At 41.8% G+C, this 288,358-nt stretch overlaps 3 protein-coding genes and 1 pseudogene across 10 annotated transcripts; 2 read left to right on the top strand and 2 right to left on the bottom strand.

Moving 5' to 3' along the window:
- Nucleotides 1-114,635: 114,635 nt before the first annotated feature.
- SPTSSB (serine palmitoyltransferase small subunit B) lies at nt 114,636-114,866 on the top strand (the record flags this gene model as incomplete). Its single annotated transcript, XM_081086794.1, has 1 exon — nt 114,636-114,866. The coding sequence occupies one exon, from the start codon at nt 114,636-114,638 to the stop codon at nt 114,864-114,866; it is 231 nt and encodes a 76-aa protein (XP_080942920.1).
- Nucleotides 114,867-164,371: 49,505 nt separating this feature from the next.
- On the bottom strand, nt 164,372-265,709 carry NMD3 (NMD3 ribosome export adaptor). Of its 3 annotated transcripts, none has more exons than XM_081086783.1 (16): nt 265,603-265,709; nt 192,857-192,917; nt 191,325-191,459; nt 188,987-189,083; nt 187,266-187,346; nt 184,285-184,413; nt 183,932-184,022; nt 182,695-182,773; nt 181,916-182,012; nt 179,849-179,966; nt 177,862-178,007; nt 170,083-170,195; nt 169,238-169,310; nt 167,250-167,356; nt 166,176-166,246; nt 164,372-165,765 (listed from the first exon to the last, which is right to left on the bottom strand). In XM_081086783.1, the coding sequence occupies exons 2-16, from the start codon at nt 192,898-192,900 to the stop codon at nt 165,635-165,637; spliced, it is 1,512 nt and encodes a 503-aa protein (XP_080942909.1). In that variant the 5' UTR covers nt 192,901-192,917; nt 265,603-265,709; the 3' UTR covers nt 164,372-165,634. The 3 variants fall into 3 exon arrangements, with proteins under 3 accessions (XP_080942909.1, XP_080942907.1, XP_080942908.1); XM_081086781.1 differs by lacking the exon at nt 265,603-265,709 and adding an exon at nt 193,483-193,593; XM_081086782.1 differs by lacking the exon at nt 265,603-265,709 and having other exon boundaries at nt 192,857-192,950.
- On the bottom strand, nt 198,235-200,961 carry LOC308515989 (ubiquitin carboxyl-terminal hydrolase 39-like; annotated as a pseudogene). The gene is made up of 2 exons: nt 200,699-200,961; nt 198,235-199,660 (listed from the first exon to the last, which is right to left on the bottom strand). The product of its transcript is annotated as a ubiquitin carboxyl-terminal hydrolase 39-like (transcript).
- Nucleotides 265,227-280,110, top strand: B3GALNT1 (beta-1,3-N-acetylgalactosaminyltransferase 1 (Globoside blood group)). Of its 5 annotated transcripts, none has more exons than XM_081086790.1 (5): nt 265,227-265,661; nt 267,829-267,919; nt 270,451-270,547; nt 276,953-277,048; nt 278,021-280,110. In XM_081086790.1, exon 5 carries the CDS (start codon nt 278,061-278,063, stop codon nt 279,054-279,056), a length of 996 nt encoding a protein of 331 aa, XP_080942916.1. In that variant the 5' UTR covers nt 265,227-265,661; nt 267,829-267,919; nt 270,451-270,547; nt 276,953-277,048; nt 278,021-278,060; the 3' UTR covers nt 279,057-280,110. The 5 variants fall into 5 exon arrangements, with proteins under 5 accessions (XP_080942916.1, XP_080942917.1, XP_080942914.1 ...); XM_081086791.1 differs by lacking the exon at nt 265,227-265,661 and adding an exon at nt 265,753-265,846 and having other exon boundaries at nt 270,314-270,547; XM_081086788.1 differs by lacking the exon at nt 265,227-265,661 and adding an exon at nt 266,023-266,142.
- Nucleotides 280,111-288,358: the final 8,248 nt, after the last annotated feature.

The following is a 288,358-nucleotide window of genomic DNA, read 5'->3' as shown; positions in this document are numbered from 1 at the left end:
CAGTCAACCAGTCGACCAGTTGCTATGCTGTGCACTGACCACCAGGGGGCAGATGCTACTACTGGTAGGTTAGCTTGCTGCTGGGGTCCAGCAGATCTGGACTGAGCAAGATGGGCCGGACATGCCCTGGAGCCCTCCTGTGGGCCCTCCCCGGCTGGCCAACCTCCCACATCTCACACCGGTGGGGTCCCTCAACTTGGCCTGCGCCCTCTCACAATCTGTGTCCCCTCGGGGGATGTCAGAGAGCAGGTTTCAGCCTGATCCCACAACCACTCCCCTGGGAGGGTGCCAGATGCAGGGCTCATGGCTGACAAGAGCTGCTGCAGCAGCTCAAGCCTCTCCTGATCAGGACTAATTAGGTGCGAGCCTATGGCAGGCACAGCCGGGATGGGATGAGCAGGAGTGGCAGGTAGAAGTTTCAGGCGGCGTTGGACTGTGGGTTTTGGCCCGATCCCTACAGGCCAACCAGAGGGACCCCACCTGTGCATGAGTTCATACACCAGGCCTCTAGTGTAGTATAAGACCTAAAAGCTGCTGGCTTTGTAGGTAATCAGTCCTGAGTACAAAGTTCATATCTTTTACTTACTAGTTGTTTAATTTGGAGCAAGTTACTGTAACTCTGTGAGTCTCGGCTTCTTATTTCGGAAATGGAGATATAATAGTAGCTTCATTGTGTGCCGTTGTAAAACTTAATGAGATAATGCAGGAAAAGCTCTTAACATGGTGCCCTTAGTAACTGTTGGCTATTATTTTTAGTGAGGATTAAATCGAATGAAATTAACTAGCCAGAAATTGTATTTTAAAGCAGTGACAAATATTTCCTAGTCTCGTATTGTGCCAGATTGGTACCATTCCCACCCTTTTTTATGCACTGCCCTATATCTCAGGGTCTCAAAGCCTAAGAACTACTTTCCCAGAATCTCTTGCCATCTGGGTTCCAGTTTAGTTCCTGCCAGTGAGAGACACTGCATGGGATGTGGAAGATAGAAGGAAAGCAGAAGTCATCACTCTGCTGACAGCGAGAGAGAATGCATGGAGTTTGGCAGAATTGAAGCTTCAAGGTGTCCTCTGGCACACCAACATGATCTCCAGCCTTGGTTCTGTAGGGGGTTGTGGCTGTTGGCAAGAGTGTCCTGCAGTTCCTATCCTGGGCATCAATAGGAAAGTCCTGATTCTCTGAGGGCCAGAGGCAAACCTCACAGCAGTGGCAAGCCTCCCCGCCTGTGCTTCTTCCCCCTTCAGTGACTGCATAAGCACCTCATTACCTGTGTTAAACCCCTTTATGCAGGGCACACCTACCATGGCCCCAGACTGAATCCTATTATATTCTTTTTGACTTCTACCTCCACTTTTATTATAAACTTTCAGCCTGTCTGACTTACCATGTCTTATATCCATCCAATCCTACATTTTCATTATTATTAATCCAATTACTTCTCAATCATCCATAACATCTTAATCAATTAAAACTAGCTGGATACAATTATGTCCCAAAAATTTTGTCAAAATATCCTCCCACAAATTTCTGAGCCTGCAAATATATTGTCCATACCAGTGTTATATTCCAGTGCATTCTCGAATGTTGATTCCTGTAGAAATGTTTTTAAATATGTTTTTATTGATTTCAGAGAGGAAGGGAGAGAGAGAGAGAGAGAGAGAGAGAGAGAGAGAGAGAGAGAGAGAAAGAGAGAGAGAGAGAGAGAGAGAGATGATGAGAGAGAATCATTGATCAGCTGACTCCTGCACGCCCCACACTGGGGATCGAGCCCACAACCTGGGCTCATACCCTGACCAGGAATCAAACTATGACCTCCTGGTTCATAGGTCAATGCTCAACCACAGAGCCACTCCAGCTGGGCTATTTTTTAAAATTATACATAAAAATATAATTTTAGGTATTTGGATATGTTATTGGGCTACAACAGTGAGGAACTATTTTGACCTTATGTAGAGCATTCTTCCTCTCTGACTTAATTATACAGAATTATAAGATGAACTTTTACATATATATAGCATTCCTTTCTTATGTGAATAGTTACTTTTAATTTTTCACATTTCATCAGGACCAATATTTCATGCTATAGTCTTTTCTCATACCCGTGTTTCAAATTCATTCATTTTTTTTCTTTCTTTCAGTCAACAAATGTTTATTAGACACTTACTCTGTGTCAGACATCGTATTATTTGCAGGTGTTATAGAAGAAAATATCTGCTCTCATTTCAGTGGGAGTAACAAATATAAGATGATAAAAAAATCACTATGGTAGACTGTAATAAGTGCAATGGAGGAAATAAATAGGGATTTGATAAAGAGTGACAAGGAAAGATTGTTCAGACAGGAGGCTAGGGAAAGGCCTGAGGAAACAGCATCCGAAGCAGCCAGTCTAGGAAGAGCTTTCCACGCAGCAGGAACCGGATGTGCCTTTTCACAACAGAGAGAAGGAAGGTGAGGAGGTCCTGGATGCGTGAGTGAGACAGAGAGGGACTGGCGTGGGCACCCAGGACACACCGTGTAGGGTGCTGTAGACCCTCATAAGGATCTGGGGTTTCTTCTACAAGCTGTAAGAAGTCACTAAAAGTTGAAGCAGGGGGAGAGACCCCTGAGCATTAGATGGAAAATGGTTGCAATGGGACAAAACAATAAGCAAGAAGAGCAAGGGGAGCTGCTGGAGTCCAGGCAGTAAGAGAAGAGGCCTACAGCAGCTTGTTGACGTCATTTCACACATTAAAAGATCAACCCATTCTGGAAAATAAGCATGACTGTACTTAATTTCTACCTACATCTTTAGCTTAGTTAAATTAGGATTTAACTTTATATTTTGACTATAGGAGGTTTCTTAGAATTGTGGTTTTAATATATACCATTTTGAGAAAATGAGAATTAGAAGAAAAAGTATGAGTCTATGTGTGGGAAAATTCCTAAACTATATATATATATATATATATATACATATATATATATATAAAGCTAAGTGTCCATCTGACCGGTAGCTATGATGCGCACTGACCATAAATGCAGTCAGACGCTAAATGCAGGAGCTGCCATAACATGCACCGGCCATTTAAAAATAAATGGCACCACGGACCTGGAGCCAACAAACAAACACTCGGCTTTCCCCAAGTGGGACATAGGCCCCGCCACCACCCCAGAGCAACATCTCACCAAATCACAGCCAATGCTGCCAAGACCCCATGGCACAAAATGCAGCCCACACAGCCCAGCCCAGTCCAGAAACAGTGACTGTGTTGCCAGTTAATGACATCACATAGCAATGTCCAGCTTCCTCTCCCTAGAGACTAGCATCCTTGGAGTTTCTTTAGCCCAGGAACCCGACTTGCTTTATAGCCAGGTGCAAACATTTTACAGTTTAACCAAATGTTTGTCATGCATTTTCCCATACCTCATCTCATTTCCCATGCCTCATCGGAAGTCCTGGAGTAGGTAGATAGGAGACTCGGTAGACTCCTATTTTCTTTTCATTAGCAAGACACAAATAGTGATATTAAAATATTTCTTCTAATTAATTTCCTTTCAATGTGAACAAATCTGTGCACTGGGACACTAGTGATTAATTATTATTTTTCTTTAGAAATACAGGGTGAGGATTGGTTATTGGGCAAGATTTTAGTTTAAACTACACAATGAATCAGAGATAATTTGGCACTAGGCAAGTCAACCTAGAAACATTTGCATAGAAACATTTGCATAGAAATGATGCTTCTTAAATTTTGTCTCCCTACAGCATGAGTTTGTGTGTGGGGGGGAGGTTGGGGGTTAATGGGGGGGATGAGGACACATTTGTAATACCTTAACTAATAAAAAAAAAATTGTCTCCCTACAACCAAAGTAATTAATTTCTAGCTTCTCAGAGTGGATTTTAGGAGTAAAGTGAAAATTTAGCCCAAACTGCTGATATAACAGCTTGATTAGATGAACCTGGTTGGCCTGCTGGGCTTCCCCTGTATTGAGGTATGGAATGTAAAGAGTTATAAGAGACTAGAGCCCCAGTCAAGAAGTGGGATGACTTCAGGGCTAGTTCTGAGGATGTTGGCAGCGCCCCATGACTTTCCCATTTAAGTAAGTAATCAAGAGAGGAGCTGAGAGTTAGGAGGAGCAGCCCAAGAGGGATTATTAACATCACATCCATTTCAGACATGTTTATGCTAAGGAAGAGGGCCCACAACAAGAGGGTGTTATATCAGGATGTCAGGGAAAAAAAATGAGGAGAGACAGTTTGCTGCCACTGCTTCCTTCTCCTTCCATGAGAGCTGCATCCACCAAACAATCCTCTTCCTATTTAGGAGCCTGGTATTGAGCTCTCAATGTGATGTAACCACAAGGGTGAATTGTTAGAATTTCTAATCAGCTGTTTTCTCCTGTCCCATTTTATCCAGTAAACTCAGACAAGCCTTCTAGAGCTAAGATTTTTCAGTTCATTCACAAGTATAACACCATCAAAAGGAGGAGAAACCCTGTAATACAGATTTCCATTTCCCACTTCATTTGTTAAGTGCAATTCCAGAGTGATTATAATCAGCTCTGATAAGCTTTGCTCATCCTTCTGTGTGGACAGATGCACCCAAAGCATCATTATTTCCATTATCCAGTAGGAGGCTAGTCTCCCAGTGTCGCAATAAGTGAAGCCATTATAATGTTATTAAGCACAATGAATATAACATTACATTCTTTCAATTTAAATCTTCTTGTATTTAACAAGTGTACAGTAAAATAAAAACATAGTCTCGGCATATCTATGTATATAAAAGGTTAAGTGACTATCCGACCGTCCAACAGTAGCTATGATGCGCATTGACCGCCAGGGGGCAGACGCTCAACACAGGAACTGCTGAACTGTGGTGACTTGGCAGCAGCGGTTCTCAGGTGATACAACCTGGAACCAGAGAGGAGGGAGTAAGAGTCTGGGGTGTGTCACCCAAGAACCACCCTCTTGCAATCCGGGACCCCTCAGGGGATGTCAGAGAGCCAGTTTCAACCCAATCCCCACAGGCCAGCAAGGGACCCCACCTGCCAGAAGGACCCCACTCACTCTGCAGACACCCTTAGAGCTGTGGACCCGCCCTAGGTGTAGCCAGCTGGGGAGGGACCACGGGAGATTTGCTCCAGACCATGTCCTGTCTGTCTCACCCAGTCCCATCCTGCCAGCCACCTTATAATTAATTTCCTTTCAATGTACATGAATCCATGCACCAAGGCACTAGTTTTAGATAAAAGGGATTGGCTTTGATTAATAGTCTAACACCATAAAAAACAAAGTCTGTCCACAAACATGGTATTTTTCTTTCCCTCTATGCATGCCACCACTTTTTCAGTTACTTCTCCTCCTTTCCCACATGTTCTTAAATCAAGGTAGTATGACAGACAGAAAGCAGAATGATCCAAGTGGCAGGTGAGGCCCAGGGCCCGGACTGGGTGTGGAGAAAAAACTACATTCAGGGGAGCTGGGAGCAATCACACTAGGGCAGGATGAAGTAATAACTCAGGTGACTGGTTGGTGAAAAAGTGGATGAGAAGACAGGTAAAAGTGTACATAAAATTTAGGCATGAGAAGTAAAACTGTCATTATTCACGGATGACATGATATTGTACATAGAAAACCCTAAAGACTCCATCAAAAAACTACTAGATTTAATAAATGAATTTGGCAATGTAGCAGGATACAAAAATAACACCCAGAAATCTATGGCTTTTTTATACCCAATAATGAACTCACAGAAAGAGAAATAACAACAACAAAAAAATCCCATTTACCATTGCTCCAAAAAAATTAAGATTCCTGGGAATAAACTTAACTAAGGAGGTAAAAGACCTGTACACAGAAAACTACAGAATATTGAAAAAAGACATAGAGGAAGGCATAAACAAATGGAAGAATATACCGTGTTCATGGATTGGTAGAATCAACATCATTAAAATGTCCATACTACCCAAAGCGATCTATAGATTAAATGCAATCCCCATTAAGATACCAATGGAATATTTCACAGACCTAGAACAAACTCTCCAAAAATGCATATGGAAAAAAAAAAAGACCCCAAATAGCCAAAGCAATCTTGAGAAAGAAGAACAAAGTTGGAAGGATCACAATACCAGATATAAAGCTATATTACAAAGCCACTGTTCTCAAAATTGCCTGGTACTGGCACAAGAACAGACATATAGACCAATGGAACAGAACAGAGAACCCAAAAATTGACCCAAGCCATTGTGCTCAATTAGTATTTGACAAAGGAGGCAAGAGCATACAATGGAATCAAGACAGTCTCTTCAATAATGGTGTTGGAGAAATTGGTCAGATACATGCAAAAAAATGAAACTAGGTCACCAACTTACACAATACACAAAAACAAACTCAAAATGGATAAAGGACTTAAAAGTAAGATGGGAAACCATAAAAAAATCTTAGAAGAATCCATAGGCAGCAAAATATCAAACATATGTTGTAGCAATATCTTTACCAATGCAACTCCTAGGGCAATGGAAACTAAGGAGAAAATAAACAAATGGGACTACATCAAAATAAAAAGCTTCTGCATAGGCAAAAGAAACCATCAACAAAACAACAAGAAACCCCACTGCATGGGTGAATATATTTGCCAATGTTATCTCAGGGCCTAATCTCCAAGGTTTATAGAGAACTCATACATCTTAACAAAAAGAAGATAACCAATCCAATCAAAAAATGGGCAAAACGCCGAAACCGGTTTGGCTCAGTGGATAGAGCGCCGGCCTGCGGACTGAAAGGTCCCAGGTTCGATTCCGGTCAAGGGCATGTGCCTTGGTTGCGGGCACATCCCCAGTGGGAGATGTGCAGGAGGCAGCTGATCGATGTTTCTCTCTCATCGATGTTTCTAACTATCTCTCTCCTTTCCTCTCTGTAAAAAATCAATAAAATATATATTTAAAAAAAAAATACAGTTCCTCATGTTGTGGTTACCCCCAACCATAAAATTATTTAAAAAAAAAAATGGGCAAAAGACTTAAATAGACACCTTTTGAAAGTGGACATACAGGAGGCCAAGAGACATATGAAAACATGCTCAAAGTCACTAACCATCAAGAGATGCAAATCAAAATGACAATGAGTTACCATCTCACACCTGTCAGAATGGCTATCATCAACAAATCAACAAATGACAAGTGCTGGAGAAGATGTGGAGGAAAAGGAACCCTCTTGCACAGCTGGTGGGAATACAGACTGGTGCAGCCACTGTGGAAAACAGTATGGAGTTTCCTCAAAAAATTAAAAATGGAACTCCCATTTGACCCTGTAATCCCACTCTAGGACTATATCCCAAGAAACCAGAAACACCAATCAGAAAGGACATATGCACCCCTATGTGCATAGCAGCACAATTTACCATAGCTAAGATTTGGAAACAATATAAGTGCACATCAGCAGATGAGTGGATTAAAAAGCTGTGGTACATCTACACAGTGGAATTCTATGCTGCTGTAAAAAAGAAAGAACTCTTACCTTTCACAGCAGCATGGATGGACCTGGAGAGCATTATGCTAAGTGAAATAAGCCAGTCAGAGAAAGATAAATATCACATGATCTCACTAATTTGTAGAATATAATGAACAACATAAACTGATGAACAAAAATAAATACAGAGACAGAGAAGCATCAAACAGGCTGCCAAACTTCGGTGGGAAGGTAGGGGCAGTAAGAGATCAACCAAAGGACTTGTATGCATGCATATAAGCATAACCCATAGACACAGACACTAGGTGGGGGGGGTGAAGGCATGTCCTGGGGGGTGGAGATGGCTGGGGGGAGGTCATTAGGGGGAAAAGGAAACATATATAATACTATATGTAATACTTTAAACAATAAAAAAAATTAGGCATGAAGCTCAGCCATTTTGACTCAATGAACCAGGAAGTTCAATTCCCAGTCAGGGCACATGCCCAGGTTATGGGCTCTATCTCCAGTAGGGAGCGTGCAGGAGGCAACTGATAGATGATTCTGTCTCATCATTTACGTTTCTATCTCTCTCTCTCTCTCCCTCTCCCTTCCTCTCTCTGAAATCAATAAAAATTTAGGCATGAAAATAAACTCTGGCTCAATATCACCAAAACCCAAAAGAAACAGTTAAGGATGGGATTAGGCAAAGACAAGAACAAAATTGTTACTACAGGATGATTACCACTCTGTTTCATCTTTTCTTATTTCCCACACAGGGATTCTGAGTATGGCTGCTGTAGGGTTTTCTGATTTTAGGGATAGAGAGAAAATAGGTGGAAAGACACACTGTATGAATGTGCAGGAATGCGGCTGGACAATGAGCCTGCAGTCAATTTTGCAGGCTTTATATATCCCACTAATTGTAAAAATGCAGTGGGGAACTGTGTGTGAGGGGTTGGGGAGATGAGGTATTTGTGAATTCTCTGTGCTTTCTGTTCAATTTTTTCTGTATACCTAAAACTATCCTAAAAAATTAAGTCCCTTCATTTAAAAAAAAGGGGGGGGGGGGAGAGAGAAAGCAATGGGAGTCCCACCATGATTGATTTGTTCATTTATTTTGCTAATTAGTTGGTCCTGATAGAAGTTAATAATCTATCAAAGTTGTTGCTGAAAAACTGAATTTAAAGTTTACATTTAACAGTTTTGTTAAATTGGGCGTGTTAATAAAAATCCAAGATGGAGCCAAACTGGGTTTCCTGTTAGAAACTTTCAGAGATTTCACTGAGACTTTTCTACTTCCTTGACATAAATTATGTGTACAGCCATTAAAATAAGTGTAACCCAGCCTAAGCAAACTGCTTCACTTACTTGGCGACCAAGCGGAATGTGTGCTGCGGAGTGTTCCCGGCAGGGAATTATGGAAAAGGAGTAAAAGCGACTTCACTCCTGTTCTATCAGGTTTATCCAGACATTCCAGAGGTTCCTGCAAGGGAGGTTCCAGGGAAGCTCCCGGATATAGAATCTAACTGACTGGAGGTTTTTGAAAGAAAAGAGTCTGTCTTAGAAGCAAAAGGTGTTTCTGGGAGAACTTGAAAGATGGAATTTTCATTACCAGCAGCTTGCCTTTTGTCAATAACCTTGCTTCTCAATGCTGCAAGACCTGAGCTGATCCTTCTATCAGCTTACTCACATGCTCATCTGGAGGGAACTCAAATATGAAGCAAAACCACTAAAGATATGGCAAGAAATAAATGCTTTACTCTAAACATGTTTTAGTCTACCCAGTAAGACTAAATTATTATTAAAAGTCTTTCCAATTAAAAATGAGATATATGTAATACTTTAAACAATAAAGAATTTAAATTTTTTTTAAAAAGTCTTTCCAATTAACAAACTGCTGTTTGTCTTTTTTATTTATTTATTTCAGAGAGGACGGGCAAGGGAGGAAGAGAGAGATAGAAACATCAATGATGAGAGAGAACCATTGATTAATTGATCAGCTGCCTCCTGCACACCCCCCAATGGGGATCAAGCCTGCGATCCAGGCATGTGCTCTGACTGGGAATGGAACCATGACCCTCCTGGTTCATAGGTCGATACTCAACCACTGAGCCACGCTGGCTGGGCTGTCATTTGTCTTTCAATTCTTCAATGTTTAAAATCTCCTTTTTCTCTTTGTTTCCTATGCAGACTTCCAAACTTGTTGCCCTGCTCTGATGCCTTAGAAACAAACATCAGGAAACACAGAAGTCTGAGGATATCAGTAGGTATTGCATCTACCCCCAAAGGTATCAGTCCCTATCCTTCCCATTGGAATCTGAACTGGTTTTCAGAGCTGTTTCTCATCTTAGATCAAGGTTAGCACAGGCCCCATAGAAACAATTTAATCAGAAGTTACCAAGAAATCAACCTAGGCCAGTGGTCAGGAAACTACGGCTCGCAAGCCACATGCGGCTCTTTGGCCCCTTGAGTGTGGCTCTTCCACAAAATACCACATGTAGGCGCGCACATACAGTGCGATTGAAACTTCATGGCCCATGCGCAGAAGTCGGTTTTCGGCCTGGGCAAGTCTATTTTGAAGAAGTGGTGTTAGAAGAAGTGGGGGGTGTCGGTTGGTAGGTCGGGCGATGGGAGACACAGCGCAGGTGGGCCGTGGGATACACAGTGCGGGGAAGGTACATTGTTTTGAGGTAAGTTCGGTTCACTGAGGTCGACCCCTTCCAACTCTCCCATCCACACTCATCTATCTGAAACAAGTATACAAGACAAGTGTAGATGGGAGGGTTGGAAGGGGTTGACCTCAGCGAACGTACCTCAATCAGATTGAGGACATTTTTAGCAAAGGCCAGCTTAGGAGTACCCTAATTAAGTTAATAACAATGTACCTACCTATATAGTTTAAGTTTAAAAAATTTGGCTCTCAAAAGAAATTTCAATTGTTGTACTGTTGATATTTGGCTCTGTTGACTAATGAGTTTGCCGACCACTGACCTAGGTCTGTAGGTATTGGAGTTGATTCTTACTCTTTCTCCAGTTCCCAAAGAGTTCTTGAAAAACCCTTAATTACTCCTCGCCATTCATAAGGCCATTGTCACCAACCTGTATCATCATCCAGAAACAGTGGGAGACATGGAAGGGTACAGGCCACAGTGCATGTTGGGGGTTGTGATGATATGCTGATGTTAGAACTGTCCTGCTTTGCTCTACGTCCATAATTTGGCATTAAGCTCCAAGACTTCATTATGGGTCTGGGTTCTGTTAACTCCATGAAAGGGAGCCTGAGCCTGTGTCACTAAGACCTGGGCTGAGTCACTTTACCACCAGGGCTCAGTGTCCTATGAAAAACAATGAATTGGGACCAGCTGAGCCAGTGATAAACCCTTTTCTAATTCTGAAGTATTAAAAAACTTTTTTCCCAACAAATCCTGGCTAATCATAGCATTCCAGAATTAAGTGTTGGTACATCCTCATTTTGTCACCATGCCCGGGGCCTATTCCAGGACTTTAGAATCAGGTCATGGAAATCTCTGTCAGAGGCAGTGGCTCTGGAAGGCCCTTTAGCGGGCAAGGGTTCTCCTAGAGAGAGCTGACACGCCCAGAAAAACAGGTGTCCCTGATAAGCATCAGGTTTGGTACCAGCCCAGAGAAGGAACAGAAGGGAGTCTGTCCCTGAAAAAGCTATCAAGAGGTTAATGCTTCACATGAAAACCAGCAGTCACTTCCTCTTTCAGGACAGTCTTACTATTTAATATCCCAGAAGACCAAGGACAAAGAATGGCATTGTATAAGCACTGTAACTCAAGCAATTAGCCAGGTAATGGTCTGTGGGGTTCATTATAGCAGAATGCCAATTAAAACACTTGGAAGGAGATTATGCAAAGCCCTTAGATTTCAAATCTTATAAACTCCCAGTAAGACTAAATTATAGTAAATGTCATATAGCTACAGTAGGTATCACATAAATGAAAATAAAGTTTCTTATCTAATATGGACTCTTGCTTAATATCTCATCAATCCCAGGAATTGAAAAGAGCAGCCAACTATCTCCTCTTCATTCAATAATGAAGAAAATAGGATAAAGGACCTTACATTTTAATTGAATATCTTTTTCCCTACCTTTAGCCTAGTGAAGTAATATTTTGTTATCTCTAGTTAATTGTTTTCTAAAGATTAAATAATATAGCTATTCATTTCATTTTGGATTTCTACCAATAGACATAAGGAGGAAGAAGAGAAGATAAGTGGATAAAATGTGAATTTCAGAAGGAACTTATTTCTCAGATTTTAGATGAGAGTTCTTCTGTTTAATGACTTCGTTCTTACAGAAGCATAGCATTTCCTTGTTTTTAGTGCAGATGAGTTATTAGAAAAATTGACTTCTTAAAAATAGAAAATAAATGAAAGAGTTCTTTATGAAATTTCAAAAATGCAAATATCATTTAGCATCCAAATAGATGGCCACAATGATTTGCCCTGAACACTGGCAGAAAGAGCATAAAATATAATAATTAGCTTTTGTTCTAAAATTCCTCAAGTCAAGTTTAAGCTAGCAGTTAATTTCTACTCATGAATTACAAACCCTTTAGAGAAGGGAGTGAAAAATAAAAGGACTAATAGATCTAGAAATGTACTGTTCCACTAATTCTATCATAGGAAATTAAATGCATATTAAATTTTTATCATTCATAATTGTTTTGTAAAAGATCACATGCATAACATATTTTAAATGTATCTTTTCTCCTTACCAGATAATTGTTATGATAGATACTATATTTTTTATACAACTACTTACATCATCTTAACTGAAGATATATCACACTATTATAATATAAACAAAACCTAATTTTTAAGATCTTCGTTGCACATCATTTCTGAAAGGAGGTTAAATAGAAGGTGGGGCAAAAGTAGATTTAAAGTGGTTTGTATGGAAAATAATACAAGAATTAATAACAATAATACAACAAACTCTTTGTTTCACATATTCAGAACTGTAAACCTACTTTTGCCCCACCCTGAATTGCATGGAACCAAGTATACGAAGTTCTACCTCAGTAATGTCAATATATTAAAATCTCCCATTATAATGTAATTTTACTTATCTCACAGATAGTCACAAACTTAGTGGCTTTAAAATTAAGAATGATTCCATACTATATACCACAATCTCCCATTTCAAAAATCAATACAAAAAAAAATAAATTTAATACCACTGAGAAAAGATTGCCTCCTATCAATTGCATGCTTTTATCATTCCTGTTTATATTCTTATTTCCTGGAGGCAAATTATATCACTAGGACTTTTTAAAACCCGGATCTTATTGCCAAAGACCAGATGGAAGATAAAATAAATCAATGTTTGTAATCATCTCCTACCTTAAAAATGTTTCTTTATCAGCAATCCCTCTCCTGGATGGCACATTGGAAAATGCAATCTCATTTACAATTAGACAGGGGTCTGCTTTATTTCTTGCAAGATTTGGCCCTACCCAATGAGAGGTGAGCGCCCCAGAACAACAGGAGTAGTGGCTTTTTCTGAATCTGAAGAAAGGCTCTGAAATCTGATGACATGCAAATGCCGTGGGACTACTGAAGTCTTAGCTCTTCACTGGCCTGACCTTGTCCTCCCTTCCCCTTGGTTTATAAGATAATCTTTTTTCCTAATTTAAGGTTATGATACCATAATGTTAAGCAACTTTCCTATTTAGTAGATACTTTTTTTTTCTTCTTTTTTTTTTTAAGGATCTCCCTGGAATCTGTTGTTTGGGCAGCACTTGGGTATTCAGAGGCATCTGCTTCCATTGCTGAGTAAGCCCTTACAGCAGGAGAACAACCACCTGGATGACATTCCTGAACACACACACACACACCATCCATCCCTTACTGCATGAGCCTGCCACCCATTGAGAATTGACCAAGACTTTAGAGTCCTGGCCAAGTTCATTTCTACGAAGATATCTTTGTAATTATTTGCAGGGCTGCAATAGGATGTTTCCAAGAAGTTGTAAATTACAAAAGCATTACTGGCCTCTTGATAGATTGCTCATTCATTCATTTGATCATTCATTCATTCCCTCATTCATTCATTCATTCATTAGAAATTAAGAATTCATGAGAAACTTCCAAGTGCCAGACCCTGTTCTAAATGCTAGGCAATAGAGCAGCAGAGATGGACAAGGCCTCTACTTTTATAAAGTTTCTATCCTAATGGAAGAGACAACCAAAATGTAAAACACAAAGATGTAAACAGTAAATAGCAGATACTAACAAGCTAATAAGCCGTATGTGCAAATTAAAATAAAGTGACATCTGGAGAATGACTGAGTGGCTTCTTTACATGGGGTGCTCGGGGGGGGGGCCTTTCTAATAAACTGACATTGAAGCTGCTGTGATCTGAGTGACAAGGGAACCACTGAGGTGGAGGAGATCAGAGAAGGGGAAGCGCATCCCAAATGCAGAGACTCTGAGTTGGTAACAAACATTGGATTGTAAGAGCAACACAAAAGGGATCAGAGCCAAATCAAATCCCAGGCCAGCAAAATGCTATATGATTGAACATATTAACATATCTAAGACAAGACCTATGGAAGAGGACTGATCAGCCATCAAAACCCAGAAAAAGAGGGAGTTTGTGAGGCACTAACAGCCAGGCCCTCGGAGCCTGAGCCAATGGGACTTAAATATTACAGTCCCATGAGCACGTTGATCCGCATTATGAGCTGGAGCAGCTGATTAACTTAACCAGATGCCATGAAATAGGTGATTAATGTAAATCCTCTCCTTCTGATTGCACACTCACCAAGCGCTTTCTATTCTGCCCTCAAAATGTGCTGAGCATAACACTCTCAATAAGCCGGCATAGTGATTGCTCATGGTAAGTACCAAGTGAATTTCCAATTATCATTTAGCTTCCCCTGTAGCTTGTTGGCTTGGAGAGAATGCTGTGGTCAGGATGACACAAGCACAATAGCCCATGTGGTTATATTTCTCATAGTAAATTAATGGGCATTCTAGAAGCTATCTTTCTCTTCCTCACTTTAGTGGATCGGGGGCCATGATTTCTGTTAGACATTAACAAATGCACGTTTAGTTAAGCTACTACCTAAAGGAGCCCCGCCCAGCCTGAACGAGCCTTTCCTTCGTAGCCACTGCCTCTTGGTGCTGAGTCCCCCCCTTATCTGAAGGAGGTACATTCCAGTGGATACCTGGAGCAGTGGAAAGTACTGAACGCTATATATATTGTTTTTTCCTATATATACATACATACCTATGATAAGGTTTAATTTATAAAGTAGGCACAGTAAGAGATTAACAACATTAACCAATAATACAATAGATCAATTATAACAATATACTGTAATAAAAGTGGTGTGAGCCCTAGGCAGCTTGGCTCAGTGGATACAGCATCAGCCTGCAGACCAGAGTCCCGGCTTGATTCCGGTCAAGGGCATGTATCTTGGCTGCAGGCTTCTCCCTGGCCCAGGCCCTGCTCGGGGCACATGCAGGAGGCAACCAATCGATGTGTTCCTTTCACATCAATATTTCTCTCTGTCTTTCCCTCTTTCATTCTCTCTAAAACAAAACAATGGCGCCCTAGCCAGCTTGGCTCAGTGAATAGAGCGTCAGCCTGAGGACTCAAAGGTCCCAGGTTCGATTTCGGCCTATGGCACATGCCTGGGTTGCAGGCTTGATCCCCAGTAGGGGGTATGCAAGAGGCCGCCGATCAATGATTCTCTCTCATCATTGATGTTTCTATCTCTCTCTCCTTCTCCCTTCCATTCTGAAATCAATAAAAAAATATATTTAAAAAAAATCAATGGCAAAAAAATCCTTGGGTGAGGATTAAAAAAATAATAATATAAATAAATTAAGTGAGGTGAATATGGTCTCTTTCTCTCTCTAAATATATTATTAGATTATATTTACCTCCTTCTTTTGATGATGTGAGATGACACATGCCTAGCTGATAAGATAAAATTCAGTGCCCAGGGTGGCATGCAGTTTAAAACTTATATACTATTTATTTCTGGAATTTTCCACTTAATATTTTCTGACTGCAACTGACCCTGGGTAACTAAAAACACAGAAAGAAAAGCTGTAAGTAAGGGAGGACCCCTGTATGTCTCTGGCTACTGCATCTTCATCTAAAATGCCTGATGGGATCAAGGGGTTAATGAAGAAAGCGGCCGCCCTAGAAAAAGCAACCAAGTGCATTGGCATCTGAGTTTACCAGGTCTGAGGTCCTCAGCAAGCAAGCATCACCCTCCTCATCTGTAAAACGGACAGGTTGGGCGAGGTCTTTTTCATAGATTTTTAGTTACATCAGTGACATACAAGTTCTATATTTTTCCTGTAAATGCATAAAACATTGTAGGGAACAGCCCCCCAATTGCTGCTCCCTCCTCCTGCTGCCCCAAAGTGAGCAAATGAATCACTGTTACCATATATGAATCCTTCCATACTTTTTAAAGCATTTGTATCATATGTATACACACATATGTCTACCCATAAAAAACAGATAGTACTATTTTCTTTATGTTTAATAAGTAGTTCTGTCTTGTACATCTTGCTCTTAACCTGTTTTCACTAAGTAATATACCTTGGAGATTTTTCCACATCAGAACATATATCTCTCCTTTAGTCTCTTTAATTGCTGCATAACTATTTAGACATTTTCCAATTTTTAACCTCTACAAATTGATGCAATAAATATCCATATACATTTTTTATTGTGCACATAAAACAGAATTTCTCTAGAATAACTCCAGGAAGGAGAAGTACCGAATGATTGCCTCTGAGTGCAAGCTCAAGCTATAGTCCAGAGAGCACCTGAATGTAGACAAACATCAAAGAAAGAAGAAAAGAGTATCTATATCCAACACAACATAAAGATTTTTAAAAGGCAGTTTTAAAAAAATCAAATGAAGCCTCACTGAAGAAATCAGGATATAAAGCATAATCTGATGGTGGCATGAGGGCATAAACACTCTTTTCACTTTGCTTGGTGGCAGGGTGCATGGAGTGAGGTCATGATCTTAACCAGGCGGTGCCTCCTTGAATACCACCGGCTTCCCAGCCACTCAAGATCCCAGAGAACATGGGCCCAAGGCAGCTGCCCTCACTCACCACGCCTGCAGCCATATATTCTCAGGACTCTGCATACAATGCAACCCTGAGCTGTGCCTCCGACTTCTGACTCATTCCACTATGAATATTAACCTGAAAACTGACATTTTTGCACTAATACAGTTTCTAAATACTAACTTTTCTTTCATGGCCATGACAGCCACTTAAAGAAGATTTCCATGTATTAAATTTTGAAAAAGAAAATGTGTCAAAGCGAATTCCAATTGTGAGCTGTAGAAAATCAAATATCCTATATAAGAAAAGGCTAATATGGCAGAACGACCAGTCGCTATGACGCTCACTGACCACCAAGGGGGAAGATCCTCAACACAGGAGCTACCCCCTAGTGGTCAGTGCTCTCCCACAGGGGAAGCACCACTCAGCCAGAAGCCCTGAGCAGGGCTCACAGCTGGCGAGCACAGGAGTGGTGCGGGAGCCTCTCCCACCTCTGAGGCAGCTCTAAGGATGTCCAACTGCAGGGAGCGGGCCTAAGCCGTCAGTCGGACATCCCCAAGGGCTCCCAGACAGCAAGAGGGTGCAGGACGGGGTGAGGGACACCCCTCCAGTGCACAAATTTCATGCCCTGGGGCTCTAGTATAAATATATTTGTATAGCATATATATACATATATAATATATCATAATATATATTTATATATATTAAAATATATAATATTTTATTATATATATATATGTAAATAGATGACTTCATAAAATATTTGTATTTCTCTTCAGGGCAGCATTTATACTCAAAATAATGTATTGGGTGAAAAACAATAAAGGCCCAGCATAAAGCTCCTTTTTAAAACAGCTACCTCACCAAGCAGATTATATTTCCAACCCTGAATGGAAGGAGCTTGTAGGCCTTCTTTCTTTCCAAGTAAATCTGCCCTGTTGGGCTTCGGTCCAGGAAGCCTCTCTGCTTTCACTCACTTTATCTCTCACTGACCTTCAGTCCCCAGATGTGTATCTCATGTAACAGGTCTGCACGCTTGACCCTGACTACTTTGATCAAACACAAGAGAGAAAGGAATTAAAGGAGAAAGCTCCCTTCCTACGTGTGCAGCAGAAAATCTTCACTTTCAGAGCCTTTGGTTTTTAACAATATGATTTTCCCTTCAACTATTTAAAAATTAAAGTTTCATGGCTAACAAGGAACTTTAAAAGTTCCATACCATTTGAAGTTAATTTTATTCTTTATAAAATTTTAATTGCTATGAAGTTTTGTTTCATCCTCTCTCTTATGGAAAAAAAAATCTTATTAAAAAACCTTCACTGGTTTTCAGCTCTAATAAAATTATAAACCTTATAGTAGGAAATGGCAGAGAGCTTTCTCCTATTTTTCAATTTAATGTGTAAATAAAGCCAAATATTAACAATTAGACGTTTCACTATACTTGGTTATCATTCAAATTGCTACCAGAAGACAAGAAAGATTATCGTTTTGGTTGCTTCAAACCTTTTTTTTTAAACCATTTAGTTTCTTTCCCACTGATTCAAGCAATAAGAGACCTAATGTTCCTTCACCAACATATTTAAAAATTCTCTTTTGCATCCTGAAAATATTCAAGTTTATAACATTGGATTTTTTATTTTTTCAAAAAGTGGAGCTCAAGAATATAGGCAAGTCTCACCAGGGGCCTTTGAATACTGTGATATGTCAGCTAAAGACTAAACATAGTTTCCTTTATCTCATGCATTTTTTTAAGGTCTGACAGGTTTACACCTTCCCTCTATAAAACCAATCAATACTTGCTAATAGGCACCCATCACTAATATACCTGAATAGCTAAGTATTTGTTTTAAATACATGACCATGTGCCAATTAAAATGAAAATCTTTTTCAGTTATTTGGATTCTGTCCAACCAGTGACTCTGTGCATGTGGAAATAGTCCTCGTTAGCCATAAAACAACCCAACAGTACAGTGGTGGATCAAAAATGAAATATATGTACTACCTGATTTTTCTCCAGGTTCCAGGTCGCCTAAAAAGTAATGATCAAATTGTGCTTAGTTTTACATCTCTGTCTTAAGACCTTCCCATAAGTATTTCTAGGATTCCCCACGGGTATCTTGCCACCAGGTGGCAGGGGGCTGAGAGTAAATGGCTTGTTTTCTTGATGTCTTAGAGCAGTGGTTCTCAACCTGTGGGTCGCAACCCCTTTGGGGGTCGAACGACCCTTTCACAGGGGTCGCCTAAGACCATTGGAAAACACATATATAATCACATATTGTTTTTGTGATTAATCACTATGCTTTAATTATGTTCAATTTGTAATAATGAAAATACATCCTGCATATCAGATATTTACATTATGATTCATAACAGTAGCAAAATTACAGTTATGAAGTAGCAACAAAAATAATTTTATGGTTGGGGGGTCACCACAACATGAGGAACTGTATTAAAGGGTCGCGGCATTAGGAAGGTTGAGAACCACTGTCTTAGAGAGATTTAAATGAGAAACACTTTCTCTTTCTTTCCCCAGCTCGACATAGAAATCAAACATGGGACCAAAGAGGACTAGACTGGGGATAAATCTGAACATGGACATATTGCATTAAAATTTCCCTTTCTGAGTGGAAACATGTCAAGAATGATTTCTCTCCCAGGAGGTTCCTTGTTCTTAGTCGTTATGCATATTAGCTTCCCATTTCTTAACACTAACCCCACATTTTATCCCCACAACCCCAGAAATAGCTGGATCCCACTTTGAATTTAAGACCCCTCCTCCAGCTGATTACCCACATCTAAAGTAACGTGTAGATGTCTTTAAAACATTTTCTCAAAGCAATTTCTATTGACATATTTAAATAAGAATCTCCAATTCTATTTGTAGGTTTTCTGATTGACAGGCTTGTCTATTTTTATTTGGCAAAAATTTTATGCTGAAAAGTCCTGCATCTTCCAGGTACATCCAGGAAACGCAGCCTCCCTTGCAGCTGGGACTCGAGCATGTGACCTAGGCTCTGCCAGTAGGGCTACTCAATGAGACCTCAAGTTGGAAGTGAGCAACTTGAGGAAGGAGTCCAGCATGTTGCTAATAGGCACCCATCACTAATATACCTAAATAGCTAAGTGTTTGTTTTAAATACATGATAATGTGTCAACTAAAATGGTGAGAATTACAGTAGAACTCTGGCTTTCTCAAAGACTTATCTATGCAAGGCTCTATAACACAGTGGGAGAAAAGCACTCTATCCTTACTGCTTGCCTTTTTTTAATATGTATATATTTTTTATTGATTTCAGAGAGGAAGGGAGAGGGAGAGATAGAAACATCAATGTTGAGAGAGCATCACTGATTGACTGCCTTCTGCACATCCCCTACCAGAGATCAAACCCACCCGGGGATTATGCCCTGAATGGGGGAATCGAACCGTGACCTTCTGGTTCATAGGTCAACACTCAACCACTGAGCCATGCCGGCAGGTACTGCTGGCCTTTGTTAGCGGGATTTCAAAGCATTCCCACCAGCAGCCTCCATGTTTTACAAGGCCTTCTCTGAACCAGCTCTTCCTGTGTTCCTCACACCTTTCTGAAGGACTTGTGACTCAACTATACTCTATTCAGAGTATGTTCTCCTGACTGATGATTAAGTTTTTTTCCACTGGATGTTTTCACCAAAACTGACTTCTTCTCCCCCAAATAAGATAACCTCAAGCCTCCTGCAAACAGATATCTGGTGGGCCCAAACTACAACTTCACTCTAATCCTATTCTAATCCCAGTTGGAACCAAGTTGGAGTCTCTACTTTATCAATATTCTAAATAATAAAATTACTAAAGGATGAGCATGTGCTTTTTTTGTTTGTTTTTGTGGGGGTTTTTTCATGAATATTTTTAATTTCTTTACTTTATTTTTAAAAATTTTTTATTGTCTAAAATTTTACATATGTCTCCTTTTTCCCCAATTGACCCCCCCACCCCAGCCATTCCCACCCCGGGCAAGCCCTCACTGCCCCAGTGTCTGTGTCCATTGGTTATGCTAATATGCATGCATACAAGTCCTTTGGTTGCTCTCTAACCCCGCCCCCCTACCTTTTGACTCTGGATCTATTCTTGTTCATCAAATTATGTTGATCATTATATCCCACATATGAGTGAGATCATGTGACATTTTATCTTTCTCCAACTGGCTTATTTCACTTAAGGATGAGCATGTTTAAGCAAATTTTTAAAATATTAATTATCAAATAATCAGAATGTTCCATTTCAGTATTTTGTAGTAACAAAAAAGTTCCTTACTACTAATTTCAAACTCCAGCCTACAATTGCAAGGGGCCCCATATTTTTCCCAGGGTTCTTCTAAGATATCCCCAAGGAACTCCAGCATTGCTTACTTAATCTGAAGAGTTAGTTGCCAGTTGTAATACCTGAACCTCCTCAGCCAGTGACAGCCCCTATGGTTTCTGCCAGTGACAGTCGGAGCCACCCAGACCAATGCCCTATTGTTACTGCTATTGCAGGTGTCTCTCAGTGCTGGGTCAGGCAAGTTCAAGCATGAGCCACACTCTGCCCCAAACCAGCCTCACATACAATGGCTCTAAGCTTGGCCACACTACACCCCCTTAACTTCCCAGAAATATGACTTAAAAGCAAGCTCACCCTGGCTGGTTTGGCTCAGTGGATAGAGCATCAGCCTGCAGACTGAAGGGTCCCGGGTTCGATTCAGGTCAAGGACGTATGCCTGGGTTGTGGGCACAATCCCCAGTGGGGGACATGCAGGAGGCAGCCGATCAATGATTCTCTCTCATCATTGATGTTTCTATCTCTCTCTCCCTTCCTCTCTGAAATTAATAAGGAATACTAAAAAATAAAAAAAAAGCAAGCTCTGCTACTGTCAGACCATCTCAAATTCTTAGTGATTCAATCCTTTATAAACCCAAATAGAGGAGGAATAGTCCGATTGAATACCTTTTAGGAAAACTATTTCTGTCCTCTCTTTTAGAAGCAAAATATGTACATCTCATTGACATTACTAAAGAGAACACAATATGTACATTCTCAGATTCGAGGTAACCTCAGAACTTCATCCAAGAGCAATGGGTAGTTAGTTCCTTGCCTTACAGACCTGGAATGAAAGAGCCTATTCTGAAGGATTTTCTTAACAAAAGTAGTCAGTTCCAAAGGTAAAGACATCTTTAGCTCTGTAAAACCAAACTGCCAGCATCCTGAAAAGAACAGTTTTCTCAGTAAGTCTTTTAAAAGATACAACCTCTGTTGTGTAAGTAGTTTTTCTTTCATCTAAAAACAAACCGTGCTTTGTTACAGAAAAAAAATCACTTAAAAGCTTTTAAAATTAAGTTTTGCACATATATTTTTAAATAAATACTACTTGCAAATGATGAAAAATTCAAAATATACAAAGTAGAACTCTCTTCCATCCCATCACCTTCTCAGAAGCCACCACCCTTAGAGATATTTTATGATTCCTTCCAGAAATTGCAGAAGACTCAATGGCAACATAATACTTTTTTGGAAGCTTCCCTAATTTTCAACTTCCCATGTGTCAATATTCTATTGTGTTCCACTTTCTGTATTTTCTTCTGGTCCCCATAATTATTTTAATCTGTTTCCTTACCATCAATAGGCCCTTGCACTTATCTTATTCCTCCCCAATGCAAGCTGGGAGCTATTTTACTCCTTAATCTTTGATCTGCAGAGTGGGGAGGTTGTATTTCTGGTTAGATTTTACCTCTTTACTTATTTTCCTTATCCAATACAGAAGTGGACAAAGGTATATTTAGTGTTTTATATAGAAAATAATACAATAGTTAATAAAAAATAATACAAGAATAGAAAACTCTGTTTCACATACAAATGTAAACCCACTTTTGCCCCCATATAGTAGGCTACCTATTCCAAGTTTATAAGCTTTCCTGAGATTACGCACTTTAGCACTAAAAGCATGTTTAGGATATCAAGAACTGTAAAAGGTCTGAGATTTTAACCTACTTGCAGACTAACACTTAGCCTCACACAGTCTAGTGGATGCTGGTAGAACACATGAGCCTCCTGGGTCAGAGACAAAGGGTAGTTTATTGCTCATAGCAATAGCCAGAGTGCCATCATTTGTGCCAGTTCTCCAAGCCTCAGTTCCCACAGTGTGACATCCAGAAATGATACCTGTATATGAAGTAGGATGCATTACAGGAGAGGCACCCTCAGCATAAGGATCCCAAATCTCTTATAACGGAAAGTAAACTTTTGCTCCAAAAAGAGACGCCTTTATTACACTGAACAGTAGGCAAACCTGCCCATTGCTCTGAAGGGAGATACTATCTCTATCTCCCAAGGCTGTTTAATACACAAACATCCTTGAAAAAATAGTTGATAGCAAAGGTAGTCAGTTCCTCCCCTCATAAGATCTGCAGATGTGAGAGATTATAGAGAATTATTTCCAATTTATGAACACTTACTTTGTCCCAGGGTCCGTGACCAGTGTCCATTGGAGTAAATAATGTATGTGGAGGAATTTTTTTAACTGTGGAAAGATACTTGTTAGCTATTTTTCCTGTTACCCTGGTGGATTTTCCATTTTAGTATTTGCCCATAGTGGGTATTATGTCCATTTCTGTTGCTGGTTACCTTCCAATGTCTATATTGGTCTTTTTACCTCCACAGCTGGGGCTTAGCTGAAGAGTCAGAGGACCAAAGCCCCAGAGCGTGGTTTCCTCTGCCCAAAGCAGACAGGCTTCGCTCCGCTCATAGCCAACTTTCCTGGGGCTTTCAATTGCCTCCTTTCAGAAAGGAATGAAGGGAGAAAATGATTAGGCTGGAACTCAAAAATGTCAAAATGCTCATTTGTGAATTCAGACAATACTACTTAAGAACATTTTGAAAATGCTAGGCCAAAAATTGTTCCATTGGATTGCTTTCTAATTTGAGTTAATCCATTTAGCTTACCCAGAATTTGGCATATACTTAATTATGGCATGTTATATAATGAATTAGAAATGACTAGTAACTCTGAATATTTCTAACATATATTCATGCACTGTAACATTTTTTTCAAGATGAAGAAATCAACTTAGCACATTTTTAATTATGCAATACAATTTTGTTAATCATATAAGGAATCTAAAATAGTCAAACTCGACTCCCGCCACGTTCCCTGCACGCGGAGGGCACAGCCTGCACGGCGCGGCCTGAACCCAGGGCCGCCACAGAAAGAAAAATAAATAAATAAATAAAATAAAATAAAATAAAATAAAATAAAATAGTCAAACTCATAGATGCAGAGATTAGATAGGTAGTTACCAGGGCATGGGAAGTGGGAGGAACAAGAAGATTAGTCAGAGAATACAGAGTTTCAGTAATGCTAGATAAATAAATCCTAGAGATCTACTGTACAGCATAGGGCCTATAGTTAGCAAGACAATATTGTGCACTGTCTGATTATTGTAGCCATATAAAAACTCTTGAAATCCACGAGAGTAAATAACTCTTTATTCTTATTCAAAACTAGTGGCCTCATGCACGGATTCGTGCACGTTGAAAGGAAAATAATTAGAAGAAACATTTTAATATTGCTATTTGCCCTTTCTCCCTCAGTGCCTGGGAGCCAAGCAGCAGCCCCGCCGCCACCGCTGGTCTGCGGGGTGATCTGTAGGGCAATCAGGCCCCCACTCATACCTGCCTTGGCCTGGCACCACCCGCTCACCTGCTCCACCATCCCGCCGCACTCCCGCTTTCGGCTCTGGTCAGGGCCAATTGGGGCCAGCAGCACCTCCACTGCTGCCCACTGCCAGCACAGAGTCTTGGACGCCCACCATATTCCACACCGCCCCCTGGTGGTCAGCACACATCCATAGCGAGTGGTCGAACTCCCAGTCTCGTGGTCGAACTCCCGGTTGAACGACTGCCCGAGGGGACAATTTGTGTATTAGAATTTTATTATATAGGACTGTTTTGACTGTCTAGTCTAGGTCCAGTACATTTCCATAGAAATTTGAGAATCAGCTTATCAATTTCTACTAAAAATATCTTCAGGTATTTTGATTGGATGGAGTTAAATATAAACTCAATTTAATACTGAGTTAAATATAGATTAATTTAATATAAATTAATTGTATATAATTAGAGTTAAATCTAAATACATTTAAATAGTAATTAAATTAATAATGATTAATTGATTTATAAATAATTATATAAGTAAGAATGAATAAGAAAATGTGGTTTTCTTCAAGTGTCTTCTGATTGGGGTTTGTTGTGCTTCTTATATCTTTGGGGTTTACAGTCTTCAATGAGTTGGAAATATTTCAGCCACTGTCTCTTCAGACATTTTTCTGCCCCCATCCCATCTCTCTCTTCTCCTTCTGAGACTCCTATGGCATGTATGTGAGGATACTTGAAGTTTTCCCACAGTTCACGGTGCTCTGTTCATCTTTCTGTCTTTTTCCTCTCAGTATTTCATTTATTATAGTTTCCATTACTATGTCTTCAAATTCACTAATTGTTTCCTCTATGGTATTTAATCACCTGCTAATTCCATTTAGTGTATTTTTTATCTCAAACGTCATGCATTTCACCCCTGAAAAATCTAGCTTAGGTATTATTTATATCTCCTATTTCTCTCTCCATCATGCCCAATGTTTACCTTTTTCAACATATGGAGTATATTTATAGCAGCTGATTGTTCTTTTCTACTAATTGTCATCAATGCCATTTTTGTTTCTATTAATTGAATTTTGTCTTCACTATGGGTCATATTGTATTGCCTCTTTGAATGCCCAATAATTCTTTATTAGATTCCAGATATTGTGATTTTTTATGTGTTTAATGCCTTTATTTTTTTGTTAAATTTATTGGGGCAACATTGGTTAATGAGATTATATAAGTTACATTTCTATGATACATCATCTGTATCTAGCATTGTGTGTCCACCACCCAATTTTTTTCATTGTTGGGTGCTAGATGCTTTGCATTTCTTTAAATATTTTTGGACATTGTTCAGGGATGCAGAAAGTTTCTTGGAAATGAATACTAGTTTTTCCCTTTAAATATTTTTAAGTTCTAGGATGTTGTTAATTTACTTGGAAACAGATACTTTTGAGATTTGCTTTTAAGCTCTATTTGGCAGGTTTAGAACAGCCTTTAGCCTAGAGTAGGGCTCAGCAAACTTTTCTTATAAGATACCACATAGTTAATAGTTAGGCTATGTAGGCCACATAGTCTTTTGCTCAGCCTTCTTATTTGCTTTCAACAGCCCTTTAAAAATGTAAAAAAACAGAAATAGTCTCATAGATACAGAGAACAAAACGATGGTTGCCAGAGGGGAGGAGGGTATGAGGAGGATGGGTGAAAAAGGTGAAAGGGAATGAAAGGTGCAAAATACAAGTTAAGTCACAAGGATGTAATATACATGAAAAATATAGTCAATAATATCATAATACCTTTATACAGTAACAGGTGGGTTACTAGAATTATATCATTGTGATCACATCCTAAGATACATAAGTGTTGAATCCCTGTTTTAAACCTGAAAGTAATATAATATTGTATGTCAACTACACTTTAATAAAAAAAATTTTTTTCATGTAAAAACCATTCCTAGCTTGTGGGTTATATTTAAGAAAAGAAAAAAAAAAAGCCAGCTTTGATCTCTATGCCATAGTTTTCTTAACCTTCGTACAGGGCTAATTTGACTCTCTGCTCAATGTCCTGGGAATAAAGAGCCTGTCCTCTCTGGCTGGTAGAAGCACAAATTGTTTCAGGTACTGTGTACATCCCATGGACCATTCTGCCTGATCCTTTCTAGATAAACATATGAGAGCCGGAACTCTCTTGCTGAGCAGCCCTCCTCTGCAATAATTTCCCCTTTCCATTCGCAGTTCCTTGGCCTCCGTGAACTCTGCACTCTGTTTCCTCAACTAAGGGAGACTGCCAGGTCTGTATGGGCTCCCCCTCCCTGCCAGGAAGCCCAGAAACTCTCTTTAGCCTGTAGCTGGAGCAATCACAGGGCTCACCTTACTTGTCCCCCTCTCCCGAGCTGCCTGTTGTCCTAGAAACCATTGTTTCATATAGTTTTTCTGGTTATTTAGTTGTTTAAGATAAATCTTGTCCCTGTGAACCCACTATGCATAGAAAAGACATTCAGTAATATAATTTTTAAATACTCATTTACATAATATTAAATATTGATTTAAGCTCAAACAAAAGCATCACAGGATTTGTTCCTGTGACTTATGTAAATCCAATTATGCTCGTATATTGCATGAGACATAAAAAGAAGATATTTTCTTTGGACAACATTTTTTAAAATATTTTTTTTCAGAGAGGAAAGGAGAGGGAGAGATTGATAGAAACATCAATGATGAGAGAGAGTCATTGATTAGCTGCCTCGTGCAAATCCTCCACTGGGGATCGAGCCTGCTTACCCGGGCATGACCCCTGACTGGGAATCAAACCATGACCTCCTGGTTCATAGGTGGATGCTCAGGCACTGAGCCACTATGGCTGGTCTGGCAACATTTTTGGTAAAGAAGCATAATAAAAGTATAAATAAGGAAATATCTATTATTACTGAGATGACAAATATTTATTTAATTGTAATAATGCCTGAGAATTAAAAAATTGTTAAAATTATTATAAGCTAAAAAGAAGGAGCTAATAATCTATGCCTCACTTGGACATTGTTACTAGAGCATATTCATATTTCTTTAAAATGTTTGAAATTTGGGCCTGATATCATATTTGGTAAGTATAGAAGCTTTATATCAGTAGTTCTCAACCTTCCTAATGCTGCGACCCTTTAATACAGTTCCTCATGTTGTGGGGACCCCCAACCATAAAATTATTTTCGTTGCTACTTCATAACTATAATTTTGCTACTGTTATGAATCATAATGTAAATATCTGATATGCAGATGTATTTTCATTGTTACAAATTGAATATAATTAAAGCATAGTGATTAATCACCAAAACAATAGGTAATGATATATGTGTTTTCCGATGGTCTTAGGCGACCCCTGTGAAAGGGTCGTGCGACCCCTGTGAAAGGGTCGTTCGACCCCCAAAGGGATCGCGACCCACAGGTTGAGAACCGCTGCTTTATATTCAGAACAGCAATATATATTTTTAGGGTTCTAAAAGAGTATTACTTATTTAAAAACTAGGACAGCAATTTTAGTATTATATATTTAAAGCCTTTAAATGTATAAAGTAAACAAATTCAACTTATATGGGTATTTTAAGAACCATTAGCTAATTATTCTAAATACCTCTAATGACCTCATTCAGACTTTGTTTAGAATGCCAGTTATTACAAATGACATGTTCACTCTAATTTTGTCTTCCTATTTTATTTAAAATTATTTCAACTTGTAGTGATATGGCTTTCCAGCAATTAAGCTAAAAATGTGCCTTAAATATTCAACATTAGAATCTAAATTACACGGGCAATAGTATCTCTTCCAGGAATTTCCAAGAAAAAATTTTTAGCGTTTAACTAACAATACTTTTTCCACTAACTGAAAAAGTAATAATAGTCCTGATAAGAGTCTTCTATTAAAATGCTACTTCTAATCTGGGATAAATTCACAGAAAACAAGTCTACCTTCATGAGATTTTAAGGTCATTCTAGTGCTATAATCAACTAATATAATTTTATATTCCCATTTACCAGTGAAATATATCTTTTTTACAGAAATTAATTTAGCTTATGCTAGACCCTTGGAAAGCAAGGAAGTATAATATGCACATTTCCTGCCTTCGTGGAGCTTATAATCTGGTTGTAAGGTAAAGCATATACACATAAGAAATTAAATAATAATGCAGGAGATATAATAAGCCATTAGCGATTTAGTAAAAAAAAAAAAAAAAAAAAAAGTCATTTATTACAAGTCTACTATGTCAGCAATTTTACACATAGTATGCCTAATCATCTCAGAAATTCCTTAAAATGGGCATATTAAAAAGAATTCTGGTTACAAACAACATCTCTTGCCTCCCCTCCACCATTCTCTCTCTCTCTCTCTCTCTCTCTCTCTCTCTCTCTCTCTCTCTCTCATACACACACACACACACACACACACACACACACACAAACGTTTCCTATTCTTTCAGTCTGGCCTCGTTCTCTAAAGATTAGTGGCTACCCAAACTTGAAACTGATCAGAGTCATCTTGTGGTTTATATACTTACTAGAGGCCCGGTGCACAAATTCATGGGGGGGGGGGGGCCGCAGGAGGTTGGCCAGCAGGCCCGGATCTAGTTGTGTAGATGTGCTGAGGTAGTGGCAAGCAAAGACCACAGACAGAGCGCACCAAAACTGCCTGAACACCAGCTACTCTCTGAAGTGAAAATACAGCTCTACTTCGCTGCCAGTACTCCGGCTGCCTCACTTTCCTGGGGATGGAGTTGCTGACAGACAGACAGGCCTTCTCTCCTACCTCAGTTGCACATTTTCTCGGGGCTCCACCCCCAAGCATGATAGATAGCTGACTTCAGCCAATAGTAGCACACCAGCCTAGGAGCACTAGCCAATCAGCGGTTGGGAGCCCAGAAAGGCGCAGGGCCAAGCTAGAAGTGGCTTACAGGGGCAGAAGGGCAAGCAGCGTGGCGCAGTGGCAGAGGTAAGGTGGCAGGGGTGCTTACTTTATGTCCTTGCAGTTAGGCTGCTGCCTTGCCCTTTCTGCCCCCTCTGAACTGCTACTCTGTCTCCATCAGAATCAGGGTCACTTTCCTCCTACAGGCTTCCCAGACCCAGATTCTCGGGTGCCCAGAGCCGGGGAGAAGGACTGGCCAGGGGGAGGAACCGCGGGAGGTTGGCCAGCCACTGGCTGAGTGAGGGAGGCTGGCTATGGAAGCGCACTGACCACCAGGGGGCAGCTCCTGCATTGAGCGTCTGCCCCCTGGTGGTCAGAGCATGTCATAGTGACCAGTCGTTCCAGACTTTCAGTTGTAATGGTTGCTTCAGCTTTTATATATAGAGATACTCTCACACCAAAGAGAAAAGATACAGAGAGAAAAGACAGCTTTTCTCTCCCAGCTTCCCTATGGGGAAAAAATTAGGAAAAAAAATTCAGATACACCTGCCTTAAATCTGATGTTCATGTCTTGGAAAGATTACTGTCACCATAGGGATGAAGAACTGTAATTACTCCCAACAGAAGGGTCTTTTGCCAGTAAGAGGAAAGGAAGCACAGTAAAGTCACGGGAAATACACTGTAAGCCAGTGTGCTCACCTCTCCCATGCACAAAGGCTTCCTTTCAACTTGCTTAAGAAACATGCAGTATGAGGATCAAAGAGAGCATTTGCTGGAAAAGTAGAATGTGAGCCTTTTCTGTGTCATCAGTGTTTTGGGGTGTGGTTTGTTCTGTGTGTGTTTTTGAGAAAAAAACAAAAAAAGACATTTGTCTCACTTTCAGTTTTGGCTGATTTAACACATTTCTCTATCCATCGGGGTTCCTGTAAAATCTCAATCAAGGATTGGCACACTATGGCTTGTGGGCCAAATGTAACCTGCTGCCTGATCGGTAAGACGTGTTTCTGGGACAAAGCAATGCCATTTATTTATACACTAGAGGCCCGATGCACGAAATTCATGCAAGAGGTTCGGCCCTCGCAGCCCTGGCTTCATCCGAATGGTCATCTGGAAGGTCATCTGCTATTCTGTCTAATTAGCATATTAGCTCTTTATTATATAGGATTGTTTATATCTCGTTCTACAACAGCAAAGTTGAGAACTTGTCACACAGATTGCATGGTCCACAAAGCCTAAAATATTGACTGTCTAGTTCTTTTCAAAAATAAGTTTACAGGTTCCTGATCTGTATGTTTGATTATATTCAGACTCAGTTGTTTAGACCAGGATACTTACGAGTATGCTATGTAATTTTTTTTTGCATTGCATGAGGCACATAAACACGTGATTGTCCTGTTTTTAGTAATAAAATGGAATTACATCAGAAAGTTAAACATAAGTTATTATATGACCCTGAGAACATGTTTCCACACAAAGACATGTACACAAATGCTTTTAGCAACGTTATTCACTATAGCAAAAAAATAGAAACAACCCAATGTCCATCAACTAATGAATGGATAAACAAAATATGGTGTCTTCATACAATCGAATAGTATCCACCCATTAAAAGGAACAAAGTGCTGACATGTGCTACACTATAGATGACCATAAAAGCATGATGGTAAGTGAAAGAACCCTTATTATATAATTCTGCTAAATGAAATGTCCAGAATAAGCAAATAGAGAGAAAGAAAGTATTTTAGTAGTTGCCAAAGGCTGGTGGGAAGAAAAGGTGGGGAATTACTGCTAAAAACTATGAGGTTTCTTATAGAAGTGATAAAAAAAAAATGTTCTAGAATTTGATAGTGGTGATGGCTGCATTTCTCTACTCAAAACCACTGAATTTCATACTTTACATAGTGATTTTTATTGTATGTGAATAAATAAATAAATAAATAAATAAATAAATAAATAAATAAAGCTGTTATGTAAATCAATAAAGTTGTTATTTTTTTAAAGAGAATAAAAAGGATTAAATCAGATGATTCAGGTTGTGTCAGTCTGATTACTCCATTATAAAATACCTCCCTCGATCTTTGCCCCATCTTTTATCATTTATACACAATTGTTGCCTGGAAGTATTCTTTCATTAGAGTTGTAAATCAGCAATTTTCTAGCTCACTCTTTCTGCATCTATGACCTGTACTTCCATAAAGAATTTTCCCTCACCAACTATTTGATGACATAAATATACAAGTCATTCAGGCAAGGCAGGATGAGCTGGGTTCTTTTCCTTTTCCAGTTTTTCAGAGAAATGATTGGTGCTCTGGCAACCTCCAGTGGTGAATGGTGAGATACTTTTTTTTGTTGTAATTACAAACTCACTGGTTTTATATACTAGTATGTGCTGTGTTTGCATTCAGCCCAGTCTTTTTGATACTCAAATGGTCCTATGCACTAGAAGCTCCTTTCCTGTTGATGCTTATGCCCTGTTGACATGATTTCACTAGACTTATTTTTAACCGCTTTATTACATGTAATTCACATACTATACATTCACCCATAAACAGTCTACAATTCAGTTGTTGTTTTTTATATTCACAGAACTCTGCAACCATCACCACGATGAATTTAGAACATTTTCATTGCCCTAGAAAGAAAGTCCATATACCCATCAGCAGTAACTCCCATTTCTCCCAGCCCATCCCACCCCTAGCCCCAGGCAGCTACTAACCTACTTTCTGTCCCTATAGATTTGCCTGCAAAAGACATTTTATAGCAACAGAATCATACAATATTCAGCCTTTTCTGTCTTCCTTCTTTCACTTCACATGCTTTCCAGGTTCATCCCTATTGGAGCACTGTCAGTACTTCATTCCTTTCTGTGGCTGAATAATCCACGGTATGGCTCCACCACATTGTCTTTGTCCATTCACCAGTTGATGTACATTTGAGTTGATTCAGTTTTTTGGATACTATGAAATCATGTTGCTCTGTTTTTCTGTGTACAAGTGTTTGTGTGGATGTATGTTTTCAATTATCTTGGGCATACCTCTTACCCCTTTTTGTCCTTAGTTGTTATACAGGTTATACCTATCTATGTTACAAACCCAGCAATACATTGTTCTAATTATTACTTTAAATAATTTCGTCTTTTTTAAAGAAGTGGAGAGAATAAAGGAGAGCAAGTATATATCTAGAGTGTGTTCAATTAATCTCCATTTCCCACTCTGGTTCTCTTCCTTTGTCCCCAAGATTCAAGTTGCCCTCTCATGTCATGTCCCTACATCAACATGGCTTTGCTCCCACCCACTCCTTTGTGCCGTTTCTATCAAATACATTGCGTTTCTATGTGTATAGGACCAAAAACTAATAGCTTTATACAATGGCTTTTTAAAATGTAGTTAAAAGAATAAATAAGCATTTACACTATCTTTTATACTTATATAATTACCTTCACCACTACTTTTTGCTTTTTGTTGTGCAATTGAATTAAGGTCTGGGGGTCACTTGCTTTCAGCCTGAAAAAATTCCTTTAGTATTTCAGAGAAGGTAGATCTCCTAGCAACTAATTGTCTTCGGTTTTTTTTGTGTGTTGTGTTTTTGTTTTGTTTTTTATAATCTGGAATGTCTTTATTTCACCTTCTTAAAGCATATAAGATCCTTAGTTAGAAAATGTTTTCTTTCGGTTATTTGAATATCATCCCACTGCCTTATGGCCTACTTGATTTCTGATGAGCAGAACTGATCTTATTAGAGTTCCATCACATGGGAAGAGTCATGTTCCTCTCACTCCTTTCAAGATTTTGTCTTTGTCTTTCAACATCTTCAATGAATGTGTCTGAATATGGCCCTCTTTGTGTTTATCCTACTTGGAATAGACTGGTTGCCTGGGGCACATATAGAAATCTGTCATTAGATAAATCACACTAGGAAGCAACAATCAAAAGATTGTGCTTTAGCTCTGGCCAGGTAACTCAGTTGTTTAGAGCAAAAGGTAGCAAATGGAAACACCATTCCTCACCTAGATCTTCTTTATCCCTTTTTACAACTACATAATACTCCATTGTGTGGCTATACAATGGTCTACTCAATCTGCCCTCCGTTGATGGACATTTTGGTAGTGTTTTCTATTAGTTTTCTGTTGCTGCATAACAAATTGCCACAAACTTAGAAACTTAAAACAACAAGAATGCATTACCTCACAGTTTCCTAGGTCAGCAGTCTGGACAGGTTATCTGAGTCTTCTCCTCAGCACCCATCAGGCTGAAATCAAAGTGTGGGCCACGGCTGTGATCTCAGGTGAAGCTCAGAGTCCTCTTCCAAGTTCACTGGTTGATGAGGAATTCAGTTACTCGTGGTTGAAATCCAAGTCTCCATTTTCTCACTCTGTCAGCTGAAGGCCTCCCTCGGGTCTTTATCTGGACTTCACATAGGGTAGCCATCTCACATCTCCAAAGCCATCAAGAGAACCTCTTTTTAAAGGAGTCACATAAGCCCAACCAGTGGGACTCAGTGGTTGACATTGACCTATGAACCAGAAGGTCACGGTTTGATTCCCAGTCAGAGGACATGCCCAAGTTTTGGGCTCTATCTCCAGTAGGGGGCATTCAGGAGGCAGCTGATCAGTGATTCTCTCTAATCATTCATGTTTCTATCTCTCTCTCCTTCCCTCTTCCTCTCAAAAATCAATAAAAATACATTTTTTAAAACTATAAAGGACTCTCATGAGTAGGTCAGGCCCACTCAGCATAATCTTTAACTCAAAATCAAGTAATTAGGAACCTGAATTACATCTGAATTTGCTATATAATATAGCCTAATCCTAAGAGTAGTATCTGATTCATATTCACAGATTCTGTTTGTATTCAAGGAGGAGGTTATACAAGGCATGAGTGGGGGAGAGGGAGGTTGAGAATCTTGGTTCTTAGAATTCTGCCTACCACATTCAGCATTACAAGTAATGCCACGATGAGTAGCTCTGTGCATATGTCATTTTGTACATTTGCCAATGTATTTTTGACGCTGATTCCTAGAAGAATTATGCATGTGTAATTCTGCCAAACTTTCCTCCCAGGAGTCAGACACTGTTGCATTCCCATTAGCAATGTAAGAAAGAGCAGGTTTCCCAAGAGCTTTGCTAATACACTGTGTTGTCAAACTTTTAGGTTTTGCCAATTTGATTGGTAATAAATGGTATCTTACCACAACTTAAATTTGTATTATATTATGAGAGAGTTTAAGTGTGTTTTCATATGTTAAGGAACACTTTGAGTGTGATGTGTTCAAACTCTTTGGATGATGGAGATGAGAAAGAAAATTGGGCTTTGGGGAAAGTATGAGAAGACACTGGCTTTTTAAAAAGTTCATGAAACTTCTGCATCGTCCCCCAAAAATGTATTTAAAAATACCCATGCCCACTGTTATGCATAATTTATGTTATTGCTTTGAATGTTTATCACTTTCACATAGACAACATAGAAAAAGAAACACTTTTTATAAAAAAAATAATTTATTTCAATATTGTATACTAGTGGCCAGGTGCACGAAATTTGTGCATGGGGGAAGGGTTGTTCCTCAGCCTGGCCTGCACCCTCTCCAATCTGGGACCCTTCAAAGGATGTCCTACTGCCAGTGTACAGGGATCAGGCCTAAACTGGCAGTCGGACATTCCTCTTGCAATCCGGGACTGCTGGCTCCTAACTGCTCACCTGCCTGCCTGCCTGCCTTATTGCCCCTAACCCAGCCGTGGGCAAACTACGGCCCGCGAGCCGGATCCGGCCCATTTGAAATGAATAAAACTATTGAAATAAAAGACCGTACCCTTTTTTGTAATGATGTTTACTTTGAATTTATATTAGTTCACACAAACACTCCATCCATGCTTTTGTTCCGGCCCTCCGGTCCAGTTTAAGAACCCATTGTGGCCCTCGAGTCAAAAAGTTTGCCCACCCCTGCCCTAACCACACTCTGCCTGCCGGCCTGCTGGCCCCCAACTGCCCGCCACCGCTGGCCTGATCAACCCCAACTGCCCCCCTGCTGGCCTGCTCACTCCAAACTGCTCTCCCCGCTGTCCTGATCACCTCCAACTGACCCCCACTGATGGCCTGCTTGCCCCCAACTGGTCCCCCTGCTGGTCTGCTTACCCACAATGGCCTCGTCCCCCTTCAGCCTGATCACCCACAACTGCCCTCCCTTCTTGGCCTCTAACCGCCTCTACCTCGGCCCTGCCACCATGGCTTTGTCCAGAAGAATGTCCAGAAGGTCTCCTGTAAGGTCTCCCAGCCTAATTAGCATATTACCCTTTTATTAGTATAGATAGAGGCCTGGTGCACGGGTGGGGCTGGCTGGTTTGCCCTGGAGGGTGTCCTGGATCAGGGTGGGGGTACCCTTGGGGTGTGGGGTGGCCTGGGCGAGGGGCCTGTGGTGGTTTGCAGGCCGGCCATGCCCCCATGGGGTGAGGGTCCCTGCTGAGGGGGGGGGTGTGGATAGCCTGGGTGAGGGACTGAGGGCTGTTTTCAAGCTGGCCACACCCCCTTCAGGGTGGGGGTCCCCTCTGGAGTGCCTGGCCAGCCTGGGTGAGGGGCTGATGGCTGTTTGCAGGCTGGCCACAGCCCCCAGCCACCCAAGCTCCCAGTGGAGGCTGGCTGGAAGCAGGTATTTGGGATTTATTTATCTTCTATAATTGAAACTTTGTTGCTTTGAGCAGAGGCCACAGCCGGCCAGGGCAGGCAGGAAGCTTGGCTTCCTCCATCGCCAGGGCAACCAAGCCTCCTGCTTGCTCCAGCTCTGTGGCTGCCAGCCACCATCTTGGTTGGGTTAATTTGCATATAGTCACTCTGACTGTCTGGTGGGCGTGGCTTGGGGTGTAGCAGAGGTGCAGTCAATTTGCATGTTTCTGTTTTATTGATTAGATAATTATAATTTCCTTTTTCTTTTGACTTCTCAGCATAGTACCCCCATATTAACCCCAGGGATTGCTCAAGCTTACTATTCACCATGGAAGCCACAAATTTCGGGTCCCAGCCCTCTGACAATTAGGGCATGGACTCCAGGAAGATTTGACCAGTTTAGTGCAGCAGCCTGACATTGCCCATTTGAGAGGCAGGAACAGTAGCAAATGTGTGCAATCTCAGTGCCTTTGGCAGCGTGGTGAACGCTGAGGTGCCCTGGAAGCTGTAAGGCAGCGATGCCTCCCCGAGTTGGGCCATGGGGTGCAGTCGTGGCCATGGCTCTGACTGCATAGTCTACCACTGTTCCTGCTGATTTATGAGGCTTGGTCATCAGTCCTCCTGGACACTCTGGGAACAATACCACATGTTTTCAATAAAATCCTCTTCTTCTTTATCAGCCTTGACTGGTACATTCTCTCTCTCCCTCTCTCTCTCTCTCTCTCTCCCCTCTGCCCCCTCTTTTTCTTGAAGAATTAATGGCAACTTCTTGAGAACATGAAATAAATCAAAAATTGTTCAAATGAAATGAAAATTAGCTTGATGACTGCTCAGAAATGAGAACTCTGAAGTTATCTGGCAAGGATAAGACATTAAAATTACAGTGATCTTTGACATAACACACTTGTCAGCTTCAACAGTCAACTTGCTTCCATTTCTGGTTTTGAGTAACTGCTTAATCACAAGGAGGTGAGCTATTATAACTCTCAAGTCAGCTGGAGGTCTCCCTGCCCCCTGGATCTTTGCATAAAATTTCCTTGTGCTTAATAATTTCATAGCTCAGGAAATCCAAAGCCCCATCTCAAGGTTCCTGCTGATACTGCAGCCCCTGGCATCTGCCTGGCCTTACTTCTAAGTTCTGATGTCTTCACATCCTGCCTTATCCCACCCCACAATGAGGCCAGCTTAGTCCCTTCTCACACAGCTTTAGAGATCTTAATAGATTTGATTGATTTTCGGGGTAGGGGGTAGGGGAAGGGTTCTACAGAAGGGTCACATCAAGCAATGTCATGCAATGCTGTACCATTTTGTTGGCTCTAAGTTTTTCTCTTTCTAAAGCAGTTTGGGCCAATCTGTAAACTTTGGGACTCACTGAGGTCTAGGCACCGAGGGGCTCCTTTTTGTCCCAGTGATAATCTTTGTAACTTGTTTTTGTTGTTCTTGTACCACTCCTCATACTGACCTTCCACAGTCTGCCAGAGGCAGCCAATTTGCCTTGAAAAAAAATTACAATTATAAAGGCAGGCATAAAAAACAAAGAACATAGTGTAGGTTTTTGGTTTTCTGTTGGATTTCTGGTCTTATTCACCTTTCGATTTCTGTTTTACATCTATAGTGGGCTGCTAAGTGGAAACAGGAAAGCCTTGAGGAAAACAGGGCATGGAATTAATCATCATAATTTATTAGAAAGAAAACTGAAGGAGAGGCGGACAAGTCCACCCTCAAATCTCCATGGGAACTACTGTAAGTGAGGGTTACCTGAGCAAGGAGGTGACAGGGAGAGGGCGTGAACTAGAGCATCACTTGAGGGGAGGCGGGAGGAAGAGCAGAGTCCCACCAAGGGGAGTCCTATCTCTAAAGTGCCTTCTGCAGGGAGCCCAGTGCAACCTAAGTCAATGCCCACCCACCACCCACAGCCGTGCCAGTAACTCCACCGAGAGGCTATGTTAGCTTTCTTCCCATCGCTGACTGGGAAATAAGCTCACTTATGGATCATCCACCAACAGGACATTTATCTCAACTCCCCCATCCAAAATGTGTCATCTAGACACTTCATTTTTCAAAAGCTCAGGATTTGCGAAAGTACCTCAAAGAGGGAGTTGGGAGTATGGAGGGGCAAGTCACCATGTCCAGCATTTGGGTAAAACAGGGCAGTGAAAAAATCCATCCCAGTGACACATTTATTGAAGTATAATTCCCAGCAAAGAGAATTATTTCTAAGAGGAGTTTTGTGGCCAGATATGAACATTATAGCATTTTCTCTGTAGTAAATGGAATCAAAACTACCATCACTGGATTTGCCAGATTAAAACAATCTTGTGTCAAGCAACACCAGGATTCCCCAGGACTCTGAATTGACCATAAATTAGTCAAGTCATCTTTTCTGTCCTCACATCAATGATGGTACCTGTAGTAGTCAGGATTCTCCAGAGAAATGGAACCAAAAGGAGATAGAGATAGAGAGATAGTGATAGAGAGAGGTAGATAGAGATAGAGATGAGAGAGAGAGAGAGAGAGAGAGAGAGAGAGAGAGAGCGAGAGAGAAATGGTGATAGAGAGATACAAATATGAATAGAGATACAGATACGGATAGAGATACAGATACATAGAGATAGATAGATAATAAGACATTGGCTTACATGATTATGGAGGCTGGCGAGTCCCCGGATATTTAATGGTGTACTTCCAGTTCAAAGGCCAGCAGGTTTGAGACCCAGGAAGCATCAATGTTTCTATTTAAGTTCAAAGGCAGGGAAAAAAAGGCAATAGTCCTGTTAGAAGGCAGTTAGGCAGGAAGAACTCTGTCTTATTCAAGGGAGGGTTCGATTTTTTTTTTTTCCATTAGATGAGGCCCACCCATAGTAGGGAGGGCAGTCTGCTTTACTCACTCAACTTTCATGTTAACCTCAATCTCACATAAACACTCAGAATGATATTTGGCCAAGTGTCTTGGTACATCATGGTCCAATCAAGTTAGACACATAAAATTATCACAATATCTTTAGCAAAGTCCAAATCATTGGTGCTACCTTTATCACCAAGGAAAAATTTCAAATCCAAATTCCGACTTTAAGGTTACCTACCCAAAATAACTTTCAAACAAACTCGACTATATTGCCAGGAACCTATATAATGCATCCCCATTTTCAGACTACAAAAGTACGTCTTTTCCAGCATCATTAAACTCACATACTTGGCCATCTCCAGCAGCACCTGGTCAAAGACTTTGCAATTTTTCAGGGACACCCATAATTGTCACTGCAGAACCTTGAATCAAAAGATTTACTCAAATATGCAACCAAAAATATTTGCCCGGTAAGCCAGGCCATAGATGAGCTATTCCCATGCCAAATCTATTCTAAGAGTAGATTTAATTTCTTTTTCTCTCAAAAGAAACTTCCATCTGATATCCAGCACTAGTTTCCAGATTCACTCTTGGGAAACCAATAAATGATATAATAGAGAAGAACTTTGTGTCTGTTCCCATTTCTTGACAAAACCTCCTGAAAAGATGCTAGCTAGGAATCTGACACCTTTCCAAGCAGTAAGCACAAACTCTCTCGGGATTTCTGACAGGATTCTGATGCCAACACATGTCCATGTCAGAAGCAGTAAGTCCCTCCAACATGTCACCCTGCAGGAAAGCCAAGCGCAGGGCCAGGCATCCAGGGACCCATCTGTACATGGGGTACCATGATTTCTCTTGCAGGCAAAGCTTTGTTTGGCTCTGAAACACTGCACTCTTGAAGCTGTTGACAACCTTTCCAATTTCCAAAAGAGAAATGGGACTTTGATGGCATCAATGTGCACCTAAAAGACAAAAAGCAGGAGCTGGCTGCACTAAAAAAAAAAAAAAAAAGAATAGAACATTGTTAGTCTTGTTAAACAATCTATGGAGGCAGCTCCACGATCAGCTGTGGAATATCAAGAGAAATGTTGGCAGTTACACAGTGAGTGAGTCACATCATTTAGGAAAGGCACTGCCTCAATCACCTTCCCCTGCTCCCTCTCTGTACGCCTGTGGCTTCTTTCCTTCTCTGGTGCAGTTAGCATCCTAGGAGGATGCAAGGTTTTTGTTTTGGGTCAACTCCAAGTATTTATAAAATCCTAATCATTTCACATCAAGACTTTTTCCTGAGACCTCCCAGTGAGTTTCAGGATGGTCAGACACAAAGAGTTGCCTAGTTTTATTGGATTTTGGATCTCATTGGCACATGGAAAGCACGCTAGCATTTGTGTTGGTGATAAAAGAGGAAGCAAATTAAATATATAGGGTGTCCCCAAAAATGTATGCACACTTTAACCGCGGGTAACTCACTTAATTTTCACTCCTTTTCAGGTTTAACTGATTTAAAATAATGGCTGAAACCAGACTAAGCTTTGAACAAAGAAAACGTATCCTAAAGTGCCACTAGACTTTTTTTATGGGGATACATAAAAGATAACATTTATGGTACCAAACCAGCAACAGTAGATGAATTGAGGGCACACAAATACTGGACGAAATGACGCTTGATGTTTGTGATTCCATTGCTTCGTGTTATCAGCAGTGTCTGGGCCAGAATGATCATCAGTTTGCAAGCAGGTATTGATTCATTTCTGTAGGTTCTTTTACATTTTGAAAATGAGCTGTATGTTAATAAACACTGACTCTATCATCATTCCAAGTGCCTACACATTTTTTGAGATGCCTGTGTATCTCACCATTGACCCATATAAGTGTCTCAGGTACGAAGCATGGCCTCCCCTCCCGTCTCTGCCTGGCTGACCGAGGGAGGGGAACTTTCTGTCATGGCCCAGGCACTGCTCCTCCTGCCCCCTCAGGTTTCTGAACAGCTCATAGAACAGCAGACATGCCCCGTTCCCCATGCACCTGGGTACTCCCATTTCTCATACTCATCTTCTATAAAGAGAGGAGAGAGCCCTAACCAGTTTGGCTCAGTGGATAGAGCACCAGCCCGTGGACTGAGGGTCCAGGGTTTGACTCCAGTCAAGGGCATGCACCTCTCTCTCTCTCTGTCTCTTCCTCTTCCCTTCCACTTTCTCTATAAATCAATGGGAAATATCCTTGGGTGAGGATTAAAAAGAATACAAGAGGGGAGAACAGTTAAGGATTGACCATTGGCCCACATTTTACTAGCGGGTGCTTTTTCCTGAAAGGCTTGCAGCTATTTTCTGATGCTTCTCATCCATGTTGTTTCTTTTATCTAATTAACTAGTGGCCCAGTGCATGGATTCGTGCAAAGGGCTTGTCCTTCGCAGCCCCAGCTTCGTCCAGAAGGTCGTCCAGAAGGATGTCTGGTCTAATCTGCTTTTATTATTATAGATATGGCCCTGGTTCTTTGGAGCAAATCCACAACATTCTGTGTGTCCCAGCAGTTTCTCCTAACACTGGGAAGATAAGTCTGGTTAAATCTTCTCCTCAGGCCCACCCATATTCATTTCAAAAAAGCTTACTGAGGCCTTCTGGGCTTGGTAGCTCTCTTGTCCACTGAGCTTCCCTGAAGAGCTGGAAATAGACATATCGGTCAAGGGTTCAGTCAGAAAAGTAGAAAGCACTTTTACTTAAAACAGAAGAATGAATGCAGGGAATTAGGCTGCAACATCGTTGGAAGGCCTGAGGAGACCGGAGGGGAAGGAGGTATTGCCAGAAATCAGCACTGACAGGAAGCCAGGCTGTTCTGCCCTAAGCAGTGGCCTTGGGACGGGCCCTCCCTGGCTCTTGTAATTCCCCCACAAAACTCTGACACGATCCCCTAGAAAGGCTGGGAGGGTTGGATAGACAGGCCTCCCTTCCCGCTTAGCAAGTCAGTGGCCCAGGGCTGGCTCACAGGCAGCCAGGCATGTTCAGAGACTTTTCTGAAAGGGGTCACAACAGAGGATCTAGCTGATGTAGATGCTTCTTCAAGCCCCTTCATTAAAAATATCTTCCTGTGGGAAGACTTCTCGCCTCCTGAGTTCTTCTCCTGTCTCTCCTCACAATGTCCCAAGAAAGGGTTTTATGGTGTTGACTATCTTCTACCTCAACCAAAGACATGATTATGCACTCACCTCCCAAACTCTTAGAAGAGGATGAGTTTCAGTCCTGTCGATAAATGACTATCCATCTTCTAATTCAGTGGTTCTCAACCTTCCTAATGTCGCAACCCTTTAATACAGTTCCCCATGTTGTGGTGACCCCCAATTTCATTGTTACAAATTGAACATAATTAAAGCATAGTGATTAATCACAAAAACAATATGTAATTATAGATGTGTTTTCCGATGGTCTTAGGTGACCCCTGTCAAAGGGTCGTTCAACCCCCAAAGGGGTCGCGACCCACAGGTTGAGAACCACTGTTCTAATTCAAGGTCTCACCAGTGAGAGTTGTGGTCCTTCTGGTTCCTTTCACATTTGACCTAGAAAACAGCCCTCTGCTCCCAGCCAGCGTAGCTCAGTGATTGAATTTTGACCTATGAACCAGAAGGTCATGGTTCGATTCCCGATCAAGGCACATGCCCAGGTTGCATGCTCGATCCCCAGTGTGGAGTGTGCGGGGGGCAGCTGATCAATGATTCTCTCTCATCATTAATGTTTTTCTCTCTCTCCCTTCCCGTTTCTCTCTGAAATCAATAAAAATATTTTTTTAAATAGCCCCCTGGAAAGACTGATGCAAAGGTGCCTGAGGCTGCTCAGTCCATATCTGAAAAACCCCTTATTGCACCTTCATCTTCAGCATCCCAGGACACTCATGATCCCCCAGTGAAAGGTGTGGACTCTGGGCTCCCAGGGACAAGTTGGAACGTGGTAAAACACCATTGTCACAATGTTCTAAGAAGCCACAAATGGGAGGAGGGGAAGGCATGCTTAGTACAATCCTTCTCAAACTCCTTTTGAAAGATACTTAATTCATTTGTATTTGAAAGAATAGACAGCATGCCTGAGGGGAGGGACCCATGTGGCTTAGTTATCTATCTTCTTGGAAAAATCACTAAAAATTCTATAAAAAATAATTCCTGAATACAGTCTACTCTACTCTATTCTTGTGGAGTAAACTTGGAAAGTAATGATATGATAACCCCTGTCAACAGAAAACAAAACTGAGATGATAAGTGTTTCATTGGTAACTCTATGGTGCCATCTATGCTGTAGAAACTGGAGTTCTCATTGAAAAGATACTGGACATACACACTTTGGTCCAGAAGGGTTCTCTGAGTCAGTTTACTGAAAACCTGTGTTCATGAGCAAAGCTGCTGGGCACAGCCTCTACCATCAGCAGGAGGAAATGAAGAAATATTTCAGAGTTCATGTAATCATCTTTACCCCAGTTTTCACTTTATTGAAGTACACAATCCAATAACAATACCCTATTTTAGTAAAGGAAACTGGGATTTAGGCAATGAATGATGACATCTAAAGAGAACAGGACCCTGATGCTGGTTTTCTCTCGGTTTCTTCATTTTCTGGCACAGTGTGGCTGCAGTGGTGTTTCTAAAACACAGGCAGATGGCTAAGCCCAACACACTGCCCTTGCTGGGGCCAGCCAGTTAAATCCTTAGAAACACCACTTCTGTTCTATTCGTGTTTCTCTAAAATGGCACCCCGTTTGTGGTGGTAAATTGTTTTTAAATGCTTGGTTCTCTGAAACCAACAATGCATGAATCCTCCTCGTGAAGACTGCTATTATTTTCCACTCCATCGGTCTCACTGTGGACGGTGGCGGCCGCGCGGAGGGTTCGGCAGGCTGGGAACCTGGTGAAGCCCAGCCCTCTGCACCTGGGCCCATTTCAGAGCCTTCATTTAAAGAGAGTCTGGTCGGACAGAAGAGGTTTGCTTCAAACGCCTTGTTGCGCTACAAGGCCAATAACCAGTCGGGCAGCGCCGAAAATAGGAACAGGGTTACAGGCCCCCAGACAGCTCATCAGAGAACCTGGATTAGTAAATTGGAAGTCACGCCCCTGAAGAAAGCAGGCAGTAAGTGCTGCCGTAAAGGTGATTTAAAGGAACTCTCTGCTCCCCGGAGGGGGCTTAACGCTTCCCCTGCTTATTCACATGCGCTGCTGTGTAACAGAAATAAAGGAAACATAATGGTTAGAAGTCATTTGGGGATGAAATTACAAATCTCTCAAAATATGCGAGCGAAGGGTGTGAATAAACATGCCACTGTTTATGGGGTGTTAACATGCCACAGCTTTGCTAGACGTTAATTTAGGTCCAAGTGACAAAATTGTAAATGAAGCATCTATGCGTCTTTCCCCCCCTCCCCCCCCCCCACCTTACTGACTACCCACAAATATGGGAAAGATGCCAACAGATTACAAAATTAAATCAGAAAGTATCACTGAAGGTGAAAGAAAATGAGATTTCATTTCATATTTGAAACAACAATGTTTGGCCCTAACCAGTTTTCTCAGTGGGTAGAGCATCAGCCTGCGGACTCAAGGGTTCCAGGTTTGATTCCAGTCAAGGGCATGTACCTTGGTTGTGGGTATATCCCCAGTAGGAAGTGTGCAGGAGGCAGCTGATCGATGTTTCTAACTCTCTATCCCTCTCCCTTCCTCTCTGTAAAAAATCAATAAAATATATTTTAAAAAAATAAAAATAAAATAACAATGTTTGGCATTTAAGTGAAATTCTACCTTAGAATACAGTGGATGTTAAAAGAAGAAAAGCAAGCTCTCTTAGCTTGTGGAGGGGGTCAGATGGAGAATTTCTTCTATTCCTCAAAACATTCAGTATGATCACTGTACATCATTTTCTCCTATGTCACACGTCATGTATGGATTCGATTAAATTATAAATGTTAACATCATGTAAGAATTTTGTAGAACCTGTAGGATTTCTACTTGATTGCTGTCATAAACATTTCATATAACCCAAAAATTCTATACAACAAGTGAATAGAAAATGGTATTTCTTACCCAGGAAAGTGCACTTGATCTGATAAAATGACGTCAGGTTACAGAATCACCAAGGTTGTCCTAGAGTAGAGCCTGCTCTTCATCCTTAAAACAATGAAAAATAGATTAAAGAAATTTATCCATATTCTTTCCTTTCATAGAAAATGTCAGCTTTATTAGGTGCACTTCTCCGTGTTATGCCAAACTCAGCCGATCACCATTTGGGGAGAGCGGGGGAGACATACATGCAATCAGTAACCCCTTGGTTGAGGTTCTGGAGACTGGACGGCAATTCAACCTGTCCCCACCGCCATCTTTGCCACTCCACATTTTACCTAAAACAATGATTAAATCCTGCATACTTAGACGGGTATTGGAATAAGTGTCTTGAAATGACCATCAGTGAACTTAAATTCTAGAAATTCCGAATCTGGCAATGCCTGCCAAACAGCCTGGACCCGAATCCTGAACATGATCTAACACCTGCGCTGCCTCGGGATCATCACTTACTCCTCTGAGCCTCTGCGTTGTTGTCTGTAAAAACGAGAGAACTATGTCAACAGTGTGCGTCATTGGGATCACAGGTCATCTACGCAAAGCGCCCAGCAGCAGGCTGGCACGTGTCCTCGCTGCTCACTCGGCCACACCTGTTAAACCCTGGATGCTGTGGAAGCCAGACTCTCCCGTGTTTGCCAATGGCACATTGTCTTCTTTCACCATTAAAGAAATTATAAATTTTTTTTAAAAAAGAGGTGATTTTGCCCTCTCTTTTCCAGGTCGATTCCGCTGCTTGATCCCGTTTGGATTGGAAGGTATATTTCGTTTGCTGGGGCTGCTGTAACGAAGTACCACAAACAAGTGGCTGGGACCACAGAACTTCATGGTCACAGTTCTGGAGGCTAGGAGTCCAGGATCAGAGGTCAGCAAGTTTGTTTCCTTCCGAGGCTGTGAAGGGGAATCTGGCTCATGCCTCTGCCTGGCTTCAGGGGCTTTGCTGGCCATCCTGGGTGTTCCTGGGTCTGCAGACCATCACCCCAATCTCTGCCCTTATTGTCACATGGCGTTCTCCCTGTGTCCAAATTTCCTTTTTATAAGGACGCTAGTAATATTGGATTAAAGCCCACCCTGCTCCAGATGCAACTAATTATATCTGCAAAGATCCTTTTTCCAAATAAGGTCACATTCTGAGGTGGGGGCAGGACTTCACATATGGCGAGGGGAGAAGGGCACAGTCCATTCTCTCACAGAGGTTGTGAGCCTCTCATCATTTCTGTGAACTTTCTGATAGACTCCAAAGGAAACAGGCAGGATCTAATTATAACTCTGGCTGTCAGCCGTTTTACGAGTACATAGCAACCAATTTGCGCTGGTGCCTGAATGTGTAGCACTATGGACACTCAGAGAAAGGATCGGACCTTCCTTCAGAACAGATCTTTCATCTGATTTTTTTAAAGTGGAAACATCACAATTGATGTCTTACATGTATTGTTCACTTTCTTCTATTGCAATTAATAGTTCAGCTAACGATCATTTCATTGGCAAGAAGGGGTTTCAGAAACCCTGCAGTGGGAAATAAGACTCGTGGCGCAGCTTGTCCAAAAGCCCCAGGATGGGCGTCAGCTGAAAGCGCGACCATGCTGATGTTGCTCAAAGCAAGGGGGCTGAGCCCAGCCAGCGTGGCTCAGTGGTTGAGCCTCAACCTATGAACCAGGAGGTCGCAGTTTGATTCCTGATCAGGGCACATGCCCAGGTTGTGGGCTCAATCCCCAGTGTAGGGCGTGCAGGAGGCAGCTGAACAATGATTCTCTCTCATCATTGATGTTTCTCTGTGTCCCTCCCTCTCTGAAACCAATTAACAAACAAAAAAAGAATACATGGGCCCACGAAAATAATTTTTAAAATTTTAAAAAGGAGGGAGCCAGACACTGAGGCCTGCAAGTGCTTTTGTCATGGCAAAATATTTTTATTGTGGTTTTCTGTTTCTATTATTTGAAGAAGTGATCCACACACAGAGATTTTGTTTTTGTTTTTAATGGGGGAGCACAGGATGCAGAAAAGGTTTGCAGTAAAAATAACGGAGTCCTCCCTCTGTGCCTCCCAGCCACCGGTTCCCCTGCCTGGAGGCAGCCGATGCTGCAGGGTCTTCAGGCCCCACAATCAAAAACGTGAATGCAAGGAAACTCACACCACAGAATGCTGCTTCTGTGGACTGGCCTGCACCTGGCTTTTTTTCCTCTTTATCTTGTGTCTTGAAGACCCTGCCCTGTTTTATTTGCTGCATTTATGGTATTTCAGAGTCAGATTCCTCTTTGGTAGGAATTTTATCTTGGTAAGCAGTGCAGTGTTTCAACAACACCAAAATGCGCCCCCTCCTTGTCCCCACCTCTGCTGACGACCCAGAAGGCAAGTTCCTGCGGAAAACACAATATCTGGTAGGAAAATGGACATACTTACCCACGGCTTTCAATGGTGCCATTGTTTTAGAGAAATTGGTGACTTGCAGTTTTAAAAAAAAAAAAAAAAAAAAAAGACTAACTAAAAATCAGGTTTAGGAATTCTGTTTCCTTACCCAGCCTCCCTTACTAGTTCCTTTGCTAATAAAATTTACAAGTGAAAAAAATCATTAATTCTATGATGCGATGGTTGATAACCACAGTGACTCCATCCTAGGACTGGAATGTAATGTATCTGGAACTTTCCTGTTGTTGCAGATTGAGGTGGTTTGTAGGTAAGCATACAAAACAACTCTGAAAGGCACACAGTGTGATTGCATGCACACATTGTCAAATTGCCCCCGGAAAATAATTTGGACATTTGTTCTTAACATTGGGGACCTGGGCCCCTTTGAAAATCTGAGGGAACTGTCATCTCTCCTCAGGAAAAGAAGGCAAATACACACAAAAAGGACCCCAGTACCAACTTCTGCTCCTACCATCAATATCAATGCCTCTTTTGCTCACACCTTCACTTTATTTTCAAGCTTTTTAACTGATTTCATAGATGAAAACAATACCACTCTTTTCTTAATTTACATTTTTTCATTGTTTATGAAATGTGAATCTTTTTGTGTGTTAATCCTCACCAGAGGATTTTTTTTCTCCATTGCTTTTCAGAAAGAGTGGAAGAAACGGGGAGAGAGAAGTGAGAGAGACACTTCAACTGGTTGCCTCCAGCACATGGCCTTGACCTGGAATCGAACCCAAGACCCTTTGATGCACGGGCTGAGGCTCTAACCACTGACCCACACGGGCCAGGGCTGAACACTTTTTAAAAGTTGATTGGTCATGTCTGCTTTTTGGTACATTAATTATTTAAATATTTTATATTATTCCGATTTTAAATATTAAATTATAATTTTTAACTCAACACTATAAAAAGCAGATGATAAATTGGAATCATCAATACCTAGGTATCCCCTGGACTGAAAGAATGGAGTCCTATGAATATCAGGTTCCAGTACTGCATGTCTCATCTTTTCCACTAGAGGGCAATATTAACTCATCTATCACGAGCTTCTACAGCAGGCAGGCAGCTCAATTTAAGTTCCCTAGAAAGTATTTTTCTTAAAAACACCTACAAAGAGGAGAGTTACAAATATTTCATTATGTATCTAACACCTGGCTATATAAAAAATGACTAATTTTTTTCTATTTTATTTGTTTCAACGCAAGAAAATGTACAAATGGAATTTCAATAATTAGATGGAAACTATGACCTTATTAGCATTCTTTACTGAAATTACTATTACTTATAGAATGGTGTTTAGAGTATGACTTATAAGCTGGAACTTCATAAACCATTAGTGGACACTGAGGAAAGACAGTTGACTCCTGGAAAGCATCTTAAAAGACAACCAGATTCATTCTTGACTCCAAATATTTCATAACCTCGACTGATCACGTCCTACAAGAGAAAGCATGTGGGTTTTTTTTTTCATTCAGTAAATATGTACTGATTACCCACATGTGCAGGGCATTCTTCTGGGGCCTGCAAACAGTCAGGAAGAAAACAGGAACCCCTCACCTCCAGGAGCTTACATGCTAGAGGGGAGGGGCAGGGAGGATATTGGAGCATGCATGGCATATATACACACTAAGAGGCTGTAGGTTCTGAGAGGAAAATGAAGCTGGGAGGGAGAGAGGGCACTGGGGGAAAGGAAGTGGCCAGTGCAGGCTTCATGCATGGCCAATCTGAGCAGAGAGCTTAGGGAGTTCTGAAAACAGATCATGCCACACAAGAAGAGAACATCAAGTGCAAGGGTCCTGGGGCAGGAATGGATCTGCCTGGTGAGAAGCAGCAAGAAAGCCAGTGTGTGTAGAGAGAAGTGAGGCGGTCAGGGGCGGGGAGTCCCGACAGCCAGCATCAGGACGTGGGCTTTTAGTCTGAGATGCAGAAAAGCTGGGGTTTTAAGCATAGGCAAGATATGATCTACATGCATAAAAAGAATCACTCTGACTACTATTTCTAGAAAGGCCTGTAGAGGCACAAGGGTAGAAACAGGAAGACTAGTTAGGAAGCCACTGAAATAAATTAGGCGAGAAAAGATGGACCAGGGTGACACAGCATGGAAAGAATTTGACATGCCTCTGAGCTATTGAGTAGGTAGTTGTATACGGGAGATTGGCATTCAAGGAAGAGGTCTGAGTTGGAAACGTGAATTTGAGAGGCCTCCGAGATGGATTGAGATCATAAAGAGAAGGAGTGCAGAGAGAGAGAGAAGAAAAGAGGTCTGAAAACCAACCCCTGTGACATCTGTCTGGAAGTCATGGCAATGAAGAGACACCAGCAAAGGAGGCTGAGGAAGAGGGTCCAGTGAGGGAAGAGGAAACCCAAGAATAAGGTGTTTGGAAGCAACTGTTTGCAGGAGCAGAAAGTGGTCCATTGTCACAAGCTGAGGGCCAGGACTGACCCTGGGTGTTAGCAGGGCAGGTCACGATGGCCTTGACGAGAGCAGTGCTCCCGGGGTGCAGGGGCCAGAAGTCTGGCCAGAGAGGATGGCAGAGACACGTGTGAAATAGGAGCCAGGGGGCACCGCAGTCATTGTAAGGAATGTTGATAGAAAGGGGACCCAGAAAGGAAGCAAGAGCTGCAGAATGATATGAGGCCGAGAGATGATTTTCAAAAGATGGGAGGGATGACAGCACGAGTGCATGCTCTCAGCAGTAGCCAGGGAAACCTGGAGGCTGCCAGGAAGCGATGGGACTTCCCAAAGCCAAGCCCTTCAGTAGCCAAAGGGAATGGGATCCACATGGCCCAGATGCTGGGAGGTGGGAGCATTTGATTAAGAAAAGTAAGTCACTATTCCCCATGGCCATTGATTCTGTATTTTGCTGGGGAATGTGCCTTGTACGAGCTTTTTATATGTTAAAGCGAGTAGCATGTCTAACTGAAAAGCGACACTATATAGCAGCCTGATTCCTCAGCGCGGATGTTGGAAGAACAGCACATTCCACGGCCACCTGGACCTGCCTTTCCGGGGAGAGGAACCCCGAGTTGATGATGGCTGCTGCAGAAACCCCTTTGCTTACTGATGCTCTATATTCTCTGCTATTCCTTGTGGGCCCCTATTCCACTAAGAAAGACAAATACAAATAGAATCCAATTGGTAAACTCCATTAAGTAAATAGAGTCTTCAGGTAACTTGGGCTTCCTGGGGAGGCTGGGCATTTTAAACTTTCTCCATTTCCCCTGCTCTTCTTCAAGGTGGCAGCTCAGTGCTTGGTGTTGGGGCTGACATACACCTGCTCCGCCTTCCATCTCCTATTCCTAGTCGCTGGATCCCCCGCCTGGCATCCACGGTCAGGTCTGGCCCTGAGGAACTGTCAGGCCTGATGAGGTCTGATCTTCACCTTCCACTCTGTCTCCAGCCAAGGCAGGCAGGCCACCCTACCCTTGCTTAGAGCGTCACTTTGTCCTAACCACATTAATAGCTCCCCCACCCCTTGCCTTAACCGGTTTGGCTCAGTGGCTAGAGTGTCAGCCTGCGGACTCAAGGGTCCCAGGTTCGATTCCAGTCAAGGGCATGTACCTTGGTTGCGGGCACATCCCCAGTAGGGAGTATGCAGGAGGCAGCTGATCGATGTTTCTCTCCCATCAATGTTTCTAACTCTCTATCCTCCTCCCTTCCTCTCTGAAAAAAAAAATCAATAAAATGTATTTTTTAAAAATAGCTCCCCTGCCCCATTAAGTTCACCCATCCATGCCTTTAGCTATCTAGGTAGTAAGCTATACCGTTCATGGAAACTTACAGAAAAGGGTAGTCTGAGGACTCAGGCCCTCACTCCACCTACTTTTGCCCACACTTGCAGTTGCCCATGAAAAGAATCATTCCACGAGATGTCCCTTCTTTCACCTCTGCTTTCACCTCGGCCCTCACCCCACCTGAAACGCCTCCACACTCAGCCCTTGGGCCTAGAAGGAGTCACTCGGACACCTTGTCTCACCAGGTGCTCCCTCTGCCTCTGTCACCTCCTTCTTCCTAGAAGGATGGGCTCCCCCCTCTCTCCTTCGTTCTGACCAGGATGTACCTGGCAGAATATGGGTGATGCGCTTAGTCCAAAGGGTGCCCAGATGGGACCCACCCTCCCCTTCCCTGCAGCTTTTGTCAACATGGTTCAAACCTGAAGGTCAGAGACTGGAGGAGGGGAAAATGATCACAGAACAAAACAAGAATCTATCTGTCAATATTTCCCCAAATGTGATTCCTTTACATCCATTTTCTCGGAAGCAGCATTTCTGAACACCTTTCAAGGGTTTCTTCGCAGGCTTCCTAATTTGCCAGTAAGCCAGCAGCATTCCAAAGAGACCTTTTCTTTATCTCATTTAAAAAACAAAACAAACCCACCGCACTGGTTCTCCCAGCTTTGATGTCAGACCAAAGCAGCCAAGAGTGAGGCCTGGAGGCTGCAGGAAAGCCATGTGTGAAGATAAACACAGGATGCGATTCGGAGTGGCTCATGGAATTTGGGACAAATAAAAGCGTGCTGGGGAAATTAAAGGCCAGCCTTATTAATGAAGTGGACTTGTTTCGTATGGTGGTGAACACACATCCAGGATTACTTTAATGATCTTCAACATCTTATCGGGATGACACAAATTTCATGCATCAGGCCTTTAGTTGTAACATAAGCCTGAAATCTGGCTTTTCTTTTTGTAATGCAAGTGCCTGACATAATCTTTGATTGTCTAGGTGTCCACTACTAACAATACAGGGCAAAAGGAGCCAGGCTGCCTCCCTCACTGTGTTCCTTTACCTTAGAGATCTGGTTGTTACTGTTTGGTTACTGTTTGGTGAGCACTGCCCTATGAAACGTATCATGTAAATCCACTTCTCTCTGGCTTCTTTTGAAAATTAACCTCCCCATGTGGTTGCCTCGTTGAATAAAGCTATAGTATGACTCAATTTCATTTGGGTTTCTTTAGAAATTCAGTCCAAATACTGATGTAATTTTGGCATAAACAGCCAGGTCATGGGGAACGAACAAAAAGACTTTCTCATTGTCATTTCCAAATAGCAAGTCTTTTGGAATATTGATAGATCTCAGGAAAAGATGGAGATCATTTCTAGAGCTTTGTTATTAAAATCCCCAGTATGTTCATGTGCTGCTTAATGACGGGATACATGCTGAGAAATGTGCCGCTAGGCAATTTCATCGTCATGCAGATGTCATAGAGTGCACTTACACGCACTTAGACAGCCTGGCTAACTACTGTCATTGTACATGCTATATTTTTACAGCGGATTTGTTTACACCAGCATCACCACAAGGACAGGAGTAATCTATATAATAAAAGCCCAGCGACCATTACGGCTGAACGACCAGAATGACTGGTCACTATAATGCACACTGACCACCAGGGGGTAGACACCCTGGTGGTCAGTGCACTCCCACAGCGGGAACACCGCTCAGCCAGAACTGGGCTCACAGCTGGCGAGTGCAGCAGCGGTGGCAGGAGCCTCTCCTGCCTCTGCGGCAGTGCTAAGGAGAAGTGAACCAAACAGTAAGGAGCAAGCAGGCAGGCGGTTAGGAGCGAGCAGGCCGGACATTAGGAGCGAGGGGTCCCGGATTGCGAGAGGGTGCCCACACACAAATTTCATGCATCAGGCCTTTAGTTGTAACATAAGCCCTGAAATCTGGCTTTTCTTTTTGTAATGCAAGTGCCTGACATAATCTTTGATTGTCTAGGTGTCCACTACTAACAATACAGGGCAAAAGGAGCCAGGCTGCCTCCCTCACTGTGTTCCTTTATCTTAGAGATCTGGTTGATTGAGATATTTGATCAGTTGGGCTACTAGATGTTTATTCTTCTTGTGCTTTAAATTCCCACAGTTATGTTTGAAATTCACCAATGAAAAGTGAACCCTATAAACCCTCCAGGAAAAGAGTGAACATAGAGAACATACAAATTTAAATAGAATTTGGAATGGAGTCACTTTAACTAAGTGGCTACTGACTTATTAATGTTATGAAAGCTGAGTCATGAGAAAACGACTTTTTTTGTCTGAACTAGCCTAGGAACTCAAACTTTCAACTTTCCAGTCCTGCGGTGATGTCTAGACATGCATTAAACTGCAGATGACCCTCTGATTATCCACTGAGGGACTCAGGATGCGACGAGACTCCTGGCACTCATCCTCCACACCACCTGGTATCTAGCAGCCAGACCACCTGGCATCTGGCTGGTAATCGTCCTGAGCCAATCCTAGGACTAAGAATTCAGGATTGATTACACTCAAGGATGTAACTTTTACAACAAGAGCTCTTAACTTTTCTTTCTTGGAAACACATCTGGGTTTTTGCCTTGCTGTATTTCTAGTTTGTAAACTCTAAGACCCTTGAATAAATCTTTATCATTTATTTCTAGCCAAAGCCCCCTGACTCTTTCTGCGTACATTCAACATTCTAGGCAATATCTCTCTCTCTCTCTCTCTCTCTCTCTCTCTCTCTCTCTCTCTCTCTCTCTCTCTCTTTCATCTCACAGTTGTAATAAGAACCACCAGAGCACCAGAGTAGGTCCAGTTATAACATTGGTTCAGAAAGGAGCGCTGTCTGTAGGAAGCTCACGCGGAACCCAGGCATTTCTAGCTGATAGCCTTGCTGGAAGAGACTGAGATAACCCAAAACAGTAATGTGCTGCCCTCTGACATTGCGACAGCTATGATGTCATTAGGCGATAGGAAATGTTCAGCTCTATTTAATCTTATGGAACCACCATTGTAAAAGTTGACCAAAACATTGTTATATGGCACATGACTGTAGATGCCAGGTGAAGATATTTGCTTGATGACTATTACAGGCATTATTTTTTAAAGTCATCCCTAAGCAAGATAAATTTTATTTAATTAAATTGATAAAATTCCCATAATGTATTGTTTTTAGCAGGTCTTCAATATTTGCATAATAATTTCACTGTCTTTTTTTAAAGGTGTTTTTGTTGTTTCAAGCTTATCAATAAAATTTGTTGTTTCCCAATATCAGGGTGTTTTTTTTTTTAATCTTTTTATTTATTGATTGATTTTAGAGAGAGGAAGGGATGGAGAGAGAGAGAGAGAGAGAGAGAGAGAGAGAGAGAGAGAGAAACATCAATTTGTTTTTCACTTATTTATGCATTCATTGGTCAATTCTTCTATGTGCACTGACAGGGGATCGAACCTGCAACCTTGATTTATGGGATGATGCTCTAACCAACTAAGCTACCTGGCCACTGTCTTTCATGTCTGACTTAGATCCACAATCAAAAAGAATACGTCTTTGCTTTGGTACTGCTATAGTTTTAAGGGGGAAAAATGGAAAAGTTATGAAGTGATGAGATATATTGAAAAATATAGCTATGAAGGAATTCTTGTGAAAACAAGAGTAAATAGGAGTAATAAACTGAGAATATCAGGTCTACGTAAGCTCCTTAGTTAAACTTCCCAGAAATTTAATGTAATTGTTAACAGGGTGTAAAATGCCACTGAGAAAACCACAGTTTTATAGGAACTGTAGTCTACTCAGTCCCTTTTTGTAAAATTTCAAACCTACTTTTCTATAACGAAGAAACATGAATACTTCTCTATAAACTCCCACTGCTCTTTGTTGATATGCATATTAATATATTTACCACAAACAAATTTCTGCATATGCTTATGTACTCTACCACCACCACCCCAAATACCAGATTATAAACTGGCAAGGATTGTAGTATCTTAACATTTTTTAATCTTACATAATTCCTATCCAAAGAATAAAAGCAGTAAGTGTTTAGTGAATGTTGTTCCAAAGTTTGCTTTAATGGCTTAACATTTTAGCTCAAGAGAGAATTTCTAAATAAGATCTAAAAGACTCCATATGGTACACTACATAGGGAACAGACTAACTTTTTTTTCTCATTAGTTCTGCTATTATACCTAGGTTCAGCAGAAATGTTGCTGATAAGTCAATATGGTCTATTTCCAGAGTGTTAGATTGCCTGTTCAAAACCCAAAGCTATGTTGACAAAAGGTGTATCAAAGAGACTGATTGCACTGGCTTGTGATTGAATTACTGCTGGGTAAGCTTTATTGCCCCTTTTTAATTTCTCAACACGGAAGGCTCAGTGCAGAGGCTGGATTTAATTGCACTATATCAGGTTTCAGAAAGTATGGCTGGCATTCCAGATTCTACCACTTTTCCCTCTAGAGCCATTTCCTTTCATTAAAGAGATAAGTGTCTGGTTTGTATGGGGTTTTGTTTTCTGTTTCATTTGCTTTGTTTTTCTATCTAGAGTGGCTCAAAATGAAAGAGAAAGAGCCATGCACATGTGTGAGATGAGGACCAATGGATACAGCTTTGAGGAAGCAAAGAAACTAGAAGAGAGGGGGGGAGGGAAGAAAGGGGAGCAACGAAGTGAGTGAAAGATACTTCAGTGGAAATGAAAAGCAAAAATAGAGACGTGAGTTTTTGTGAATTTAAAGACATTACCTAGGCAGGGCTGGGACACTTCTCTTCTAGACTTGGCTACCAGAAGCATTTATCACCCTTCCTTGCCTTTTGTGCGTCTCAGAAAACATTAGTTATGCCTCTCAAAACTGAGCACATATAACAATCACCTGGGGATCTTATGAAAATGCAGATTCTAACCCAGTGTGTCTAGAGTGCATCCGGAGAGTCTGCATTACTCACAAGCTTCCAGGTGATGCTGATGTCTTCTGGGGACCACACTTTGCGTAGTAAGGTGTTAGTGGACCCACAGAAATGTAGACTGGAATTTCTCAGCCTTGTTTGGCACTCTTGACATTTGGGGCTGGATGATTCTTTGTGGTGGAGGACTGTCCTCTGCATTGTAAGATGTTTATTTTAACAGCATCCCTGACCTCTACCCACTAGATGCCAGTAGCAAATGTCTAAATTTTGACAATCAAAATTGTCTCCAGACACTGCTAAATGTTCCCTGGGAGGCAAAATCACTGAGCTGAGAATCACTGAAATATGCAATGTGTTGGGGATGTTATAGGGGAAAGGCTGGTAGAGGAAATGCAGGCAAGCAGCCCTTTCAGTTCTTTGCCAGCCCCGACCCTTATCCAACTGTGGCCTTCCCTTAAAAATAACAGGGGAGAGAGGAGGGACAGTGATGGAAGCCTTTACGCCAACCCCTCAGATGAAAACATTACGACTCAGCCAAGTGCAGCCTGGCCTCCCTCCAGGGGGACCTGTTGTCCAAGAATCACCCCCTCCATCTGCCACAGAGCTGGCAAGATCTGAAATATTCCCAGCATCTAGAAGAAATAAACTTCTTTGTGCCTATTCTTAAGGTTTAGGTAAGTGTTATATTAGTGGATATTTTTACTATTTCAGCAATGTTAAGTCTCTCTCTCTCTCTCTCTCTCTCTCTCTCTCTCTCTCTCTCTCTCTCTCTCTCTTTGACACACACACACAAACATGTGGTTTTAACATCACCTATAGGATGTATCTCAGAAACTCCTTCCTTCCTTGTATTTGTTGGGGAGCCGGAAATCCTGACCCACCTTTCTTTAGTTTTTAGGGTTGGACTGATCTATATATATAAAAGCCCAGCGACCGAATGGCAGAACGACTGGAACAACTGGAATGACCAGTCACTATGACGCACACTGCAGCGGCCAACCAGCCTGATCCGCCCCAACCACCCATGGTGCCTCCCCCTGCTGGCCCCACCCCCACCAACCCCTATCGGGGCGGGCCAGCTGGACCCCACCAGTGCATGAATTCATGTACTGGGCCTGTAGTAATAAAATAATAAAATGGACACAATACTAGTTCAACAGGAGAAAAACCCATTTAACACATGCACATGGGAGAATCAAGACATGATGCTCAGATCATGAATTAAGGTTCAAGGAAATGATCAAGTTAGGTACCTTTTTAATACTTTTTAGACAAAAATATACATAAATATGTGAGAAATTGAGAGGGCAAAGAAAGTTAGTGCTCACTTGAAAGTCATCTAAGCAAGCTCTGGGCTTGGGCAGTGAATTAGTGAAGGTGCTACAAGGTTTGTTTGCACCAGCTAGCTCTGATTCTCTGACCTGCGTTGTCTCTGGGCCTCAGGAGCAGGGCGGAACCTGTGGCACGGAGGGCTGCTTCCCACAGTTAGAGAGATGGAGGAGAGTCACAGAGCTGCTCCTGCAGCTTCCCAGGAGATTTTAATTCTAAATAATCAATATGCCATTGTGGTGCTAGCTGGTTTGGCTCCGTGGATAGAGCACCAGCCTGCGACCTGAAGGAGCTTGGGTTCGATTCTGGTTAAGGTCACGTACCTCAGTTGCAGGTTCCTGGTCCTGGTCAAGGATCATGCAGGAGACAACCAATCGATGTGTCTCTCTCACATTGGTGTTTCTCTCTGTCTCTCCCTCTTCCCTTCCACTCTCTCTAAAAATCAATGGAAAAATATCCTCAGTGAGGATTTAAAAATAAATTAATTAAATAAAAGCTGTTGTATTTTTAAAATTTTAAATTTTTTTAAAAAAATATGTCATTGTGGGGTACATTAGGGTGGGCTGCCCTGGGCCCTGACATATATTAAGATGCAAATAGCAAATATGTTTAGAATATTTCAGAAACGTGGGAGAATCCTATCCCACCCTGACAAACAAATATTTCGGAAACATAGGCGGTTGTAGGATATATTTTAGTTTTTTCTTCCTGTCAAAGGCCAGTAAAATAATCGTTTATCATTTCAATGTTCCCTTGTTTTTTCTTCTCCACTAAACTTCCAAATTAATCAAATTCTGTTCCAAAGTGTTTTCCCTTTACTTTCTTTACTCCGTATTGTTCAATTGCATTGAAAAATTTTAGCTGAATATTCAGTGGGCTCTACTAAGCTACCAGCTGGTGGAAGACAGAGAATCAGATGTTGTCTCTCGTCTCCAAGAAGTAAATTATCTATTTAGTTAAGGTAAGACTGATGCAAATAAAGCAACTAGTGAACAATGCAAATAGTTCCTAGCTGTTTTCCAGCACACAGGAGACTCCCAGCTAATCTTTGTGGAGTGAGGGATAAACCATTAACGCTCCAGTTTCCAAATGCCACGAGAGATGACAGGTCGAGACCCATGAGCAGCCGTATTGGTCAGAGAAGGCCAATGAGAACTGCAGAGCTCCCTGAACCTCGGCACTGAGACACCCAACTCCAGCCTGGCTTTAGCAGCATAATGCTGTCCCCAGGATGACACAGCTCCCCATAACGATGTCTGCCTGAGCCCAGCCGGCATGGCCTAGTGTTGAGCATCAACCTATGAAAAAGGAGGAAGTTGAGGTTCTGTTCCAGGTCAGGGCACATGACCAGGTTGTAGGCTCAATCCCTAGTGTGGGGTGTGCAGCTGATCAATGAGTCTTTCTCATCGTTGATGTTTCTATCTCTCTCTCTCCCTCTCTGAAAGATAAATATATGTATTTAAGTCTGCCTGAGAAAGCTCGCCTACCAGGAAAACTACTGCTCTTCTAGCCAACACCTGAAGATAGGCCTTGGCTTCCCTTTCTCAGAGCATTGACTAAAAAGGTTTACAGCTATGAACCCTTCCTCCCTCCCTGCCAGCTGTTATAGGAAATGTATCTCCTACAGCTCAGGAGGTCTGTCTCCAGGACCTGGGAGCCCTCTCTTTGGAATGTAGCCATGAGGAAGGATAGGGTAGGGCCTCCTTGTGCGAGGACAGAATCCCAGCTTTCCTCATTGCCGCCCAGCACCTACCGCTGCCCATCTCCTTCACACTGACCAACCCTTTGTCATTGTCCACTTGTGTCCCCGCTCTCCCGTCCTTAGTGGGACAAGAAGGCAGGATTTCCTGCCGTCAGCCCCTCAGTCAGTGTGCCTTCTTCCAGTCCATTTCTTAGGCACTGGTCAGGGCCCGGTATTCCAGCCTCCTACAGCCCCTGTCATCGCCTACCTGCTCCCACTTCTCTGCTGAGTCTTTCCCCCAATCAGCACCTTAGAGGTGTGGTCCTAGGGCAGACTGGCTGTGCACCCCTGCAGGGGCCTAGCATCTGAAGTGGCCCCCACTGCATCTAATTCCCCAAAGTGCTCAGAAACTGGGGCCCACACCAGGAGCCTCTACCAGCTGAAGAAAGAGTGAAGAAGCAAAATGGAGCCATGTAGTCCAGCTGCTAAAATACTAAAACCAAGTATACTGGGGAAATGATGCTACTCTTGCTTTAACTAGTCTGGGAACTTAAACTTTTAGACTTTCCAGTAATGACTGGTTATATACCTATATCTATCTGTGTCTGTCTATCTATCTATCTATCTATCTATCTATCTATCTATCATCTATCTCACATAGCCAGACATCAGACATCTGGAAAATTATCATCTCACACCAATCCAGAAGCTAAGAATGCAGGACTGATTCTTCTCAAGAACGTGTTTTTACAAAAAGAACTCTCAGCTCAGTTAGTTAGAGCATCATCCTGATGTGCCAAGGTTGCAGGTTTAATATCTCTCTCTCTCTCTCTCTCTCTCTCTCTCTCTCTCTCTCTCTCTCTCATCTATCTCTCTATCTCTCTAAATAAAATAAAAAACTCTTAGCTTTTTTTCTTCTTCAGAACACGCTGGGTATTGCCTAGTTGTATTTCCAGCTTGCAAACCCAAAGACCCTTGAATTAACTGTTATCCTTTATTTCTAGCTAAAACCTCCTGACTGATTTCTGTTTGGTTGACGTGGCAGATTAACTGGAACGCCTGCGCCACCCAGGTGTGGTGGGGAAGGAAAGGCCTTCCCCGTGGGAGGAGATGAAAACACTGTTCGTGGTGCTTCCTCCTTCCCCTTTGTCCCGCATCCTTAGGACCGGGGATGTCAGAACTTGAGGTGACCTGGGAGCTCCTGTAGGACCGTCTGCTCGTGCAATAACTCAGGAGAGTGAGACCAGGGCCTCCAGGCCCATCACCGTCACCAGCTGCTGCGTTTCCCTTTGCACACAGGCTCCGCGCCAGGAATTATTTCAGTGCTCCAGAACTGACACTGACTCCCTTTGATGACAGAGGAAGATGCGTGGGCTCCAGGAAACTCACAGTCATGCCTGGGTTATGCAGCCCACAAGGGGCAGAGCTGGAATTCAAACCCGCTTAAAAAAAGTTTAACCACATTTCCAAGCCTCTCAAATATGAGATTTAAAAGAAGCCACAGTGCTCTCTCCCAAGTGGAGAAAAAAATGAGACCAACACCACATTTTGTTGGATACATTATTAAAAAATGTGTACAAAATGACTAGTCCTGAAGATGTAGGTGAAAAGGGCTATGACATGTAGTTAGAAATTCATACAAAGTTTCTGGAGACTTACCTATAATCACATGTTCTTTAAATTTGGCAATATTTCAGTAACAGTTGATTTATTATATAAAAATGATAACATGCTGCCCTGAGAAAAGCTAATGCTTATAAATCTTAATTTGGTAAAAAATAAAAAATAAATTGTGCAATTATCAAAAGCTCCAGAAGAGGGCAACATGCAGCCGTCACATAGGTGAGACATTTCCAAAAAAACCCTGATTCCTCTCTTTAACCTCAACATTTTCTAGAGCTTCAGCTTACTCCAAAAATAATATTCTAGAATTGGGTTTTAAAAAATATTTCCAGGAACTGCAAGCTCTGTGAAACCTTCCCAGTGATCATAGAGCTAAATATCAAAATTAAGGAGAAGAATTGAAGTTAGAATTTGGGCAAGTTTCCTGCCCTCTTTGGGTCTCCTCATTTTTGGGATATTAGCAGGGCTAATATCACCTTCACTGCTTTCTACAGAAGGCAGGTGTGAATTTTCTAATGCAGTGCTATGCCTGCCCCAATAAGATTTTATTAAAAATAATTAATTCAAATAGACTGCTACACTACGTGTTTGGATCCAAGATCCGCCTTTTTTTTTTTTTTGCTTTGCCTGGAGGCAAAAAAAAAAAAGTGGAGATAATGTCCTGCAACGTGAGGGCCCAGAACCCTGATGTCCAGAGAAATCGAGGCCTCAGGTAACACCCATCTTTAACAACAACATTCCCCTGACAGGGATGAGGGACCACAGGGCAACATTGCCCAAAACCAGTGGAGCCTGGGTGGACAAGTTCATCAGGGACCGGAAATTTCCAGTGAGTCTCAGGAAACTTGGTAGCCTGCATCCACACCTGGGCCAGTAGCCACAGATACATCATAGGTTAAAAGTACATATTTTAAAATGCCTCTGACATAATCAACTGTATTGAAGATGATTGTATGGGTTTTTATGAAAATGATGCTGTCCTAGGTGGATTGCCTAATAATTTATTTGCCTGCTCTTCACTTTAAAGATGGAAACTTTAGGTATTGCTAAATCATTGCACTCCCTGACAGTCCTAGTTTATATGAATGATTCAACAATGTGTACCTTGCTTTGCTTGGTTTATATTTAAGAACTACTAACTGTGTATAGTGCCTTAGAGTTTATGACTTTATGTAAGTAAACTGCTTCACAGTTTAGGATTTTGTGCACATGTTTATCTCCAGAACTAATCCTGAAAACATTTTGAAATTCCATCATTTTTCACCAGTCTCAAAATGAGAACACTGAAAATCAAATGGCTAACACTAAAGTCTCAAGATGAGAGTATGTACTAAAAATCAACGTGGAAACTCTCAGCAAATCCCCTCGTACCTGATACAAGTCAGCAGCAGGGGTTGCTGAAGAAGAGATGGGTGAGACCAGGTATTTAGCTTCAACCTCAACATGAATTTTCTTTTCTTTTTTTTAATAATAGTTTATTGATTTTTAGAGACAGAGAGAAAGGGAGAGGGAGAGAGAAAGAGAGAAACATTGATGTGAGAGCATAAAATCGATCAGCTGCCTCCTGCACAATTGAGCCAGCACCTGGGCATGTGCCTTGATCAGGAATCAAGCCAGCAACCTTTCACTGCACAGGATGACACACCAGCCAGGGCCATGAAATGAATTTTCAAAGGGGATCCTTGGGTGATAAAAAAAATCTGTTTAGCATTTTTCATGGAGGTTAAATATTGTGGAAATTATCGCATTCCAGAAAATTTATCAGTTGAGGAGTTATAATAGGCCCAACCCTTGAGGGAAAAAATAACACAGAGCTTGTCCATCCATCTACTGAGTCAATATTTGCAATTCAAAACTTGCAGGTATCATATGTACATATTTGCCTTGAAAATAATATTTGGACCTGGAAAACATTCTATTCTTAGCAGTAACCATTTGACATCTCCTGACTTGTTCTACTACACATGAACATTTCTCAAAATAATTTTAATTTTTACAACTGTAAGGGTTCTTATTATTGTGATGAAACATGCATAGCTAGAAATAAATGAATTGTTACAGCTCTGGGCCCCACACTCCTCTACAAAGCTTTACTCTGAATTTGATTCTGGGGACTGACCTCACAAAGTGCAGTCAGGAGGCAATGAGAGAAGGCAAAGTGGAAGAGGGAAGGTAAGAGAAGGTGAGGGGAAATGTCCTATTTGTATTAAAAGAAAACATGACAGTGGTGTTGTGATAGAAAAGAGCTATGTTTTGGGCACCCAAAATTAAAGCATAGGGTATAATAAATATGAATGCTATTTGGGGAACAGTTAAAAGAATCTTTGAAATCATAGCTGTCTTATACCCAGGTTTTGCCTTTGGAGTTAACAGACCCTTTCATAAAGCTCTTTGGTGTGTGGCTACAGGAAGTCAGCATCATCTACAGTCTTCCTTTCTTAGGCTCCATCTACACACACACACACACACACACACACACACACACACACACGTGAAAACCATGGCCAAATTTCATCAAACACTTTAGCTTGATGCTTATTGAAATGTTCAGACCAGTTTTTGCATGTAGATGAGGTCGTAGCCTCCTGCAATCCCTGCTAAGCCAGTCTTTGCCCTAAAAAGATATCAGTCGTCAGCTTGGTTTCTGCCTCTGAGCTCTCAACCTCATGACCTGTGTGCTAGTTTTCAGTAGGGTTTCTACCCACCTGAGCCCTCTCCCTGGCATTAGTGTGTGCCCTTCTCAGTATGTTTCCTTCTCATCACATACCAGTCTGGAAGCCTGCTGTTGTGCCACCCCAGAGAACATGGGGATTGCCCACAGCGATCCAACCCTCCCAGTATGTCTAGCAGATAGAATGAATCTTTAGCACCAGCTCTCCCAACTTGCCCATCACTTCCAGTCCTTCCCTCTCTCTTTCACATCCCCTCCTCCATCTCACTCCATCCAAGCATCAGGACAGCCCTCCATGTCCAAGTCCTGCAGGCTGCACCGCCTCTGCCCTGCGACCCCACGGAGCAGCTGAAATTGGATTCTCTGGTGGGCCTCTCCACAGGGGTGTTTGCTGTGTTGGAGAATAAATTCAAAAAGATGCAGGACACATCCCCCATCCTTGTCAAAGGTAATCTCACAGTTTAACAAACTGTTCTCATACCATTTCCTCAGGCATGAAGAAATGTTGTAAAACAACCAGATTGTCAAGAACAGGTTTTATGCCAGTGGTTTGTAGATAAGCCCCAAAAGGTAGGTTACATGAGAGCAGGAATGTTTTCAATACCAAGGAAAGAAGTTCAACTGGATCCGATGGGTCATGGCCATTGATAAAAGTTGGGGGCAGGGGTAACACATATGATGTGTGACTTAGTAATACTACGCTGCAGACAGCTTACCAGACTATTTGGAGGCAAAGTGTCTAAAACAGAAAGACCAACAGGAAGTCTGGTATGTTTCTTCAGCAGGGAAACCATCAGGGTCTGAGCCAGAGAGGGGCAGAGAAAATTGAGAAATATGGAAGACCTTGCCCTAGCCAGTTTGGCTCAGTAGATAGAGAATTGGCTGGTGGAACTGAAAGGTCCCAGGTTCAATTCTGGTCAAGGGCACATACCTCAGTTGCAGGCTTGATCCCTGGTCCTTGCTGGAGCGCATGCAGGAGGCAACCAATCGATGTGTCTCTCTCACATTGATGTTTCTCTCTCTCTCTCTCTCTCTCTCTCTCTCTCTCTCTCTCTCTCTCTCTCCATTACACTCTCTCTAAAAATCAATGGAAAAAAATATCTTCGGGTGAGGATTAACAAATAAACAAACAAACAAACAAGCAAAAAGAAATATGAAAGGCCTTGCAAAGGAAGAAGCCACAGGAACAGGACACAGAGTGGATAAATACAGTAAAGGCAAGGCTTAACTCCTGGTTCCAGGTAGAGGAGCAGTACCATGAGTAGAAACCCTCTGTGAGCTCATGTAGATCTGTTCCTAAGACACTGAAGACCTCTGATTCCCCCAAACAGAAACCACTGAGACCTGAAACGTAAATCCTACTTTCCCTGGTTGTTCGTTCAACAGGCATTGATTTAGTACCTCGGATGTGCTAGGACATTAAGTCAGAAATAAATAAGGTACAGACGTCCTAGGAGTTCCTCAGCCAATCCCATGACATACAGGTAATGGTTTTGGTTTCCTCATCTCCAAAACACAGAACTACCACTCAGTGTGTGTTTCTGATTTCCCCCAATAACCAATTACTGTGCATCTCTCATGATGTAAATGCATGCTGTCCTTGAGCTCCCACTGGACATCGCTGAGGGGTGAATAATTTATCATGCTCCCCTTCCTAGCTGCATTGTCAAGGAGAACACAGCACTTAAAGAACCGCACTTCAAATGGAATTTCAGACATTACAGAGGACCAGAGGCCAAGGTCCTTCGCAGTATTAGCAAAGGGTATCCTTCCCTGCTTTTTCTCAGGTGGAATTCTGTGCATCGTGAGGATGGGAGTATTCTATGCTATACTTCAAGCCACCGGTCACAGGGTGGGCGTATTATTTGGGAACACCTAATTTATGTGAAGATTTGGGGTAATTTATTGATTTGAGTTTATATTAAGACACTTATACCAAAACATTATGCAGTGGGATTTAAGTTTTGCACAAATTTTCTATTTAAATCGGAATTAAAAGCAGATTCAGTGCTGGACTTTGGTGATCATGTAAAAGAGACTGGGGGAGAGGAGAGAGGAAGGTAAGTGTATTCTCTCTTGCATGCACTCCAGGGAGCTTGCGCCAATTAGACTCCACACAGGTGCAGGTGAATCCCATCTCAGCCAGGAATCCTGGGTGAAATCCCTCATTCCACCCTGCCCTGCCCCAGCAGCTCCGGGCAGCCACTTGGATACTTAGAGGGCAAGACTCATCTAGGGGAGCATGAGGCTCCTTCAGCTCCAAGAAGGGAAGAGCCATGGGTGAGAATGGCCAGCTGACTGTGGACATATCTTAGTTTATAACTTTAAAATATTGAGATATATGGTATATGGCCTGCTATCATACTGGTGAATCTCATCAAATGTTAATAATCAATTCCAAGAAACGCTAAGTCAGAAAAACATGTTAAACCAAAGTATGGGATATGAGGGTTCATGACACCATTCTCTCTAGGTTTACATAGGTCATCTTTCCTTTCTTTTTTCACTCCTTCCCTTTCTCCCCCTTCCTTCCATCTTTATTTTCCTCCTCCCCTTTCTTCCTCCCTTCCTCCCTTCTTTCTATCTTTCCTTCTTTCCATCTTTCCTTCCTTCCTTCCTTCTTGCCTTCCTTCCTTCCTTCCTTCCTTCCTTCCTTCCTTCCTGGCATATTTATACACTAGACTAGAAGAAAAATAGGAGTAGTTTTTGCAAATAAATTCAATGTCTTTAGATATTTGAGAAACTTAAATTTTTGAGACAAATGTTTACCCCCTGTTAAATGGGAATATTACTTATATCAAAACATGTACTGTACTCAGACAGTGTAGGAGGGAAAGCAACTCTGAATCCAGAAGCAACTTAAATCTCACCTTAGCAGCTGGGCGACCTTGAGCAAATCATGAAACCTGGCAGAATCTCAATGGCAGTTTTCTCACCTATCAAACCATATGAAAACCATTTTGTTTTGCTTTGTTGTAAAGATCAACAAGAATGTTTGAAAAGTGCCAGTAATATGACAGGTTCTCAGTACACAGAAGACACAATGAGTGATTATAGACAACGTTGTTCCTATTATTTCTGCAGAGTTCTGGACTTTAAAACTTTCGCATTTTACCATTTTATTAAAGACTAGAGGCCCGGTGCACGAAATTTGTGCAGGGGGAGGGGTGTCCCTCAGCCCAGCCTGCACCCTCTATAATCTGGGACCTCTCAAGGGATGTCCCACTGCCAATCCAGGACTGCTGGCTCCCAACTGCTCGCCTGCCTGCCTGCCTGATTGCCCCTAACCACTCTGCCTGCCAGCCTGATCACCCCCTAACCACTACCTGCCTTCCTGATTGATGCCTAACTGCTCTCCTGCCGGCCCAATTGCCCCTAACTGCCCTCCCCTGCAGGCCTGGTCACCCCCAACTGCCCTCCCCTGCTGGCCCCATCACCCCTAACTGCCCTCCCTTGCCAGCCTGGTTGCCCCTAACTGCCCTCCCCTGCCAACCCGATTGCCCCTAACTGCCCTCCCTTGCTAGCCCAGTTGCCCACAACTGCCCTCCCCCTCAAGTCTGTTCACCCCCAACTGCCCTCCCCTGCAGGCCTGGTCACCCCCAGTTGCCCTCTCCTATAGGCCTGGTCCCCCCAGCTGCCTTCCCTTGCAGGCCTGGTCCCCCCCAAATGCTTTCCCTTGTAGGCCTGGTTGCCCCCAACTGCCCTCTCCTACAGGCCTGGTCCCCGCCCCCCCCCCCCAACTGCCTATCCCTGCAGGCTTGGGTCCCCCCACAGCTGCCCTCCCCTGCAGGCCTGATCGCCCACAACTCCCCTCCCCTGCTGGCCATCTTGTGGCAGCCATCTTTGACCACATGGGGGTGGCCATCTTGTATGTTGGAGTGATGATCAATTTGTATATTACCTCTTTATTATATAGGACTTTGTAGCATTTAGTATTATGAAAAATTCCTTTAATCTGAGATAACTTTTATCTTATTCTTACACCAGCTTCTGACTACTTTCTGTGTATATGCTTATCCATAAAAGTAAACCTATTAGTTGGCATATGCAAAACCCATCAGCTCTTGAGTTTAACAGTGTGAACGTGAAGGAGGAATGTGTGTCCTCAGCATGACGAGCTGCCTGTCCCGGGAACCTGGAGAAGTGTGGTCTCCCATGGCAGCCCACCCTCCAGTAGGGCTCTGCTCCCTGCCCCTCTTTGTCTCAGGGACATCACTCCAGCAAGTCTCCCTCCTCACCTGCATCTTCAGTTTCTCACTCACTACTAGGGTATTCCATTGAGCATTAAATATGTCTTCATATCATCTATTTGTAAATTTTTTCTCTTGACCCCAAGTTCCCATCAGCTTCTGCCCCACCCATCAGCTCCTTTTTATAGCAAAACTCTAAGATTTGACTGATGCTCACTTTTCACTCTCTCTCCAACCACTCTAATCTTCTTTGACCCCCACCATGCCCATCAAACAACTCTTTCCAAGGACCTTTGGTCACACCAAGCCCCATGTTTAGTTCTTTGTCCACATCCAACCTGATCTCTCACTGGATTTTGACCCAGCTGTCCACACTCATCTTTATGAATCATTTTACCTCTTAGCACCCATGGTTTCTCCTAGTGCTCTCACTCCAACTTACTTTTTCTTCATTTACACCCAGTTTCTGAGTATAGAAGCCCAAGAAGTCTTTAGCCTTATTCTCTTCCAGACCTTTGCTCCCACCCCACATCCCACCCCCACCCTACAGAGCTCATCTAGGCCCATGATTTTAAATGTTATCTATTCATTCATGACAACCATAATGTTATCTCCGGTCCCGATTTCTTTCCTAAGCTTTGGCCCATAACTATAATTATGTAGCCAACATCCACATTTGCATATCTAATTGACATCTCAAAGCTAACAACATGTCCAGAGGAGATTCCAAAATTCCCTTTAATAATCTCCACCTCTTCATTATGTGCATGGTTGGGGGAAAGGATCTAAAGACACCAGCAGTTTTACAAAAGTCACTTTAAAAATGTTTGGTTCTAGAAATCATTCATCATTATATTATAGACATGGAGCTGAGTGCTGAGGATAACAAGAGGGATGAAATAAGACTTCCACCATCAAGAAGCTCATTATAGTAGAAAATGAAAGCTAAATGCTCTGCCTTTGATCTGCAAGTTGTCAATTGTCTAAACTTGACAACTTAACACTTGCCTTCAGTTTCCTCATCTGTAATATGGGGATAATAATAAAAATTATACTTTCCTCATATGGTTGTTACAAAAATCAAATAAAAAGCACTTGATAAATGTTAACTTTTAAACAGGTGGCTAAAATTGTATGCTCTATTATCACCTGACATTCAAAGTGTTGTTTCCTTTATGCCTGGAAGGGAGACAGACATGGAAATAAATACAAAAATTATGCAGTACAACTGGGAATATATATATATGCGCCCAGTGACCAGAATGGCGGAATGACCGGTGACTATGATGCACACTGCGGCAGCCAACCAGCCAGATCTGGGCCCTGATTGCACACACACACACCCCCTCCCCCGCCCCCCCCCCCGCCCCCTCCCCTCCGCCAGGCTGGCCTGGTCCCCAACACCCCAATCAGGGGCAGGGCCGGCTGGCCAACTGCCCACAGCCCCTTCCCCCAGCCAGCCCGGCCAGCCCCCACCTGTGCACCGGACCTCTAGTAATTCATAAAATAACATAAACTCTGAAAGAAAATGTTCTCCAACAAAAAGCCCAAACCAAACAATTGCCACATAAACATCCACTGCAAGGGATGCCTTTTGCTCTATCCTATGGTCACTCCTTTTACCTTATGCATTTTTATGTTCTGATCATCTCCTTCCTTTCAAGCATTCTTCATTCAAAAAGGGACCCCATATTCATTCTTCCTCCCACACACAAAGAACCTGTCACAGTAAAAAGCTGAGGCAGCAGAATGAGGTGTTTAAAGTCTGATTATGGAAAGCTGTGACTAAAGCATGTCATTTAGCTTCCTATATAAACACTTTGCGAGCACTCTGATTTCACCCATGAGCACTGTTTGTCCCCTCCAAGCACAAGCACTGACCCTGAAGAGCATGTTCTCTCCTTGGGAATATCGAGGGAAACCTTACAGGTAAGTGTTATGAAGCAGGGATGTTCTGCAAAGCAAGTACTCATGGAACCATTTGAGATCAGATATTTTCCATGTTGGTTGAAAAGGCTCAGTAACGTCAAGAAGTCTTTGACATTTCTTTAGAAACTCTTACTAACCACGCTAATCATCCAACCCTAGGTTATTCTATGACTCCTCCCAGCTTTTACTATGACCAGAGTTAAATATATTCTACTATTAAGTCATCCACACATCAATCTTCTCATAGATTGTAAGGCTGTCTTGGATGCATAATTAGCCTCAAATTACACAGTAGTCACATCAATATCACTCTTTTTTTTATACAAAATCTTTGCGTCCATGTACATTATTAGAAAACTGAATTCATCAAGTTTCACATCAAATCCTGAGGCATGAGACAATGAGCGCTATTTAAGGGTTACAGCTGGAGAAACTGAGGCCCAGAGATATTGTTAAATCCATAAAAGAGCAGAAATGGGGAGGTGGAAGGCTGACAGTAAACACTTTCTCCTTCTGTCTTCCCTGCAGGTCCTTTAACCATGCGGCCTCATTGGCCTCCTGAACATTAGCCTCTTGAAGATGCTTTCATTTTTCTTGAGCAGAGATGAGAAAAAAAAAAAAAGTGACATCAAAGAACACTAGCTGTATTCCTTTTCCCCGCTCTCTTAAAGCGAATGAACCCCACCGTGTCCCTCCCCATTGCTTTATATTTGTGAGTACTTCACTGACAAGTAAACCTTCTCTCTATTCAGTCTATAAATAATGAATTAGTGTCTTCAGCGATAAAGGGAGGATTAGTTCTTCCATACAGTGGAAATCCCACAGCAAGGTCAGGGGCACGTGGTAATATTCCCTCAAGCCCATCCATGACAGAATGCAGAAGGGCAAGTTCTGAGTCAGGAAGTTCCTCACCGTGACCTGGGAGGGAAGCATTAAACTACCACTTTTACAGATGGAGAAACAGACTCGGAGAGGTGGAATTGACTGAGAGCTCCCCAGCTAACACGGCAGAGCAGGGATTCAACAGAGACCTGTCTAGTATGCCCCCATCCTATGTCCCCATTGCACTGCGGAAGACAAAGCTGCTCATCCACAGATCATTTGAAGATCTGTAATCTAACCCAATGTCATCCAGATCCCGTGCTCTTGTCTGTTCCAACTCTTGGGCCAGCCTCAGAAACCCATTCACTCCCCCCTGAGAAACTGAGGCTTTGCCAATGGCTACTCCAGAGTAGGGCTGAATTTCTGAATTTTGGTCTGAGTCTTTCTCAGTCAAAGATGAGGGAGAATCAGATCAAATCCTAGAGTCAGACAGGGAAAAACTCCTTTTAAAGACAGAAACAAACTGGCCTTGGAAAATGGGAAAGAAGCAGAGGCCTCCTCCTGGGTTCATCATTTGCCAGCAGTGGGACCTTACATTGCCTCACTTCTCTGAGCCCCAGCTTGCTAATTTAGAAAATGAAGGTAGTAGAAACTTCTACTTATCTAATATCATTATACTGATGATCAGAAGAAGTAATGGAAACAACCCAGGTGTCCCTCAATAGGAAAATGGGTAAACAAACTGTGATATATCCATACAATAAAAATTACTCAGCAACAAAAAGGAATAAATTACTGATACATACAACAATACATATGCTCTCAAAAGCATAAAAATAAGGGGGGAAAGAGAGACAAAAACTGCATGATTCAATTTATATAAAGTTTTCTATCAAGAAAAGCTAACCGATGAGGATAGAAATAAGGGTTGTAATTGCATGAGGCTGAGATGGGGGGAACGGACTGAGGGGAAATGAGGAAACTTTTTGGGTGATAGAAATGTTCTATACCTTGATAGAATTGTACCTATTTGTCAGGACTGATCAAAACACACAAAATATCTACACTTTTCACCACATGTAAATTGGCAAGAGAAAATGCTGAGATGCTGTAAATTACATTACAGCTGGCTGGAGGGTGGGAGGAAGAGACAAGGGATGTAGATCAGTTAGCGGGGCACCTACAAAAGACTGTCCACATTTCTGAATGTATGTTCCAACTCCACGTCAACTTCCAGGCAGCTATTTCAAGTGTTATTTAGAAAGAACAGCCAACCACCAGACGCCGCCACATCTTGCTTATACAGGAACTTTCTAGATTGTTGCCTACAACCAATCCAGAATCATCTACTGCTTGCTTATGAATTTACTCTGCTTCACCTTTTCCCATCCCTAACCGCCTTATCTATAACCAATGTAAATTCTTTAAAAGTAACATATCTTCCCCCCCCCCCCCCCAACCTCATTGTACAGAAGAGCCCTGTCAACCCCAGGATAGCAGACAATTATGTCTTTTCCAACTGCTGGTGGTTCGGGCTGCAAGGCCCGAGACCTGGGCCTTTTCCTGGCATGTGGCTCAATGAACCCTGTTTTTCAAGACAACTTTCATTGTTGAAGGTTTTGTTTAACAAAATTGTACCTCAATAAAAAGGATAATAAAATGTAAAATCCTTGGTAAATAGAAGAGCTTTGTACAAATATAAAATGCCACAGTTGCTTACCAAAAAGTTAAATCCTCTTTATACCCCTGCTTGGGTGACTTGTGGTGACCCCAAAAACTGCACTTAATTGAGGTTTCTTTCTTGTATTATCCAAAGTTTATGACTGGAGGAAGGGGAAGATGGCGGCGATATAGGCAGACGCGTCCCAGGTCGTGTCCCGGAGCAAATGGAGTCAGCAGCTGAAACTAGTAACACCCACACCGAATTGGCGAAATTGCTCAGCTGGTGAGACGGTTTGCAGCCGTGAAGAGCAAAACTCCCCAGGAAAGGTAAAAAAACCAGGGATTTGGGCAGGAAAGTTTGCCAGACCTCTGAACCCAGAGAGTCGGAGGGAGACCGCGCGGCAGCCGCGTCCCTTGGGACAGGCACAGCCCCTGACGGGGGAAAGGAGAACCGCGGGATTCCTGGCGCCGCCGGGGGAATTGAGAGCTGGGTTCTGTGATCACAGAGGACTGAGCCTAAAGGGGTCAGCCTGAAAAGCTGACCAGACCATGCAGTCCCGGTAAGAGAAGAAGCTTACAGAAACCAAGCCTTCCCCGTTTCCACGGCCGGCATTTGTTTGATTGTTTTCACTGAATCCTGTTCATGGGACATTTCGGATACAGACACTCACCTGTGCTGAAGAGAGGGAGAGTGTGCGGAGGAGTGGAATCTGGGGAGAGACTGAAGAGAGAGGGGGGGCCGGGAGAGGTGGCAGCGAATTGAGTGCTGAGACACCCCCGAGCCCAGGTCTGGGGCAGACATTCTCTCCGGAGAGTGAGACTCCTCCCCCCAGCCCCCAGGCAAGGAACACAGCCACACCCAGATTCCACCCTGTAGGAGATCAAGGATTAAAATAATCTGATCAATCCCTGGGAGTTAACAGGGTCTGGCCTATAGAGGGATTTTCAATCCCAGCAACAACACAGCCCCAGTAACTAACTATTACGCAGCCAGCTCTGGGCAGTGAACTTCCACTGGACAGAGAGGCCCTATAGCCTCAGAGGCCAACCCCAGAACACTGCCACCCAGAGGCTGACCCACAAACTGACTCTTTGCTAAACACAAAATAAGGCAGTCTGGGAAAGAAATGCGGCCTGCTTTAAAATAAGGACTGTGGTTTACAACACAGAGGAACAGTGTATCGCAGGGAAATTCAACACTCTCCTGAATACCTGGCAGGTCTAAGGCGAGCCACACTGAAGAATAGAAGAACCGAGGGACCTTCACTACTGCAAGTCTTTTTTTTTTTTTTTTTTTTTTCCTTTTTTCACCTTTTAACTAAGAAACCAATTTTTTTCTTCTTCTTTTTTCTTTTCTTTCTTTTTTTTTTTCTTCTTTTCCATCACCTCATTTTACCCTTTTAACTACTACCTTCTTATTTTTAACCAGTATTATTACTGCTACCATTTTACCATTTTTTAAAGTGTCATTTTATTTTCTCTTTATTTTATTTTGGGATTAGTGTTCTCCATTCTATTTTCATCGTTATATTATTGGTTGTTTCTAGTTTGCATTCATCTCCAGGGAGCTGTTGCTGGAATCTGTTGGGATTAATGGCGGTTCTATAGGAGTATTCTCCTCATATTAAAAGTCTCTTCCCCTCTTCCACTTCATTCTCTCTTTTCGCTCTTTTATTTTCTTTTTTTTTCTTTTTTCTCCTTTTTTTTTTTCTTTCTTTTTTCTTGTCTTTTCTTTTCTTGCTTTTTTTCCCCCCTCCTTTTTCCCAATTTCATTTTTGCACTCTTTTTTTTTTGGTCCCTACTTTTCTTTTCTTTTTTCTCTTTTATCTTTTTCCCTTCCATCCTCCTTATCCCCTAATTCTCTTAATTCGGGTCGTCACCTTTATTTGGGGTTATTAATATCGTGAATATATTTGTGTATACTGCCGGGTACGTGGTGCCTTGTTGTGTTGTATTTTGTGCCTTTAAATCAACGCAGCAGATCGAAGCTACAGCAACCTCCAGAGCACCACACCCTCTGCTGAGGAACAGCAGCTGTATGTGAAGCCTCGCCCCACCAGCCAGAAGAGCCACCTCAGCTGTGAACAGCACACACCAGAGGAGCTGCTGCCAACTGAAGAGCAGCTGCTACCGCAACCGCCCGAAGAGCATCCACAGACCAAGGAGTCACTGCCACCAAGGGAGCAACCACTGAACGACTCAACGTCTAGATATGTCAGTGAGATCAAACATGGGTAGACAAAGAAACCCCCAAAGGAAAGAGAAGGAGGGCTCTCCAGAAAAGCAGCTAAGTAATACAGAGGCATGCAACATGACAGACAAAGAATTCAGAATAAGGGTCCTAGAGTGCATAAACCGGATGGAGGAAAAAATCGACATCCTCTGCAAGAAGCAAGAAGAAACAGATGAAAAAATCGATAACATATGGAAGAAGCTAGAAGAAACAGATGAAAAAATCAACAACTTAAGTAAGACCCAAGAAGAAATGAAGAGTGATATAGCTGCAATGAAAAACTCCATTGAAAGTATCAACAGTAGACTAGGAGAAGCGGAGGACCGAATTAGTGAATTAGAAGACAAGGAAGCAAAACACACCCAAAATGTACTGCAATTGGAGAAAAAAATTAAAACACAGGAGGAGAGCCTAAGGGAGCTTTGGGACAACATGAAACGAAACAACATACGAATAATAGGGGTACCAGAACAACAGAAGGATGAACAAGGATTAGAAAACCTATTAGAAGAAATAATATCAGAAAACTTCCCTGAGGTGGGGAAGAAAAAAGTCACACAAGCCCAGAGAGTCCCAAACAAGGTGAACCCGAAAAGACCCACACCAAGACACATCATAATTACCATGGCAAATGTTCAGGACAAAGAGAGAATCTTACAGGCTGCAAGAGAGAGACGGAAAGTTACATACAAGGGATCGCCCATTAGATTGTCAAATGATTTCTCAACAGAAACACATCAGGCCAGAAAAGAATGGACAGAAATTTACAAAGTGATGCAAAGCAAAGGACTGAATCCACGAATACTCTATCCAGCAAGGCTATCATTCAAACTTGAAGGGGAAATAAGAAGCTTCACAGACAAAAAAAGGCTAAGGGAGTTTATCACCACCAAGCCAGCAATGCAAGGAATGCTAAAGGGACTGGTATAAAAATAATAAAAAGCTCAGAAAGAAAACAGCCACACACAAAAAAACAGAAATGGCTACAAACAAGTACCTTTCAATAATAACTTTAAACGTAAACGGACTAAATGCTCCAAACAAAAGACATCGAGTGGCTGAATGGATAAAAAAACATGACCCATACATCTGCTGTCTACAAGAAACCCACCTCATTAGAAGGGACTCACACAGACTGAAAGTGAAAGGATGGAAAAATATCTTTCAGGCAAATGGAAAGGAAAAGAAAGCTGGGGTAGCAATACTTATATCGGACAAAATAGACCTCAAAGTGAAGGCCATAACAAGAGATAAGGAAGGCCATTTCATAATACTAAAGGGATCAATACAACAAGAAGATATAACTCTGGTAAACATATATGCACCCAATGCAGGAGCACCCAAATTCATAAAAAAACTCCTGGAAGATATCAAAGGAGAGATCGACAACAATACAATCATAGTAGGGGACTTTAATACACCACTGACAGCACTGGATAAGCCCTCTAGACAAACAATCAGCAAAGATACAGCAATCCTAAATGACTCACTAGATCAGATGGACTTAATAGACATCTTCAGAGCACTCCACCCCAAAGCCAGGGAATATACATTCTACTCAAATGCTCATAAGACATATTCAAAAATAGACCATATATTGGGTCACAAGCAAAGTATCCCCAAATTCAAGAAGATTGAAATCATAAAAAGCATCTTCACAGACCATGATGGCATAATATTAGAAATAAACTACAATAAAAACAACCAAAAATACTCAAACACCTGGAAGCTGAATAGCATGCTATTAAATATTGATTGGGTTACCAATGAGATCAAAGAAGAAATTAAAAACATCCTGGAAACTAATGACAATGAAAACACAACAATCCAAAACCTATGGGACACAATGAAAGCAGTCTTGAGAGGGAAGTTTATAGCTCTACAGGCCTATCTCAAAAAACAAGAAAACATGGTAGTAAATCATCTAACTCTACAACTCAAAGAATTAGAAAGAGAGCAACAAGAAAACCCCAGAGTGAGCAGAAGGAAGGAAATAATAAAGATTAGAGCAGAAATAAATGACATAGAGACCAAAAAAACAATACAGAAAATCAATGAAACCAAGAGCTGGTTCTTTGAAAGGATAAACAAGATTGACAAACCTCTAGCCAGACTCACCAAGAAGCAAAGAGAGAGGACCCAAATAAACAAAATCAGAAACGATAGAGGCGAAATAACAACAGACCCCACAGAAATACAAATGATCATTAAAAACTACTATGGACAGCTCTACTCCAACAAACTAGACAACCTGGAGGAAATGGACAAATTCCTAGAAAAATACAACATTCCAAAACTCAATCAGGAAGAATCTAAAAATCTCAACAGGCCAATAACTATGGAAGAAATTGAAGCAGTCATCAAAAAGCTTCCAGCAAACAAAAGCCCAGGACCAGACGGCTTCACAGGGGAGTTTTACCAAACATTCAAGGAAGAACTAAAACCTATCCTCCTCAGACTACTACAAAAAATTCAAGAGGAAGGAACACTTCCAAGCTCATTCTATGAAGCCAGCATCACCCTAATACCAAAACCAGGTAAAGACAACACAATGAAAGAGAACTACAGGCCAATATCCCTCATGAACATAGATGCCAAAATCCTCAACAAAATCTTAGCAAATCGGATCCAGCAGTACATCAGAAAGATCATACACCATGACCAAGTAGGATTTATCCCAGGGATGCAAGGATGGTACAATATCCGCAAATCAATCAACGTGATACATCACATAAACAAACTGAAAGAAAAAAACCACATGGTCATATCAATTGATGCAGAAAAAGCATTTGACAAAATTCAACACCCATTTTTGATAAAAACTCTCAGCAAGGTGGGAGTAGAAGGATCATACCTCAACATAATAAAAGCCATATATGACAGGCCCACAGCCAACATCATACTCAATGGGCAAAAACTAACACCATTTCCCCTAAGAACAGGAACAAGACAGGGATGCCCCCTCTCACCACTCCTGTTCAACATAGTACTGGAAGTGTTAGCCATTGCAATTCGGCAAGAAGAAGAAATAAAAGCCATCCAAATTGGAAAAGAGGAAGTAAAACTGTCCTTATTTGCAGACGACATGATATTATACATACAAAACCCTAGAGACTCCATCCAAAAGCTACTAGACTTAATACATGAATTTGGCAATGTAGCAGGATACAAAATTAACCCCAAGAAATCTGAGGCATTTCTATACACCAGTAGTGAACTTTCAGAAAGAGAGATTATAAAAGCAATCCCGTTTACCATTGCACCAAAAAAATTAAGCTACCTAGGAATCAACTTAACTAAAGAGGTAAAAGACCTCTACTCAGAAAACTACAGGACGTTGAAAAAAGATATAGAGGAAGACATAAACAGATGGAAGAACATACCGTGTTCCTGGATTGGTAGAATCAACATCATTAAAATGTCCATACTACCCAAAGCAATCTATAAATTCAACGCACTTCCCATTAAAATACCAACGGCATACTTCAGAGATCTAGAACGAACTCTCCAAAAATTCATCTGGAATAAAAAAAGACCCCGAATAGCTGCAGCAATCCTGAAAAAGAACAAAGTAGGTGGGATCTCAATACCAGATATCAAGTTGTATTACAAAGCCACTGTTCTCAAAACTGCCTGGTACTGGCACAAGAATAGGCATATAGATCAATGGAATAGAATAGAGAGCCCAGAAATCGGCCCGAACCAATATGCTCAATTAATATTTGACAAAGGAGGCAAGAACATACAATGGAGCCAAGATAGTCTCTTCAATAAATGGTGTTGGGAAAATTGGACAGATATATGCAAGAAAATGAAACTAGACCACCAACTTACACCATACACAAAGATAAACTCAAAATGGATAAAGGACTTAAATGTACGACAGGAAACCATAAAAATTCTAGAAGAATCCAAAGGCAACAAAATCTCAGACATATGCCGAAGCAATTTCTTCACTGACACAGCTCCTAGGGCACTTGAAACTAAAGAGAAAATAAACAAATGGGACTTCATCAAAATAAAAAGCTTCTGCACAGCAAAAGAAACCATCAACAAAACAACAAGAAAACCCACTGTGTGGGAAAACATATTTGCCAATGTCATATCTGATAAGGGCCTAATCTCCAAAATTTATAGGGAACTCATACAACTCAACAAAAGGAAGATAAACAATCCAATCAAAAAGTGGGCAAAGGACCTAAATAGACACCTTTCAAAAGAGGACATTCAGAAAGCCAAGAGACATATGAAAACATGCTCAAAGTCACTAATCATCCGAGAGATGCAAATCAAAACAACAATGAGGTATCATCTCACACCTGTCAGACTGGCTATCATCAACAAATCAACAAACGACAAGTGCTGGAGAGGATGTGGAGAAAAAGGATCACTTGTGCACTGCTGGTGGGAATGCAGACTGGTGCAGCCACTATGGAAGACAGTATGGAGTTTCCTTAAAAAACTGAAAATGGAACTCCCATTTGACCCTGTGATCCCACTTCTAGGATTATATCCCAAGAAACCAGAAACACCAATCAGAAAGGATATATGCACCCCTATGTTCATAGCAGCACAATTCACCATAGCTAAGATCTGGAAACAGCCTAAGTGCCCATCAGTAGATGAATGGATTAGAAAACTGTGGTACATCTACACGATGGAATACTATGCTGCTGTAAAAAGAAAGGAACTCTTACCATTTGCAACGTCATGGATGGAACTGGAGAGCATTATGCTAAGTGAAATAAGCCAGTCAATGAAGGAAAAATACCAAATGATCTCACTCATTCATGGATAATAGAGACCATTATAAACTTTTGAACAATAATAGATACAGAGGCAGAGCTGCCTCAAACAGATTGTCAAACTGCAGCGGGAAGGCCGGGGAGGGTTGGGGGGCAGGAGGGAGGGGGGTAAGAGATCAACCAAAGGACTTGTATGCATGCATATAAGCATAACCAATGGACATAAGACACTGGGGGATAGGGGAGGCTAGGGGACTGTCTAGGGCGGGGTGATAAAATGGACACATATGTAATACCCTTTGTAATACTTAAAGCAATAAAAAAAAATAAAAAAAAATAAAAAAAATTGAAACAAAAAAAAAAAAAAAAAAAAAAAAAAAAAAAAACAAAGTTTATGACTGGATCTGAACACAGGGATTTCTGAGAAAAGAAAATAGCATACAAGTAAAGCAACAATAGATTTAGAAATAATGAGTCATATTCTAATAGCAAATTGGCCTATGGCCATTCCACAGCATATACACATTTCCTCTAAGTCGGACTCTCTAGATTTCCATAGGAAAGGGAAGTTCCTCTTTAAAATTTAGTTCAGGAAAAGCAGACAGCAATAAACAGAATAATGGCCTTTGTACTGAGTATATCAACCTCTTTCAAAATGTTATTGCTTCTGCTCACAGCAACCCCACAAGGAAGACAGCATTATCTCCATTTCCCAGATAAGAAATTAAGGCTTATGCCATAGGCTACACATCAAGAAATCAAGCCTGTGGGTGTCCGGCTCCATGGCTTCTTTACTCCGTCCTGACAGACCAGACATATACTCTTCATTCTTCCTTAGTGTTCTGATTAGTTATCGTCACAGTTGTATGTAATTTTCTCATTACACAACAGCTACAATAGCAATAGCTAGCATTTATTGAGCATTTATAAAGTGTCAGGAATTTAACAGGTACCAGTATTAACTCATTAAGTGCTCAAGACTTAGTAAGAGGCACACATTATTACTAACCTGATTTCACATATAAAGAACTGACCAAGAGGAGTAAAAGAATTTCCCAAGGTCACACATGTAGCAAACAGCAGAGCCAAGATGTGTGCCCACAGAAGCACTCCAACCATGCCCTCTTTTCTCGATGCTAGTCAATGGGCAGCTTACCTTTGAGAAACCCAATGTGCAGGGCATTATATACAATATGACTAAAACCTTCACTTCAGAAAAGAGTAGAAACATTTTCAGGTTTCCTAGGAAAAGGTCTGTAGCCAGAGGCTAATCTGAGATTGTAAAACAGCATATCTTCACCTATTTCTGCCTAACTTATACAAACAGTTGGGGCTATCAGTGTCCCTGCTATAGAGGCAAAGACAGCAAAACTTTATTCACCTTTATGAACAAGTATCCTAAAAAGGTCACAAGGTCAAGACATGACTCCATCATGATTCATTGTCTCTTAGAAAATTTCATTCATCTAGTCCAATGGTTCACCCTGCAGTAATGGAAGTATTCAGAGGGGTGTAGGAAAGGGAAGAGAGAGCGAGAGCTTGAGAAAAGAAGAAATCCAAGTGTTTCTGATGCTCTCCATCCTCTTCCTCCTTCTAAAGAAGCACTGATCGAAGGCTCAAATTCCTGTACAGGACTCTCAGATTTTAGCATACATCAGAACCACCCAGAGCAGGGGAGGTTCTAACAAGTCCCCAGGTGTAGCTAATGAATGCTACTACTGGTCTAAAGACCACACTTTGCGAACCACTGCCCAGTACACAAAATTCATGCTCGGGGGGAGGGGGGCGTCCCTCAGCCTGGCCTGCACCCTCTCCAATCCAGGACTGCCGGAAGCCAGTCCATCCTTGCTGCTTGACACAGTCGCTGCAGGGAGAAACATCTGCACAGCATATGTTTCAAGGGACCTGGCGTATATGGCATACTGTTCTTAATATGTTTTCTCCCCTTCTTAGCACTATGTGTTTTAAACAAGGCCACCTCTCCGAGAAAGGTTGTTTCCCCAGGTGGGGATTTTTCCCAGAGTTAGGGATTAACAGGACTAAGGAAGGGAACAAATCAGGAAAACCCCTTAACTAAATGCCAGGCGGGTAGTTAATCACTTTAACTACAAACAATCATGCTTAAACTACATAATCTTTACTTAGGATAATCTCCTTCAGTTACTTTCTTGTAGCTTAACAGAACAATAGAGTAGTGACCTTGGAATGGAGATAACAAACACCCTAACCTTTGGAATAGAATGGATAGGATTAAAATCAAATGGTATAAATACAGATGTAACAGGAGAATAAAGAGACAACCGGGCTAGAACCTGGCTAGAGAACCTGGCTAGGCTGCTGATCAACTGCACGCTGTCTCCATGTCATTCCTTCTTCGCCGACTCCGTCCACACCTTTGGGAACCCCTGGACCTGCTGGGGTTGGACCCCAACACAGGACCCTTCAGGGGATGTCTGACTGCCTGTTGAAGCCTGATCCCGCGAGGGCAGGGATTGGGCCTAAACCGGCAGTTGGACATCCCTCTCACAATCCTGGACCACTGGCTCTTAACTGCTCAACTGCCTTCCTGCCTGATCACCCCTAACCACTCTGCCTGCCTGCCTGCCCGATGCCCCTAACTGCTCCCCTGCCTGCCTGATTTCCCCTAACCACCTCTGCTTTCAGGCCTGGGCACCCCTAACTGCCTCTGCCTTGGCCCCTGCCACCATGGCTTGGTCCGGAAGATGTCCAGTCTAATTAGCATATTACCCTTTTATTAGCATAGATATATTAAACTACCAGCAAGCCCAGTTCAAAAGTGTTCATGGGCAATGTTTCTGCCAGATCAGAAGAAGACCCCTCAGACCCCGATGCTAATATGCAGCTTCTGCATAGACATTGACAGCCAGAGTCTCACCTGAGCTCATTAAGCTTAACAAATCTGTATCTCCCCTCACCGTGAGAAGCAGAGATCAATAAATGCTCCATATTGCTTTCCTGTTAGTCTCTATACTTCCTTTGTGCAAAATGATGAAGAATGAGCAAGGGTAATACTGTGATGGACATGACCCACGCCTGCCTGCTCATTGGAACTCATTATAGGTACATAGAGTCACATGGCACTTTTTGAAGGGTTTCTGTGTTTTTCCAGGTCTTTGTGGAGAGACACCTCCCTTTCATGTGTTACTAATTCACCAAATCCTAGATATGAAAGGGGCCTTAGACATCTTTTTAGGTTAACTTCCCATCAGCCTATATTGCAAGAATCTTTCCTATTATATTCTTAGGAGACGAAAATATAGCAGTCTTCAAAATGATAAAGACAGAGATCTCCAAGACATCTCTCAGAGGAACATTACCTGGCTCCGTGGCCTACTCTTCATATGATATTATTGTTGTTCAAAGTGGAGGTATCTAACACAGCCTTAGAAGGGAGTTAAGACTGCTCAATTAATTACCATCGCAAAAAGCTCCATCAAGAGAAGTCAGCCTGTGATTGTCACCACTGTGTGCCAGAGTGGGCACATCAGGACATAGGTGCCCAATCAATGCTCATTGGATAAATTAGTGAGTGGTTGAGATCATCATAAGTATTCATAGCTGTAAAAACATTTTGAAACTTTCCAGAACAACCCTAAATGACTTATTCTATTGCTGAGGTTCCCTTGAGGCTGCAAAAACACAAGTTTTGACTTCAGATGAGAAGGAACTGTATTTTATCACTAAAACACTTGCTAGTGATACCAAAGGGACACTCAAAATAGCCAGAGGAAAGTGTATGAAGCCCTAAAGGCAAATATGAAACATTAAATTAAATATTAGTGTTGCAAAAGTAGAGTGCCATATGACCCAGAAAGTCCACTTCTGGGTATTTATCCAAAGGGGGAACAAATTTAATTAGAAAAGATAAGTGCACCCCTTTGTTCACTGAAGCAGTATTTACAATAGACAAGATATGGAAATAACCTAGGTGTCCATCAACAGATAACTGGATGAAGAAGATGTGGTACATATATACAATGGCACATTACTCTGCAATAAAAACAATGAAATTTTGCCATTTGCAATAACATGTATGGACCTAAAGGGCATCATGCTAAGTGAAACAAGTCATGATGTGAAACATACAGAGAAAGACAAATACTGTATGATATCACTTATATGTGAATTCTAAAATGACAAAAATGAATAAATAAAACAGAAACAGACCCATAGATATAGAGAATGAGCTGATGGTTGCCAAAGGGGCAAAGGGTGGGAAGAGATGGGCAGAAATATGATTTAACTGAAGAGAGAAGCCAGAAAACATTGCGAGGGAGGGGGCTGGTGTTTTGTCAAGTGTCTGTGCATATGGCAGACTGTATCCACCTTCATTATGTGCTGGCCACCAGGGTAGCTCATCCACCCCTAACTATTGATGCTTGAATGTTTCCATGACCAAATAACTTGCTTATCTGTGCTCAATGCACTGGCTTAGGTCAGCTCACAGAGCAATTCAGAAGGGAACAGGGCATATGCAGAGAGAAGCTGGGGGCTGGGGGAACCATCCCCACTGGGGCTCAGTTCCTGTGTGCTCAGATTCCCCTAGATTCTCGAGGCAGCGTGCTGACCTGCCTTTTTCTTGAACTGTTAGAATGGATTCTCTGACAAGAGCAAGCTGGGCTTGGGCATATGAGGGTGCAATGAAGGATATCCTTGCGGAAGACAGCATTTCAGGCAGCTCACTCCCAATATAGGGTCAGGAGCTAGAAGGAAAGAAGGTGGAGACCTCTGAGCAACTGATTCTAAAAGATTATCTCTGACTTCATAAAGAGAAAAATTATATATATACTAGAGGCCTGGTGCATGAAATTCATGCACTTGGGGGGTGCGCCCTCTCGCAGTCCGGGAGCCCTCAGGGGATGTCTGACTGCTGGCTTAGGCCCACTCCCCACCAGCAATCAGACATCCTTAGCGCTGCCGCAGAGGCGGGATAGGCTCCCACCACCACCACTGCACTCGCCAGCTGTGAGCCTGGCTTCTGGCTTAGTGGCACTCCCCCTGTGGGAGCACACTGACCACCAGGGGCAGCTCCTGCACTGAGCATCTGCCCCCTGGTGGTCAGTGCACATCATAGCAACCGGTCGTTCCACTATTTGGTCGATTTGCATATTAGCCTTTTATTATATAGGATAGTGTGTGTGTGTGTGTGTGTGTGTGTGAATATTTTTGAATTTTTAATGTTAGTTGGATCTTAGCAAGGCCATCTGCATATATGAACATAAAATCTACTCAGAGAAAAAAATTAGAGTCTTAGTCAACCCATTTAACCCTAGATTATAATTTTGCCACTAAAAAAAACCTTCCACTATCACTTCACTGTTAAGAAAGTAAAAAAAAAAAAAAAAAAAAAAACTAATCACCACCGAGCACCTGCTATGGCGCAAGGCCATGGGACAGCCCCCTTTACAAACATCACCTTGTTCATCACATCAATAGGGGCTGACCTTCAGACACCAGGTAATCTAGATACCCAAACCTACAGAACAACAATCAGGCCACATTTGTGTTAAATTCAAATTAACACGTGCCTTGCACACGTATTAAATGACCAGACTTAGAGAAAATAAACATGGGCATTAGTACATATGAGTAGAAAAGGCATTTCCCAGTCATGTCAGGAATGCTATTTGATTTAACTGGAGAAGACTATATGCATTTTAAAGAATGTTGATTATTTCCTCATAAACAAACAAGTCAACTATCAGAGCTGCAAGTAATATTTCAAAAGGATACAGGGAAGAGAAGGATGGCCATCCCATCCTTCACAGGAGGCACAGAAGGTCAGAAACCTCCTCTAGTTACAGGAGGGCTCAAATAAAACTGTGCTGCTTACTATGGTGGTTAAAATGCAGGTGTCACCTGAGTGCATTTGCCAATAAATCTTCCCCTCCCCCCTTCTCATTCTCCATCCTGCCTCTCTCACTGGCTGAGCCTCTTTTTATCCTTCTTTTCATTCTAGGGAGAACTGTCTGCTTGCAACTACTTTTCAACTCCCCCATTGGCATTTTCCACTTTTTCTCCCTCTCTCTCCCCTAGTGGACATGATGCAGAACTAAAGTTTTCTTTTGTTATTATTATTATTAATTTTTTTTATTGTTTAAAGTATTACATATGTCTCTTTTTCCCCCATCGACCCCTCCCTGGCCACTCGCACCCTCCCTCCCCCCCCCCCCCGCCCCGCCCAGGACAAGCCCCCACCACCCCAGTGTCTGTGTCCATTTGCATGCATACAAGTCCTTTTCTTTTAAATTTGTCGGTGTTTATTCAATTGTCAAACCCACTAAATAAAAGAAACCAAGTAATTCATAAGCCAATGTTGACAGTATATCATAAAGCAAGGAATATTATTAATAAAATTGTGGGCACCTGAGTCCAAAAAAATAAAAAAGTAAAATGGATCAATGAAACAGAATAAAGTCAAGCAACATACATAAGTATAAGAAGAATATAACAACTAATAAAAATGTCATTTTGCCCTGGCTGGGTAGCTCCGCTGGTTAGAGCATTATCCCAATATGCTAAGGTTGTGATCCCTGGTCAGGGCACATATAAGAATCAATCTATGAATGTATAAATAAGTGGAACAACACTAAATGTTTCTCTCTCTCTCTCTCTCTCTCTCTCTCTCTCTCAAAATCAAACAATAAATAAAAATTTTAAAAATGTTATTTTAAATCATTCAGAAAGAATGAATTATTTAATAAATAGTATTAGCATAATTGACTATCCACTATACATTATCTCACAACATGCAACCAAATGTATTCTAAATGTTTTTTAATTGAAGTTATTGGGTTGGCATTAGTTAATAAAATTATATCAATTTCAGGTGTACAATTCTATAATACATCATCTTCATATTGTATTGTGTGTTGACCACCCCAAGTCAAGTCTCCTTCCATCCTCACCATTTATTCCCCTTTACCCTCTCTTGCCTCCCCCATCCCCTTTCCCTCTGGTAATCACCATACTGTTGTTTATGACTATGAGTGTTCTTTCTTAATATAGTTTTATTGATTTCGGAGAGGGAGGGAGAGGGAGAGAGGGATAGAAACATCAATGATAAGCAAGAATCATGGATCAGCTGCCTCCTGCAGGACCCACACTGGGGATGGAGCCTGCAACCTGAGCATGTGTCCTGATCATGGAATCAAACTGTGACCTCCTGGTTCACAGGTCGACACTCAACCACTGAGCCACAGTGGCTGGGTTGTCTATGAGTTTAAAGCAAAATAAAACAAACAAAACAAACTGAAGTTTTCAATTTGATAGTCCTTGATTGAAAATTTTTACAGTTCTCCCTTAAGAATGCCTCCACATTTTTAAAAAAATGAACTCCAGTCTTGTTTAACACTTTGTTTTTATAATTACTACTAAAATTATCTTGAAATCTGCAGAATCCTGAAAACCTTGTTCTAGCCTCCCTGAAAGATAACTTGAAGATGGATTGGTAAAAAGCAGATTTCTGCAGGCCCAGAGAAGGAGTACGCACTGCAAGAGGGTATGTACCTAGGAACCTTTGACCACATGTAAAGCCAACCATTGAATTAAAAACATAAAAGGCATGATGAAAGAGAAACCTCAGTAACGATGATTTGGGGCAAATACAATGCAACATCACTGTAGAATAGTGAACTCAAACTATTACATTGTTTCAGTATAAAGAATGAAAACCTGAAGCAGGAAAGAAAAAAAAAAAACACAGTCTAATATAAGACATTTTTCAAAAGTAAAGAGAAATTCCAAGTGCTCATTTTGGGTTCAGCTATTGATCTACTTCTTAATTGCTCCTTCCTTTTTTATTATTGATTTCAAAATCAAAAGGAAGGCTTAGCATTTATTCATTTGTGTATCCCTCATATGTCTGCAGGGAGGAGAAGGGGCTGATAGGGAAAGGATATTATCTTCTTGCCTCTGCAGCTTCTAAACTTAGAGACAGTTTCAGAGCCAAATGCCTCCACAGGGAGGACACAAATGTTGATATACTGCTGACTGAAATGACTTGCCCTGGGCTTCAATATATCAAAGAACAAAAATCCGCGCTCCAAGATTTCTTGCGGCTTCAGAGCCACCACCAGGTCCAACCATGGCTCTAAATTCACAGTTGTGGTATTTGTTCCTCCAAATAGGTCCTTTATTGCTAAATGCAATGAGTCCCACTCTCGCTCTGTTCTCCCGGGACCTGAAAAGATCCTTATTCCGTAGAAGGACTTAAGCTCGGATTTGCAGTGTCCAATGACATCCCAAAGAGACTTTAGTACACCCTTCCCCAAAATGTGTTGCTTCCAAAAGCCACCAAAGTAAGAACAGTCTTCACCCTTATAACCTGGAACTGATCATTTATGGCTCACCCAACAGTTCGAGGAAAATACGTAGGTAACCTATGACTCAAAATCATGTCTCAACTTCCCTTAGCAACAACAAAAATCAGATTCTTTTCTTTCTAAGAAACTACCAGCTTCCTTGAAACTAAGGTGAAAAAAATAAAGTCTTCCGATTTTTATTTAATTTGCTCCTGAATTAGACTTGGACACTTAATATGGACATGCAGCTTCATGACAAAAGTCTTCGCCTTCCTCCTAGTTGTCACCTCTAAGAAACTCCTCAAATTGAAACGTGGAACTGCTCTCTCTCCTCCATATAAAGTCCATTTTCTATGTTAAGGGAAGATAAGGGTAACGTGAAATAAGACCCGAGTAGTTCAAATATGTTACTGTAAATGTCAGAGCAGGCGGCAGGAAAGATATGAGCTGGGTAAGGCAGCTGGGCTTGGAGGAGATGCGTGTGAGATGTGACAAACCACAATGAGACAATGGAGGCGCCAGGCCCGTCTGTGAGGAGACATTCCAAGGCCCTCCGGGATGTGGTCTAACCCGTGGCATAACACCTGGGTGAAGGAGCCCAATAGTTTGGGGGAAAAAATTTTTTTTGAGAAATAAGGGAGGGGCAGACTTACTTAGCGACACTCCAGTAGGGGTATTAGTTTCCCCAACCCCAACTGAGGACGGCACTTGCTTAGGTTTCCACCGGCCGAGTTGCCTGCTCAAACTATATCTGAGGGCATTCCTTTTTTGCAAATAAATTCTGTTCTGCTTTTACTGCTGTTCGTTGTCTCGTTTGAATTTGTTCCTACAAGAAGATAGGAGCTGAGGACGCAGAGTACTGTCTCCGGCCAGAGGCCCCTGACCTCCGCTGACACCAATATCCATGCTACCTGCTACCTACGTGCACCAGAGCTGCTGGCAAATTAGAACAAAATCAAAACCACCAAAAATGCACAACTTTTTATCCTCGATGTACTAATCTATCATTCTGTCTCTATAAAATAGGAAGTTTTTACCTTGAAGCTAATTTCTACTTTCAAAACCCAAATATTTCTATTTCTTATCAACTACTATTTTAGTAAACATCTTTAAAGTGATAACGGACGTGAAGAGTTCTGTCTCCGAGTATGCGATACGGGGTTAAAATATGTTTGATATTGGTCTGGAATAGAGGATAAACAGTGTGTCTCCCTAGGGAAAGAATGGTTTATAGAGCACAGAGTTGAATAAGTCACAGGTACTTGGTTCCAAAAAGGGGGCGGGGAGGAGAGGGGGTAGGGAGAGGGGGGGGGGGGGGAGAAAGGTGTATCTGTCTATGGTTGTATTACAATATTGTAATATTGTTGTATTACACGAGTGTCATTTAAGGTCATTTTTAATGGTCTGGATGCAAGGTCTCATATCCATGTCCCAAACCTTTGGCAGGAAGTGAGACCTGTTTCTTCCCCAAATGTACAACCCCCTGGGGGTGGGGTGCGGGTGTCACGATCTAGTGAGAAGCCAGATACCTGCAAACTAGTGCCAATAGTATTGGCCCTACCACAAAGCAGGTTTTGTGACCCTGGGCAAGTCACTTTTGGGGCTTCCAGTTCCTCATCTCTCCAGATGGGGGCGATCGTGTTTGCTTTGCCAAGGTTACGGGGTTGTCAGGAGAAGCCAGGAGCTAAGGTATGTGAGCAACACAAGTGATGACGAAACCTAAGACATTTAATCAACAGCGGTTGCTAATATTTAGATACAGGAGAAGGGAAAGAGAACGATGGAAAACTTCCAACACAGGCTCCAAGGTGCTCAGTTTCTATTGGTTCCCTTCAGCTCCCCTTGGGGCGCCCCGCTTCCGCGTGGAGAAACCCCAGCCCAGTCACACGAGTCTCCCTCTACTGAGCGCCGGCGGCTTGGAACCTGCTGGAAGAATGTTGGGAGAATGAGCAGGAAGCTGCCAGCAGCTGAAACTCGCGCTGCTGCCGACTCAGCTATGGCCGGGCATGTGCGGTGCCTCCCCCTCCTCCGGCAGTGCCGGTGCGGGCTGACTGTCGGGTGTCGCCCAAACGCTCATTCATCAAACGAGGCTTTCTCCCCCGACGCCCCTTGGGCCCACAGCGGCTCGGCTACACAGACATCAGGGGTGAGAGCCTCCAGGGCCTCTGCGCTCGCAGCTCGCAGCCACCGCGTTGAATCCAAGCAGTTCCCCCGGCGGAGAAGGGATCGATGGTGTCTGCGCCGGTTTCCGCGATAGAGGTTCTTTGCGGGCCTGCACCCCCGCGGGAAGACAACTGAGCACCCAGCCCCCACCCGCACTCTCCCCAGTTTGCTTCCTGCTGCAGTCCGGGCCCAGATTAACTCTCCCCACTTGTGAGTGCGCACACACGAGTTCCCAGGGCAGTCCTTCCATCTGTCTCCCTGGCGAGTCCAGCTTCTCAGCATTGACCTCCAGCCACGGGGTGCAGGGAAGGTGGCAGAATGGATGGATTGGCGGGGGGGGGGGGGGGGGGGCGCGGGGTTCAAAGGCACAGAAATCAGCTGCCCGTGCAAAAGGGTTTGCTTTCTTCTTCGGTTTCAGACACACACAAAAGCAGTGGGATGCCCGTTGGCTAACTGCTGCCCGCCGAGCCCTGGGCTCACTCCGCAGGCTGCTGCCCCGCTGGGCGCCCGGGCTTCGGCCCCTCGCCGGTGTCTGCGGAGGGATGCGCCCGGGCACTGGCTGTCTCCTGGCAGGTGAACGCCGGCCTGTAGGCTAAAGCCCCAGAGCGTCCACCTCGCGCCCCAGGTTTCCTGCTCCTCCCCAACCCCTCCGAAGGATGTGCCCCTTTGGCAGTGTCGGGGCTCCCAGCCCGAGGGTGGGGGGAGGGCGCCTCCCTATCCCTCCTCCCCATCCCCGCCTCGGCTGCGCTCGGGCTTTTACTGCAGTAGCCGGAGGTGACAGGGACGCCTCAGCCTCCTCGGCTGCTCTCAGAAGCCGCCTTCCCCAGCCTCCCCAGGGTCCTGCACCTGAGAGGCCGAGCCCGGGGGTGCTAAGAGCCGCAGGAAACCGAATTTTAGAATGTGGAAGTCGCAGGACGGCATTCCTCCCGGGACCAGCCCGAGCGCCCAGCGCTGACAGCCAGAGGCAGCCTGTGGGAAGTTGGGACCGTAGAGCAAAGGGGGAGGGGAGTGGTGCAGCTCTGCGAGGAGTCGCTGGAGCAGCGCGGTTGGACACAAGTTTGCGTGGGAGTGTTTTCCTTTTGTCAATAATTAATCGGTCTGGCAGATTGGAGTTTTGGCAATAGGGCAGGCGGCGGGACCGAACACCCCACTCTGGGAAGCTCGGAGGCGACGGGCACAGGGGGAAGCTCGCAGCATCTGGAGAGGCGCCAAGGCGCTGGCGCGCACCTAAGCCGCAGAGAGGTACACCCAACCGGGAGGTAAGCATCTTCGGAAATATCTGCTTCAAACATCATTTTAGTAGGATACAATTTCTGCCTTTATAGGGGAAAAACAGTACCGAGCTTTAATGCCATTTATCAGTGTATTATTTAACTGCATTAAAATTTTAAGAATTCAAAGGGTGTTTTTTTTTTCCATTTGCCTTGAACCATGTGAGAAACTATGATGTTTCACTCAACAGACACCAAACTTTATTACTGAAACTTTCCAAGCCAAGAGAAGAGAAAATTACTTTGTAAATGACTTTCATTACTTATCTTGGTGCAGTTCAGAGATAGCTATTCAGGGAGATATCATTGGGAGGTGCTTGGTTTCATTCTTAAATACTCTTTATCTACTTTCAGACTCTTACGCAATACCTTTTGCCCATAAGCTATTTCAGACAATAATACACATGAGAGAACTGCCCCAAGAGTGATGGATTTCCAAGAAATACATTCAACATTTTCTCATAATTATTAATAGTGTGTATTTTCTCAAGAGTGCTTAACTGATCACTGATAAGTAACCCAGCCTTCTAAACCCAAGAAGGAAAGTATAGTAGTTAACTTTGCCATGGGGTTGTGGGAATGGAGAGAAAGGTTTTCGATATGGGCAGAGATTCTAATTCAGAGATCTATTTCAACTCAAGTGAAATTCACCTAGTTGGCAATTAACATATGAGCTCAGCCATGGATCAAATAAAGAATTGGGAGAATTGTTAAATTTAAGTATTTGCCCTAAAACCACAAATAAATGCATCAGGAATGTTGGGAATGTTGTTTTTCTAAAACTCTTTGTCGCACGGTAGGTAGTTCTTTGGATGAAACAAAAAATTAAGAAATACATGGTCATTTTTGTTTGTGAACTTTTTAGAGTATTGTATAAAACTAGTGAGGTATTAGGACCTTGATTTTTACATCAGAATTAATTATAATCCTATGCTTTTTAAAATAGGCATCATTTTGAATGCTGTTTCAGTAGTTCTGATGGCTTTGTACATATATTACTAGAGCAACAACAAACTTTCATATGAAATGCAGCCACCTTCATTCTTCAAACATTTCTATGCAACTATTTAATAACAATAAATTAAGAATGGTTTATCAAACCAAATGCATAGGCAGTCTAGAATTTGACTGGATTTGAAGTTGAAAGTCAACTTCTATCAGCCCTCAACTTCTATCAGGTTTCTTAACCCCCTGTTTGTAAAAACTTCTGTTACAAATACTTTTGTAAAAACTGTCCCTCCTAATTCTGTATCTACTATGTCAGCATAAATGATTTTACCACCAAGTATACAAGATGCAAAATCTTCATTAAAAATTATTCAAATGGGACTCAACCTTCAGAATGTTGGAATGAAGAGCTCCGTAAACCCACTCTTTAGCAACACAACAATAACTGGTGAAAATTATAGGCAAACAACAATTTAGTCTCTAGAAATTGTCCTGAGAAAATGCAACAAATACAGAAAAATTATTCAAAACAAACTACTAAATTTCAGTAAGAACAGCAAGAGTTCCACAACCTACTTCCCTGCCCCCCTCCAGGTGGGTATGATAGTACTCCAGGTAGGAGCAGCCAAGAGCACAGGGCTCCTTCCCAACCTCAATCCCAGTCTAGAGCTATAGTATATTTCTGAGAAAAGCAGGCTACCAGCATCTAACCCTCCCAGCTTTATGTTTCAGAAGCTCTAATCTAGTCAAGATTAGGTGAGAGGTCTGAGGCTGCCTTCCTCCAACCATCCCTCATTCTTAAGGCAAAGAAGAAAAACTAAACAACGAAAAGACCAATAACCCATTTTAAAGTGGGCAAAGATTTTTTTTATTTTTAAATATATTTTTATTGATTTCAAAGAGGAAGGGAGAAAGAGAAAAAAACATCAATGATGAGAAAGAATCATTGATCAGCTGCCTCTGCACGCCCGCGACTGGGGATCAAGCCTGCAACCCGAGCATGTGTCCTGACCATGGAATCAAACCGTGACCTCCTGGTTCATAGGTCAATGCTCAACCACTGAACCACCCCTGTCAGGCACGAGATTTTAGACAATTCTCTAGAAACAGAATTTCTTCAAAGATGTCCAATCAACACATGAAAATGTGCCTACTATCATTACTTTTAGGGAAATGAAGATAAAAACTACAGAATATCACTTCACACCAACCAAATGGCTATAATAAAAAAGCATATAACAATTGTTGGAGCAGAGATAGAGAAATTGGAACCATCATATATGGTTGGCAGGAATATGAAATGTTGAACTGCTGTGGAAAATAGCTTGGTAGTTCTGAAAAGGTTGAATATAGAGGTACCATATAACCCAGCCATTTCACTCTTAGGTTTACATCTAAGAGAATTGAAAACCTATGTCCATGTAAGAACTTGTACACCAATGTTTACAGGAGCATTATTCGAAATAGTCAAAAAGTGAAAACACCCAAGTGTTGACTGATGAATGGATAAAGTGTGATGTGGACTGGAACAATGGAGTATTATTCAGCAGTACAAAGGAATGAACATTGAAAAGATTATGCTAAGTGAATGAAGACCACATATTGTGTTATATTCACAATAGGCAATCCCACAAAGAGAGAAAGTAAACTCGTGTTTGCCTATGGCTGGAATGGAGGGTGGAGTTGGGGAAGAATGGGGAGTGACTGCTAAAAATGCAAGGTGTCTTTTTGGAGTGATGAAAATGCTCTGAAATTGACTGGTGATGGTTGCATAACTGTGAGTATACTAAAAACCATTGAACTGTGTCTGTTAAATGTGTGAATTGTGTGGTATATGAATTAGATCTCAATATAGATTTTATAAATTATCCAAGATATTAAGAACAATAGATGGTTTAGAACTTGAGATTCATGAATCCCCATTTACCACTAGGCCAATATTTTACATGAGGCTTTTTCCCAAGGGTCACATTGAAATATAGGAAGTAATAAAATGTGGCACAGGTGTTACACAGCTATGTGATTTGCATGTGTTTACACACCTGCCAAGGCTCTCTTCTGGTTAGAAACAAATCAAATGTCATTCATGTAGTCCTATAGAGAATTTGCTCGCAATGCCCTATCTTTTTGGATGCACTCACTCACTCATAATATTAATCCAAGTCCATTGAGGCCAGTTGTTCCTCCTGCTTCTAGATAAGTCTAGTCTTTTATCAGTTCTGCAGGACACACTGAATGGGAGAGGGAGGTTACCTGACTCTCAGATTACACTAGACTGGCCCTGGAAGTAGGAGTCTTGGGGGAAAGGAAGAGCTGTAGCAGCCACTATGGTCCTCAGAGTACACTGCCATGTCATTGCTGGGGAGCATGTCCTGTGATTATAATGATGTCAAGTACAAGGAAACTCTCACATAATTACTACACTCCTCTTTTCATCTTTTATGTTTTGAGTCCCAGTAAAATGCCTGATCCTGTACCGAGAATTTTAGAATTGGACGATAATGCTTTGTCCAGAAATGGGAATATAAAATTAGTGATCATGTTTCATGAGGGTCGTCAGCAGCCCATGAACTTGTTATGAGTACACCGAGCCAGCCACACCCTTTGTTTTAGGGGTTCATGTAAGTCCACCTGCATCAGAAACCACCAGATTTCCCATTCCCGCCAACACAGGCTTATCTTCACACGTCTATGTTTAGAAGCGCATACCATGCTGATGAAAATGGGTTCTGTGTGGTTTTTGACCATCAACTGCTTTGTAAATGCCCAACTGCTGTCTATAAATTAAATACATGTAGAAAGAAACTTGATCATAGTTGTTATTTATTAATATTGCTTTGATCAGGATTAATAATTCATGTATTCAACAGATATTTATTGTGCATCTACCCAGTACCAGGACAACTCTAGGCCCTGCATGAATAAACAAAACAAGCAAAAATTCCTGTCCTTAAGGGAGCTTACATTTTCCAGGGGATGTCAGACATTTATGTAATAAAATATAATAATAATAAGTGAGTTATGTAGCACATGAGAAGGAGATAAGGCTCTGGAGACAAATTAAGGAGGGAATGAGGTACAATGTTAAACTGTGGCATCAGGCTAGCAAGTAAAATTTCGTAATTAAATAATACAAAGCCCAACTGGTTGGCTCAATTGGTTGAACATCATCCCATGCACCTAGAGGTGGCAGGTTCAATTCCAGGTCAGGGACACATGCCCAGGTTGTGGGCTCAATCCCCAGCAGGGGGCGTACAGGAGGCAGCTGATGAATGTTTCTCATTGATGTTTCTATCTCTCTCTCCCTCTCCCTTCCTCTCTCTGAAATCAGTAAAAACATGTTTTTAAAAATAATGTAAAGATCATTACAAACCTGGCCACTGTGACTCTGGGATAGGCCATAAGGATTACCAACTCCAAGTTAACTTACCCCTTAGGAGCTTTGGCTTGCCCTTCCCTTCAGTGTGTGTGTGGTTTTTTTGTGTTTTTTTGTTTGTTTGTTTGTTTGTGTTTTTTTTCTGCCTTGGTTTTACTGCTATTTCACTAAAGAAAATATTACATTAGCCACAACACATTCCAAGCTGACACGAGGAAGACATAAATGTAATACCTGCTCTACAACTAAGAACTACAACCTAAATAAAACACCACCTTATGATAACAGAATTTCTCATGAAGGAAACCATTAGCTTAAGCTTTCAGCCTTCTGTTGGCCTTTCTCTTCCCCTCTGCCCTGGAGTCTTGCAGTCTGCCAGAGGACTGTGTGGTAAATAATTAAGAACCACTTTCCCAAAATTAATACCATTTGAAAAGTGAAAAGGTAGGGAAGAGGTTGAGGGGAAGAAAAATTCCCAAGCCATCCTGGAGAGGTGAAGAGAGAATAAATCTTTCCTAACTGCAGAGTAGAGCATGGAATCCCACAGGGAAGCTGGAAAAAGGAGGGGCAAAAGCAATCAGTTTCCATTCTCCCAGAATGTCCTAGAATCTCTAGTCAGAGCACCTGTTGTAAAGGATCCTAGAGGCCCTCGCTGGTTTGGCTCAGTGGAGAGTGTGTCAGCCCTGGGACTAAAGGGTCCCGGGTTTGATTTCCATTAAGGGCTCGTACCTCAATTGTAGGCTTGATCCGTGTGGGAGGGAACCAATAGATATGTCTTTCTCACATTGATGTTTCTTTCTCTCTGTGTCTCTCCCCCTCCACTCTCTCTAAAAATCAATGAAAAAGTATTCTCCGATGAGGATTAACAAAAAAAAAAATTTTTTTAAAGATACTTGAGGATACAGTGTTCTAGTAGAATATATTGGGTGCGGTAGCTTTCCCAGAATAGAGCTTTTAGAAAATGGCTTAAAAGGGAGCACTGACTTGATTTTTTAAGTCAAAAGGGAACATTTATTTCAGGCTTAGACAAGAAGCATTTGAGAATGTCTAGAGTCATTAAAAATAAGTTAGAAGACTCCCTGGAATAGTGGAGTTATGGAGCATTAGAATTTTCATTTATTCAACACATTTTAATTGAGCAGTCACTACATGCCAGGCCCTGGGGGATCGACACAGAGGAGGACCTTGTCTCAAAGATCTTTCTTTCTAGAGGTTAAGGCATTTGCCTTTGGCTGCAAAATAGATGAAGCACACAGTGTTGAGGACAGAACTCTTGGACCTGCCTGCCTTGACACCCGCTTCCAGTCTGGGCTAGAGCCTCCTTCTGTGCCCCTGCACTGCACTTCCCAGGCATGATGAGTACTTAGCACATTGTGTGCAGATGCTTGCATAAGTGTCCCTCCTCCTCTCTGGAAAGCGGCCTAAGAAAAGTGACCATGTCTGTCTTATTCATGGTTTATATTCCTAGTTCATGCTTGTTGACTATTTTATTGGATGGATGGATGAATGGATGGATGGATGGATGGATGGATGGATGGATGGGTGGGTGGGTGATTTGCCAGGTTATGATCAGAGCTCTTTGCATAGAGAGGCAGTCTGACAGAGTAGTTAAGAGCATGTGCTCTACATTAGCTGTGAGACTTTGGGTCAGTTTTTCAAGTTCTCAATGCCTCAGTTTCCTCATGTATAAAACGAGTATAGAAATAGTGCCTTCATTATAGTGTTGTTAAAGGAACTGCATCAGGTAATACATAGGAAGTGGTTAGCAAAGCTCTGAGAGTTACTCAATAAATATCTGCTATTATTACCAATGTGGAATGACAGTCTCCTGGGTGGCAGTTTGCTATTCACATATTGCATCCCTGCCCTTTCAGCTCTATTATAAGATCAAAGGATGTCAATGAGGAAGCTAAAGTTATCACTTTGAGTTCAAGATCTGGGAAAAGATTAAAAAGAAAATTTGGAAATGAATATAAGTAGGATATTGAACAATAAAATTTTAAAAAGTTCAAGGGGCATGTCTAGAGCAACATTTCTCAGGCAATACAATGGCTCTCCAGCTCTCACCACACCCTCCACAAATATCAGAGTACCAGTTCATCTCTGTTCTGGAACACACTTGGTATGCCTCATAGAGTGTCATGCCCAATAAGCATCAGTGAAAGTTCACTGATGCAGAAGAAAGAAAGAAAAAGTGGGGGGAAAAATTCATTTGAAGTAGAATCTTATCTAAACCTAAGAGTGTTATATTATCTTTGTTTCTTTTGAAAATCTACTAATCCTCTTTTTGTGTAAGACCTTGAGTAGAGTTATCATACTACTTCCTCATATGCAGTTACGTATTACCTTCTAAATGCTTCCTTCTACTTCCATCAGAGGAAATTCATTTGGCCTCTTCCCCATGAGGGAAGTATCATTTTTTGTATCTTTTAGTCATCCATTATAAAGTAATTTTTAAGTAAATTAGCTTATTGTCATCTCACTGATAGAAAAAAATAGGCATAGAAAGAATATGTAACTGACCCTAATACTTTACTTACCAACTCTTTTTATTCCTTGAGGCCACAGATATTTTATCTACTCCACAGGGACAGCTTGGTCCTTACATCCTATATAATAAAAGCCTAATATGCAAATCAACCGAACAGTGGAACAACCAGTCACTATGATGCACACTGACCACCAGGGGGCAGACGCTCGATGCAGGAGCTTTGCCCTGATGGTCTGTGTGCTCCCACAAGGGGAGCACCGCTCAGCCAGAAGCCGGCTCACAGCTGGTGAGCGCAGCAGCGGTGGTGGGAGCCTCTCCCACCTCCGCAGCATCACTAAGGAGCAGCAAGCAGGCGGGCAGTAAGGAGTGAGGGGTCCCAGACTGTGAGTAGGCACAGGCTGGGCTGAGGGACCTCCGCACCCCCAGTGCACGAATTTCATGCACCAGGCCTCTAGTTTTTAATAAGATGTTTCATTGCCTAAAACTTTAAACAAAGAAAAAATTAAATCATGCTGGCCTAGTTCTAGTTTTGATGGGCAGGAAAATCAGTTTATAATATAGGACAAAATGTTGTTCCACTGGTTTCCTCCATTTAGCAGGAAACAAACACTGATGTGAACATGAACAGGTGATATGGTATCCCATGACCTTTGGGATGAATTCTTTCTTCCAGACCAATGGGAGTCGCCATATTACCCTCTTACATCAAACTCTCTGAAGGTTCAATAGAGTCACCTGAAACGAATCTCTTAGAAAGAGAGGAAATAAAATGCAGGTAGTGAGGAACAGAGTGAAGAAATAAAATGGAGTCTCTATGGTCAAGCTGCTGAATTGTTAAAATCAAGTAGGCTGAGCCTTGAAAAATGATTCTATTCTTACTTTCACTATCCGGGAACTTAAACCTTTGAATCTTCCAGTTGTACCTGGAATATACATGTATAAATCCTATGAGATAACCTTCTAACAGCCCTTAAGGATTTAGGGGGGGAAAAATGTTTAGTTGACCAGACCACCTGGCACCCAGCTTCCAGACCACCTGGCATCTATCGTACAGAGCAGGGGTCCTCAAACTTTTTAAACAGGGGGTCAGTTCACTGTCCCTCAGACCAGTGGAGGGCCAGACTATTGTTTAAAAAAAAAAACTATCAACAAATTCCTATGCACACAGCGGCAGCAAAAACACCCAGCAGGCCAGATAAATGTTTTCGGTGGGCCACAAGTGGCCCGCAGGCCATAGTTTGAGGACCCCTGATACAGAGTGACACACAACCAGACACATGGCATTTGGCTGATAACTGTTCTGGATCAATACAAAGGCCAATAATGCAAGACTGATTATTCTCAAAGATGTGACTTTTACAATAAGAACTCCTAACTTTTCTTTTTCTTCAGAACAGTTCTAGGTTTTAACTAGCTGTGTTTCCAGTTGGCAAACTCTAAGACCCTTGAATAAATCTTTTATCATTTTTTCTATTAAAGCTTCCTGATTCATTTATGCTTGATTGATATTAGAAAAATAAGAGAAACACAATAATAATTGTGATAAAAGCAACCCTCAGAAGATGTTGTCCATTATCTGTATAAACAGTTTCCCTAATGGAATTCTCACTACTTCAACCAAGCAACCTCTTCCCCTTGAGGTAGCTCATATTGATTAAAGGTTTTCTCAAGAATCATCTCTGAAAACAATAAAACTATTCCAAGCCTTCCCTTCCATGACAGCTATAATACCACTTAAAACATCTTAGATCTATTAAGACCTCCATGACATGCTCTTCCCCCTAACCTTTTCTCAACATTTCCTGTTGGAAATCTTCCAGACACTCTCCATCTAGCTTCCTAGGGTGTCTGAAGTGACGGTTTTTAACAGCTGGAAAAAGGATTCTCATCAAAGCCAAGAGCGGTAGCCCCCTTTTCTCAGCCATGGCACAGTACTTCTATAAATACATACATAAGAATATTGGTACTATGGTCTGAATATGTACCCCTAAAATTCATGTTGAATTCTAACTCCCAAAGGTGATGGGAAGTGCTTAGGTCATGAGGAGGGCGCCTTCATAAATAGGATTAGTGTTCTTATAAAAGACGCTCCAAAGCCCAGCAGGTGTGATATAGATGGTTAAGTGTCTTCCCATGCACCAAGAGGTCACCGATTTGATTCCCAGTTAGGGCACATGCCTGGGTTGCCAGCTCAATCTTTAGTAGGGGGCATGCAGGAGGCAGCAGTGGATGTTTCTCTCTCTCTCCCTTCCTCTCTCTGAAATCAATAAAAAAAAAATACCTTTTAAAAAAGAGAGAGGGGCTCCAGAGACATCTCTTGCCCCATCCACCATGTGAGGACCCAGCAAGAAGGTGCTGGCTATGAACCAGGAAGAGGCCTTCACCAGAATGCAACCAGGCCAGCAACTGGATCTAGTCTCCAGAAATGTGAAACATTTCTGTTGTTTATAAGCTACCCAATCTGTAGAATTTTGCTATAACAACCCCAGATGGACTAAGACAATTGGATCACTTATTTATTTGCCAACCATATCACAACACTATTGGCTCATAATGAGCTTGAAGTCAAGTAAAATTTCTTACTTTTTTTTACTTAAACTGGCTCACAGGCCACATTTTCCCCCCATATTACCCTTGGCAATTGACTTTGTGAACTAAAGAACAAGACTTTATATTTCCCCCAAAGTTTTACCCTCAGTCATTCTCTTACCTGCTCAGTCTTTTAATTCCACCCCATAACTTGGGTTCATCTGCAAATTTGACCACCCATACTTCCTATGACTTAATTCAGGTGGACACTAATGCTACAATGGTCAGAACAAAATACATAGCCCTTGGGCTCACCACTAAAGACCCACTCACCATCTTTATAAAACACTTCTTAAAATTATTTCATTTAATTCTTACAACGCTCCTTTGAATAAGATGCTGTCATCATTCTACATGTGAGGACAGAGATTCAGAAAAGACTACCTGAATTGCCTGATGTGATACAGCTAATAAACAACAAATAAGAAACAAGCCTTGCCTGGCTGGAGTGGCTCAATTGGTTGAGCATCGTCCTGTGCACAGACCTGGGTTTTGGGTTCAATCCCCGGCCAGGGCATGTACGGAAGGCAAGGGATCGATGTTCATGTGTTTCTCTCTCTCTCTCTCTCTCTCTCTCTCTCTCTCTCTCTCTCTCTCTCTCTCTGCAAGGGATCAATGTTCATGTCTCTCTCTCTCTCTCTCTCTCTCTCTCTCTCTCTCTCTCTCTTCCCCACCCCCACCCCCCATTCCTTTCTCTAAGCATGTCCTCAGGTGAGGATAAAAGAAAAAAAAAAGAAACAAGCTTTAGGGTTTCTGTTTCCAGTGTTTTATTTTTTTTTGTTTTTGTTTTGTTTTGTTTTGTTTTTAATATATTTTATTGATTTTTTACAGAGAGGAAGGGAGAGAGATAGAGAGTTAGAAACATCGATGAGAGAGAAACATCGATCAGCTGTCTCCTGCACATCTCCTACTGGGGATATGCCCACAACCCAGGTACATGCCCTTGACCGGAATCGAACCTGGGACCTTTCAGTCCGCAGGCCGACGCTCTATCCACTGAGCCAAACCGGTTTTGGCTCCAGTATTTTTTTCAAAGACAGATTTTTAAATACAGTGATTAAATAAAAATGCAATCTCTGTTTCCTTCCTCCCCACCCAAGGGTATCAACAGAGACTAATTAAAATCAAGAAACCTTTTCCAGAAACCCAGTAGGTAAAACAGACTAAAAGCAAGCTGCTTTGATAGAAGCAAGGTGGGGGACACTTAGCCTCATCTCTCTGTCCCACCTGGACATCCCCTCAACCTTGCCCTAGATCGGTGATGGCGAACCTTTTGAGCTCGGCATGTCAGCATTTTGAAAAACCCTAACTTAACTCGTGTGCTGTGTCACATATAGAAATTTTTTGATATTTGCAACCATAGTAAAACAAAGACTTACATTTTTGATATTTATTTTATATATTTATATATTTATATATTTAAATGCCATTTAACAAAGAAAAATCAACCAAAAAAATGAGTTCGCGTGTCACCTCTGACACGCCCTAGATGGTAATGTGACACCTTACAGTCCTTAGAGTACATTGGGAAGTCACTAGCCAGGTGCATGTCCTCAAACTGTAACCTTTTCTAAAAGTAATTTTTAAAATAAGACTAGGTTGTCATCCCTTATTTTTATAATGCATTCTAAAATGTTGTGGGAGAACACCCATCTAAGAGGTTTAATAATCTTTTACAAAGAACACAAATGTTTTAAAATTTGAAGACATCTTTGGGTTTATTCAAATGTTTGTTTTAACAGATGAAGAAACAGCAGCCCAGAGAGGAGAAGTAACCCAGAATTATTCCGTGGAGGAGCAAGAACAAGAACCCAAGCCTGGACCCTCCTAGGCAGGTAAATTCTTCTAATCATGCCATGGAGTCTCGCTTTTAGAAACCTGACCCTTTTGATTATAAAACAACATCTTTAACAAGACGAAGTTTCTGGTTCCCACTTAAGTAGCTAACAAAGACATATTATATACTCAATGTTATAATGGCATTTAAGGTGACACAAAGGGGTAAAGTGTGGCAACTAGCTTTAGTAGTGAGGCCTTGAAACATTGGCTCTTAGTTAACAGGCATTACACAGGTTCCTTTGAAGTATATGCAGAAAACTTCATGCAAAATTTGCAAATATTCCAAGGAGTTCATACATGTTCCCCATGCTACCCCCCAACTTTTGGCCTCCAGGTTAAGAACCTCTGGCCAATTCCAGCACAAGTGCCAGTATCGGGCTTGCATAGCACCAGCTACTATCTTATTTCTGGGTCTGTTGGTTAGAGGCTGCTTCTGTGTCGACAACCTTCATCTTTTATTTAAATGGAGCAGCATCTTATTCTGGAGGAACTTTGATGAAGAGAGGAGTAATGTTTTAATAAGTTATTAGTTAACCAGATGGGGCAAATTAATAGAGAAATATAAGATGAAAACATTTTCTTTCAAAAATGTTAACAATAAAAGTGGGGATGGTCAGTGTTCATAATAGAAATTTATTTTCTTTCTGTTTCTTTTTATTTAAAAAAAAAGAAAAGGAAATAGAATTTTTAAAAAACCTAGATTACCACTAGCTGCCTACTCACTTTTATTAAACCAATAGCCAATGGGGAAAAAAAGAGTTGGGGGTGTGGAAAAAAAAGAAATAGATGTATCTTCTGAATGATTGTTTCTTAATCCTTCCCTTTTGCTAGAAAAGATTTATGGTTCTGAAATGGTTCACAACAATTTCTTCATTTAAAATAGTTTTTCCAGTGGGCATCGCTCAGTGGTTGAGCATCAGCCTATAAACCAGGCTGTCATGGTTCAATTCCTGGTCAGGGCACATGCCCAGGTTGGGGGCTCAATCCCCAGTTTGGGGCATGCACGAGGCAGCCGATCAATGATTCTCTCTCATCATTGATGTTTCTATCTCTCCACCTCCCTTCCTCTCTGAAATCAATAAAAATAAAATAACCAGAAAAAATAGTCTGGGCAGTTCTGATATTACTTTAAAGTTATTGATAATAAGGCTTGATTTTACTAATTCAAAAAGTATCTGATGGACACGCAGCATTTGGACAGCACTGCTATGGGAGGCAGTATGGTGTGATGAACCATTTTGGAGCAAGAGAGTCCAGGACTGAATTCCAGTATTACGTCCTCCTTAGCTTTGACAATAAATGAGGTACAAAAACTTAATGAGCCCCAGTTTCCTAATCTTTGAAATGAGGTCATATATATTTTATCTCTTTTATGACATTATGAATAAACATTTTGAAGAGTAACCTCTCTTAAAAAGACTTGTAATTTAATAACTAATAAAGTTCCTATGTTGTGCCTTAGAAATGATCTCATTCTCCTTTATTCTTTGCCTGGTATTCATAGCCTTAGCAATAGCGCATTAGCATAATGGGTAGTAATCATAACAGTTAGCATTCATTTAGCCCTTCCTATGTATTATCCTAAATACTTTACACTTTTTAATCTTCCCAGAAATCATATGAAGTTCTATTATCATTTCTATTTTCCAGTCCAGGAAATAGAGTCCAAGCTGTGGAGTAGCTTAGCCAGGGTCAAACCCAGACAGAATCCAGAGCCAGAGCTTGTTAACGACTCTCCAACTTGCCTTTTGCCAGGATTCTCACCCAGCTCCCTGTATGTTCATCATGGGGCGCATTAACTAAAGGGGTTCAAATATATGGTGACAGGTGGAAACTGGACTTTTGCCTGTGAACATGCAATAGAGTATACAGATATCAAATTATAATGTTGTATTCCTGAATTTATATAATGTTATTAACCAATGTTACCTCAATATGTATAGCTAATTTTAAAAATGGGAATCATGCCCTGGCTGGTTTGGCTCAGTGGATAGAGCGTCAGCCTGCGGACTGAAGGGTCCCAGGTTCGATTCTGGTCAGGGGCACATGACTGGGTTGTGGGCTCGATCCCCAGTGGGGGACTTGCAGGAGGCAGCCAATCCATGATTCTTTGTCATCATGGATGTTTCTATCTCTCTCCCACTTCCTTCCTCTCTGATATCAATAAAAATATATTTTTAAAAAATAAAAATAGGAATCATTTAAGTTAAGCACCCACCAGTGCCTGCCACAGTGGTACTTAATAAATGCTGTTTCTGTTCCTGAAGACTTCTACATGATAAGATTCATGTATCTTAATCAAAATATCATTTTAAAATATATTTTTATTGATTTCAGAGAGGGAGAGAGAGACATAAACATCAATGATGAGAGAGAATCATTGATTGGCTGCCTCCTGCACACCCCTTACTGAGGATGGAGCCCTCAGCCCAGGCATATGCCCTGACCGGGAATTGAACCATGACCTTCTGATTCATAAGTCTACGCTCAGCCACTGAGCCATACCGGCTGGGCTTAATCCAAATATCTTTACGTCTTAGGATATTCCCTGACAAACAAACCCACATTCATTCAAAGAGGGAAAAGAACATTTCATCTCACCCAGTTTAGGCCTGTAGTTTTATCATTTACAAAATTTTTTGGTTGAAAATATTTCTCCTAATATGCCCAGTTGTTGTGAGCCTTCTCTAAGTTTACTTGAGAATGAACAAAGTTTTTAGGAAACAAACCATTGTTACCCATTTAAAAGAACAAGTTGGAGTTCAGCACTTCCCCCCTTTTCACTACAAGCGTACCCATCGCCATGCACTTAGATAAGGCAAAAGAGAAGGAAACCAACAGTAAATACTGTGTCCTCACTGTTCTTCTCAGGAGAATGAAAAATCCACTTCGCTAAATTGTCAGCAAGCTTTTTTTCTTTTAGTACAGTTTATCATTTAAGTAGCTCACTCCTAAGTACAAGATCACAAAGTGTAATTAGAGTACGTAATGTAATTGCCTAAAGGCAAGTTTTGACATAACTCTATGAACTCCTGCCTTTCCCTTCTCTCCTCCTCCCACCCCCTCTCCCCCCATCACTTCAGTAACTAGCTGACCTGGAATGTTAGCAACTTTTCCCATTCTTACTCCCTTTCAAGTGCAGTGAGTATTGGGGTCTTATGAGCCCCTTAGTTCACATTCTTAAAAAAAAATAGATGGGCCCATCATAGAATTTATCATTTCCACAAGTACTGCAGGAAATTAAGCTACTAGAAGTTCAATGATGCCAGGAAGAAAACTAAACATGTCAACCCTCCTCTCAGAAGGTGTTTTGGTACTTTGGCAGCTCCCAATTTTCACAAAAAGAAGGGAACCCCAATTGGGAACTCACAATTATTATTTGGAGATCTTTGGGGTTGTTTACTCAGTTTTGGATGGTACATCTATGAAATTTTGCCAAACTAGTAATACCCCATTACAAATTAAGAATCTCAATGAATTTTTAAAAATATTATTCAGACTATTTCTAAGTATATTTTTCAATTTCAGTCCTTCATCATTTTTAGGGTTATTCATTGATATTTAATTTTTTAATTCTGGTAAAATACATATAAAATAACCGTTTATTATTCTTACCCGTTTTGAAACGTGCAGTTCAGGAGTGTTAAGTATATTCACATTGTTGTGCAACCACAATGTTCTCATCTTGCAAAACTGAAACTCCATTCCCATTAAACAGCAACTCCCAATCCTGTTTCCTCCAGCCTCTGGTAACCGCCATCCCACTTCATCTAGAGTTCGACTACTCTAGATGTGTCATGTAGGTGAAGACAGACATTATTTATCTGCTTTGCAACTGACTGACTTTACTTAGCATAATGTCCTCAAGGTTCTTCCATGTCGTAACATGAGTCAGGATTTCCTTACTTTTTAAGGATGAATACTATTTCATTGTATGTATCTACCCCGCTTTGTTCATCCACCCATCTGCTGGTGGGTGCTTGGATTGCTTCTACTTTTTGGCTACTGTGAATAATGCTGCTCTAACATGTGTGTACATTTAGTGACTCCATTACTTTAAGGCCATGGTTAGTGCTGCAGCTCGGTTTACTTTTCCCTTCTAAAAACAGCGTGGTAGTCCTTGGGAAAATACCTTCAGAAGGAAAAAGCCACCCAGAGCTATGCTCTTTCCTCTTTCCTTATTGGATAACAGGGTTTCTTTTTCTTTTTTTCAACAGGTTTTTATAAAGAGATTCATTCTAACAAATGACATTATAGTTAAATACTTGGCCCAGAAGCCCTACTTTCCCCTCCAATATTGGCAGAAATAAACAGGGGTAACTGCCCTGTCTTTATATGAGTAAATGAAAAGTCACTAGGAACAGGACAAGATATATCAGTCCCCCATTACAAATTTCTCTTCCTAGTCATAACATCTACTCAACATTAAGGTACCCCATCTTCTTTTTGATAGCCACACAACACTGAGTAATTTAATAGTTATTAAATTACTATGAAATACCTGTTAAAATCAAATTCTAAAATTTCTTCCCAGACAACAGAAGTCCTTTATTCATAAATACCTCTGGAGTCTGAAAACAATAAAAGCAAAAATAATAAGTATAGCTTTGAATACACAATTACTCAACACATGTCATGTTGCTCAATGGCCTCAAATGATAGTTGGACTAGAAATACATGTTTCCTATTGTTCTGCTTTTGTTAGTGTTAATAAAAATGAGAGGCAGTAAGGGGTTCAGATAGCCACAAAAACACTCTGCTCTTGTATATAACTCAAACCAAAACTGTACCAACAACAACTTGGATAAATTGTTGGTGAGACTTTTTCTTTTTAGTACATTATTTCGTAACTCACTTCTATGTAAAAGATTATAAAACTTAGGAATAATTTAGTTGCCTAAAAGCAATAATATGCTTTGACTTACAATTGATTGTTTTTTTTTCCTCTCTGAGGAGACTATAGAATTGTCTAAAAATTTCATGAATGGGTAAAGAAAGTTCCTTAACTGCTCTATGGCTGTTTGATTTTCTTCTCTGGCTTTGCTTCATTACAACTCTTAATGGTTTTCTTAGCTTACTCTAAGATTTGGGCTCTGAATCCATCACGTCTGGTCTGACTTTTCATATTCAACCTGGTATCAGCATGAGGAATTCCTTACCTAAGGATGGCTGGAGAGTACTCTACGATGGAAAGAAAATTCCCAGGAAAATGTTAAGCAAGGATGGAACGTTCTACGGGGCACAGAAAATACTGTAGTCGCCCATAGAAAACTTAGAGCAAGATATCTGGACACTGTGAAACCAATAAGCTAACGTTGGGCCTGACTCTTACATGGATCTGAGGTTTTTCCCTTAACCACAGGACCTGAATCACCCTAAAAGAGCAGCTTGTGATTCGTCCCCCAGGACAGGAGCCACCACGTAAGACTGTGCAGTACACAGCCCACTCGGCGGTGTATGGTGGCCCTGACCAAAACACACTTGAAAATTTGTCCAGAGATTGCAGTGCCTTTTAAGTAATGATTTGTGGTAATGCATTGGCTTTTTTGTTTGTTTTTTACTGTCCAAGCACTTCAATTAGCAAGCATAATAAAGGGCCAAGGTTTTTTTCCCTATAAAATATACAAAGCACTTCATTTTTAAAGTAACCATTATGGAATATGCCACAAGGACTTTTTGACTTTATAATTTAGTAAAGTGTTGCAAATAGTTTAAAATTGTACCAATTCACAAGGAACAACAATAAACACTACTATCGCTATTACTATTACTTCTGAAGAGTGCAAAGCCTTTCCCTACACTCCTTATCTCATCAGCGAGACAGACTTACCTTTATTTTACACAGGAAAGACATGACAAGATTTGGAACTCTCGCAAAGACACAAAGTAAAGTGAATGAATCATTGAATGAATGAAGAGAAATAGAGAAAAAAGAGAAGTGAAAAGTAAGGAAAAGAAAATAAGCAAAAGAAAAAGCTGCAATAGAATTCATGTCTCCAGATATTACCATCCTGGGATATTTTTTTTTCCCATTAGAACCACTTTTCTACCTACCAATTTTAAATTATTACTCACATAGAGTAGGTATTTGTAAAGGCCATTTTAATGGAATTTAACATCACTTCACAGTTGGTTTTTCCCCATGAGTTCATGAACTGAGCCACACCAGCCAGGGCAGGGTGTTTTTTTATGAACAAAGAAAATAACAAAATACAGCAGAAACTAATCAAATAGAACAGAATGAAAAAGAAAGTATCAGCGTGCACCTATTTTGAGATGTTTGTTTTACACTCCTGAACTGTCCATTTCATAATGGGTAAGAATAATAAACTGCTATTTTATGTATGTTACCAGAATTAAACAAACTATTTTGAGATGTTTGTTTTAGTTATATGGTTATGTGTATAAATGTAGCCTGCATCACACTGTAAAATGTACTTTTCCTCTTTATTGTGTTTAAAAATGTTTGAATGCCAATCCTTTGTGGAAGGGTATTATTGAATTCTGTTAAGAATTTTTAGAAAAAGTTTTCCAGAAGTTCAGAACAACATAAGCAAAGTTCACTGGAGTTTGAAATAGGGATAACTCTGGACCTTTCAAACATTTCCTTTGTTTTTTGTTGTTGTGGTAGGGTTTGTTTGTTTGTTGTTATTGTTTTGCCTTTAAAAATATTTAGTAGATTTTATTGTTAAGAACAGTTTGGCTCAGTGGATAGAGTGTCTGCCTGCGGACTGAAGGGTCCCAGGTTCGATTCCAGTCAAGGGCACATGCCTGAGTTGCAGGCTTGGTCCCCAGTAGGGGGCGTGCAGGAGGCAGCCAATCAATGATTCTCTCTCATCATTGATGTTTCTATCTCTCTCTCTCTCTCCCTTCCTCTCTGAAATCAATAAAAATATATTTTTAAAAAAGAACAGTTTTATATTTATAGAAAAAATTGTATAGTATAGAGAGTTCCCATATACGCTCCATCCAGTTCCCTAGTAACAGCTTACATTAATAAACACTATCATTAACTAAAGCCTATACTTTGCTCAGATTTCCTTAATTTTCACCTACTATCCCTTTTCAGTTCCAGGATTCCATTCAGGATAACTCAATGCATTTAGTTGTGTTTCCTTAGGCCGCTTTGGGCCGTGACAGTTTTTCACATGTGGCTTGTTTCTGATGACTTTGAGCGTTTTACGGAGCACTGGTTAGGTATTTTATAGTATGCTCCTCTATTGGAATCTGCCTGATGTGTTTTTCTCCTGATTAGACTGAGGTGTTGGGTTACTGGGAGGAAGATTAACAAAGCTAAGGTACCATTTCACGGCATGATACCATAGGTACGTACTATCAGCAGGATTTATCGCTGTGGATGTGGGCCTTGATCAGCTGGCTGAGGTGGTGCTAAGTAGCCTTCCCCACCATAATTTTACTCTTTTTTAACCCTCTTTCCACACTGGTCTTTGGGAAGAAAGCACTCTGCTCCTTTTTAAAATAAATAATTTAATTAAAGGAAGTCTGAGCTTCAGTAAGTCATGTTGAGTTCTTTCCAAAGAAAGCTACTTCTGAATACACCATCCCTTTTTAGATACATCTTTTTCGGCAAGAGGAGAACACTTTTTTTGCACGTCTTAGATTTTCAGGTTCCAAGTATGAAGCACACAAAAAGCTGAGTGATTGATGTGGAATTCCAAAATAAGTTGGAGCCCTAAACGGTTTGGCTCAGTGGATAGAGCGTCGGCCTGCGGACTCAAGGGTCCCAGGTTCGATTCCCGCCAAGGGCATGTACCTTGGTTGCAGGCACATCCCCAGTAAGGGAGTGTGCAGGAGGCAGCTGATCGATGTTTCTCTCTCATTGATGTTTCTAACTCTCTATCCCTCTCCCTTCCTCTTTGTGGAAAATCAATAAAAATATCTTTTAAAAAAAAATAAGTTGGAAAGAAGTTAACCCAAATCAATTGTAGGTCTTTTTTTTTTTTTTTTTTTTTTTGTCCTTTTTTTGTTAATCCTCACCTAAGGATATTTTTCTATTGATTTTTAGGGAGAGTAGAAAAGAGAGTGAAAGACAGAAACATTGATGTGAGAGAAACACATCAATTGGTTGCCTCCTGCATGGGCCCTGACCAGGGCCTGGGCCAGGGAGGAGCCTGCAACCAAGATAGATGTCCTTGACTGGAATCGAACCCAGGACCCTTTGATCGGCAGGCTAACGCTCTATCCACTAAGCCAAACCAGCTAGGGCAATTGTAGGTCTTTCTGACTTTTCTCTTCAACTCCAGATTCTGACATTTTAGAAGTAAATTTAACCCCAAATATGTTGGGGGGTTTTGTTTGTTTTGTTTCTTTTAACATTCCTTTATATCTAGTACTTAGAAAAGAAAACATCTTACTGGAAAAAAAAATCCAATAACTTGGAGTACTTTCTTTAGGTGGAAGAGAGCTGTAGGATCAAGTCTTCTGAAATATTCCCCAGGTAAATTCCACCCTACCCAAACACCTGCTACTCATCTTTCATTGAGGTTGCCTAACTTTCTACCACTCCTGTTCCCATGGACAAAAACAACAACAAAGAGCGTCCTGAGCAAGCCCAGACTCTGCTTTTGTTACTTCTCCACATATTCTCCCTACAGTGCCCTCGTTTCGTGACTCACACGTGGGCTCATGTAAACACGTGTTGTTTTTATTGCTCTATTTATTTTAACTTTCTCCTCCATTCAGGCCAGAACAAAGCCCTCCCCCTGAGTAATGTGGATCATAAGTCCAGGTCTTCTCCCTCTCATTCTGGGAAAGGAGAGGAAATTTTACCTCCTCCTCCACTGTACACAAATCTAGTGAGAGGAAAATGTCATTGCGTATTGCTAAAAGAGCAGTGACATTCAGCAATGAAAGACAGACTCTTACTCCCCAATCAGGTATGAAGTTATTCTTAGTGGACTTCAAGTCCTTGCTATTTCCCACTGTCCTAGTGTCCCCACCCAGTCACAGGGTTCCCTTTAGGATTCAGTCTCTCCCTCTGGCTCCCCAAACTCATAATCCTCCTCCCTCTCCTTCCCCTCCATCTGGCAAAACTCTGCTTTGGGTCTTTTATCCATGTGAAGATGAACATTACTAACAAGAACCTTAGCTTTGTCATTTCCCAGTAATATTTGCAATAAACAAGCCTCCAGATCATCCTTCAGCTTGGAGGAGAATCTGAACTCTGTGGTTTCAGGAAAGTCATGAGTAAGGAAAGAGTAGCGTCTGGGAAACAGAGAGGGTGGGGCTGAGGTTTTCCAGATATCCTACACACCTGATTCCACTGTCCTTGCTCAACTCTGAGTCTTTGCAAGACTATGGCTCTCTTACATCGATCTTTTTCCCTCTCTCTTCCCTCTTTTCCTTCCTCTTCCTCCCTTCCACTCTCTCTAAAACTACTGGGGAAAAAATATCCTCAAGTGAGGATTAACAAACAAAACAAAATGAAAACATGCAATCGCTGACTATATTTAGTCAGAGGCACTGACCTCCTTCCCCTTAGGTCGTCAAATGAAAAGCTGACAACAGCCAGTACAACAATAGCTGTCCAGTGTGAATGAATCAGAATTATACTTTTTTTCCAAATTGGCAAAAACAAATTTTTGGTGTGCCGCAGAATTTTAGTAACTAGTTTATGTGTGCCATGAGATGGAAAAAGGTTGAAAATCGCTGACTTACAAATGTAGAACCTAAATATGGTGCATATTCTAACAATAGGTTGTAGCAGAAGGTTTACCAATAATAACCAACTCTTTCTCTTCTCACCTTTTCATAATAAAAAATGAATACACAATCTTTAAAATTGCTGTTCATCAACAAGAGGGAAAAGAATCAAAGGGGAAATCACTGCTTTTTATGGGCTGACTCTAGATTTCATGAGAGTAAAGTGAGATGTGACAATATAAAGCACCTTTCATATGTCCGAGCTGGCTACTGAAAAGGCTGGAAAACAATACAGGGAACTGTAGGAACTGGCAAGAAAAAAAATTTTAATCTCAATTCTTTAAATTGCCAGCAGTATGTGACCAAGGTCTCACAAGGCGTCCACCTTCGGTGCAATGAATGTTTCTATGGCTCAGGTGTCTGGGCATGACTTAGCTCAGTGCCTCTGTCTCAGGGTCTCTCAACAGGCCTGCAGGCAAGGTGTCCATCAGGGACGTGCAAGCAAGAAATTTAATTTTAGAGGGGAAAGCAATGGCCAAGCAATTAACTTGTGCATTTTTTAAAGCTAAACTGTATAGAGAAAAAGTAAATAATATTTGTAAATGAGTAATTTATCTCATTTATGAAATTGAAAAGATCATTAGGACTATTTTAAATGGATTTTCAGTACAGGGTTGATTGTAAATAAGTAATGCCCATAAGAGAGCAGAGGCATCGATTTTTCTGAGATGATTGTTATTCAAAATCATTTCAACTTGGCTTTAGAGTGCAGGGAAGGCAGCATGTCCATAGGAGCCTAAAGCCTCATCCTCTTTTAACAGCATTCCCGTGTTAAAAACCTCACTCACAGGATAAAGAGCAAGTACTCGACCTATCCACTAGGCCCTACAGTGTCTGGCCTCACTCTAACCATTCCCTCCCCTTCATTTTCTCATACTCCCGGACTCCCTCACTAGATCTCTATGCTCCCTTACCTGCCCCCCTGGACCACCTACCAAGCTCCTTCCCACCTCTAACCTTTGCATAAGCACTAGTTGAGCCCTCTGTCTTGGCCTCTCTCCCCACCTGACTACCCATTGTTCTGTTAGGCACAATCATCCCTTGGATCTTATCTCAAACATCTCTTCCTCAGAGATATGCTCACACTGGATCAGGTTTCCCATAGCCTCTTATGCTCAGCTCTTTTCAATAATGTAATTGATAATTATATATATGTATATATTATTTAATGGCTACCTGTCTCCCCAACTGGACCAAGTTCCCTAAGCAGAGGGTCTCTCCCTGTCTGAGTACATTCTCCCACCTTCAAAATTAGCCTGGAACTTGACCCCTGAAGAATGTACTCTCATGTACTGATCAGCTACCTGGCACCACCCCAGACCCTATCTAGATAATGAAGAGGGAACAAGTATGGGTCGCCATGAATAAGATTTTAAAAAAATTAGGTTGAGTTTGACATATACAGTTGTCTAGTAAGATAGCCTAAAAGCTCAAACAGTGATAACCTATAATTTTCTGTGGAAAATCCCAGTTGCTTATATAATTTCGCTCACTGAAATGATCACTCCTTCTGTCGCTCATTTTCTTCCAGACCTAACAGCATGGGTTATTGCTCTTTCTCTGCAACCAGAGCTAGGAGTTTTAAAAAAAAAATCATTGGCAGTCACTTCTCACCGAGGTCCACCTACCACGACAAGGTCTTTACACCCTACTTAGTTCCCACTCTGGCTTTGAGGGAAGATGGGAGGCTGATTTTTCTTTTCATAGGAAAGTAAAACAACTCCAGTTGTTTTATCTGCTCATTTGAATTATCCTGACCATTATTACAGAGAATTACGACCTGGTAACACAAAGACTTGCCATCTGAAGTTTTTTGCCATCTTAAGTGGAAATTATCCTTATCAGAAAGTGTTACTTATCAAAGCCAAGCTACTGAAAGTCAACAGCAGTGAACCATATGCTATTCAAGCTGGGACTCTGAGTGACCCATTTTTTTTTTTAAGTTGGTGACTTGACATTCATTCCTTCACTCATTCACTCAGCAAGTATTGACTGATGACCATCTCTGTGCCAGGCACTAGGATCATGAGGGTCTCCCCAAAGTCTGAGACATTGGAGCAAAAAACATCTTGCCTGACTCAAAGGAGAATCAGAGAAAAAAGAGACAGCTTCAGGTCAGAAGATAGAAATGATCTTCAAAGAAAGTTAACTGTGATTTGAATAGTAAATGTTATCAAAATGGACTTAGATGAGGTGGCACCATTAATCTCAGGAGTAAACGAAACAACACAATGTTCAGCTTGTTCCCCACAGACACAACAATGTCAACGAAAGTCTGCAAAACCTTCCCGGGATCATTTTCTTTCTAGAAGATTTACATGTGATTATAGCTGTCCTATATTGGGGAGTGGGGGGAAGAAACAAAACCACAAATGACTACTCAAGGGTACGCGTTGTGCTTCCCATTTGTTTCAGAAGTCCCCAGGACCACCCACATGCTCAGGGACTCACTAGAATGACTAACAGGACTCAGCATACATTGTATCCACAGCTATGGCTCATAGCAATGAAAGGATATGCAACAGGATCAGCAAGGGAAGAGAGACACTGGTGACATCTGAAGAAATCCATTTACAGGCTGCCTATGCTCTCTCCCTCCCATGAGTAGACATGGCGTATGCTCCCTTCTCGACCAGCAAAAAGTGATACATGTGCAATGTCTCTGCCCAGGGCAGTGCATTAGAGACTCCACACCAAGGTTCTTATTGGAACTGGTTATGTGGCCATCCTCTGCCTGGCAAGGAGCAAAATTTCAGGCTCCCAGAATAAAGCAGGTGTTCACCATTAATTACAGTGTTTGCATAATCTAGGCATTGTGAATCATCTTTATCCATCAGAGAATAGAGAGAACATTCCACAGCCCAGGATCCCAGGCACCAGCCAAAAGCCAAACTTGCACCAGGCCCTTCTAGAGACAGCAGCCTCAGAGTCGCTGTATTAACTCTTCTGCACACAATTCTTTCCATCTTCTTTCAGAACATGTTGTAGAGAACAGAAAATGCATGTTTCTCTCTCTCTGTATACATGGCTAAAGAAAGTGTGGTCAGCTTCAATTTTTAGACTGTTATCGCTAGAGTTATTACTAGGAATTATCATTTTTGGATGAATGTTACATGAATAACATTGTTGCTGTCTAGTGTTAATGATTATAGTGGCAATATTATTCATTTCTATGATACATTGTGTATAATATCTCAATATAATATTCATATTAACCCTTTCCATGATCATGTTAAAATCATGACAACCGCAGCAGATTCTGTTTGTGGCTCCTTACCATAGTTTTCTTCTAATCTTTTGCTTTCTTTAACAGGACGGGCCTTCTGCAGCTTGAAGGAGCCAACCATGGATTTCAGGCGTGTGAAGGACTATTTCTCCTGGCTCTACTATCAATACCAAATCATCAGCTGCTGTGCTGTCTTGGAGCCCTGGGAGCAATCCATGTTCAATACCATCTTGCTAACCATTTTTGCTATGGTGGTGTATACTGCCTATGTTTTTATCCCAATCCACATCCGCCTGGCTTGGGAATTTTTCTCCAAAATCTGTGGCATTCACAGTACACTTTCGAGTTGATCTTGGTTGCGTTCTGTGAATTGGCAGTGCACATGTATATGTTGCTTACAACTCCTTGTTTTAGGTGATTACTGTGTCTTCTTTCACTTTCTGATCTAAAAAGCTCTCACTTCTCTATGCACTCTTAGGTCCTGCCTGAAATTTGTGATAGATGCCTCTTTAGGTTCTTTTGTACATGTTACGTTGTGCATCAGACCAAGATAATACAATGACCTTACCTCACGTACCATATTTTCTCAACTTAAATCTATGACTTTAGTTGTTTTTTTAAATCAGGAAATTTCATATAAAATTTTTCTGGAAAGTAGGCTTATGAGACCTATCAGAATCGTGTTTAAAATATCTGCTCCCTTGATACCTATTCTATACTAAAGGATATATTTTTAAAAATGTGTTCATAGGCTACTGTCAAAAGTATCAGATCCTTGTTTACAATATAAAGATGTGAATAAATTATATGGGCCCCCTAAAGTATTGTTTTTTTTACTCAACTACTGATACCTAAAATCCTTTTATTCCAAGTGCAAAAGAATAGGCTGAAGGCAATTATCTGCTTTCAGACATGGTTCCTGAATTGTTTCAAATGTCTCTAAAAGTCTGGCTTTATAACAATTTAAAACCAACAATGTTGATTTTAGATAGCCCAGTAATTATGATAATACGAAATAATTTTTACGTATAAGAAACAAAATATAATCAGAGTAAATTCAGACATTGTGACTGTGATGTTGTCTTGCTTTGCATGATGCTGGAGGGGGAGGAAGGGGAAGGGAGAGAAAAGAAATTGGTTTTTTTCTGTGCTTTCACTCAGTGGAGGGAGAGCATGTATTGTGCTACAGGAAGAAAGCTAATAAATAGGCTGGGAGTAATATTCTACCAGCAGGAACTTGACAGCTCCAGTTAAATACTCCTTTGCAGAGCAAAATCAAGATTTATTAAATTTCCTTCAAAGTGTTCATTTTAAAAACAATTGCTGCCCTAGTTGGTTTGGTTCAGGGGATAGAGCATCAGCCTGGGGACTGAAGGGTCCCAAGTTCGATTCTGGTCAAGGGCACATGCCTGGGTTACGAGCTGGATCCCCAGTAGGGGGTGTGCAGGAGGCAGCCAATCAATGATTCTGTCTCATCATTGATGTTTCTATCTCTCTCTCCCTCTCCATTCCTCTCTGAAATCAATAAAAATATATATTTTTTAAAAAAATAAAAATTAGTCCAGCCGGCGTGGTTCCATGGTTGAGCGTTGACCTATAAACCAGGAGGTCACGGTTCAATTCCAGGTCAGGGCACATGCCTGGGTTGCAGGCTCGATCCCCAATATGGGGGGTGCAGGAGGCAGCCGACCCATGATTCTCTCTCCTCATGGATGTTTCTATCTCTCTCTCCCTTTCCCTTCCTCTCTGGTATCAATAAAAAAATTTTTTTTTTAATTAAAATTAAAAAAATAAAAACATTTGCAAATTTTAATTATACTGCTGAATCAGATGTGAATACCAAAGATCAAGTTTCCTCTCAATAAATATCAATATTAGTGATACTGGAGGGTAAAAGTATAAATAGTTTTTGGACAGTATTTGCACCCTTGTTTGTGTTATGGAGAAAAAAATTTCCAAAAAGAGCTAGAGAGAAAGATGTTTGGCATGCCAAATTACCTTGCATGTTTGTTTTAAAAAACACACACAAGCACATGGTTTGAAGATAAACCAGATCTGAACGTGTATTTGTTGATTTTTGCAAAATAAAATTAGGTTTCATTTTATAAATAAAATATCCACTTCAGATTTGCTTTTTCCTCCTATTGCACTAGATGCTTACATTCGTATTTCTCCCTCAAATTATCATTTCTTATTAATCCATTGTGGCAACTGATCTTAAAACTAACATTTACCAAGGGTCTTCTCCATGGTGGACATGTTTTACATGTTGAGGTAGGTGTCACGGTCTCCCAGTTACAGGTAAGGAACATAGAACTTGGAAAGGATACATTTCTTGTTCAAGGTCCTTTAGCTACTAGAGGCAAAGCCAGGAAGCAGATCCAGGTCAGGACCACACAAAAGCCCATGGGAGGACAACGTGAGCAAATGAAAGCTGATGGAATGGGAGTCACCACGTATTAGAAAGCAGAACCCCGTCAAATGAAAGGAGACAGCTGAGGTCAGAGACACAACAAGCCCAGGACCCAGCTTCTGCCTTTGCTGCCTCCTCGCGTACTGTGCTCATCATTTCTATGCTGTCCAGGTCCATATGCCTCTCTTGAAAGATTGCTTTCACTTTTAAATATTTAACAGAGGATTCTCAGTTAAAGCATGAACTTGGATGCAATCCCAGTTCACAATGATTCAACACCCTTAGTACGTGGACCCCTGCTAAGTACTCTTGGAATGCAATCACAAAGGTACTGCACTGACCTTAAAATCCTCCTTCTAAAAAGAAGAATTAAAATAAATATGAACAGACACAGCAAGCTTGATAAAGGATATTGCAAACCACAGCCCCAGGATGTCACTTTAAAGGTAAGCATTTCCTCTAGGCAATCAAAATAACAAACACAGGGTACAAAACATACAATCAAATATGATTGGGGTTGGGGGGGGGGCGGCAATCTGCGGAAGGAAAGTCTGCCTGCCCTGCCTGCTCTGTCAGACGAGGCAGAAATGCTCTTGTCCTTGACCATAGCCTGGATTAGAAACACTTTTTACATGCTTTTACCTGGCTTCGGTTATGTGTATGTTTCAATGGTTATACAACGCTTTAAAAAAAAAGGCCAAAGTTTCATAGTTGAAATAGGCTTGCATGTGTCATTCACTAAACTAGGAATCGCAAAATGTTTCTTCATTAGTATTAACCAAGTCTATAGTTGCTTTTATCTACTTGTGCAACAAAACAAAAGACAAAATGTCAAGAAATAAGGCAGTTTTAACATCAAGATAACACTGGTCGTCTTTAATTAAAAGTCATATATGAAAAAATATCATTAGTCCACATTTTCTATTTTCTTCTTTCATCACTAACCTTTTCTTCCTCTCCCAAGTAGAGCATGTGCCCCCAGAAGGCAGGAAATCTGACCTCATCTCTGAATCCCCAGTGTCTACCCCAGGCCTGGTACGGAGCTTAGCAGATACACATCCCAGGGAACACAACAGTTCCACACGGAAACAAGGAAGCTCACTTTGCACTGGACCAACCTCAGAATGGACAGTTTCTGGCTATTGACCCAAAGAATAACATTCATTTATTCATTTTGCATTCAACAAATGTATTACAAGTCCACCATGTATTAATAGATAGAGAAATAGAGAGATGAAAATAAGTGATGAAGTACAGTAGAAACTAGGTGGTAGATATTAAGGTATTAATTGTAAAGTTCTCTCAACTTTACTGCATGTTTGAATTTTTTATTTAAAAAATGCTGAGGAGGAAGTCTACCATATGCTATTCATTGAGCTTACCACTAGAAAACAAAGATGAACAAGACAGAAACAGAAAAATCCCTGAATTCATGAATCATACAATTCTGTAGGCAAGATGACACAAGAAAAAATATGCAAACAAAATATTTATGAATTGTACGATCTTATAAAAAAAACAGCAGAGTGCTGGAGAAAAAGCAACAGAGGGCTGAGAATGGTGGAGCACCTGGGGGCTGCATTTGAGTAAAATCCAAACTTCTCTCAAACTTTTAATCCATATGAAATTCAAAATTCAAATGGCTCTTTTTAATTATTGTATTTCTAACAGAGGAGGCGCTTAATCCAGATGTCTGATTGTGGTGGAGGGGGAGACTGCAAAATAGAGGAGAGCCCCTCGCGTCCCACCCTCCCAGCCCCTGCCTGGCACAGCCACACAGGGCAGGTGAATTCCCTGGCTGGCACTGTGTGGATCACTGGGACCAGTGATTGAGGACAGCCTGTTGTCACTCAGCTCGGACTCCCACTCAGTAGTGAGATGGAAAAAAGGGAGGAGGAGGAAAGGGAGAGGGAGAGATCAGGGAGGAGAGGGGAGAGGGAAGAAAAGGAAGCATTATCCTCTAGTTTCTACTTCATACTGGAAGGCCCTCGCTTCCAAGTAAACTGCAATACCTCTGTTCCATCTTAGTCCCTCCATGAACTTTCCTGATCTCGCATATTTTTTCCCTAACATGAACCATATCTAAATTATATCTTGTTCATATTAATTTTTTAGTTTCTTTTGTTAAATTAATTCACTTTTGCCCCAGGTAAGAAATCTTCTGCACAACCAGGCAATTGATTTTCTCTCCACCCTCCAGTCGCTCTTGCCTTCCCTCCAAGGCCTGGTTTACAAGGATCCCTCTGCCTCTCACCATCCCCAGCCCCTCTCCATCACTGCTTCTCAGTAACCACGTTAGAAAATTGGGGACTGAAGTCTCTCAGCAATTCTTCCCATGAAAAGGGCAATAGTCCATGACATTCTAGTGATTCAGCATTTCAGCTTTCCTAAGCGTTCCCTGGTGATTGAGAGGACCCTGTCCCTGCCCTGACAGTCTAAGGCCTTTGTAACCCTAACACTATTCATCCCTGCTGTGGGAGAAAGGGAATGCAGTCCATAAAAGCAAGCAAGCAAGCAGCAAGCAAGCAAATACACAAAACTCCAAGCAGCAACCAATCGGTTCTTTGCCTGAGAACTGGGAGAGAAAATCTAGTTCATTTGGTGGGTGGTGGGTTTAGGGGAGAGGCTTGCATTTCAGTAGCCATCCTACCCACCCTACTGGGAACCTTCCTCTGATTCCCCCACAGGCCCTCAGGCCTCTTAACCTCTTCCTGGCCCTCACCTGCCTTCTCCTACATGCAGCGCAAGTTTACTGTCCTTCTCTGCAATCTCAATTTTCATCAGGAAATCAGGAAAAGGGATTGCGTGTGAGGACGGGCAGCTCTGAACAGAATAAAAAACAACAACAGGGAAGTGGTTCGCGCTCTGGTCTAGGCAATAGGCAAAGTATCCAAGAAAATCAGCTACCTGTCAAATGTGACCCCATCTCGTAGCTTATCTCTTGCACCTCATCATGCAAAGGGGACACCATCCCCCAGCCCTGAGTTACATTTCCCTAACGCATCCCGCTCCACGGAAGGAGGCAGAACAAGCAGTCTGTTGCCCACTTGCACACATGCTGTGCCGCTCCCCGGTCAGTTTCCACTTACGCAGGCGCTGCTTCCGGAGAGCATGGACCTGTGTGTTCCCAGGAATTCTGGTAAAAGCTCACTAAATGCACAGAGAGATGAATACATTCATGAACTTACTATCCCAGTTTAGGCTGCATGGAGTCCTATTCCAGACATGATTTGTGTAGAGTGGCTCACCTATAAGGAGAGTTTTGAACGTCCGAAGGAGCAGTGAGGATGTTGTTGCTGGTTCTCCCTTGCGTTCTCCTGCCTGTTGCTTCTTCTTTCCTGCTGGGAATTTACGCTCCAGGCAATCCCCACGTGAGCACTGTTAAAAAGGCGGAGGATCAAAATAGGTGTCTGGCTAATTGATATTTGCTCCTCAAGTACCAAACCATTTGTTCTCGTCTGTGGCTCTACATTAGAATCATCTGGGAGTTTTAAAAACCGCTGATGCTTGGCTTCAGCCAGAAACATTAAATCGAAATCCCTGGAGCGCCCCTGCCCCAAGTCTGATGGTTTAAAAAGCTCCCCAGGTGACTCTAATATTCAGCGGAAATGGAGAACCTCTTTACCAGGGTTCAGTGAATGCTAATTAAATCACTAAAATGCAGCCGAGAGATGGACACTCCACTGACTCTCTCCCACTCGCCGGTTCCCTGAACATGTCTATGTTATGGTCAAGGCCCCACTGTTTCTCTACATACAGTCTTAATTGCAACAGACACGATTTCCCTGCCGTTCCCTGAGTACAAGTACTAAACACCCCCACGAGAGCTGGAAGTACTAAGTAGTTAATAATATCACACTCCCCGCTGGATTTTATTCCGTGTAATGATGTCTTCAATCATTTCATCACGCATCATTTAAAAGCAGTAAAATATCCCAATTTGAGCTTGTAGGCATGAAGCTCCAAATGCATGCAGCCCAAGCCGATGAGCCTGGTGGAGCTTTTTCATTTGCAACCTGAGCACAAGATCACGTCAGGATAATTGGGTTAAGCCAGACAGACAGAGCCATCAGCACTGCTCAGAGCCTGCTGGGCTCACTCATCTCACTGGAACGCTGAGCATCTTGCGGGCAAATGATGGTGCCCTGCTTCCTTTTGTTTTCAATCACTGGCAGCAATACATCTTTAATGTGTGGTATATTACATACATATGCACGATGTATATGTGATATTGTAAATATCCAAAACATATGGACACCAGCCTTGAAAATTCCCTGAGCAGACAGAATTACTTGACTCATTCAAGCAAAGCGTAATTTAGCTTATTGTGCAAGACTAACTTCGCCAGGGTCATTTCTTGCTTATGCCTCTGGAAATCATAAGCAAAATTGTTTCCCAAAAATTGATATCAGGTAACCACTAACCAATTCCCTATCATTTTAAGAAAAGTCTAATTTGATAACCAATCACTGTGAAGAAGAAACAGTCACGACCTTCCCACTCTATAAAATGCTTTACAAGGACACACTCTGAGCCTCAGTTCATGTTGTGGTTTGAGCTTTCCCAGGTCACAAACTGTCTTTTTTTTGGTGTATGCACAATACCCTTTTACTAATTACTACTTTGGTGATTCATTCATTTCACTTCTGTTACTTATAAACTTTTAACTATATATACACACATACATACACACAGGCTCACATATATATAAATACTAGAGGCCCGATGCACAAAATTCATGCAAGAGTAGGCCTTCCTTCCCCAGGCTGTGGGCACCAGCTTCCCTGTGGCACCCGGAACCTGGGCTTCCCTTGCAGCCCCAGCTTCGTCCAGAAGTATGTCTGATCTAATTAGCATATTATACTTTTATTATTATAGATATATATTTAACTGTCTAGTGCTACACCAATGTAACTGGTGGCTGAAGCCATTCTAATTAGAAACTAAGCTGGCCAATGATACATGTGATACAAAAAGAAACACCAGTCATGTACGATGGAAAAATAACTATTAACCAGCGAGGAATAAAACCCAACTTCCAGTTCTCACTTCATCTTTGTAGGCTCCAGGTTTCCCTACTGTGAAATGAAGGACTCACCTGGGGATGGCATCTGTGTTTTTATCTCTCTGGTCCCTCCAAACTGGAAGGCACTCCCTGAGGAACCTGTTGAGACACATTCTGAGGTTGCATCTGCTCACCGGAAAGAACACTATGATCAACACATCAGTGTCAGTCATGAGGCCAGGAGAAAGCCAAATACCCAAAGAATTACTTCTCCAACGCATGGAAACCAGTAGAAATAAAATGAATGCAACTATTTACACCACCTTAACTGCTTATCTTTATAGCCATATAAAAATGTGTGTTACACACTCACTGGCATATAGCTGTCTTTACCCAGTCATGCTTAACCTTCAGCTCCAGTTCAAATTCTACCTCTTCTTCTAGGCCAACCACATTCCATGATAATAAATGGTCATTGTGTAGCATGTGCTTTGTGTCAGGCACTGTTGTAAGCACTTTGTGTATGTAATGCATTTAATCCTGTTAGGTGGATGCCACTATTATTCCCATTCCGCAGATGAGGAAAGCCGAGGCCCCGATTGTTAAGGGATTTGCTCACGGTTACACAGTCAGTGGGAGAGTTGGAACCCAGGCAGTCTGCTCCAGAGAAAATGTATTTAACCATTGGATGAAATGGTGCCCATAGTTCTTAGGGTTTGTTTTGTTTTTGCTTTGTATTGTTTACTGATGCTCTGTGATTATAGGAGATCAATCAACATGGTAAGCACTTTGAGATTTAGGCAGATCTTTATAGAGGTGACCATATATCCTGGTTTGCCCACCCAGGGAATTTGGGTGTCGATGGGGATATTCAGAGAAGGCCTCCTAAATGAAGTAATGCCTGAGTTACATATTAAAGGATAAACAGCAATTAGCCACATTGAAATAAGCAATTAAAATCAGTTTATTCTCTAATAAACATTCTCCCTTGCCAAGTGTGTGGGTCTCAAAATACATTCTTTTGTAAATGGGGTTGACCAGCCCTCCCTAAAACTCAAAGAAAACATTAAATGCCTGCAAGAATAAAGTTCAGTTTTGTCATAATTGTGGTAACTTGCTTTACATATGAAAGGCTTAAAATGTCACTTAAGGTCCTAACCAGTTTGGCTCAGTGGATAGAGCGTCAGCCTGCGGGCTGAAGGGTCCCAGGTTCGATTCCGGTCAAGGGCATGTACCTTGGTTGCGGGCACATCCCCAGTAGGAGGTGTGTAGGAGGCAGCTGATGGATGTTTCTCTCTCATCGATGTTTCTAACTCTCTATTCCTCTCCCTTCCTCTCTGTAAAAAATCAATAAAATATATTTTTTTTAAATGTCACTTAAGGTGATATTCTTAGGTTATTAGGAAGGGGGGGAGAGATTTAATAAAACTCTTAATTAGGAGAGGAGAAAATATCTCAGGACATCAGAGAGTAAGGGAGAGTTCCCTCTTGCAGTTGAGAGCTTCAGACTCTTCAATAAATCAAAGGTAATGAGCCGATAACACCATGAGAATGTGAGGGAAAATATGCTACATCCTGGTGAGTTTCAGACAAACAAAGAGTCTCCACTTATACACTCTGAGACCTACTTCAGGGACGGCTGAGCCAACAGGAAAGCACACTGATCAGACGGAGAATAAAATGGGTCCACGTTGGAATCCTAATTTTACTTGTTTCTGGTTTGGTGATCATGCCTTTCTACCTAACAGTCAAATTTTTCAAATGTATTATAATAATGAATAATTTCAACCTGATCATGATGACTTGATTCCATGGTCTTGCAAAGATACAAGACTTGAAAGACACGTTCACCTGTAGACCTGAAAGCACTTAGACGCTCAGAAATGTCTGGGAAAACAGCTGGCTTCTCACTTCAAAGCCACACCCAGATAACTCTGGGTTTATTTCCATAGTAGAACACTTGAACCAACCTCAAAAGTCTACCTGCTTTCATATAAAGGGGCAGATAAGGGGCATCTATTCCTAGGTAAGGGGTAGGGGGTCAATGATGAAACATCAGATGGTGGAAGCCTGACTCTCCAGAGATGGAAACCAACTTAGAAACAATAAGAAACCAGGCAGGTTAAAAACAGAGATCACAGTCTGGGCAAAAAAGAAATAATTAGGAGTTAGGAGAACAGAAATAGGGTGTTAAGACCAAGTGAGAAATTCCAGAGGCTGGAGTGGCAATGCTGCCAGGGAAACTCAATGGATCCCCCTGGTAAGGAGCATTTTGGGGTGCTAAATTCCAGGCTGCCCTGAGAGGTTGGAGTGGAGGAGACATTTGGTCGACCTGACTCAGCACCCCAGGCTCAGGGCCAAAGCAGCTCCATCACTTTCAGAGCTCACTCTTGGCACCATTCTTGACTTTGGAAAGATGCCTTTGATAAGTCAAAAAATTCCAGAAGGCAGCAGAACAAGCTTCCACCTGAAGTCATCTAACATTAGTGCCCACAACCAAGTGCCCTAAAAGTTACAGGAAACCCAGTGTGCCCATTTGCACGCTTCTCTGAAAACTGGAACTTTAAAAAAAAGTGTTCGTGGCTTTTCCTCTATTAATTTGTTCAGTAAAACTTTTGTTCACAGGGCAAAGGTGAACTGGAGCACAGCCCTGTTTGATCACAATTTTTCATAATATGTGACATAATTCACTTAATGTCAATTCTCCCTGAGACAATACAGGGCAAAAACTATCTATTTTTGTCTCCCACTGTAGCCTCATCACCTGAAACACTATCTGGCACCAAGTAGCCCTCAATAAATGTTTGCTAAATAGATAATATCCACTTAAAAAGTTGTGAGGGTAAAAGAGAAACATATGTGAAGTACCCATCACAGTGCCTGGAGGCTGGAATGGAGTTAACAAGTGGAAAAGACTACTTCACTCACTCACAGCGCCCCCTCTGGTTACCTTCCCATTTTTTAGCTTTCTTTTATTACCATACTTTTCAAATGAGTGCCCAATGTTTTCATTCCCTCTCTAGTTGTTCTCAAAGGTCTGCCTTTCCCACTCCACTGAAACAATCCCCTCCAAGCCGTTTTGAAACTCAAACAATTGGCAAACTCCACTCCTTGAAAACTCTTCACCGTCCATGGCACCAGGACAGAGTCTCCCGCAACTTTCGCAGTGCTTTCTCCCTCGCTGCTCCTGACTTTCTCCCACCCCCTCACCATTAATCTCAGCAGCGCTCACACCTGGGCCTTCTGCCTTTTGTCCCTCATGAAAATTGAACTTAGCCAATCTAGGCTTCCACTTAACACTTCTGATGAGCCCCAAAATTTCAGATCTTCCATATTTAACCGGATATCTAGTCCCCGATTCCCAATACCTTGGGAAACTGTCCCTCCTTTGTGCTCCTAGAGCAGCGGTTCTCAACCTGTGGGTCGAGACCCCGTTGGGGGTCGAATGACCCTTTCACAGGGGTCGCCTAAGACCATCGGAAAACACATATATAATTACTTATTGTTTTGTGATTAATCACTATGCTTTAATTGTGTTCAATTCGTAACAATGAAATTTGGGGTCACCACAACATGAGGAACTGTATTAAAGGGTCGCGGCATTAGGAAGGTTGAGAACCACTGTCCTAGAGCCTTTCATCCTCCCTACCATCATAGCATATATGTCCGTCTTTGTCAGACTTCTTTAGGATAAGACCCACATCATGGGTTTTTGTATCTCCGGCATCTAGCATAAATCCTGGCAACAAACAGGCAATTGTTGAATAAATGAGTGAGTTTTAAAAACTACTACTAAAACATTTTTATTTGAATCTCTTGCAATATCAGACTTTACACCAAAAAGATGCCCTCTTCCATAAATTCCTTTGCCTGCTGAATTTCCTGCTGACAGTGTCACTGGCACTTAACCTACCTAAGTATAAAATCTTCAGGTCCTCTGTGACTCCTCTCCATCTCTCTCACTCATCACATTTTTAATATTTCCTTTGATATTCTGTGTCCTATCCATTCCCCATCCCCGCTATCAACATGCAAACCTAGCGAGGCCTCAGGTCCCATCTGGATTACTACAAGAGCCTCCCTGTTCCCAAACTTACAAAGATTCTCTATTATCTGCTACATGTTTGTAATCTAATATCCTTGATCTCATTGTTAGTTGTCTCCATAATCCACTCTCTCCTTTTCCCCTACTACTGGCTACTGATCCAACTTCAGCTCAACTTCCACTGCTCACGCCAGTCAGGCTGTTCATTGACCAGTCGAGTAGTGACGTGTCCTCTCCTAATCTGGACTCCTTTCCTCCACCATCTGTGGATTCTGCCTACAATTCAAGACTGACAGCAAATAAGTTCTTTCTTTAATGGCTTTGAGATATCATCAGCATATACAAATTGTATATATTTAAGGCATACAACTTGATGTTTTGATATTCAAATAATTTCTATGCAGGTAACTTATTGTGACCATTCCAGCCCTCCCACAGTGCTTAAATTCTGCACCATGACCTTATTCAGAGCTTCATTTAGGGTTTTGCCCTGATTTCTCTATATTCACCCTGTTCCCCCAAAGAAATTGTGAGCTTATTGAGGATTGCAGCTATGTTCCGAGTTCTCAGCAAGTGGTAAGTAGACATTGGCTGATTAATTATACCAGATTCAGATACACTGTGACTCATTTAAAAGATGACATACAGTCCCTGAAAGCAGACTACCACAAATAACTGGGGGAATCAAAACTCATTTCCTCTCCGTGTAAAGTTGAAAATGAGTTCTCAATAGGAAAAACTGTGTGCTCAGAATTTTATAATGATAACATTTAAAATACAACACAATTTTTAAATTGCACTTGTCAAGGAAAAGCAAGATATTTTGGTGGAGAATGGGAAAAGGAGGACAAAATAAAATCAATAAAATTCCTCACCCAAACTACAATATGTTCTCAAAGATCTTTATCCTGTCAATTTGCCTGACCCTCCAAAGATGGTCTTAAACATTTCAAACTTTTCTTCCCTTGTCAAGAGGAGAGTTTCTGTCTTGAGTTTTTGGCTTTTTCAAACTTTAACTTCTCATTTGGAAATAATTTTAGGCTTGCCAGAAAGTTGCAAAAATAGTTCAGAGAGTTTCCTGTTCCAAATATACTCCCTTCACTCAGCTTCCTCTAATGTTAAAGTGTTGTGTAACCATAGCACACTCATCCAGACCAGGAAGTTAATATGGGTACAATACTATTGGCTCAACTACAGATCTTATTTGGATTTCTCTAGGTTTTTGTTTGTTGGTTTTGTCTTTTCTGTTCCAGGATCAATTCAGGATTCCAAATTGCATTTGGTTGTCTCCTTAATCTCCTCCAATCTTTCCTTGTCTTTCATAACTTTGACACTTTTAATGAGTATTGGGCAGTTATTTTGTAGAATATCCTTCAACTTGGGTTTATCTGATGTTTTCCCATGATTAAATAGAGGTTTTATATCTTTTTGGCAAGATTATTGCCAAAGTGATGTTATGTCCTTTTCGGTGCCTCATTATCAAGAGGTACATGATGTCGATATGTCTCAGTGATTTAACTTTGGACATTAACTTTGACTACTTAGTCGCTGTGGCATCAGCTGTGTTCTCCATTGCAAGTTACTATTTTCCCTTTATAATGAATAAATATATTGGGGGAGATACTTTGAGATTTTTGCTAACAATCCTGTTTCTACTTCAACTTTCACCCACTAATTTTATCCATCAGTGGGTCTTGCCTGCAAAAGTTATTACTGTGGTATTTGATTTACCTAATGGTGGTTTTATATTTCCCTCATTCCTCCTATATTTATTAACTGGAATTACAGAATGCTGAGTGTTTCTTGATTTAGTATTGATTTATGTACCTCGAAGATAACTAGTATGAAGAGCACAGTCCTGAGATACTTCTATATAACAGCTTCATCAACTTGGGAATATGTCTGTTTCATACTTCTGGGTCAAAAGATGCACCTAAAGGACATCTTTCAGGAAAAAAAAGAAGATGGAGGAAGAGAAAGAGAAAGAGAAGTAAAAAGGGAGAAGAAGAAAAGGAGGGAGAGGTGAGGGGGCTAGAGGAGGAGGTAAAAAAATAAAAGAAGCATTAACATTTTTTGTCTTTTTCTGAACTATAAGTTAATTTGAAAACAGTATTTTAAAGGGACACTTTCCTTTTAATGAGTTATACCAGCAATTTTCAACCAATGTGCCCCAAGAATTTTTAAAACATGGCCTGTAGGTGATGCCCAGTAGATAAAAGCCACATTTTTACTCTAACAAGTATTACTATTAATATTAATACAGTTGTTTTATGAGATTAGGTTGACTTTGGCAGTAGCCAACTGACCTGTCTGGCCCATGCCATCTGTTTCTGCTGGACATCTGCTATTTGCCCCTTCGGGCTCACATTCCGGCCTTCTCCACCTGCTCCGTGCTTTGGGGAGGCTGACCCTTATGAACAGTATCAATGAACTCCTGTGTCTTCCAGTTTCCACACAGGTTCAGGCAGTGGGTGCACTGGCAGGAGACTGACAGGTGGGGTAAGAGGAAACTCTGCTATTCACTTTCACAACTCCCTCTTTTCCAGGGAGCCCTTGGTTAGATGCCCCTGTATCAAAGCTCACAGCTTCTGTCCTCGGCCCTCTCTGGGTTCTGAACCCTCCCTGTCATTGCCCCTTCAGGGACAATGGGTGCTGCTAAGGTTTTCCCAAGGTTGCTAGTCTCCAGGTTCTGCACCATTCTCTGTTGTTTTGCCTAACTCTGTAAATGGTCCTTAAACTTGTCAAATGCAATTGGAGTATAGCATCTGTTTCTTCCCAGATTCCTACATAGTCACTGTTCCATAGTTCCAGTAGGATAATCAAGCACAACACAGACAACTGCACTGCTGGAAATTTCCACCAGAAATTCCTGCAAATCTCAGTAGACCAGCCTTACACACAGGCAACAGAGGGAGACTCTTACATTGTGCCATTTCCATTCCTTCTGCAGGCCCGAAATTCCACCACTAGAATAACCACAGTTTATTCCACTAACTGATGGTCATAAAAGATGGACATTTTCTAATTGTAAGTTATAATTCCAAACTGCCTATTCACAACTTGTCTGATGGATAGAATCTTTGATATGTAATTTTCTCACCCCCACTTTCAAGGTCTTAACCCTGCCCATGGTGGCTCACTAGCATATCTTACACAGGCAGCACACCTTGGGTCAGTGGGAATCAGCTCGACAAAAACAGTAGCTGAAACTGGACCACTTGTCCTGCCTTTATTACAACCTCTCACCCTGCTCCAAAACACCACTTCAGTGTTCAAAAAATCTACAATGGACCCTCATTTTATTTAACAATTGCTGCTGTGGAACTTACTATGTTCTGGGTCTAGGAAATTTATAAATATTAGATTATTTAATCTTCACAATCTCTCTATGATAGACATTTTAGATAAGGAAACTGAGGCACAGAGATATATTTTTAATTTTTTGAGGAGCCTTGATACTGTTTTCCATAATGACTGTATCAGATTACAATCCCACCAACAATGCACAAGGGTTCCCTTTGCTCCATATTCTCACCAGCATCTCTTATCTTTTTTATAATGGCCATTTCGACAGGCATGAGGTGATATCTCACTGTGGTTTTGATTTGCATTCCTCTAATGATTAGTGATGTTGAGCAGGTTTTCATGTACCTATTGCCCATGTGTATATATATAAAGGACTTCAAAAGCCCAGCATACAGTGGGGTAGACAGTCTCATAATGATGGCTAAGAATGGGTTTAACTGAGCAACTGAGGTATGCACAGGCTATCATAGGAGCACTTCCTGAAGGAGAAGCAGGTGGCTGACTCAGACTAAACTCACAGACGGGGGTTTCCACGCACCAGATGCCCAAGAGGATAATACATGCACAAAAAATACTTGGGGTTTCAGACAATCGTATTAAGTAAATACGATCAATTTGTGTAAAATTTTAATTGTTCCCTCTTTGAGTAATGAGACAGTTTTTGAGGGATTTCAAGTTCAAAATCCATCAAATTCAAAATGGCTGGATAGGTACCTAGAAGAAGGCAAACATCCTGGGCTGTATAAAATATAAAGCCTGGACCATGCTACTTTATTCAGGAAGCAGTTCACACAACTGCAGCTTTAAGACTGTGCATCTCTAATTTACATGTGGATCAATTCCACCACCAGGGAATTTAATCAATAAGAATGCATCAATGTCTAGTCTAGTAGGGGACCTTCATGGTGGATGGTGACAGCCTCTCCCTTAGTTCGACTGGCTATGGGGTCCCCAGACTAAACATTATTTCTGGGTGTATCGGTGAGAGTGTTTCCAGATGAGATTTGCATTTGTATCAGTGGGCTCAGTAAAATACACTGACCTTCCTGATATGGGTGAGCATCATCCAGCCCAGTGAGGGCCTGAATAGAACAAAAGTCAGGAGGCCCTTGCCAAAACCGGTTTGTCTCAGTGGATAGAGCGTCGCCCTGTGGACTGAAAGGTCCCGGGTTCGATTCCGGTTAAGGGCATGTACCTGGGTTGCGGGCATATCCCCAGTAGGAGATGTGCAGGAGGCAGCTGATCGATGTTTCTCTCTCATCGATGTTTCTAACTCTCTATCTCTCTCCCTTCCTCTCTGTAAAAAATCAATAAAATATATTAAAAAAAAAAAAAAAGTCAGGAGGCCCTAACCAGTTTGACTCAGTGGATAGAGTGTTAGCCTGCGGACTAAAGGGTCCCAGGTTCAATTTTGGTCAAGGGCAGATATATGCAAGAAAATGAAACTAGACCACCAACTTACACCATACACAAAAATAAACTCAAAATGAATAAAGGACTTAAATGTACGACAGGAAACCATAAAAATTCTAGAAGAATCCAAAGGCAACAAAATCTCAGACATATGCCGAAGCAATTTCTTCACTGATACAGCTCCTAGGGCACTTGAAACTAAAGAGAAAATGAACAAATGGGACTACATCAAAGTAAAAAGCTTCTGCACAGCAAAAGAAACCATCAACAAAACAACGAGAAAACCCACTGTGTGGGAAAACATATTTGCCAATGTCATATCTGATAAGGGCCTAATCTCCAAAATGTATAGGGAACTCATACAACTTAACAAAAGGAAGATAAACAATCCAATCAAAAAATGGGCAAAGGACCTAAATAGACACCTTTCAAAAGAGGACATTCAGAAAGCCAAGAGACATATGAAAACATGCTCAAAGTCACTAATCATCCGAGAGATGCAAATCAAAACAACAATGAGGTACCATCTCACACCTGTCAGACTGGCTATCATCAACAAATCAACAAACGACAAGTGCTGGAGAGGATGTGGAGAAAAAGGAACACTTGTGCACTGCTGGTGGGAATGCAGACTGGTGCAGCCACTATGGAAGACAGTATGGAGTTTCCTCAAAAAACTTCAAATGGCACTCCCATTTGACCCTGGGATCCCACTTCTAGGAATATATCCCAAGAAACCAGAAACACCAATCAGAAAGGATATATGCACCCCTATGTTCATAGCAGCACAATTCACCATAGCTAAGATCTGGAAACAGCCTAAGTGCCCATCAGTAGATGAATGGATTAGAAAACTGTGGTACATCTACACGATGGGATACTATGCTGCTCTAAAAAGGAAGGAACTCTTACCATTTGCAAAGGCATGGATGGAACTGGAGAGCATTATGCTAAATGAAATAAGCCAGTCAATGAAGGAAAAATACCACATGATCTCACTCATTCATGGATAATAGAGACCATTATAAACTTTTGAACAATAATAGATACAGAGGCAGAGCTGCCTCAAACAGATTGTCAAACTGCAGCAGGAAGGCCGGGGAGGGTTGGGGGGCAGGAGGTAGGGGGGTAAGAGATCAACCAAAGGACTTGTATGCATGCATATAAGCATAACCAATGGACATAAGACACTGGGGGATAGGGGAGGCTAGGGGATTGTCTAGGGCTGGGGGGAAAAAATGGACACATATGAATAAATAAAAATAAATAAATAAATAAATAAATAAATAAATAAATAAATAAAAATAAAAACCAAGATAGTATAGGTCTTTGATTATAACTTTCAAATATTCTATAATTGAGTAGATGGGGAAATCAACTTATTCCTTATTATTTTTTTTCCCTTTAATTGAACAAGGTTCTAATTCTCTTCCATCCCACCCAGGTTTACTGTCAAAGTCTAACCATTCTTTTCTCCTCCGCCAAGGATTGTAAACTCACCAACTTTTATTAATAAAATCTGACTAGTTCAATACAAAAAAAAAAAAAATTTGGTCAAGGGCATGTACCTTGGTTGCAAGGAGGCAGCTGATCGATGTTTCTCTCTCATCGATGTTTCTAACTCTATCCCTTCCTTTCTGTAAAAAATGAATAAAATATATATATTTTGAAAAGGCAGAAGGAGGAATTCACCCCCGTCTCTTCCTGCCTCACTACTTAAGCTGAACACCTCATCTCATCCTCTCCAGACCTTGGACCGGGACTTACACCATCAGCATTTGGAGTTAGACTGAATGATACCTCTGGGTTTCCTGGGTCTATTGTGTAGACAACAGACTGTGAGACACCTCATCTTCATAATTATGTAAGCCAAATCCTCATAAATCAATCAATCTCAACTGCGTGTGTGTGTGTATACATATATCCATACATACATACACACACACATACATATCCTACTGATTATATCTATACCTACAGACACAGATATCCTACTAGTCTGTTTCCTGCTGAAACAGACTAAGGCACTCAGGAGGGTGAATGTGGACTCACAGAGGAAGCAGCAGTGGGAGCAGCACTGCCAATCCTGAAGGGAATCAGAACTCATCAATGCCTCACAGCCGGCACTAGAGCAGCTCAGGCTTCCTGGGCAACACTGAGTGGCGTTCTCTTTGAGGCGGGGGGGGGCCTGCTGAACATCCAGCTTGGATGCTGGATGCTGGGGGAGCCCCAGTTTTTCAGGGTCACTGTTGACTTTTGTAGTAGGCTGAATAATAGTCCCTTAAGTATATCCACACGCTAACCTCCCCCCAACCTGTGAATATGTTACCTTACATGGCCAAGGGGATTTTGCAGGTGCGATTAAGTTAAAGATCTTGAAATGAGAAGATTATCCTGGGTTATCTGGAAGCCAAAGAATGCAGGCGGCCATGGGAGCTGCAAGAGGCAAGAAAATGGATCCTCCTCTCCAAGCTGCCAGAAGCAATCGGCCCTGGTGACTGACTCTTGACCTTAACCCAGTGATTCTGATTAGGGACGTCTGAACTCCAGAACTTAAAGATACAGTTGTGTTGTTTTAAGGCATGACGTCTGTGGTAATTTGTTACAACAGCAATGGAAAAGTAATTCCAAGATCTTTGTCCTCTGACACTGTGGACCTTATGACTTAGGCTCACTGAGGAACAGACAGGCAGTGGGATGGGGTTTCTGCATGAGCACACAGGAGCAAGAGCGAGACTCCCACTCAACCCCTGCGACAACCGCTGAGCCAGGAGTACAGAAAACTGAGTGCTCCTGGTCCCCTGGCTGGAGGGCGTGCTGGGAGCAGAAAGCCTAGTCGAGGGGCTGATCGCAAGCTGGGGATGAGGACATTAGGCAGCCAGGGAGTGTGGGCTGAGTTCACACTGCTTGTCGCACAAGGAACTCAATTTGTTCATAAACTCTAGAAGGAACAAAGCATTGGATTCTTACATAAAGGAAAATTTGTAACATAAAAGAATGTCTTCAAGCAGCAGTTTTATAGAGATGTTCTTAAACCTCAAGATAATAAGATCATACTCTTCAATTTAGCCTGGAAAACCACGTTTTATAGGTGCAAGACAAATTGAATCAGAATATATACTTGTGGTAATCCAACTTCATTAAAAAAAATCTAGAGCATTTAGCCAGGCTGGTGTGGTTCAATGTTTGAGCATCAACCTATGCACCAGGAGGTGACAGTTTGATTTCCAGTCAGGGCATATGCCCGGGTTGGGGGCTCGATTTCCATTTGGGGGCACTGATCAATGATTCTCTCTCATCATTGATGTTTCTATCTCTCTCTCCCTCTCCCTTCCTCTCTGAAATCAATATATATATATATATATATATATATATATATATATATATGGAGAGAGAGAGAGAGAGAGAGAGAGAGAGAGAGAGAGAGAGAGAGAGCATTTAGAGCCCCTGAATGAATTACTCAAAGTGATTCGAGGGAAATGGCCTCATAACTTAAGAGAAGTTGGCTTTAAAAACCAATGCATTAACAGTGACTTCTAATCTTTTTTTTTAACAGAGAAAAATTGAACAGACTTCACCTGTGTGGACAGAACCTGCATCTGTTTATGCAGCTACTAAATCATGGAATTATAACTATTGGATAGATTTGAAGATCTTTTCCCAGTGTGGTAGCTGAGGGCACTGACCCCAGGCAGTTCAATTCTAACTGCCCATTGCAGGATTTACACTCTAATAATCTAATATATAGGGTGCCCCCCACCCCAAAAAAAAGTATACACATTTTAACAGCTAATAGCTCAATTTGAAAATGAAATGTATTTTATAAACACTGCCTTTATCATTATTCAAAGCGTGTGTATACATTTTGGGGGAAACCCTATAGTTATGCTCTTTAGAAAGTAATAGGCACACAGAGTACACCACACCCATGTAGAATTCTAGTAACTCATTTCTCTGGGAGAGAAAAATGAGAGTATATTCTGACCTGGTTAAATAGCCAACTCTAGCAATCAGGAAATCCTATGTCTTCCTTTTACAATGCCCCAGTATCAGGTGGGAAGGGGAGGGGTAGAAATTCAGATTTTTTAACTCCTTCCCCAGGCAGCACACAGCTCTCTCTAACCCCGTGCTTTTCATAAGATAGCAGCTGGATCTGAGCCCAAAACCAAAAATATGTTTTCTTTCTTTTATTATTTTTTTGCTATTCTTTCTATTTTATGATCTTTATTTTTTGAACTCAGATTCATTTCTGTTTGGGGCTTCCCACCTGGTGGGCAGGGAGGAAATGAGCTTTAGGCCAGGGCTCCTCCCCTCTCATGCTGGGGTCCTAGAATCATAGGCAGAGAAAGACTGACTCACAAACATCAATCATGGCAGGGGGTGGCCCCGAGAACATCAGGGTCTTTCCACCGCTGCCAAACACACCTGGGGCCTGGGAGTCTCTGTGAAACTGCCCCGAGCAGCTTTCTCAACCCCAGTGTCTTGCCACCCTCCCTACGCCCTGCCTGGAAATTAAGCAAGCAGTTAAGGAAAATGAAGCCAGCTTGCTTGTCTAGGTTTATGTTCAAGTCTGATACTTGCTAGCTATGAGATCAGCAAGTTACGTAACTCTGTCTCAATCTCTTCATTTGTAAACTGGGAATATAGTATCTAGCTGACTGGCTGTGAGAAGTAAACACGGGCCATGCACTTGGAATAGTGCATACCACACTCTCATACATCACTAAAATGTAAGCTCCCTGAGGACAAGAATCTTTATGCGTTTGTGCATTGCTCTTAGAACAGCGCATGGTGTGCACAATTGAATGAATGAATGAATGAATGAATGAATGAATGAATGTTGAAAAGTTCAGGGCATGTTTTATCTCTGTCCCAGGACTTCTGAGCTCTCTGTTCTCCCCATGTTGCCCCTTTCCAGCCCTGGGAAATCTCTCTCTAGTCTCTGAGAGATCTTTTTTCTTTTGGGTTTCGGGGGAATATGTTGTTTCTGTGCTTTCTGACCCGCATCCTGCCCACTTCCCCTAAAGCCAGAAAGACATGCAGACTTGCTTACTTTTCTCCCAACCATATCCCTCCATGGAAGCAAAGAACAGACGTGATTTAACTACCTGCTTCAACGGAAGGAAGAGAAAGGAGGAAATATAGAAGAAAGGCAAGATTTAAAAACTCAAAATAGTCTCCTATCCCAAGAGCTTTAACTTGTTGTTGTTGTTTTAAATTTTGGAGTTCCTAGGACTCATTGTGCAAAAGTATAGGGCTTTTTCTTGTAATCATTGTATGAAACACAGCTCACGCCTGCTCACACATCAGCTGAATCTAACCCAGGTATGATTCACATACCCCTCACCACATTGCCTTGCTGGTCAGAACACAGCCTCCCCCTGGCTCTCTTTGGCAGGATGGGGCTGGCTCTTGGGTGGCCCTGCTCTTGGAGTCCTATCAGTGAGCACTTTGCCTTCTTTGATAAAAACCCTACTCTGGTTGTTAGGTACACACACAGCCCACACCCAGGCATACAACATCCAGTTTCTAAACAGAGGTGGGGACAGCATCAGAGTGGCAGCTTCCTGCCAAGTCAGACCTGGTAGTAAGGCGCTCCTTCTCCACCCGCCTCCCACACAGTTTACCATCCTTAGCTCCAGGCAGTGCAGAGGGTTTCCAGCCTCCCCTTTATTAGCCAAAGCAGCCTGGGCCTCTTTGCCAAAGACACACCCAGGGAGGCTCACTTGCCTGAATCCAGACACATGAGCTCTGACGCCAGCTGGAAGCCACCTTCACTTCCATGAAGAGCCTTAGAATCTGGACCCACAGTTACCTGGGCTTCATCTGGGACAGCAGCACCAGAGCTAACAACTCTCCACTAACATTCACTCCACTGTTTCAATGCAGACCCCACGTTGTTTAGGGTTTTGTTTTGGACAGGATTTTCTGGCTCTTGGTTTGGCCAGGTATGGCTGAGATTAAAATTCAGTCTCATCAGAGCTGCCTGGAGCTGAAGATAGTGAACTATATACTTGCTAGCAAAGACTTCTCTCTCTCTCAACCTAAATGTTTTCTAGGGGTCACTATTATACCGTTCTTACATGGTGATATTGTTATGGATGGGAAGTGACATAATATGAAGGGAAGAGCCTTGGAATGATATCCAAATCATGGATTTGTACGGGTCTGCATCCCAAATCATGGCCTTGGCACTACTGCCCTTGGGAAAGGCAGTGACCTTGTCTAGATGCAGCTTCCCCATCTGCATGTTGTGAGATATTTTTGACATACACGCATATCCTGTAATTATCTTTGCCTATGTAGCCCACTCATTGACTAGATAGCAGCCATCCTTTTGGGAGGGCAGATACCTCCTAGACCAGTGGTCGGCAAACTGCGGCTTGCAAGCCACATGTGGCTCTTTGGCCCCTTGAGTGTGGCTCTTCCACAAAATACCACGTGTGGGCACACACGTACAGTGCGATTGAAACTTCATGGCCCATGCGCAGAAGTCGGTTTTCGGCCTGGGCGAGTCTATTTTGAAGAAGTGGTGTTAGAAGAAGTGGGGGGTGTTGGTTGGTCGGGAGAGAGGAGACGCAGCGCAGGCGGGCCGCGGGATACGCAGTGTGGGGAGGCGCGCGTGATTCATGCTCGAGTTGAGTGAGTGAGTCAGTCAGCAGTCTCATTGTGCAGTGGTTAGTGCTACTCGCATCCACAAATCGCGCGCGGGTGACACAAGTACCTACTCGAAGCATAAAGTTACCTGCATTTTTCCAACCAGCTGCAAATCCTACAGGTATTTTTGTCATCAATTTAAGAATTGTAATTATTTTGTGATGGTGGCTTTACTATTATAAAATGAAACATTTTTTTAGGTATGTTGAGATGGTTTGGACATATAGAGAGGATGAACGAAAGGAGATAGACAAAACAAGTATACAAGACGAATGCGGATGGGAGAGTTGGAAGGGGTCGACCTCAGAGAACGTACCTCAATCAGATTGAGGACATTTTTAGCAAAGGCCAGCTTAGGAGTACCCTAATTAAGTTAATAACAATGTACCTACCTATATAGTTTAAGTTTAAAAAATTTGACTCTCAAAAGAAATTTCAATCGTTGTACTTTTGATATTTGGCTCTGTTGACTAATGAGTTTGCAGACCACTGTCCTAGACCAGTGATGGCGAACCTATGACACACAAACTCATTTTTTTGGTTGATTTTTCTTTGTTAAATGGCATTTAAATATATAAAATAAATATCAAAAAAATAAATCTTTGTTTTACTATGGTTGCAAATATCAAGAAATTTCTATATGTGACACGGCACCAGAGTTAAGTTAGGGTTTTTCAAAATGCTGACACGCCGAGCTCAAAAGGTTCGCCATCGCTGTCCTAGACCAAAGGGTCAGCATCCATGCCCAAAGCTGTTTCTTGTTAAAATGCATCGTAATACATAGTAAATCTAAAATTTCTAAGTTCTTTCAGCTTCCTTTATATAACAAAAGCAAGCCTTGGAGTAGGGTGACCAACTCATCCCACTTTGCCCAGGATTTTCCCAGTGTTAGCACTGCAAGTCCCACATCCCAGAAACCCTCTCAGTCCCAGGCAAATTATGGTAATTGGTCCCTCTACTTAAAGATCTGCACCTACAGTTTAATTATGAGCCATAATGTAGAGATTATTTAAGATAGAAGAGAAAGCCTGGTAAGAATGTGATGTCTAGGAAGAGTGAGTACTCCAGTCATCTATTAACAAACCACCCAAAAGAGTGGCTTAGAACAAAGGCAATCATTTATTTTGCTCAGGAATCTGACCATTGAATGGACTTAGCGAGGTGCTTCTTGCTCAGAGTGTCTCTTCAGGTTGAGGGAGACAGTGGTTGAAACTGATATGATCTTGAAGCCTTAATTTGCATGTCAGCACCTGGGCTGGGCACACTCACAGCTAACAGCTCAAGCTCCTAGAACCCACCCACCCCCCAATACATCTCTCTCTCTCTCTCTCTCTCTCTCTCTCTCTCTCTCTCTCTCTCTCTCCTCCCTGCATGGTGGCCTCAGGGTAATGGACTTCTCACGTGAGGGCTGAAGGCTCCCAGAGCAAGTCCCAGAAGAAGCTAGCACAGCTTTTTCTAATCTAGCCTTGTGTCATGCTGCATCACTTCTGCCATATTCTTTTTATTAAGGAAGTCACAGATGTCCACCCAAGTTCAAGGGAAGTGACATAGACTCCACTTTTTGATGAAAAGAGTATCAAAACTTTTACAAATATGTTTTAAAACCAACATAAGGAGGAAGGACGCTACCCCTTCCAGCTCAGAAATTTACTAGAAAGAGAAGAGAGATAGACAGGGAAAACAAGCTGTCAGATGCATGTGTTATGGATCTGACTACATGCACCTCCACACCTCCCCAGACCATAAGATGAGAGGGGCTGGTGTCAAACACGACAAGGGTCAAGAAGAAAGCCAAGAGTAGAGGAGCTGCTACCACTTCCCGTTTACAGTTCTGGGAAGATGTCGCCACATAGGACGTCAACGATGAATGTCTGCAATAAAGTGAAAATGGCAGCACATCCCGGTTATGCAGTGAGAGTGCTTAGTCACTGAGCCTTGCTTGGCTCTCACGTGGCACAAAAGAGACCTAGGGGTTCCTGCCTGCCTCTTGAGGGATGTGAGAAGAAGATGATGTTTCTGCTCACAAAGATGGCACAGAGCACTGGTGAGGCGACTCTGAAGTGCCTTAAGTTGGGAGTCACAGGAGCCCTCAGACCTCAAGGAGAAGGAACTGTGGCATCACAGTAAATGGAAGTAGGGGTGAGTCTGCAGGAAAGACCTTCAGGCCAGCCAAGCCCAGAGAAGAAACTAAGAGTTGAGTTCTCCAAAGATGGTCAACCAAGTGCGCTCAACCCCGCCACCCGATTAGACAGACAAAGACAGGAGCCGAGGGCAGTAGACAACTGTGTGTGGACCTGAGGCCTTTCTGTTCCCTGCCACCTTGCAAATGCAATGGAGTCATCTGAAAGCGAGGAATGTGCCATAAATGGACAGGTTGAAATTTCTCTCTTTTTTTAGTCTTATCTCCTATTCAGGATGTCAACTGTGAGGAAAATCAGGTCAGTTTAGATGAAGAAAAAGCAATATTTCTTCTTTCCCATCTAAGCTATAGTGTTAAACCTGTTCCTGAGCAATGTGAACAATAGCAACCACTCTCTTTGAGTGCCTCACTCCCTGCCCTGCAGCCACCGCAGCTTCTGTGGCTACCTCTGACTTGCCATTTCCTCCCTGTGCCTGTGCACCTGTGGTTCCCTCTATCTGAAATGTTCTCTCAGCTGGCTCTTTGTGCCTCTCAGACCACATCTCTGATGTTAGCTTCTAAGTGAGGCCTTCACTTACTGCTCCACCAAGATGGATCTGCTCCTGTTTTTCCAGATCTCAATACCTACTTTGTTTTTTGGAATAAATGTTTCCTCCCCACCCACACTCTCAAAAATCCACTCCCTTCCAAACTCCCCTTTCAAGGAAGTGGTCTTACCCAACTGCTTAAACCAAAAACCCCAGTCCTGATTCTTCTCATTTGGCCCCATATCCCCATCCAATCCAATCATAGTTCTAAAATATATCCAAAGTCCATTCACTTGTCTCGCTCCCTTGTGCCAATCCTCTACTCTAGGCCATCAGCTTCTTGCCTGGCCTGACTGCAGAGCTAATCTCCTGCTTCTGCTCTTGCCTCCCTACCACTCCACAGCACACTCAACAAAATATAAATCATATCCTGCAACTCCTGTGTTTAATCCTTCAACACCTCAGAAGTCTTCTCCCGGGGCCTCAGGCTCATCTCCCTCCCGACCCACTGGTCTGCTTTTCACTCTTTGAACCTGCCAGTCACCTTCCTGCCTCAGGGCCTGGGCACCTCCTCCACCTGTGACAATCTCCCCCAGTGTCTCAATCAGATGGCTTTTTCTAGTCATTCAGGTCTCAGCTTTAATGTCATCTCCTCAAAAAGGCCCTCCCTAAGCTCCTCCCACCTCCAGGAGAGTTCCTTTCCTACTTTTCTTTACAGCACTTAGCACTGTGATGAAATTGGCAGGTAATTTGTTTACTTTTTAATTATCAAGTCCCACCTTCACAAAAATACTTATGAAAGCTCCCTGGGAGCAGGTCCCTATAACTCTAATACCCAGAACCATATCTGGCTTATGGTGCTCAGGGTTATTGAAGAAATAAATGAATGAATGAACAGTTTGAAAACTACTTATTCACTGAAGAAGGAGCATTTTTTTCTGGTCTCTGTTTCCTTACCTGTGAAATGAGGCTCTTGAATAAAGTGATCTCCAGGGTTCCTTTCAACCAAATGTCTGGGGTTCTTTCTATAATCACCCGTGCACTCTAATGGTTGGCCCTGCAAGAGCATCTTTTCTCAACAGCTAGCTTAAAGGGCTCTTTCAATCTTCTCCTAAAGTATGCATTCATGTCTGCCAAAATTTCAGAGTAAAATTTCACAAGGTACATAATACAGTTAACACTTGCCAATAAGGTAAAGCAGGGCCAAGTAAAAGATAAGTCCCTTATCACAACATATGATGGAATAAATTGCCTGGGCTCCGGGTCTATTTGTATCTGACACATAGCTTTCCTTTGAAAATTGGCTTCTCTGGGCTGGAGTCCAAATTTATGTAAATGCAAGAAAATGTTGAATCAAGACTCTATTAACTGCAAATGGCTGTTGTGCCCCTACCCTATCAGGGGTTGGGGGAATATTCAGCAGTTCTTGGCTTTCCATTTCAATTCATTTTTCACGTTCTTCTTAATAAAAAAAACTATGAGGGTGAAAAAATACTCTTTTATTTTGGCAGGGTTCCTAACGACATGGTTGCAGCTTGGTACCTCCAGGCAAAAGAGGTAAAAGAACCCAGGACTTCAAGTTCTCCCACAAAGTAATTCTGTTTGAAGAACTATAAAGTGACCCCAAACAGTCTTTGAACTTCAAAACAAGCACATTTCAATCCAGTTCCCATGGTGCATTTTTACCATTTAGAAACACATCTAGCTTCAGAGGCTAAAGGCATGAAAGAATAAATGTGGAGAAAAAGTAGAAGTTTGATCAAGAAAATCCTAATCTGGTCCCGGCTGGGTAGCTCCAAAAAAATCTAAGATGTACATGAAATCCCTCCTCACTTTCTTCTGGACCTTCAGCATCAGACTCGGCCTTCAAGGCTCACTACAGAAATCACCTCCTCCAAGAAATTTTTCCTCAGTCTCTCAGGCCACTTTGAGGCCTCTTTCTCTCAATTCCTGACATACGTTGCTTGGAATTACTCAATTTATTTGACTCAGATTATATGTGTGTGTTTGTGAGCTCACCTCCCAGTAGACAATGTGCCGCTCACTGAGCTATGTTCACTGAGCCATCTTCCCCACTGCCTGGAAGCACCTCTACCTCCCCCAGGATGTCCAGCCAGGCCTAAAATCTTACTCTCCTCTTTTATGTTCAAAATCATTATCACATCTATTCAAATTACTAATGAAATACAGTTTTTTATAAGAACTTTTACTATTTAGTTTTTTACACTTTTTATTTTGAAACTAGAGGACTAGTGCACGAAATTCGTGCATGGGTAGGGTCTCTAGGCCTGGTCCGCTATCAGGGCCAATTGGGGGCCTTCCAACTGCTGGCCAGGGCCTTTCTTTGTTCTGCATCACCCGCTAGCGGTCAGTGCACGTCAGAGCAAGCAATCGAACTCCCAATCTCCCGGTAGAACTCCTGAGGGGACAATTTGCATATTAGGCTTTTATATAGAGAGATATTTATTGTGCCCTTCATCCTGCTTCCCTAAATGATAACATCTTGTATACAATATCAAAATAGAACATTTCCATTGGTACAATACTATGAACTGGGCTACAGACCATGCATGGCTTTCACTACTATTTACATGCACTCATTTGTGTGTGTATGTGTACAGTTTCTATGCAGCACATGCATATGCAATCCCATGTACATATTTATGTAGCCACCACCACAATCAAGATACAGAACTGTTACATCAGCACAAATGAGCCCTATCATTCTCTCCATGTATATTCAATCCCCTCCCAATGCCTGTCTCTACCCCATCACAGCTGCTAATCTGCTTTCCATTGCTATAGTTTTGTCATCCTAAGAATCTATAATAATAAAAGCATAATATACTAATTAGACTGGACGTCCTTCCAGACGACCTTCCAGACAAAGCCGGGGCTGCGAAGGAAGTCCAGGTCCCGGGTGCCTGCCGGCAGCCAGAGGGAAGCCCAGGTCCCAGGTGCCTGCCAGCGGCCAGAGGGAAGCTGAATCCGGGTGCCTACTGGTAGCCAGAGGGAAGCTGGATCTAGGTGCCTACTGGTGGCCAGAGGGAAGCCGGTGCCAGCAGCCAGGGGAAGGAAGGCCTACTCTTGCACGAATTTCAAGCACTGGGCCTCTAGAGTTATGTAACTGGAGTTACATTTATATAACCCTTTGAGATTGACTTTTTTCAATGAGCATAACACCCTTGAGACCCATCCAGGTTGTTGAATGTATCAATAGTTTGTTACTTTTTACTGTTGAATAGTATTTCATGGTACAAATTGCTAGTCACAAAACAATCATAGGAGTGTAAAGTGCAGCATAGGGAATATAGTCAATAATATTGTAAGAGCTATGTATAGTGCCAGGTGGGTACTTAAAATATCAGGGGGACCACTTTGCAAAGTATATGATTGTCTAATCACCATGCTGTACACCTGAAATTCATACAAAATGCCATATTTTTCAATGTATAAGATGCCCCCATTGTAAAAGATGATGTATTAGATGCCTCCCACTTTTCCAACCCAAAATTAAGAAATCCATATTTTAAACATTTTGCTGGTTTTCATTTTAAGGCCTTCTTATTTTTTGGCATCTTAAGGAGTTGTTCTTTCTGTTTTCTCCACTGTCTGATCATACACACAGTGGGAGGAGGTCAAAATTGTCTCTCTGAAGCTCTTTTCTATGCTCTTTTGCATAGCTGATTACATTCAGTTTAAATTTTGCAGAGTAAGACAATCGCTTACCGGTATTTATCTTTCTATTTTTTGACATCTTTATGGGCTCAGAATGCGTGGGTCCCTGTTGCACATCTGTGCACTCTCCACCTCCACCTCCAATTATGGCATCAACTGATGTCAGTAACAATAAGGCTCATGATTGGAGGAATCCTGATTGACAAGGTATGGGCAGCTACACACCCACACGGCTCCCTCCTCAGCTGAATTCCATGTATAAGACGCCCCTTGATTTTCAGTCTAATGATTTTAGAAAAAAAATAGTATCTTGTACATGGAAAACTATGGTAATATTGAATATAAACTATAATTGAAAAACAAAATAAAATTAAAAAGATCGATTGTGCCAGGCATATAGTAGGTACTCAACAAGTGTTTCTTAAATGGATGTACTTATAATTCATTATCTTATAAAATACTAGAGGCCCGGTGCACGAAATTCATGCATGGTGGAGGGGTCCCTCAGCCCAGCCTGCACGACACCAGCGTCCCTCACCCCAGCATCCAGCATAAAGGCCTCTTCCCTCCCTTCGCATGGCCGGTGCGTGAAGGCTAGGCTCGTGTTGCCAGGGCAACATCGCCAGCATCCCGCCCCGGCCACTATGGGTGCTGCCATCCTTGTTGCAGAGTGATGGTTAATTTACATATTCCTTTTATTAGATAGGATATTTCTTGAACACCTATTGTATGCCAGACACTGTTTTCTATGTGGGAGTATAGCGCTTCACAAGGCATACATAGTCCCTTATATTATAATAAGGAAAGGAGACAGACAATGAATAAATACTTACATACATAAAAAGGTTGCAGGCGGTGATGAAGTATGTCTACAAAAGCAAAGCAAAGTGAATAAGTGAATGAATAAAGAACTCAGAGCTGGAAATCAGGCCATTCAGACTACTGCCATAGAAGCCAAATGCACTGCGATAAATTTGAATTTGAAATTACATGGATTTATTTCCTAATTTGTATATATCCTACAAATATTTATTGTCTTCTAGATGCCAGGCATTGCTCTAGGTCAGGGGTGGGCAACCCCTGGCACATGTGCCAAACATGGCACGCCAGTAACTTTTGCTGGCACGCAAAACCCTCTCTTATAATCTTCCATTTACAATTTTTTTTTTTAATATCGACTTTTTTATTTTTCAGATAAATTCAGAGTAGGTGCATCTTAGAAAATAATTTTACATAACAAGTTATCTTAAAGACCATAGACATGGATTGACGAGAGAAGGGAAGAGCAATTTCTATGCTTCTGCCTTAACTCTCCCTGCCTTCCTAGATCCGACCAGTGTTTTGGTTTCATCCACATACGCTTGTGAATCTTTGTTCTCAGTGATGAATTTTGTTAAGTCTTGTAATAAAAGTAGCCTGACGGATGAAAGTAGTAGCTCGTGCATATCTCTGAAGGTCACGAAATATAAATCTGATGTAAAATCTCTGTCATCAGTGATGCAGCAGCAAAAGTCCCACTGATAATATCAAACAGAATCATAAAGTTTTCTTTAGGACTATTCGTGTACATGTATACATTAAAAAATAAATGTATTTTTCATCATCATATACTGTGTTTTTGTCGCTCGAATGAATTTTATTATTTCTTCAAGGTTCTTCACATACGTACAACTTAAGAAATATCAAGTAGACGTAACATGTTCTCAAAAAATTAGGGTTGGCATGCAGAAGAATTTTGAGCCAGAGATTTTGCTGGTTTTGGCACGCACTCACAAAAAGGTTGCCCACCGCTGCTCTAGGTCTAGAATACAGAAGGGGATTTTTATTCCTGTCTTTGTAGAGTTTATATGGGAGTGTTAGCAAGTAAATAGTACTATCAGAGGCCGATAAGCGCTCTGAAAAAATCAAGCAAAGAAAAAGGCAAAAATATCTTTGAGAATCTATGGGGGTAGGGGTAACTGGTATTTTAAATAATCAGGAAAGAACTCACAAAAAAAGTGGCATCAGAGCAGAGGACTGAGGAAGGTGAGAGAGCAAGCTAAGGGGGTGTCTGCGAAATGAACAGGCCAGATGCAGAGAACAGAAGTGCAAAGGCCCGAGGCAGGGGAGGGGACTCTGAACCTGAAACCTGCTCCTAAGATGCAGCAGAAGTACAGATTATAATGAGAGTGAACTATGACTGAGAGCCGGACAGACCTGGCTTGAGCCTCACAGACCCCACTTACTGATTTTATGGCTTTAACCACATTTTTAATCTCACATCTCCAATTACTCATCTGTACAATTAACACCTGACTAAAAGGGTGGCCATGCTACTCCAGCATCACGAGGGACCCATTAACTGTGCTCTGTAAACTGCAGAGTATCTCAAGTGTCAGTTTTAGTTATCTTCTCATATCCCTTGTTTCCTAAGATTGCCAAGAATGTTAACTAGATAATTTAATAATGCAGCTATAATGATCTGGTTATGATAAAGCAGCACTTGTTATATCTAAACATGAACTTACAGAATTTTCAGCTTCTCATGGTTGCACTATGTAGCTACTTGTTATTTATATAATGTAACTTGTTTAACATGTTTGCAATCTCAGCATTTATTGAAAGAGCTATCATTTCTGATCACTAACAGTCTCTAGACTTCCTCTGTCATTCAGCTAAGCATTTTTAAAGACTGATATTTGAGTTTATTGCTGCAGTATATGTATGTCCTCTGTCAGACTGACATTGATCCCTGATCCTAGATATTGATCAGATTATGCTTTTCATAACTTTGGGATTTAAAGTTGGATCCAGCTATTTATTCCTTAAACTCTATGTGGAAAAGAGTCCTTATCATTTCAAGTCAGATAAACAGCACAGAGGAGTTTAGATTCAGGGAGCCGGGGTCAGAGTCTCCTGGATGCCTGGGACAGGCCTGACAGACAAACCTGGTTTCTGCTGGTGCCTGGAGCAGTGGGAGGGTCTGATCTGGTGGGACAGTTGCCTAAAGGGTGGCTTAAGCTTTCATTCTAATTTCTCATCAGAGTTTAATCTATGTATATAAAAGCCTAATATGCAAAGTGTCCCCTCGGGAGTTCGACCAACTAGGAGTTCAATAGCTCACTATGAGTGGGCTGACCACCAGGGGGAGGTGCGGAACAAAGGAAGGCCCCGGCCAGCAGCCAGCAACTGCTAAGGACCTTACCTGTGCACAAATTTTGTGCACTGGACCTCTAGTACTATATATTATGACATATATGTATCACAATATAGGTGCAAAGCTACATTTGTACATGTTATGAGGGATTTTTAAGTATAACTTTGAACTATATGAGTTCTTCAGAAAACAACCTAGGTGTTCATGAAAAGACAATTCACAAAACAAGGCAGCATGTGACAAGTAACAAATGAGTAGCACAGACAATGGGGGGTAGAGGGACTTCAGAGGAGGGAGGGTAGTCGACTAAATTGGACAATCAGGAAAGGCATGCATTGGGTTGGGACGTGATTTACTGCATCTGATTCAGAGGAGGAAGATACTTCCAGAAAGGCATGGCAAAGGCCCAGAGATGGTACAAGGAGGATGTTTGAGAGACACTGAGCAAAACAATGGAGCTGAACTGAGGGCAGATCTGAAGTAGAGGCTTTATACAGAAATACATTCAGAATAAAGGGTGAAAGGAAAAGTTGGTCAGAAAAAAATGTGGAAGGCCTTGAATGATTTGATCACTGATACATATGCTGTTGGTGGGAATAGTAGACTGATAAAAACTTCGTAGGGGACAGTTCAGCAATATTTTTCAAAATGCATATACCCTTTGACTTAAAATCCAACTTTTAGGAACTTCTTTTAAGAATATAATTAGAGAAGATCTCAAAAGACTTTTGTAAAAGGATGTTTACTGAATATAATAGGAAAATAAAACTGTCTCCCATACCAAATTGATGACAAATAATATCTCCACATATGGAACCCAGTGCAACCATGAAGGGAGATTTCTCAGGGTTACTAAGGAGACGGAAAGATAATGTAAACATGAAGTGAAGACGGCAAATCACAAAAGGTCTTCATATGATATGATTCTCCTTCCCTTATAGCAGTGGTTCTCAACCTTGTTTGCACATTAAAATCACCTGGGAATCTTTTTAAAATCCTGATTTCTGGGCCTCATCTTCTGGAAATTCTGTTTCTTTGTTATGGGGTGAGGCCACAACATTAGTAACAAAGAAACAGAATTTCCGGAGGATGAGGCCCAGAAATCAGGATTTTAAAAAGATTCCCAGGTGATTCTAATGTGCAGCCAAGGCTGAGAACCACTGCCTTATAGGTTTTCTGACTGACCTAATAATTCAATTGACCTAAGACAGAGTAACAAAAGAAAACCAAATTTAATTTTGTACACACATGCGCCCATAAAGAAAATATGAGACCAAAGCAGGCAGCTTTTTTACCTGCCTAAAAACAACAACAACAACAACAAACAAACAAACAATAAATTAGTAAAGAATTGACAAGATAAAGATGTTGAGCTTGGGGCAGTAAATTAATGAAGAAGTAATAAAGTCTGTTTATACAATCTCCTGGGCCCTAAGTTCCCCGTCTCTGGGTGTAAGGATGCCTTCCACTCTCCTGGTACAGGTCGGGTACCTTCTGCATGGGAGACTGTTTCCTGCTTTCACGGGGAACAAAGGAGGGTCAGAGTGTCCTTGCACTGTCTCTTTCTTTAGGACTTTTAATTCAAAATAATCAATATGCCAAAGTGGCATATGTGGGGGCGGCATATTCTCCTCTTCTTCAATTAATTATTAATTTCAGAGAGGAAGGGAGAGAAAGAGAGAGATAGAAACATCAATGATGAGAGAGAATCATTGATCGGCTGCTCCCTGCATGGCCCACACTGGGGAATGAGTCTGCAACCCGGGCATATGGAACCGAATTGGAATCCTGGTTCATAGGTCGACGCTCAACCACTGACCCATGCTAGCTGGGCCACTTTTATTTTTTTTATTAATCCTCACCCAAAGATATTTTCCCCCATTGATTTGCAGAGAAAGTGGAAGGCAGGGAAGTGGGGGAAAGAAAGAGAGAAAGAGATATCGATGTGAGAGATACACATCAATTGGTTGCCTCCCATACGCACTCCGATTGGGCCAGAGATTGAGCATGCAACCGAGGTACTGCCTTAGATCAGAGTCTAATCTGAGACCCTTCAGTCTGAGGGGGCGGTGCTCTAACCACTGAACTAAACCAGAAACTATCAATAGTCCCTGTCCTGTGCTCGCTCCCCTCAGGGCTAATCTGATAACCAGTAATAATGTGGTGGACCCTCAGCGCAGTGCAGTGCGGATGGCTGCCTCTCCCATGGGACACCATTCTCTTACAGCAGGCCCTCCTGAAACCGGTGCCTGAAGCCCAAGGCACAGTGGCAGGCGAGCAGTGCAGACCATTGAAAAGGAGGTAAGCTTTCAGTTTCTCAGATCACACCAAGGGTTTTAGTTGTCGTTTACTTGGGAGCCAGGCCTTGTGCTTGCCATAGATGATTTCATTGAAACCCTCAACAATCCTATGAGTTAGGCACTGGTGTTCTTCTCATCTTACATATGGAGAAACTGAGGCACAGAGAGGTTAATTAACTTCCTCAAGTGCTCACAACTAACAAGAGATGGAAGCAGGATCCAAATATAGACAATGACAGAGCCCATATTGACTACTACACTCTCCACGCCTTTTCATAGAAGACAAGCAAGAAATATCCATCCTATACAACCCTTCGTGTAGGGCCCCACTGTAGTGTCCTTGGTGGGGAGTTAGGCAGCATACCATCCATGAGGAAAATTCTGGATGGCACCTCTAGGTCTGGCACATCTGTTACTAGGTCTGGCACTTACTAGCTTTATAACTTTGGGCAAGTCGTACACCCCCCAGGCTTGACTTTCTCATGCATAAAAGGGAAATAATATTATCTGATCTGCAGGCCTCCCAGGATAGCTGCAAAGATCAAAGGAGACAAGACACATGAAAGCCCTGTGAACACTATCGAGTGCCATACAAATAAAAGGTATTAGTCATAATACTAGCATGGAGCTCTCAGAGCAGTGAGATCAGACACCTGATTGCTCTGAGAAACTCCCCAAGGGTCGTTCTCAAGGACTCCGTCATACGATCCCACAGACAGTCGCTCCAGCTGTGGCTTGACGACAGTGATTTGCAACAAGGCACCTGATTTGCACCACGACGCACATACCATGTGGAGACATCTACCCATGAGTAATGGACACTGAGATGAGCTAAATAACGATTCACACAACCCAAATCCTGGCCTGGAAAGCCAGTCAGGGAACTTACTCTGCTATTCTGGCAGAAGGTCTTTTGATTCTTGAGACAGAATGCTAACAGGCAGATAATGATGTTGCCCACCACATACCAGGCCCTGCCTGCACTAGGCCCCTCATAAATATCTACTCTGAGCCTCACAGTACGCCTGCCATTATCCCCATTTCACAGTTTAAAACACTGAGGCTCAGAGAGGGTAATGCACTTGCCTTCCAGACAACTTAGGGATAAAGAGAAAATCAAGGGATGATGACACAATTTTGTTCCTCCATTTCTATTGCTATAAAGTTACCTACACTCTTTTTTTGGTTCAGTCCTTCCATAATGCGGATAATTAATAAATCATATCATTTCCAGGTTTTTTGTTGACATGTTAGATGATAAAACTGACATTGAGCCAAAAGATTTTATTATAATATATATCATTATTTTGAGACCAATGCATTTCTGCTAGACTCTTATGAAAATTATGTGAACTTCATAGGAAAGGGTTTGATTTTTTTCTCAATTAAGAGGGAAAGGTTTTTGATTTTTAATTAGAGAAATGAAAGAAATATTTACACATTAAAAAGATTTACACATGACAGATTCTTCATGTCGTCAATAATAAACAGCTTATGTAATTCTATGTTTGTTTAACACATAAACAAACTGCCCCCCCCCAAATGAGCAAACAGCTCACGAAGAAAACAATATGTAAATTTTTGTCAAATATATGGGAACTCAATAATAAATTTAAAGTAAAACAATGAGAGCCCACATTTTACATATTAAATAAGTGGAGATTTAAAATGGTTAATATTTAGCCGAAACCGGTTTGGCTCAGTGGATAGAGCGTCGGCCTGCGGACTGAAAGGTCCCAGGTTCGATTCCGGTCAAGGGCATGTACCTGGGTTGCGGGCACATCCCCAGTGGGAGATGTGCAGGAGGCAGCTGATCGATGTTTCTCTCTCATCGATGTTTCTAACTTTCTATCTCTCTCCCTTCCTCTCTGTGAAAAATCAATAAAATATATTAAAAAAAAATAAAATAAAATAAAATAAAATGGTTAATATTTAGTGTTGGTGAGTGTGATCATGGGTTTGTGAGTGTCATGTGAGCAGCTGGTAGAGCTGCATTTCAGCACAACCTTCTGGAAAGTGATCTGTGATCTGGTGACATATAAAGACCCCTCAGCGATACTCTTTGACTCTGGCAGATTAATAATGGCCACAAATTATCTGTCACTTCCTCCTGTACCTCCCTCTGGGATCCAGCCTGTGACTGCTTAGATCAAGAGAGCATTCTAGAAGACAGTCTGCGCCAGTGCCGGGCCAAGCCTTTGAGAGAACTGGCAGTTCCCACCTCCTCCATCTTAAAGCCCCTTGAAGAAGCCCACCTGGTGGAGAACCAAGGCCCCAGCCACCAGCCGGCACCAACTTGTCAGTCATGTGAGTCACCCAGGAAGTGGGTCCTCCAGCCCCAGTTAGACCACCCAGCCAGCTAACCTCGCAGAAACAAAGCATTCCCAGATTACAAAGCTGTGAGGCAAAGAAAGATTGCTGTGGGTTACGTGACGAGGTTTTAAGTGTTGAGGACATGCAACACAACAATACACACCCGAGACTGACCCAATAATCTTACTTCTAGAAACTGATCATCAGGCACCAATCAGAAATGCACACAAAGGCTTACATCCCCGAACACTGCCGGCAGAGAAGCTTGGAAAACTTTACTGTCTAAATTAGGAAAATAAATATGTAGATCGTAGTATATCCGTTATGAAAGTGATATAAATGTTAGCAATATGGAGAGTACTTATGATATGCTTTTAGGTGGAAAAGGTCACATAAAGAAATATATGTACAAAAAGGAAAAAAAATAAAATTTAATAGTGGTTATTTCTGGGCAATAAGATGAGTGATTTAATTCTGAGCTTCACATTTGTGTGATAATTGCACAATCAGAAAAAATAAAACTTAAGAATGAGAAAACTATCAACTTGTGAAATCTGTCCACAGATAAAATAAATTTAAAAAAATCAAACTTCATCTTTACTATAGTTTTAAACTTTTTCATAAAACCATTTTACTAAGGCATTCAGCAATATTGATGTTGAATCATCTGCTATTTCCGATCAGTGACAGGCTGACTGGCAGTTACACTGCAATTTTAAAAATCAGCAGGAGTCAGACTTATTAGCAAAGGGCTTTGATTATCCATAAACTGGATGTTAAAATCCTGAATAACTAAGCAGTTCTAATGATGGGGCAGAAAGTTAAACAATTATTGAAAAAGCTTCAAAAAATCAGACTGACATCACTGAAAGTGGGTTACCTGCTCGGAGCTTTCCCACAGCCAAGCCACTTAATTCTTTCCACCGTCTTGTGAGGCAGGTGCTGTTCCCACTTTACAGATGAGGACCCGCTGCCTGGGCCGAGGTTCCCACAGCCTGCCACTGCACAGCCGAGTGTCAGGGGTCCAACTTCCATGTTCTCCCCACAGCACCGAGCCACTCCACAAAGGTCAGAGTTCAACACTCCTATGGGATAAAAATGACCAAACATGCAGATGTGGTCTGAAAAAGCCTTTTTTTCCTAACACCACTAATTAGAATATATTTAATTGGACTTCTTAACAGGATCATTTTCTTCTTGCAGAATTGAAGCAATCCTAAAAAGTCAATGACAATGTTATGAGAAGCCTAGACTATTCTTGAGCCATTGAAAGGGGCTCAGGGGAGCTCGGCTGGTATGGCTCAGTGGTTGAGCATCAACCTATGAACCAGGAGGTCATGGTTCCATTTCCAGTCAGGGCATGCCCAGGTTGAGGGCTTGATTCCAGAGTCGGGGGTGTGCAGGAGGCAGCCAATCAATGATTCTCTCTCATTGATGTTTCTCTCTTGTGCTCTCCCTTCTTCTCTGAAATCAATAAAAATATATTTTAAAAAGCGGGGGGGGCCTCAGGGGAAGGGACTGGCTTACAAGCAGAGGTAGGTATGACACAGCTCCTCTCCTCCCTGTCCTCTTTCCTGTGGCACCTCTGCGAAGCCCTGACTTTAGCATGACTGAGGCTTTTAGTGATTTGGAGCCTGGTGGTGCTTGTTGGTTTTATTCTCGATTCATATTTGTTTTGTTTCATTTCCAATAGGCCATACCCATTTGGGGAGCCAAGCTGTGAGTGATCAGAACCACCAAGAGGCCCCACAGGCATTTGACAGGTAAGATGGAGAACCAGGTCCCAACCAAGCCCAGTGGGTTTTTGTTTGTTGTAATTAAATAACTATAATAACAATAACAGGTAAAGTTCCCACAATGTTACATGCAATCAGCTCTGTGCTGCACACAATACACTGAATATGATCCTACTTAACCCTCACAACATGAAGAAGTAGGCATTATTATCACTATTATTATTATTATTATTATTATTATTATTATTACTAGAGGCCCAGTGCATGAAATTCATGCACTCAGGGGGGTCCCTGAGCCCGGCCTGCACCCTCTCGCAGTCTGGGAGCCCTCAGGTGAGCCTGGCTTCTGGCTGAGCGGCGCTTCCACTGTGGGAGCACACTGACCTGTAGGGAACAGCTCCTGCATTGAGCATCTGCCCCCTGGTGGTCAGTGCATGTCACAGCGACTGGTTGTTCCACTGTCAGGCCAAAACTGGCTCTCAGACATCCCCCGAGGGGTCCTGGATTGTGAGAGGGTGTAGGCCAAGCCAAGGGACCCCACTGGTGCACGATTGGGGCCAAGGAGGGATGCGGGAGATTGGCCAGCCAGGGAGGGACTATGGGAGGGCTCCAGGGTGTGTCCTGCCCATCTCGCTCAGTCCCAATCAGCCGGACCCCAGCAGCAAGCTAACCTACCAATGGGAGCATCTGCCCCCTGGTGGTCAGTGCATATCATAGTGACTGGTTGACTGTCTGCCCCCCTGGTGGTTAGTGCATGTCATAGCGAGCGATAAAGCAACCTTAGCATATCATTAGCATATTACACTTTGATTGGTTGAATGGACAACCAGACAACCGGACACTTAGCATATTAGGCTTTTATTATATAGGATTATTATTGTTAATCCTCACCAGAAGATATTTTCCATTGATTTTTTAGAGATCATGGAAGGGAGAGGGAAAGACAGAGAGAGAAATAGCTATGTGAGAGAGACACATCAATTGGTTGTACCCTGACCACATATGCCCTAACCAGGGCTGGTCCCAGGGCCTGGGATTGAATCCACAACTGAAGTCATGCTCTTGACCAGGATTGCACCCAGGACCCTTCAGTCCACAGACCAGCACTCCATCTACTGAGCCAAACCGGCTAGGGTGGTAGACATCATTTTTTATCTTCATTTTACAGATGAAGATGCCAAGGACCTGGACTCTGGACCAGAAGTGGTCAGGGAATGAAGTTTGATCTCAGTCGATGCTCCTAACTTCCACCTGGACTGCAGCAGTCAGTGCTGGGGTTTCAAAGAGAAGCTGGCTTCTCTTCTCTTTTACCAGCTCCTGAGGGAATCAGAAATGGGCCACAGGGGTGGGCTGGGGCGAGCAAAAGGAGACATGGGCATCCCAGGCTTGAAGGTCGAGCTGGAGAGCAGTTCCAAACTGCTAGGCCTTCCTCTAACATGTATTCCACTCATTCATCATTCCCTAGATCTACAAGGATATAAAGTAGTTTACAATGACACAAAAATAGAGCATGCAGTAGAAAAGAAAAAGAAATGAACAGACCTTGAAATATTCAGCAGCCAAGATAAATAAAATAACGACCAACAGAGGCCAGTGTTCATTATATTTAAAAATACAAACAAACAAAAACAGCACCTCAAGACAAGCACAACTGATACCCACATTAAGGCCAGGGAGATATATTCTCCTGAAATCAAAGCGGCCCAGTGCAATGTGATGAGCAAGCCCTCCCATCTGCAAAGGACTGAACGCCCAGCTGCAGAGCAGAGCAGCCCTGGGCTCTCCCACATTCCAGATGCGGTCCTGAGCACGTTACTTAACCCGTCTGTGCCTTAGTGACTTCATCTATAAACGGGAGCTGGGGAAACATGGAAGACTACACAGTGGATATAAGCCTTTAGGCATGCAGAAGCTGTGTCTGTGCTACTGTCATCACCAGACTGGTTTGGAACATACCAGACAGGTCCTACCCCAGGGCGCCTGTCCCCACTGCTCCCTCTGCCTGATGCACCCTCCCCCCTCATACATGGCTCACTTCTTCCCCTCCTTCAAGCCTTTGCTCGAATGTCACTTTCTCAGCAAGGCCTTTCCAGGCAATATTTAAAACTGAAACACTTTCCCTCCTTCTCTCCCCCAAACTAGCAACCTATGTTGCCTGCCACAATTCACTTTTTTCCTTCTCATGCTCAAATAAATAACTTTATTTCCTTTGTGTGTGTTTTTTTTGTCTGTCTTCCTCCACTAAGTGAGAGCAGGTTTCTGTTTTATTCGCTGCTCTATTCTCAATACCTAGAATAGAGCATGACAGAGTAGACACCTGAAAAAACATGTGAATGAATCAACCAACAAACTCATCACTGGGCAGCCAATTGCAGATCCCTTTGAAACACTCTAAGGGTAAGCGAATAAGTCAGAAAGTGAACTTTCCAATCCTCTGGTAATAATTCGGGAAAGACTTTGAAAATCCTCCAAATTTTGTGGGGAAAGAGGCAATCTCATTGATACTTTAGGTGAGATGTGCTGTTTTACTCTCGGAGCTTAAAATCAGTGACTGGGAGTCACTCCCAGCAGGGATGAAATAGTCAGGGCAGAGGAAGAATAAAGCATGATTGGAATCAACCCTCACTCTGTCAGTTCTTAATAGAGCCAGTCCAAATAAATCGTGCGTCTTATTACCTCGTTCTCTCCTGGCAGCAACACAAGGACAGGAAAGCCGGTTATTGATGAGGACATCTGATCTCATGCCCCAGAGGAATTAAAAAAAAAATTAACAAAGGCTAGTGTTCCAGGTGCAGAACTTGGGGAGAGACCCGGGATATGCGGTCTAAGAGTTATGTGCCTGCACAGGCCTCAGTGATGAGCGGCCGTCTTCGCAAACAGTGAAAGGCAATCTAGCAGAACAGAAAACATGCCACAGAAGGGGCAACAGAGGCCAACAAGTTGAGTCATGCCCCAGGGGGAGCTGGGAAACTCTCCCAGGCACAAAGGCCGATTGACCCGTGTCGTCCACATGTGGTGAAATGCCAGCCACATAGCAGTGGCCATTTCTCTACACCACACTTTGGCCCAACAAAAGAGCCCATGCCTGAAGTATGAGAGCCAGAAATATTTCCATGGCAAATGCAATGTCTTCACAAGGTACTCAGAAGAAAGTTGAACTAAGGCTGCATTCTGAGCATTCTGCTGATGTCCATACCTTCGTTTGTGTCAACTGTGGCCTGAAGAGACTGAGGTTCCCAGCATGAGAGAGAACTGTGAGGCCTGGATTGCTGGTTGTGAGTGAGCCGGCGCTTCAAGGCTCACAAGCCTTCCCACACCCTCAGATCACAATGGCCCACCGCTGTCCACTTAGGCCAGTGATGGCGAACCTATGACACGCGAACTCATTTTTTTGGTTGACTTTTCTTTGTTAAATGGCATTTAAATATATAAAATAAATATCAAAAATATAAGTCTCTGTTTTACTATGGTTGCAAATATCAAAAAATTTCTATATGTGACACGGCACCAGAGTTAAGTTAGGGTTTTTCAAAATGCTGACACGCCGAGCTCAAAAGGTTCGCCATCACTTCATCCTCTAGTCTTTAATTAAATTCAGGCCCAATCTACTCTATTCCGTTTCTTTTTCATTTTAAGTGTGTTTCTTCTCTCACAGTTAAACTATGGATTCCTTAAAGGGCAGAGACTACATTTTTTAAAAAAATATATATTTTATTGATTTTTCACAGAGAGGAAGGGAGAGAGATAGAAAGTTAGAAACATCGATGAGAGAGAAACATCGATCAGCTGCCTCCTGCACATCTCCCACTGGGATGTGCCCGCAACCCAGGTACATGCCCTTGGCCGGAATCGAACCTGGGACCTTTCAGTCCGCAGGCCGACGCTCTATCCACTGAGCCAAACCGGTTTCGGCTAGAGACTACATTTTAAGATTCTTCTTTTTCACCCACAGATCTGAGCATCATTGAGTTGACCTTTAGCACCAGGTGAGCTTAAGGTGTACAACTTGCTGTTTGATACATACTGCACAGTGATGACCACAGCAGCATTAGTGAACCCTTCCATTCCTTTTGTTTAACTTTTCAAAAAGCAGCTCTTAGTTTCATTGATCCTTTCTACTGTTTCACTGGTCTCTATTTCATTTATTTCTGCTCTGATCTTTGTTATTTCCTCCTTCTGTCAACTCTGGGCTTAGTTTTTCCTTCTTCTTGTAGTTCCTCGAGGTGTAAAGTTAGTTATTGAAGATTTTTCTTTTCTCTTAATGTAGGTATTTATCGCTTGAAAATTTCCTTTTTAGGATAGTTTTTTGCTCCATCCCATAGGTTTTAGTATGTTTTTTTCCCATTTTTGTTTCAAAATAAATTTTTTCCTTTTTATTCCGTTGACCCATTAGATGTCCATAAGTATGTTGTTCAATTTCCACATATTTATTAATTTTTCATCTTTCCTCCTGCTATTGAGTTCTAGACCATACCACTGAGGACAGAAAAGATACTTGGTATGATATTAATCTTCTTAAGTGAGCAAGAATTGCCTAGGATCTACCCTGGAGAATGTCCCATGCACACTTGAGAAGAATGTGTATTCTGCTTCTGTATATGTCTATTAGGTCCATTGGTCTAGAACAGAGGTGGGAAATGTCTGGCCCTTGGGCCACATAAGGCCCTCGAAATCATTTTAGCCCTTTCCAGATTTCATCTGCCTATAGTTGAGTGACTGTTCAGTATTCAAAGCACCTAACTTCTTAATACCTACATGAAAATGTCCCGTGGTATTGTTTGAAACAAATCCTCCTCACCTTTTTTTTTATCATGCATGTTCCCTTTTGCATATAATAAGAGGAATGTAAACCAAAGTTTACACAAGGCTTGTAAATGTCTAAAATCACAATCTGGATAACTGTACGTAAAGGGCAGAAAAAAACATGCTGATAAGGAGTTCTAAGGAACAATTCATCAGAACCGAGACTTTAAAAAAAAATCTATTACCTTATTTTAAAATCTAAATTCAGGAATCAGAAAGGATGCCAACTAAGTTATTTACCTGTTTGCCATTACATGGCAAGTGCCCAGTGCCCAACCCTGAGCAAGCAGGCACTCCCTTGGCACATGCCCATGGTCCCCAGCCCTCCCTGGGCAGGTCCCACTGCACCTCATCTCTGGTCACCCATGAGCTTACCACCACCCTCTCACCCAGTGTCCCACTTGTGGCTCTGCCTGGAGTTCCAGCTCTGGTCTCACTAATTAAAGCCAAAGAAGGGCAAAGGAAGGAAGAGGAAAGGAAAGATAAAAGGAAGTTAGCTGACCAGAAAGCTCTACCTCACCTTTTTGGAACTTTGCTCAAAACTGTGATGCCACTGATACTTGTCTGCCAATTAGTTTGACACATTAGTCTTTTAAGAGTATTGTACTGTATCTTTCTAACAGTTGAACCAGGAGAAAACTCAAAGGTCTGATACTTAGGGATGAAATTTAAGAGACTTTGACACGTAGAGGTAGGAAGTTCCTTCTAAGACCTCTTATGCCATGACAGCCTTTAGATTTCAAAATCAAAGCTTAATCTTGGTTACTGTATGTCTTCAAGACAAGTTTTCACAACATTCATTCTAAAAGAAAACCCCAAGACTCCAGATGTCCTGTTCTGAGTATACCCTAGTCTGTTCCTCTTTGATAATCCGCAACATTTCCTGTGATGCCAGAATGCCCAGGTTCAAATCCCAGTTCTGCCCTTTACTAGTACTACATGTTAGACTTGGGGCAAAGTACTGAACCCTTCTCCCCACTATTCTAGCTGTATAACCTTTAGTAAGTGATTTAACCCTCTTTTGCTTCAGCTTCTTCATGAGAACGAAGATAATATTTTTTTTCCGAAGATAATATTACTTACCTCATAAAGTCTTGCCTCATAAAGATTACATGAATTACTGTACATAGGCACTTAGCATGATGTCTGATATGCAGTAAGCACTGTTTGCCATTATTATTTCCCCTTGAGGATAAAGAGATCCTATAATAGGCCTGTGATCTCAACTAGAATTGGTTATGCAAATACCAACCATAGCCCCAGGAGTTACTGAAGATAATGGGAAAATAAAGCAACACAAAGCAATGCTAAATCACAAATCGCACATCCCATCTGGCAGTTTTAACTTTCTCTCCCTTCCCTTGATCATCCCTTTGATCACAAGAAAGGCAAGCAGCAAGAAGTAGGAATAAGAAATGGATGTGCTTCAGGCTGGATGGTCAGCCCCTTACTGTGGAATGTTTCACCTGCCCCAGGGCTGCTCTGAGGCAGAGTTCAACCTCTCCCCCACCTACTCCCAGCCACAAAAGCATGGAGTGTGGAGAAAGGCCTGTGCAAGGACTGGCAAATGTCCAGAACCACAAGATGTAGAAGAAAGGGGACCACGCTTGTCATCTGAGTCTCTGCCAGACCTCTGAGTGACCTAAGAATAAGTCACCTGAATTCTCTTGTTCCATCTACAGAATGAGGAATACCTATGCTATGCACCTCATAAAATGTTAAAATAGGTTGACATAAGGCATGTGAAATATGAGAAATTTTGAGAAATATAAAGTACCATAAAGGTTTCATTAATGGCAGGGTTTGCATTAGTTTAGCTTTCCCTAGAGTTAACAGAGGTTACATAAAATAAAGGTTCTATTACCCAATTAATTTAGCAAATGCTCAGTTAAGAAAATTGTCCAGTTTCTGTACCTAGGATAGCGTTCCCAACCCTATCAGGTACATAGAGCCCTTGTTATAAACACGTATCTTTGTAACATCTTCTCACCATCCTAAACAAATTCATAGTTATGTCCTACACAAATAGAATATCCAGAAAGCCAACAACAACATATCTTTTATACGTAAATGTTTGGGACTAACTAAACCAAAAGACGTAAGTAGTCAGATACTTGCATCTATCATGTTGAAGAATCATGGTGAATATGACAGCTACTCACTGTGGAATGTTTCACCTGCCCCAGTGTACAAAGTTGTGCTGTATCAGCGACTCAATTACATGCAGTGGCATTTGCTCATAATGTGCTTTTCTGAAATAGTAAAAACAATTATTTGTAAAGCTCCAAACAAAATGAAATCCAACCTTTCCTTGACTTATACGGCCATTGTATTCCTAAGACATTCAGTGTCTACAATGATAAAATCACAACTACTTTGTGCTTATACATAAAACAGTTAGGCCAGAAGCTTAATGATGAACAGATTTTCAGCTACATGACAACAGGTACAAGTGTAAGTCCCAGGGAGCGAGGAACAACTCTTGCTTTTATGGGACTGTTTACTGCAGTCTATCTAGCATCCATGTCCTCTTGGCCAATCAGGGCAACAAAAACTTTCACAAATTAATAATTTATAAAACATCCCCAAGGGGGCAGTACACTCTATTGAGATTCACTGCATATAAGGCTTCAAAGAGTCTTTAATGTGATAATGTGAAGACAAAAGTAGCTTGCCAATGCTTAACCATAGCATACAATTTCCCCCAAGTAGCTTGTGGAAAGACTATAGTTTCACTATTCACACTTTGGGACGTACTGGTAGTAAGCATTTTTAAGAGTAGGTCAAACAGTGAAAGCATACAGAGTACCCACCACAAATGAACACCAGTAAGGTGGTGCTGGAGATATGTTTTCCAGGGATGAAAAGCCTGATGCTTGGGTGGGTCTTTCAATGTTATCAATAATGCGGGAAGGATATCCCCCAGATGATGAGAGGGAGCTCATAGAAACTTTCCAAAGATACTCAGCACAGACACAGAGCCTGACTCATTAGTGCCATTCAGGATAAATGGTATTAAAGTTTTATATTTGGAATCCAGGCTGTTGCTTGGAAGTCACTTTTATGGTCCTTGAACATATTACTTCATAAATTTATTCTTCCAAGGGCTATAAATCCCTCTATGCCCTTTTCCCAAAAGGAAATGGATTTATAGATCAATCCAGTGATGAGGTGGATAATGTTGGCTATTCTTTTCATTATCAATTCAATATACAAAATGACAGCAATGAAATGTTTATTTCTGTTATTCCGCCAAACCTGCAGGTTTCATAAGCACTGAAAGATGTTTAAATTGGAGGCAAACCTGGCTTTAACTCAAAACCTAATGATTATTAAAAAAAAAAAAAAAAAAAAAGCCCCACTATTCAGGGTCTAGTGAGGCTAAAAATGTTCCCATTTCTACCCCAAGTGAAAGAAATAAACTCTAGCAAATAATTAGATAAATGCTAGTTAGAGGAATCAGATAAATGCTATTATAGGACCATAGAACCTTAATTACATTTTCAATATATTTTTATCTCAACAGATTTTAAGATAAGTGTGAGAACAATGCTTCTAATTTTCCTAAGTATTTATCATGCATTGGTGCCATCTGGTGGACATTTTAAACTAAACTTAAAAAAAAGTAGGAAAGCACATTTTTGTTATTTTGCAACATACTTATCTTATAGTTTCTGTAATTTGGGGACCAATGCATCAGTTCTATCAGCCTAACTGAGGTCACTTACCACATGGCCATACCTCATCTTTATGCACATTTATGAATGGATTAAGTTACCACTTTATTTGTAAAATAAATACTTAACAGTACTTGAGAATCTGATAAAATGAGTGAAGATATATGCAATGTCTAAAATCAACAAGGGCTACTTACACAAGACATTTCAATAGAAGAGAAACAAAGCAAAGACTATATACAAGCACTGATCAGTGATATGAAAGGATACTCAGCATGTTATCCAGTAGTTAAAATGAGATATCACTTTACTCCTATTAGGGCAAAAATTATTTTAAAAGTCTGATATTAGCAAGCACTAGTGAAAGTATGAACAGAATCCCCAATATTACTGGTAGGAAAGAAATCTAGCAGTACTTAATGAAGTATGTGTGCAAATATCCTACAACCCAAAAATCACATTTCTACGTGTAACACATTACCCCAAGATTTAGAGGCTTAAAATGACATTTATCTCAACGTTTCTGTGGGTCAGGAATCCAGATATGGTTTAGCTGGGTGCCTCTGGGTCAGGGTCTCTCAAAAGTCAGCAATCAAGGAAGGGTCAGCAGAGGCTGCAGTGTTCTCCGGGATAAATGGGGAAATGCCAGCGTCCAAGCTCACTCAAGAGCTGTTGGCAGGCGTTAGAACTCTGACCTCACTGGCTTTAGGTCAGAGTTCCCTGCCACGTGGACCTTTCCACAGGGCAGTTTAAAACATAGCCCTCCGCTTCCTCCAAAGAGAACGAGAAACAGCAAGAAAAACAGAAGTCACAAATCTTTAGTAAAAAACTAACCTTCGATGTGAGATCTCATCATATTTGCCATATTCTATTCATCAGAAGGCAATCACTAAGTCCAGCCCACATTCAAGGGAAGAGATTAAACAAGGAGCATGCAGACAGTAACTAAACTTACTGTGGTGATCATTTTGCAATGTATACAAATGTGAATCATTATGGTGTACATGTGAAATGGATATAATATTGTATGTCAATTATACTTCAAAAGAGGGGACATGAATCACTGGGAGCCATTTTAGAGGCTGCCTACCACACTGGGTATACACCTCAGAAGCTCTCAACAGATCAACAAAAAAGGGATGAAACTGTTCATTGCAGTATTGTGTGGGCATGGGTGACAAAGAGGAATGGGCATGATGATTTGCATGGGCCAAAATCAATATGCCATGAAATGAGTATAATCAATTCAATTCTGTGACTCTAAGGGCATTAAAAACAAAGGCCAAAAGACAAGGAGGAAAACAAATGTGTCCCTGGCCAGTTTGGCTCAATGAATAGAGCGTCAACCCTCAGACTGAAGGGTCCAGGGCTCAATTCCAGTCAAGGACATTTACCTGGGTTGCAGGCTCAATCCCCTGCCCTGGTCAGGGGCGTGTGTAGGAGGCAACCAATTGAACAGCATTGGGGGGAGGAGTGGAGAGAGGAAGATGGGGCATAGGCAGAACCTTTGGTAAGTGAACCCAGCCTGCCTCTAAGTGCAGCAGCAGGTCAATTAAGGGCTGCAGCACCTGCAGCTTCTCATCTCTGGGTATCACCCCTTCATCTTCCTTTTTATTGCTCCATTCACCTTCCTTTTTGTACTTTGTCAGTACAGAGAATAAAGACCATCTGAAAAAACTGCCTTTCTATTAACCTCATAATAGGACCCACAATTTTAAACTAAATTCCCATTCCAGAGCAGAGTGATTCAGAGATGGTTAAGTACTTGCTTGAGGGTCACAGCTGGGATCTGAACCCAGTACATCTGGCTCCTGAGCCTATGGGCTTAACTACATTCTATACTTCCTTTCACACCCATGTATTTATTTCCCCATGATGTCATATAAAAGAAAGAAGTGTGACAGCATGGTAAAGATAGCTAAATAATGCCAGCAGCCCTTTTATTTTGTATCCTCATGCTTAGAAAGAGGAAAATGTGAAAAATAGTTACACAACAAAGTAAACGTTCCTTGGGCTAAACATACAGATCAAGTAATTGAAAGGATAAATTAAGAGTCCAAACTCTAGCACTGATTCAGTACTGACCAGATAGATGTGTCCCAGCGTACAGCCTCGAGTTCCAGGTTCTGCTGTGGCAAGCAATTAGCTTGATGCTGGTTTAACATCGGAATTACACAAGCAACTCTCTCCCTCAATTGTTTCCTGGCTCGATTGACTTTTGCCTATAAAACAGCAGTTTCCAAGTGCAGATCTGGCTCCAAAGAAGACAATTAATCATACTGATGTAGAAATTACTCCTATCAATAAATTGGGTTACCCATCAGCTTCCTGTGAAATTCACTAATACCAGCATTCCCAAATTGTAGCAACTCTGGAACATCACAAGAGTATTTTGAGATCCATAGCCTATTCACTATACTCTAAAATGGCAGATTTATCAAGGCTTTATAGCTGTGCAACTCCTGACAAACAGCTTTTCTCTTAGCTACATTGCTGCACCTGTCACAACCTATTTCAACCGGTAAGTGACATTACTTAGAAAGACATGGCATCCATAAGAGAAGACTACACAGATTAATGGCCAACTATATTTTTCAGTGAAAAAAATCATGACAAATGCTTAAATAATGCAATTCCAGTTTGGAAAACTACATGAGATATTGTCATTTAAATATAACACTGATGCAATCACTTCAAGGACACAAAGAAGGGGAAAATGTTTTTATTTTCATGCTTTTTAAAGTCTTTACATAGAACAAGTAAACACAGACCACAAGTGAAACTTTAAATATGGAGACAGAAAACAAGCCATACAGAAAGTTAGGCCTTTATTCATAACTTCAGAATTAAGAAGTTTGATCTTTAAAAAAAAAAAAAGGAAAATGTTCCATTCAGCACTTAATTTCCTTTGTTAGTGGTATACCTAGAATTTTTAAATTAGCGCTTAGACTGGCATATTTAGTAAGTATGATCTCGCTTACAAAAACAGGATCTTACCATTTCATTCTGAGAACACTTCAAAACCCCAGCCAGCTCTTTTCTTTCAAGGATGTGGAAGGCGTTCCTCATTCAAATCTGATTCATGGTTTTATAAAGCATGAAGATCATTCTTACTACTTCATCATCTATACGCTGACTTCTAATATTCTTTGTGATGGTTATGTGTTCAATGATGAAACTTATAGAGAGAGAATCCCTTCCCTCTCAATTTGTAAACCAAAATTTTAAAAGCAAAATCTTTGAAATGAAAGGAAGACATTTCAACGACATAAGCAACTACTGCCCTAAGCTGCTGGCATAGGGAAAAATAACAAAGGTACAAATGGTTATTGAACCTTTAAATAATTAGTCTATGTTTGCTACAAATCCACAAATAATTTAAATATATTTTCTTCTAATAAACTGCCAGGTCAATTTATCAACTTTCAAAGGTGTTAATAAAAATGATTACTTTCCTCCTGAATGTCCAGTGATAAACTGAACCCCAACTTCCCTACCCCAAAAACATAAAACTGATCTAAAGTGGATCAAAGTGCATAACAAGTTCATATTAAAAATGTTTCATCATATGCTCTTTTACTAAAGCAATCAATATAAAAAGAATGTAAAAGCCTGCTTTATGCTTTCAGACTTAGGTAACCTCCAAGGAATCACAACTTTTAAGCCTTAAACCCAGCGCAATTGTTATGTAAAAATACTGTGTAAGAAAAAAAGTGAACCAATCAAATCCTACAGGTAAAATAGCCTAAATATCAGTAATAGGAGTATTCTCCATACTCTTTTATCTAAAATTTCTAAGCCATCCATCTTTTTCAATGCTTTGAGAGGGCAATCAAAATAGTCCTATTTATTTAGGTTTAAAACTAAGTTTCTCCTCTCTAAGTATGAAGGCATAAATGAAATAGAAAAGGTTCTTTTATCCAACATCCTGAGCCTACAGATATGGAAACCATCCACAACATTATCTCATTATGTCATCATCGAGGCACCTTCTTCCCCCGTAGCATCTTGAGAAATGTGAAGGTCTTCAAGCATCTCAGCCAGACTAATTCGAGGTGCTCCCTCATCATCTGTGTCACTTTCCACAGGAATGGTGGAATCTAAGAAAAAAACACAAGGATTTAAAATGAATACAAATACGGAAATACGCAAATACCAGCCCCTACCATCATTACTATTATTTAACCATATTATATCCACAGCTCTTATATCATATCTAGAGCAGACATTCAAATATTCATTGAATGACTGAGCTGCATAAGTATATGAATAAATATCTACTAGTATAGGGGTCAACAACTTGAGAGATCATCCTAGGATGCAAATGTGATGTAGGAAACATTTTAATAAGATTTATTGTTCCACAAGTTTTTTTTAAATAACACACAATAAATAGTTTAAAAAACACACAATAAAAGTAATTTATAGAATCAGTTTAAGGTACTGTAATACTTACTATGGGGGAATACATCTATATAGTATAGAAGACACAAAACACTTAAACACCAACCTCTGTAAATGTTTACATTTTTTCTAATTGCCTCATCTTCTTCAAGATCTTCAAGGAAATCTTGGTATTGCCTATAGAAGAAGAAAGAAACATTTAAATATTTCATCTTTACCAAGAAAGTATAAAGTCATATTTTCTTCATTTTCACAAGTATAAGGTAAGTAAGTGTGTTACAAGTATTACAATCTTTAAAATAATACCCGATTTTCAAATATGCATGTTAAATATTCTGATGAGTTTTTTTAAAATTTTTCTTTCGCCTGGCCAGTGTGGCTCAGTGGTTGAGCATCAACCTATGAACCAGGAAGTCATGGTTCAATTCCCAGTCAGGGCACATGCCCAGGCTATGGGCTCGATCCCCAGTAGGGGGCATGCAGGAGGCAACTGATCAACCATTCTCTCTCATCATTGATATTTCTATCTCTCTCTCACTCTCCCATCCTCTCTAAAATCAACAAAATATTTTTTTAAAGTTTTTTCTTTCAAAATTTCAAATATACTTTTAAGACTATAAATGAAATAGTCAAATGCATACTTACACCTACTTAATTTATGATTACACATTTAATACATACTTATTTTAAATTACATGAGAATGTTTTAGAAATACTGCTGTTTCACACACACTTAATGACACAATTTTATTTAAACTCTTCATTTTTTTAGATATCAATGTCTTTACCATTAAGGCCACTTTTCAAATTATCTAATACACTTTACTAGAACATAATATCTTCATTTCTCCTTACGTTTTTTTGAAAATAGCATATTTGATACCAATGACCCATTTTCTTTGTATCCCAGGTCATAGTACTCACTTGCTATTACTGTATTTTGTCTTTTCAAATAAACTGTTTACAATAACACTGCAATTGTCAGGTCATAACCCAGGAAATAATACTTAAATCTGTGTTAAATGACATTATACTGTTATACTAATTCTATCAAACATTGGTAAGAAAAAAAATTGAGTGCAAGGATCATTGTGTGATGACTATTTCTAATCTAAAAACCATAAAGATTTATCATAAGAATTTCCTTTGAGACAAACACAGGTTGAAAGAAAAGTGGGACCTTTCATCATCTGTGTCCATGTTTTCTTTATCTCTTGCAAGCTCTTTCAGTTTCCAGTTTCTACGACGCTGACGTTTGGTACGGTCATAGCTCTTCTTGATTAATACCTAAAAGAAACAAAAATATTTGCAAAGTTATACAAAATGGGAACTAGGTAACACTGCCTCAAAATCCAGTGAAAATAAAAAACAAAAGGTTATGGGAATGCCAGGAAGTCACCAAACTGATGACAGTGGTTATACCATAGGGGAAAGGAGTAGGGAGGGATTGAGAGGCAGTGTCAAGAGAACTTTTAATATTTTTCTGCATGTACTTATTATTTTATGAGAATGCATTCAGACTTTTTTGTATAATTGTTAAAATTTACTACAATTTTTTAGTAATTGAAAAATGTTTTCCTTCATACCAAAAACTTCAGGTGTCTGGTATGTTTTTACAGCATCATTCAGTTTTTAGGTACCATTCACATAAGTCATTCTGAAACATTATCACAGACACTTTTTCTCCCTTTTATTCCCACTAATTGCAGAACTATATATATCATTCACAACGTATGTCCTAGAACAGTTTAATAAAATTGCAGAATGAATAATTTTACACAATACAAAATCTTTTAAGACCATCATGATCTGCTTTTATGACCTACTTAGAAATACCAACTTACACCTAAGCCATGCTTCTATATCTTAATCTATTAACTAACAGAAGCCTAACTGGGTGGTGAGGAGAGGAGTCTACCTTATACCACGACTTTATTCTGCCCACAGCTAAAGGGATCAATGTTTATTTTAAAAGATTAAGGAAGCAGATCTTTCACTGTTGCTCATGACTCCTATAAACTCACTAGCGGCCCAGTGCACAATTAAATCATGCGGTGTAGGGTCCCCTAGGCCTAGCCTGCCATCAGGACCATGTCCGCCACCTCGCGACGCCTCACATGCCTCGCATGCTCCTGGGACTCTGTGGGCACACTGCGGCGCCCCGCCCCGCCCCACAGTGAGAGCCACTGCTCATTTGGCCTTTTATGATATAGATGCTAGAATTTAACAGGTTTTTTTCCAAAGGTCAGATTCTTTCTCTAAGACTTACTAGTGTGAAGATCATTTTCAACTGCAATTATATTCCAACCAGAAAGAGTTCAACTCTAAATGCCTTCCTAACTGAACAATACATGAAATAAGCTGAGCCTAAAACAGCTGTGGGTAAACTATGGCCCATGGGCCGAAATGAATAAAACTATTGAAATAAAAGACCGTACCCTTTTATGTAATGATGTTTACTTTGAATTTATATTAGTTCACACAAACACTCCATCCATGCTTTTGTTCCGGCCCTCCGGTCCAGTTTAAGAACCCATTGTGGCCCTCGAGTCAAAAAGTTTGCCCACCCCTGGCCTAAAAGAATGAACCTGAATAACCAACCTATAAAGGTCATTGACTTTAGCTGCAAATTTCTTTTTTTCCTCTATTAATAGTTATTTTGATAGAATATGATAATTTAATTATAAGAGCAACAGAAGAACTCTTTAAATCTTGGGTTTTCCCCACTAAGAAAAATCATATGAAACAGCAACCTTCAACCTTTTCCATCTCATGGCACACATAAACTAGTTACTAAAATTCTGTGGCACACCAAAAAATCTATTTTTTGCCCATTTGACAAAAAAATAAATATATTTTTGATTCGTTCATACCAGACGGCTATTGTTGTGTTGGCTGTCATTTTTTTATTTGACAATCTAAGAGAAAAGAGGTCAGTGCATCTGACTAGCAGTCAGGTATTGCAAATTTTAAAAAATCTTGTGGCACACTAGTTGAAAAGTGCTAACTTAAAATGAAGGCCTTTGCTATTATACCTGAAGTGCAATTTCAAAAGAAACCTCTGAATTGATTTGTTAAGTTTTAAAATGTGAACTTGTGCATCTTACCCATAAGAGTTACATCAATCCTCTTTAACACAAGAAAAAAGGGAAAAATCTAAAGCCTTACCACATCTGGGACTTTATCGGAGTTCATTTTGTTGACATGTTCATCATTTACGTTACAATTTGCCAAATCAAACCTGAAATGAAAATAATAAAATACTTAATGGCAAATACGTTTTCCCTTTCCATGTAACTTTTTATTTTATGGATGATCACCTAAAAGTTCTTCCTAAAATCAAACATTTAATATGCGTACCAATTTCAAAAGTTTTGCAGTGTACAAATACAGTGAACAAGCTTCTACATATCATAGTAAAGATAACAATGCATTCTATATCTGAGTTTCACATATCTATTACTGTCTATCTCACCGTGTATTTGTAAAGAAGCAAAACAGAATTATATATCAATCTAAAGGACTGTTAGATTTTTCCATTCAGTTTATAATAAAACAAACAAAAAAACACCCTCATTCTCTAGTAAAACTAACTAAAACCCTAAGAGCAAAAGTAATGTTTAAGGCAAGATGATAAGCTCTGCATCAGAAAGGACTATCCTATGCCTGTAAAGGCCCTTTACATACATGACTGCCATTTTGTAAAAGTGAAATGTCTGAGCAGCAGCATATGCATAATAAAAACTCCCCTCGGAAAGCTGTAAATATAATCTAACCATACAACCTCAGAGTTCAGATACTCAAAATTTTGGAACAAATAACGCTTTAAGATGACGACCAAATGGAATAAGTACGGGCTTCTGTCCAATCCATAGTTTAATTTACTTATCAATAGAGGGAACTTTTAAATTCTTTTTGGAATAAACTTTAGTATTTATAGATAGCTTTGCTGATTCCAGAAGAAAATCTGCAATGTAAATTGACAACTGAAAATATTGTAAAATAATACAAACCCCAATACCAGGTCCCCGGGATTCAGAAGATGTCCCAAATGAGTGCGACAAAAATACTGTTTATCTGTATCCATTTCAGATGTTTTCTGTACCCAGACTTCCCCAAGGGTATGCTTAACAGGAAAGAAAATGGAACTCAAAATGCATTTCTTAGAAAACAAATACAATGATTTTGGTTTTCTAATTTTCATTTTAAAAACAGAAATTATTTTATTTTTTAGATCTTTGAAACACTGACAAATTAACAAATTACTCTAATTATGAGTATAAAAAAAGATTCCTAAAATCCATAAAATATTTTTAAGATTTCAGTCAAAGCTTTTATAAAATATACCAATGTCACCTAAAAACAGACATATGTAGAATTTTTAAAAAACATTTTTAAAATTAATTTTTAGAGAGAGGAATAGAGAGGGAGAAAGAAACAACAATGTGAGAGCGAAACAAGGTTGCCTCCTGCACTCCCCCGCCACCAGGGAATCGAATTGGCAACCTTTTGGTGCACAGGAGGAAGCCCAACCAACTGAACAACACTGGCCAGGGCCACATATATAGAATTTTCATAAGAAATGTTTTCACAGAGAGATGGGCCAATACAGACTGAGCAAAGAGAGTAACTGGGAAAATAGGGGAATCTTAAGTCCAATATTAAGAAACCCCTTGTGTTTTTTACACATAAACTTAAAAAAAAAAAATCAGGATTATTCAGACAAAACATTCTAGCAACCCTAGTGGCCACACTACTTACTTGAGAACCTAAAACTTTATCAAGTTTATTTTTTGGATGCCAACTATTTTGAAGTGTTAACACTAAAAAAAAATTTAAAAAAAAAAACCATTGCAGAAACAACATCCCAAGTTTGAAACTTTAAACTAGAAAACCAAGTCCCCTTCCAACACAGAATTTTACAAGCAACTGTAACTGACATTCAGACTTGCAGATAAGTACAGCACATGCCAAGATCGTTTACTAACAAAAACAGATACATTAAGATCAAGAGCAATACTAAGAATTTTTGGTAAGAAAAAACTTACCAAAATTTAGAACTTACTTAGTTCTACAGATAGAACTACAGAATCTCAAAGAACTGAAAAGAAGTAGTGATAAAAGGAAAAATTGAGATATAAAAAGTCTTAGGTTCAGGATAGAAATTGTTTTTATAAAAGTGAATTACCAGAAAGAGACTAAATCCTATATAACAGGATTCACTTTCTGGCTACCAGACTGCTTATAATTACAAGAGACATATGAAAACCAAAAATATATGCTATCTGGTTTTACATTTGCCTAAGGAAAAGTGGTATTCTACATTTATTGTAAATGATAAAACTTTGCTCTTCCTAGTAATCTGATTACATTTTTTATTTTAAATAAAAATGTGAAGAGGGGAGAAACCAAGATGGCGGCATAGGTAAACACCGGAGTTTGCTGCCTCGAACAACCACTTCAAAAATACAACTAAAAGACGGAACGGACATCATCCAGAACCACAGGAAGGCTGGCTGAGTGGAAATCCTACAACTAGAAGGAAAGAGAAAAGCATACCGAGACTCAGAGGAGGCGCAGTGCTGAAGTAAAATACTAAGGTGCGGAGGTGCATGCGGAGTGGGCTGGCAGCTGAGGGCGTGGTTGTCGTTTTCAATCGGGAGGGAGTCTCAGGCTCTGAGCTCCAGTTCCGGGCGAGTCTCTAGGGACCCAAACTCATACGGGAGAATCGGGACTGTCTGGCATCGGTCGGAACTCGAGGGCAGCTTTCTCTCCAAGGGGCTTGCAGCAATTACCAGGACACTGAGAAGCAGAGACTCTGAGGGCTGGACTGAGAGCAGCCATAACTGCTAGCCCCGCCCTATTGATCCTGTGGGACCCGCCCCGCCCAAGCCCTGCAGGGAGACTTTTGCTGGATAGCCTCAGGCAAAAGCTAGATTAGCACCTCCCTAGAGATCCAGGAGCCAGGAAACCCAGAGGTCAGAGTGGGACCATCCAGTTTGCAGCTCCGTGGAACCATAAAGGACACACTCAGAGGGCACACTCAATGAGCACCAAAGCCCCATTGAAGCAAGTCTAGCCCCAGAGGGGTGTCTCCAGCACAGAAGTTCTCCTACTGCAGACACAGCTGATTCTCACAGCCAATTGGCCTGGAGGTCAATTCTTCCCAGTGATAACTACAACAATCAAGGCTTAACTACAACAAGACTGTGCACAAAGACCACAAGGGGGTGCACCAAGAGTGTCCTCCTCAGGTAATTGGGGAGGCTGAACCACTGGGCCCTTTATCAACACAGCGAAGCATAAAAAATGCGGAGACAAAGAAACAGTACACAAATGACAGATATGGAGGAAAGCAAACGACTGGATATAGAGTTCAAAACCACACTTTTAAGGTTTTTCAAGAATTTTCTAGAAACTGCCAATAAACTTAATGAGATCTACAAGAAATCTAATGAGACCCTCGATGTTGTGCTAAACAACCAACTAGAAATTAAGCATACACTGACTGAAATAAAGAATATTGTACAGACTCCCAACAGCAGACTAGAGGATCGCAAGAATCAAGTCAAAGATTTGAAATATGAAGAAGCAGAAAACACCCAACCAGAAAAGCAAAATGAAAAAAGAATCCAAAAATACGAAGATAGTGTAAGGAGCCTCTGGGACAGCTTCAAGCGTACCAACATCCGAATTATAGGGGTGCCAGAAGAAGAGAGAGAGCAAGATATTGAAAACCTATTTGAAGAAATAATGACAGAAAACTTCCCCTACCTGGTGAAAGAAATAGACTTACAGGTCCAAGAAGCACGGAGAACCCCAAACAAAAGGAATCCAAAGAGGACCACACCAAGACACATCATAATTAAAATGCCAAGAGCAAAAGACAAAGAGAGAATCTTAAAAGCAGCAAGACAAAGAAACTCAGTTACCTACAAGGGAATACCCATACGACTGTCAGCTGATTTCTCAACAGAAACTTTGCAGGCCAGAAGGGAGTGGCAAGAAATATTCAAAGTGATGAATGCCAAGAACCTACAACCAAGATTACTTTATCCAGCAAAGCTATCATTCAGAATTGAAGGTCAGATAAAGAACTTCACAGATAAGAAAAAGCTAAAGGAGTTCATCACCACCAAACCAATATTATATAAAATGCTGAAAGGTATCCTTTAAGAAGAGGAAGAAGAAAAAGGTAAAGATACAAATTATGAAAACAAATACACATCTATCAACAAGTGAATCTGAAAATCAAGTGAATAATCTGATGAACAGAATGAACTGGTGAATATAATAGAAGCAGGGGCATAGAAAGGGAGTGGACTGGCTATTCTTGGGGGGGAGAAGGGTGAGGGGGATGCTGGAAGAGACTGGACAAAAATTGTGCACCTATGGATGAGGACAGTGGATGGGGAGTGAGGGAGGAGGATGGGGTGGGAACTGGGTGGAGGGGAGTTATGGGGGGAAAAAAGAGGAACAAATGTAATAATCTGAACAATAAAGATTTAATTAATAAATAAAAAAAGAAAATATATTAATTTTTATTAAAATGTTCTATTATTTTACTCATTTATTTCAGCCCTTTGTATTCAGCATATCTCTATAGAAATAAACCTACATTTCTATGAAAATAAATAAATAAATAAATAAATAAATAAATAAATAAAAATGTGAAAAATAACTGGTCTTCCCTTTCCATTGATTTTCCAAAATTATCAGAAGTTATTTTTGCCTCAAAACACAATATTACTTCTCTAGAAATAAGCAATATAAGCACCATTAGTATACAGAATAGGGGTATCTACGTACTAATTCATAGTAAAAAACAAACACAGATTTATATCCTTGAAGAAATACCTGATTTCAGACATAGGGTAAGAAACTATACAATGTGATTCTAGAACACCTAAACACTGTGGTGTTGTGCAAGAAACTAAGGATGCTTTCAAGACTACGAAAGTCATGTCAAAAGGACATAGGAACAGACCTATATCTATTAAAGAAATTGAATCAATAATTAATAACTTTCTAAAACTGAAAGCACGAGGCCCAGATGGATTTGCTGGTGAATCTAACCAAACATTTCAACAAGAAATTACACCAATTCTCTACAATCTCTTCCAGAAAAAGACGGAATACTTCCTAACATATTTACAAGGGCACCCATTATTATAATACCAAAACCAGACAAAGACATTACCAGGGAAGCAAACTACAGACCAGCGTTCTCTCATGAACATAGATATAAAAATCCTCCACAAAATACAAAAGAACTGTATATCATGACCAAGTGGGACTTATCCCCATGTACGCAAGGCTGGTTTAACCCTTTGCGGTCGTTTGTCTACTCTCAGCCACCAAAGGTTTTTTACCATTCTGGTCGTATGTCTGCTCTCAGCCACCACAGCAAGGAACCGTACGAATCTTAACTCCATTCATGTATCAGTTCATCATTTCTCTGAACGCTCTTAAGTGTCTAAGCGACCTTGTCACGAACCAAAACATTGCCCTGACAAATCGGAGATATCGAAACTCAATATAAACAAACACGGTCGTTCCACACTCGCCATGCAAAACACCTTGGCGAGTCAGTCGCCTTTTGAGAGTGAAGAAATTGACAAGCTTCGGAGATACTTTGCAGAATTTCAAATAAAGCTTTACAAGTTACGTTTAACTGTAATTAGGCATTCTCGCTTGTTAAGATATTTCAAAATAAACTCCAAAATGGCAAAAAGAAAGTTACCGAAAGAAGTGTACTGCGAATCTAAAAGTAACGATGAAGAGTTTTATTTTGGCACCTTGAATACTGACTCTGACGTAGAAAATGATAACGTTTGTAGTGATTCTACTAGTAGTGACGTAGTTACAAAAAAGAATTAATAAATCTTGTTTATCCTTCATAATCTTCCATGTTATGTATCACTGCTCTTTCAATGGAAATTAATTCCAACCAGTACGACATCCATGTCCAAATTTAATACGACCACAAAGGGTTAATATCTGAAAATCAATTAATGTATTCTATCAATCATACCAAAAACAATTATGATAGTATCAATACAGAAAAAGCACTTTACAAAATCCAACACACCATCCATGTTAAAAACTCTTAGTAAAGTAGGAACAGAGGGGAACTTCATCAACTTGATAAAGAATATATAAAAAACACAGCTAATGTACTTAATGGCAAGAAACTCAAAGATTTCCCCCTAAGATCAGATACAAGGCAAGGATGCTCTATCCTATTAGAAATCCTAGGTAATGTAAAAACACAAGAAAAGAAAATGAAAAATATATAGATTGGGAAGAAAAAAATAAAATTATCTTTGTTTGCAGATAATGACTGTATAGTATGTAGGAAATCTGAATGAACAAAGAAACTACCAGAATATAGCATGGTTACAGGATACAAGGTCATAAATTAAAGTCCATCGCTTTCCTATATACCAACATGAAAAAGTGGAACTTGAAATTAAAAACACAATACCATTTATATTAGTACCCCCCCAAAATGAAATACTTAGGTCTAAATCTAATAAAATACATATAAGAACTTTATGAGAAAAACTACAAAACTCTGATGAATAAAATAAAAAAACAGCTAAATAAATGTAGAGAAATTCCATGTTCATGGCTAGGAAGACTCTGATGAGGGGATATTAAGAATGGAGGAGGCTATGCATGTGTAGAGGAGGGGTATATGGGAAATTTCTGAACTCCTCTTAATTTGCTAAAACTGCTCTAAAAAAAAATAAATAAAAGCCACTAGAAAAAAAATTTTAACAAGACACTGAAACTATTCTCAAGGGGTTCCCACTGGCAAAATTTGGGGCAATCTGACGGGAAGGAAGGAAGGAAGGAAGGAAGGAAGGAAGGAAGGAAGGAAGGGAAGGAGGGAAGAAGGGAGGGAGAAAGGGGAAAAGGAAGCGGAAAAGGAAGGAAGCAAGCAAAGAAAGAAGTCAGGCATGCCGTAACCGCTTTGGCTCAGTGGATAGAGCGTTGGCCTGCAGACTGAAAGGTCCCAGGTTCGATTCCGGTCAAGGGCATGTATCTTGGTGTGGGCACATCCTCAGTAGGGGGTATGCAGGAGGCAGCTGATCGATGTTGATGTTTCTATCTCATCGATGTTTCTAACTATCCCTCTCCCTTCCTCTCTGTAAAAAATCAATAAAATATATTTAAAAAAAAAAAAAAAGAAGTCAGGCATGTGGGAAGAGCTCAGGAGATTTATCTCAGTGCAGTGGCGGATGCAATGGCGTGAGCGCACTCCACCTATACAAGCTTCCTCGGCACACAGGGAAGTGGCAGCGCCCGCCTGAGTAAGCCCCCTAGAGCCCCTACATAGTACCCTGATCTTTCCTACTATTGGTTGCCCTAAGGATGGTGTAAACTTCTGATTGGTCTGGAATGTTATATATGTTGCTGCACTTAAACAATAAACTCAGATCTGCGTCTTTGAACCTGGTCTCCGGAGTCAGGCATGCTTCGTTAGGACTCCGTCGGCCTCACCCCCGCGGTACCCCCTGCCTCAAGGCAGACCAGCTAATAAGGGGGGAAATTATAATATTACAATAGAGAGATCTGGCTATCAGTGAAACAGCCAACCGTTACTTCTTTCTTGATATATCATAGAAAATACACAACATCACCACTCAAATGTTCTAGCCAAAAATAAATGTAAGCAAGCCTTTAGATCCACTTTCTCAAAGGAATTACTAGAGATTAAGTAGCAAGTTAAATGACATCATGAGGAAACAATGAGAGATCCACAAGATAAATGCCCTACTTAGAAAGTTGGTATCATAAAAAAGGGGGGGGGGGGAGCTATCACTAAATAAAAGATTTAAGAGGTATAATATTTACATTCCATGTATGATCCCCAAATTGATACTAGTTTAAATAACTCATCAAAGATACTTTGGGATAAATGAGGAAATTTTAAATAATAATGTTTATATGTATGTCTATGGTAAATGGGAACATGGGCCCCTTCCCATGTTCCAACTCCCCTTCCCACCCTGTGGGAAATAGTGAAGGCCATCTGTAAGCAGACTGTGAAACCTTGAGAACCTGACCAGCAACTCAATCTAAGAAAAGCCAAAGAGAAATGGCTTCTAGGTATGAGCCTGGCTTGTAAACAGTTACTGTTTTGAATTCATGCATGTTCCCCTCCCCTTGTATGTCCTGTTTTCTGTACTCTATAAAACCTTGTGTGGCAGCAAAACAATAGTACTGGCTGCCCCTTCACCTGCCTGTCCCCCCACCTCATGAGGCCGCTTCAAAAGTATACATGTAAGTCCTAATAAAGACCTGTCTTTCACATCCAATCCTCCAGATTATTTCTTTGGAATCCATAAACAATATGCTGAGATTTTCTGGAACCTCAGCATTTTGCATAACAGTATGATAACACTTTGATTACGTAGAGAATGTTCCCATGTTTTAGAAATGCAAACTGATGTATTCAGTATTTACTGATAATACAGCTTTCATAAAAGATTAACTTGTTACTTGGTCCTCTTGTACAAAAGTAAAGCAAGAAAATGCTTTTCCATAATAATAAACTCTTTTTTAAATGTTTCACATTAAACAAAAAAATAAACTTACCAGATAGTGTAAGCTTGATAATAATCACCACAATGACCATGCTAAAAGCAAACAATATACAAACATGGAGTGCATTTTAAATCTAGTGTGGTGTTAGCTTTATTTGGAAACACATTTTAGAATTACTGAGACCAAAACAATAATTTGAGGGAGAAAAAAAAAAAGATGTGCAAGATAGTATTTACCTTTTTTGATATCATTCCGGCACCTGCTTTGCGTTTTAGATCTTGGACAATGCTGCATTCCATTACGATAAACTCCTCTAGCTGTTTGGGATGGCATAAACTATTGAAAGGGTGACTCCAGAAAGTGCTCCCATCAATATCTGCCACTAAGAATAAACACAGATATTAAAGAACAAGAGAAATGAAGTGTTTTAAAAGTCAGCAAGTGTTACAAGAAGGAACAATTTGGTATGTACGAAGGGGGAAGCATCAGATCAACAGGAACAACAAGGGCAACTCACTCTCTAGAGCAGCAGTTCTCAGCATGTGGGTTCTCAACCTGTGGTTCGCAACCCCTTTGGGGGTCATACGACCCTTTCACAGGGATCGCCTAAGACCATCGGAAAACGCATATATAATTACATATTGTTTTTGTGATTAGTTACTATGCTTTAATTATGTTCAATTTGTAACAATGAAAATACATCCTGCATATCAGATATTTACATTACGATTCATAACAGTAGCAACATTACAGTTATGAAGTAGCAACGAAAATAATTTTATGGTTGAGGGTCACCACAACATGAGGAACTGTATTAAAGGGTCGCGGCATTAGGAAGGTTGAGAACCACTGCTCTAGAATCACCATTTAATCCTATAAATCAGCCCAAACTGCTCACAGCACAAGAGACTATCAGGTGTCAAACATTATCTTTAAATAGTTATTACCATCACACCACCACAAGGCTAAGTGACTTTAATATAAGGTCAGATCCCATCAGTTGTATAGTTGTTTCATGGGTTGACATTTTATTTAGGAAACATTATCAGTCATCTTAGGCACTTAATTTATGGAAAATTTATGGAAAAGTTTTACCTGACAGATGTTCATCCCAGTATTATAAAATACCTCTGCCTGATGAATTCTAATCTAATTGACAAGGATATTAAATGACTTTCGGGAAAATAGCAAAATAAACTCAATTTTTAATAACAGAAAACTTTTATTAGAAATAAAAAGTTGCCGAAACCGGTTTGGCTCAGTGGATAGAGCATCAGCCTGCGGACTGAAGGGTCCCAGGTTCGATTCCGGTCAAGGGCATGTACCTGGGTTGCTGGCACATCCCCAGTGGGAGATGTGCAGGAGGCAGCTGATCTATGTTTCTCTCCCATCGATGTTTCTAACTCTCTATCTCTCTCCCTTCCTCTCTGTAAAAAAAATCAATAAAATATATTAAAAAAAAAAAAAGAAAAAAGAAAAAGAAATAAAAAGTGAAAAAAATCAAGAAGTAGGAGGTGTAAACAAATCCTGAGGAGACACCTATCAATATGGGATCTTCTTTAAAAAATAGTTTTTATCACGGAAATGTTAAAAATTATGTATAGTAATGATATTAGTTAAAATTCATATTTAAACTAAATGTTCTACTGAATTACAAAAAGTTAACTGTCCTAAACTTTAATTAGTCGCAAAAGTAAAATAAGGTAAATAAGTCAATTTCAGTAAAAATAAATGGCATATGCTCTGGCTGGTTTGGCTCAGTGGATAGAGCGTCAGCCTGAGGACTGAAGGATCCCGGGTTGGATTCTGGTCAAGGGCACATGCCCAGGTTGCAGGCTCAATCCCCACTAAGGGGCATGCAGGAGACAGCCAATCAATGATTCTCTCTCATCATTGATGTTTCTCTCTCTCTCTCTCTCTCTCTCTCTCTCTTTCTCCCCCCTTCCTCTCTAAAATCAATAAAAATATATTTTTTTAAAATTAAAAAATAAAATAAATAGCATAACACTAGTACATTTTTAAAGGTTCGCAGAATTATTTCTTCAAGTAAAAAATACAAGGTAACTTATCAAAAGCTTTAAAAATTAGTGTTTTGTAAGAAACAATAGTAAAAATGTTAACTAGTTTTTCAGAATATTATTGAAAAATTTGATAAAATTAACAATATAAATTATTACTGCTTGCCAGATAGAATTGTCAAGGAAAACAGTTCTGGAAACTTACCTTGTAGGGTATTGGGATCTATGAGATGGATGGCACTGGTTACGCGAATACACACACAAATCTGGTTCATATTTCCCAGGCTTTGCGCCAGTTTTGGAGACAGACAAACAACATTATCCTAGGCATAAGAACTAACATTTAGAGTGAAGCTAATCCTAAGTAACAGTCTCAAAAAACACTCATCAATGCATACCTGATCCAAGTGCATTTGCTCAAACTAAAACATTAAATTTTTAATTCTGTGTGTCAACAAAGGGCCTAAAAAGGGAATTTTTAGAGAAGCAGAAAATAAGCTATTACCTTCTTAAAATGTGGATATTTTTCTTAATAAAAATGCTTTAATTTTTTTTCAGGACATATTCATCAAGCTATTAAATTTATTTCATGTTTATTGAAGTGTGAATGCTTATCACTCTATGTTAACATTGTACACTTTAAGCAAAGTATTAAGCACCAGAAGGAGAGTGATTTTCTAAATCTAACTGTGACTTCTTTCAATCTCCATAAAAAACAAATTTCAGGGGAGCCACATGTTTCTCTCTCATGGCTACATTAATAATATGCCCCAAACAGTAAACCTCTGTGTGTACATTGAAAAATAATACCAGTAATGGGGGTATCTATTTATAAACTGTATTAAAATATAAAAGAATATGGGTTATATTTTAAGCTGCATCTATTCACAATCATAGGTTTTTCCACTAAAAGGACATCTGTGCATCTTTAACAGTACCTATTCCAGTCCTTCCTTTTTAACTTAGAGTCTCCAAAGATGAATGAAAATACTACTTTACATGGTGTATGCATCCAGTTATCTGTATGAATCACTCAAAGTACTTTATACACAAGGCCTTAAATATGCCCTAACACCTAGATTTATATTTCCCAGGCTCTGCACCAGTAAAATGTTCAGTTTTAAATCAGGGTTTGCAAAATATGCCCCTCAGGCCAAATTTGGCCCACAGCTCACCTTTATAAATAAACTTTTGCTGGAACACATCCTCAGCCATTCATTTACCTATTATCTATGGCTATCTTATGCAACAACGAGAGTTGAATAGTTGCAAAGGAGGCTACGTGGCCTAAAAGTTGAAAATATTTACTATCTGGCCCATTACAGAAAAACTTTGCTAACCCTATTTTAAGTCATCATTTCATCCCTGAAATTGCATTACATTATAAATTAGCGATAACAGCTTTAAAGCTTGAAAGTCACAGACCTAGGTACAAATAAATCCTGGCTTCATCATTTTACAGTTATGTAACTTTGGTCAAGTCATCTAATCCCCAGAAGATTCAATTTCCTCATCTTCAAAATGCTAGTATAATTTACCCTGGTTATTATGAAACATAAAGAGGTGAAATATACTCAAGTACTTACATATTAACTTATACAGAATGCTCAGAATAAATTATGGCACTTATTATTATTAGGGATTTAAATATCAACATATAAGATCCTATATTGCAGAGACCTCTAGAGACATAATCCTTAACACACAGCCTTCTATACACTAGATCCTCAATAACTATTTGTTGAATTTTAATCCACTTATGTTTTTAGAAGCAAGTTTTTACCTTAGTACAATTAAATGAAATGATAACCTACACATTTTAAGTGTTATTCATATTATGTTTTTAAATCACAAAAATGATTCTATGGTCTCATTTCTACAATACTGCTTATTTTCATCATGCTAAAATCCAATCTGAACATATTCCAAAGTAGTTCACTGATATTTATTTTAATGTCAATCCCTGTATTCAAAGTTTCATAGAACTGTCATGTGTCCCAAAGGATCACAAATTTTAAGGAATAAGGACATTAAAAAACTGAGACAGGCCTTTTAATTAGTACACTAAAAGAAAGGGTATGCCAATTTTAAGTGTAATTACTTTTTAACATCTTTTTCACATGGCTTAGTGTGTTAGAAATCATTTATGAAGGAAGTTATTCTAAATTTTTAACCAACCCCAGAAGGAAACCAAAAGCTAATCATTACATATACACCAATTAATTACTTGTACTCTTTTATAGACTCGGATTAATTAAATAAGAAAAAGTACCTTGCATATTGGAACGATTTCCATAGAAAAAGTGCTTTTGTAATTGTATGTGTTACTATGGATATCTTGAGAGATCAGTCTCTGTGAGGCTTTGTATCTATTAAGAGAAAAAATTAATAGTAATGAAAAGACAAATGTCTCACTTATAAGGTCTCGAAATATCAATTTTCGTCAAATCCAACCATCACTGTCAAAAGTCCGAAACAGCTTTCTGATGTCAGCTATGGAGAAGCCTAATTTCATCCACTTACATTTCAAACCTTCATCAATATGACCGCACCCTAACTATTTTCAACTTTATCTACTAAAAACCTACAAACATGTCTTAGGTTCAGACCATTCTAATCCATATGCAGTATCTAATAGAAGGTACACTAATACCCATAAGTCTTTGTTCACACTAATCTCACTTTTCAATATAAACTCTACCTTTGAAAATGTCCCATTTTAGGAGTCCTTCCTCCTCCAGGAAGCTTCTCCCCAAAGCTCCCTACCTCTTCCTTCTGTTCTCTTATTTAAAGATATTCAATCAATCGTCTGGCACTACAGTGCTTACCACAGGGTGAAGTCTACATCCCCAAAGTGATTCTTATGTGCTCTTAGGGTAATACTTCCCTTAAAGTGACTAAAACAAATAAATGTTCACTAACTGTGTAAGCATTCCTGCTACAATTTTAAATATTTTAGCATAAGAGAGGTTGTTTCAGTCTGAAGCATGGATATGACCTATATCCACTTCCCACTCGTTGGATTTAATCACATTTAGGTTCAGAACATACCTACAGGGAACTGTACATTGAAGAAATTCTACCATCTTCTGAGCATGCTGCTTTGAAGAATAATAGAAATCCAGTCCATCTTTAAAAAAAAACCAAAACATGAAAATAATTCTGCAAAATAAGATTTTCCTCTACTAACATGACTATATAACAAATCCTTTAAGAAAAGCTATTTCTAAACCTGCACTTTAGAGACTAGAATAACAATGTACATGTCCACCAACAGCAAGCACTGTTAGCAAGAAATTTAAGAGTGTGCTAAAGAATATTTATATTTTATTAATTAAAGAAATATTCATCCATAATCTAGTTGTATAACTATGCTACATCAACAGCAAGTGATAAGAATATGCTCTAAAGAGCCATTATAAAATTATACAAAAAATTTTAAATTCCATCTTTAAGAAATCTAATTATATCATTTATTTATCACTATTTATTATTACTAAGTGTAGTCTTCTGATTTAATATACTTACACTAATAAAAGAGAAACATGCAAATTGGCATCATTCCGCTATGCCCACCAGCCAATCGGATGAGTATGCAAATTAAACCAACAAAGACGGCTAATTTGTATATGCAGGCACGGAGCAAAGACTGAAGGCTCCGGCCGGACTGAAGACTGATGACTGAAGAGGCTTGGCTTCTCCGCTGCAGCAGCAGCGGAGAAGCCTAGCCTCGCTGTGGCCAGACCAAAGGCCTGGGTCCCCGGTGCCGGAGGAAAACCGGTGCCAGCAGCCAGAGGAAGGAAGGCCTACTGTGCGAATCTCCGTGCAACGGGCTTCTAGTCCATAATAAATGCCACTAGGCATACGAAAAACAACAGAATAACTTAGAGGTCTCAAAAATAACTTTCTTCCCATCAAAAACTGATCTCTGCTTAAAACAAATTTCCAATGACATTTTCTATCATAGCACTTGACAATCTATTAATGTAGTTACTGGTTTGCTCATCTGCTAGCTACTTAGTATACATTTAAATTAAAACAGAAAAAAAATTAAAATTCAGTTCCTCTGTTGCACTAGGCACATTTCAAGTATCCAATAGTCACATATGGCTACTGGCTACATACTGGACAGTCCAGATAAAGAACTAAGATTTTTTTTTTTTCTTCCTAACAGAAAGTTCTTTTTAACAGTACTATTTTAGATATTACCAGTAAAAATAAAAGAGTCCTTAGGTTAGCTGAAATAAAATTCTGACATCATTTCAAACGATTTTACATTTTAACTCACCATGAATTTCTTTGATACGAAGTGTATTCTGATGCATTCCATATTTCAAAATTAACTGTTCCAGATAGTAGAAAGTTTTTTTGTGCAAAGTCTAAACATAAATGCATTATTAAATTAATAGATGAAATGCAAAAAAAAGAGCTATATATAGATATAGCACACTGATTTTAAAACTAAAATAATTTTTAAAGATTATCTAAAATGCAATAGTGATATATTTCTAAAGGTGATGCTCCAGGGACTAGCCCTGGTGCATAAAGGATTTGGAAAAAAGGGGAAAAGGAGGTTTTACTAGCTCTTTGTAACTGACGAAGATATACAAACTGGAGGATTCACTCATCATCTTTCATTACCTTTTGCCTAACTTGAACCACAGCCTTCCAGAAATCCTTAGCTTCTACTCTATGGCAATCTCCACACATCTGAGGCAGAACAACATAATCCACCACAAATACTTGCTGAAGGATAGCACCATTCATCACCTGATTTAAAAAAAAAACAAAAACAATCATACTCCTTCATCCTTTCCTTTTGTTTAATAACAAATCATTTTCTTAAAAGAGGGCACTTTTAATATGTAACTCAAAATTTTTTCCCATTAATGCTTTGAGAATATCAACAATCACTTTAAGTCATACAAATAAGTTATACTATTTCAAGAAAGATATACAGGTTTAATTTGTAGTATTTATTACTATATTAACATTTCAAATTTACCACTGTCAGTTGAAATGGTTGAGAATTTTTTTTACAGAATTTTATATCTATACTAGAGGCCCAGTGCATGAAATTAGTGCACTGGCAGGGTCCCTAGCAGCTGCCAGCTGCTGGCAGGGTACGCCCTCCCTTTCCCCAGCCAACCCCACCCCCTGATCAAACTTCCAGAGGAACTCCCGGTCGAGGGGACAATTTGCATACTACGCTTTTATTATATAGGACAGCCTATATAATAAAAAGCTAATAAGCAAATCACCCGAACAGCAGAACGACCAGTCGCTATGATGCGCACTGACCACCAGGGGACAGATGCTCAATGCAGGAGCTGCCCCCGAGTGGTCAGTGTGTTCCCACAGAGCCGGGCTCACAGCTGGCGAGGGCAGCGGCAGTGGTGGGAGCCTCTCCCGCCTCCGCGGCAGCACTAAGGACATCCCCCAAGGGCTCCTGGGCTGCAAGAGGGTGCAGGCTGGGCTGAGGGATCCCCCAGAGTACACAAATTTCATGCACCAGGCCTCTAGTATTTGCATATCTACTTATATAAAAACCCTGGGTGTAACATCACGGCCAGAACCGTGACCAACCAGAAAGAAGTCAGTCCTGCAGGGGTTGTCTTGGAAACACAACTGCACCCTCCCCCCGAGCTGTTTCCCGGAGCTGTTCCCTGTAAGGGTGGGGTCTGAGGCAGGAACCCGCCCTCGGAGCGTGGAGGCATATCTTTATAAAGTGTGCCGCACCACCACGGCCAAGGGTGAACCTGAGTGGGGGCAGCTGAAAGGCTTAGAAAAGACAGACAAGAGAATGAAATCTGGATCTCGGTGGGACACTGCTTCTCTGAGAGATAGCGACCATGCCCACAGCCATGTCTTTATTTTATAGCAGATGCCACGAGGCAAAGTAAGGGCATGACCAAGATGTTTACAACATTCTCCTGGGTTTCAATCCTACTCAACTACATGCACCTGAACTCTATCAAGCCTACATCACTCAGGCACGTGGGGCCACGTGTTCGGACCATAGGTTCAAGCTTACAACTACAGCTGTTGGCTATAATTGTGCTGGGAGGGCCCTGCCCTCCAAGCTGGGACTTGCATGTGGCAATGAGAGGACTGTGCCCTCTCATCAGTCCAAGGCTTGAACCTGTCCAAAACACTGTAGCGGCTCCCCACAATAAAGTTTTAATACATTATATTAGAGGTTGTGGTGGTACTGTTTTACCCACACCGTCTACAGGAATTGCTGCAAATTTACTTCTCGATGGAAGAAACTTTCATTCCCAATATAAATGACCAATTCAAGCACTCTGAAAGTGTTTCACTCTTAATGTGTTATAAAGGGAGATATTAGAATAAGTTTAATCAATTTATCAGTCACTGTTTGCATCACTGTTGTTTTTATATCATGTTTTCGTTGTTTTCATATGTTTTTGTTGTTTTCATATCATGTTTTTGTCGTTTTTATATCATGCCTCTGTTGTTGTTATATCCTTTTGTTACTGTTTATTTATTAATAAATTTATATATTATTTTTCATATGCATTTTACTAATTTCCTTTCATTTCTCACACTTCTATTATAGAGAAAGGGCAAATGGCAATATTAAAATATCCCCGCTAATTAATTCCCTTTTTAAAAAATATATGTATTTTATTGTTTTTTTACAGAGAGGAAGGGAGAAGGATAGAGAGTTAGAAACATCGATGAGAGAGAAACATCGATCAGTTGCCTCCTGCACACTCCCCACTGGAGATGTGCCTGCAATCAAGGTACATGCCCTTGACTGGAATCAAACCCGGGATCCTTGAGTCTGCAGGCTGACGCTCTATCCACTGAGCCAAACCGGTTTCAGCTTCAATCTTTTTCCTAATAAAAATAACTTTGAGCCCAGCCAGATGGCTGAGCATCAACCTATGAGCCAGGAGGTCACAGTTCAATTTCTGGTCAGGGCATATGCCTAGGTTGCCGACTTGGTCCCCAGTGTGGGGGTGAGTACAGGAGGCTGCCGAACAATAGTTCTCTCATCACTGATGTTTCTTTCTCCCTCTCCATTCCTCTCTGAAATCAATAAAAATATATTTTAAAAATAAAATAATAAATAAATAAATAACTTTGAAAAGATTATCTTATGGGTCCAAGTTGGGGTATTAAGCAAACCAAATAAATTGAGCAGTTAACACAAAAATAAGATTATCTTAGCCCATTAATCATAAGCAATGGTTGCTATTATTAGTGACCCAATCCTCTATGCCAGTGGTTCTCAACCTTCTGGCCCTTTAAATACAGTTCCTCATGTTGTGACCCCCAACCATAAAATTATTTTCGTTGCTACTTCATAACTGTAATGTTGCTACTGTTATGAATCGTTATGTAAATATCTGATATGCAGGATGGTCTTAGGCAACCCCTGTGAAAGGGTCATTCGACCGCCAAAGGGGTCGCGCGCGACCCACAGGCTGAGAACTGCTGCTCTGATTCAAATGATTCAAAAGAAAACAAAAGTTTAAATTAAGAGTGTATTCATGTCCTTTTAAGCTGTTCAAGTCATAAAGTAACTTACCAATAGCCCCTTCATTTTGACTACCTATATTTTAACCATGCTGAGAAAATTATGCACAGCTTACCTCTTTCTGAACAGTTAGTTTAACTTTAAGTCTTTTAGAATGGGGCTCAGTCCAAACAAAGCCTGCATCTACAAGCCGAACCTTCAATAAAACACAAACAGAACAAAACATAAATTACCATGAGGAGAAAAATATGAAAGAACAGTTCATTAACAAATAAATTTCATAAGATGTTAAAGAAATCTGTAATCAGCATCACTACCCAACCTAACCAGTAAAAAATAAAAATTTATCGTGAAAGGAATGGCAACAAAAACAGCAAATAAAAGGACAATCTGCCCTAGCCAGTGTGCTTAGTGGTTAGAGTGTCAGCCCTCACACTGAAGGGTCACAGGTTCAATTCCCAGTCAAGGGAACATACCTTGACTGTAGGCTCAGTTCCCGGCACCAATCAGGGCACATGCAGGAGGCAATCAATCAATGTGTCTCTCTCACATGGATGTTTCTCTCTGTGTCTCTCCCCCTCCTATCCACTCTCTCTAAAAATTAATGGAAAATCATCCTTAGGTGAAGATTAACAAAAAATAAATAAATAAAATAAAGAATGAACATTCATTAGAGGGCTTTTCATGCACTGAACACCGAATCCACAATGATAATACACTGCTAAATAAGCAGGATCAGCAGAGACCAAGAACAGTTTGCTATGTGAGAAACTGAACGTAGACCAATATTGCTAAAATGGGTATTTTAAAGAAGGAGGTGAGAGAACGAGAGGCAGTTTCAATAATTTGGAAGTTGTAGGTGAGCTGAACTGAGAGATGCTGAAAATAACAGAAAAAGATCCAAGAGCTATTCAGTAGATAAAATCTATAGGATTTAATTACTAGATATGAAAAGGAAAAAAAGAGCATTCTAGAATGATGCTCAAGTATCCAGCTTGGGCATCTAGATAAAGCTATTTTTCTGACACAAAAAATCAGATTTAATAGGGAGAAGATGCTACATTTGGTTTCAGACATTTGAGTTTAAGAGGATTTATCTATGAGATGTTCAAGTGAAGCTGTTCAGTAGATAAGACATTTAGTCTGGAGCTCTATGGAGAAATCTGAGCTCTAGACAACATATTTGGGAGATATCGGTGGCAGGTGATAATTTAATCAAGTCCTGGCTGGTGAGAGCTAGATTAGCTAGTATAGCTGCAGCAATACAGAATATATTGAGGTTTTACTGTACACAAAAAACTGACTCCAAAAATAAAGGAGACAAATCAGAAAATAGAAAATAAATTTTAAAAAACCTATTAACAAACCCTCAGTAAAATTCAAGAACAGAATGCATCAAGACTGAAGCTTAAAAATATTACTACTGGGGGGGGGAAATCAATACAAAGACAGGAAGATAAAGTAAAGAAAACTGCCAAGAACACAGGGGAAAAAAGACAAAACAGTACAACATAAAGATTTAAAGGAATAAAAAAGGAAAAAGACAAAGTTTAGCAATGGTTTTATACAAATATTTCCCAAGAAATTAATTGCATGTAAGAGGTTCTCCATAAATAATGAATGACAAATTTGATTGTATATTAAGTCTTTCAAAGCAGGCAGATTTTCACTTTCATAAAAAGAATATATGTAACTTTAAAAATGAAACATTTGTAGAAGGGTGCTTACCAACAGTATCATTTAATAGTTACTTTTGAAAAACCTACTTACACAAGGATTTTCCAAAAATGAGATATTAAAAAGGTATTATTACAAAAAGGTAGCTATTTGACCTACCTTACTCAGAGGGGCTTTGATTTTTTTCAAACACAAAGCAAGAAGTTCCCTGGATTCTAATGCACATTGTATCCAAGTTCCTGGTGGCTGGAAATATCTGAGAGAGAAGATAATATACTGAAACCCAGCCTTTCTCAAGGAAAAACAAAAAATTTCCATCAATATGCAGATATAATACTGATTATTAACCAGATATAATAACCCAGGGCTGATCTGAAGCACTTATCCCAAATATACTTTAATAGTTCTAGAAAACTTCCAATTAGAAGGGTAGCTTTAGTTAAAAAGGTAAAATTCTGGGTATTTGCAAAAGATAATCTAAAATAATCTATTAAAGAGGTCTTATTCTTCAAACACCAGTAAGAGTTCCAGTGAGGATGACAAAATGATGAAAAGTTCCATGAATCTCAAAATGGCATTAAAATGATTTGTGCCCTAACCGGTTTGGCTCAGCGGATAGAGCGTTGGCCTGCAGACTGAAGGGTCCCAGGTTCGATTCCGGTCAAGAACATGTACCTTGGTTGCAGGCACATTCCCAGTAGGGAGTGTACAGGAGGCAGCTGATCAATGTTTCTCTCTCGTCGATGTTTCTAACTCTCTATCCCTCTCCCTTCCTCTCTGTAAAAAATCAATAAAATATATATTAAATAAATAAATAAATAAATAAATAAAATGATTTGCAATGTACTTGTATAATGTCAGGGAACTGCTTATTTCTCACACTAAAAAGATAAATTAGTACCACATACTATGTACCAATATAGTTCAGACTATCATCTATTTCAAGTCCCTTTCCAAATTTTAACTGTAAAACTCAAGTTTTAAAATCTTTCATAAAACCTAAGTTAAAATTAAAATCCCTTATGCATGTGCTTTAAGTTTTTTAGCCCAGCCTACTCGGGACTTACAACCATGCCCAGCACATATTAAGTGCTCAATAAATGCTCATTAAATTAATGTGCTATGCAAATACTTTTTTTGCTACACTTTTAAAGATTCATTCAAAAATGTTATACAGGTCCCTTTGTTGTAAGCATGTTTTCAGTTAGAAAGGGCTTCATATATCTATATATATAAAAGCCTAAGCGACCGGTCAACTGTTCGCTATGACACGCACTGACAACCAGGGGGTAGACGCTCCGACCGGTAGGTTAGCTTGCTGCTGGGGTCCGGCTGAAAGCTAACCTGATCGTGCACCGGTAGGGTCCCTCAGCCTGGCCTGTGCCCTCTCGCAATCTGGGACCCCTCGGGGGATTTCGGAGAGCCACAGGCCAGCCCTGGGGACCTCACCGCCACCAGTGCTCATGCACCGGGCCTCTAGTCATCTAATAAAGCTCCTTCATTCTGATGAAGAAATTAAGGCTAAGAGTGATTCATTGGCCAAGAGTTTCAAAAAGCTAGTTTGTGAGAAACCCAAGGCAACTAGGTATCCTGATTCTTTGTCCAGTGCTTTTTTCATTCCACCATTCTTTTAAGAATAGCAAATATTTATCATACATTTAGCCTCACACTTGCAAAGCTTGCAAACTGTAAACCCGGAGACAGCACAAACTTTCATGTATTTATATATGTACACATTTTAAGTATTTTGCTTGGGAGATACATTTTTCAAATTCTCAAAGATTTGTAACCCCTCCCCTCCAAAAAAGTTAAGAACTACTATAATCCTAATCCATTTGGGAAATCAAAGGCATATAATTTTTACGAACAATCTCATTGGGCAGGTTTGTGTTACTCAATGGCCTACTAGATAGATATACGTGGTTTATGGCAACAACTAAAGTGAATAAGAAGGAATATGAACATTAATTTTCAGGTGTTCAGCCTTCAAATCCAGTTTCTTTTCAGACCATTCCAGATATGATTTACTGAGCTTTTTCCTCCATCAACTAGTCATTTTAGATACACGGGAACATTTATAGATGTAATTTTTAAAACACACTGCTAAGTTACTAAAAATATAAGGTGCTTTTTTAGCTTCTAGTGACTAAGAGGGGGAAAAACTACCATGATAATAATAGTATGTCCTTAAACTGTTCACACCCTTACAAACATCAACTCGTTATATATTAACTGTATACATCAAACCCACTAATCTCTGAACATAAAAATAACAAATTTATATACCTTTACACATCTTTACCAGATTAGCAGGGAAAACTAAGAAGTACACTATAAAATTGCAAATTCTAAAATCTTTGGCAACACTGACATAAATAAAAATTAATTCTCAATTACATGTACTCTATTCATGTACCTTGGTAATCCTAGCACATCCTGGTTGCTCTCCTATATATAAATCTCAACCCTAAGTAGGATGAATGGTATCGCACCATACCTTTGGCATTGTTTGCAGAAAGATACAGAGACCTGTTTCGGGATGCCTTGGCTGATGTCTACTTTACTTCGCAGACAGGCCACACAAATATTGGCTGGATTTGGACTAATTACAACACCACATTCGCAGCACAAGCTTAAATAAAGAAAGCATAAAGTTTACAAATGAGATTTCACAAATGCACTGGTTACGTTTTGAAAACTATCAAACAAATAAACAAAAGCCTTCAAGTTAGGCCCATAATATTTCTGCCCTAAAAGCATCAAATAAGAAAAAAAAAGCCATCTTCAAAGAGGCAATAAACGTTGGCCTGCGGACTGAAAGGTCCCAGGTTTGATTCTGGTCAACGGCATGTACCTTGGTTGCGGGCACATCCCCAGTAGGAGGTGTGCAGGAGGCAGCTGATCAGCTGATAGTTTCTAACTATCTCTCTCCCTTCCTCTCTGTAAAAAATCAATAAAAAAATATATATATATATATATATATACACACACACACACACACACACACACACACACACACACAGAGGCAATAAAGAACAACCTGGAATACTGAGGTTAAAAAAAAAAAAAATCAAGGATGGACAAAATTCCAAAAAGCCTCAAAATATATCCAAAGGGTATAGAGTCTGAATTATGTCTAACGTCCTCGGATAGCATTATAGTCCAAAGACATTTTTTTTAAAGCTTTGGCATAGCACAGGGACTGCCGAAATGTAAACATTTACCCAGAGCAGAAAATTTTTACAGGCTGCAAAGAGCAGCAAGTCTAGTGAGTCCATGTAACTGATGAGAGTGTCAGGGTCCTGGTTGCACTGGGAGCAGAACATGTTTAAGAATCACTGATGACGCCCTAAACGGTTTGGCTCAGTGGATAGAGCGTCAGCCTGCGGACTGAAGGGTCCCAGGTTCGATTCCCGTCAAGGACATGTACCTCGGTTGCAGGCACATCTCCAGTGAGGAGTGTGCAGGAGGCAGCTGATCGATGTTTCTCTCTCATCGATGTTTCTAACTCTCTCTCTCTCTCCCTTCCTCTCTGTAAAAAATCAATAAAATATATTTAAAAAAAAAAAAAAAGAATCACTGACAATGTCCCAAAGAAATGTCCTGTAACCTGTGATGCCATGTTTGCAGGCACACGTGACTACTGAGCACTTGAAATGTAGCTCAGCACGACTGAGGAGCTGAATGTTTGCTTTTATTAACTTTATTTCATCTTCATTACTTTAAATTTAAATAGCCACCTGTGGCTAATGGCTCGGTATTGGACAGTGCCCATCTAGAAGAACGTAGGATAACTATATACATTAACACTCTTTAAGCAAATATTTGCAATAACTTTCCAAGTAAAAATCAATTCTATTTCCTCAGGAAATAAGGATTTTCTTTTTTTTTTTTTTTTCCACTTAAGACAAAGAACTGCCCCCTCAAAAAAAACAAAACAAAACAAAACCCAGCGTTTCTCACAGTAAGTTTCAGACTCACGTTAACATCGTTACATTTAAGGGGATGGAGGAACGGGGCGCGACTCACATGTGTCCGGGGGTGCGCTCGGCGGAGTCCGCCAGGTACTCCATGGCGCCTGTGCCCGATCCTAAAAAGAAAGAGCACATCGTGGCACCTGTCACTGGTCATGCACTTCTTCACACACACCGTCCTCCTGCCTCTCTGATAAGGCAGCCAAGCCCGTAAAGCAGCAAGAAAAGCCAATCCTACTTGGTTACTCTGAAAGCACTTCTTTAATATGAAAACCAAGGAATTCCGGAGTCGCCCGTCTGCGAGACCCTCTCGGGCCCCTCAACGCGGCCGCGGACCCGACATGTCACCTGGGCGCCCACGCCGGCGGCCCGGGCCGCTCCGGGCACCCCCCACCCCCTGCCCCGCCTCGGACCCCAGCCGCAGGAGCCCCCGGACGGCGTCACTGCGCCGCGGGCCACCCTCCCGGACCCGCAGGAATCCCCGGGCGGTGTCACTGCGCCGCGGGCCACCCACGCCCCCGGACCCCGCACCCCGCATCCGCCGCTGAGACCTCGGATGAAGACCCGCAGCGAACACGCGGCGCGCACGCGGCCAGAGGCCGGCCGAGCCCGGGGGGTGCGCCCCACTCTCGCCCCGGAGACCGCGCCACAAAAGCCTGGGACTCGGCTCCCAGAACCTACTTAGTTCCTCCGGGCAGGACCCAAACGTCTCAAAAGCCGCAACAGAACTACGACCCGCCGCCCACCCCAACGGCCACCGCGAACCGCCCGGTACACGGAAGATCTCGCGACAGAAGGACCCAATTCTCGCGGCCGAGAGTTGGGAGTTAAAGGGCTGGTGTGGGCGGAGAAAGGGGCGGGCACAGGCGAGCAGCGGGGCGGGGCGAGGGGCGGGGCGAGGGGCGGGGCGAGGGGCGGGGCGAGGGGCGGGGCGAGGGGCGGGGCGAGGGGCGGGGCGAGGGGCGGGGCGAGGGGCGGGGCAGCTGCGAGGATCCTGGAGGAAAGGCGGGGTTGCACCATCCAAAGCTGCTTGAGACTTAGCCCTACTTTCCAACTCTCCTGTTGGGGTATCTTCCTTACCGATTTTCTCGGGCCCCAGTTAACTCCAACCCAACCTCGCCCACTTTTCAGATATCCGGATTGGGAGCTTGCTTCTTGGTGAAATAATTATATAAAAGCTATCTGTAAACAGTGTCACATTACACAAAGAAATTAAGCTCCATGGAGGAGTGCCTTTGTTTATTGTGTTCACCACCATAAGCCTAATGCCTGCCTCATCCTAAGTGCTCAAATGGATATTTGTTGAACAGATGAAAGGAACAATGTAAGGCATAATTATTTGAGAAGTCTATGCTGTTTTTAGGCCACTGTAATTATGAGAATACACCTCCTAATAGTGCACTTAATGTTTCCTTATAACTTTATTCCTTGAGCATAGAGCAGAACAGACCATGTCTATCCACTCTTTCCCATGACAGAGTTTCAAATATTTGAAGAGCACATTCATATTTTTTCCCAAGTGTTCTCACCCAAATTTCAAGGGAAAAGCAAGATCATCTTACAGCAGATAATCAAAGAAGTTCTCTCGTCATTTCTTGCCCAGGGTACTTAAGAAGTCTCCAATTCATTATTTTTTTTTTTCCAGACTCCAATCCATCCTTCTAAAATGCAAATCTGATTTTGTCACACTTCCCTGCTGTTAGTCCTCCAGTGGTCTCTGATCACCTCCTGAATTATTTCCAATTTTCTGCGTAGAAAGACCTTTTAGGATCTGACCCTGACAAATCCTGTCACATTTCTAAGCACACAGCCCACAAGAAGCTCCCCAGAAGAAGCCTGGGACACTCCACCTTAAAGATTAAGCTCGAGCATCCTATGTTCGTTTCCTATTGCTGCCATAACAAATATCACAAATTTTGTGGCTTAAAACAACACAACTTTATTATCTTACAGTTCTGGAGACTATAGATCTAAAAATAGATGCTCCTCCTCCTTTACATATGGTTGTATAACATCTTGATAGGTGGAATATGCCTCTATAGCAGTGCTGGCAACATTAAATTGGATAATACAGGTTCTTTTCTGCATGTTCCATGGGCTCAAACTACCGGAGAGCAGTTTGAGCCCTTCATTATTCACTGAACCTAACAAAATGCCTGGCACAAAACACACCCTCAGTGTATCTTGGCAAATAAACTATCCATTTGATAAAAACTCACAAGAGACAGTGTTCTTCTTATTTATTTTTTTTCATTCACATTGTCATTTCCCTTAAGTCAAATACCGCTAGAAAGACTACTAGTTAGACAGATTGTGTTTATTATTCATTTAAGTAAGTGCAAACAGACCATGAGTAATCCTGGAGTGTTTTAGTAAGAGGCTGGTAGGAAAAAAATTATCATAGGTTTGGCAGGGTGACTTAGAGAAAGTCTAAGAAAGCAAGAATTTGCTGTAGATTAGATGTAGTCAGAAAGCAGGGACAATTCTATTATTGGAAATCTCAATAAATCTTGTGAATAGGAAGAGAGGCAAAAGAATAAAGCTGCAATTGGTAAAGAAGTAGCAGTCACTCCTTTTGGCCAAAAGAGGGAGTAAGTGTCTGGAATTGTGTGAGTAGCACAGAGAGCTGGTATTTACTTATGCTCAGACAAAATTATGCAGTGGCTTTGCTTTGTCTTGTTTTATCATGGTCTCGGAGTAACCTTGTCTGAGGTTGGAACTCTATGACATTTTTTATGCCCAACAGGAGAGGAACGTGGTCTACCTGTGAGTTCAGGCCAGCCTCTGAATGTCCAAGGCAGCTCTTTTTTTCTTTCTCAACATACTCAATACCCTACCTGATGTGGCACCAAGAGCCACAGTGCCAGGTTTGTTAGGCACTGGATGTACAACAGGGAACAACACAGACTTGGTCCCTGCCCTCATGGAGCTTACATTTTACAGGTGAGGCTGATATTCCAAAAGACTGGGTACTTTGCTGAGAGTTCTGCAGCAAGTGAGTGCAGGACCAGGAGCTGAACTATAGTTTGTCTATCTCTGTACCTGGCACCGCCCGCGTCCCCGCCACCCACACCTGGTTCCCCATTTGTCATTGGGTGATTGAAGGCTGTTGGCTGGGGGGAGGGACTGAGAGGTTGGCCGTTCCGCCCGCTCGCTGGCCCCGTCCCCACCATGGGTTGTCCTCAGTGTGTGGGGCGGGTGGTAAGGTGGGGGCCTTGGCCTGTCACCACCCAAGATACTAGTCTGGTTCCCTATTCGCCATCGGACGATCGGAGCCTGACGGCCAGGGAAAGGGACTGAGAGGTGGTCAGTGCACCTCATAGTGACTGGTTGAGTGGTCGTTCTGCTGTTAGGGTCAATTTGCATATTACCCTTTTGTTATATAGGACTAGAGGCCTGGTACACGAAATTCGTGCAAGGGGGGTGGGGGTGTCCCTCAGCCCAGCCTGCACCCTCTCCAATCTGGGATCCCTAAGGGGATGTCCGACTGCCAGTTTAGGCCTGATCCCTGTGGGGGCGACCATCTTGTGCGATGGTGTGATGGTCAATTTGCATATTACCTCTTTATTATATAGGATAGAGGCTTGGTGCACAGGTGGGGACCAGCCAGCCCTGCCTTGATGGGGGCCCCGGATATGGGTAGGGGTCCCCGCTGGGGGGCGGGGCCGGCGAGGGTGAGGGGCTGCAGTCGTTCTGGTCTCTGGTCATTCTGGTCATCCTGCCATTTCGGTCACTGGGCTTTTATTAAATAGGATTCTTGAAATGACAAAATTAAAGAGCTGGAGAATGGATTAATGGTTGCCACAAATGAAGAAAGAGGCAAAGGGCAGGAAAGAATTCAGTGTAGCTATACAAAAGCAACATGAAGGATCCTAGTGATGATGGAAATGTTCTGTATTTTGACTGTATCCATGTCAATATCCCAGTTGTGGTCTTGTATTATTGCTGTACAAGATGTTGTCTTTGGCGGGGAACAGGTTAAAGCATTCAGGAATCTCTCTGTTTTGTTTCTTACAATGGTATGTGAATCTACAATTATCAAAAACTTTTTAAAAGTTTGATTTTTTCAGATGCAGGGTAAAGTTTCCTGTTTAAGGAAAGCAACTCCCTGGTTTTATCTTTTGTAATTTTTTTCACAAGGCTTTAACACTTTGATCTTCATCCTTGGTTGGCTGGTTAACCCCATCCACATTACACTTCTCCCCAGTCTCCTTGGCAGCAGGTTAAAATGGGAAGTATATTTCCAGGAAAACTTTAGCTTTCTGAACAAAAGGGCACAGACTAGGTGGGTATGCCATTTTGCTCTCACTCTTTGCTCCTTTGCCTTTTGCCTGCTTTCTGTCTGGAATGCAAATGTGATACATGGAGGAACAGCAGCCACCTCCTGACTATAGGCAGCAAGCAATAAAGGCAAATGCCATTGTGATGATGTCACAGAGAGCTGGAAAGAGCCGTCCACTTCAGAGTTCTACCTATTTAAGGAGAAAAAAGCCACTTTATTGGTTTAAGCCACTATTGGCCAGGTTTTCTATTAGTTGTAACACATTTCTAATGGACTCCTCACTCACAGGAGATTCTCGGCAAGGCTGATAAATGTTGCCTATCAATAAAACTATCTATTGTAAGGATGAAAAGCATGATAACTACTTAGTATTCTTTGTGTGTTTCAGGAACCAAATTTCTGTCTTTTCCTTTCCTCTTTCTCTACAGTATTTTGTGTCTCATTCCCCTCAGCTTGGCCTGAATGTGTATTACAATCAGTCTCTCGCTCTCCTAATTGAATTGGGCTTTTGTTGTGGCCAGCTCAGAATTTTTTAAAGGTCTTCCTAAACCATTCCAGCCCTGGGCAGTCGCTCCCTTTTTCGACCTCACAGTACTTAGTGTCTGCACCTCCGAATTGCAATTCATCATGCACTGCCCTGTGACATTTCTCTTACAGCTGTCACAGAATAATCGATGTGTAGTGCTGGAGGGGACATTAAAGATCATCTTCTCCAGCCACCTCAATGCATGTGAATTGTAACTTAACTCCTGGATTTTTCTTATCTCTTCATGGGTTTACAGTTTATCATCCCAACTAGATTTTAAGGTCTTAGAGCAGTGGTTCTCTTCCTAATGCCGCGACCCTTTAATACAGTTCCTCACGTTGTGGTGACCCCCAACCATAAAATTATTTTCGTTGCTACTTCATAAATGTAATATTGCTACTGTTATGAATCATAATGTAAACATCTGATATGCAGGATGTATTTTCATTGTTACAAATTGAACATAATTAAAGCATAGTGATTAATCACAAAAACAATATGTTATTATATATGTGTTTTCCGATGGTCTTAGGCGACCCCTGTGAAAGGGTCATTCAACCCTCAAAGGGGTTTATTTACATAGTCAACAAAGCCCCTGGAAGCAAAGCCCTGGCTGGCTTCTCCTCTAAGCCCCCTGCTGGTTGGTCTCATCATCGCGCCTCTTCCAAGTCTGAATGTATGCCTCCAACAGTGTGACCATCTGGGGAAGAATGTCGGTTACCGGGAGGTCTTGTAATTCATACCATTTGCCTGTCCCGTGATGAAGCACGTGGATCCAGTAGGAGCCCTCGGAGGGCTTGCCGTCGTGCACAATGTTGGCGATCAGGTCATAGGTGGTGTTCCTGTGTGCGGCCTGCACTTCCTCAGACAGGTACTCTCTCAGATCCACATTCGTAATAGGGAAGTTGACAATAGTTGGGTTCTTCTCCACAAAGAAATTGTTCTTAGTGAATCTCTTAATACAAAAGATTAGACACGGAGGCAGCTTGGTGAGCTGGAAGCGCTTCAGAAAGTTCTTCTTGTGAGTCTTATATTCCTTCTCAGTGATGCTGTTGAACTTGGCCAGGAGGTTGAAGAGCGGCACCTGGGGGATGATAAGCTGCTCCTTCTTGTCCTTGTAGAGGGGTGCGGAGGGAAGGTCCAGAGCGAGGTACATAAAGATGGACTCCACCATCGTCTCCTGGTCCTCATCATTATGAAGCAGCTGTCCTTTTTCTTCTGCTGGCAGATCAGGATGAGGAAGTTTTTTAGTGAAGATCCTCATGGACCCCTGGAACACATCAGTCAGTCACAATAGTTTTCTTTTTCTTCTTTGTGCCGCCCAGAGCTGAGTGCAGAGCATTCAGAAACCAGGACAAAAAGTCTACTCCATCCCCTTGCTTGGTGATCTGGAACGTCTTCTTGCTGCAAAGGACAATAGCCTGAAGCATCTCGTGGGGAGAGACGTGTGCCTTGAAATTTCGAGGGTTCCAGAGCTTTCTCATCAGCTCTCCAAAATGATGGGCCAACAAGAACATGATATCCCCTGGAGGACGCTTGATGTTCTTATAATTGTCTACTTCCAGGAAGTAGTTCCGAAGAGGAGGAACATTAGACAGGGCCTGAAGGACAGCGTTGGCATAGTCGTGAGCCTTTATATTATTCAGGCCCACAGTACCTGGCAGGTAAGTGGTACCATCATAAGCCTGGAACAATTTGGCTTGCTTGTCCAAGTTTGCAATCTGCTGCTTTGTGAACGTGGGCTTCAACACATACGTGATATCCTCCAGGGAGGAATCGATGATCTCATAGTTGTCTGGAAGGCAGTAAAACTTGAGGGTGTGGAGGTTGAGGAAGACATGGTGGCTAAACAGGACACTGTGGATGTAGGCATGAGACTTCAAACCCCGGCCCTGAAAGTACTTGCCCCACACCAGACAGGCATATGCATTGATATGCGAGAGGGAGATGGAACACAGTTTCTCAAAGTCTAAGTCCAGCACACTCCTGTTAATGGTATCCAGGTATGGGCAGTGGCGGCTCCTCCGGTCCTCAGAATCCACTCGGCCATTCTTTGAGTGTGATTCCATTTTGTTGGGGTCCAACCCCAGCAGGTCCAGGGGTCCCCAAAGGTGTGGACAGAGTTGGCAAAGAAGGAATGACACGGAGACAGCGTTCAGTTGATCAGCAGCCTAGCCAGGTTCTCTAGCCAGGTTCTAGCCAGGATCTCCAGCCAGGTTCTGTCTTCTGTTGTCTTGTTACATCTGTATTTATACCATTTGATTTTAATCCTATCAATTTCTATTCCAAAGGTTAGGGCGTTTCTTATCTCTATTCCAGGGAGTAAAGATTATGTAGCTTAAGTGTGATTGTTTGTAGTTAAAGTGATTAACTACCTGCCTGGCACTTAGTTAAGGGGTTTTATTCCCTCCCTAACTTCAGGGAAAAATCCCTACCTGGGGAAACAACCTTTCCCGGAGAGGTGACCTTGGTTAAAACACATAGCGCCAAGGAGGGGAGCAAACATATTAAGACCAATATGCCATATACGCCAGGTCCCTTGAAACATTTGCTGTGCAGATGTTACTTCCCCGCAGCGACTGTGTCAAGCAGCAAGGATGGACCGGCTTCCGGCAAATTCCCCCCTTTTTATTTTTTAAATGATAGCGCATGTAAATCAGCGGCCACCTCTCGGATTGGGTTGTTTAAGACTCAGAAGAAGACTGACAAGTAATGATAGCGAGCATAGCTATAAACATAGTGGATGGAGTGCACAAGGAGCCTTGTTCCTGTAGAAGGTTGCTGGCCTCTTCAGTCAAGGGATTTCAGCTGTCCTCAAGTCAGTGGTTTGGTTGTCCTTGTTGATCTGGCTAGAGGGCGGCATCATTGGCGAGGGCTTCCCGAAGCGTCAGCGAGTTGAAGGGCTGCATCAAAGGGTCCATCAGGGCCGCTTGATGGTGGTGTCGGTGTCCCGGGAGGAGTCACCTGTGCCCTCTGGTTCGGCAGGGGAATCCTGTTCCAGGGGCTCCCAAAGGTGTGGACGGGGTCGGCGAAGACTATCCACCCTCTTCCTACGGTGGAGTCCTATCCGACCGGAGAGTGGGGCTTACCTCGCATCGCACCTCCCGCTCAGGCTCGGAGTCTTCGTCTGCCTCGCGCTCCCGCTTCACCGCAAGGCGGGCATCCAGGGGCCAGGGCCTCGCGCTTCACGCGCACCAGGCTGCCGCGGGCGATCGGCACCTTGGGCTCCCGGGCTCCCGGGCTCCCGCTCCCGATCTCGCTCCCGCTTGACGCGACCGGAGCTGGCCCGAGACTCGGACTGGCGCTTCCCGCGGGTGGAACCACGAGACTCCCGCTTGGACCGGCCTGACATCGCCACTACCGGCAAAGTCGCCCTGCCCGGGGGCGCGGACTCCCTCTAGCAGATTTTTTAATTTGAAGTTTGAAGCCTTTCAGTGGCATTACCTTTTTTGCAGAACCTCCTTAATGCTCAATTGGTGATTTAAATGCAAGTGTAATTTTCTTTTAGTGCTATTGCTATTGTTTAGGTAACAAGAAAAATATTAGGTAACCAGCTTTGAAGAGTTCAATCGTATAGCTGTCATTCGTCTCCAGTATAAACCACATTTGATTTTTGACATTTATAGATAGTCTCTTCATTTTTTAAAAAAATATATTTTATTGATTTTTTACAGAGAGGAAGGGAAAGGGATAGTTAGAAACATCGTTGAGAGAGAAACATCGATCAGCTGCCGCCTGCACACTCCCTACTGGGGATGTGCCGGCAACCAAGGTACATGCCCTTGACCAGAATCGAACCTGGGACCTTTGAGTCTGCAGGCCGACGCTCTATCCACTGAGCCAAACCGGTTAGGGCGATAGTCTCTTCATTTTTAAAAATTTTACATTTCTGTGTTTTAAAAAGAGCTTGGTCATAACTGTAGATGCATGCTTTTAATTAATGTACATGTTACTTTTGGGAACATAACATTTTGAATCTATACTGCTTAAATCTATGAACTCAAAATACTGCAGTGAATATCAATTTTTTTTTAAAAAAAAAAAGCCCTAGCTGGTTTGGCTCAGTGGATAGAGTGTCAACCTGAGGAGTGAAGAGTTCTGGGTTCTATTCCAGTCAAGGGCACATGCCAGGGTTGTGGGCTCGACCCTCAGTAGGGGACGTGCCAGAGACAGCCAATCAATGATTCTCTCTCATCATTGATGTTTCTATCTCTCTCCCTCTCTCTTCCTCTCTGAAATCAATAAAAATATTTTTATAAATAAAAATAAATAAAGTAAAAATATATCATAAGCTGCCCTAGCTGGCTTTGCTCAGTGGGTAGAGCATCAACCTGTAGACTGAAGGGTCCCAGGTTTGGTTCCTGTCAGAGTACATGCCCAGGTTGTGGGCTCCATCCCCAGTAGGGAGTGTGCAAGAGGCAGACAATCAATGATTCTCTCTCATCAATGATGTTATTATCTCTCTTTCTCTCTCCCTTTCTCTCAGAAATCAATAAAGATATATTTAAATATATATGTATATTTATCATAAGCTATGATAATTGGTTGCACATGCCTAAAATTTTAACAAAAAATAAAAAAAAACTTAAGTAAATAAATATATCTAATAAGCTCCTGTGTGTCATGATTATCCAGGCTTCTAGTCATGCAAATGATCATGCCCTAAGCATAAGCCTTGAAGGGAAGGACTATACCTTGTATACCTTTGTTTCCATCAGGTCTCATACAGGAGAGTCTAATAAACAGTTGAAAGATGAATGAATGGTTGGATGGATGGATGGATGGATGGATGGATGAATATGTTTCCTTTAAGGTGACTCATACATCTTTGAGTTTCTCTAGATTGTTAGTACAAGGTTTTGCTTAAAATAGAGAATATTTAGTGATTGTATGAGTGTTCAAAAGAGGAAAGGGAAACGTCTCATTTCTTACCGGGCTACACTATTGTTCTAGATATCATGGAATATGCCCACTTGTCGCTATCAATTATTGACTGTCAAGGGCTCCAGCAAACTAGAAGTCCCCTATGCACCAACCATTCCACCCCTGACCCTTGCCTTTTCTTTGAACCTATAACAATTTTCTAAAGAATTTTTTAAAGGATAGGATGATGTATTCCTTTGATAATGAGGAGGGGAAAAAATTAAGAAATCTAACTTGTATGGGTTCTGTTCATATTTTCTCTTCTCCCACTTCATTTATAAAGGAGCTTGTAATATCAGGGAGGTTTCAAACTGGGGCGCCATACCAAATCCAATTTATGGAACTTTTTGACAGCCTAACATTGGTTTTTAAAAAATGTAATTAATTGCTCTACTACATTATATTCTTAGTGACAAGCGAGAAAAAACTGACTCTGGCTAATTGAACAGAAAAGAATTTGTGAACATGCTCTTGGTCGGCCCCAGAATCCCAATGAGGGTGGAGGACCAGACTCAGGGCCATGCAGCCAGGAACATGACTCAAACCCACACAGCAGGACCAACTCACCCCATCAAGACCACACTGTCACAGGATACATGCTACACCTACACCTCAGACAAGGCTTCTGCTGGCACCAAACTCCCTGTTTCCTGGGAACTCCAGTATGTGGCCACCACAGGGCTTCCCACAGTCCCTGCTTCTTTGCATCACTAGCTGAGAAGTTCAGGGCAGGGTCCTGCAATCAACAGAGCCCAGATCATGGGAGTGGATGCAGGAGATTGGGCAGTCACTAGAGATGGGGGGAGAGTTGAGCCACTGCCTGCTACTGCCTTGTTCCCTTCCTTGCTAATTTTCAAATACCTCCCTCCTGCTCCCCCACCTTTGCCCCTTCTGAGTTTAGAACCCCTAAACAAGCTTAGTAATTTGCACATTCATTGACAAAATTAACACAGTTGGAAGCACTGAGTTAAGAAGTCTAATAGCTGCCTGTTCTTGGTAAATATTTATTAGGCCATTTTTAGACAGTGGTAATGCATTCAATTAATATTTATGAATGCAAAATAGAAAGCCCTAAATGGTCTAATACAGCCCTAAATGGTCTAATGGTTATGATTGCACTCTTCCAGTAATCCTTTCAAATTCAGAATTAGAATCTAAATAGAGTCTGTGAGTGCCTTGAGAAACCAATTAAAATCTTAATCCCTCTATGGAGTGATTCTTTGCCTGCATTATGTGCTGGCTCACTGTTTCCTAGTCCATCAACGGCACTGCCAACTATGGCCCTTCTCCAATAACCTTTAATCCATCTAACAGAGTGAGCAATTGAACAGCTCAGTGAAAATTTACTTGAGTTCAACACATTCTTGGATGCACTCATTAATTTTCTCAAAAAGCTTCCAAGAGGGTAAGTGGTAGCCCAGAATATGATATTTATTCATGAGTAGTCACAGCCTTAATTTCACATACAAGGAAATCTCTATTCCAAAGGTTAGGGTGTTTCTTATCTCCATTCCAGGGAGTAAAGATTATGTAGCTTAAGCATGATTGTTTGTAGTTAAAGTGATTAATTACCCGCCTGGCACTTAGCTAAGAGGTTTTATTCCCTCCCTAACTTCAGAGGAAAATCCCTACCTGGGGAAACAACCTTTCTCAGAGACCTTGGTTAAAACATATAGTGCCAAGAAGGTGAGCAAACATATTAAGAACAGTATGCCATATATGCCAGGTCCCTTGAAACAGCAAGGATGGACTGGCTCCCGGCAGAAGATCTAGTTCCTATGACTGAACATGCACAGAAAAAAGCTCCAGAAGTTAAGGAAGCATATTCAAGATTAAACTGGCAGCGAAAGAACATGCAACTCACAGCTGGATCTAAATTAAGAGAAATGGAATCAACTTGGGTATCCCTGGTCAGTAAGAATTATGAGATTGAAAGGACTATTGTACAATTAGAAAATGAAGTCATTCAAATAGAGCAGCAACTCAGAGAGGACAACAAAGAAAACATCCGACAAGCCTTCTGAAAAGCCATTAATTCGGTGGGTCGGAAGGAAGGCAGGTTGGGCTTACACAGAAGATCAGGCACTGCTCTGTGCAGGTCAGCAGCATCTTACGGAAAACATCACTTGTGTTTAGAAACCATAAAAAGTGGACCGTGATCTTCTATTTGTACATTAGAAAAATAAAAAGTTTCAACTTGGAAAAAATATTTACTTGTATAAGAAGGAATATATTTACTTATCAATACAGAGTGTTCGACTTTTTATCACAAGGGAAAACAAGAGACTTTGTGATCATGACAATTTGGTTTTTCCTATTTACAGGATAATGCGCCTTAGAAATAATTAAATAACATTCATTCAAGAAGAACATATGAATGGAAATATAATTTCTCATATAATGGAATTAACTTCCTAACTCTGTTACTGATTTTGTTGCTTAGAAAGAAAGCAAAAGCCCCACACTGTAACTGCTTAAGCGGTTCTCAACCTGTGGGGTCACGACTCCTTTGGGGGTCAAACGACCCTTTCACAGGGGTTGCCTAAATACATCGATATTTACATTACGATTCATAACAGTAGCAAAATTACAGTTATGAAGTAGCAACGAAAATAATTTTATAGTTGGGGGTCACCACAACCTGAGGAACTGTATTAAGGGGTCGAGGCATTAGGAAGGTTGAGAACCACTGGCTTATGTGGAGCATTTTATAAAACCATGGATAGATTTTTCTCCTTTCAGCTTGATTGTAGAAAGGACCTAAACTTCCACTAGAGGGCGTCTTTACCCCATTTGGTCTTTTATAAAAATAGCCATCTTTTGCTTAATGCTGTTATATTACCTTTCAACTATACTTGACCCTAAGGAGCGAGTTGTGAATGATCCTGATATTAAAAGAGTTCTTAGAAATGCACACACAATCTTTTTCATTAAAAGTTTCAGTATTAATAACTGTTACTCTTATGAAATTATCTTTGGAACTAATTGTCATTCTCTCTTATCCCCTCTCTTGCACAAAAATTAACCTTTTAATGTGGGAAGCATGAATGTAACCAACACTGAAATAATTAGTACATAATTTATTATGTACTCTATGAAATAGACTTTCTAAGTATTATTTCAATAGAGAAAAATCACAAAGGAAAAGGTGGATACATCTGACTCAATATAAAAATTAAATACGTGAATCTAAGTTAAAAGTATAAACAAAATTGAAATGCAACTAACAAACTAGAAAAATAAGAGTCACAAATATGAAAATGGTTTAAAAGCATTAATATATATAAACATGCAGATATATAAAACACTAAGCTCTTGATACAAGTAGACATAATATAAACATATTGTTTAATAAGAACAGTTAAAAAATTAATAAACCTATTAAAAATCTAGGAAACACAAAAAGATACAATATGCTTTATAATCTATTAAGTTGCAAAGATAATAGGTATTAATGAGGGTGGAGAGAAGCATAACTTCATGCACTGCAGCTGTAAGAAAGTGCTGACCTGTAGCCCTGGTCAGGTGGCTCACTTGGTTAGAGCATTGTCCCATACACCTAAAGGTTGTCGTTTTGATTCCTGGTCAGGACACATATCCAGGGCGCATTTTCAATCCTTGGTTGGGACGCAGTTTCTCTCTCTTCCTCTCCTTTCTTTTCCTTTCTCTCTAAAATCCATAAGAACATATCCTTAGGTGAGGATTCAAAAAAAAGTGCTGACTTATAAGTGTGAAAAGAATGCTTGAATTGAAAAAAAAAAAAATCTTAATTTTTCAGCCAAAACAGTATTGATTGGTGCAGGCAAAATTTATCAATAAATGCTAAATCTAGAGGAAAAAAAATGATGAATAGCAGAGTATTTGCATGGACTCATGATGCCTTCCCACCGGGAGTTTAATTGCTTGCTATGACGTGTGCTAACCACCAGGGGGTGGTGTGGAATGAAGGAAGGCCCAGACTGGCAGCTGGCAGCCGGGGAAGGGAGGCCCTGGCCGGCAGCCAGAAGGCCCTGATTGGCAGCCAGGCCTAGAGACTCTACCCATGCACAAATTTTGTGCACTGGGCCTCTAGTTACTAGATAAAAATGTGTTCTGTTTTATGTTTAAAATATTGATTTCTTAATTTTGGGTTGGAAAAGTGGGGGGCGTCTTATACACGGAAAAATACAGTAATCTCCAAGGAGTTTCACAGGAGCTGAGTTGGTATATTCCTCCATCTCACTGAACCAGTCTCTTAGTCCCAATAATAGGTGAGTTCAGTTAAATAGTTGTGTCTATTTCAGGAGCCAGTGTAGGAGAGGAAAAATATTTTCCTCTACCCTTCTAGGTTCTTGGCTGACAGCCACCCTGCTCATAATAAAAGACAGATCAACAGGAGAAAAACAAATTTATTTATGTATGTACATATGGGAACCCCACAAAGATATGAGATTCAAGGAAGTGACCAAAGCAGGAAGCTTCACACATTTTAGACAAAGAAACAATACATTTGTGGAAAATTAACAAGACAAGGGGTTTAAGCTTAGGGTAATATAATGGTGAAAAAGTGATAAGATTTATCTTTTTTTAAAAAAATATATATATTTTATTGATTCTTCACAGAGAGGAAGGGAGAGGGATAGAGAGTTGGAAACATCGATGAGAGAGAAACATCGATCAGCTGCCTCCTGCACACCTCCTCCTGGGGATATGCCCACAACCAAGGTACATGCCCTTAGCCAGAATCGATCCTGGGACCTTTCAGTCCGCAGGCCGACACTCCATCCACTGAGCCAAACCCGGTAGGGCAAGATTTATCTTTTATTTTTAGGAGGAACAAAGGAGGGTCAGAGTGTCCTTCTAGCACTGGCTGTTTCACAAGTACCTTTAATTCAAAATAATCAATATGCCAATGTGGCATATTCTGAATCTTTACAGTGGTGATATAGGTGTGGTCCCTGTATCAAAGTTAGGCTCGTCTGGTTTAAGCAATCAGGTCTTTAGTAAGAGGCATTACTGTAGGAACAAAACAAAAGCAAAGGTTAATAGCTGGAGCAGACTATAAACCCAGTCTCTGAGTCCTGAGAACAGCCAGTGATTTTCAGATGTTGAGTTTGAAGCATCTTTTGAAGTGTGAATGTCTCTGGTGATGCCATCAGGTGTTCAGTGAACTTTATGAGTGGCCCATGCAATAGGCACGAAGATTGCCCATACCTAAATTGTTGCAGTGATTTTTGTGAAATTTTTATCAAGTTGTCCAGCTTGGGTTTGCAGGAAGAAAGGGCAGGCTTTGCCCTTAATGGCTTCAAGTCAGAAGAGAAGAAAATTTGAAATGTTAGTCTATATAATTGAAGCCAACTGTTTATAAGCAGATAACAAAACCTCAAATATGATGAACGGGATTAGAATCTGATATTCACTAAAGGGTGCCATCTCACAGATGGCTGAATGGTAAAGAGAAAAAAACAACTAATCATAATGTGAACAACCCATACAACACCCTGACCCGGAGATCAAAATTAACATCAGGAAAGAAGGGCAGATGGCACACACATTGTGCACCTCCAGATGTGGTCTCCTGAGGATAAAATATCACTAATGTACTATTCTAGCCAGGATACATGATCTGAAACCAAACATGAGGGCATAGTACACAAAAAAAATCAGATTTTGTTCAACTAAACTGTTAAAGTTTTTATTATGCCCCTGTTTACCTTTTTAACAGTTCATACACACTGAAGTATTAGGAGTAAATATGGTGGGAAGAAATGGTTCAGAAAAATATACATATTATTTCCCTGAGTTTAAAATATTTCTATCTATCCATCTACATCTATCTAGATATATCTACATATATAAAAGCCTAAGTGACTGTTATGACCAGTCGACTGAATGACTGGTCGCTATGACACTCACTGATCACCAGGGGGCAGATGCTCAATGCAGAAGCTGCCCCCTGGTGGTCAGTGCACTCCCACAGCCAACCTCCCATGGCTGGCCAACCTCCCGTGGTCCCTCCCCCCAGCCAGCCACCCCGATCAGCCCTGATCGCCTGCCAGGTCGAGGAACCCCACCTGTGCATAAATTCATGCACTGGGCCTCTAGTATAGACATAGAGAAACCTTATTTGATCTCCCCGTATCTCACTAAAGCAGAGGCCCCTGAAAATACAGCTGTCAATAACCCCTCTCCAAGGGAGTTTCCTGTTTGGGAGGAAACAGACCTGGGAGGTAAGAATTCGGCTGTCATAAATTCCTCTCCAGGGGAGTTTCCAGCCAGGAAAGAGACTGCCCATTTGCAGCAGGATGAGAAAGCCCAGTAAAATCTTCCATACTTTCCCATTGAAGCTATTAACCACCCCCTCTTTTCCTCTTATTCAACTGCTAAATAAACTGTTATGAGTACTCCCACATGCATGTAAATAAACCTGGTCTTTTTTTCCCATGAATCTAGCTATTGTCAGCTAATTCCCAGGCTACCACCGAACTCTGATCTAAGTTGGTAGAGAGAAAGTACCCCCCCACACACACACACACACACAACAAAGAACAAAAGATAAAGCTAAGGAGGCAAGATGTTAATAATAGGTGAATCTAGGTAGAGGGTATATGTTTATTCTTTGTATTATTCTGGCAAATTTTCTGTAGGTTTGAAATTATTTCCAAATAAAAAGTGTTGTTGTTTTTTTTATTTAAAAAAAGAGCTACTCACTGAAATATCTATAAAAGCAAAAAAAAAGTCTTAAATAAGCTTTTCTATATCCATTTATTTATTATCATTGCCATCAAAACTGATGTTTTAAAAATGTTCCATTACATGGAAAAATGTTCCATAAATGCTCCTTAAAACAAAAAAATGTTAAAATCAACAATCCATACAGGTTGATCCCAATTACGTAAAAAATTAATAGTTTATGTGTTTGTCCCAGGTGTAAGCTAATATAAGAAGGTCTTAATAAATTGATTCCAATTTCAAAACTGGAAACTCAGAGACACTCTAAGTTAAAGTGTGTCTGTGTTTGGTGGGGAGGGAGGAGCGGGGAGGGGGTGCCCCTACATTTCTCCTGGTCTTCTCTGGCTCCAAACTTTTGCTTTTGATAAACGATTTCTGTGTAAGGATGCTTTGCTGTGGATGCTATATCTCTTCTCTAGAGAATGGTCATTTTCCTTGATTTCTTTTTAAACCACAAAATAACATTTGCACATGTTGGGGAACTGAAAATTCTACCAACAAAGAGAAATCCCTGCACATCAATACAGAAAAGGAAAAAAACCCTGATCACTGAGTAAACACAACGGAGTAATTCGTGCACATAGAGAGCCTGTGAGTAACTACAAAGTCAGGAGGAAATTTCACACAATTGGTTAAGCAAAGCAGAAGAAAGAAAAGCAGAACTTCCCTCATCTCCTTGAGAGACAGTTATTCAAGATGAACTCCAGGGTTGTGCGTAGACATTTCAAGGGGGCACGAAGCATGGAGCTCGGACACATCTCTGCAAAGGGAAACGGGAGATGGGGCTGGGGGCTGATGTAGCCCCGGAGAGACTGATGTATGTTCCCAAAAGTGAGAGTAGAAATTCAAGGCCTGTTCTGTTTCTGAAGAGACCCTTTCAAAAGGAAAGGAAGAGGGAACATGCTTCTCTCCCTTTATAGGCAGAACATTTTTTTTGTTTGTTTTGTTTTTTTAATATATATTTTTATTGATTTCAGAGAGGAAGGGGGGAGAGAGAAATAGAGAGAGAGAGGGAGAGAGAGAGAGAGAGAGAGAGAGAGAGAGAGAGAGAGAGAGAGAGAAACATCAATGATGAAAGAGAATCATTGATCTGCTGCCTCCTGCATGGCCCCTACTGGGGCTCAAGCGTGCAACCCGGGCACGTGCCCTGACCGGGAATCGAACCCTGACCTTCTGGTTCATAGGTCGATGTTTATCCACTGAGCCATGCTGGCCAGACCGACAAAACATTTTTTTTTAATCCTAATACATATGCAGCTGCTTTTGGACTTTGGAATGAGGTATACAAAGGGTGGGACTGCATGCTCGTCGCTCCTGACACACAACACAAAGGTGAATATCAGATATCCTTCTTGCTGAAGTCCTCTGGCCACCCAGCAGTCTTTGAGGAGAAGGCAGAGAGCAGTAGAGATGGGCCAGTATTGCTCAACTGCAGAAATGAATTATGGTATCCTGCCCCTCCATACCCCTCACAGAAGGCAGAAATGGCTGTCCTCAAAGTTGGTTTTAAATTATAATTTTTCCAATTTTTTTTTGTTCTCAGATATACATTTTTATTCACCTCTTATCTAAATATTGAGCTGCACCTTATATGTGTCATGAAGTGATGAGATACCACTTTCATATATGAAATTAGCAAAGTTTTTGGTTCTGTATGACCAGAGAAGTTAAAAATATATTGTCACTAACCAGCTGAGTAGTAAGTTGGCATTGATAACCACATTCAAGGTTAAACATTTTGACCTAAGCTTGGAGTCCCAATTTTCTTAAATTGTCTTCAAAAACTGTGCCCACAGAGAGCACAGAAATGGAGCTGCAAGAGTGTTCGCTATGGAAAGTAAATATTAACAATGAAAGAGCGGCCACATATAAATAAAGCTGTCTTCCGAATTGTCACTAATACAATTGCAAAATGACTGCCTGTCACATGCCAGGAAATGCTGTCAAAGGCTGGAGAAACTAGCAGAGTTTGTGGAGTAGAAATAGAATTTTCAAGGCAAGGGGAGGTTGATGTGACTCATCTGGGCTTCGTGAAGGACTCTCACTAAGATATTGAGCATCAATCTGTCAAAAGTCTCAGGCTGACATTTAGGGAAGCTACTTATCCTCTCTCAAAAAAGAATCCAATTCACCTAAAGGATTTAACCAAATAGGTAACACAGTCAAAACCCTGGAATTCCATGATAAGCCTCAAAATAAAACTGTCTGCAACTGTGTACCTGAAAGCTGCTAAAGAAATGACGACCAGGAGCACCTGTTCTTGACATCACCATGTCTCCATGCTGATCAGCAGAGAATTTTCATATTCAAAAATAGAAAAGTCCTGGACTGGAATTTCAACTGAAGGGAAAAGAAGTAATTATATAGGCACGTTGTATTAGTCTGCTCGAGCTGCCATAACAAAATACCACAGGCTGAAGGGCTTACTCAGTGTTGGAAACTTTCCTCAGTGTTGGAGCCTGGACGTCCAAGATGAAGGTATTGGCAGGTTTGATTTCTCCTGAGGCCTGTCTCCTGGGTTTGGAGACTGCTGCCTCTTTGCTGTGTCCTCATGTGGCCTTTACTCCATGCGTGCTCACCTCTGATATCCATCTGTGTGTTCACATCTTCTAAGGACACCAGTCATATTGGATGAGGGCCACCCTAAGAAACCCATTTTAACTTAATCACCTCTTTATAGGCCATACCTCCAACAAGTTACATTCTGAGGTACTGGCAGTTAGGGCTTCAAATGATGAATTTGGGGAGGACACAATTCAACCCATAAACACGTACTTAGGAAAGTTAGTAAGAAACAATCTAACTAACTATTACATGTACATAATAAACTATGTCCATCCCATTTCCCTCAAGTTTTATATAATCTGTTTTTTTCTAAAGACTAAGATGTCATCAAAAGCAAAACTTCAAGTTAATTACTTTGAAGTTAATTACAGAAACTTTGGGAAATAGAGAAAAAATTAAAGGTCAAAAACCTTCCTACATCTCCTTTAAACTTTTCTCTGTCTTCTCAAGTTTCTATAATGAACATGTATTGATTTTATTACTTTAAAAGTTATCTCTTTAAATAAATAAAACAAAATGTATTTTAGAAGGCAGCCTAAGACAACCAACCAGTCCTCTTTTCTTTCATTTATCCCACTTCCAACTGAAGCAGAGAAATCATAGTATTTCAGGATTCCCAAGATTGAAAGCAGCACCATAGGATGAAGAACTGAGTGTCTTTATCATTATGATTTTGCTGGGGTCCAACCCCAGCAGGTCCAGGGGTCCCCAAAGGTGTGGACGGAGTCGGCGAAGAAGGAATGACACAGAGACAGCGTTCAGTTGATCAGCAGCCTAGCCAGGATCTCTAGCCAAGTTCTGGTCAGGATCTCCAGCAAAGTTCTGGTTAGGATCTCCAGCCAAGTTCTGTGTCCATGTTCTCTTCCTAGGTTCTCCAGCCAGGTTCTCCAGCCAGGTTCTGTAGCCATGTTCCCTCGCTAGGTTCTCCAGCCAGGTTCTGTCCAGATTCTCTAGCCAGGTTCAGTCACCAGGTTCTAGTCAGGTTCTCTTGCCATGTTCTATCCAGGTTCTGTAGTCAGGTTCTGTCTCTAGGTTCTTTGGCCAGGTTCGGTCGCCAGGTTCTGTAGCCAGGTTCTCCTGCCATGTTCTGTCTAGGTTCTCCAGCCAAGTTCTGTCCGGGTTCTCTTGCCATGTTCTCTCTAGCCAAGTTCTGTTGCTAGGTTCTCTCTCCAGGTTCTCTAGCTAGGTTCTGTCACCAGGTTCTGTAGCCAGTTTCTGTCCAGGATCATTTACCATGTTCTCTGGCTAGGTTCTGTCTCTAGGTTCTGTGTCCTGTTGTCTTGTTACATCTGTATTTATACCATTTGATTTTAATCCTATCAATCTCTATTCCAAAGGTTAGGGCATTTCTTATCTCCATTCCAGGGAGTAAAGATTATGTAGCTTAAGCGTGATTGTTCGTAGCTAAAGTGATTAACTACCCACCTGGCACTTAGTTAAGGGGTTTTATTCCCTCCCTAACTTCAGGGAAAAATCCCTACCTGGGGAAACAACCTTTCTCAAAGAGGTGACCTTGGTTAAAACACATAGCGCCAAGAAGGTGAGGAAACATATTAAGAACAGTATGCCATATACGCCAGGTCCCTTGAAATATATGCTGTGCAGATGTTTCTTCCCTGCAGCGACTGTGTCAAGCAGCAAAGATGGACTGGCTCCCGGCATGATTTTACTATTTGACTGCAATGACTTTTCTATTTTAAGAAACTCTTGCCCAAGAAAATAAATTTGTAAATAACTTTATTGTGGTTTTTTTAAAAATATATTTTTATTGATTTCAGAGAGAAAGGGAGAAATAGAAACATCAATGATGAGAGGGAATCATTGATCGGCTGCCTCCTACACAGACCACAATGGGATTGAGCCCGCAACCCAGCATGTGCCCTGACGGAATCAAACCATGACCTCCTGGTTCATAGATTGACGTTCAACCACTGAGCCATGCCGGCTGGACTATTGTTTGGTTTTTTGTGGGGTTTTTTTTTAGAATTATTTTTTTTTTAAGCCTTGTCAAAACAAGGCCACCAAAAATTTTGGTTGCCTCAAAAAACAAAAAAAAATTGGGAGAGAGAGAGATATGGGGATTTCTTGAAAGTGCTAAATTAATAATAGTTGGCTCAATTCAGTTTCTCTGAGTCTTCCTTTGAAACCCTTCCCTCACTGTATCTACCAAATGTAAACTATTATATCCTGACTTTGCCAATTTTAATCAAGACCTTCCCTCCACCTCTACAAATCCTGGACCCGCTCCCTCAGCCCCACCAGCCTGCATTTTAGGGCCCACCTTAAACCATATCTTAAAAACTTCATAAATATCCTTCCTTTGTCCTCCATGACAAAACACTAATAAGACTTTTCAAGGTAGCATTCTCCTTTATTATTGCAATAAAAACTTTGTTTTATCAACAGGTTATTTTGGTAGTATTTTCAGGGAGCCAATGCTCAACATTTGGAAGATTCTTAAGAAGTTGCCCTGTCCTACTATCCATCATGCTTGAGTCCCTCATACATTATCCCTAACAAGTGATATTCTAGCTTCTACTCTGATACTTCAGAGACCTTAAATCTCACTACCTCCAGTTATTGTCATTTAATCAGTGAGCCTAAATTGTTTTTCCAGTTCAATCACCTACTATCTCTGAATGTTTTATTCCATTTCAAAAAACTGTACCTTCTCCTTCATCTTGGGAATGGTGGAGTATAAATGAGCTCCCATCTGAAGAACCAGGGTTTCTTTTATGAGAGAGTACATTATCATCATCACACCAAGCAAGCCTCAGCACTCTCCAAAGTGCTGAAAAATCTATCCTGAGAAGAAAAAAACAACCTGGAAATATGTTCAGTCTGCCAATGCTGCTCTCTATTATTAAACAGAACACATCCTGTGAACCCCTCTGCTCTAACTAGAAAAATGAAGTGAAGGACAAGACAGTGAGAAAAATAAGCCTGAAGATGGTTTGTGTGGAGAACCACTGATTTTTGTAACTTGCCTTAAGGTGCAGAGGTATCCTATCTAATAAAAGAGAAACATGGTAATTAGCCGTACCTCCGCTACCCTTCCCATTGGCTAATTAGGGCGATATGCAAATTAACTGCCAGCCAAGATGGCGGCCGGCAGCCAGGCAGCTTGACGCGAACATGAGGCTTGCTTGCTTCAGTGACGGAGGACCCCAACATTCCCCGCGTGCCGAGGCCTCAGAGCTGGAGCCAAGCCTCAGATCTAAAGCTGGCCCAGAATAAAAAAGAAAAGAAAAAAAAGGAGCGGTTGGGAGCTTCAGTCACCCGCCAGCCTGAAAACAGCCCTCAGCCCCTCACCCAGGCTGGCCAGGCACCCAAGCGGGACCCCCACCCTGATCCAGGACACCTTTCAGGGCAAACCAGCCGCCCCCACCCGTGCACCAGGCCTCTATCCTATATAGTAAAAGGGTAATATGCCTCCCAGCACCAGGATCAACAGAGCCGCGAGGCCTCCAGGCACTAAGATCAGCGTGACAGGGGGCAGCGCTCAAACCCCCTGATCGCCCTGCGGCTCTGTGTGTGACAGGGTGCGGGGCCACAACCTCCCTATCCGCTCTGCTCTGTTCGTGACAGGGGAAGGTGCCCCAACCCCGTGATTGCCCTGTGGCTCTGTGTGTGACAGGGTGCGGCGCCCCAACCCCCTGATCAGCCCTGCTCTGTGTGTGACAGGGTGAGGCGCCCCACCCCCCACCCCCCACAGGCCCTGCTCTGTGTGACAGGGTAAAGCCATAACCTCCCCATCGGCCCTGCCCTGAGTGTGACAGGATGTGGCGCCCCAACCCCCTGATCCACCCTGCTCTGTGTGTGACAGGGGGCAGTGCCCCAACTCCCCTATCGGCCCTACTCTGTGAGTGACAGGGGGAAGCTCCTCAACCCCCTGATCGGCCCTGCTCTGTGTGTGACAGGGGGGAGCTCCCCAACCCCCTGATTGACCCTGCTCTGTGTGTGACAGGGGGTGGCGCTGCAACCTCCCCATCGACCCTGCCTTGAGTGTGACAGGGGATGGTGCCCCAACCCCCCAATCGGCCCTACCCTGAGCGTGACTGAGGGTGGCATCTCAACCTCCCGATCCGCCCTGCTCTGTGCATGACAGGGGCGGCACCCCAACTCCCCAATCAGTCCTGCTCTGAGCCCGACCAGGGGCTGCACCTAGGGATTGGGCCTGCCCTCTGCCACCCGGGAGCAGGCCTAAGCCAGCAGGTCGTTATCTCCCGAGGGGTCCCAGACTGCGAGAGGGCACAGGCCAGGCTGAGGGATCCCCCTTCCCCCTGAGTGCACAAATTTTTGTGCACCGGGCCTCTAGTCTCTATATATAAAAGGCTAATATGCAAAGTGTCCCCTCTGGAGTTTGACTTGGAGATCAGGAGTTCAATCGCTCACTATGATGTGTGCTGACCACCAGGGGGCAGCACGGAATGAAGGGAGGGCCCAGCCAGCAGCCAGCAGCCAGGGAAGGAAGGCCCCAGCCAGCAGCCAGAAGGCCCCGATTGGCCCTGATTGCTGGCCACGCCTAGGGACCCTACCTGTGCACAAATTTCGTTCACCAGGCCTCTAGTTTAAAATAAAGAAATAGTGATTCTGCCTATTATGGGTTGGATGGAGGAAAGCATATTGATGTGTGAACCATACACAGTTTTTAATACATTTTTTAAAATGCCACTCTGTTTTCTTTTTTGGGTTGTTTTGGAAAATTATGTTTCAGTTAATAACTTATTTGGAAATCCCAATGTTTCTATGCTACCTTACATAAAGTACATTTACATTTAGTTTTTCTCATCTATAAAATTAGTTGTAGAAAATTAACTGTAAATGGCTGAGCACATAGCAACACTCCAAAATACATGCACTTGTATGAACTGTAATTTATGGGGAAAATATCAATTTGGCATTCAGTTTTTCTTTTGTTTTTCCTGAGTGTATCAGGAGAATTTCAAACAACTTCTGTCTTTTTCTCTTTCTTTCCCTTTCTCCCCAGTTTTCTATTCTACTACTAGAAGCCCAGCGCACGAAATTCGTGCACGGGGGCGGGGGGTCCCTCAGCCTGGCCTACACCCTCTCCAATCTGGGACCCCCTCAGGGGATGTCCGACTGCTGGTTTAGGCCCGATCCTGCAGGCAGTCAGACATTCCTTTTGCAATCCAGGACTGCTGACTCCTAACCGCTCGCCTGCCTGCCTACCTGATCAACCCTAACTGCCCCTGCTTGCCGGCCTTATTGCCCCCTAACTGGTCCCCTGCTGGCCTGGTCGCCCCTAACCATCTCTGCCTGCCTGCCTGACCACCCCTAACCACCTCTGCCTGCCTGCCTGCCTGACCACCCTAACTGCTCTCCCCTGCCAGCCTGATCCTCCTAACTGCTCTCCCTTGCTGGCCTGATCACCCCTAACTGCTTCTGCCTTGGCCCCACCACCATGGCTTTGTCCTGAAGGATGTCTGGAAGGTCGTCTGGAAGGTCATCCAGAAGATGTCCAGTCTAATTAGCATATTACCCTTTTATTAGTATAGACTAGAGGCCCGGTGCACAAAAATTTGTGCACTCGGTGGGGAGGGGGGTCCCTCAGCCCGGCCTGTGCCCTCTCGCAGTCTGGGACCCCTTGGGAGATAATGACCTGCTGGCTTAGGCCTGCTCCCAGGTGGCAGAGGGCAGGCCCAATCCCTAGGTGCAGCCCCTGGATGGGCTCAGAGCAGGGCCTATAGGGCAGTTGGGGCACCGCCCCCTGTCACACACAGAGCAGGGCGGATCAGGGGGTTGGAGCGCCGCACCCTGTCACACTCAGGGCAGGGCCGATGGGGAGGTTATGGCTCTACCCTGTCACACACACAGTGCAGGGCCCTTGGGGGGCGTTGGGGCGCTGCCCTCTATCACCCACAGAGCAGGGCCAATCAGGGGGTTGAGGTGCAGCCACTGTTGCACTCAGGGCAGGGTTGATGGGGAGGTTATGGCTCTACCCCATCACACACAGAGCAGGGCCCATGGGGGGGGGGGGCGCTGCACCCTGTCACACACAGAGCAGGGCCGATCAGGGGGTTGGGGCACCTTCCCCTGTCACGAACAGAGCAGAGCGGATAGGGAGGTTGTGGCCCCGCACCCTGTCACACACAGAGCCACAGGACGATCAGGGGGTTTGGGCGCTGCCCCCTGTCACGCTGATCCCAGTGCCGGGAGGCCTTGCGGCTCTGCTGATCCCGGTGCTGGGAGGCATATTACCCTTTTACTATATAGGATAGAGGCCTGGTGCACGTGTGGGGGCCGGCTGGTTTGCCCTGAAGGGTGTCCTGGATCAGGGTGAGGGTCCCCACTGGGGTGCCTGGCCAGCCTGGATGAGGGGATGATGGCTGTTTGCAGCTGGTCACACACCCTTCAGGGTGGGGTTCCCCAATGGGGTGCCTGGCCAGTCTGGGTGAGGGGCTGAGGGCTGTTTTCAGGCTGGTGGGTGACTGAAGCTCCCAACCGCTCCTTTTTTTCTTTTTCTTTTTTATTCTGGGCCAGCTTTAGCTCTGAGGCTTGGCTCCAGCTCTTAGGCCTCGGCTGCTGAAAGCAGGTATCTGGTTTGTTTGGGTTCTATAATCGAAACACTGTTTCAACTCCAGCTCTGAGATCCCGGCTGGCTGAAAGCAGGTTTCTGGGGTTTTGTTTAGCTTCTATATTTGTAACAATGTTTCAAACTGCAAGCTCAGAGGCCGGCAGCGGCAGGCGGGGAATGTTGGAGTCCTCCGTCACTGAAGCAAAGAAGCCTCATGTTCGCTTCAAGCTGCCTGGCTGCCGGCCACCATCTTGGCTGGCAGTTAATTTGCATATCGCCCTGATTAGCCAATGGGAAGGGTAGCACAGGTATGGCTAATTACCATGTTTCTCTTTTATTAGATAGGATAAGCCCTTATTTCTGAATTTTCTGAGTTTCTAAAGCCTTAGGCCTCAAAGTCTGTTTTTACTTGAGGACTAAATTAGGAATAACTTTCTGGTAACTTGGAAGCAGCACTCAGAAAACATAGTCCTTGTCCCCTCCCCAGCAAGGTCTGTGGCGCCGATAGGCAGGAGCAGGGGCAGGCAGCTGTCCAGGTGTTTAACAGGAGGTGATAACATGATGGTGATAAATATCACTGGAGCGAGTAAAAGCCTTAATGGTACATTTCAGGTTTCATTGCTACTCCTTCCAGTTAGCTGAGAAAACCATGATTAACAATTTTATGCATGTACCTCCTTTCAATCTCTTCTCATTTTCTATTTTATTTTTTCTCTGTGTCATTTTTATAAAAAGCATTTCACTTTTGTGTGTGTGTGTGTGTGTGTGTGTGTGTGTGATTAATATATATTTTGTATAGAACATTGTTTTGAAACTCTAAAAGGAAGTTAAGAGGAAAATAGATCGTTGGAAACTGAAAAACCAAAAGCTTAGGTAATAAATAATATTTTAGAAAATATATCTAACTTTACTTTCATAGCTTTGTAATTGTTTTCTATAGATTTCTGATTTTTTTATTATATTCTTTCTAAATTCACTGAATTAAAAAATTAATAAAACTAGGTTATAAAAAAGGAAAAGGGAAAAATATGAATGGCTCCCCCAAATCTATTAATTAGAGAAATACAAACTTCTGGCACATCAACAAGGAGAATAATAGCATTGCTGATAATCACTTTGCTGTAGAAATCAGACATTTGCCAAAAGTCCTGCCAGTAAATCAATTGAAAATCTTGCTAAATTTATACTTACCAAGGAAAAGGACTTAATATTCTAATTATTTCGAGGAGGGAAAAATGTAAGAATACGTCTTAGTTAATAAGATGCTAGTAATCAGTATATAGAGAAAGGATGTGTATGCGTGCCTGGAATACTTGTTAACACCAAAATCAATTCTCTGATTCTCTGGACACTAACTGGAGTCCTACAATCCAATGTTGACAGTAACTACTTTGATTTAGCATAGACCCCCCCACAGGTTAAGGACTTAGTCCTCCACAAGACTGCCCCCACTTCAGACACCAATCCCAAATCTGGGCCACCCATACTTCTAACCTGTACTATAAATGGGTTCCATGATTCCCTCCTAAGGTTTAATAATTTTCCAGAATTGCTTACAGAACTCAGGGAAATACCTTGCTTACATTTACAACTGTTGATGTAATAAACATCCAAACCTGTCAAGAATGTTAATGAGTTTATTTGAGCCAAACTGATGACAATTGCCGGGAAGCAAAATCTCGATGGATTGAGAAAATGCTCTGCAGAATGGCAATTTTGCAGCTTATTTTATACATTAGAATCAAAGGGGGAGACATAAAGGGATTACCTGAAATCCCCTGGTGGTAGATTAAGGGGGTGGGAGAAAGTAAAGCAGGGGAATCTCTGGAACTGAATAAAGAGAAAAACAAAGAGACACATACTTCTTTTACTAGTACATTGGTGGGTATAGGATAATTAACAATTAACATTACAGCACATAGAGATGGTATGTGGGAACAAGATATCATGGAAGGGCTCTATAGTCTTGTGCTCTGGGAGGAGGTTGTGCCCTCTGGGGTCTGGAAAAAGGGGATTACTCTTGACATTCCAAAGGTTTGCTATCTCAGATGTAAAAAGACAATAGACAGACTCACTTAAGGTAAAGTTTGACCTTTGTCAAGGAAGCTACAGGCCTGGGATGAGGCTACTCACCATTACTCGCTTTTAGTTAGGAATTTTTATGCTGGGACCCTCCTATGTGGTTACTTTAGGTCTCTGAGTTTGTAAGGCTGCCATGCAGGCCTCCCCTAAACTCATCAGGTTTAGTATGTGTCCCCTTTTTCGTCCATACAACTCAGAAACAGTCAGATGGAAGAGATGCATATAGGGCAACCTTGCAAGCCTTCTCTGGGCTTGCCACCTTCCCAGCAAGCATTTCATCTTAATCAACCCAGAAGCTCATCAAATCTCATTGTTCAGAATTTTTATAGACTTAATCTCCAGCCCCTGCCCCCCTCCCTGGAGGTCTCTGGTTGGGGCTGTAAGTCCCAACCCTCTAATCACTTGGTCTTTCTGATGACCAGCAACCCCCTGAGGCCAGGCCGGGGCCTCAATCTAAGTCACCTCATTAGTATAAATTCAGTTGCATCCAATGGGGTTCATTATGAATTACAAAGACTCTTATCACTCATGAAATTCCAAGGATTTTAGAAGCTCTGTCCTCTACCTCCACCTTCTACCACACAGAGTGTGCCTACACTTACTCCTCTGGCTCAATTTCTCCAGAAAACAAGCCTTCGATTGCCTGCCTGAGGATCACTGGGTGCATAGAAGGAAAACTAAAGGTCTGACCTCTCTAAATATTGACTTCAGGAGATTCCCATTTTCAAGACCATACGTAACCCCTGGTATCCCTGATGTGTGAGTCCTGCAGGGATTCTATAGGGCAGATGGCTCACTCTCAGCTAGCCTCTAGTTTGCTTTGACCAACAGAATATAGTAGAAATGATGCCTAAGATGTCATCCTCTCTCATTTTCCAACAATTCAAAAGGTATCCCCTACACGGTAATTATACAATTATAATATTGCTGAGGTTATGATTAAAGGACAATAAACTCACATTTTACATGAGTAGCCATGCTGAATAAAGTATTAAACACTGTGAAAGTGAAAGGAGGAAAGGTTCAAGTAGAGCACATGTATTCTGGACCCTCCAAACTGCTGACAGTAAAGCAAGGAAGAGAGAACCTCAGCTTTCTTGGCCCTGTGATTATAAATCAGCGCTAGCCAGCTGGCAGCTGACCCCTTATTTCTACATTGGCTTCCATTTACTGTTTCTGCAGCTGGTTTATCAGCACTGTCAGATTGTAGGCCATTGTGTAGCCACATGGAAGTGGTTACAGATGCAGGGAAATGTCTTTCTTGGAAATTTTAACTAGTTTGTCTGTATGAATGAGAACTGTTGATGAGAAGACTTTAAACACTACCTTTGTCTGATGATGGAGCATCAGTGCTGAACTTTTTATAGAAACCATGCATTGGTTATCCGACACCTAGAAATGTGCAGAACTCATACTTCGAAAACTCCCAGAAGATACAGGCTTTGTCCATAATACAATTACTACCAGACACTTAGCTTCTCTCTTATCTCTTGGTACCTAGGATATGGCGCTAGCCAACAGACATATTTTATTTGAACTGTAAGTGTGTTTTTTTAAATGATACAATATTTTAAAATGTGGAGAATTAAAAAAAAAATTTGTTAAGTATTGTAAAACACCCCACAGATTTACATCCTCTCTTGAAACTTGGAGAATCTGGCAACCCAGAATTCAAATTCCTGTATGAAAACACTGGGGTGAGCTGAGTATTTTCAGCTCCTAAAGGACCTGTCTCCGTTTATGTTCCTGACCTGCTCAGCCTTAAAGAAATTGTTTGAGATCTAGGCCTTATGTGATTTAAATATTATCTTGTAAGCATTATCTACCAATATATGTAAAGATGAAGTTGTTACTGATAAGACCCATGGTTTTTAAGAATAGGCCCAAATATAGGAGATTAATTAAACCCCTTCAGAAAATAGGTAGGCCTTGATAAGTGACTTTTCAGCAGGTGAGCCAAAAACTATTTTTTTCTCTATTCATCTATATATACAGGTTTCCAAAGAGTAGTTGAATACTTTTTCAACATAATGTATTTTATATTTATTACAAAATCTAGGAACTCACTATTTGTCAAGTATATTCCCAATGTGAAGTGAAAGTAGGAATGATTGTAGTCCCTAATTTAAAGAGTGACAGAATCCAGAGAAACTCAAAACAAGAACTAAAAGTTATCAGAATGTCAAAAATTGAACACATCAACAGATGGTGTAATCTATTTAAAAGAAGTCATGTCCTGACCAAAGTTCTGATAAACCAAACTCATAATGATAATATTTATTTTTCACTTGTTCTCATTTAGTCACCAAGACTATTGTATGAGGTAGGTTGTATTCATGACCTATTCCTGCATAAAAAATCCCCCCCAAACTCAGAGGCTTAAAAACAAAGAAAGACATTTTTTTTTTGTTTGACTACCTCCAAATAAGGCTAAACAATTATAACATTAAAGTGCTCATAAATACATTCCCTTCCATTTATCAAAATGGTGGCTTGTAAAAATAAATCTTCCTCAATATCTATATACCCATGACAAAAATCCCCATGTAAGGTACGTTTTTGAATAGTAACATTATACTGGTGCACGAATTCATGCACGGGTGGGGTCCCTCAGCCTGGCTGGCAATCAGGGCCGATCAGGGGCCATCTTGCCCAGTCCCGATCAGGGCCGGCCGGCCAGGGAAAGGGACCGTGGGAGGTTGGCTGACCATAGGAGGCTGGCTATGGGTACGCACTGACCACCAGGGGCAGCCCCTGTGTTGAGCACCCGCTGCCTGGTTGTCAGAGCGCATCATAGGGACCAGTCGACCAGTCTACCGGTCTACCGGTCGCTTAGGCTTTTATTTATATAGATACTAGAAATAGGAATGTTCTCCAGGCGAATTGCTTCTCCCACCCACCACCACCTGTTCCCACAGTGGCTGTGGGTCCTGGGAAAGCTGAGAGCTTCATTGTTCAGCTTCCTTCCCTTCCTTCCCTCACTTTATTTTTTTCTCTATTTCCCTCATTCCTTCTTCAGCCAAAACTAATTTTAAAGTATTGCTTGAATTTTATGAGCCCAATTTTGCTTGTGGGGTATTCTACATGAGTTAGAAAATGAAAGTATCCTATTTTTATAGCAACATTTTGGAGGACATTAAAGCCACACTATAACAAAAAATAGACCTGACAAATTGGTATTATAGGCTCTTTCATAATGCAAATTATATAGTTGACGGCAGTACACAGCGAACATCTGCTAACCCAAATTAAAATGAACGAGGAACTAAATTAGAATTGCTTTTTCCTTCTAATCATATAGAAGTCTAAACATATTATGACCTAGGTATTCTCAGTGTTTTAAGGCATTGCCTATTAGTGAGCTTAGTACAGTAAATTGAAGCAATAACCAAGTAGTATCCTGGGGACCTGAAGGAGTTAGTGACTGTGGCTGCCTAAGTGCTTAATTAAGAGTAGGGTAGAGCCACCAGGCAACTCTAATTCAGTAATGACAACAAAAGGTACAGATTTGTTCTAAATCCCAAGCCAATATTGGCTATAGTCTTTTATCTTGAGTTAAACTATTTCATCCTTTCTTGCTTTAAATACCTGTTATCAAATTTATTATCCAATACGCATATTGTCAAGGCAATTTCAAACTCATTTCTGAATTCTGAATTCTAGACTCTGGATTAATCCCTAAAAAGAAGTAGAAAACAGAAAATACTTTTTAAAAACATCTCATTGTCAAATATTTGAAAATAGGCAGAAAGAGTGCCCATTTCTCTAAGGAGGACAGCCCATTGACTGTCTCGCTTTCCCTTTCTGTGGTTCTCCCATGGACTCATGTAATTATCACTGACGATGACACTTGCTTGAGCTTGGTGACCTGACTTTTAAATCTTTCAAAAATCCTTCCTTTTAAATATTTTTCACCATTAAAGAAAAAACAATATCCTGTTCCCTTCAGGAGTACATATGTCAAAATTGGAGCAAATCCCAAAAATGGATCAGGATGACTCCACCTCAAAATGACACGAAAACTACTCAAATACTCCACATTTTAACATTGCTAAAAATTAAATAAATGGTCTGTATCCGTAGGAATTATTTTCAATTGTATGTATGTAACAGAAAACTTAACTAAACAGTTGTCAATTAAATTGTGGTAGTGGTTTTTCTTGTTTCTTCAGAAAAGCCATCAAAGATCCTGCTAGCTCTCTGCTCCGACATATCTAGCATGTACTTTCATCCTTTCACCTCTTAATACCAAAGTAGCTCTTTTCCTTCCACCTTGCATCTGTATTCCAGAAGGGGAGAATGGAGGAAGAAAGATAAAAGGCATGTGCCTGCTTAGTCAGACCTAAGTCCCAAATGGTAAACTTATAGAGAGTTTTCCTAAATCCCATATGGTAGACTTAGAGCTCTTTGGCCAGAACTACGTCCGCGGTTCTGTTAGTGAGAAAGAAGAAGCATACATCAAGTAGGCCACTACCACTGTCTGCTTATGGCATGAAAGAAAGACTTGAGAATATCATAATGAATGAGGAGGAGAAAGGCCAAGAGATTAAAGCAATTTCAGAGAACAGGAAAAACAAAGAACATAACGATGACCTGTTCCATAATTGATGCTCTGAGGTAAAACTCAACTGGAAAAGAATTTGAAAATAAACTACAGTAAAGTTTTACTGATATATAAGAACTGGATCTGTAATTAGGACGCATTGTATAAGAAAAAATTGATATAGATCAAGATACAATGTGGCTACGTTATTAAACGTCAATAATTTAAAACATTAATTTTTAAAAAGGAATTTAAAATATTCTGGCAAAACAATTCATTTATAAGAGAAAAGGAAGTCAGGCTGGCCTCTGGCTTTGGTATGGCAAACTTCTAGGCCAGAAAGAAAATGGAGAACTGTCTTCCAAGAATATCACTCCACTCAGTCATAAGGCAAAGCAACAGACATTTTCAAAACCCAAAATCTCAGAGAACGCAGCTCCTATGAGTTTCTTGTAACAAATTTTTTAAAATATATATATTTTATTATAAAAGCCAACTGAGAAGTAAATCAAGAGAAAAAAACAACAACCCAATAACAAGGTGACAATCATCAGATCTATTAACGTATAAAATAAAGTTGGTTGGAGCATTGTCCCATGCATTGGAAGATCGAAAGTTCAATTCTTGGTCAGGGCACATATCTAGGTTGCAGGTTTGATTCCCAGTGGGGGGATGCATATAGGAGGCAACCAATCGATTTATCTCTCACACACCAATGTTTCTCTCTCTCTCTCTCTCTCTCTCTCTCTCTCTCTCTCTCTCTGTCTCTCCCTCCCCCCCCTCTCTCTCCCCTCTCTCTCTCTCTCTCTCTTCTTCCCTCTCTAAAAATAAATAAATAAATAAATAAATAAAAAGAGAAGAGGGTGAGGCCCCAGCAATGGGAGGTCATATATACTTTGTGCTTATTACATTCCAGGTACAATTGTAGGTGCTTTCCGTACAGTAACTCATTTAATTTTCACAATAACCTTTTGGGATTGATACTCATAGTTTTATCCCCATTTTACAGAGGAGAAAATAGAAGCACAAAAGTAAGTCATTTGCCCATGATAAACCAGTGGTAAGCTGAAGAGCTGAGTCTCATATGTAGATGCTAGAGCCTTAGCCTCTCTACCACAATGCCTTCCACAAAGATGACCAATGATATAATTTTAGTACTGGGGGTCCTTAGTTCCAGACAAAGTGGGATGGCTGGTCATCCTATTATCCTAGTGTTAATTTTGTCATCTTTCATAGCAGAAAAACATTCAATGCTAAAATTAAAAGATAATTACAAAAACCATAATGACTACAAATTTTTAATGGTTTTCAGTCTTTTGTCTTGACCATAGGGTACATAAGACACAGTATGTTTCAAAGGTGAAGATTCAAACTCGACAATTATTTAAGCTTCATTTTAGTGTTGTTGCTTTTTCTTGTATAAACATGAATTTCTTTATGGTCACAGGAAAAAAGCAATTTAGGGTAATTTTGTTTTAAAAATTAATAATTTATTAATTCATGGATTCTAATTTAATTCTTTAAACATTTAAGTTCAGCTTACAAATTTTATTATTCCATTATAAGCCTAGCAGATTTGAACTGTCACTTTAATGACCTTCCATTAATATTTTATTACATTTTCTAACTTAGGTAATTAAACTCTTTTAAGTGTTTTAAACTGGACTTATAAATTTAATACAGTCTTTTTAAAGTCCTTCAATTGTCTAAATGACAAATAGCCCCAAGTAATTAAGTCATTCCTATGAATTAAACTTAAAAATATGTTGAAACTTAAAGTCTATTATATATGTATTCTAATACTATACATAAACAGTAAAACTACTAAAATCCATACCTTTAAATAAATTACTCAATTCTACAGTTTAATTTGTAATCACAAGGCTACCTTGTTAACCTAGTAAGTAAAATTCTTATTACAACTCTGTAATTCTAAATATATATAGATTCTTTAGCAAAAGAAAACATTAATATGATATATTTTGGTCTCAAATATTTGTTATTAGTTCTATAATTTGTATGGGTATTAAAATGGTATCTGGTTGAATTTGGGGTATCTCTCTGGTTTTCTGACTATTTTAGTCATAACTTTCAGAGGCATTTAACTAGTTCCTCTGTTTTATTCAACTAAATTAAACACTTTTTTGCAAGCAACACTCTATGGCAGATGATCGACACTGTCTGACACAATTTGAGCTACTACAGCAACAAAGTCTAACCTATTCCGGTGTTCTCCTCTATGAGACAAGCCATTATATAGACTTAGACAGTGTTAAAAAATAAAAAAATAAAATAAAATAAAATAAAAAAATTAAAAAATTAAAAATAAAAAATAAAAAAATTAAAATAAATAAAAAATAATAAATTAAACACTTTTTAATAGGTTCTGGTTTTGAAAGTTACTTCTCTTGCTCTCCTCCCATGTGAATAGATGTGTATATTTGTATGTGTGCATGATTATATTTATGTCTCCATTAGACTCCAACTTAGAGCTCGTTGCCAGAGCTGTCATGCAGCCACACACGCTACATGGAAGTCTGGGGGACCTAGCTTTTCAGTTGGCACACTGATACCCCAAACACAATCACATTATCTTACATTAAGGGAGAAAAAGATTTTCTATATATACTTCTGTATTGTTTCCATTTTTATAATAAGAATGTACTTATGTAGTATGTGTGTGTGCTAATATTTTATTTTATTGATTTTACAGAGAGAAAGGAAGAGGGAGAGAGAGGGAAACATCACTGAGAGAGAAACATCGATTGGCTGCCTCCTTCATGCCTCCTACTGGGGATCGAGTCCACAACCTGGGCATGTGCCCTAACCGGGAATCAAACCAGTGACTTCTTGGTTCATGGGTCAACACTCAACCACTGAGCCACACCTGCCAAGCTCTTTTTTACATTTAAAATAAATTCATGTATACAATGAGTGAAGAGAAGGCATCCCAGATAGAGAAAATAGTCTGAAAATGTAAAATATCCAAATGTGGCCGAAACCGGTTTGGCTCAGTGGATAGAGCGTCGGCCTGCAGACTGAAGGGTCCCGGGTTCGATTCCGGTCAAGGGCATGTGCCTCGGTTGCAGGCACATCCCCAGTGGGAGATGTGCAGGAGGCGGCTGATCGATGTTTCTCTCTCATCGATGTTTCTGACTCTCTATCTCTCTCCCTTCCTTTCTGTAGAAAATCAATAAAATATATTTAAAAAAAAAATCCAAATGTGTAGAAAATAATTCTAAAATAATTATATGTAATAGTATATACGTTTTATTAAAAAGATCAATTACTAAAATGATCTAATAAATTCCCTATGCAACATCATTCAGTGTTCAAGGTACAGTGTTTAGGTCAAGCTAAGGGTTGGAATGCAGAATTCTTCATGTAGGGAAGAAACTGGGTTGGTTGTTATTATGGCATTCATTCATGTCCAATTAGATGGGAAACTATCTGGGAAGAATCCTGAACCAATACAAATGGGGGAAAAAAAACCCAGATTTGCACTTTGTATTCAAATTATTTAAAAAGCACACATTAATTTGTAAATCTAAAATAGTAACATTAAAACAATGCTTGAAAACAGCAAAATTTTACCCTCAATCACTCCACAACTATTTTTAATTTTAAAAGATTCCCATCCTTCTAGTTCTTAATTTTCTACTTTGTCGACTGGAAAGCTAGCATTTGCATAAAAAAATAAAGAGATGAGATACAAAGCAGTGAGGTCTGACAGAATACGTAGTACAATGTGCTATCTTCTCAGTGTGCTTTTTTCCTCCCCAAATTTTATGTTTGAGAGCAGGTGACAGGGGTGTGTGTGTGCGTGTGTGTGTGCGAGCGCGCACACATGTGTACTGTTTTTTAAAAATGTTGTCTTTTTGATGAAGTGTGCTTCCCATGCATTGGAAGGGGAGGTTTTGGAAGACAAAGCTCCCCAAACAGATTGGGGGCTCTGGTTAGAAAGAAGCAGCTGCCTGAGGAAAAGAAACAGCAGCCGCTCAGGATGAGCGTCCGGCCGGCCCCAGGGGAAGACCAAGCCCAGAGCTGACAGGCCAAAGGGGTTCCGAGGGGTAAGGATGAGTCAGAAGTGTGGGCTGGTGAAATGTCAGGTGACCTGGGGACAAGGCAAGTTCCTCATCTCAACTGCTGACTTCTGGAGGGAGTACTTCCGCTCTTGTGTGCTTGGGGCAAAGGATGAGGAAGGAGATCCGACAAAGAAAAAGTTCTACTGAAATTTCTCTGATTTGCCAGAGGAAAAAGTCCTACTAATTGCAATTTGAAAAAGGAGAGTTCTAGAAGTAAAATAAAGAATTTTAAATGACATTTGCAAAGCTCCTAACCACGTGCCTTGAATAATAGCAGGTCCTCAGAAAACACTGGCCCCTCTGCCCCACTGGCTTTCGAGGCTCCCTGGTGCCTGTACAGTGCCCTACCTCTGCTAAGTGCTAAGAATATATTCCATGACTGAGGATGGGGCTCCTGGCCACAGCCTGATGGTCCTAGCAGATAACAAGATGTCTTTCAGTTTTATAAGCCTCACTTCCTCTATAACAGTGGTTCTCAACCTTGGCTGTATATTAGAATCACCTGGGAATCTTTTTAAACTCCTGATTTCTGGGCCCCATCCTCCGGAAATTCTGTTTCTTTGTTACTAATGTTGTGGCCCCACCCCATAACAAAGAAACAGAATTTCCGGAGGATGAGGCCTAGAAATCAGGATTTTAAAAAGATTCCCAGGTGATTCCAATGTGCAGCCAAGGTTGAGAACCACTGCTCTATACCATAGTCCTCTCCCAGCATCCCAAGTCCAAGCTCTCTGTCTTTATCACCTTCCAGGGGCTGGGATGCTATTTTTCACCTTCCAGGGGCTGGGATGCTATTTTCTAACGTAACTCAGCAGCTTGTGGACCTTAGGACGTCTTTCCTAGTCAGCATTTTAATCCAAGATGCAACATAGTCTTTCCTGCATGGGTGTCTGCACAGCAGCTCTTTCCCTCACATCAACTCCATCACTGTTGTGGTGCTCCTGGCCCCTCACTGAGACACCGGCCATGGCACCCCACACACCAGGCTTGGACCAAGCAGGGGGAGCCACCCTAGCCACTGGCCTGTGAGGCAGCAGTCCTCCAGGGCTCACAGGAAGTATTTGTGTGTGTGTTTAAACTAAACACAACCGTGTTAACACTTCTCCACCATCATATTCTTCTTCTTTCCTACACTTAAAAATTTAACTATTTAAAAATCATGTCAGATTTCACTAGGAATATTTAGCATTTCCCCAGCATTTCAAACTCCAATCATTATGCATACATTCCACAGTAAAGTTGTAGCATCTTTGTTAAATGTTAATTATTCATGAGCACTGTCTTCCATGGCTTTTCTCCTAATTCGGACCCTACTACATCTCATGCAGACTCACCGGCAGAAGCTCCCAGCCCTACGCCACATCCTAAGACACCTTCATAAAACACAGCTTTGATCATGTGACTGTCCTGATCACAAACCTTTGATGACTGCCCGTTGCAGAGGAGTAACACCAGCTGCCTCTCAAGTCATGCCTACGCCCATAGCACCACATCGCCCTGGGCTTCACCCCACACTTATCTCCAGGCTGTCATTCCAGGCATTCCTGACATACTAAGACTACTGCATGTCCACCAAGCACAGAAAGGCTCCTACACCCTTGTTATCTCCATCTTGCCCACCTCCACATTTCAGGAGCGTTCTGTACTCTTATCACAATCTGTCCTTATATATGCCTCTTCTGTAAGGTTGTATCCTCCCACTCCCATTTCTTCTTGGATAATTTGACTATGCTTTCCGAAGTACAAAAGGAACATACCTAATTATACCTGACCTTTGAACCCTCCTTCCTGTGGCAACAGTGGATACTTGGCCTAGGGCTAAGCCAATCAGATTCTCTTCTTCTGAATTTGAATGTAGAACATGAACACACACTTATGTAAACACACAAGACCTAGTTGGAGGATAATGTGGACGTAGGACCTAAGGCATCCCTGATGGGTCATGTACAAGCAAGTAAGAGAGCAGACAGGAGGCTTACACAAAGCAGAATAAAGCAGATATATTGGCAGAGTCAGAACACCATGCAAAGAGAAAAAGGAAACAGAAGAGGGTGTGTGAGTCAATGGAAGAGAAGGAAGAAGGTGTAGGGCAGCTTTTCATGCCAGTGAGGCCTGGCTACCATCCTAGCATAGGTTTTATGAGACCTCTCTGCACCCTTACCCTTCACATAAGCAAACCTGAGTTAGAACTGCCTTCCTGTACAACTAAGGGATCCTTTTTAATACAGCCTGGCATTATGCTTTGCTCATTAAATGCTTATTAAGTTGAAGTGTTAGACAACATTACATTGAACAGAATTTCCGCAAGTGGAATTGGAGGCGGGCAGCTTCAGGAATACAAGACACGGGTGGGCCAATGCTTCATGGATGATGGCTGCTGGTTGTTCCCACTGAGCTGCTCCTCTGACATGGGGGAGGGAGGGCAGAACTTTTGCCCCTGCTCCAGACTGCCTCATAAATTCTACATTACAAAATCAAGAGTCATTTCTCCAGAGCAATACACATTTTTAACCTATGCTATTAAAAATGAATGATTCGATATTTTATATTTTATTCTGGATTTTCAGTAATCTTGGGGTTAATTTGATATTGATTGATAGAATGAGCACTATTACTGGAAGTTATATATAAAATATTCATGCGCACAATCCTATGGACTGAATTAGTCATAGGGGATTTGATTGAGATGTGTTGAATTCCATTTTCGCTGACCTTAATAAGCTAGCCAAAATTTAGCTCTCACTATAATTGGACCCTGCATACTGAATCAGAATTCACCTACAGGAAAATTTGGCCACTCTTTAGATATTTTCCTTTTAAAATGTCTTCCGGAATGGGAATATTCGTTAGTGCTAAAATAAATACTTTAAACATGAAATTTAGCTCTCAAACAACATAAAGACTATGTTACCAGAAACAAATTTTAGGAACACATTCCACATGTTGTTGTATTCAGTATCTATTACCTTTATGTGCAGTTAAATATGTGACCAAAATGTCTGTGCAATAATGTATGCTTCCACCACAAGGAAAATATTTAGAGACTAGTTTGATTGCTTCATCAAGTAAAAGGAAAGAATGTTTTACATGTTTCTGTTCTTTCCTCATTCCATTTTACTATTTATATGCACATCTGTGTTGCTGGTGATGCGGAACAAAGTGAAATGCAGGATCCAGGTCATTTGGGCCAAAAATGAAAAATGTTAACAGTTTTTTGTGTTTTTTTTTCCATTTGGCATCACCACTGGCAAGGAGTCAGCCAAGAAATGGGATGCTAGTGCAGACTGAAGGAGATGCTGTTGAGTAAGAAATTAAGACATGCTTCTTGCACACACAAAAAAGAAATGCTATACACACTCACACAATAGGCACACACTCACATTGAAACACACACATGGTGGCCAAAACACCATAACCGTGCCCCGCAATAGATGGATAGAAGATCCTTCATAGAGAACCAAATATTGGCCTTGATCTGGTGTTGGCTATTCAACTTCTCCAGTGATTACTCTGTCTCAAAGGTGTTGTCCTCAAGATGCTCTGCTCTAGAGTCCTTGCTGGTGTGTCTGTGAGTACTGGCTATAAACAAATGCAGTGACATGGAGGGTGTGAAGCAGCACATTCTAGATCCTGAGTACTGAATAAGGGGTGGTAGTCAGAGAGCAGGTAGCTCTGATACCCCAGGAGTTGGTGACTTTCTTGATCAATCACAGTGGCTGCTCCAGGACAGTGGGGATGGAATGGGCAGGACAAGCAGGCCCATCCTAGTGATGATGCTCACCATCAATACAATGGTATCAGGTCTAGACAGTCTCATGATGGTGACAATGACCTGGGCACAGGTACATGTATGTAGATTAAGTGCCTGCAGGTGTCCTATCAGAGGGAGGGCCACCAAAAGTATTCACAGAACCTGTGAAAAGTTTCAAATCAGCAGGATGAACTGCTTGCTGGTGCTGTGGCAAAGCAGAGGCTGCCAGTTCATGTGGTGGCGGCATGTCACCAGCCATCCCAGTAGAATCAGCACCTTTCCCAGGGTTGCCTCTGGTGGCTTTAGAGCGCAGGTAGGCAGAGCTGTTCACAGGCATTTGTCTGCCGCCTGTGCCGGCTCGTCTCCACCAACCTTCTTCAAGAACAGAGTGCAGGTGAGGGAGATTCTATAAATGGGGTGATGACAATGCAGAGTCTTCAACAATGTGCAGGAGCTGCCCAGGTGAACAGGGAAGAGAAAAGAGAGAACAGTCTGAAAAGGCGATGTGAAATAATGGCTTATTTGAGGAACTTCTAGCAGCTGGGCATGGGGAAGTGCAAAGATAAGACCAAGGAGAGTAGCCTGGGTCCTCTTGGTGAAGTCCTTGCCTGACACGCATAAGAGTTTTCATTTTATGCTATGGATGATGAAATGTAATTAGAGGACTTTAAACAAAGACAAGACATTGTGAGATGTGTTCTCTGAAGATTGTTCCAAGGCAAAATGGAGAAGAGAGAGACCAAAAAAAGGCTAGCAAATAATCTAAAGAGGAACAAGTGAGGGTCTGAATTAGGCAGGGCTGAGACAGTAAGGGGAAGCCAGATTATTAGGAGCGGGGTGAGTTAGAACCAGTGACAGATTGGATGTGGGGGTAAAGGGGAGGGAAGAGTCTAGGCTGGGTCTCAAATTTCTCTGTATTACTACTGAAGAATAGTAGGCAAGAAGACCAGAGAAGGAATGTGCTTGGGGAGTGGGCAGAACAGGAAGATATTTTCATTTAGGGTTTAGGAGACATCTAGGTGAACATGTCTAGTGGCCGGTAGAATGGTCAGGTAGAGGAAAAATGAGGATTGAGGGACAGGCTTTAGGTTATAAACATATAGAAAGCAATGAAAGTTATAGGAGAGATGAGTTCGCTTAGAGAGATGCAGTGACTGGGACTTGAACCTGAGAATGTCCTGAAGTGACACAAGGAAATCAGGACTTTTTTAAAAAACATACTTTTATTGATTTCAGATAAGAGATAGAAACATCAATGAGAGAGCATCATTGATTGGCTACCTCCTGCATACCCCACACTGGGGAATGAGCCCACAACCTTGGCACGTGCCTTGATGGGGAATTGAACTGTGACCTCCTGATTCATACATCAATGCTCAACTACTGAGCCATGCTGGCCAGGCAAGAAATCAGGACTTTTATGGGTAGCACTTTCTTTACAAAACTTTCACAGATTTCTGAAGCAAAAGTAAGGCTTCCCATGTGTATTAGTGTGCAAGGGCTGTCATAACAAAATACCACGGATTCCGTAGCTTAAACAACAGAAATTATTCTGTCACAATTCTGGAGACCAGAAGCCCAAGATCAAGGTGTTGGCAGGTTTGGTTTCTCCTGAGGCCTCTCTCCTTGGCTTGCAGATGGCCACCTTCTCACTGTGTCTTCACATGGCTTTCCCTCGGTGACTGTGTGTATTCGAATCTCCTCTTCTGATAAGGATGCCAGTCAGCTTGGATTAGGGCCCATCCTAACAACCCGTTTCAATTTACCTTTTTTAAGTCCCTATCTCCAAACACAGGCACATACTGAGGTGCTGGGGTTAGGTCTTCAACATGTGAATTTGGGGTGGGGGACACAGTTCAGCCCATAGCACCATGGCTGGGCTAACTGCATGTCTGCAGGCTCCTGCCTGCATACACTCACGTTGTGCTATCAGCCTCTGGCCACCTGCCCTTCCCTGAAGACACTCAGAGCTCCATTAGGGTGGCCGCGACGTGTCACTGATCTCTGTGTGCCCAGAAACTGAACCATCACTGCTGGTTTCCACAAGTTATTTGAAAGCTTGAACACATTCTAAATTCAGGGTAAAACATCTCATTAATGGAACAAGTTTTTCCTAAACCGGAAACAGATGGCCCAAGGACAAATTCCAGCCCACAGATGTGTTTTGTTTGGTCACACTGTTTTTTTGTTGTATGAAATAGAGAGATTTTATTTCTTTAAAATCTTAAGTTTTCATTTGTTAAAAAAGAGACAGCAGGCTCAAAAATGAACTCACTTGTGCTAAGCCCGCGTCGCCAGACCATTTCTGTATCTGGTTACATGGTCATAGCTGGTATTTATAGCTACGTTCTTCCACTCTCCACTTTGGATTCCCTTTGCCTTCAGCAAGCACCTCAGCTAGTTGTGGTTCTTTACCCATTGCAGTGACCGAAACCTTTATACCTGAAGGATCTGGGACATTAGTAGTCCTGCCTGGATTGGCTTGTTGTAGTTTCCTACTGATCTTAATCACAGGGCATGGTAATACTTAGGCCTCTTTAGGGGATCTCCTGTGTTCCAGGAATACTCTCCCTTACTTCCATTGTGGAGTAATAATCCTTGGTGGTCAGGATCAATCACCCCAGCCAGTGCAGTAACTCTTTCCTTTGCCTGTTGATTCAGAGGTCCGAGGAATCCTAAGTGGCTGGGTGACAGTTTTAATGCCCAGTTCAATGAAATCATTGTTTTGTCCCCTAATGGAAGCATTTTCCCCTAATGGAAGCATTTTCCCCCTTGACCTAAGATCTCTAAGCTAGCAGAGCATAAGGTCATGGCAATAAGAAGCAAAAATTTTGCTTGTGGGTCACTAGCCTCAGGGGAGGCCAATACAGTCTCCTGACAAGACAAGGTTAATCCCATCAGATAGTGGTGGAGAGGCTGCTACCACTGGGGGTAGGGAAGGTACTTCTACTGGGGGTGGGGAGACTCTTCCACTGGCAAAGAACACTCGTCAGAATTTAGGGGCTTAATGTCTCCAGCTTCTTCAGGGTCTTTCACATGTTCCCATTAAGGTTATAAGATCGCACTGTTTCCCAATCAATACCCTACTCCAACAGCAGACCCCCTGCAGAGGCTGGGAGTGTGTTGTAATTCAGTTAATCACAGGATGAGATTCAGCATTTGCTTCTCAGCATTCTCAGCCTTGCAGCTGCAGGAGATTAGAGTCCTTCAGGGCACATGGAAGTAAGCTTTCAGGTTATTTATGTGGTGCTTGAGCTGGAAATTCAAATCACCGAACTCAAACTTTCCCTTCACTACTTTGTCCAGCAACATGAGGAGCAACCAGCCAACCTCATGATATTTGCTACATTTCCAAAAATGTTTAAAAGTGACATACACAGCTACCCAGCTGCTTGCTTCTTATAAATGCTTGATTGGAAGTATCCAATGCAGACATGACACATATCTGTGTCACTAGATCATGTCATGAACTATCAGTGCTCTTTCTACTACTAGAAAGAGAGTCATTAGCGTCTTTTAATCGAATCAGATTAGAGAGTCATTTCCAGAAAATTTATCCTAAACGTTCTGTTCCACTAGAACCACTCTCGGATCAAAATCTATGTCAGTCTGGGTTCTCCAGTGAAACAGGGCAATCAGGTACACCATGGCCTAGTCAGGTTGGCACATAAAATTAACCATTGCCTAGCCGGCGTGGCTCAATGGTTGAGCGTCGACCTATGAAAACAGGAGGTCACTGTTTGATTCCAGGTCAGAGCACATGCCCAGATTTCAGATGTGATTCCCAAAGGAGAGCATCCAAGAGGCAGCTGATCAATGATTCTCTCTCATCATTGATGTTTCTCTCTCCCTCTCCTTTCCTCTGAAATCAAATATCTTAAAAAATTAACCATCACCTCTGCTAATACATAACAAATTATTCCAAAAGTTAGCAAAAACAGCAGACATTTATTGTGTCCCTGCCGTGGGTCAGGAATCAGGTGTTGTTCACTTTCTCAGGAAGCTGCAAGCAAGGTGTTGACCACAGCTGCGATTATCCAGGGCTTGGGTGGAGCTGAACGTACTTCCAGCTCACTGTTGTGGCTGTTTTCAGCTGTGCTGACAAGGAGGTCCTAACTTGCTGTTGACCAGAGATCAACATGTTTTCCATGTGGCTCCTCCATAGGGCTGCTCACAGTGTGGCAGCTTGCATCCCCAGAGCAGGGCTCTGAGAGAAAGACAAGACAGAATCCATTCTTTTTGAAACCTAATCTTGGAAGTGACATGCCATCACTTTTACCTATTCCAGTGATAGCGAACCTATGACACGCGTGTCAGAGGGGACATGCAAACTCATTTTACTTGGTTGATTTTTCTTTGTTAAATGGCATTTAAATATATAAAATAAATATCAAAAATACAAGTCTTTGTTTTACTATGGTTGCAAACACCAAAAAAATTTCTATATGTGATACGGCACCAGAGTTAAGTTAGGGTTTTTAAAAATGCTGACACGTTGAGTTCAAAAGGTTCGCCATCACTGCCCTAGTCTATTGATAGAATATCACCACATCTATGAGGTGAAACAAGTCACTAAGTCTAGCCCACACTCATTTACATACATATGGAAATCCTGCTCTCCAGTGGTTTGTGGGGAAAAGGATTTGGGAAGCCACATAGTGGTTTCTCCTGGGAGGGCAGTGGGATTTTTTGGGGGGGTGGGGGGTGGGGTGGGCGGGGGATCCAGGGGCGGTGTGGACAGAGGGGAAAGAATGAAGGGACGGTGATAAGGACTTTCACACTTTCATTTTACCTGTATTGTTTGGATGGTTTTTACCAGAATGAAAGTAGTACATGTGAAATTGAAGAGAAATACAATTAAAGATAAAAAAAAAATCCCCATAGGAGTCAATAAAACATACCCATTTGTTGTACCAGAAAACAACATTTTTTTAAGGGATGAAAATGTCATGATCACTGAAAGTTCTTCTTTTCTTGAAAGAAGATCCTTATGAATATCTGTAGCTTACTTTAGGGGCTACATGTGAAGGTGGAGTGAGGCAGTGGCCTTTTGGTTTAGAACAGGTTCTTCTAGTTTAAGGGCGCTCTAGTAGTGGCTTTGCATTGTACTCAGTCTGTCAGGGAAGGCAAAGGGCAGATGTTCAATGGAGAACCTGCTTACCAGCTTCATAAGAACAAATTAGCTCCATAAACTAATTTTTGAGAAAAAGGACATTTTTTTTGGATACTCCTGAGATGGAATATAATTTTTTTTTTTTTTTAGCTTATCTCAGTACCTTTTCTTTTTTTTTTACATTTTTTTTTTTATTATTAGTTAAGGTATTACAAATGTGTCCTCATCCCCCCCATTAACCCCCAACCTCCCCCACCCCCCCACCCCCCCGCCCCGCACACTCATGCTCCCATCCCCCTGTTGTCCATGTCCATTGGTTTGGCTTATATACATGTATACAAGTCCTTCGGTTGATCTCTTCCCCTCACCCCCGCCCTCCCCTACTTTCCTTCTGGGGATTGATAGCCTGATCGCTGTTTCTCAGTCTTTGGATCTGTCCCTTTTCATCAGTCTATGTTGTTCTCTATAATCCACAAATGAGTGAGATCATGTGGTATTTATCTTTCTCTGACTGGCTTATTTCACTTAGCAAAATGCTCTCCAGTTCCATCCATGCTGTTGCAAAAGGCGAGTTCCTTTTTTTTTTTTTTTTTTTACCGCAGCATAGTATGGAATATAATTTTTCACTGAGAGTCTTGGAGGCTCTGGGGAAATAAACTGTGCTAACAATGATAAAGCAATATAACAGCTTTTGGATATTTAACATGTGCCAGGCACTGCACTAAGAGTTTTACATGCATTATCTCATTTAATCCTGACACCCCTATGCAAAAGACACTATAATTAGCCCACTTTTCAGAGGTAAGGTAAATGGCTCAAGGTCACCCAGAAGTAAGTGGTTCATCCCTGATTCATTCAGAGGTCTGACCCGAGGTCCTTGCCCAAGAGAAATGAGGCCAGCCAGCAGGGAGCCGGTATCTGACCTCAAGAACAGGAGCAGACTGCCTGGCAGGAAAGCTAGGAAGGGGTGATAAAATTTAATTATGTCTGTGCCCATCTGTTCCTCTCCAGAGCAGAGCAATTACCTGCCCAGGATTTGATCTCAAGGTCTGGAGCCTTTGCCCCGCCTCCCCCCTCCACCCCCCACCTTTCCCTACACCCCCCATGCTGATTCTGGTCTTACTCAGGCTCTGTGTCTGCTCCCAGGAGAGAGGCCAGCTCTGAAATACAGCCATACCTCAGAGATATTGAGGGTTTACTAGTAGTTCCAGACTACTGCAATAAAGCGAGTCATAATCTATTGCTGGTGAAGGATTTTGTCTTCAATTTGTTAAAAAAAAAAAAAAAAGCTCAAAATCTATGAAGTGTAACAAAGTGAAGTACAATAAAATGAGGTATATCTGTACCTATTGTATATGATTACAGCAAGAATAGGGAGATGAATGGCTCCAAATAAGGAGATAAATGTTTTCTTCTATCAAGATCCCCTAACCAAGGCCAACAGGAAGAGGGGAACAGGTTCACGCAAATAAATTAAATATATTTTATCCACTGGAGGGGGTGCCTATTAAGCCGGAGAAAAGGATATCAAGTACATCTACAGTGTGATCACCTCATTTTACAACCGAGAAAGCCAAGAACCAGAGAGCAAAGTGATTCATTCATGGACTTTCCACCAGTGAGGCTGTCACAGGGAGCAGAGGCCAGATCTGGGCCCTCGCTCAGTGCTCTTTTTCCATCACACATCAGGATGAAGCCTTGAGTCCTTCTGGCTGACATGTAGTGGCGTTTCCAAAATGCCAGCTCCTGGGTAAAAAAATAAACAAACAAAAACTACAGGTGACCAGGCTGGGGTTCGAAACCCAAAGGAAAACAGGACAGTGGTCGGCAAACCGCGGCCCCTTGAGTGTGGTTCTTCCACAAAATACCACGTGCAGGCACGCACATACAGTGCCATTGAAACTTCGTGGCCACACTCAAGGGGCCAAAGAGCCGCATGTGGCTCGAGAGCCACAGTTTGCCGACCAGTGACCTAGGAGCATGGAGGATCAGAACAAGGGCACCTCATGGAAGCCAGAGATACAGGAGACCCATCGTTCATTATGCAGCCAGGCCATACCCTGCCTGCTAGCGCCAGGACCCAGGACCGTGGTGTGAAAGAACGCAAATAGCACCAGCTGGCACAGGCTGAAAAGCTACAGGATAGTTAGAAAGAAATGCACTGACTGGAGAGGGCTTCAGTGAAGACAGCCAGCTCTCGGGAAGACCTCCCAGGCCTGGAGAAAGGAATGCACAGGGGATGGCTCACGAGAGGAGCAAGCCTCTTATGGAAAAATGTCCTGGGTTCCATCAAGAGCCAAAGTCAACTAAAGGTCATTGCTGGGTCAGGGCAACAGCTCGATGGTAACTCACTTGGGGTTTCCAGGGCCTTTGAGGAAAAAGCTTTGACTGGGGGATACAGCAGGGAATGAAAATTAAAATGCCTACAGCACAAAGAGGGATAATAAAAATAAATGAAGCGAGCTTTCCACCCCTTTTCATCCCCCTCAGAAAACAACAGCTACTGGCTTGAAGGAAGACAGATCTCTAGGTTGTCACTAATTTGAGTCTCATTTCATAGTAGATATGAAATAGTAGCTTTCTTGGGAGTGGTGGAAACTGTGGCAGAGAGGACAATGGTCCCATCTAAACAAAACAGCTGCTGTTCAGTTCCAGCAACTGCCCAGAACACAGACTGAATATTGTTAGCTTTCCAATTTCCCGAGAGACACTAGAAATTTAGATTTTTATGTGTAACCTCTTAAATTGTACCTGCTGGCAACACATTCAAGTATTTTAAACCTGTGTGGACCAGGCAAGATCTGTGACCCAGTGGTACACACCAGTGTGCAGGTTCTCCCCTACAGCAAGGTTGTGTGTTGGGGTGGGGAGGGGAGGGCATTTATTGCCAAGAATCAAAGGAAACAGGCCCCATTTCCCAGGGGCCCTGAGGCAGATCTCCGGCTGAGACGAAAGTGGATACAGGTACAAATGCCTTATCTAGATCTAAATCCTTATCCCTGGTGGCCGGACAGGTTTTGGAATTCCGATTTATGGGGCCCAGGCCGCATGCCAAGAGAACTCTGAGGCAGTGTCCTATTAACAAACACATCAATTTTTCTACAGCAAATCATATGGACATTCAGAAGTCCAGTGAGATAAATAAAGAGTATAAATAACCTCGCACAAGTCTTAGTCAAGTTTTGCTACCAAGTAAGATCATTGTAAATTATAAACAATAATGCTTTAAAATCTTTGGGATTTCAGTATTATTGATAGGAGATTATGAACCTATTAAAAAAGGGAGAAAAAAATGAGTAATGAATACATACTCCTTCATTTAATCAACTTCTATAAAATTTATGCCTAATGGTCTCTATTCGTTGGAAACTATTTTTGTATCTTGGCTACCTGGGGATATCCCTGCTATCTCAACTTTGGCCTTTACCACTGTCTCCCTACCTGGGGAAGGTCCTTCCCTTAATCCCCCCCAGCATCGCTGAGACAGGTGGCAGGCCACTCCAACGGCTCTAAGAAATGGCATCTCTTAGAGATGCCACCCTCCAGTGGGACTTGGCCTTGACTGCCTTCTGTTCAGCTCCCAACTATCTTGATGCCTCAAGGTTTATGCCAAACTCTCAATGAGGGCTCAGACGAGTAAAAAGTTCTTCCTCTCTAGTTCCTGCCCCTCCTCCATCCTCAAGTTCCTGCCTCTCCTCCATCCTCAGTAATTTATAACTACTATTCAGGTAGATTATTACGAGTGGAATTACACTTCTTTTCAAAAGAATCTGCCCTCCCCACCTTTCCCTTCCCTCCCCCGCCCACCACCCACACACACCAAACCACAGGGCTATGGTTATCCTGAGCTCTACCCCCTCCCAATCTTTAGGATAATCACAACATATCAGCAGCCAATATCAGCACATTCTGGGTTATGGAATCTTTGTGGGTATATCCACAAGCCACTCTGTGCTAACTAGACCAAGTCCAGGTCACATCTTCAAAGTCCTGGAAGAAGGTCAGGTGTATCTCTCCTGCAGCTTTAGGGGTTCTGCTCCTGGTTCTGTGTGTGCTACTCCACACAGAAGAGCTTACAGGCATCCCCAGAGGTAAGAACCAAACAGAGCACAGTCTAAATCCAAATGTGGAAAACAATCCTTTCTCCCGCGGAAGATACAATTCTGCAGGGTCTTGGCTTGATTGTGTGAACTCAGACGAGAACTGCTTCTTCTCACGGAAAGGTTAGACTTCCCCTAAAGGTGCAGTTTGCAGTTCGGGTTGGAGAGAGGACCGAGCTCGCGCGCGGGCACGGGACGAAATCTGCGCCCCACAGAGTCCGCAGCCGTTGGGACCAGCGTGACCCGCGAATGGGGAAGGGGCCCCACAGGGCTGCTGGCAGAAGGGAACACTAAAAATAAGCCCATAGCTGGACTGGATGTAAAAAAGCAGCCTTGGACCTTGACAGTGTGCCGGCTGCTTGGTGCCAGGGGCGAGTGGGCACGCAGAGACTGTGCACAGACCTGGAAGGTGGAGGCTTGCGAATTCGCACAACGTATCAGGCTCTTGTTACAGTTCCCCTTAGATCCGTGCATTTGATTATTAAACCCAGTGCATGGGATTCCCCAGTTGGGGTCATTTGCAGAGCCTGTAGGGGAAAGTTCTTTTTGGGGAGCCTGGGAAACAGAGCGGGCAGTAACGTTTAAAGAACCAGCTCTGGGCAGTGGACTTTCCCAAATCAGTTTCAAGTACCATAGAGAAAAAAACCCTACTGATAGAGAGGACTTATAGCCTCGGAGGTCAACCCAGACACACTGCCACCCAGAGGCAGATCCATGAACTGTCTCTTCTGTGATCACAAATAAAGGCAGTTTGGTAAACAAATACAACCTGCTTTAAAATCAGGACTGTGGTTTACGGCACGGAGGGACAGTGTATCGCAGGGAAATTCAACACTCTCCTGAATGCCTGGCAGGACTAAGGCATGCCAAAAAGAAGAGTAGAAGATCTGAAGCACCTTCACTACTGCATATTTCTATTTTTTTTTTAAATTCTTTTTTCACCATTTCATTAAGAACCTATTTTATTATTTTTTTTATTTTTTTTCATCACTTGATTTTACCTTTTTAATTACTACATTTTTTTAACCAGTATGATTGCTATCATTTTACCATTTTTTCAAGTGTCATTTTTTTTTTCTTTATTTTATTTTGGGATTAGTGTTCTACACTCTATTTTCATCGTTCCTTTAGCATCATTTCTCTCTATCTCACATTTACCCTTAAGCCAAAACTCTCTTCCTCACCTTTCCCCTTTTGTTGTCCTGTTTCTCTTACCCTATTCCTGCTTTAGATTTTCCCTATTCCTTCTTTTTACCCACTGTCTAAATTTCACCCTACTTATATATCTAATTTCCAATCCCTTGCTCTAAATCCATATACACCTCTCTCTTATCTTTCTTCACTATCCAATTTTTTTTCTCTCTCTCGCTGTCGTTTTGCTAGTGTTTGCTTGATTTTGAGTTTATTGGGTTTTTTTATGCTTGTTTGGGAGATTGTTTTGTTTTTCATTTTCATTTTTCTGTTTTGCTTATTATTTCTTTCTCTGGTTATTTTTGTGCTTCTGTTTCCCCTTGCCTTGCTTGATATTAGTGGTTGTTTGTAGTTTGCATTAATCTTCAGGGATCTGCTGCTGGAATTCATTGAGATTAGTTGCGGTTCTCTTAGAGTTTTCTCCCCATACAAATAGCCTCTTTCCCACCTCTATTTCATTCTATCTCTTACTTTTTTTTTGGTCTGTTTGTTTTTTTCTTCTCTCCCTTTTCCCAATCTCATTTTGGCACTACTTTTTGTTTTTTCTTTTTCTCTTTAATCTTTTTCTCTTTTTTCTTCTTTATCCCCTAATTCTCTTCGCTCGGGTGGTCACCTTTATTTGGGGTTATTAATATCGTGAATGCATTTTGTTCAGTGCCTTGTACGTTGTGCCTTGTTGTGTTGTATTTTGTGTCTTTAAATCAACGCAGCAGAGAGAGAACTACATAATCAAACACCTGGAGAAGAGAGATCATGGTGAAACAAAGAACCAACCCACATATGAAAGAAAAACAGGCATCATCAGAAAAGGAAGTAAACGAAATGGAGGCAATGGAGGCAAGCAACCTGTCAGAGAAAGAATTCAGAGAAATGGCCATAAGGTGGATGAAAAGAATGGAAGACAAATTCAACAATATATGTAGGAACCAAGAGGAAATGAAGAAGAACCAAGAGGAAATGAAGAGAAACCAAGAAGAAATGAAAAATGACATCACTGATATAAAGAACTCAATAGAAAGCATCAACAGTAGACTAGAAGAAGCAGAGGACCGCATCAGCGAGCTAGAAGACAAGGTAGGAAAAAATACACAAACAGAACAGCTTCTAGAAAAAAAAAATTAAAAAGCAGGAGGAGAGCCTAAGAGAACTCTGGGACAACACTAAACGAAACAACATCCGAATAATAGGGGTGCCAGAAGGAGAGGAAACTGAGCAAGGAATAGAAAACCTGTTTGAAAAAATAGTAACAGAAAATTTCCCTGATATAGGGAAGAAAAAACTCACACAAACCCCAATCTCACAGAGTCCCAAACAAAATGAACCCGAAAAGACCGATGCCAAGGCACATAATAATTAAATTGGCAAACACCAACGACAAAGCAAGAATCTTAAAAGCAGCCAGAGAGAGACAGAAAGTTACCTACAAAGGATCCCCCATCAGACTAGCGACCGATTTCTCAACAGAAACACATCAGGCAAGAAGGGAATGGAATGAAATATACAAAGTCATGCAAAGGAAGGGTCTGAATCCAAGAATACTGTACCCAGCGAGGCTATCAATCAAAATTGAGGGTCAAATCAGAAGCTTCACAGACAAAAACGGTCTACGGGAGTTTATTACAACCAAGCCAGCAATGCAAGAAATGCTAAAGGGTCTAGTATAAATAGAAAAAATAGGAAACAAAGAAGGAACGCAGCGGTAAAGAACAAAAATGGCGACTAACAAGTTTCTATCAATAATAACTTTAAATGTAAATGGATTAAATTCCCCAGTCAAAAGGCATAGGGTAAATGAGTGGATAAGAAAACATGACCCATATATCTGCTGTCTACAGGAAACTCACCTCAGAAAAAAAGACGCACACAGACTGATGGTGAAGGGATGGAAAAAGGTTTTTCAGGCCAATGGAAGTGAAAAAAAAGCTGGGGTAGCAGTACTTATATCTGACAAATTAGATCTCAAAGTGAAGGACATAAAAAGAGATACAGAAGGCCACTTCATAATACTTAAGGGAGCAGTCCAACAAGAAGAAATAACTCTGGTAAATATATATGCACCCAATATAGAAGCACCCAAATACGTAAGAAATCTTCTGGAGGAGATCAAGGGAGAGATTGACAGCAATACAATCATAGTAGGGGACCTTAACACCCCATTATCACCACTGGACAAATCCTCTAAACAGAAACTCAGCAAAGAAACCTCAATCCTAAATGACTCACTAGATCAGATGGAATTAATGGACATCTTCAGAACATTTCACCCCAAAGCCACAGAATATACATTCTCCTCAAGTGCACATTTGTCATCTTCAAAGATAGACCATATATTGGGTCACAGACAAAGTCTCTTCAAATTCAAGAAAACTGAAATCATATCAAGCATCTTCTCAGACCACAAAGGCATAAAACTGGAAATCAACTACAACAAAAACAATCCAGAAAAATCAAACACATGGAGACTAAATAGCATGCTATTAAACAACGACTGGGTTACCAGCGAGATCAAAGAAGAAATAAAAAACATCATGGCAACAAATGACAATGAAAACACAACAATCCAAAACCTATGGGACACAGCAAAAGCAGTCTTGAGAGGGAAGTTCATAGCTCTACAAGCCTACTGCAAGAAACAAGAAACAATGAGAATAAATGACCTAACTCTACAACTCGAAGAGTTAGAAAGAGAGCAACAAAAAAAGCCCACTGTAAGCAGAAGGAAGGAAATAACAAAGATCAGAGCGGAGATAAACGACATAGAGACCAAAAAAACAATACAAAAGATCAACAAAACCAAGAGCTGGTTCTTTGAAAGGATAAACAAGATAGATACACCTCTAGCCAGGCTCACCAAGAAACAAAGAGAGAGGACCCAAATAAACAAAATTGGAAATAAAAACGGAGAAATAACAACATACCCCATAGAAATACAAAGGATTGTTAGAAAATACTATGAACAACTCTACTCCAACACACTAGACAACCTGGAGGAAATGGACATATTCCTAGAAAGATACAACCTTCCAAAACTTAACCAGGAAGAATCTAAAAATCTCAATAGGCCAATAACTATGGAGGAAATCGAAGCAGTAATCAAAAAGCTTCCAGCAAACAAAAGCCCAGGGCCAGATGGCTTCACAGGGGAGTTTTACCAAACATTCAAGGAAGACCTAAAACCTATCCTCCTCAGACTACTACAAAAAATTCAAGAGGAAGGAACACTTCCCAGCTCATTCTATGATTCCAACATCACCCTAATCCCAAAACCAGATAAAGACGATACAATGAAAGAGAATTATAGGCCAATATCCCTCATGAACATAGATGCCAAAATCCTCAACAAAATCCTAGCAAATCGGATCCAGCAGTACATCAAAAAGATCATACACCATGACCAAGTAAGATTTATCCCAGGGATGCAAGGATGGTACAATATCCGCAAATCAATAAATGTGATACATCACATAAACAAATTGAGAGAAAAAAAACACATAGTCATATCAATTGATGCGGAAAAAGCATTTGACAAAATCCAACACCCTTTCTTGATAAAAACTCTCAGCAAGATAGGAATTGAGGGATGATACCTCAACATAATTAAAGCCATATATGACAAACCCACAGCCAACATCATACTCAATGGGCAAAAACTAAAACCATTCCCACTAAAAACAGGAACAAGACAGAGATGCCCCCTCTCACCACTCCTGTTCAACATAGTACTGGAAGTACTAGCCATTGCGATCAGACAAAAAGAAGAAATAAAAGGCATCCAGATTGGAAAAGAAGAAGTAAAACTGTCCTTATTTGCAGATGACATGATACTGTACATACAGAACCCTAAAGACTCCATCAAAAAATTATTAGACTTAATAAATGAATTCGGCAATGTAGCAGGATACAAAATTAATGCTAAGAAATCCATGGCATTTCTTTACACCAATAGTGAACTTACAGAAAGTGAAACTACAGAAGCAATCCCATTTACCATTGCACCAAAAAAATTAAAATACCTAGGAATAAACTTAACTAAGGAGGTAAAAGACTTATATGCCAAAAACTACAGGACACTGAAAAAAGAGATAGAGGAAGACATAAACAGATGGAAGAATATACCGTGTTCATGGATTGGTAGAATCAACATCATCAAAATGACCATACTACCCAAAGCAATTTATAGATTCAATGCAATCCCCATTAAATTACCAACGGCATATTTCACAAATCTAGAACGAACGTTCCAAAAATTCATCTGGAATAAAAAAAGACCCCGAACAGCTGCAGCAATCCTGAGAAAGAACAAAGTAGGTGGGATTTCAATACCAGATATCAAACTGTATTACAAAGCCACTGTTCTTAAAACAGCTTGGTACTGGCACAAGAACAGACATATAGATCAATGGAATAGAATAGAGACCCCAGAAATCGACCCAAACCACTATGCCCAATTAATATTCGACAAAGGAGGCAAGAGCATACAATGGAGTCAAGACAGTCTCTTCAATAAATGGTGTTGGGAAAATTGGACAGATACATGCAAAAAGATGAAACTAGACCACCAACTCACACCATACACAAAAATAAACTCAAAATGGATAAAAGACTTAAACGTAAGACGGGAAACCATAAAAATACTAGAGGAATCCACAGGCAATGAAATCGCAAACATATGCCGAAGGAATTTCTTCTCTGATAATGCTCCTAGGGCAATGGAAACTAAAGAGAAAATAAACAAATGGGACTACATCAAAATAAAAAGCTTTTGCACAGCAAAGGAAACCATCAACAAAACAACAAGAAGACCCACTACATGGGAGAACATATTTGCCAATGATACCACCAATAAGGGTTTAATTTCCAACATTTACAGGGATCTCATGAAACTTAACAAAAGGAAGATAAACAATCCAATAAAAAAATGGGCAACGGACCTAGATAGACACTTTTCAAAAGAGGACATACAGAAGGCCGAAAGACATATGAAAACATGCTCAAAGTCACTAATTTTACGAGAGATGCAAATCAAAACGACAATGCTGTACCATCTCACACCTATCAGAATGGCTATCATCAACAAATCAACAAACAACAAGTGCTGGCGAGGATGTGGAGAAAAAGGAACCCTTCTGCACTGCTGGTGGGAATGCAGACTGGTGCAGCCACTGTGGAGAACAGTATGGAGCTACCTCAAAAAACTAAAAATGGAACTCCCATTTGACCCAGTGATCCCACTACTAGGAATATATCCCAAGAAACCAGAAACCCCAATCAGAAAGGATATATGCACCCCTATGTTCATAGCAGCACAATTCACCATAGCTAAGATTTGGAAACAGCCTAAGTGCCCATCAGCAGATGAATGGATTAGAAAACTGTGGTACATATACACAATGGAATACTATGCTGCGGTAAAAAAAAAGGAACTCTTGCCTTTTGCAACAGCATGGATGGAACTGGAGAGCATTATGCTAAGTGAAATAAGCCAGTCAGAGAAAGATAAATACCACATGATCTCACTCATTTGTGGATTATAGAGAACAACATAGACTGATGAAAAGGGACAGATCCAAAGACTGAGAAACAGCAATCAGGCTATCAATCCCCAGAAGGAAAGTAGGGGAGGGCGGGGGTAAAGGGAAGAGATCAACCGAAGGACTTGTATACATGTATATAAGCCAAACCAATGGACATGGACAACAGGGGGATGGGAGCATGAGTGTGCGGGGCGGGGGGGAGAGGGGGAGGTTGGGGTTAATGGGGGGGATGAGGACACATTTGTAATACCTTAACTAATAATAATAATAATAAAAAAAAAGAAATGCATTTCATACAACCAAGATTACTTTACCCAGCAAAGCTATAATTCAGAATTGAAGGTCAGATAAAGAGCTTCACAGATAAGAAAAAGCTAAAGGAGTTCATCACCACCAAACTAGTATTATATGAAATGCTGAAAGGTATCCTTTAAGAAGAGGAAGAAGAAGAAAAAGGTAAAGATAAAAATTATGAACAACAAATACATATCTATCAACAAGTAAATATGAAAATCAAGTGAATAAAAAATCTGATAACAGAATAAACTGGTGAATATAACAGAATCAGGGGCATAGAAAGGGAATGGACTAACAATTCTCAGGGGGAAAGGAGTGTGGGGGGTGCGGGAAGAGACTGGAAAAAAATCATACACCTATGGATGAGGACAGTGGGGGGCGGGTGGTAAGGGCAGAGGGTGGGGTGAGAACCAGGTGGAGGGGAGCTATGGGGGGGGAAAGAGGAACAACAGTAATAATCTAAACAATAAAGATTTATTTTTTTAAAAAAAGAAATACATTTCATAAGGCTATATAGCTGCCATAGATAGTAATGGATCTGGGCAAAGCATATCGAAAACCTTCTGGAAAGGATTCACCATTATAAATATCATTAAGAACATTTGTGATACTGGGAATAAGTCAAAATATCAACATTAACGGGACTTTGGAAGTTGATTTCAAATGTCATGGATGGCGTTTAGGGGTTCAAGACTTTCGTGGAGAAAGAAGCTGCAGATGTGGTGGAAACAGCAGGAGAACTAGAATTAGAAGTGGAGCCTGATGGTGTGACTGAATTCTGCACTCTCATGATAAAAAACTTTAATGGATGAGGAGTTGCTTCTTATGAATGAGGAAAGAAAGTGGTTTCTTGAGATGGAATCTACTGCTGGTAAAGATGCTATGAGGATTGCTGAAATGACAACAAAAAATTTAGAATGTTCTTAACCCTGGCACTGCTTTTCAATTAAGTTCATGCAATTTCATGTATCTCATTGTGGCTTTAATTTACATTTTTCTAATTCCTATAAAAATGTGCATCTTTCAGATATTTATTGATCATACAGATTTCCTCTTCTGTAAGTTACCTATCATTTATTTGGTCAATTTTTCTACTAGTCTAAGCAAGGCCATCTTTGTGGACATGGGGACTGTGCATTCACACAGGGCCCTGCACTTAGAGGAGGACCTGTGCTTTGTTTAATGCTCTGCTATTGCTATCTTGAAATTCTTAATAATTTTTAAATAAGGGGCCCTGTGGTGTCATTTTGCACTGAGTTCCACAAATTATGTAGCTGGTCCTAAGGCTGAGCTATGTTTAGATTGAGTGTTTTTTTAAAATATATATCTATATTTTTTTTTTGAGAGAGAGAGAGGAAAGGAGAGGGAGAGAGAGAAACATCAATTGGCTGCCTCCTCCACGCCCCATACTGGGGATTAAGTTGCAACTGGGTATGAGACCTGACCGGGAATCAAACTGACAACCTCTCGGTGCATGGGACGATGCTCAACCAACTGAGCCACACCAGCCAGGGCTAACCTGAGTTTTGAAGAATGAAAAGGAATATATATATATATTCTGCATTGTTCAACCTAGTGGCCACTTAGGCACATGTGGCTATTTAGATTTCAATTTGTAAGTAAAATTAAAAATTTAGTTTCTCAGCCTCATTAGGTACACTTCACGTGCTCAGTAGCCACAAGTGATTAATGCCTATGGTACTGGAAAACAGAGAGCATTTTTATCATCACAGAACATTCTGTGGGACAGTGTAGCTCTGGACACTTGCTGCTCAGAGTGTGGGCACCAAAGGGCAGTACCTTATTATCAGTTTGTTAAAGTGCAGAATCTCATGCCTCTTCCAAGACCTACTGAGTCAGACTATGCTTTTAACAAGACTCCCTCCTGCAGTGATTCTCATGCACATTTAGATTTGAGAAGGACTGTTACAGAAGATGCGGGCCTTGGGTGAGCCAGGTGGGTGTGGTTCTCGGGTGGAGGGAATAAAGGCATGAAAAGGCATTCTGAGAGCATGGCGTGCAAAGACAAATGCATGCAAACGCACCTACAGCAGGAAGCACCACAGCAGGAGCTGGCCGGCTGAGGCAGACTGGAAAGAGCTTTAGCCCTTTGGATTGGGCCCTGTGCTCAGCCACAGACCAATTTAAAACAGGGTGCATGAGAAGACCTGGGTTTGACAAACAAAACAAAAACTCATAGACACAGACAACAGTATGGTGGTTACCAGAGGGAAGGGGTGGGATAGGGGAGTAGTTACAGGTAAATGGGGTCAAGTATATGGTGATGGAAGAATATTTGACTTTGGGTGGTGGGCACAAAGTGCAATATACAGATTATGTATTATAGATTTGTATATGTGAAACCTATATAATCTTATTAACCAATGTCATCCCAATAAAATTTAATTAAAAAAAAAAAAGGTCTGGGTTTGAAGAAGACAGACCTCGTGGTAACCGAAGGACTAGATGGGCAACTTGGAAGTCGGGGGAGCACATAGAAAGTTCTGGCACAAATTCAGGTGAGAGGTGCGGCTTTCTGGGGAGCAAGAGAAGAACCAGAAGGTCGGGGGTCTCAGAGAGAGAATCCACAGGGTTTGGGTAACTGACTGTACATGTGGAGTAAGGGAGAAGGCAGAATTGAGGATCAAACTTGGGTGACTGATAGATGGGCTGCTTTAACCAAATCAGGAATCAAGGAGAATAAACAGATTTCATGGGAAGTTACTGAGGTCGACATGGACACATTAAATTTGAGGTATTCTGGAACATGTATTTGATAGTTTTCCCACCTGCTAAATGAAGGTAGTGATAGGACTGATCCTACCTAATAAAAGAGAAACATGGTAATTAGCGTACAACCGCTACCCTTCCCATTGGCTAATCAGGGCGATATGCAAATTAACTGCCAGCCAAGATGGCGGCCAGCAGCCAGGCAGCTTGAAACTAACATGAGGCTTGCTTGCTTCAGTGACGGAGGACTCCAACGTTCCCCACCTGCCGCTGCCGGCCTCAGAGCTGCAACTCTAAGCAACAATGTTACAAATATAGAAGCTAAACAAAACCCCAGAAACCTGCTTTAGTCGCCCGACTTCAGCCAGCAAGATCGCAACATTGTTTCAAATACAGAAGGTAAACAAAGGCCAGAAACGTGCTTTCAGCAGCAGAGGCCTAAGAGCTGGAGCCTCAGAGCTAAAGCTGGCCCAGAATAAAAAAAAGAAAAAAAGAAAAAAAGGAGCGGTTAGGAGCTTCAGTCACCCGCCAGCCTGAAAACAGCCCTCAGCCCCTCACCCAGACTGGCCAGGCACCCCAGTGGGGACCCCCACCCTGATCCAGGACACCCTTCAGGGCAAACCAGCCGGCCCCCACCAGTGCACCAGGCCTCTATATAGTAAAAGAGTAATATGCCTCCCAGCACCAGGATCAGCATGACAGGGGGCAGCGCTCAAACCCCCTGATCGCCCTGCGGCTGTGTGTGACAGGGGGCGGGGCCACAACCTCCCTATCCACCCTGCTCTGTTTGTGACAGGGGAAGGCGCCCCAACCCCCTGATCAGCCCTGCTCTGTGCCTGATAGTGGGGAGCTCCCCAACGCCCTGATTGCCCTGCAGCTGTGTGTGTGACAGGCTGCGGTGCTCCAACCCCCTGATCAGCCCTGCTCTGTGTGTGACAGGGTGCAGCACCCCAACCCCCCGCCCCCCACGGGCCCTGCTCTGTGTGTGATGGGGTAGAGCCATAACCTCCCCATCGGCCCTGCCCTGAGTGTGACAGGGTGCGGCGCCCCAACCCCCTGATCCGCCCTGCTCTGTGTGTGACAGGGGGTGGTGCCCCAACTCCCCAATCAGCCCTGCTCTGTGCCTGACCAGGGGCTGCACCTAGGGATTGGGCCTGCCCTCTGCCACCCGGGAGCAGGCCTAAGCCAGCAGGTCGTTATCTCCCGAGGGGTCCCACACAGTGAGAGGGCACAGGCCGGGCTGAGGGACCACCCCCCTGCCCCCTGAGTGCAAAAATTTTTGTGCACCGGGCCTCTAGTCTATTAATAATAATGATATAGTATACTAGAGGCCCAATGCATAGATTCGTGCACTGGTAGGGTCCTTTGGTGTGGCCTGCAGGGATAGGGCTGAAACCAGCTCTCTGATATTCCCCGAGGGGTCCCAGATTGCGAGAGGGTGGTTTTCGGGTGATGCACCCCAGAATCAAGCTCCCTCCTCTCTAGTTCTGGGTGCATCACCAGGAACTGCAGCTGCCAAGTCACTGCATGCTGGGGTCCAACCCCAGCAGGTCCAGGGGTCCCCAAAGGTGTGGACGGAGTCGGCGAAGAAGGAAGGACACGGAGACAGCGTTCAATTGATCAGCAGCCTAGCCTGGATCTCTAGCCAGGATCTCCAACGAAGTTCTGGTTAGGATCTCCAGCCAGGTTCTGTGTCCATGTTCTCTTGCTAGGTTCTCCAGGTTCTCCAGCCAGGTTCTGTCCAGGTTCTCCAGCCAGGTTCAGTCACCAGGTTCTAGTCAGGTTCTCTTGCCAATTTCTGTAGTCAGGTTCAGTCCAGGATCTTTTGCCATGTTCTCTCCAGCGAAGTTCTTCTGTCTCTAGGTTCTGTGTAGGTTCTGTCTTCTTAGTTCTGTGTTCTAAGCTCTGTCTTCTAAGTTCTGAGTCTTGCTGTCTTGTTACATCTGTATTTATACCAGTTGATTCAATCCTATCAATCTCTATTACAAAGGTTAGGGCGTTTCTTATCTCCATTCCAGGGAGTAAAGATTATGTAGCTTAAGCATGATTGTTCGTAGTTAAAGTGATTAATTACCCACCTGGCACTTAGTTGAAGGGTTTTATTCCCTCCCTAACTTCAGGGGAAAATCCTCACCTGGGGAAACAACCTTTCTCAGAGACATTGGTTAAAACATAGTGCCAAGAAGGTGAGCAAACATATTAAGAACAGTATGCCATATATGCCAGGTCCTTTGAAACAGCAAGGATGGACCGGCTCCCGGCAATTGCAGCTCAGCAGCTCCTGCGTTGAGCATCTGTCCCCTGATGGTCAGTAGTATGCATCATAGTTACTGGTTAGAGCAGGGGTGGGCAAACTTTTTGACTCGAGGGCCACAATGGGTTCTTAAACTGGACCGGAGGGCCGGAACAAAAGCATGGATGGAGTGTTTGTGTGAACTAATATAAATTCAAAGTAAACATCATTACATAAAAGAGTACGGTCTTTTTTTTCAATAGTTTTATTCATTTCAAACGGGCCGGATCCGGCCCGCGGGCCGTAGTTTGCCCACGGCTGGGTTAGAGCATATTCCCCCTGGTGGTCATTGCACATCATAGCTACGGGTTGGATGGTCAGACGGTCACTTAGGCTTTTATATATATAGATGTGAATACAATTTGTTAAGGTATTCTAGTAAGTGCCACCTACATAGTATCTAGCGTCAGTCCGCACGTATCTGCAGTCTGATGGAGGGAAGCAGAGGAGAGATGGGAATACTGCCCACATGTGCACAAAAGCATCACATCCATCTAGTTCAGTAACACAGGAGACACTGGAGGAGAGAGCTGAAGAGAATGAAAAATGTGGATAGTCAAGTAAGAAATATAAGGTAACAAATCATCAATTAGAAACACACCCCAACTGCTTGGAAACATCATAAATTGTCAAAGCTCTCTATCCAGTGGAAGAAGACACAGTCACAATGAGGTTTGGGAGAAAACACATATTATAAAATTCAACTGAGCAATGAGCAGCAGCCTTTACTATAGATGAGAAACCCTCTCCAGAATCACTTCTGCTTTGGAACATACATGGCATATTTTACAAACTGTTGTTCTATTTTGATTCTCATCTGCAGACAAATCAAGTTAAAACGTAATATGTCCTTAATGGCAATTGCTAGTTTAAAGTTATCATTAAGCATATTGCTTCCTAACTCTTGGTTATATGTTTGGAAAACTGCTAAGAAATTTAACCACAGACAGTGTTTGAATGTGAAATGTAACTCTTTGATGCATACTGTTCTTTTGGAATTTGCAGGTAGTGCTAGGGTGTTACACTCGTTTTATTTTTGTGAAGTAAACAAATAACCTGACTTTAAACCTCGATGAGGCTAGTCAATTAAATTCCGTACATATCTTATTTTCAGCAATTATTGAGTGGCAGTATATTAGCTTTCTCTAAATAGAAATGACCTTTATAATATAGTTCAAGTCCTCAAATTTTCATGTTATTACTCTGCAGGCTTTTCTTCAACTTTTTAAGATTTTTCTGTTTATTATTCATTTCGCTTTTTTTGTTAAAATTTTAAACATATTCAATTTTCTTGCTATAGAAGACTGACAGATTAATAAATAAAAAAATTAACTTGTTAGTTAAATTAAATGCAAAAATACATCAACTTTTTAAAAATATATTTTTATTGATTTCAAAGAGAGGAAGGGAGAGGGAGAGATAGAAACATTGATGAGAGAGAAACATCAATCAACTGCCTCCTGCAGGGGATCGAGCCAGCAACCCAGGCATGTGCCCTGATCTGGAATCAACCAGCGACCTCCTGGAGCATGGGTCAATCAATCAATTCTCAACCGCTGGATGGTGAGCACATCATCCGGGTTATTCAATTTTAACCCATTGATTTTGTATTGGGTTTAAATTTATTCATCCACCAAATAGTTATTGCCTGCCTTTCATGCATTAAGCATTGTATTAGGCAGAACAAAATGGTGAGCAAAATCTTGTAATATTGCTTTCATGGAACTTAAGATCTAGTTAAGGAGAGTTAATTAACCTAAAAATTATACAAATGAATGAAAAACTGTGCCTTGTGAGGAATGCCACAGAACCCCTTGACTTCCATCTGTATTATGAATATTTTTTCCGTGTGCAGCTGTATATTCATCCTCTTATTGGAGACTTTGGAGGAGCCCAAGTTCTTAATTTTAATGAAGTCCAATTTCTCAATTTTTATGTTACTTATTGTGTCCTATTTAAAATATTGTTATTTATCCCAACATCTTGAAGATACTTAATATTTTTCTTCTAGAAGTTTAATATTTTATCATTCATATTTAGATTTAAAGTGTATCTGGAATTCGTTGAATATTCTATGTATACAATCAGGTTTTCTGCGCATAAAGTTCTTCATTCCTTTCATCAATATGAAAGGAATTCAATATGCAAACAAATATATATATATATATATATATATATATATATATATATATATATATTTTGAAGACATATCATGGTTTCTTCTCTCGGGCAGCTGATAATCTCACTGTAAACAAGCACTGAGGGAAATGAGTGCATGCTCACAGAATCAGAAGCAGGCTGGGGCAGTATGGGCCAAGGAGAAGGTAAGAACAATAGCTGCCATCAGAGATTATAAATTCCATTTTATGACTCACTTGGAAGTTATCCGACTAAGGCTTTGAGAGCCAAGCTAATGTCAAAGTCAGTTGGCATCAGTCCTTAGCCTCCCTTGGTGGTGCACGCAGTAGAAATCTCCCACTTAGTCCTGCAAGCTGCAGCCATACATGCCGTCTGCAGCTCCTCCCATTGGGAAGAGCCTGTGTGCCCTTGAATCTGGGTTGGCCTCCTGGCTCCCTCTGATCCACAGACGGTGGCATGGTGACTTTGTTTGATCCCCCCAGGCTATGTCTTAGCAAGTCTGACAGCTTCCACCCCCCTCTCTTGGGTGCTGCCCACAGACGGACAGGGTAGCCTAAGGAGGATGCGAAACCTCTGGAGGATTCCCGAGGAGGAGAATCGTGGCCTTCAGTGGACAGCCTCACCAACTGCCAGGCTCGAGAGTGAGGCCACCTGGACCTTCAGCTCAGTTGACTCTCCAGTTTAGAGGTTGGCAAACTACAGCCTGCGGGCTAAACCCAGCCCTCAGCCTGCTTTTATGTAGGGTCCTTGAGCTAAGAATAGCGTTTGCCTTTTAAAGGTTTGTAAAAAAAAAAATAAATTAAATAAATAAATAAGTCAAAATAATATGTAACAGAAGACATCTCACGTGGCAGATTTTTCACAAATACATCGCCTAAGGCAAGAGAAAGAAAGGAAAAAAATAAACAAATGGGACTACATCAAAGCTTCTGCAGAGCAAAAGAAACCATCCTCAAAACGCAAAGGGAAAAAAATGCAAAGGGAACCCACTGTATGGGAGAACACATTTGCCAATTGAAAATCTGATAAGGGGTCAATATCCAAAATATATAAAGAACTCATACTACTCAATGAAAGGAAGACAAACAATCCAATTTGAAAATGGGCAAAGGACCTAAATAGACACTTCTCCAAAAAGGACATATGAAAAAGTGCTCAAAGTCACTAAACATCAGAGAGATGCAAATCAAAACGACAATGAGGTACCATCTTACACCTGCCAGATTGGCTACCATCAATACGTCAACAAATAAGTGCTGGCGAGGATGCAGAGAAAAGGGAGCCCTAGTGCACTACTGGTGGGAATATAGACAGGTGTATTCCCTGTGGAAAACAGTACGGAATTTCCTCAAAAAATTAAAAACTGAACTCTTGTTTTGACCCAGTGATTCTACTTCTAGGAATACATCCTAAGGATCCCAAAACACCAATAAGAAAGAATATATGCACCCTTATGTTCAGAGCAGCGCTTTTCACAATAGCTAAGATCTGGACACAGCCCAGGTGCACATCAGTAAATGAGTGGATAGAAAAGCTTCGGTACAGCCCTGGCCGGTATGCTCAGTGGCTAGAGCATCGGCCTGCACACGAAAGGGTTTGGGGTTTAAGTCCTGGTCAAGGGCAGGTACCTGGGTTGCAGGTTCGATCCTCAGCCCTGATAGGGGCTCATGGGGGAAGCAACCAATCTCTCTCTTTTTCCCTCCCTCCCTTCTTCCCTCCCTCCCTCCTTCTCTCCCTCCATCCCTTCCACTCTCTCTAAGTATTAATGGAAAAAATATCTTGTGGTAAGGATTAAGAACAACCAAAAAGCTGAGATACATTTACACAAGGAATACTATGTAAAAAAGAAGGATCTCTTACCCTTGGAGAAAGCAGTATGGAGGAACCTAGAAAGTATTATCTTAAGTGAAATAAGCCAAAGAAACACACGTATCACATGATATCACTAATATATGGAATCTAATTAACAAAATAAACTGATGAACAAAACAGGTCCAGAGGTGAATCCCAGAGAGAAGGGGGGGGGGGAGGGCGTGTGTGTGCAGAGAATAACCAAGGAACTTGTATGCATACATGCATAATCCATAGACACAGACAATGGTATGGTGGAGGCCTGGGATGGGGTGGGGTGGGAATTCGGTAGATGGGGGCAATGCGGGGGAAATGGAGGACATCTGTAATACTCTCAACAATAACGACTAAAAAATATAGTCATGGGGATAGAAAGTACAGTATTGGGAATACAGCCAATGGTGCCAGGTGAGAACTGGAAATATGAGGTGGGGAGTAAAGTATATGATTATCTAACCACTATGTTGTACACCTAAATGAATACAAAATAATACTGAATGTAAACTGTAATTAAAGACAAAATTTTTAATTAAAATAAATAATAGAATATGCAACAGACATAAAGCCTAAAATATGCATTATCTGTCCCTTAACAGATAATTTTGCTGATTCCTTCTACAGCTGAATATAACTGTGTGAGTAGTGCAGACAAAAACACAGTAGAGCCACCCAACCAAGCCTCAGAATTGTGAGAAATATTACACTGATATCTTTTAAAGTTTGCCCTTTCCCCCACGGAGGTATAACAATTAAAAATTGTATATATTTAAGGTATACAATCTCATGACTCACTACACATATAAATTATGAAATATTCACAACCAAGCCAGCCAACATATCCATCACTTACTATCTTAGCCATTTTCCTTCATGTTGAGTACACTGAAAATTTACTCTTAGTAAATTTCGAAGACACACAATTGTCAACGTAGCCATATGGCTGTAAGCCAGATCTGGAGAACTTATTGGGCTTGCATAATTGAAACAGTTTTAGCCAAGGTACACTGGTAATTATCAAAGTAACAATCTTGAAAAAATCATAAATTTGTATCCTTTGATCTTTCATTTAGGGTTGAAGGGAAGAGAAGCTGCTGAGGACACAAGATAACTGAAGACTTATGAGTGACAGTCCAAGATTTTGTTCCTTCAGTCCTACAGTCACTCAACTAGTGTGTTCTAGGCCATTTCAGGCACACTGACCATCCACCAGTGCGGCAGACCATGCTGGCCTTGGAGCTGCATCTCAATCAGGTTTCATCATTTGCTGACTTTAAGACCTTGAGCCTCATCTTTCTCATCTGCAAAATAGGATAATACCTTCTTTTCCCCCTTTATTGATTAAGGTATTACATAGGTGTCCTTATCCCCCCATTGTCCCCCCCCCCCCCATGCCCTCACCCCCCTGGTGCCTGTGTCCATTGTTAGGCTTATATGCATGCATACAAGTCCTTTGGTTGATCTCTCCCCCTTACCCCCAGCCTCCCCTACCTTCCCTCTGAGGTTTGACGGTCTGATCGATGCTTCTCTGTCTCTGGATCTGTCCCTGTTCATCAGTTTATGTTGTTCATTATATTCCACAAATGAATGAGATCATGTGATATTTCTCTCTCTCTGACTGGCTTAGTTCTCTTAGCATAATGCTCTCCAGTTCCATCCATGCTGCTGCAAATGGTAAGAATTCATTCTTTTTTACCTCAGCACGGTATTCCATTGTGTAGATGTACCAAATTTTTTAATCCACTCATCTACTGGTGGGCACTTATGTTTCCAAATCTTAGCTAAGGTGAATTGTGCTGCTATGAACATAGGGATGAATATATCCTTTCTGACTGGTGTTTCTAGTTTCTTGGAATATATTCATAGAAGTGGGATCACTGGGTCAAATGGGAGTTCCATTTTTAGGTTTTCTTTTTGAGGAAACTGCATACTGTTCTCCACAGTGGCTGCACCAGTCTACATTCCCACCAGCAGTGCACGAGGGTTCCTTTTTCTCTGCATCCTCATCAGCACTTGTCATTTGTTGATTTGTTGATGATAGCCATTCTGACAGGTGTGAGATGGTACAGCATTGTCGTTTTGATTTGCATCTCTCGGATGATTAGTGACTTTGAGCATGTTTTCATATGTCTGTTGGCCTTCCTTCTGTCTTCTTTCGAAAAGTATCTATTTAGGTCTGTTGCCCATTTTTTGATTGGGTTGTTTATCTTCCTTTTGTTAAGTTGTATGAGTTCCCTGTAAATGTAGGATAATACCTTCTCGACTCAGCCATTATTACAGTTAAAAGTGAGGTAAGGTCCCTAGAAGTGCACATAACCAGTGTTCTAAAACATGTTCCATTTGCCACTGTTATTCCGCTAGGTTCTGAGAGCATGCTGAAAGAAATCATAAAGCAGTCTCCCCCCCCCCCCCCCCCCCCCCCCGCCTATTCCTTTCCCAATGTAAAAGGGCAGCAAAAAGCTCACAGAGATCCTCCTTGTAATGCAACTGGCGAGATGCCAAAAGCCTGCCCAAGACAGCATGCTTTCATCTCCCAAACTCTTGAATTCTACTCTTCTCTCACCTTTCTCTAGGTTGCAGCTCTATACAGATAATCTCTGCTAAACCCTGCAGTTGTGGAAGCCAAATGTTCGCCCTCCGTTCGGAGGACCTCCCACAGCACCCTGGTTGGGTCCTGATGAGGGCAGCGAGCCCAGAAGGTGGCAGGGCTAAGACCCTTAGTCTGGCAGCTTTCTCCCTGCCTTCGGAAAGCCGCAGCCAGCACTAAGTCCAGGGCCTGCACTTACACGGCTACTATCTAACCACAGTTCTGTTGTACACCCATTTTAGCCCTTACATGCACCTCTGTTATTTTCAGAGAACTTTCAAATTACCATACGTGATTTTTAAATGCATATTTCACTTTCCTATTCTTTTCCCTCTGCAGAAAAAAAAAAAAAAGTGCTGATAAGGAAGAAGTGGTGAACCAAGGAATCTCTCAGCAAAAAGAAACGGTGGGCCATGTTAACAGTCGAAGCAAATGTGTGGGTCACAACTGGGGATAGTGATTATGATTAGGCTTGACATTAAACAGATGACCCAGACCCACATGATTTTGAGGAAAGGACCAGGGTGACCAATACTATACTTCTGTGTTTGCATTTGGCCCGGTAGCTCCTTTCAATATATGCCCTGTCCCCTGCCCCTAGTAATCCTCATCTGCTGGTGACCATGTCCTTGCCAGATCCCCTCCCTTTGAACCTATGCTTGCATTTAACAAATCTATACTAATAAAAGGGTAATATGCTAATTAGGGTGGACATTTTCCCAATGTCTATCCGGACCAAGCCACAGTGGCTGCAAGGCCCTGGGCTCATGGCAGCTGTGGACTCAGGCAGCTGTGAGGCCCAGAGCTCAGGCAGCTGTGATCCCTGGCGGCTGGCAGTGGCAGCAGCAGCGGGGTGATGCGGGCAGCGCCTTCCCCTGATCAGCCTGGTCGCTTCCCGCAGAGCGAGGCCAGACTTCGGCTTAGGCCGTGGGGAGCAGGCCTAATCCATCAGTAGGACATCCCCTGAGGGATCCCGGACTGTGAAAGGGATCCAGGACATCCCCTGAGGGATCCCGGACTGTGAAAGGGAGCCACGTGCAGGACGGGCTGAGGGACCCCCCACCAGTGCATGAATTTTCATGCACCCGGCCTCTAGTAGAATATGAGAAAATGCTATAGAACTTCTGTCTTGCAACTTCTGTTTTGGACCCTTAGAATGCTGACTCTGATGAAATTCACATCAACTGGCAAGGTCGAGAGCAAACACTAATGTGCTGATGTAAACAAAAACTGATATGTTGTAATTAACTAGTTATTAATGACAGGAAAGGAGCAAAGGGAAGGCCAGATATTATGGGCATGTCATTTGGACAGCTTTACCAGGAAGCTGCTTTACACTCCCTAGTGGTCCAACAAAGGGGAGATAGATGTATGCCCAGTAAAGCTGGGTGACATAGGAGGGTGCTGTTGGTTACATCTGAGAAAAAAGGTCATTGGCTAGAATGGGTGTGGCCGCTGCAAGCACTCGGAAATTTGGGATATTAATTCCCTAAACAAAGGAACACACACTCTTATGCTCCCTTGGTTCCTCTTGCTGCTCTTGGGACTCTTGGGACTTGTGTGACTGTGGCTTGTGGGGCTCCCTTGCACTTGCCCACATGGCCAACCCCTCCACATGCAGAGCCCCACATGCAATGAACTCATGGACTGCAGCTAGCCTGATGCAGTACTGGACCAGATCCAACATGGAAAGGAAACTCTAGACAGGGGCTTTGCTTCAGCTTTACTGAAACCCCAGCTACACTTCTATGACTGGACTAAGAGAAATGGGACTTTGGAAACGCAAATAAAAATCACTCGTTTTGCCATGCAAGTCTCAGAAAATCCTTTTTCTTAAGATATCATAAGGACTCCACCCCTAGCACTCAGTGGGGAAAAGCTCCCCCTCCCACTTTGTCTGATAGCAAAACCACTGATGCCACCCACTGACTTAGACTGCCTTACTAAAAACTGTGTTTTGAGAAGTGGGGATAGAGGCTGTTTGTTTAGAACACTATGTTTGTCTGTGGAATAGATGATATCCTTGGAGAGTTCTCTGTGGGAGTTGAAGTGGTCATTGTTAAACAGAGTAAACTTGACATAGCTCTTGCCTAGCAGAGTTTATGAGCTTAAATGGATGAGCTCACACTCACAGACATCTATGCTATGAGTCAGAGTCAAAATTACCACAGGCAGAGGTCATATACACTATTACATATTTGTGGGGCATGGCTACAGTGTTTGGACAGGTTCAAGCCTTGGACTGAGGAGAGGACACAGTCCTCTCATTGCCACGTGCAAGTCCCAGCTTGGAGGGCAGAGCCCTCCCAGCACAATTATAGCCAACAGCTATAGCTGTAAGCTTGAACCTATGGTCCGAACACGTGGCCTCACATGCCTGAGTGATGTAGGCTTGACAGAGTTCAGGTGCATGTAGTTGAGTAGGATTGAAACCTACGAGAATGTTGTAAACATTTGATCATGCCCTTACTTTCCCTCGTGGCATCTGCTATAAAATAAAGACACGGCTGTGGGCGTGGTCACTGTCTCTCCATCAGGGGAGCAGCCTCACACCGAGACCCGGCTTTCTGTCTTTTCTAAGCCTTTCGCCACCCCCACTCAGGGTCACTGAACCAGGCTGAGCTGGCATGGCACATAAGGCGCCCTGGGGCTGAGCATGCCATGGCCATGCCGGCTCGCCACGCATATTCTCGCTTTGTTTCTATTAATAGAACGGAACTAGGAGTTTAGATCAAGTATGCCCAGCTAAATATAGAAAACTCCTCCTGGATTTTATCAAATCTTCTTGAAATACACATCACAAGCCCAACCAGTGTGGCTCAGTTGGTTGTGTGTCATCCCATGCACCAAGAGGCCACTGGTTTGATTCCCGGTCAGGGCACATGCCGGAGTTCCAGGTTTGATCCCCAGTGGGGAGGCGTGCAGGACGCAACCAATCAATGATTTTCTCTCATCATTGATGTTTCTGGCTCTCTCTCCCTCTCCCTCTCTCTATAAAAATCAATAAAAACATATTCTTTAAAAACATACACCACAGGAACTTGTAGAATGCATCACTGCTTTTACCAAAATTATGCACAGGAACTCTAAAGTGGCCCAAGCTCCACCGAGACCAGAATTGTGCTGTTCTTTGAATAACGCTAGTATTTAATTTAGTGAAGCATCCGAAGCAAGTAGGTACGAGAATGATCCAGACGATTAGTCAGTCCATGTAGGTGAATGGATTTGTAACTTGTGTGTTCTCCTCCAAAAAGTTCCAAAGTCTCCACCTCACATAATGCCTGTTAACCTCAAAATGGACTTTATAATAAAGAAGTCTGGAGGGCACTTGAAATTTCAGTGATCACTGATACTGGGTCAACCCAAAATTATTCATTTAAGAATTAATAGTATGTGTTTCACATTTAAAATTGTATTCTTCCTGAGGGGAAACAATATGAAGAGCATCTCATAAAGCAGTGCTTCTCAACCTTCTGGCCCTTTAAATACAGTTCCTCATGTTGTGACCCAACCATAAAATTATTTTTGTTGCTACTTCATAACTGTAATGTTGCTACTGTTGTGAATCGTAATGTGAATATCTGATATGCAGGATGGTCTTAGGCAACCCCTGTGAAAGGGTCGTTCGACTGCCAAAGGGGTCGCGACCCACAGGTTGAGAACCGCTGTCATAAAGAGGGTTCTTGCCATCCAATCAAACATCTCAACCTTCCTTCTAGTTTACAGAAAATGAGGTCAATAGAGAAAAAGTTAAATGACATCAGGAGAGAAAAAAGGCCAGACAAATAGAGAAAGTAAAACCCTCTGAGATAACTGGCCTAAACTCTTCACCAAGTCAATGCCATGAAACAAAAAAAGGTGGAGGATTGTTCCGCATTTAAAGAGAGCGTCATAACAGCAAATGCAATGCATGCCTCTTCATTGGACTCTTTCTACAACATGTGACTTTTATTGACAACGAGAGAAAGTTGCATGAAGGCTAGATATCAGGTGCCATCAAATTATAAAACTTCTTAGATGTGATTAAGTTTCTTATATGGCTGCATAGAAGAATGTCTCGGTCTTTATTCTTAGGAAGTGCAGGCTGAAGTATTTAGGGAAGAGAGAAAGAAGGCATTTATGGAAAAATGTTATACAATCTTGGAGGCCTTCGTACGGGTGTTCACTGACCTACTCTTTCAACTTTATTTTTTCGTAAATATATTTTTATTGATTTCAGAGAGGAAGGGAGAGGGAGGGAAAGATAGAAACATCAATGATGAGAAAGAATCATGGATCAGCTGCCTTCTGCACGCCCCCTTCTGGGGATGTGCCCTTGACCAGAATCAAACCAGAGGACGCTCTAGAGCCGCTGAGCCAAAAGCTAGGGCTCTTTCAACTTTTCACACAGTAATGCTGGAGCCCACTGGCCAGGAGGGTGAACTGTTGTTAGATGGCACCCCTCCAGGGGTTCCGAGAAAGGAGAAGTATTATTCCTAGATTAATTCAACCACCCCCACCCTCGCTCGAGAGCCTCGCCACTCCTCCCAGGAAGAACTACGTAGATGGTGACGACTCTGGGTGGGGCTGACCTTCTTTGACTTCTCCAGACCAAAGGACAGTTTCCCGAGAGGCATTCCCAAACGGCACGGGACTGCCGCCCTAGGCCTAGGACTCCTGTTCCAATCCCAGACCACTGTCAGCCGGACGTATTCCCGCCCTTCCTTCTCCATGGATTCTAGGGGGCGAACGCGCATTTCTTCTGAGAGAGCCAAGAATCCCCTGTTTTCTTCTTTCCTTAATAGTTCTATGGGAATTATAAATAAGTAAATCCCCCCATGACTGCCTCTAGCATGTGTGTGGCATTTACGCAGCTTTCGAACTCTGCAAGCAGACCAAGGGGAGCGAGTCTGAACCAAATCTTTGCGGGAGGTCCGCCGCGACCTCGCCCGACTTCTGCCATCCTCGAGTGTGAAACGCATACCTGGTACCACGGCGACGGTGCTCGGTGATGGCGAGGATCGTGCGAGCGCGTCCCCGCCGGTGAGGAGGGCTGCGGGCCCCCGGCCGCGTGGGGCCGCGCGGGGCCGCGCGTGCGTGCGAGCGAGCGAGGGGCTCGGGCCCTGCGCGTGGTCTGAGCGCGCCCGGCAGCGAGGAGGGTGCGTGCGCGCGGGGCGGGAGAGGCGGCCGCCGCCTGCGCACGAACGGGGCGCGCGCCGCGCGAAAAGGTGAGCCTGCGGCGGGGGCTGGGCCGGCCCCGAGGCTTTGAGACCCGGCGGCTGGGTGGCGGGCGTGATCCAGGGGGGGACCCGCGGCGTCCCGGACGCGCCCGCCTCGGGGACGCCCGGAGCTGAACCGCGAGGCTGGGAGGAGGCTGGGCGGCGCCGCCCACTCCGGCCCGGTCGGGAGCGCGGGGAGTAGCCGAGCCCTCGGGCTGCGGCCTCCGCGACCGACAGCTGCTCGAGCCCGGCGGGCGCGGGAGAAGGGGCCCGGCGGCGCCCTGGGCGAGCCGGAGAGCGCCGGGGTGCGTGGCGGACCGGGGATGCGTGGCGGACTCAGGCCTTGGCTGCCAGCAGCGCGCCGTAGGCCCGGCCCGGCTCCGGGGTGCAGCCCCAGCCTCCCCGTAAATCCGGGCCGCTCCGGCGAGGAGCCGGGGAGCGGGGCGGCGGGCGGGTAGAGGGGGGTGTTGGCGGCGGGGATCGGACCGAGACGGGGTTTGGGTGGCCGTGGATCCCCAACGGACCCGAGGCGAACGCGTTCCCGACGCGCAGGGAGGGCTCCGGCGCCGAATTGTGTGAGGGCTCTTCTTGGGGAGAGGTGGGGAAGAATGTGGAACTGAGGAGGAGGAGGATGGGCAAATCGGGCAGAGAGCGGAGGAACCCCGAGTGGTTACGTGATTGGTAAGAGGCGATGTTAACGAATGTATAAAGCCTTTCAAAAGAAATCTTAAAGGTGCCCTGTAGTCGCAGTTTCCCACGCAGCCAGGAGTGATGCCCGCAGCAAGCACGGGCTGCCTTCTGTAGCCCTGCTTTCCACTCCTCGCTGCTGGACCGGCAGGGAGATGGGCCCGGCAGAGGCGGCTTTCTGTTCTCTGTGTGTGTTGCACATAGTGTTGGCGTTTAGGAGGTGGCTGCTTTGGCTGGAAGAGCTATGACCAAGGAATAGAACTAGTGGTTCTCAACCTTCCTGATGCCGCGACCCTTTAACACAGCTCCTCATGCTGTGGTGACCCCCAGCCATAACATTATTTTCGTTGCTACTTCATAACTGTAATGTTGCTACTGTTGTGAATCGTCATGTAAATATCTGATAGGCAGGATGTGTTTTCATTGTTACACATTGAACATAATGAAAGCATAGTGATAAATCACAAAGACAATATGTAATTATATATGTGTTTTCGGTTGGTCTCAGGCGACCAACAGGTTGAGAACCGTTGGGATAGATGATCAAACCATGCCCTTTTTATTTTTTGTTTTCAGAGGTAAAAGGTTTGAGTTTGCATTCCTCAACAGGGAACAAGTTTGTGTCTTAGCTTTCCTCCGGCGGCTAGGCCAGAGGTGGGGCGCTGATTTTGTGCTTTCAGAATCCGGTTTTGTGTGGATGCCTGATAAAAGCGCAAATTGGACCTGTATCAGCCTAGAGAAGGGAACTGTTTAAAATTGAGGGATAAGAGTCTATGACATTTTTCTGCTAGACTAGAAAGGTTTATGCAAATGAATGGTCATTGGGTAATTCCAACCCTGAAAATAAAGTCTATCAAAACAGTGGCTAAGTATACTTCCAGATTAGATGCATGAGGTGATTTGTGGACAAGAAGGAAGAAGACAGGATCATTTTTCCAAAAATGAAGTGTCGATATATAATAATTTGCTCCCATAGCTTGCTAGGTATAGAACATTGATTTTTTTATTATTTTTTAATATATATTTATTGATTTCAGAGAGGAGAGGAGAGGGAGAGAGAGATAGAAACATCAATGATGAGAGAGAATCATTGATCGGCTGCCTCCTGCACGCCCACACTGGAGATCAAGTCTGCAACCAAGGCATGTGCCCTGACCGGGAATTGAACCCGTGACCTTCTGGTTCGTAGGTCCGCGCTCAACCACGGGGCCACACCAGCCAGGCTAGAACATTAATTTTAGATGTCATAGTGCCCAATGGTTTCTGACTCAGATGTATTATTTTTCTGTTCTTCTGTTCAATAGTCCCCAGCGAATCTGTTTTCATTAAAGCATGGAATACAGAAAACAACAAAGAAGTTCAGCTAGTGCTCTGGTCTCATCTGAAATTCTACAGGTAAGTTCATCTTACTTTAATTTAGAAGTTATCCTGCATGTGTAAGATTGACATAATAGTCTCCTTTACAAAATTTTAAGGATCATTTACACAGCTACAAATTTTATTACATATTCTAGTGTATTTCTTTACCCCAAAGGATTTGAGAAGGTACAAGACTTAGTTAAGGTCTGCTAAATCATTTTGAAAATTTTTTTTTCAAAAATGGAATTATTGTTAAAATACCATAGTACCTCAGGAAAATTTAACTATATAAACTTAATTTGGCGGTTATAGTCAACTTCAAGTTCTGACTCAATTCTCTTTATCCCAAAGAAAATAATCCAGTGGATACTTTCTTTTTTCTTTCCCCTTCCAGTGATTTGCCTTTTCTGTCTGTCCAGTCTCCAGCTCTGTTCTGTCCTGTCCACCATTGGATGATATAGGTAGAATCCCATTTTAGGAAATACCTTTATCCCTTTCGCCACTATATAATGTCTAGGACAAGTGTACTATTCTGTTGCAGCTCTAAAAGCTATCATTGCTCATTCTTGCTCACAGTGTTGGTGGATAACCATACGTCACAGCTCATGATTGAGGTCAAATGTGTGGGGTCAAACAGAGTGTTCTTCAATGACCTTATACAACAGATGCATTCAGAAATTGCAGTTCACTTAACATTAAGCTCTTTGGCCAATATCTCTTTTGGGACTATGAGCAATGGTTTTAATAAGAAGTTGCATACTATAAATACTGATTTGTGTTTGGCACCCGAGCTTTTGACACATTGTGAATTTGAGGAGAGGGTAGAAGAGGGTATGGGCTGGAAGCATAGAGAGGTGCAGGGGCCACATCTAAATATGGGGAGATCATCTGTAGGGTAGAGCCTGGAGAGGTTGCAGAATGGAATATCTGGCTTCATGAGCTTGTCCCACTCAAAGCTCTGATAAATTAAGGAATATAAACCGAAAACTAGAGTAGATGATGAGAGTTTACCATTCTATGTGTGTCTGATCCTGAATATAGCTAGTCAACCAGAGAGCCAAAGCCTTTTGTTGTCCCCATGTAATATCCACAGCCCAGGTTAATAATTAACAGCTCTGCCTACCCTCCAGGAACCATTTCACTTAGGAAGCACATTACCAGCGCTGGGACCCTCTTTTCAGTAGCCTGGCCCTTTGAGGTTACTAGGGAACATAGAGAAGAGAGATCTTAGGACATTTTATTGATGTCCTAAGGCATGCTATTTCATGTTAGAACAGCGGTTCTCAACTTGTGGGTCGCGGCCCCTATGGGGGTTGAACGACCCTTTCACAGGGGTTGCCCTAAGACCATCGGAAAACACATATATAATTACATATTGTTTTTGTGATTAGTCACTATGCTTTAATTATGTTCAATTTGTAACAATGACATTGGGGGTCACCACAACATGAGGAACTATATTAAAGGGTCTCGGCATTAGGAAGGTTGAGAACCACTGTGTTAGAACAAACTTCCACACCAGCATCCTGTTTTATAAACAAAACTAGAGGCCCAGCGTATGAAATCGTGTGCGTGTAGTGTCCCTAGGCCTAGCCTGCGATCAGGGCCATCTTCTGCCCGCTCGCCAGACCCCAGTTGCACCCCGTTCCCCGTGGTTCCCTGTTTGCCATCCTGCGATCGGAGCCTGCAGGCCAGGGGCGGGGGGCACTGGGAGGTGGTCAGTGTACCTCATAGTGACTAGTCGAGTGGTCGTTCTGGTCGTTACACCATTATGGTCGCTGGGCTTTTATTATATATGATGATTGTATTGGAGCACAGCCATACCTATATATTTAATATTGTCTGTGGCTCTGTTTTTACTACAAAGGCAGAATTGATTGAGTAGAGACCATATGGCTCACAAAGAAAATGTTTGCTATCTAGCTTTTTATTTACTTTTTTAAATTGCCCACTTCTGGACTAGAACATAGAATTTTGCTAAGCTCCTAAGCTGTGCTTAGACAAGTCTGTGGCCACCTACCCTCACTATGACTGAGGACTCAAACCATGTCTCTTATCTGGAACTGTATTTGGCTACTATTTTGGTAACAGACTTTTGTTTTCAAAGATGGAGTTACCCACTTTCTAAGATAAAAATGGTAATTGACTCTTACCTCTTAGAGTATTAAATGGTTCTCTAAACGGACACTGGTCCTATAATTTGCACATTAATTGAGCATCTACACATTCTGAGAGTTGCAAACCCAGCTCCCCGCCATGGAGGCTGCCCACTAGTTTGGAGACATTTGAGGAGGGAGGTCTCCCTTCATCTTCTCCAGGGGAGCTTTACTCATTACATTTGGTGCGCAGCTTGGAGATAGGAACCTTCCTCCTCGCTCTCCACGAAGTGCAGCAACTTGAGGGCAGGATTTGTCATCTTCCCCATTGCAGCCCCAGCCTCTGACACCTGTCCAGTGTTCCGAATGAGTGAATGAAATGTCCTCCAGTTGGTAAAGCTGTAATGCAACAGACAGAAGTCCAGCCTTCTGCTCTTCTGCCTGATGGGTGTGATCTTTGCTCTGCTCCAGTTTTCCTAGCTTCTCCAGATCCGGCCATCCTGGTGCCTCTTCCCGCAGGCTGCTCTGTCATGGCATTCTCTCAGACTACCCACCCCTGAGTGCAAAGGTAAGGCCACTTTCGCTCTACTCTTTGCTCCCTGCCCAGGAATCTCAAGAGGCTGTAAGATCGGATGTGAGGCTGGCTCTCCTGTGGCACTGTGCTCTGGAGAAGGAGCCCAGCATTTGGAGGTGGGCCTGAGTTTGGGCTCCAGGTCTACCTGTACTTGGACTGCACAGGTCTCTGACAAATAGGGTGATTACACTTATTTTACAGTAGAGTCACTGTGCTTTGTAAATTGCTGTAGAAGTGATACAGACTTAAGCCCAAGCCCACCTTTCCTTAAAAAAATAAAACAAACAAAAAAACCCGTTTAAAATCCTAACATGCATTCACATTATTAAGAGTGGGTTTTGTTGCTGTTATTGTTGTTGTTGTTGCAAGTGCAGATAGGGCCGAAGCAAAAAGGAAATGGCAGCTGAATTTTGCTTCTCAGATTTTGCTACTTTTGGCTGCTCTTATTGTTCTTAGCCCAAAGACTGCACAGCATAATCCCAGACATTTATAAATATTCCCACATACTATTATTCCTACAAGAAAGTACATTGTCTGCAAATAGTATATATGTATATATATGTATATTTTATGTATACCAGTATATCATGTCTTTTTAAAATACGTTTTTAAAACTCCACGTGTCTTCTACTTCAACACACCAAGGCAGGAGGCTTTTATTTTAACAAGACTTGCATGAAAGACATTCTCCCATGTATCTCAGAATATACCTGAAGGTAGTACTGATGCAACCAGCAGGCAATCCAAGGGCAGAATTGGGAAGTGGTGATGGAGTATTAGGTATTTATGCTCACCCTCTACTTAAAACTGTGTAACAACCATGGAAAGTTGTGCTTAATGGTAGTTGTTTTTTTTTTTTCTTCAACTCGATGAATACTTCAGATTCGTTCTTAAAAATTGAACAATGTTTTTAAATTACATAAAAAATAAACCTTTTCCATATACTGCATTTTAAATATCAGTAACAAAGTCATGGAATCTTGGAGTTGGGAGAGACCATAGAGGTTACCTAAAATAACTTGAAACTCAATGAGGAATTAATTTCTGTAACATTCCTGCCAACCACTTGAAGATTTCCACTGGTGAGGAGCAGTCCGTTCTAGAAATCTATATTGGACCCTCTCACTAATTTTAATCTTTGGGCTTCCATCTGCCTTCTGGAGTTAAAACTCACATATTGTTCAGAATATTTGAAAGCATCTACCATGGCTCTTCTAAGCTTTTGTTTTCTCCAGACTAGGACATCCCCCAGTGCCGCTACCTTCTAGTCCTCACGGGAGACGATACACCAAATGCATCACCAACGACTTACATCTGACTTATCAGTGGTCCTTTTAAGATGGATGAAGTAAAAGGCAGGTTCTTTGTAATGCAAACTTTTGACAGATTAAAGCGTATTTTACTTTTAAGCATTATTAAATCAGGTAAACATAACGGTCACAGTTCACTCATTCAATAAATACAAGTTGATTCTCTATTCTACATGCAGCTGTGTGCTTCAAAGTAAAAAGAAAAATATAAACCTTACCAAATAGGCACAATTCTTACAGTAGGTTGATGCCACTTGAATACCTCACACCTCCATTTGAAAAGGTTAATGTGTTTTGTCGTTCCTCTCCAGTGGCTAGAAGTACCTGTTGTAGGACTTGTGACGGTGCATATCATACCGCGAAAAATAATGTCATTCAGCCACGGGAGGACTGTAGGGCAGGAGGAAGGGTCATGCGAGAGGGGAGCCTGTGTGTGGAGGAGGGTCCCGAAAAGTCCACATTTGGCTTTGTGCGCCGCTGCCGCCGGATCCCGTTGGCTTCTATGTTCAGGATGCTGAACAACAGGAATGTTAAGATCCTGGAAGAAACATAATCCGAGGGCTCTAAAAGAAGGCCTGCTGATTTGGAGGGAAAAAGTGGATGGACTAGGATTTATTTGCCTGTTTAAATGTGTTTCTAGAGCGTGCACTGTCCTATGGGAGACGTTAAAGCCAGCAGCGGGGTTTGTCGATAGAACAAATATGAGCAAATACGAGTAAGCTGTGGAGCATATAGTGTGGACTTTAACAATAGCAGTACCATCTACTCAGCTGTCACTGTGTGCCAGCCCCATCCTGCGTGTTTATATGTGTTACTTTAGAAAGTGTAGTTTCTGATTTAGGAGGTCCAGGGTGGGGCCTGCGGGTCTGCATGTCCATCAAGGTCCCAGGCACTGCACTTCGAGGGTCTAGAGCAGCATATTGGAGCCACCTGGGAAGCTACCTGACCCTCACCACCCTCTGAAACTCCAAGGTGGTTGGCCCTGCGGGTATCCTGGTGTCGAGTTTTTCAAGTTCTCCAGGAGATTATGATGTGCAGCAACGCTTGAGAACCACTGGGCTAAAGAAAGAGGCAGGAGAGAAGTTGTGAAACATCACCGGTTATTTGTTTCTGATATACTCAGTGGTCAGAATGGTAGAGTTTTGTATTGCTTTGTTTCTGAATTAATATGTTCAATTTGAGAAATTTTCCTCATGGGTGTGTATTTATAAGAAATAGGACATGATTGATGTGTGTACGGTACTTACAAAAGTGCATACAAGCACTTTCCCAGGCCATTTGCATAATATTCAGATATCCAGCAAGCACCTACTATGTGCTAGGCACCAGGGATATGGCAGTGAGCAAGGCAGGCAAGGACAGGCAATAAACAAGTAGACAAAACCTTTCAGGTAGGGTTACATGCTAAGGAGAGCATGGAAGATGTGACAGAAAATAAGGGCTGGGGGTATTGCTTGAGATAAGAGGTTCGGAAGGACTCTCCCAAGTGACATTTTGCTGAGACCTGCAGCGTGAGAAGGAGCCAGCCTTTTCCAGAACCGGCTTATGAGTTAAGAGGAAGAGCAAGTGCAGACTCTGCAAGGGTGGGTAACATATACATTACATTTGCAATTAGAAAAATTTTTGTATATTTTTGAAAATAATTAAATTTGCTTTCCCTTTGCAAAAAAATAACCAACATTTTTGCATCCCAGGAAAGAATTCCAGGTCATTCTGGTTTAAATAGTGGTACTCTTTGTTCTGTTTCTCAGGAGTACTTACTAGTATTTTCATTTGAACTGAATCCCCCAGGTCACTCTCCCCTCCCCCATTTATTTCCGAGTGCCCAGCATGGTTTTGTTACAAAATAAGAAGGTCTGTGTTTTTATGAATGATTAGTTATTAACTGTTACTGTTGTTAATACTTCAGATTTCGTGTTTTGAGAGTGGGAATCTTGAGTCTTTCTGTTTAAAGACTGTGATGCTGCTTTACTGTTTCTATCAAGATTCAATGGTTGCAAGAAATTAAAACCCACTCAACCCAACCCTGGTCAAGGGGTGGGCAGCAGACTCCCTAGGATAGATAAGAAGGTAGTGGCCAACATATGTACTATTATTTGTAATACTTTAAACAATAAAATTAAATTAAAAAAAAAAAAAGAAGGTAGTGGCCAAGAACCTGAGATCTGGAGTCCTGTTTGACTTTGTCCCCCTCACTTACAAACCTGGGACTTGGGGCAAGTTATTGACTCTCCCCAAGCCTTAGTTTTCTTACCTATTAAATGCAAACAGTGAAGGTTTTCAAAGTGCCTTAACTTGTGGGTTCTCTGGAACATTACACACCACGACGGGCACCCAGGGCCATCATGTCATGTAGACAACTGCCAACACCGATTGCACACAGTAACCAGATACGCAGAGTGACTCATTGGCTTGCCGATTGACTCAGTGTTTCTGTTGAAGTATAACAAACAAAAAGAAACTGCACAAAGTTAGAAGATGAGTTACCCAAGTAAACACATATGTAACCACAATTTAGGTCAAGAAATAGAACCATCAGCCCAGCCAGTCCTCTTCAGCCTCTCCCAGTGAGTATTTCCTCCCTCTCCCCAGAGTCCTCAATTCGAACACCACAGATGGCTTTTGCCTGCTGTTCAACTTTGTGTAAATGGAATCATGATGTCTCTTCTTGATGTGTCTGGTTTCGTTAGCTCCACGTTATCTTTGAGAGATTCTCCATGATGTCATGTGAGGTTGCAGCTTGTTCATTTTCATTTTGTACAATGTGCTATGATATAAATGTATTTGACTCCAGGTAGGGGCTGTCATGAAAAGTGTGCTGTTACGAACATTCTGGGCATATTTGGGTGTCCTTATATGCATACACACTGTTGAGTTTGTAGCTAGGAGTGGTATTGCTGTATCATAGGGCACATAGATGTTCAGCCTTAGTGAATAACACTGAAAAGTTTTCCAAATTGAACCAATGTGTTCCAAAAATAATTTTTTTTTTTAACTCTAAACTACTCTTAAAAAGTCTTATTTATTAACTAGAGGCCTGTTGCACGAAGAGATTCGTGCAATAGGCCTTCCCTTCTCCTGGCTGCGGGCACCGGTTTTCCTCCAGCACCTGGGACCCAGGCTCTGGCTGGAGCTGCCTTCCATCCCCCGTCTTCGCTGCTCTGGCTCGCCTTCAGCCTTTGCTCTGCCACTTAGAGCTTATGTATGCAAATTAACCTCCATCTTTGTTGGCGGTTAATTTGCATATCGTGCTGATTAGCCAATGGGAGGCGTAGCGAAGGTACGGTCAATTACCCTGTTTGTCTATTATTAGATAGGAAGGATTCACAGAAACTAGTTTCTTAATTCAGTGATTGCAATGATGTTCTAGGGCAGGCTTTCCCAAAGTATGGAATTCTTCTAGTCCTGCCACAGACTCTGCGAATTAAAGTGGGTTTTTTGTTCAGATAAATTTGAGAAACATTGCATAATATATCCTCTTCTGAGAGATTGTACATTAACATGAAAAACTCTGAGGAGCCATCCATTCAAAATTAATGGTTTAAGTTTGATTCTTTTGCCCCACTGAGCCCTTTTGAAGCTAAAACACCTGTTGATAAAACATAGACTCAGCCTGGGATTGGACTGGGCAGTAAGTTCTGGTGCTTAATCACGGAGGTGCCGATGACTCGTCTGGGATGGCAGTTTCCTATGATGGTGACAGCCTTGGCATGCTTCATAACCTGGAAGCTGACGTGCTCTGTCTCTGGAGGTTTTCTGGGCTTTTCTGTTAGTTGAGATGTTTTTTCAGCTGTTAAGGATCAACCACACAATCAACAAGTAATTACTGGCAGCTGCTGTGTAGCCAGCATTGCACTAGGCTTGTGGGATAGGAGAGGATGTTTGCTTAATGTAGATAATGTGGGATCCAGTTGGGGAATGCACGTGTAGTTACATATAGTCATGAGTTTATCTTTAATAAAATGGAAATTGCTTTTAAATTATAATTTATATGTAGTTTATTTCTTGACAGTGACGTGTGACATTATTATAGAAAATCTCAGTAATAAAATCATGGTCTACTTCCCCGTTGGCCTTTTTCTATGTTTCTGTTTGTCTATGTTTTCAGGGTCTTCTTCCTGTCCCTCCCCTGGGATTTGCGATTTAGAACCATGTCAGGGTTCACCAAGCCCACTGCTCAGCTGGCCCAAGGAGGCCTATGCTGGGTGAACAGCTGCCTGTGATCCCGCGTCAGGGCATGAGCCCATCCCAGACCTGAGGCCAGGCCAGTGTGATTCCCATGACATCATAGTGTGTGCATCCGTCCGCATGCCTGCGTGCCATTCCACTTCGGAAATTGCTGAGGGCCCCTGAGCTGACTGGGCAATCCATCTTCTCCCCCACAAACCTCGAACTAACTGAATTAGCATTGGGATTCTTGGCTTGGAGCTGGAAAAAAAACCTCTTATGAAGTGAAATGACTTCCCCAAGGGGCACACAGTCCTTAAGTTTTGCAGCCAAGATGTAGGACGGGCCATTTAGCTCTGATATCCAAGCATTTTTATTATGCTTTTTCTTCCTTTTTTGGGATAAATTTCAAATACAAAGAAACCTATAAATATATGAGAATGCCTCTGTTTCCCTCACCCTGAATGAACCACTGTTTTATGGTATTTGTGGTTAGTCTATTCTTTCCCCTTTTCCCCACATGCCTCCTTCAGTCTTCCACTCCGACACCCACACTGCTGAGTGTGGGAGGTATCCCTGCAGTCCCTTTACGAAGTAGTTACGGGAACAGAATTAAAGATAGGGCACAGCAGTGTCACTGAGAAGTGCCGTGTTTTACTCCCTGTAGTGGCCCCTGAGGTCTCTAAGGGGGAAGTAGAACTGTCGTAGAGGGACATGAGACACCAGCTGACGTGAGAACTTAGAGATTTTAAGTCTTGAATACCAGCCACCCTCTTCCGTGATGAAGTCAGGAACTCTGAATTCTGTGGACCGGCAGTATTTTTTTTTAAATTATAAGTTATAAGTCTACCTTTCCCTCTTTGACCTCCCTAGTCCCCTGACCCATATGTCAATGCTGTTACGTTTCTTATGTATCTTACAGAAATTTCAAGCATCCTGACTACTGCTTACTACTGAATGTTCATTTGGTGAAATTGAAGGTCTTCCACTCACTCAGAAGAAAGAAATCCAGAAGAAGGTAATAAATAGAAATATACTTATGGCTTTGAAACCCCCTTTTCTTCAGGTAGTGAGAATTCATCAAGATTATTTCTTTTGAATGATCCCTTTTGACAGTAAAAATCAATTTAGAGACACAGATAGAATGGAAAAGATGCCAAGGGTAGAACACAGCTGGTGATGGCAGCCTCTGTTTGTTGAATAACTAACACGGGCCACATACTTTGCACACATTAGCACAAATGTGCACGGTTATTAACATCTTCAAGATGTCAAGAGGAGGAAGGTAAGGCCCCAAGAGGTAAACAACCTACACGCCTGCCTTGTTGGGAAAGGAAGGAGCTGGGCTGTAGACTCCGGTCTCTCTGCCCACATGTGTAGTAGGAAGCCCAAATTCTGTTCTGGCCAGTCCTTGAGAGGCCTTTCCTGCCTTTTGGACTAGATATTTCCTCTGCTTTTTGCTGCTGCTTTATTTTCTTCGTGGTCCCACAGGCCATAGGCATCATAACCACAGTCACATTTTCACACTTGGAAACCGTGGCTTGTAAAATGCATGTACGTTAACTTCTGTAATGAGAGTTGCTGTTTTGAGTTTTCCCCAATGTTGAAGAGTTAACAGGGCCTCCACTGCCTACATGCAATTATAAACGACTTCCTTTACTCAGGGCACTTTTCCTGCATTTGTCCAAGACTCGTTAAAATGTGCTGCTTTGTTAGAATGAGAACTAGGAACTAATGTGAAACAAGAATTCTGAATTTTCCAAAATAATCAAGAATATTTTTAACCTTTATCTTGATGTAAAAAGCTCAACGATATTTTTGGTTGTTGGTATCCACTTGTTTACAGTTAAAGGAAGTCAGTAAGATTCGGGTTAGGATTTGGGGGTTTGCTTGGAGCTTTGTCCTCCTGCTCTTTCTCCTTAAGTAGCCAGTCAGGTATCATTTGGAAATGTGCTTTGGGTGGTGGATGACCAGCCTGGTCTCTGGTCAGTCTTCCAGAAGCTGAGCCACGTGCTTCTGCGCTGCTGTGGATGGCCCTGCCTCTCCTGACCGCACTCCCCAGTAGGATGTCACTGCGATCCCTCAAATGGAGCCTCCTGCTGCTGTCACTCCTGAGCTTCCTCGTGATGTGGTACCTCAGCCTGCCCCAGTACAATGTGATCGAGCGTGTCAACTGGATGTACTTCTATGAGTATGAGCCCGTTTACAGGCAAGACTTTCGCTTCACGCTTCAAGAGCATTCCAACTGCTCTCATCAAAACCCATTTCTTGTCATCCTGGTGACCTCACACCCCTCCGATGTGAAAGCCAGACAGGCCGTGAGAGTTACTTGGGGTGAAAAAAAGTCTTGGTGGGGATACGAGGTTCTTACATTTTTCTTATTAGGCCAACAGGCCGAAAAGGAAGACAAAGTGTTATCATTGTCCCTAGAGGATGAGCACCTCCTCTACGGTGACATAATACGACAAGATTTTTTAGACACATACAATAACCTGACCTTGAAAACCATTATGGCCTTCAGGTGGGTCACTGAGTTTTGCCCCAATGCCAAGTACGTCATGAAAACAGACACCGATGTCTTTATCAATACTGGCAATTTAGTAAAGTATCTTCTAAATTTAAACCAGTCAGAGAAGTTTTTCACTGGTTATCCTCTAATCGATAATTATTCCTATAGAGGGTTTTACCAAAAAGCCCATATTTCCTACCAGGAGTATCCCTTCAAGGTGTTCCCTCCCTACTGCAGTGGGTTTGGTTATGTGATGTCCAGAGACTTGGTGCCAAAAATCTATGAGATGATGAGTCACGTCAAACCCATCAAGTTTGAAGATGTTTATGTTGGGATCTGTTTGAATTTATTGAAAGTGGACATTCATATTCCAGAAGACACAAACCTTTTCTTTTTGTATAGGATTCATTTGGATGTCTGTCAACTCAGACGTGTGATTGCAGCCCATGGCTTTTCTTCCAAGGAAATTATCACATTTTGGCAGGTTATGCTGAGGAACACCACATGCCATTATTAATTTCATGTTCTACTCAAAACTTAGAGAAGGACAGGACACTTTGTGGGAAGCGTCAGAGTTGGCACTGTAATGGAACACTCATGAGAAGGCCACTGTGTTGGCTTGCCCTGGACTGAAATTCCTGACGCACCCATAGACTAGAGACTACAGGCTTACACTTTACTTGTGTTATATTTTGACAGAAATCAAATCAGGCTCTTCAAAGATGATATTGAGAGGAATGAAACAAAGTCTTTTGTTAATAACAGGACCAAACAATTTGAATATATCATTCTGTAGACTAGAACTTCTTAAAGGGATTTTATTGAATTATAAGCTCATTAGTTCATAACAAAGCAATGTGGAGCTCTATTTATTGAATAGTATAGTCAGTTAATGGTTTTGTGTATCTCTTATGTGGATTACCAATTTTAAAATATATAGTTCTGTGTAAAAACTTGGAGTTATACCAAACTATTACCTGTCTTTGGTCATTTAGAAGGTACTTCAAGGTGTTGCAGTATTTCAGAGTTATCAATTATTATTTAATATTGCTTAGAAATTTTTGAGTGTTTAAATGTTATGTTTTTTCAATACTGTATAAACAGAATAGTGAATCACCCTTTACATTGGAACTCTTTTCCAGTTACTTCACTAATGAGTTATTGATAACTCCATTAATGTAAAGTTATTGGTCATTATTGTGTATCAATAATCTCTTTAACTTTGATAAATATTTTATTGTGGTAATATAGAGAAGAATGAAAGGGAGAAAATCTAAGCTATTGTCTTGTTTTTAAAAATATAACCCAGTGTTTTTAGATGTCACTTTTATCGGTCTCGTTTTCTACCTGGGAATTAGGATTAACATAGAATGCCAGGCAGTGTGTTTCCTTTGGGGAAGGACTCTAAAGGCAAAACAGAAAAGACTCTGATGGCCAGAATACATCGGAAGGAATGTCGGACTCTGGTACTTGAGTTGGAAAGAGAAGACTAAAGATTTGAGTTACATTACTGATCTCCGTGTGTTTTCTCATTAGCAATCAGTTTGAGAATAAAGAGGAAATAAAACAGTGCTGCTCTATTGTTATTAGTTTCACATCAAGAGGAAAGCCCTAATGTGTGGTCTAAAAGCAAAGCTGATTTTCATGTCGTGTAGAAGTATATTTATTTTTTTTATGGAAGCACTGATGTCTCATTTGTTGGATCTGTTACTAGTAGATTAAAGAGGAACGCTTCTTCCCCATATTCTTGGGATTGTGCAATTTCCAATTATGACTGAAATGGGACAGTTGATTCCTTTTTTCTGGATTAAATGATGGCAGGCGAGCAAATCCTTTGGCAGAAAATATAAACTTGAAAGTACATAGTTAGCTCTTGTAATACACAAATATTTGTAATTCTTCTATAAGAAAAAATTTTAATTAGAACTATTGTAATTTGTGAGTCTCTGTAACAAGGCTATTTCCATTTCCCTGGTCTCAGACCTGATTCAGTCATAATAAAATCAATTCAGTGAAGTAGTCTATGGAATCAATCTATGCCCCTGTCAATCCCTATTCACATAGGAGTCACTTTCTTTAAGACAAATGGTGATTATTTTTGCAGTATGGTTAGATTTGATTAATTTTGTAAATGTATATGTTGTTGTTTGTGAAGCTAACTCAGAAGTTTTTAAAAGAGAACTTTTTTTTTTTTAATGTATTTTATTGATGTTTTTACAGAGAGGAAAGGAGAGGGATAGAGAGTTAGAAACATCGATCAGCTGCCTCCTGCACACCCCTCACTGGGGATGTGCCCGCAACCCAGGTACATGCCCTTGACTGGAATTGAACCTGGGACCCTTCAGTCTGCAGGCCGATGCCCTATCCACTGAGCCAAACTGGTCAGGCTAAAAGAGAACTTTTAAAATAAAAAATAATTTCTCTTCACTTTAAAATAAGACCACAACAACACAGACGTAAAATGTGAATAATTGCCAAATTTCAGAAAACTGTTCCTTCTCAACTAGAGATTGGTGCCTAAAAGATCTTGAAAAAGTTAAATGATTATAAAAATCAATATGAGGTTGTGTCATTACATTTTTTGTTTTTAACTACATGTTTCTTTGTAGTTAAGCTTTCAGGTAAAACAAATTAGTCCTCTGTGTTATTAAAATCTTGGCCTCTGATGTTTAATCACATAAACAGCTTCTTTTATTTTAACTCAAAATCAAGTCTAACACTGGAGCCTAACCTTAGGCTCCTTCCTGTCTGCCACAGCCCTGCCAGTTTGCTTGCCCACGAGCTCTGAGTTTGTGACCCCTCGCACATTAGCTCTTGCCAGATTAGGCCACAAGTACAGCTGCCAGACCTCAGAGGTTGACACCATGTTTTCTTTTTACCCACATTGCACACCCCTGGTTGCCATCGTTGGCTGGGGCTCTGCTGCATGCATTTCTTCATCTCAGGCCCCAAGCTGAAGGGCAGCCCCGGTCTGGAGCATGCTGCTGTAGGAGGAAGGAAAAAGGAGTTGGAGGAAACTCGGCGTACAGGTCCACTGACCAAAGCGAATCTCATACCAAGCCCAGTGCGTCTGTGTTCTCACAGGATACAGTGCAGGTCACGTTGGAGCGGCCAGAATGCATTGTTCTACAGGGTGGAGGCTGAAGAGTTGGGTACAGACATGTAATCTGCCACAACTAGTATGTGAAAGGGCTTGGGGGCGGGGGCGGGGGCAGGGGGAGTTCCTGTGTTTCTGAGCTGGCTTGAGCGGCTCCGTGGTTTTTCTGGCTCACTTGGAGCTGGTGCTTTGGGCCCTTAACTGAGAGGGCTGCCCCCTTGTTAATCTTTTCCTGCCCTACCCCCCACGGTCTTGGCATTATGGTGTTCCCATCAGGCTCCAGATACAGAGCAGCCAGAGCTGAGCTGTTTATAACAACAGATTTTCCGAGCATGAGGTTGGGGATAAAGTGTGTTTCTCCTGGGGTCTGCAGGATGGAGGGAGGGAGAGAGGAATTGGAAGGGGGCCAACTTTGAGGGCGGGGCGGGGGGGGACTGTGACTATGAGAAATGTAGCAGGCCCGTCCTGCTGAGCCTGGGGTTTATCTGTGCTGTAATCCACTGAGAATTAATCTTCATATTAAGCCAACTCCTGGATTTTGTGTGAGCCGAAGACCAACTCTCACGGGGAACCCCTCTCACTCTCCCAACAGCTCCTTGATTATCCCACGTGTGGTTAACATGGGACCAAACATTCAAGGAGTCTATCAGAATAGATGGCACCTGCTGATGGGGTGTTGGTCGGAGATGGAAGCAAGCACAGGACACAGGCTCCAACGGCCAGGGTGCAATTTGAGTGGAAGTCTCTTGACAGAATTTGTGCCCAAGAGAAGGGCCATCTCATGGGTCTTGTAAGGACAAAGGATACAAAGATGGCCACTCTCATTCTATAGGTAAGTGATAAAGACAGGCATAGCCCTGGCCAGTTTGGCTCAGTGGATAGAGCATTGGCCCGCAGACTGAAGGGTCCTGGGTTCGATTCTGGTCAACGACATGTACTTCGGTTGCAGGCTTGATCCTGGGCCTGGTCAGGGTGCCAGGTGGAAAGCAACCAATCAACGTGTCTCTCTCACAGCAAGGTTTCTCTGTCTCTCCTCCTTTCCACGCTCTCTGAAAATCAATGGAAAAATATCCTTGGGTGAGGATTAACAAAACAAAAGAGACAGGCACAAAACCTGTATTTCAATAGTCTTTAAGTCCTGGGTGTGGTCAACACAACCCCGGGGGTAGTGAAATATTAGAGCTGGGAGAGATCTTCTTTTTTTTTTTTTTTTTTTTTTTTTTTTTTTACTATATAACTATTTTATTTTTTAAAATTTTGTTTTGTTGCTTAAAATATTACAAAGAGTAATACATATGTCTCCTTTTTTTTTTCTCCCCTTGACCTTCCCCCGGCCTCCCCTACCCTCCAATGTCTTGTGTCCATTGGTTATGCTTATATGCATGCATACAAGTCCTTTGGTTGATCTCTTACCCCCCTCCCCCCACAACCCTCCCCAGCCTTCCTGCTATAGTGAGCATTATGCTAAGTGAAATAAGCCAGTCAATGAAAGAAAAGTACCACATGATCTCACTCATTTATGGATAATAAAGACCATTATAAACTGGGAGAGATCTTAGAAGTCTTCTCACCGTGGTTTCCAGGCTTCTGTGTGATAGGAAAGGAAGGAGCTAATGAAATTTATGTACAGTTTTCAATATTACGGTGGAAGGTGCCAGTGAGCAGCAGCAAATGGAGGGCAGGCAGCCACTCGAGCAGTCGCTTCCCTGTATGACACAGTCCTGTAGCCAGGCCCCAGGGAGAGGTCACTGGGGTCTCCGATGACATCATACCAAGTTTGCTGCATATGCATTTCAAAATAAAAGCATGTCCTCAGCACCCATGGCTGGGATGCTCACTTCTGGAAATAACCCGGGGCTGTGTAGGAGACAGGGGTGTAGAATCCAGGATTCTGGAGGGGGGCGAGGGCCATGGCCAGTGAGTCAGCTCCAAATAGGAACCGGGGTCTTTGTGCCACAGGCTTCCACTTGTTTCCTACAATTTCTTCTTCTTTTTTAAAATATGTTTTTATTGATTTCAGAGAAAAGGGAAAAGGAGAAAGAAACATCAATGATGAGAGAGAATCATTGATCGGCTGCCTCCTGCACACCCCCTACTGGAGATCAAACCTGCAACCTGGGCATGTGCCCTGACAGGGACTCGAACCATGAGAACCACGAAGCCGCACAGACCGGGTGCTACAATTTCAATGAAAAGGTGTCCATCACCCAGGGGAAAAGAACACAGTAAAATGACATTATGGCAACCCTGAAGCCACCTGTAATGGAGGATATATTTCTTTGCTATTTCAGATCCTAAGGCCAGAAACACTAAGGCTCTCTTAATCTTTAGGAAGCCGAAGCAGGCTGCCCGGGTTTGAACCAAGACTTCTCTGATTGCTAGCTCCAGGACCTTGGGCAAATCACCTTACCTTTTTTGTGCCTCAGTTTCTTTACCTACAGAAATGAGGGAAATGTCCTGCCTAGTAGGGTTGTTGGCACATAGCTATATAACTGTTCGTTGTTATCATTTTTGTTATTGGTAAAAAAACAAACCAAAAACTACTTCTGGACTTCTAAAACAGTTTTTCAGACTTTGTCCCGGAGCACCCACACTCAGTGGTGGTTAAATTAGTCATCTTAAGGCATCTTGCTGCTGCCACTCAGAAGTCAGCTGAGGTTCTTGGGGCCCACAGACTCTGACTTGCACCAGACCCCCTGCAGCCCAGGCTGCCCAAGCTCCGTGCAGATGCAACCCTCCCAGGGCTCTGGGCTTGGTCTCCATCCCCGTCCCAGCTCTCTGTTCCTCTGTCACTTCCCTTCCTTCCCACTGCTCTGAGTCAGGAGAAGGGGGGGGGGGAGGGGGAGGGGGGGGGGAGGAGGAACCTGCCAGCCACCAGTGGAGGAGCAGGACTCAGGCTGCTGCAGAGATTTTTTCTCTGGCATCCGTGAGGTGATAACGGGCCCGTCCCCTTCCCAGGTGAGGCCACCAGGTCCATCCCATGAAAAGATGCATCTTTCAGTCTCTAGTCCAATACCCTGATGACTGCCAGTTCCAGGATGACTGCCAGTTCCAGGATGAGGCATCCCTCCTTTCCTGACCAAAAAGAACTCCCTCCTTCCCACTTTCTCCCCATCCCCAAGCTGTGGGAAGGCTACCACACAGCCAGGACCTGCCCAGGTGAGGAAAGACTCTTCAGTCCTTGGTGGATGGCTCTGAGCTTCAGACCCAGCAGAAATGCTTCAGGGGAGAGGGAAGTTCTCCAGTAAAATGGTGAGTCGGGTTGTGTGTGTCCTGGAAAAGGACATGGCCGCAGTGGGCCTGGCTGGTGTTGCTCCTTGGTTGACCCAGGAACCAAGGGGTCACTGGTTTGATTCCCAGTCAGGGCACATGCCTCGATTTCAGGCACAATCCCCAGTAGGGGGCGTGCAGGAGGTAGCAGATTGATGATGTTTCTCATCATTGATGTTTCTATCTCTATCCCTCTTCCTTCCTCTCTCCGTAAAAGTCAATAAAAACATATTTAAAAAGCAAAACGAAATGAAACAGAACACAAGGAGAGGAAGGGGACAAGAGCTGATTTATGGCTGACCTTAAAGTGAGAGCATTTCCTACCCTGCAGGTGGTGTGCAAAGTGGTAGATGCTTCTGAAAGGCAGTTTGGCAGTTTGCCTTTCCAATATTTATGCTCCTGCCTCAGAAGTTGCACAGGGAGTCTTTCCTAATGAATTTACCAGAGATGTTCATTGCCATGTTATTTTTTACATTAAAAATCTTTCAGTGTTCAACATTAAGAGAATATTGATTCAATTTCAGTGTTGTAAAAAAATGAATATAATACAGCCATTAAAAATTATGTTTATGAAAAGGCTTTTTTTGTCATGAGCCTGAATTTATTTAAAAGCAAAAAATGTGAGATGCACATGTGTGTCTCTAGCTAATGTGCTCTGAACTGTGCGTGCCCTGATCCCTCCGCATACTCCAGCCTTCCTTTCCCATCGGTATCCGAACAGGATCCGTAAACCCCCACGAGGATACGAAACGTCCCCAGTGTAATGTCCTTCAGAAGAAGCCGCTGGGAATGCATGCTTCGGTGAAAGGTCCAGCCGCTCTGAGCCCGCTACCCTGGGAGGAAGGCCGAGCCAGCCACCTGGTGAGAGAGATGCCCGGCCGGCCAGCTCCCCATGCCCCTGCCACACAACCTGAGGCACCAGGCACGTGAGCGAAGAACTCAATTTGGAGTTGAGCCTTCAGATAACACCAGCCTCAACTACATCAGCCCAAAATCGAGAACCTCCTAACTGATGGCCATCAACCCACAGGACCATTAGAAATGCTAACTATTCTTGCCCGACTGGCCTGGCTCAGTGGTTGAGCATCAACCTAGGAACCAGGAGGTCACGGCTCGATTCCCCGTCAGGGCACATGCCCGGGCCGCAGGCTTGATCCCTGGCAGGGGGTGCGCAAGAGACAGCCCATCCATGAGTCTCTCTCATCATTGATGTTTCCATCTCTCTCCCCCTCTCCCTGAAATTAATAAGAACATTAAAAAAGGCTAAATTTTCTTGAAACTAACCAAGTTTTGGGGTGGTTTGTTGCACACAGATAATTAAAACGTTTCTCATCAAGCAAATTTCCCACCAGCTGTGGCCCTGTGTTAGGGACTGCGGGTGTGGTTCCCTCCCACTGATGGCTTTGGAGGTGGGCCGTTGGGAGGGAATTAGGTCCTGAGGGGGGAGCCTTCGTGAATGGAGCAGTGCCTTTCCTAGACCAGGCCGGAGAGCTGGTCTCTTTTTCCACCACGTGAAGATGCAACAGTGTGCAGTCTGCACCCCAGAAGAGGCCCTCGCCAGGACCTGACCACCTGGCCCCGGCGCCCACACTGCCAGCCTCCAGAAGGGTGCTGTTGATGAGCTACCCTGCTGTGGTGCGTTGCCATGGCAGCCTGAAAGGACCAAGACACCCTCCATGGCCCAGGGCCAAGACTCCTCTCTCAGATCTGGCCCTTGCTCCATGTTCCAAGCCCTTGCCCTGTGTTAAGTGATCAAGGAACAATTTCTAAGTCTTTCCCCCATTTTAGGTTATCAAGGAATAATTTCTAAAATGTCTTCCAATTTAGCCCTGTTGATGTTTTACTCTCGCCTTTCAGATGGTGCGGGAGGCAGATGAGTACTGCTTGCATTTTTCCCTTAAAGAAGCCCATTCAAGACATTTCCCAGATTAAAAAAAAAAAAAAATCAACTTCCCTCAAGATAAATTCTGCCATTCTCATAAAAGGTTGCAGCAGCTGCAGTTGAAACGAGTGGAAATGCCACGCTTCCCCCTTCTGGCTACATATGTGGAAACTGCAGAAACAAGTAGGATGAAAATATATCAAAATGTTAACAGGAGTCGCCTCTCAGTCACTTTTTTCTGTGTTTAAAGCAACTTTTACGACTTCATTTTCAACAACGAGGACAAACGACTGTTACAACATAAATGTTTTAACAAGTATATTAACAAACTTACAAGCAGGATCAGAAGCTGTCTTGGGGGAAAGCTGGTGGGGGAGGGTCAAATGCTGGGCTTGCTGCTGAGCCACCAGCCCTGCCTGCCCCCCATCTCCCCCCCCCCCCCCACACCCCACACACAGGCAGAGGCTGTCCCACCACGGAGGCCATAGCACGTGACCCAATCCCAGCTAGTGGGACCCCGAGGGACACCTGCTGCTGAGAAACAGTGGGCAGGATGGAGGGAGAAGGCTGGTGAGTAAGGCCTGGGGCAGAGGTGGGTGGGGTGGGGACCAGCGCTTCATTTGCAATTTGTAATAACATTTATACTTAGTATATACTACTATACTTTATGCTAAGTCTCGAAATCAGGTAATATACGTTCTCCAACCTTATTCTTCTTTTGCAATTGTGGGAAGCTGCCTATTGTCTTCCCTAGCAGAGAGGTGTGGACAAGGAACCCGGAAGGCTGGTGATCCTTGAAGTCCTGGCAAAGGTCAGAGCTGTGCACCCACTGTTAGTCCAGACAGTGGTAGCTGAAGCAACTTCCCCATTTATTATTATGTAATCCTTGCTGATGGGCTAGTCTGCCTGTTACTGGAAATTGCCTAAGGGCCATGGGTGTATCCCAAACCAATAAAAGGTTGGCGAGGCCTGAGCGTCAGTGGAAGTCCTTCCCCTTGAGTTGGACTTGCCCTCCTGGCCCCCCAATATTTCCAAATTATTATTTCTTGTCTTGTCTCTTTCATTTGCGTGCGGCCTTCTTCCAGATCCTGAACCCTGAACCACGAGGGACGGGGGGAACAAACTTTACACGGCAATATTGTTTCGGCTATTACATGACCTTTGAATTACCATGGGAAGTTTATAATTAGCTTGTCAATTTCTATAAGAGGCTTTCAGGCTTTTGATTTGGATTTCATTAAATCTAAAATCTTGTGGGGAAGGATATTTTAACAATATTAAGTCCTCTAATTTAGGAATGTCATCTGCCTCTCCACTTATTTAAGTCTCTTAAAATTTCTGTCAGCAATAGTCCAAAGTTTTCGATGTGGCCATCTTGCACATCTTTCGTTAGATGTAGTCCTAAATATTTTATATTGTTGATGCTATTGTCAACGGTATTTTTTTATTGAGGTATAATTAACATGCATTAAAACTCACAAAACTTAAGCACTCAGTTCGATGAGCTTGGGCAGTTTTATACGTCTGTGCAACCACCACCTAACGCAAAGCATGGACAGTTTCCATCATC

The sequence above is a fragment of the Myotis nattereri genome (assembly GCF_964212035.1).
Source record: "Myotis nattereri genome assembly, chromosome: 3".
Taxonomy (NCBI): Eukaryota; Metazoa; Chordata; class Mammalia; order Chiroptera; family Vespertilionidae; genus Myotis; species Myotis nattereri.
This window is presented reverse-complemented; position numbering and strand designations above follow the sequence as displayed.

Excerpts from the sequence above, each read along its gene's own strand:
- NMD3 (XM_081086782.1), bottom strand. The coding sequence starts at position 192,936 with ATGTGCTCTTTCTTTTTAGGATCGGGCACAGGCGCCATGGAGTACCTG. Across the intron at positions 182,013-182,694 it reads CAATGTACAGTTCCCTGTAG|ATACAAAGCCTCACAGAGAC; the intron begins GTATGTTCTGAA and ends TTCTCTTAATAG. Across the intron at positions 179,967-181,915 it reads AAATCGTTCCAATATGCAAG|GATAATGTTGTTTGTCTGTC; the intron begins GTACTTTTTCTT and ends TCTTATGCCTAG.
- B3GALNT1 (XM_081086790.1), top strand. The coding sequence starts at position 278,061 with ATGGCCCTGCCTCTCCTGACCGCACTCCCCAGTAGGATGTCACTGCGA.